Here is a 203,310-nt window from a genome sequence, read left to right as displayed (position 1 = left end):
GGGTTGCCACTTTCTCCTCCAGGGGATCTTCCCAATCCAGGGATTGAACCCTACCTAGTTTTCCATACTTTAGCCCCTCTGATGGTTTCCTGTCTAACTCAGAGCAAGAGTCAAAACCCTTTCAAATGCCCACAAGGCACTGGGCCACCTCCACACACATAGACACACAGCCTCCCCGACCCCACGCTCCCTCCACAACTCTGACCTCATCTCCATCCTCACTGACTCCTCTCGTCATACTTGCTTCCCTGCTGCTCTTCAAACACCTCCTACCTCAGGACCTTTGCACTTGCTGTTCTCTCTGTGAGAGAGATGAGAGCACATTTTTCTTTTTGTTCATGTTTTCCCCCCAAGTTCTGTAGCAATACCTGATACGTACAAATGGTCAATCGTTATTTGCTGAATGACTAAACAAATGAGAGAATAAATGAGTAGCAGCAGAGGCCGGCAACTAGAGGGATGTGGTAGGACTTCAGATAGCTTAAGACCTAAGGAGGCATAAATAAAAATGTCTAGGAGCATCTTAGAGCCTGAAAGCTGAATGAAGCCAGACCTCAGTGGGGCCTAAAGTTGCGAACACAGAGGGGCCTCTCTCCATCCTCACTCTGGCTTCTTTCTGTACGTTTGCCCTGTGTCTTGTTATCAATGGATCAGCTTTCTCTCCTACTCAGTCCGCATGGAGATGGCAAAGAAGAACCAAGGAAGCAGCTACCCTACAATTCTCGTGTCCTTCATTATAGACCTAGTTACTCAGTGTCTCTGTGACACTTCCTTTGCAAATTTCCAGGGTAAGAAACCTGGTTGGTCCAGATTTGCCAAGTGCCCGGCCTTGATCCAATCAATGTGGTCTGGGAAGTGACCTCATGTTCACGAACATGCATGGCAGGAGCCCACTCTGTGAATGGGAAAGAAACAACATTTAATGCTGTGAGTGACAGTTGGGGAGACGTCCAAAAAAAGAAGGTGCTGGCAAACCTCTTCCATAGAGAGATCTCTCCTTGCCGAATACAAAAGTTTGCTCCAAGAAAGGGAACTAGCCTTGCAGCTTTTCCAGTTTATGATCCACGACAAGTTTGATCCAGCCCACGAAATGAATCTCCACCTCAAGTTGGATGTGTGGTACCCAGCTCACCTGCAGTTATGCTTCGGTTTAAGGTGCTGCCACAAGAGGGCGCACAAAGCAAGGGATCTGATTCTCCCCAAGGCTGGTCCTCGAAACTCCAAGGCAGCAGACCCAAACGGGTTAGCTGTAAATAGTCTGCAAGGCTGGCAGAGACTCGGAATTCTTGGCCTGGTGCCCAGCGCTGCCATGTCTCCTGAAGCATGACACATCTCAGGCAAATTTAGTCACTTTATTATGACTTGGAGGATTGGCTCAACCTCAATAGAATTTCCAGAAGAGCTGTGGCAGGAGGCCTCAGCTGGAGGCAGCCCTAAGGACTACATATTGTCACTTAGTTGCTCAGTCATGTCAGACCCCGTGGACTGTAGCCCACTAGGCTCTGCTGTCTAACTAATTCTCCAGGCAAGAATACTGGAATGGGTTGCCATTTCCTTCTCCAAAGGAACTTCCCGAACCAGGGATTGAACTCACATCTCCAGCACTGTCAGGCAGATCTTTTTTTTTTTTTTTTTTCCACTGCTGAGCCACCAGGGAAGCCAAGGACTACATACCAGATAGGCAAAGTGGCAAAGCTCTGAACCTGAAAGCATCAACAGAGGTTAGTGATAGGGAACAGAGGAGCTTAATTTTTTTCCACTTTGCATATCTAATAATGTTTAAAAGTTCAATGAACATGGACTGCTCCTATAATTCACTTGTTACAGTACATCTTGGATTCTTTTCACATGGGGCTATTCTGAATAAAGTTGTTTTGGCCTCTGTGTACAAGTCCAGAAGTGTGGCATTTATCTTCATTTCTCTCGAGCAAAAACCTGGGAGAGGCGTTAATGGATCACATTGAATCTATAGGTCAATTTGTGGAGCATCGACAGCTTAAAATCCAGCCTTCCAACCCGTGAATATGGTTTACCCTTCCATTTTTCAGGCTCCCTTTCATTTCTCTCTACAATGTTTTCTGGTTTCACTGTACACATCGTGCATATATTTTGATAGTATATTCCTAAGTATTTTACAGTTTTGATGATATTGCACATGTCATTTGGAAGATGCTTTGATGCTGTGACAATTTTACTTTAGTTGGTAGTATTTATAAATACAGTTGATTTTTGCAATATTTTAAGTTGCTTCTAGCAGTTTTTTGCAGATTCCTTAGGACTCACTACATAAACAATCATGTTGTACATGAGAAAGGTTTTTACTTTTTCCTTTCCAATCGTCATGCCTTACTTCCTCCTCTCCCTCCCTGCTTTCTTCACTCCAGGGGTTAGGACGTCCAGGGAAATACCAAACAGAGGTGGTGAGAGTGGGCATCCTGCCTCCTCCCAACAGAAACGGGAATGCACCTGATATAGCAGGATTAAGAATGATGTTTGTTGTTGATTTTTTTCCATAGAAAACATTTGTAAGATTGCAAATTTTCTTTTTTATTTCTAAATTGTTTAGAATTTTATTTATTTATTTATTTGAAAAGGAATCTATCTTAATTAAAATTTAACACAAAGAAGAAAGAATGCAAGAAAATTGGTACAAGTTTTTACTCATTAAATGGATATTGACTGGGTAGCAACTATATTCTGGAACTGTGATAGACAGTCAGGAATAAGATCCAAGCCTGTCCTCAGGCACTCATAGTCTGGGTGGGAATAATGGAGCATCTACTAGATAAGAATATGATTATTTTTTCCTCTATTTCTGTACATGTGGGAAGTTCAGTTCAGTTCAGTTCATTTGCTCAGTCATGTCTGACTCTTTGCGACACCATGAATCCCAGCACGCCAGGCCTCCCTGTCCATCACCAACTCCCGGAGTTCACTCAGACTGACAGCCATCGAGTCCGTGATGCCATCCAGCCATCTCATCCTGGGTCGTCCCCTTCTCCTCCTGCCCCCAATCCCTCCCAGCATCAGAGTCTTTTCCAATGAGTCAACTCTTCGCATGAGGTGGCCGAAGTACTGGAGCTTCAGCTATAGCATCATTCCTTAAGAAATCCCAGGGTTGATTTCCTTCAGAATGGACTGGTTGGATGAACTCATTTTCAAATATTGGGCTAGCCTTATTTGCCAGGATAAACTTCACTACTTCATGACATTGTCTCTTTTATCTATTGGTAGATTTAATTTGCTAATATTTTGTTCAAGTTACTTACATCTAAGTTTTTAAGGGATATTGGTCTATAGTTTTCTTTTTCTGCAATGCTTTTGTTAAATTTTGATAATGAGGCTATATTGCCCTCATAAAGTGAGTTATGGAAAATTTCTCTTTTCCATTTTCTGAAAAAGTTTGTATAAACTTGATAGCTTTCCTCCCTTTAAATACCTGATAGACTTCATCAGTGAAGCTATCTGAGCTTGGAATTTTTTCTGGGAATAATTTAAATTACATATTTAATTAATTCAGTATAGAGAGTCTTTTCCCCTATCCCTGTAGGTAAAGAATCTACCTGCAATGCAAGAGACCAGGGTTCGATCCCTGGGTCAGGAAAATCCTCTGGAGAAGTGACTGGCAAGCCACTTCAGTATTCTTGCCTGGAGAATCCCATGGACAGAGGAGCCTGTCAGGCTACAGTCTTTGGGGTTGCAAAGAGTCAGACGCAACTGAGCGACTAACATGGGCGTGTGTGCACACACACACACACAGAGTCTTTCAGGTTTTCTATCTCTTCTTGGGTGAGTTTGTTAATTTCTCAAGGAATGCGTCCATTTATTTATATTATCAAGTGTACAGACATAAAGTTGCTTATAGATCCTTTTTTTCCTTTCACTGTGATAACTATCCTTTCATTCTTTATGATGGTAGATTTGTTTTCTCTCACTTTTTTCTTGATCAAGGAAAACTCTGGATAGATTTTTTTTTAATGTTTTACTATAAAAAGGTTGGGTTTGTGCATTTTTTCCCTCTTGTTTGCTTTCTATTTCATTAGTTTCTGTTATATATCTTTCCTTCTACTTACTTTGGGTTTAATTTGCTCCCTTAATTTGGAAACTTAGATAATGTATTTTAAATCTTTTTTCTAATATGAACATTTAAAACTGTACAAAAAATATTTCTATGTACTAATTAATTGTGTCCCACAAATTTCAGTGTTTTACCTAATCAACTAAAAATATTTTCTAATTTCACTTGTGACTTTTTAATCTGTCCTATGGATTACTTAGAATTATGCTGTTCTTTTCCATATATTTGAGAAATTTCTAAATATCTTATTGTTCAGTTCAATTCAGTTCAGTTGTTCAGTCGTGTCTGACTCTTTGGGACCCCATGAATCACAGCACGCCAGGCCTCCCTGTCCATCACCAACTCCCGGAGTTCACTCAAACTCATGTCCATCCAGTCGGTGATGCCATCCAGCCATCTCATCTTCTGTCATCCCCTTCTCCTCCTGCCCTCAATCCCTGCCAGCATCAGGGTCTTTTCCAATGAGTCAACTCTTCACATGAAGTAGCCAAAGTATCAGAGCTTCAGCTTTAGTATCAGTCCTTCCAATGAACACCCAGGACTGATCTACTTTAGAATGGACTGGTTGGATCTCCTTGCAGTCCAAGGGACTCTCAAGAGTCTTCTCCAACACCACAGTTCAAAAGCATCAATTCTTCAGCGCTCAGCTTTCTTCACAGTCCAACTCTTACATCCATACATGACCACTGGAAAAACCATAGCCTTGACTAGACGGACCTTTGCTGGCAAAGTAATATCTCTGCTTTTGAATATGCTATCTAGGTTGGTCATAACTTTTCTTCCAAGGAGTAAGCGTCTTTTAATTTCAGGGCTTCAATCACTATCTGCAGTGATTTTGGAGCCCCAAAAAATAAAGTCTGACAGTTACTGAGTGTTAATTTAACACTTTTGTGATCATAAATGTGCTCTGTATGTTTCACAGTCTTTTGAAATTTATTGATTTGCTATGGCCCAGCATATGGTCTATCTTATACAATTTTGAACTTTAAGTTTTCATTATAAAATTGGTTTTAAATATAATATTTTTCATCTTTATAGTCACAAGATGAAATCTCTTGCCAAAGCATACCATCAAAATTGGGATCATAACTCAAATGGCAGGTCAGGTGGTCTAGTATTCCCATCTCTTTCAGAATTTTCCACAGTTTGTTGTGATCCACAGAGTGAAAGGCTTTGGCATAGTCAATAAAGCAGAAATAGATGTTTTTCTGGAACTCTCTTGCTTTTCCAATGATCCAGCAGATGTTGGCAATTTGATCTCTGGTTCCTCTGCCTTTTCTAAAACAAGCTTGAACATCAGGAAGTTCACGGTTCACGTATTGCTGAAGCCTTGCTTGGAGAATTTTGAGCATTACTTTATTAGCATGTGAGATGAGTGCAATTGTGCGGTAGTTTGAGCATTCTTTGGCATTGCCTTTCTTTGGGATTGGAGTGAAAACTGACCTTCTCCAGTCCTGTGGCCACTTCTGAGTTTTCCAAATTTGCTGGCATATTTAGTGTAGCACTTTCACAGCATCATCTTTTAGGATTTGAAATAGCTCGACTGGAATACCATCACCTCCACTAGTTTTGTTCATAGTGATGCTTTCTAAGGCCCACTTGACTTCACACTCCAGGATGTCTGGCTGTAGGTGAGTTATCACACCATCGTGATTATCTGGGTCATGAAGCTCTTTTTTGTACAGTTCTTCTGTGTATTCTTGCCACCTTTTCTTAATATCTTCTAGTTCTGTTAGGTCCATACCATTTCTGTTCTTTATCGAGCCCATCTTTGCATGAAATGTTCCCTTGGTGTCTCTAATTTTCTTGAAGAGATCTCTAGTCTTGAGAAACCTATACGCAGGTCAGGAAGCAATAGTTAGAACTGGACATGAAACAACAGACTGGTTCCAAAAAGGAAAAGAGGTACGTCAAGGCTGTATATTGTCACCCTGCTTATTTAACTTATACACAGAGTACATCATGAGAAACGCTGGGCTGGAAGAAGCACAAGCTGGACTCAGGATTGCCAGGAGAAATAGCAATAACCTCAGATATGCAGATGACACCACCCTTATGGCAGAAAGTGAAGAGGAACTAAAAAGCCTCTTGATGAAAGTGAAAGAGGAGAGTGAAAAGTTGGCTTAAAGCTCAACATTCAGAAAACTAAAATCCTGGCATCCAGTCCCATCATTTCATGGGAAATACATGGGGAAATAGTGGAAACAGTGTCAGACTTTATTTTGGGGGGCTCCAAAATCACTGCAGATGCTGACTGCAGCCATGAAATTAAAAGACGTTTACTCCTTGGAAGAAAAGTTATGACCAACCTAGATAGCATATTCAAAAGCAGAGATATTACTTTGCCGACGAAGGTCTGTCTAGTCAAGGCTATGGTTTTTCCTGTGGTCATGTATGGACGTGAGAGTTGGACTGTGAAGAAAGCTGAGCACCTAAGAATTGATGCTTTTGAACTGTGGTGTTGGAGAAGACTCTTGAGAGTCCCTTGGACTGCAAGGAGATCCAACCAGTCCATTCTAAAGTAGATCAGTCCTGGGTGTTTATTGGAAGGACTGATGCTAAAGCTGAAGCTCTGATACTTTGACCACCTCATGCGCAGAGCTGACTCATTGGAAAAGACCCTGATGCTGGGAGGGATTGGGAGCAGGAGGAGAAGGGGACAACCGAGGATGAGATGGCTGGATGGCACCACCGACTGGATGGACATGAGTTTGAGTGAACTCCGGGAGTTGGTGATGGACAGGGAGGCCTGGCGTGCTGCAATTCATGGGGTCCCAAAGAGTCAGACATGACTGAGCAACTGAACTGAATTGAATGGAACTGAACTCAAATGGCAGATATACCATATTCTTATGCATAAGCTAAATGTTCAATACGCACAAATTATTCTTAAATAATTGCCTAAAACATTAATATCATTGGTTTATTAATTTTATTTCATTTTAAATAGTTATAAGCATTCCAGGTTTTTTAACATTCTTGAAAGTGAAAGTGAAGTCGCTCAGTCGTGTCCGACTCTTTGCGACCCCGCGGACTGTAGCCTACCAGGCTCCTTCCTCCATGGGATTCTCCAGGCAAGAATACTGGAGTGGGTTGCCATTTCCTTCTAAAATGTTAGTGTTTAACTGGGATGGTACTGCCACCTAGGGGACATCTTGGGAAATTGTTGGCATGTTTTTTGTGTGTAGCTAGATGGCGTTCCCTATGAATTCCATTTCAAGACAGTTAGATATCATTACAATGCATTTTAAAATGTTTACAAAAGATACACAGGGCTGGATTAATGCTTCTTGTTGAAAATAATTTATTTATTTTTTGTTTTGGTTGCACTGCGTCTTCACTGCCCCCTGGACTTTCTCTAGTGCAACAAGTGGGGGCTGCTCTTCATTACAGTGTGCAGGTTTCTCCTGGGGGCTTCTCTAGTTGCAGAGCACAGGCTTTAGCTGCGTGGGCTTCAGTACTTGCAGCTCATGGGCTCAGTAGCTGTGGCTCAACGGTCCTAGAGTGTGGGCTCGGTAATTGTTGCGCGCAGGCTTAGTTGTTCCGCGGCATATGGCATCTCCCCAGACCAAGGATCGAACTTGTGTCTCCTGCACTGGTGGGTGGATTCTTATCCACTGTACCACCAGGGAAGTCCTCTCACCTATTTTAATCCAGAGCCCCTTGTCCTGCTTAAGAGAAGTCAGACAAGGGGATTCCCTAGTTGTCCAGTGGTTTGGACTCTGCACTTCCACTACAGAGGGCATGAGTTCAATCCCTGGTCTGAGAATTCAGATTCTGTAAGCCTTGTGGTGCAGACAAAAAAAAAGTCACACAAGATCTGGCCTATGAAAAGGCAAAGAGGTGAAGCAGAGGGAAAATTTTGAGACTAAAATTGAGACACCATTACCCTGGCCCCCCGGCACTGTCCACAACAAGCAGAGTGACCTCAGGCAGGCACCCCTGTCTATGGGCTTCTGTCTCCCCAGCTGACCAGTGAGTGGGCGGGGCTCTCAGACTCTCTCACCTTCACCCCTCCAACCACAACATTCACTGGGGCTGAAGTCATCACTCAACAGTTGGACCCTTTTCGTCCTTCTTTTCCTGCCCAAGATCTGCATCTCTGGGTATGTTGGTCCTTTGATAAAGGCCAGAAAGCTTTGATCATAGAGAAAAGTACGGTTCATCCTCCTGACAGCAAGTCCAGAAGTTGAATGCCTGTCTCCAACTTTGCCTCCCTTTGTGAGTTCTCTGGGTGCCCTCAGCACAGTTGGTAAGAAGGGTCCTTCTTAAGCAAGAATTGCTTGGGGTCCAAAATGGTTGCATGGTTACCAGGAAAGACCTTAAGACCATAAGGTGGCAGGCGGCGCTAGCAGATACTATTTTGAGAATGGCTGGTAGGGTCCTTCAGTTTGATATACTTCAGAAAATTCAAGTTCTCAGTGATGCAGGAATGTGACTGGAACCACATCCACAATCCATACACATGACCTTGCTATCTAGAGAAGGAATCTTGTCTTGCACTGATGTCATGGGAAGGGGGAAAGCATCTATCCTTATCTTCAAAATGGACCTTCTAATCAACCTGGGAATTGCATTCTTTTTGTTGTGGTACTTAAAGAAGATGCACCACAGATATCTGACAGGTCATAAGACAAGTCATGCTAGCTATCACAATGTTCAAGCCAAATCACATATAAGCCAAAATGACTTCCCCATACCACAATATGTGAAAATGTCTACCGTCAACACCAACAGTTGTAAGTTGATAGCATGTACTTTTGATGAGCTGTGATGAGAATGGCAGTTTACCTCTGTGATCTTCCTCCACGAGACTTTTATCTAATCATGAAGGGAAATTTCAGACAAATCCCAGTGAGGGAACATTCTCCAAAATATCTGACCAGTACTGCTCAAAACCATTAAGGTCAACAAAAGCAAGGAAAGCACGAGAAACTGTCACAGCAAAGAAATACCTAAGTAGCCATGAAGACTAAATGTCATGTGATATCCTGGACTGGATCCTGGAACAGAAGGATGTTAGGTTAGAAATAAGAAAATCTGAATAAAGTATGATTTTGATAATAACCTGCCAGCATTGGTTCATTCATTGTAACAAGTGTATCCTACTAATATATTAATAATAAGGGAAAACTGGGTGCAGGATATGTATGAACTCTCTGTACTATCTTTGCAATTTTTTCTTTGAAAATAAAGTTTATTTTAAAATATGTAGTCCTTATAGTGGTAAAGAACCCGCCTGCCAGTGTGGAGAAGTAAGAGACGCGAGTGTGATCCCTCGGTGGGGAAGATCCCTGGAAGAGGGCACAGCAACCCACTCCAGTATTCTTGCCTGGAGAATCCCATGGACAGAGGAACCTGGCAGGTCACAGTCCTTAGGGTTGCAAAGAATCGGACACAGTTGAATCAAGTTAGCACACACAGACACATACAATGACAAAATTTTACCCAGGAATATGGAAAAAGAATAAGTAGAAAGACTTATCATCTTCCTGGATTAAAAAAATTGCTTTTGTAAAAATATTTCTCCTTGAATATTTATTTTTAAAATGAGCTCAATTTCCATCAAAATAGCAAAAAAAGATTCTGAAATTGAAAAAAGATATTTGTAAATTTCATCTGAAGAACTAATAAGTAGGAAGAATCAGAAGTATTTTAAACCTAAATGAAAATGGTCACGGACATGAAATCAAATATTAAATGTATAAACATTAAAATGGTATTATATTGTTGCCAGAAGAGATCCTCATTAAGACAGAATAGAATATTCCAAAACAGGTACACTGGTTTATACACAAGCATGTGTATTTTGAATATAAGGTTAGAATTTCAAATCAAAGAGGAAATGGAAGATGATTTAATAAATGATGTTGGAATTTAATAAATGGTGTTTATATCTGAGCTCATTGGCTAAGACATACATAGATATGTAAAACACCCTATATGTACAAACTAAATTCCAGATGGATTAAAAAGTGAAGCCACAGAAGAACCCCTACCCCCACTCCCTCGAAATATAGGTGATGATGTATCTGATAGCTAGCAGGAACAGCTTTTTTTAGACATACAAATAAAAAAATAACAAATTAAAGTACTAGTATATTCTCATAAATATTAAAAACTTTTCTACGTTAAAAAAGTCCCCCTACCCCCTTGAAAAAAAAGACAATAATGAAACAAAACTTTGCGACATCTATAAGAAAGAATTAAGATAGTTAAATATAAATAAATTCCTATATCTGTAAGGGAAAAATATAACACATCCAGGGAAGAAACATCCTAGAATACCAGACCGTATTCACAAATAAGACTGCATAAGCCTAAGTAACAGAAAAGTAATTTAGCCTGGGGTTTCCCTGATAGTTTAATGGTTAAGAATCCTCCTGCCAATGCAGGGGACATGGGTTTGATCCCTGATCCTGGAAGATCCCACATGGCACAGAGCAATAAGATCCCACATGGCACAACCACTGAGCCCACACACCCCAGAGCCTGTGCTCTGCAACGGGAGAGGCCCTTGCAATGAGAAGCCTGTCCCCTGCAACTAGAGAAAGCCCTCAGGCAGCAGGGAAGACCAGAGCAGCCAAAACTAAACTAACTAATTAATTTAGAAAATAATTTAACCTGATCAGCAGTAAAAAAAAGAAATTTAAATTAAAATGTCATCATTTTTTTAACCTTTCATCAGAAAAGGGATTTTTTTGTTTTAATGACAAAGCTAATTGTTGGTTAAGAGTAGAGAAAAATAGATCCCCTCCCATACTTTTAGAGGGAGTATAAGCTGAAGCAATACTTTTGAAATATAACCTAACAAGAAAGTATCAAGTGCCACAAGAAATGTTTAGTTTCTGACCCAGCAATTCCTCCTCCAGGACTATATTATCAGACAATACTTGAGCACTATGTCATAAGCACTTCAGGCCAGGATAAGCTATAGAGCAAAAATTTAAACCCTTAAACGTGGTGCAGGGAAGGGCTGATGCATCAAACTATAGTTTACCCCTAGGACAGAATGTCTGATGACAAGTGAAAAATCACATTGAAATTCTGAAAAAAAAAAAACAAAAAAAAAAAAAAACAAATGCATAGGGACAGAAAACACATCAGAAATGGCCAGAGGCAGGGGTCAGGGAGAAGTTGATTACAAATGACCTGAGAGAACTGGGGACTAGGGGGACTGGTGATGAAAACGTTCTGTATCTGAGCTGATGGTTGCACAACTGTAAAGGTTTGTCCAAACTCATAAAAATATACACTCAAAAGTTGAGTCTGGGGGTTTCCCTGGCAGTCTCGTGGTTAAGATTCCGCCCTTCCACTGCAGGAGTCTCAGGCTCCATCCTTGGTCAGGGATCTTAATCCTGGCATGTCTCATGTAACACACTGCCCTTCCCCCCCCCACCCCCACCCCATTGAGTTTTACTCCGTGTAAATTACACCTCAATAAATATAACTTTTTTAAAAATCCGGTTGAAGAATATCAAACAACTTGTGCTTAGTCCCTCAGTTGTGTCTTTTTGTGACCCCAGGCTCCTCTGTCCATGGGGATTTTCCAGGCAAGGATACGGGAGTGGGTTGCTATGCCCTCCTCCAGGGGATCTTCGCAACCCAGGGATGTAACTCAGGACTCCCACATTGCAGGCAGATTCTTTACCCTCTGAACTACCAGGGAAGCCCATGAACACTGGAGTGGGTAGCCTATTCCTTCTGCAGGGGATCTTCCCCACCCAGGAATTGAATCGGGGTCTCCTGCATTGCAGGCAGATTTTTTTTTACTAGCTGAGCTACCAGGGAAGCCCATTAAACAGCTTGGGGAAATATAAACGGTAGATTAAATAAGTAATTTGCAAAGTAGCATACAAGTGTGATTGGAACTTGGAAGTGAGGTTACAGGATGGAGATGTGGTGGTCTTGGCAAGACAGACTGGAAGGAAAAGCAGTAAGATCTACCAGTATCTCCCTCTGGAAGTGAATTAAATTTTCTCCTTGCGTTCTGTGTGTGCTTATTTTGTTGTTGTTGTTATTGTTTATGTTTTTGTTTTTGTTTTGGCCGAGAACGACTCGTCTGTCATCAGGGGGCAAAATGTTACACTTGGAACCCCGATCCACTTGCAGCGTCTTTCGGGTGTTTTCAGGTTCTTTTCCCTTTGGTGGGGCCACCAAACCAGAGAGAATCCCATTCGGGCGGGGGGGCAACCACCGGTGGGTAGAAGAGAGCCGGAGGAGAAGGACCAGTGGGGTGAAGGTGGGGGGCGGGCGAGTAAGACCCGGGTGTAGGGATGGGAAGCGGGTGGGGGCGGGCGAGCAGGAGAGCAGAATGTGCTTCCTGGCAACCCACTCCAGTGTTCTTGCCTGGAGAATCCCAGGGACGGGGGAGCCTGGTGGGCTGCCGTCTATGGGGTCGCACAGAGTCGGACACGACTGAAGCGACTTAGCAGCAGCAGCAGCAGCAGCAGAGTCTAATTGGGGCAGAGATGCTGCGAGGGGCCGACCGCTTCCCCATTGGTTCCTCGGACAATCACAGCACCTCCTGGATCTTAGTCATTTCCTGAGCTCAGCTGCTGCGAAGAGGGCATCGCCATGATAAGTGAGTTTCTCCTTCCCATCAGGGGACGTCCTGGGCAGGGGGCGGCCCTCCCAGACCCCAACCCACCAAGGGCCAGAGGACTCGCTTCTTTCCCTCAATACTTCAACCAACTCTCTCTCCTCTCTCTCAAGAACGAGCGGCGGCCGCTGCGATCGGAGGAGGTGACTTCCCTGCATCCCTGCATCCCTGCGTCGCCAGGCCTTCACCTGGCCCCGGTCCGGGGATGGACGGGAGGCCTTAGAAAGGGGACACTCCCCTCCACTCCTGGAGCCGCTGGGGTGACTGCTAGGGACCAAGAGCGGTGCTCCCTAGGAAGAGGACCCCGCGATCCCCCACGTAGATGCTCCTCTAGTCCTTATATGTAAAGAGCATGTAGAGAAGGTTTCATTTGAAAGGGTATTTGCTGCTAAAGCCAGCAGTGGTTTATTGGTTTATTTCACCCCCACACTGACACACACACACACACGCACGCACACACACGCACGCACACACACACGCACGCAGACCTGAAGCCCAGGAAGGGGTGGTGACTTCCCCGTTGCCACACTGCAAGTTGGAGACTCAAATAGGTGCCTCCCCTAAACTACTGTCCCTAGCTGGCTCCACAGCCCCGCTCCCATACCATTTTTTTTTTTTTTAACCTTGGGACATTTCTCCAAGCGGCTGTCCCCGTCTGCTCCAAGCAGACAGTCCCCAGAAACTGTCAAGGATTCCTAAAGGGGGGTCCACTCCCCTCAGCCCATGCCCCCGACCCCAAAGCTCCTCTCTCCCTGCAGCCCTGGCGGTGGCGGCTGTGCCCGCGGTGCTGGGCGCCGTGGGCTTCACGGGGGCTGGAATCGCCGCCTCCTCCTTAGCGGCCAAGATGATGTCAGCGGCCGCGGTGGCCAATGGGGGCGGAGTTGCCGCCGGCAGCCTGGTGGCCACTCTCCAGTCCGTGGGTAAGGGGCTGGGCCGGATGAGGGGCGGGAGGAACAGAGGGGAGGAGGGTCCGACCAGCACAAGTGTCGCCGGAGGCTAAGCCTGCGGGAGGGCCGGTCCCTCCCCTCCAGTTTCGTGGTCCTCAAGGTCCCTGGTTCTCCGTCTCTCCCTCACTGTTCTCCCGAGTCCTGGGTGAGCCTTGCAGGCAGGAGTGGAGTGGAGGGGTGAGCGGGTCCTGGGAAAGAGAAGAACGGAGGGTCCCAGGGTTTGTGACAGCTGGGCTCTAGGTCTTTGTTTTTGTTGTTTAGTCGCTAAGTCGTGTCCGGCTGTTTGTGACCCCATGGACTGTAGCCCACCAGGCTCCTCTGTTCTTGGGATTTCTCAGGCAAGAATGCCAGAGTGGGTTGCCATCTCCTTCTCCAGTGGATCTTCCCAACCCAGGAATCGAACCCACGTCTCCTGCATTGGCAGGTTCTTTACCACGGAGCCACCAGGGAAGCCTGGGCTCTGGGTCTAGCCCTGCCAAAATCTGACCCCTGAGTGGCCTAGGCAGATCCCCTCCCCTCTCAGCCTCAGTGGGACCTGTCGCTCTTGGGGTCTGTGGCTGACTCTCTCTCTTCACCCCCTTCTCTCTCTCTTCCAGCCACCTCTAGCTCCCTCTGCCCAAAGCAGAGCCCTGGGGGATTCTGGACCTAGAGGAGGCATCCACGTGGCATCTCTGGGCCTCAGGCCTTCTGAGGGGGTCCCAGCCACTCGCCACTGCACCCTTCCTACGCTCACCCTTTTTCTCTCCCAACAGGGGCAGCTGGACTCTCCACATCATCCAACATCCTCCTGGGCTCCGTTGGATCAGCTTTTGGGGCTTTGCTTGGAGGAGCCAGAAGGGCACCTCCTTCCCCTCCTCCAGGTGGACCCAGACCTGCAGGGGAGCAGCCAGGAGAAAATGTACCCCAAGTCGAACCTCCAAAACCCCCACTCGGGCCAGAGAAGTATGAGAAATAAAGATCACCTGCAGATGTAACTCCCTGTCTTTACTCCTTGCAGCCCTGGGGGGCTGTGAGTTGTGAACTGGAAGTTTCAATTCCTCCCCATTCTCCCAACCTGAAGGGCTTCCCCGGTGACTCAGTGGTAAAGAATCCACCTGCCAATGCAGGAGACATGAGTGCAATCCCTGGGGTCAGGAAGATCCCCTGGAAAAAGGATATGGCAACCCACTCCAGCATTCTTGCCTGGGAAATCCCATGGACAGAGGAGCCTGGTGGGCTACAGTCCATGGCGTTGCAGAGTCTTAGCGACTTAGCGACTGAACCACCACACTCCCAACCTGTCTTCTGGTGGGGGACAGAGAGGGGTGGCCAGCTGATCAAGCACAGTATCACTTGGCAGGAGGCTCTCATTGGTCCCCATCTTACAGAGCATGGGCTGTATAACCCAGGGCCATCCGTGGGCCATCCGTGGGTCTCAGTTTACCACTCACTCAATGATGCTTGAATGCTTAGTTGCTCTGCTGCTGCTGCTGCTAAGTCACGTCAGTCGTGTCTGACTCTGTGCGACCCCATAGATGGCAGCCCACCAGGCTCCCCCGTCCCTGGGATTCTCCAGGCAAGAACACTGGAGTGGGTTGCCATTTCCTTCTCCAATGCATGAAAGTGAAAAGTGAAAGTGAAGTCGTTCAGTTGTGTCCGACTCTTAGCGACCCCATCGACTGCAGCCCACCAGGCTCCTCCGTCCATGGGGTTTTCCAGGCAAGAGTACTGGAGTGGGGTGCCATCGCCTTCTCTTAGTTGCTCAGTTGTATCCAATTCTTTGCAACCACCTGGACTAAAGGCCACCAGGCCTCTCTGTCCATAGCGTTTCCCAAGCAAGAATACTGGAGTGGGTTGCCAGTTCCTCCTCCAGGGGTCTTCCCCACCCAGGGATCAAACTCGCGTCTCCTGTGTCTCCTGAATTAGTAGGTGGATTCCTTACCACTGAGCCATCTAGGAGGCCACACTCAACGATGGGGTTGACAGAGGTTCCTAGGTAGGCAGAGATGAGGGGTATCTAGGATGCGTATAGAGCCACTGACCCCAGATCCCTCTGCCCTTAATGTCATTATTGGACACCAGACATCCGGAGGTGATCAGGACATTGGCCTTTCTCAGAATGCTGTGGGGAGGCTGACCAGCAGACCACCAGGACAAGGACAGTGCCGTGTGCCAAGTGTTACAGTGGGTACTTCGAGAGGAAGAGATGGGGTCAGGAGTGGTCCCTACGCTTTGTGCCTGGAAAATTGAAAGGGAACTGGCGTTTACCAGTTCCTCCCCTGGTGACCGTTTGCCTGCAATGCGGGAGACCCAGGTTCGATTCCTGGGTCAGGAAAGTCCCCTGGAGAAGGAAATGGCAATCCACTCCAGCCCTCTTGCCTGGAAAATCCCATGGACGGAGGAGCCTGATAGGCTACAGTCCATGGGGTCGCAAAGAGTCTGACACAACTGAGCGACTTCACTTCCTTCACTTCCCCTGGTGACAAGAGTTCTTGGTCTCCCCTGAGACTCTGTTCCCATCCAGAGTGAGCGCTCACTTCCTTCCAGAGAGGCCTACATTCTCTGGAGTCTTTTTAAAGAAGGAGATAATCAGTTCTGAAACTGCTGCTCCTGACCCTATGAAGAAGGAGGGGCTGCTTAGGACACAGGAAGCTAGAGAGAGTGTTAACTCCCCCCGACAATAAGAAAAAGCCAGAAAACTTACAAAAGCATAACTTTCCTTCAACCCCTGAAAGAGCTGAAGCGGGGGCCACCAGATGGGCCTGAATTCTCAGGGAGGTCAGGTTCCTCCAAGGAGAGCCCTGGAGACCACCCTGTGCAGAGCGCAGGAGGGAGCTGAGGCTGGTCCAGGGGGTGCGAGTTCAGCTGAGAGCCTTACCTGATCGCTCAAGGGCAAGGATAGGCTTGCATGAGTGCAGGGGCCCTGGGGAGCTACAGTCACAAGGATGGATGCTTCAGGCCAGACTGAAAGCTCCCAAGGACCCACTGGGTGCTCCCAAGAAAGACTGGAGGCAGGAGGAAATCCAAGGAAAACGCACCTCATTGAGGCAAGACTGGCAGAGGGGAGCTGCAGCCCCGCCCCCTAGGGAACAAAAGCCTTATTCTGCTAGGGCAAGGAGAGTAAACTGTAGCCCGCAGAGCACAGGTGAAGATCACTGTAGACAGGAAAGAAAAAGAGAAAAAAAAAACCGTTCCCCCTGAAGTTGGGGTGCTAAACTTTCTGGACTGGGATAGTAAGGCTCCGCCCACCACTGGGGCAGCAGGGGGAGGGGAACGGTAACCAGACAACAGCGCCCCCGAGTCCAGGTCCACAGCGCCTGCGAAGACTGAGACCCGCTGGGGCCACAGAGAACCCCTCGGCCCTGGCCGCCAGGCTAGCAAAGGACAAGCAACACTGCGGGAAGGCCAGGGAACCCAGATGTGAGGTTGCTGGGTCACAGACGGCAGCCATAGGAACAAGAACTCCAAACCCCCAGCTGAACTCCTGATCAGATCGACCTCTTGCGCGGCAGTGCATGCGTGCTCAGTAGCGCCAGGCTCTGTGCGGGGGGGACCTGCCCGGCACAGGGGTCGAATCTGTATCTTCTCCATTGGCAGGCGGATTCTTCATCACTGACCCACCCTGGAAGCCCCGTTCTCGCCCCTCCCTCTCCTCCTCCCCGTCACCTGGTGCAGGGCCTGGCATAAATCCGGTTCACCACACTCTCCACTTCGCTAGAGCAACAGACCCTGTGGGAGCTTTGTCCAGGTCTCCCCAGCACTGGCTCCCAGTGCCTGCCCCCAGGGGCTACAAGACAGCCTGGAGGTGTCAGGTGTTTGTCCCCCCACTCCCCAGAAGAGCCCTCAGCCAGGGATGGGTTTTAGTTTTGGGGGATAACTCCCCACCTCCAGAGGTCACATACCAGCACATACCAGCTAAACAGATCTTCAAGAGTTAATCTTGGTTATTCTTTAGCTGTTACTATTAACACTAACAAATACTTGTAGCTAGACTTGCCCTTCACAAAGTTAAACAAAGCTAATTACTCTCTGACTTCAAATAAGTTGTATTCTGCACCTGGCATTCTTTTCTCCCTACCCTCTCTTGCAGCATTCTGCACTTCAAGGCGGGGTAAAAAAAAAGGTCAGGAGACAATAAGTTTAGGGACACCAGACCCAGTTCCTCAATTGCCTAAATGCTGTGGCCGTTTCAAAACCCTGCGAAAGGAAAAGGAATGATGATAGAAAACCTCTCCCTAATCCCAGAGAGGGGGTTCACGGTTCTTGAGACCCTAGCCAACTGTGTTTCCCTTTTGCTCCTCAAAAATAAATAAATAAATAAAGCTGCTCTTTTCTCTTCCCTCCAAACTCTATCTCCATATTTCCATTCCTCATCGGCAGACAGGGAGCCAAGATCTGGGAAACGCTACCCTTTACAAAGCCACGGGTCAAGGCCCTTGAGGGCAATCATGCAAACCAGCAGACAGTCCCTAATCCTGTAGCTTGTCAGGGAAAGCCTGGCACAATTTCAGTTTCCCTTTCCTTTTCAGTTTCCTTTTCTGCTGGAAAATTCCTATTTCCAAAGTCACTCAGGAGAGTCTGGCCGAGGCTGGCTGGACAAGGGTTGTAATTGTTTCAGTGTATCCCTCCCCAACCTCGGGTCTCCTCATCACTTTGAAATTATTTGAGTTATTATGAAAGCTATTTTATCTCCCTGAACACAAGCTGATTGCTTGAGCAGGCAGCTGGGACAGAGCTGATGGGCAGCGAGCCAGGTAAAGGCTCCAAATCTCCTGGAAATAACGCACCAAGAAAATGTGAGTTATGGAAAGAAGCCCGTCTTCAATAGCAGCCGGAGTCAGGGACGTGGGGTCATGTCTTACAGGCTCTTTCAACAACGCCTGTAAAAACAGGGGTGGCAGTGTGACCTGTCCTGGAATAGCGTGTGGATTTTCTGTGCTACATCGTGCCCAGTGTCTTAACCAGAGTAAACATATTTTTACCGTTGTTTGCTTTGCTGCTGCTCTTGCCCCAGTGCTTTTAGAATTGCTCTGGGGGTAAGAGACACTGAGTTTGATCTCTGAGTCAGAAGATCCCTTGGAGGAGGAAATGGCAACCCACTCCAGTATTCTTGCCTGGAGAATCCCATGGGCAGAGAAGCCTGTCGGGCTACAGTCCATAGGGGTGTAAAGAGCTGGATGACTGAGCAACTGAGCACAAAGCCTTTCATGTCTGAGCCTTCACAGATGTTGCATCATTGCAATAACAATAGAAATGAAGTTTCTTTCCTCTCCTGAGAACAAGGGAAGTAAGGAGAACAGGGAGCAGGCTGGAGGAGAAACGTAAACAGGCCTGAAAGAGTTAATCAGCCCCAGTTTTTAACAGTTACTAATCTGTAGTGTCTGACTCAATCTGTCCTTCAGAAAGCTAACCTATCACTCCGATACTGTGTAAACCCGGGGTCCCCAAATTTCTGGGATCCAATGCCTGATGATCTGAGGTGGAGCTGATGTAACAATAATAGAAACAAAATACACAATAAATGTGATGCACTTGAATCATCCCCAAACCATCACCCACCCCATTGGCCCATGGAAAAACTGTCTTCCATGTAAACCGTCCCTGGTGTAAACCGTCCCTGGTGCCATTAAGGTTGGGGACAGCTGATGTAAGTTACATCCTGCACTTGGTATTTGCTCTCTTTGCACTCTCTTATAGCAAACAACCCATTATAGCTGTTTGTATTTCAGAAAGAAGGTCACAGGTCAATAACCCAGAGATAAATGGATCCAATTACTGGGCTGCCTGACACCAGCTGTGACTGTTTTGAAATAATTCAGGAAGAACAATTGAAGACATTCATTACTTTGAGCCAATCGTTTACCCTAAAACCACAAGACCCAGGCTACATCAGTTCGGTTCAATTCAGTTGCTCAGTCGTTTCCAACTCTTTGCAACCCCACGGACTGCAGCACGCCAGGCCTCGCTGTCCATCACCAACTCCCAGAGTTTATTCACACTCATGTCCATTGAGTCGTTGATGCCATTCAACCAACCATCTCATCCTCTGTCGTCCCCTTCTCCTGCCTTCAATCTTTCGCAGTATCAGGGGCTTTTCAAATGAGTCAGTTCTTCTCATCAGGTGGCCAAAGTATTGGAGTTTCAGCTTAAGCATCAGTCCTTCCAATGAATATTCAAGGTTCATTTCCTTTAGGGTGGACTAGTGTGATCTCCTTGCAGTCCAAGGGACTCTCATGAATCTTCTCCAATACCACAGTTCAAAAGCATTAATTCTTCAGCTCTCAGCTTTCTTTATACTTAACTTCCTTAAATTTAAATTCTTCATAAGTTCTTTAAATTCCCCTAGGAGGAGGGCACAGCTCTTGAGGCGATCGCCTGCTGTGTTCTCCCCTTGCCTGGTAGAGGAATAAAGCCGTCTTTCGATTTCCTCCAAACTCTAACTCCGTATTTCTTTTTTAAAAATTGGGATATAGCTGGTTAACAATGTGATACTTTCAGGTGAACAGTGAAGGGACTCAGCCATACATGCACATGTATCTGTTCTCCCCCAGACTCCGCTCCCATCCAGGCTGCCATATAACCTTGAGCAGAGTCCCATGTGCTATACAGTAAGTCCTTGTTGGTTATCCATTTTAAATACAGCGGTGTGTACATGTCCGTCCCAAACTCCCTAACTATCCCTTTCCCTGAACCTTTTCTGCTGGCAACCATGTTTGGTCTCTGTGAGTCTCTTTCTGTTTTGTAAATAAATTCATTTGTATCATTTCTTTTCAGTTTGCACATATAAGGGGTGTCATATAATGTTTCTCCTTCTGCGTCTGATTTCACTCCGCATAACAATCTCTAGGCCCATCCATGTTGCTGCAAGTGACATTATTTCATAATTGTTAATGGCTGAGTATATATGTACATCTTCTTTATCCATTCCTCTCCTCTGTCAATGGACACTTAGGTTGCTTCCATGCCTTGGCTTTTAAACAGTCCTGCAACGAACACTGAGGTGAGTGTATCCTTTTGGATCGTGTTTTTCTGTCTCTTCAGCATCAGTGGACAAGGAGCCGGGAATCGGGCAACACCATGACAGCCTTTGCCAGCTCTCATCAGCTTGGAGACTGTACGAGGTCCGGTTGAACCTTTCAACAGGCACCTCCTTCCAGATGTTAGAACACGAGCAATTTCTTTTTTGGGGCTGGTCAGATTCCCAAGAAGAATCTTCCTCCATTTTGGATGTTGTAGGCTAGCTACAGCATTCTCAGTTCCCGTCAAGGAGGAAGACTGAGGGTCTCAACCCATGTAAGGAGACTCTCATTCTCAGTTTGAAGCTCCTGGTGCCTCCTGGCCCAGGGACTCCACCTCACCAAAATGAAACTTCCAGGAGTCTGCCAGAGGGGACCAGCTGGGGGCCTGTCTGCTTCCTAAATAGACTTCTGGCCAGCCCTCTTGCTGCCAGTCCACCTTACTGCCAACCTGCAGTAGCACACACCACTCTGATGTCCAGGGCTCTGAGGGGTCCTAAGGGCATAGTTGCCTCTTTTTCCCTTTATCCACTGACACCTTAAGATTCAGCTTTGTTGGGGCTGCCAAGTGGAGCCCCAGGTCCGTGTGATTTCCACCTCCATAATTATGACACTGTCATCTTCTCTCCCAGCCTCTTTGTTGACACAGGTTTAAGCCTTTCTTTAGTCCTTTCCTGTTCTTTTAGTGGGATTTTGAGAAGGAGCAGGTAAAAGTAACTCTCTTTATTGGATTGATCTCTCTATTACTTACAATCAAAAGATTCCCCTGTGTTCATGAGCGTATACATTTGCTTACTGTAAAAGAAGCCCTCTTGACTTTAACATGAGAGGTTTCTTTCTCTGTTACTCAGTCAGGTACGAGCCAGAGCGGTGGTTCAGCTCAGGGAGGCCCAGGCTCCTGCGGTCTTGTTGCTCTGCCTTCCTTAAAATGCTGCTGTCATCTGCAGGGTGGAGGATGGTCACCCCTCTGACCACAGCAGAGCCCATGGGAGAGGCCAAGGGGCAAGGCAGAGCCCCCCCACTCCCCTTAAGGGCATGCCCAGAAAGCTGCATACATTTCCACTCACTTCCCACTGGCCAGACCCAGTCCTGTGAGGGCTTCACTGCAAGAGGACTGAGAATGCAGTTCTTGGTTGGGAATCATGTACCAGCCAAAGACCAGGGCTCTGATTTTTGCCAGAAGCAAAGAGTAGCCCTCTGCCGTGTTGAAGAAGACAGGAAGCCATGCTAGCTAGATTCCCACAGTGGGAATTTGCCCTGCCTCCTCATGCCCTACTGAAACTGTACAACTCAGACGGGACTCAAACCCAGCCAAAACCCAAGTTGGGACTTGAATCCACTGTCTTTTAATCAAGATCACACACCTGGTCTCAGGACTTAAGGAAGCTCTGGTTCTTTATATTTTAGCACAGAAGGAATTTGGCAAGAGGCGAAGTGATAGGTAACAATGGATTTATTTAGAGAGATATGCATTCTATAGACAGAGTATGGGCTCTCTCAGAAGGCAAGAGGCTGTTAAATATAGTGTGGTTAATTTTTGTTTTTTGATTCTACTTATTTATGACTGTGCTGGGTCTTCACTGCTGTTTGGGGGCTTTCTCTAGTTGCTGTGAGCAGGGGCTACTCTGCTTGTTGGGAACTGAGATCCTGTCAGGCTGCTGATGGCTCCTAGGAGAGGGTGTTCAGGGGTGTCGGGCCTGTGATAGGGTCACAGTCATATTGAAAACCCTTCAGCATTTCTCCAAAACCCTCTGGATAGAATTCAAGCTCCCCTTCCCCAATATGCTGACTATGGTCTGAATGTTTGTACCCCTCTGAGAAATGGAGCATTTCCTGCCATGTCAATAAACAAGGATGTCACAGTCATCAGCGATTCCAGCCCTCCAGGGCAGCTAGGAAGTAGAAGGATACCTGCTCCATCTGGCCGCATTCAGGCTGCAGCCCCTCCCTACAGTGAGCACTGAGGAACCCCGGATGCGAAAAACACAGGATACTGGCCCCAGCTAGCTGAGATGCATATGAAAGAAATGATTGCTGTGAGCCTAGACTCTTGCATCTTCCCATACGTTGAAAACCCCCATGCACAGAAAAGCACTAAATTCCTTGAGCTATCTCATTTCCTTTAATTCACAACAATACTTTTGATGTTCAGACTACCTGCCCTCTGTCACAAACCTATACAACCTGACTCCTCCCCTCACCTTCTTGGGACAGTTCTCTCAGAGTTACTTGAGATGCTGTCTCCTGGGCTTGAAGTCCTAAAAATTGCCACCAAATAAAACCCAACTCTCAACTTTTAGGTTGTGACTTTTTTAAGCTGACAACGTCCTTATAAAAGAGGCCATAGAGTGCTCTATTGCCCCTGCCATCATGTGAGGACGCAGGGAAAAGTCGATCACTTAGGAACCGAAATCTGCTGTAGCCTAGATCTCTGATTTCCCAGCCTCTAATACTATGACAAATAAATTTCCATTGTTTATAAGCTGCCCATTTGACAGTGTTTTTGTTACAGCAGCCTGAACGGACTAAGACGGTACTGTTCTGTGCTTCCTTCTGGGCATGCCCAGAGCCCTGGGCTGGCTCCTGGTGTCATCAGAGGCCAAATTCAATGGACCAATGCCTGGGGTCCATCCACCCAGCCCACTAGGAGTGCTGCCTCGGGAAGGCCAAATTCCCCAGCACCAAGCCCAGTGCCTCTCCTACAGCACATGCTCAAAGATTTCGTGGAAAGGAGGACTGAATCAACCCCTAAGTGAATTTTCTGATGTTTTGGAATGGAGCCCACCCTGCTGATAAGGAGTTTCTAAGAGGCCTTATACTGGGGTGAGAAGGGTGATAGGGACCAAGGCCCTGAAGCGGAAAGATCAGTGCAGGTGTGCTAAGTCACTTCAGTCGTAAATGGCTCTTTGCAACATTATGGACTATAGCCTGCCAGGCGTCTCTGTTCATGGGATTTCCCAAAAAGAATACAGGAGTGGGTTGCCATTTCCTCCTCCCAGGGAATCTTTCCAAGCCAGGGATTGAACCCACATCTCTTATGTCTCCTGCATCGCCAGGCGGGTTCTTTACCACTAGCGCCACTAGCTGGCCAAACTAGGTTTCTTCTCTAGCTGTTGGGGGAGAAGAAAAGCCAAAGCACTGGCTTTGACTCCGGAAGGAAGTGGTGACATCCTGAGATCCTTGCTTTCTGAGCCTGAGGCAGGCCACTTAGGAAACAGCTATGGGCAGGGAGCCTGCCAATGAAGCTCCAAAGAGGAAGCTCCCTTCCATTCCATTCCTGACTTTGCATAGGCACTGTGCCTAACACCCACCCTAGCTGAGACCTTGGAGTTTATTTAAATGAACTCCCCACAAGAGAAGGGGAAATGCAGACCCAGACTGGAGGTGACCCTTTGGGGCCACACACAGCCCTAAGCCAGGCAGGGGGAACCTCCAGTCTTCACATTTAGACTCAGTCCAACTCTGGGCACCCCAACACCATGACACTCTAAGAGTGGTGAGCCTTCCCCCCAACTGACTTCGGGCCAGCAAGAAGGAAGGGATCCAGAGGCACGGCACAACTCGTTTTGTTTTGTTTCTACAACTTGTTTTTATTTCTCATTTTCCTCTGGGGGTGCAGCGTTTGGCACTTGTCACCCCAGGACTGGGTCCCTCACTGCATCAGGCTGGTGGGCAGGGCCCCACCTGGTCCTCTTCTCTGCCGAGGGAGCTACAGGGGATGTTACAGGCCCACCAGTTTGGACACGAGGGTGGACCCAGCGAAGCTCACCAGGAGTTTGGATGACAGGGAGAGTCCGCTTGCTCCTGGGGGAGAAGCAGAGGGTGAGTAGAGTGGGGTGGGCAGGCTGGGGGGGCGGGCATCAGGCCCAGAGATCCCACCCTGAACCTTGCTCTTTTTCCCCAGCCCCCCAAAGATCTCTGTTTACAGGAGTGCTGCTGCAGGCAGATACTCAAAGGCATGAACTCCAGTGATGAAGTCAAGAGCTGGGAGCTGCCTCCCACTCCAGGGAAGAAAGCTGAACCCCAGCTGGGACAGAGATGCTCCAGCTAACCCAGAAAATCTGCTCTGGGCAGAGTCAGCCTGATCCCAGAACAGCTGCAGGCCAGAGCATCTTCCCTCCTTCCTATATCTGCTTCAGAGAAACCCAGAGAGAGAGAGGGACCAAGGAGGAAATACCAAGGAACAGGAAGACTGGGGCTCGCTGGGGCTGAGGTCAGGGCCAGAGGCACTGAGGCTCCTGTCCTTCTCCCTCAGCCCTACGAGCAAGCCCCCCAGGGGACACTTACCCACGGACTGGAGAGTGGCCACCAGGCTGCCAGCGGCAACTCCGCCCCCATTGGCAATGGCAGATATTGACATCATCTTGGCTGCTAAGGAGGAGGCGGTGATTCCTGTACTGGTGAAGCCGACTGCACCCAGCACCACGGGCACAGCCACCACGGTGGAAGCTGAACAGGGAGAGGATAAGGTGAGGGGATAATGGATATCCCCCTCCAAACACACACATGATATCAAGCCTGGGGGCTTTGGGAAGTCTGGAGAAGGTTAAGTCTGAGCTTGGGAGAGACTCCAGGAGGCATGGCCAGCAGTCAGGAGTCCAGGGAAGCCACAGCTGATGGGGAAAGCAGAGGCAAGGGCTGTGGGGTCGCCGGGGACACGGTGCTGGCTCTCAGCAGGACCTTCCTTGGGAAGGGCCTCAGTTTCTGCCTTAGTAAGATGCTGGAACTGGGGAGGGGAAGGGGGACATTTGCAAGCTTCTTGTCTTTGTTGAGGAAATTTTTAAGCAAATCTTACTGAGGGCCAGCATAAAGCAAGGAACACATTCTGAGCCCCACTTGAGTCCCGACACTGGGCCTCCGTGGCATCACTGCAGAGCCCTTGGAAGCCAGAACCATTGGGCTTCTCAGTGCATCTCATGTGTCCAAACTGTGCATATGTGTCATCCTACATAATCCTCACGGTGACCCTGAACGCAGTCTTGGCGTGTTTTTCACGAGGAAAGCTGAGCTCAGAGGATTTCAAAGCCACATCCAAGGTCACACGGTAAAGGGTCTGCAAGAAACCTGGGCCCCCGTTGGGGCTGCCTCCACATGAGTTTCCACCGAAACATCTCATTTCTCATTCCAGCACCTCCTCCCGCACCATGGACAGGAGGCCTGGGGCAGGCTGGGGCAGGTACAAGGCCAGTTGCTCCCCAAGTCCCAGGACCTGGGGACAGACAAGGGCGAGCCTGGCCTGGCAGAGACTCACCTCCGCCCACCACAACTGCAGCAGCCTTGGCTGGAAACCAAAAGAACATTCTGTGAGTTGACCTACACTGGCCACCACCCCTCCACTCCCTGAGCCCACAGTCCACCTACACAGAGGGGGCTGCCCCAGCCTGGGAGACACAGGAAGGAAGGAGCCTGGCTGCTTCACCCAGAGAACTGGGATTTCCTAAGAAGTGGCTCTCTGGGCCCTGATGTTAGTTCACCCGAAAGAGGGTCAGTATTTTATGAGTGTGGAGTGAAAATGTGAGTCACTCGGTTGTGTCCGACTCTTTGCAACCCCATGGACTGTAGCCTGCCAGGCTCCTCTGTCCATGGAAATCTCTAGGCAAGAATACTGGAGTGGGTAGCCATTCCTTTCTCCAGGGAATTTTCTGACCCAGGAATTGAAGCCAGTTCTCCTGCGCTGCAAGCAGATTCTTTACCAGCTGAGCCACCAGGGAAGTCCATGAGTGTGGCAGCCAGAGGCATTTTATGACCTTCTCCTACCATCCAGAGAAAGCTATTCAGACAGCAGTCAATCCTCACTTAGAGAGACGTGTTTCATTTTGCAGGACCTGACTGAAATCTGGGCAAACACTGTTGAATGCTCGCGTGCTACTTGAGAACAGTGCTGTAACGCGTTGAATGCTCCTGATTCTTCAAGGCCACACCTGTTGCCTCCTCCTCTGGAAGGCTGCCCCAGACTCTCCCAACTAGAACCATCCTTGCTTTCCTGTGGCTGGAGCCAGTCACAGCACGGAACCATGGTTCCCTGAAACTAGAGTTCCTGGAACTCCCTGGCAGAGGTCTTAGCCCACCGCAGCCATGGAAGCCAAGACTGCGATCTTTGGGGCCAGCGGGGAGCAGGAGTTCTAAACACAGCAAGGTGTGCAGGAGTGAGCTCAGCCAGCCTCCCAAGAAGAGAGCTTTGGGGTGGCAGTTAAGGAGGTAAAGAAGGTATGAAAATCAAACCCTATGTGACCAGCAGGGCTTCCCTGGTGGGTCAGTGGTAAGGAATCTGCCTGCCAATGCAGGAGATGTGGGTTTGATCCCCGGGTGGGGCAGATACCTTGGAGAAGAAATGGCAACCCACTTGCATATTCTTGCCTGGAAAATCACATGGACAGAGGAGCGTGGTGGGCCCCAGGCCGTGGGATTGCAAAAGAGTCGGACGTGACCGAGCGATTAAACAACAAGTGACCAGTGAGCCACCTGGCTGGGGTATGGAACTGGAGACTCAAGAATGGAGAGCCAATTAGAGTGTTTGAGGCTCAGTGTTACTGTTAGGGAGGAGAGAGGATGACAAGCTGGCTGGCCGCGTGGCGTGCCTGGGCCCCGAAGCACAGATAGTCCAGGGGAGAGGGTGCTATGTCTCTGATGGCCTGTCTGCTGGGCTCACCCAGTGGTCACCCTCAGGGAGAGGGGCCTGGACCTTCAGGGCTTTTCAGAACCTCCCCTGCCCCGAGGCTTCCTCCCAGGCATGGGCCCCTGCATTTCTGTTCTACTTCCTGTCCCAGACTCGGATGCAGCCGCCCACCCCAGCTCCCAGCCCAGGGCCCTTGGACAACGGTTCCTTCCCTTGTAAATAAGAGGTCATATCATCTTCCTCTGGGGTTGTTATGAGAATTAAATGAATTGCCAAATGTCAAGTGCTAAACTTAGGATATCACAGTGTTCGATAAAATATAGTTGTTCTGATTATTTCATCTTATGAATTGCTTCTCATACGCTGAGGCGTCCTCTTATTTCTGATCATAAGGAAGGATTACCAGCTGTGGCCAAGGTCCTCACTTTCTTGTCCCACTCCCGTGCTGAGTGGGAGTCCAAGGAGGGGTCTGTATCACCCAGGGCTAGTTACCTCCTACTGGCAAAGTGCTCAGGGCCGCAGCGGGGGATCCGAGCAGGAAGGAGCCTTTCAGCGTCCCCACCAAGGATCCCAGGGTAGACGTGGCCCCCGCCAGGGCAGTGCTGGATGGCAGAGTGAGCCCTGAGAAAGAACGGAGGGTAAATGGGCAGGAGTCCAAGGTCAGAGGTCAGGCAGCCCTGTCCCGCCCCCACTGCCATCTTGTACTATTTGCACTGGCAGAGGTGGAGTGATCCTAGGGATCCACCACAGGGCACAGAAAAGTGAATGATGGCGGATGTGCACGGGAGCACTTTGTGTAGCAATTGGAAGCCAGGGACACAGGCTCACCTATCGACCCTGATGGATCTCAAAAAAAGTTCTCAGGGTGGGGTGGGGGTGGGGAATACCAATACATTGAGATATTGCACACACTCTTCTATACGTAAATTAAAACGCGTGCAAACAAAAAACAACACCTATTTTGCAAAAATATAGATGAAAAACAGATGCACGTTCAACATATTAGAAAGGTTGACGTGGGGAGGGGGAATTGCAGGCAAAAGGCAAGATAAAAAGCGATACTAATTTAATAAAACCAAAGATGGGGCTTGCAAGAAGGAAAGGGACCTGAGTGGAAGAATTTTGTTCAAATCAAAGCTCTGGATTTGAAATCTACAAGGACAAACTTACAAAAAGCTGGCTGGTCACTGGGGTAAAAACATAAAGGAGTTGAATTCTAGGGGTGTATCCCTAGGGAAATGAGAGCCAGAGAATGGGTCCCAGCCGCAGGGTCCTTTAGTCTAGACAGGAGAGGCAAGGGACCCAGATCCCCGGTACCACCACTCCATCTCCCCCATGTCCTGCATGTCAGAGTCCTGCCTCCCTGTGGCCCTTCTCAGAGAGAAAGCCAGAGCAGATGCCTGAGGGGAAGGACAGGGGAGGGAGACTGGCTGAGGGTGATGCCACGCTCTCTGCCCAAGGCTCCTAGAGCAGGACCCTGTGGGCTCCCTGGTGCCCTCACACCCGGCCCCCCACCAGCCCCTAGCAGGAGCACTCACCCAGTGAAGGAAGTCCTGCCAAGATGCTGCTGGAGGCCGCCCCGCCCACTTTGGCCAGGCTCCCTGCAGACAGTATCTTGGAAGCCAGGTTAGAGGCTAAGAGGGCAACCTTGGTGAATTCCATGGCACCAAAACAGACAAGCACCAAACCTGCCAAAAGAGTGGAGCCTGGATGGGGGATAGGGACACCAGAACTGGGGACATGCCCACTGCCCTGAAAAATCTCAAGGGGCTCCAGCGGGTAGAGAGGCTGCTCTGAGCTTGCAGAGAATGCAGGCTTGGAAAGGGCCCAATGACACGGTATTGGGGTGACAGAGTGAGGGGAAGGCAGATGGGGGAGGTGGAAGGAGCTTTTACTTCCTGAGGCGGTCTGCTTCCCTCCTCCCCAAACTCACGTTTCTAGAAAGCCCTTAAACCTCCATGGAGCCATTTAAAAGGTGCCAGATATAGGAAATCAGAGCCAATCACATTTTTAAGGCATATGCCATGGGTCAAGTTGGTCAAGTTCTTGTTCTCATGCCCTCTCCTCACTAACTCAACGAGAAGAATGAAATTATCATCCCCATGTTATGATGAGAAAACCCTGGCACAGAGAGGGTAAGGGACTCATCCACGGTCACACAGCTTTGCTTGGCAAAGTACACGGAAATTGATACAGGTCTCGGGGCTTCCAAAGCATGGGCTTGGAGTGGCTCTGATTTGCTTCCTCCTATTGCTTGTCTCTTCGCCAGCCCATCTCACCCCCACCCAGTCTCAAGCCTTGAGGGTCACTCGGGCACGGACGAGGCCCACTGCTCCCAGAGTCCGAGAGCCCAGGGACGGGTGGAGGTTTAAGTGCCTTCCCTCTGGAGACCCAGCTTCGCTGACTGCAGCCGCCCAGATGAGGAACAGGAGACAATTCTCCCAGTGCATCCACAGGGGTCTCCCCTACAGTCACAGAGCCCACCAGCTCCCCGAGGGTGGGGGCCGCAGGAAGGAGCAGCCCCTGCCCACCCCTCCCTGTCTTACCCAGGGGAGCAGACTTTCTGAAGACGTGGACCTGACCTGGTTATCTCGAGCTTCGCTGAGTTCAGAGAAGATCTGAAGCAGGATGTTTACAGCAGCTCTGCCGATGACAGAGGAATACCTCCCAAGGGATGCAGGCAGCCAATGAGATAGCTTTCATTTTCTCAGAAAACGAAAGTCACACCTGGTTTTCTCGCTTCCTGGACATCCCTCCCCCATGTCCTCTGCTTTAGCTCTTCTCTGAAGTTCTGAGATAATAGTAGCTAATGCTAATTTCCTGAATTTTTCAAACGCTAAAACCATCACCAAATGGAAGAAATTAACTACTGGATGATCCTGCGCTCGTAGCCCCCAGACTTACTGGTGCCTAAGGGTTGATCCCCATCAGTGAATCAGAGAATTGTGTAGGAGCTGATCATATACCCTGGCCACCCCTCCCTCACCTGACCTTTAAAAATACTTCACTAAACTGTTCAGGGAGTTTAAGTTTTGGGGGCACAAGCCACTCGCTCTCCTTGCACTGCCCTGCCATATACCTTTCTCTGCTTCAAACTCCAAAGTTTGGGTTTGTTTGGCCTCCCTATGCCTAGGGCCCATGAACTTTTGTTTGAAAACACCTCCCCCAAAGGACCAACTGTTACTACACAGATCAACTTTCTAACCACTTCCTGCTCCCAAGATCTTGCCAAGTGCCATTTAATTTCTCTGCTGCCTTTATTACAAATTGTTAAAAGAGTTGTAGACAATTGCTCTCCTCTTTTTCACCTTATTCTTAAAATTCAAATATATAATATGAAATATTACAGAATATCAAATACTTTCAGGCATCCAAAAAGCTATAGATAATAAACAAACACTTCTTCACCCACCCCTGAATCAGGACTTCATAATGTTACAGATACAATTTATGTGACCTGAGAATCCCTTCTCATGTTCCTCCTTTCTCTACCTTCTCACAGGTAGTCACCCTTGAGAGTTTAGGGTTGATTAGTCCCAGGCAAGGGACTTCCCAGGTGGCACTAGTGGTAAAGAATCCTACTGCCAACGCAGGAGGTGCAAGAGACACAGGTTTCATTCCTGGGTTGTAAAGATCCCCTGGAGGAGGAAATGGCAACCTGCTCTAGTATTCTTGCCTGGAAGTGCCAGGAGCCAGCACAGGAGATCCCACCCATGACAAGGTCATGCAAAGGAGACCTGATAAGCAAGGCCTCAGGACTTGAGGGACTCCCTGGGCCAGTCCCATCCATGACAAGGTCATACGGAAGAGACTTGACATGCAAGGCGAGTCAGGACTCGAGGGGTCCCCCTGGATCTGCTCGAGCATCTACCCCAAAACCAGAATCTGTCTGTCTTACTATTCTATGTCTTTCACCAACTCTTCTGACATTAACAGGGGCTATCCCCGACCACCTTTTTCTGGAAAAAGTTAACTTAGGGCTTTAGTTAATAAGTCTCCTGGACATGATAGGAGTGTTTTAATTCAAACCCCTCTGATGGCTCTTGAGCTTGCTTGGCAGGTTTATCCAGACTCTTGCAGCTATGCATGTGATTGTTCACAGCCCCCAACTGTGAGAGGCACGGGAATCCTAAAACATTCTAAAAATATAGAGCCTTTCGAAGCGTTAAAAACTATTAGAATAGTGCTGGTGTAGGATTTCACTGTTGAGCCAATGCTTGCTGCCAAGTTCCCATATCCCTTATCCATTGTGCACCTGGGAGTGCATTAGTTAACATAGTTGGAATGTAAGAAAAACAAGTAGTAGCCTTGGAATTAACCACATCAGACCTTTGAGCTAATTGGTTCTTTCTTTGTTGTAACTCACTGCACCTTTGCTCCGTGAGAATGGAACTCTGTTTAATACTTTCTGAGGCTGACATAGATTAGAAATATAAAGAAAAAACACTTCAGAGAAAAATAAGTTTTCTGGTTGAGCAGCCTTTATCAAAAGAAGGTCATAAAATGTCCACAGGCCTCCAAGGCCAGAAGATAATGTACACAACATTGTTTATGGGAAAGGTATGCAGAAAAAAATCCTGAGTTCGATAAGGGCAAAACTGCTGGAGTGTTTGGGCTGACTCTGTATGACCTTGCATCTTTCATTTCCCTCTATGTACAAGTCAAGGCATAAAAGTTCCTTTTGAAAATAAAGTTAGGGGCCTCGCATACTGAAGCTTGGTCTCCCCATGTCATTCATTCATTCGCCAGCATCATCCATCCTGAGGTTATCCCTGGACTCTGCTGAGGCTGGTCCCTGGCATGGAAGATTCCATGGACAGAGTAGCCTGAGGGGCTACAGTCCATAGGGGTCAAAAAGTCAGACACTGAGCACACATGCACGGATTGCCATGCATGGATTTATATTTTTAACACATATGAATATTAAATGCATAATTTTCTTGGAATTGATTGAATGTCCATTGCTGTTTCAGTTGGGGTTCAAAGACAGGGAATGTGTCAATCACATGCCAAGAGCCTTGACCTTGTAACTTCTGATGGAACACTATGCTAAGAAATGAGAAAACTAGTTTTCAAAGAAATAGAATAATGAGTTAAGGAGTTGAGATTGGAGAGGAAAGGGAGAAGGAGAAAGAGAGAACTAGAGAGGCTTGGTGGCCAGTGCTTTCCTCCAAGTCCCAAGGGTGACAGGAGGGCGAGTGGTTCTCCCGGCTGGACCTCAGTGGGACCCCCTTGGAAAGCTTGACGAGACTCCCTTGAAATTTGAGGGAAGCAACGACACGTGTCTTACTTGGGTCTACAAAGGCTAAAGGCAGGAAACTGGTGAGCAGTCCTTCCTGAGAAAGGAAGGGGACTACTCTGAAGGTGGGTGGGTAGGGGGAGCTGCCCCTTTAGAGCTCCTTACAATTTCCCATGGACCAAATGTGGAACCAGACAGGCAGAGCTGGAAGAGAACTGTTGCCAGCACCACCCAGAAGTGGATAGGAGCCCAGGACAGGTGCACGGCTGGAGGGTGGTGGTGGAGAACAGAGGCAGAGATATCCAGCCCAGGGAAGCTTCCCCTTGTCAAGGACCTTGTGGGTAAGTGAACCCAGCGGGCAGCAGGGTCCAAAAGCCTACAAACAGCTGGGAGTTTGAATGTCTCCCACCAGAGGGTGTCAAAGACAGATTGACACAGCATCAGCAGAGTGCTCCTACAAAGGGACACTTCTGGGCCAGACTCTTATTCTGGGCCAAGCACTGTGCATTCAGGTATTAAGCGTTTTCATCTTCACAACCACCCCGTGAAGAGATGCTACTATCCGCATTTCACAGACGAGCTGATGAGTCTTGGCTGACTCTGCATGGGGCCCTCTCGTTGTGTTCTTTACCTGAATTCTCTGGATCCTTTTTCTTTCCCTGCCTCCTGCCCCTGCTGCATCCATTTCTTCCTGGGTCTCCATACCGAGGTGAGCACCCTCTTGGCTGAGTCTTTTGAAGACGGCTCATGCCCCATCGCCTCTCCAAGCCTCTGTGTGACCCTCAGGAACATGCAGCCTTCCTCATACAGCCGAACTCCAACAGCCCAGTCTCTCCTCCACTGCCCACTCACTGTGGACGATCAGCCCTGGATGGACCCAACAATCACAGGTCTCAAAATTTCTTATACTGCCTATCCCAGGGGTTCCAAGAACAGGACCAAAAAAAGCTCAGGCATGCTCCAGGCCCCCATCAAATCTCCACAAGGACGATGGCTCTGACTCGTTAAGCCCTATGTCACAGCACTCAGCACACCTTGGTTGAAGGACTTCTTTTTAAAGCATCTTTTCCAATGAATCCCAAGCCCTCTCTTAGACAGACTAGATATGGGTACCAAGGGCTGATAGTCACAGAATTGTTAGCCCAAAGAGGCAGGGCCAGCAGCTCTCTCAGAAGTGGGGGGGTCCCTGTCTCCTACTGCTTTCAGCTTTGAAGTTTCTGTTGAGATTCTTCTGAAGCAGGAAAGTGTTGTTTTTGTTTTTTTTTTTAAGATCCAGCTACACAAATATTGGTAAAATAGATAAAAGGGTAAATACAACATGGTATATGATTATCATGGAATGCCAAGCAGCAGCTGAAAATAACAGGAAAGACCTGGAGAACAGGAAAAGGCCAGCTGTACAATATGTGTGAGTCAAAACAGAACTCTATCAGTGAGAAGGCGTACAAGAGGATTACATTAAGTGTTTTCTCTGAAGTTGTCTATCTCTGGGCCTTCTACTTATCTACCTATCCTCCATCGAGAGAAGTTGCTTTATATTTACTTAAAAAAAAAATTTTTTTTGGTCACACCTTGCTGCAAGCAGGATCTGTTCCCTAACCAGAAAATGAACCTGCTCCCTCTGCAGTGGAAGCAGGGAGAATTAACCCCTAGACCACCAGGGAAGTCCCAGAAGTCACTTTAAAAGGGCATTGAAAGAACTTATCAATTGCAGCAGCCCTTATTTCTGGAAACAGGAGTCAGGAACAGCGATAATTCGAGAGGATGGTTGTTGGATCCAAATTAACTTTAGCCTAGTCTGGAGTCATTTAGATTGTTAAGAGCAGAATGCATTTATCAATGATTAATATTTCTCAGGTGTGAATTTATTATTAGAATGAATATATTATTAGGTGAATTTTTACTAGGTAACTTTTAATAGACCTTATTTCCTAGAGCTGTTTTAGGTTCTGAACAAAACTGAGGTTCATAACAGAGATTTCTCCTCTATCCCTTGCCCCCAGCCACATGCACAGCCTCCCCCATTATCAAAATGCTGCAACTTTGATCATTCATTTGCAGTAAAATGTCAGTTTTCATTAGCAAACAATGCAATCCCATTTTGTAAAATCTAAAGTGAAAAGACAAGGGGTGGTAGAGGCACTGGGACGCTGAGATTGACACATATTCACTATTGATGTTACAGGGAAGAATAAAATCTTGTATCTGTTGTCTCCATCTCTTTTTTTTTTTTTTTGGCTTTCCTCATATTTTATTTCATCAACTTTATAAATTGTTCAAAGCACTCTATAGTCTGCATGACGGTAACAGAATTATTTTGGCACGTCAATACTGTGATACGATATATGGTATACCTAAAAAATTAATTTAAAAATGTCATCTATTAATCAACATGTTTTTTAATGTAGCATATATATATTTTACAGTTATTTAAGTCAAATACATAAAGGCTTGATTTACAGATGAAGCAATCACAGATTGCAGTAACATATGTATGTGTGTATATATATGTGTATGTATATGTGTGTGTGTGTGTGTGTGTGCGTGTGTGTGTGTGTGTGTATACACACACCAATCAAGGGAAAAACTGCATCCCGGCAATTTTATAGTCCGAAGTTTTGTTGGTCTATCTTATCATTTGCATGCCTTTTTCATCTTGCTTTTCTGTACAAAAGATATATTTCTGCCTTCTTCATTCTTGATGAGATTTTTCTGCAATAACTTTACATTCATACATTGCCAGTTGTCGGCCAATGTTTCCCATTGTTATGCCTCCAGCAAAAAATATACATGGTAACCAAGAACGAACATAGAGAAAATCTGGAGATGTATATTGATAAACACCATTATAGACTAGCAGTTGAGTGACCACAGTTGCCAAGAAAGCAATTCCTATTCCAAGGCCAAAACCACTTCTAGATCTATCAAAAGTCCACCACAATCCAATGGATAGTGCAGCCAGTGTGAGAGACAACTGTATGTTGTTATCAAAATCCACTTTAGCGCTGGCGTGATTTATACCAACAAAGACGGCTACGCACCGCATCACACTGGACCATTCTCTTTTAAACTTATGCGGTTCTCCTAGATGCCTGTCAATGCAGGGGTATAATAACCCAATCACAGCTGATGCTGTGCCACAGCACGGCGGTACCCACCATGCTGAGGAAAAGATGCTTGCAATCACATCAGGTGGAAAGAGTGTCACATTTCTCTGAATCTGAAGTAAATTTAACACTAATGCAAGAAATACTCCAATAAAAAACAGCACTACTCCTCGAATCATCAAGTTCACACTCCGGCTAGTGACGGATGAGATATATGGACCACGCTTTTTGGGCCCAGGTGACTCTGTCTCTCCTTCTGCCATGGTTGCATAAGTTCAGTTAAGCCGGCCAAAAAAAAAAAAAAAAAGGAAGAAGAAATGGTTTCCCAGCTGAAAAAGCTGATTGTATGAACCAAAGCAGACTGGTGTTTCAACAGTACTGCATCTCGTCCTAAAACAGGACCTATCAGAAATCCCCCGCCTCCGCCATCTTCTGGGACCGGCCCCCGACCCCCCTCCGCCTCTTCCTCCTCCCCTCCCACAACACCGTCTCCATCTCTTTAACTTTTGCTTCCCATTGCTTCTGTTCACTGACAGGATAGTGTCCATACTCAATGTCCTGCCGCAGGAGACCCTGCTCTTCTGCCTGAACATAAAACCTAAGTGCCTTTGGTCAGGAAGACAACAAGACCCTGTCCACCTGTGAATGAATAGCTGCAAGAAAGAATAAATTAGCATGTGCCCTCCCCAAAACGGATCATCCAGGAGATATTTGCAAGATTAATGGCCTTTTCATTTTATATCCTCACCTTGCCCCCCACCTCTATGTTCTGTAAAAACATTGGCATCCAGACCCATTTGATGATTATTTTGAGACATTAGTCTGCCATTTCCTAGGTCTGCTAGCTTTCAGAATAAAACTGTATTCTTGCCTCAACACCTCATCTCCGATTTATTGACCTGTCCCAGGTGAGCAAAACAAGCTTGGACTGGGTAACACTGATACTATGTATAAAGTAGATAACTAATGAAAACCGACTGTATGACACAGAGAGCTCCACTTAATGCTCTGTGGTGACCTAAGCGGGAGGGAAGTCCAAAAGGAAGGAGATGTATGATCTGTACGGCTGATTCATTTTCTGTGCAGCAGAAACTACCACCAGCTTGATGGCCATGAATTTGAGCAAGTTCCTGGAGTTGGTGATGAACAGGGAAGCCTGGCGCGCTGCAGTCCATGGGGCTGCAAAGAGCTGGACTAAAACAACTGCACTCCAATAAAGATGATTAAAAATAGACATAAAATAAAAAGAATTCTGCTGATGGCCTACCTTCCAATCCATAACGCTCTTCCCTATTCACTGAAGAGGTAGGGAGTATTTAAAAAGGCAGAGACAGACACACAAGCCTGGTGAGGAGGCTGCTCCAGTTTCCCCACAAGGACCGGCCCTTTGACAGAGGAAAAGCCGCGTCTTGTCTGTAGGGCACAGCCACCGTCTTTGGCCACACAAGTGTCCTGCGTTCCTGTTCTCTTTGAAACAGGAACTTACTTCTCTTTCAGGTACTAGAGCCCCTGCCCTGACCCTGGGCTTGTCAGAGGCCTGAGCGCTCCTGCCAGCCTCCAAATGTGAGCCCAGAATGAGTGAAACCAATCATCGTATCCCATCCTTTGGGCTAAAGTAACTGGTTTAGGAATAAAGAGATGATTCCGTTTAGGATATTATAGGAACATTTACCAGAGATATTTGGGAAGGAAGTTTCCTTGCTTATCAGCAGAAGGTTCATGAAAAAAATACCTTTTAGGGGGAAGACCAGAATAAAGAAGCAGATAACCTCCAGAGCATGCAAACAGGCCTCTATTAAACCAGGAGTGTGGCAGCTAAAGGATGGAGCTGATACCTCAGAAAGCAGACGTAACCCAGCAGGACTCTATGGGGCTTCCCAGGGACACACCCCTCCCCCGTAGTCCCTCTCCTAGTGCTTCCCTGGTGGCTCATGGCGAATAATCCACCTCCCAGTGCAGGAGAGGCTGGTTCGACCCCTGAGTCGAGAAGATCCCCTGAAGAAGGAAGTGGCAACCCCCTCCAGTATTCTTGCCTGGGAAATCCCATGGACAGAGGAGACTGGTGGGCTACAGTTCATGTCCAAAGAATTGGACGTGGTTAATGACCAAACAACAACAGAAGTTCCTCTCTGAAGTACACAATAATATCTCGTGCATATTTCCTGAGGTTTTCAGCTGCTGAAATCCACCACCAAATGGAAGAGATTAATTACTTGATGACCACGCGCATGTAGTCCATAGACCTACTGGTACCTAAGGACTGATAATGTTAACTGCCCTATTACCTCACCATAAACCAATCTGAGAACTGTACAAGAGCCAATCACATGCTCAGGGATGTCTTCCCTCACTTGGCTTTTAGAACTGCTTTGCTGAAACACTATGGGGAGTTTGGGGTTTTTCTGGGCACGAGCCACCCATTCCCCTTGCATGGTCGTGCCATAATCCCCAAACTCCTAGTTTGTTTAAGCTCACTGTGCCTTGGGCACACGATCTTTCATTGGGTAACACAAAGAGGAGGGATAGGAGAAAACAGCCCCTTGGATTCAGTGTTGAGCTGCTAATTCACACTTGGCCTGAAGCCAAATGACCTTTTTATTGTTCAGTTCGGCAAGCCAGTAAATTCCCTTGAACTCAGAGCCAGTTATAACCAAGATTCTATGACTTACAACTACATAGGCCTTAAATAAAGCAACACCTACTCCAAGCAGTCTTCCCAGATAACTACAATTACAATTAATGTCTGCCTTCTCTGTCCTCCACGTCATAAAGCTTGAATCTCTCAATGGATTACACGCATTGTTTCATGTTATCAGTTAGTTATTGGTGGGTAACAAATGCCCCCTGCCCTAAATATTTATTTAGTCTGTGATTCACTGGGTCAGTAGTTTTCAGTTCAGTCACTCAGTCATGTCCGACTCTTTGCAACTCCATGGACCGCAGCACACCAGGCCTTCCTGTCCATCACCAACTCCTGGAGTCCACCCAAACCCGTGTCCATCGAGTCAGTGATGCCATCCAACCATCTCATCCTCTGTCGTCCCCTTCTCCTCCTGACCCCAATCGTTCTCAGCATCAGGGTCTTTTCAAATGAGTCAGCTCTTCACATCAGGTGGCCAAAGTATTGGAGTTTCAGCTTCAACATTAGTCCTTCCAATGGATACCCAGGACTGATCTCCTTTAGGATGAACTGGTTGGATCTCCTTGCAGTCCAAGGGACTCTCAAGAGTCTTCTCCAATGCCGCAGTTTAGAAGCATCAATTCAGGAGTTTAGGCATGTGGCTTTCCTGGTCTCAGCTGGGCTCCCTCCTACACCTGCAGTCAGCAGCGGGCTGGCTTTGTGAATCTTAGCTCGGCTCATTCCTGAACCTTGTCTGGGAAAAAAGAACTGACTCCTCCATTAGGTCTCTGTGTTCGTTTTCCTCCAGAAGGCCAGCCCGGCTTCAGGGAGGGATAATAAATTCCAGCTCTCAGTGAGATGAACTGTACAGGTACTTTGAAGGGCACTGGAACGTGCTCATTCCTGTCCTTGACCACAGGTCTCTTAATGGCATTATATCTGTGCTTTCCTCCAACTGCCCACCAACACTGCACCTGTTTGGAGTCTAAGCTCATATTACTTGCCACATGACGGGTCAATAAATTGAGACACAGGTTGTTTGGGGCAATGAAAAGAAACTTTATTCAGAAAACCAACAGACTGAGAAGATGGCAGTCAAGTGTTCCAAAAAATCATCTTCCCAGAGTTAGAATTCAGGCTTCCTTTATTCTAAAAGCGGAGGGGATGTGGCTGATTGTTGCAATCTTTTGGGGCCTTTGTTCTTGGTACTATTCCCATAGGTCTGGTCACAATGTTCCTATAAACCTCCAACTAAACAAGCGTTATTCTCTGTTCTGCAGCTTTTTAAAGAAGTATTCTATCATTAAGAGTCAGAGCCTTGAGAATGGGCTGTCCTGTGTATTTCAGGCAAAGGAAACGTTCTATTACAAAGGTGCGAGCCAGCGTGTCTAAGCACAGGCACAGAGAACAAAGGTTAGAGCGGAAGGAACAGACCCAGTGTGGAGTCAGGCTTGTCCAGTGTTACACACACTGGGCTGAGAGGGACCCCGGCAATCTACTGCAGCCGTAGGAGACTGGGATGGAGCCCTGGAAGCCAGCTGGAAGCTGCAGTGAGCTGAGGCAGCATCGTAAGGAGAGAGCCCGGTGGGGAAGGAGCAGGAGGGAAGACAGGTGTGAAGGCCAGAGTGGGGACCTGGGCTGGAGTCTGGAGCCAACAGGTTGGGATCAGAGACTCACGTTTAAGTGGAAGCAGGTGTTCCAGAACCTGCGGTGGCTTATCCACATGGGCAGGCAGGTTGCAGGTGCCAAGTCAACACACACAGAGCCTGGCACTGGATCCAGGGCCAGGCACCCAGTGGGTCCCAGGAAGTGAGTGTTCTGCATTGACCGGCCTCTCGGGAGCCCCATGGTGGGGAGACCTGTCTGTCCTTGCAGGTTCTGGGCAAACTCACTTGGGGTCAGTGGACTGAGCTCTAGACGACAGAGACAGAGCTCTCTGGAGAAATGCAGATTCTCTTCCCACCCGAAGCACTCCAAAGGCCACCAGGCCAGACAGACAGTGTTACTGATGAGTCATGAGACAGCCAGACCCAGAGTCTTGGGTGGGGAGGGGAGGGGATCAATACTGCCTGAGGATAAAGGGCTTGGTAACTGAGGGTCAGTGGCTCAAACTGACCCCAGGGCCAAGCTGTTAACTCCTCTGGCTGAGGTCTTTGAAGACATGTGGTCCAAGTTCCCATCTGAAGAGCAACAAACTGAGGCTCAAAGAAGAGACACAATCTTCCCAGGGTCAAAACTGAGTGGCAGGACTGGGAAAAGACATGGCTTCCTGTTCTGCTTTGGTGCTCATTCCTACAGAGTTCCTGCCCTGCACCCAACACCCACAGGGCTCTCTAGGTGCCCCGCACCCTGCCTGGAACGCAGCACGGACACTTATCGAAGGTCACCACATCTTGGCTTTATTTCTTATGATTCTTTGAAGAATTTTGGGAGGCAGGGGACTTGTCATTTGGGAGACTGACATCCTGATGCCCTGGAGGGTCATTTCCAGAATGGGAGCCTTTTTCTGCTTTAGTACTGGGTCCTCCTGGAGGAGCTGTAGGAATCCCACAGCAAGGCCCCCAAAAGTGCCCCAGCAGATCCCAGGAGGATGTTGGTTGGTGTGGAAAGTCCAGTTGCCCCTGGAGAGAGAAGGTTAGAGCACAAGAGGACAGGCAGGCCCAGCAGCCCCCAGCAAGACTGTGGGTGTCAGAGACCCCAGGACTGACTGGAGGCCCTAGACACCAACATCCCACCCCTGTTTCCTCCTCTACTTCTGAGACCCCAGGATATCTGCTCAGGGAGGGTTGGCTGCGCATGGTTGCCAAAGAGGACATGAACTCTGATGGTCAGTCCAGAGCAACAGGACAGACCCTCTGAGAAATGATGGGCTGCCCCTCCCCTTCACAGCACCAGGCTGGGCTCGGGGAGGAGTGGGCACCTAACCAGGTTTTTTAGGGTTGATGAGGAATGCAGGCCTCCTGAGTGACACACCCCTTGTCCCGCAACCCCACACCCAACCAGAAGAGGGAACCGTGATGGGGACACAAAGGACCAGTGGGACACTGAGGACCACAAAGCTGGAAGAAGCCTGTCTGCTTCTTTAGCATCTGGATCAGTCTTGTGCTGATCTGTGAGCCCTCCTCCGCCTCGTCCGGGGAGACCCTTACCCTTGGACTGGAGGTTGGAGACTAGGCTGCCAGAGGGAACTCCGCCCCCATTGGCTCTGGCAGTTGATGACATCATCTTGGCCGCTAAGGAGGAGCGGGAGATTCCTGTTCTGGTGAAGCCCACGGTGTCCAGCAACTCAGGCACAGCCCTCACGGCCACGACTGTAAGGGCAGAGACACTTCAGGGCTAGCTGCGAGGGACAGGCTTGCCAGACCTCCCTGACACCTTCCTGGGGGGGTGAGGTGAGGGGTCCTCTTCGCTCTCCTCAGACCATAGGGCCAGAGGCAAGGGAAGGCTGTAGGTGTGGACACAACTGGGTGGATGCCCACCCCAACACCCCATCCTCCTCCAAGAACCTGGAACCCAGGCCTGTTCCTGACTCTGCTTGCCTGTGACCCTGGGAGCTTCAGCAGTCCTCCCTGGGCTTTAGTTTGCCCTTTATGAAATAAAGTTGAAACAAGCAGGGGTCTTCAAATGTCCCCTTTTGGTGGGAAACTGGTGTCTTTCATGCAACCACAGGCCCACAGTATAAGGACAAAGCTGCTCTTTTGAAAAGGTGTTGGGTGGAAGCTTCTGTCCACTGCCCTGAAGCCACTGGTGAGCATCCCCCAGGGTCCCTACATCTCCAGACAGCGCAGGCATAGAACCTTCTGCAGCCAGGAACCTTCTGTGTCTGCACCGTCCACACGGTGGACATATGTGGCCGCTGAGCACTTGAGACTGTGGCTGGTATGACAGAAATGTTTCATTTTCTTTAATTTTGGCCACCGTGTGGGAGGACCATGGCCAGAGGCCCAACAGGAAACCACTAGGCTTTCTGGATGACTAGAGGGTTGTAGGCAGAGCAGTTCTGAGTAATCCACACAACTCAGCTCACACATTCCTTACAGTCATTTGGAAGGGCCCCTGGCACTGCTTTCTGGGGAGGAATCATGAGTTCAGACAGATCTTCCAACTTGCCTGGATCCCAGTCTGCACTTGGGAGAAGCTGAGATTGGAAGTGGGTGTTATGAATGGGTTTCCTTCAGTTCCTTCTTAGCTAGGTTCTTGTTACCTTAAGAATTCAACCTCTGTTCCCTGTCCACCCCACCCCTACCCACCCAGGTCTTGGGGCTGAAGGCAATCTTGGACTTGGTCAAGGAAGAGTGCTCCCAGGAGCCCAGGGACAGGGGCAGATGGGGCCTTGAGCTTCTTCCCAAAGAGACTTACCTCCTCCAATCACAGCAGCTGCCGTCATGCCTGGAGACAGAAAGAACCCCTGTGAGTGCCCAGCACTGGACTTCCCCTGGGTCTCTGCTGCTGTCCCAGTGAGAAGAGTTCCCTGGAGTTGGGATCACAGGAGACAGCAGCCCTGTGTGGCTCCCTCTGCTTTTACAGAGAAGTCTGATTTTCCAGAAATCAGAGGAGGATGGACAAGAGTCCAGAGCTCTGTGATGCTCCAGAGGGGAGAGGAACCTGCCTTGAAAAGGTTTCATGCTGCTCTTTGAACTTAGCACATTTTGGTATCATTTAAAAAAAAAATCAAGAAAAGCATGCTCCTTTTGTGTAATGGAGTATATTTGACTGTTCTGTCTGTTCATCTTCCAGACACCCTATGCCCATCCCAGGCTACAGCTGGAGTGGAAGCCCCTCATCGTCCAGGGCTCAGCCTACTTGTGACTTTCTGCACAAGCATCCCTTATTCCCCCATTAGAAGGCACTTCCTCTGCATGTCCTGCCTTGTGGCTGGAGCCCCCGGCCACACTGGACAGAGCATGCCTGGACACATTGAGTTGCTCAGAGCTCTTGGGTCTGGCAGGGACTAGGGATTTTGGACAGCTGGGACAGTTCCAGAGATTTCAGGATCTGTGAGAGTAAGCTCAGAGAGCTCCCCATGAAAAGAGTCTTGGCCCCAGGCAAGGGAGAGAAGTTGCAAAAGCAGTCTCCATCCCCCAGTCATTGCTGGAAGGTTGTAGCTTCTGGCTCACCAACATCTCTCTCCATCAGGACACCTGACCTGTCTTGAGAGTTTCCATTTCTGCACAGACGATGTTTTCAACAAACGGATCTTACAGTTCTCACCTCCTCACTTCCAAGGATCTTGGATCCTATGCCACACACACCCAAGGTCATACCCTAGGCCAGGGATTCCCAACCCTGATACTGGTCCCTGGCCTGTTAGGAACCCAGTCGCACAGCAGGAGTTGAGTGGCAGGTGAGCCACCAAAGCTTTACAGCCGCTCCCCGTCGCTCGTATGAACACTTGAGCTCCACCTCCTGTCAGATCAGCGGCAGCATTAGATTCTCATAATAGCTCGAGCCCTACCGTGAACTGTGCTTGGGATGGATTGATGTTGCCTACTCCTTATGAGAGTCTATTGCCTGATGCTCTGAGTTGCAGCTGAGGTGGTGATGGTAGGACTCGGGAGCGGCTGCAAATACAGATGATCACAAACAGAAAGGTTTGACTGCACAGGGACCATAATAAATGAATAGCTTGCAGACTCATATCAAACCCTACCGGTGAGTGGCAAGGGCCAATTAAGCTGCATCTGGTGGCAGGCTTTAAGTCAGAATCGGACACTTATTTTAGTCCCATGTCCCACTCACTGTTTTATTTGCCACTTCTATTCCTGCCTCTTTCCTGCACTGTGTCCTTGTTTTAGTCACAGTCTTGGTAAGCCCACAAGCTAACCCTTGACAAAATAAGTTAAAAAAAAAATTTTTTTAAGCGAATGTTCCTGAAGGGTTCTTTGAAAATGGAGAAAGACCCAATGATGAGACTGTAGAAGACTCTAAGATGGCCAATGAAGAGAAAGCCACGTTTAAAAGAAAATACCAAGAGTGCTACTTAGAGCACAAGTTCACTGCAGCAGGTGATACATTCTCCAGCACTGCTTTGTATAATCCGTGGCGACCAGCTACCCAACGAAGTTTTGAAACCTTTAAAATTGCTTTGCCACATGGAGACCAAGCACCCTGCATTAAAAGACAAGCCTTTGGGGATTTCAAAATTTAAAAAAAAATGTGAACATGAAGAACAGAAGCAATTATTGAAGGTCTTCATTAATCAGATGTATCTGCACTGAGAGCATCATTCTTAGTGGTTAACCGCATTGCTAAATCTAAGAAATTGTTTACTATTGGTGAAGAATTGATCCTGCCTGCTGCTAAGGTCATTTCTCATGAACTTTTAGGAGATGCTGAAATTCAAAAGCTGGCATGTGTTCCTCTTTAGGAGAGGCTGAAGTTCAAAGCTGGCGTGTGAAACAGCAGACATATTGAGGCCAACTGTTAGAAAGGATTAATGAGTCACTGTGGTAGGCAACCCACGTTGATGAATCTACCGATATTGACCACAAGGCAACTTTACTTGTTTTTGGGCGATATGTTTTCAGGAGGATGTGCATGAGAATGTGTAATGTGCCCTTTTATTGCCGACAAACACCTCAGCTGCAAAACTATTCAAATCTCTGAATGACTACATATCAGGAAAGCTGCACTGGTCATTTTGCATTGCTATATGCACGGACGGAGTGCCTGCCATGATTGGATGGAATTCTGGTTTTCACTATATCGGTCAAAGTGGTCACTTCTGAATGTGAGTCTACACATTGTGTCATCCACAGAGAAGTGTTTGCCAGCTGAAAAATGTCACCTGAACTTAACGTTTTGCAGGAAGTGGTGAAAATTATCAACAGCGTTAAAGTACGTGTCCTTAACTCATGTCTGTTCATGCAGCTCTGTGAGGAAATGGATGCAGAGCACAAATGTCTTCTCTTGCACACAGAAATGAGACAGCTGTCTAAATGTAGATCACTGGCCAGCAGTTTTGAGTTGTGAGAGCTACTCCAGGGATTTCTTTCAGAAAAGCAGTCACCACTGGCAGCATACTTTAGTGACACAGAAGGTGTCGAAAAACATCCTTACTTGTGTGACACACTCAACTTGCTCAGTGAACTCAGTCTGACACTTCAGGGGAGAATGACAACTGTTCACATCACCAGGTAAAGTGGCTGCATTTAGAGCCAAACTGGAATTATGCAGGCGAGGAATGAACACTGGGAATTTTGACATGTTTCAAATATTAGCAGAGATTTGGAAAGAGACTCGGTCAGGGTCGTCTTTCTCCCAATTGGTGCTGCTGCTGCTATGTCACTTCAGTCTCGTCTGACTCTGTGTGACTCCATAGACGGCAGCCCACCAGGCTCCCCCGTCCCTGGGATTCTCCAGGCAAGAACACTGGAGTGGGTTGCCATTTCCTTCTCCGATGCATGAAAGTGAAAAGTGAAAGGGAATTCACTCAGTCGTGTCTGACTCTTCGCGACTCCATGGACTGCTTCCCACCAGGCTCCTCCATCCATGAGATTTTCCAGCAAGAGTACTGGAGTGGGGTGCCATCGCCTTTTCCACCCAACTGGTGCATGTCCACTTATTTCAGCTTTCAACAGCGTTTGAGCATTACTTCTCAACCACCAAAGACCCCTGAACTTGGAAGGAATGGATCCCTGACCCATTTGTACATAAGCCAGGTGAACTGACTCTGTGCCTGCTAGAAGAGAATCAACTGCTTGAGATCACAAACAACAGTGCCCTTGAAAGTATGTTTGAGATGACTTCAAATCTCCATATGTTCTAGATTAAAATCAAGGCAGAATAGCTTGAGATTGCCACAAAAGCACTGAAAAGCCTGCTTCTGTTTCTGACAGCCTATCATTGTGATGCAGGGTTTTCTGCAGTAACAGTAACCAAAAGATGACAGGGTAGACTGGACATAAGTAAGACACTTCAGGTGTCCTTGTCTCCTGGCATCCTCAGATGGGACCATCTAGTTGCAGGAAAACATGCTCAGGGCTCCCATTGATTCTGCATTATGGTGAGTTGCAGAATGATTTCATTATATATCACAACCCAATACTAATATGAATAAAGTGCACGATAAATACAATGTGCTTGAATCATCCCCAAACCATCCTCCCCCTCCCTGCCTGTATCTTCCCTGAAATGGGTCCTGGCGCCAAAAAGGTTGGGGACTAGTGCCCCAGCCCATGCTCACCACTATGGGAACAACTACCCATGTGTGCAAGGTAAATCTTAGTTAGTGCAGATGAAATAAAACTTAAAACTCAGTTCCTGAGTTGCATGGACCACTGCTCAAGCGCTCAGTAGCTGCATCTGGCTAGTGGTCATCTACCATACTGGATCACGCAGAGAACACACTTACCATCACAGAAAGGGCTCCCAGACAGTGCTGCCCTAGACCCGGTCACCAGCGAAAAATCCCTGTCTATGATCAATGAGCAGCGCTCACGTGGAGACTCTCACCTCCTCCTTTTACAGATTCTGACTCTAACACAGCCTTCACCATTTCATCAAACACAATGAGATTTTTAATCTCTGTCCAGGCACACCTCGGCAATACTGTCGATCGGGTTACAGATCACCAAAGTAAAAGGAATATCATGTGAACTTTTTGGTTTTCAGTGCATATAAAAGTTATGTCTATATACAAGTTATATTTATGTATAACTAGACTATACCCTTGTCTGCTAAGGGTGCAATAGCCTAATGTCTAAAAAGGCAATGTGCCTACCTTAATTTAAAAATACTTCATTGCTAAAAATGTGAACCTCCACCTGCCAACTCTTACGTTGTTACAAATCTTCAACTTATAAAAGCACATGTTAGTTTCCTGAAGCTGCAGGAAGGAATTACCATGAACTGTGCTAATTCTCTCATGTTTTCTCCCAGTCAGAGATCCAAGATCAAAGGATAAACAGAGCCAGGCTTTCTCTGAAGGCTCTAGGGGAGGACCCTTCCTTATCTCTCTAGCTTCGTTGTCTAGCCGTTGGTGACAATCTCTGCCCGGTGGCTGCATCTCTCCAATCTGTTTCTGGCTCTACCCCTGCCATCCAGGTCACCACTGTTCTCCAAGATCAGGGATGGGAGCAATACGGAGGATGCTGGCTGCTGGGTACAGGGAAGAAGAATGAAAGTATTAAATCCCCTCCTTGCTCCCTGTGGCCCATAAGTTAAAGTCCACCTGTTCCATGAGCATGAGGGGGTCCCTGCATGATCAGGCTTCTGCTTCTATCCTAGGGAATGAATAGAAGCCACCTCCCTGCCTCCGGATGTTCAATCTTTTGCCGGCCAAATCCAGGCACATTTTTAAGACTCTGCCACCCAATCCATCTTCCAGAACCTGCCCTGAGCACACGTTCCCAGTCTTCCTCGGCCACCTTCACCGGTAGACTCCCAAGTGTGAATTAGTTGTGCTCCTGCTGACACAAAATTTCCCACAAGGCAATAGCTGACATCCTGGAGGTAGTGTGGGAACACTGGTTCTGGAGCCAAGGACACCACTGTCTTTCTGAGAGACAGAGTGTGAAATAAAAACTGCTCTGCTTGATTTCGGGCTTCCCCGATAGCTCAGAAGGTAAAGAATCTGCCCACAATGCAGGAGACCTGGGTTCAATTCCTGGGTTAGGAAGATCCCCTGGAGAAAAAAAGGCTAGCCACTCCGGTATGCCGGCCTGGAGAATTCACTGGACTGTATAGTCCTTGGGGTCACAAAGAATCAGACATGACTGAGCGACTTTCAGGGGGGCATCTGTCTGCCGTTCCAGCCCTGCCCCCTGTCCCATTGCAGCCTATAGACCACTTCCAGCCCTCCCCCTTAATCTGCTCAGTCCACAGTTTTGAAGTTAATAATGACTTTGCTTGGCTCCCCGATCTCCAGAATCCTGGCCACCTCTAACACCCCATTTCTGTCCCCTGCTCACTGCCCACCTGGTCTAAGTCTCAGGACTTCAGTAGTAACCTGGGTCAAGACAAGACCAGAGGTTCCCAATGCCCCATGGTAAAGGTGGGCTCAACCCCCTCCCCACACTCAGCCCTGGTCACAGAGACAAGGGTCCCAATGGAAGTGGAGAGGGAGGCTGAGAGTGGAGCCCCTTTGCTCCCTCCCCTCCCCACCTCCCATGCCCCTGCTTACCCTGCTTAGTAATTGTTGGGGATCAAAGAGTAGCGTGTGAAGCCCTGCACAGAGTGAGGCTGTTGAGAAGTCCAGCCGGCTAAATAGTCCCTCCCTAGATGACCTCTGACCCCAAAAGTCTAAGAAGGAAGTGAGTCACCCTCATCCCAGGCTTGGTGCCATGTAGACCTCACCTTTGCATGCTAATGGGACGGATGAGTGGCGGAGCTTTTGCAGGAGCATGGCTTTCCATCCCAGAGTCCCCTTCTTGGGTATGTGAGGAATCCCTAGTCCACCTTTTTATAACACTCACCTGCAATTCTTGTGGACTATATTTTCCCTGCCCTCCACCATTTGTAGGTTTCAGTTCAGTTCAGTTCAGTTCAGTCACTCAGTCGTGTCCGACTCTTTGCGACCCCATGAATCGTAGCACGCCAGGCCTCCCTGTCCATCACCAACTCCCAGAGTTCACTCAGAGTCGCGTCCATCGAGTCAGTGAGGCCATCCAGCCATCTCATCCTTGATCGTCCCCTTCTCCTCCTGCCCCCCATCCCTCCTAGCATCAGAGTCTTTTGCAATGAGTCAACTCTTGACATGAGGTGGTCAAAGTACTGGATTTTCAGCTTTAGCATCAGTCCTTCCAAAGAAATCCCAGGGCTGATCTCCTTCAGAATGGACTGGTTGGATCTCCTTGCAGTCCAAGGGACTCTCAAGAGTCTTCTCCAACACCACAGTTCAAAAGCATCAATTCTTCGGCGCTCAGCCTTCTTCACAGTCAAACTCTCACATCCATACATGACTACTGGAAAAACCATAGCCTTGACAAGACGGACCTTAGTCGGCAAAGTAATGTCTCTGCTTTTGAATATACTATCTAGGTTGGTCATAACTTTCCTTCCAAGGAGTAAGCGTCTTTTAATTTCATGGCTGTAATCACCATCTGCAGTGATTTTGGAGCCCCCCAAAATAAAGTCAGACACTGTTTCCACTGTTTCCCCACCTATTTCCCATGGAGTGATGGGACCGGATGCCATGATCTTCATTTTCTGAATGTTGAGCTTTAAGCCAACTTTTTCACTCTCCTCTTTCATTTTCATCAAGATGCTTTTTAGTTCCTCTTCACCTTCTGCCGTAAGAGTGGTGTCATCTGCGTATCTGAGGTTATTGATATTTCTCCCGGCGATCTTGATTCCAGCTTATGTTTCTTCCAGTCCAGAGTTTCTCATGATGTACTCTGCATATAAGTTAAAAAAGCAGGGTTACAATATACAGCCTTGACGTACTCCTTTTCCTATTTGGAACCAGTCTGTTGTTCCGTGTAGGTTTATGATACAAAATATTTTTCCTTGGCTGACAAATGGCACAGAACCCTAATCTCATATCTGTAATAACTGAGGAGGCAGAGCAGGTTGATGATCAAAGCACCATCTCTGACCAGTGCCTGGGGAGGAATCCTTAGTTGCGACTAAGGGGGTGAAATACCCTTGATGAACCTTACTTTGGTGACATACCGGCATTCACAGAATTGGTGGTATTACTACACTACTTCCTTTTGTCCTTGATATATGGAAGAGTTAGTGGCTCCGTCATGTCTGACTCTTTGTGATCCTACCAGGCTCCTCTGTCCATGAAAGTTTCCAACAAGAGTACTGGAGAGGATACTCTATTTCCAAAGGATCCACCTGACACAGGAATTGAACTGGTGTCTCCTGCATTGCGGGCAGATTCTTTACCAGCTGAGCTACCAGGGAAGCCCCCTAAGACTTATATATATATATATATATATATATATATATATATATATATATATATATATAAATATGACATATGTAAATATTATATATTATTATATGTGTATATATTTTACTTATTTTATATTATCTGCTAAAAGCAAATGACCAAATTATTTCCCTTTAAGAAAGAATAGAGAATTAGTTGTTTTACCCTTAATTCTGTTTCACTATTTCTGCTATGCAAAGCAGGACCCAATGCAGGTCCAGCTGCTCCCAAAGCGAGGTCTTGGAATAGCTCTCATTTACTCCCTCCTAACACTTGTCTCTTCCCTGCCCATCTCATGCCTGCCCATCTCATGCCTGCCCGGCCTTGAGACTTGAGGATCGCCTGGTGCAGACTAGGCTTGTTGCTCCCTGTTCATCACCAACTCCCGGAGTTCACTCAGACTCATGTCCATCGAGTCAGTGATGCCATCCAGCCATCTCATCCTCTGTCGTCCCCTTCTCCTCCTGCCCCCAATCCCTCCCAGCATCAGAGTCTTTTCCAATGAGTCAACTCTTCACATGAAGTGGCCAAAGTACTCGAGTTTCAGCTTTAGCATCATTCCTTCCAAAGGAATCCCAGGGCTGATCTCCTTCAGAATGGATTGGTTGGATCAGCCATAGGTATACATATATCCCCTCCGTCTGAACCTCCCTCCCATCTCCTGCCCCATCCCACTCCTCTAGGTTGATACATCCCAATCCTCTAGAACCTCTGATTCAGTTTCCTGAGCTATACAGCAAATTTCCATTTGCTGTCTATTTTACATAAGGTAACAATTTCCATTTTACTCTTTCCATACCTCTCACTCTCTCCGCCCCTTCCCCATGTCCTTTGGCCTATTCTCTATGTCTCTTTCTCGACTGCTGCCCTGTAAATAAATTCTTCAGTACTATTTTTCTAGATTCCACATATATGCGTTGCTGCTGCTGCTGCTAAGTCGCTTCAGTCGTGTCCGACTCTGTGTGACCCCATAGACTGCAGCCCACCAGGTTCCCCCATCCCTGGGATTCTCCAGGCAAAAACACTGGAATGGGTTGCCATTTCCTTCTCCAGTGCATGAAAGTGAAACGTGAAAGTGAAGTCGCTGAGTTGTGTCCAACTCTTCATGACCCCGTGAACTGCAGCCCACCAGGCTCCCCCATACTGGGATTTGCCAGGCAAGAGTACTGGAGTGGGGTGCCATTGCCCTCTCTGACATATATGCGTTAGAATTTGATATTCATCTTCCTGTTTCTGACTTACTTCACTCTGTATAATAGGTCCTAGGTTCATCCAGTTCGTTAGAACTGACACAGATGCATTCCCTTTTATGGCTGAGTAATATTCCATTGTGTGTATGTACCAAGATATCTTTATCCATTCATCTGTCGATGGACATCTAGGTTTCTTCCGTGTTCTAGCTATTGTAAATAGTGCTGCAATGAACAATGGGATCCATGTGTCTTTTTCAATTTTGGTTTCCTCAGGGTATATGCCTAGGAGTGGGATTGCTGGGTCACATGGTGCTTTTATTCCTAGTTTTTTAACGCATCTCCATACCGTCTTCCATAGTGGCTGGATCAACTCACATTGCCACCAACACTGCAAGAGTGCTCCCTTGTCTGCACACCCTCTCCAGCATTTACTGCTTTTCAGCTCTTTGATGATGGCCATTCTGACTGGTGTGAGGTGATATCTCTTTGTAGTTTTGATTTGCATTTCTCTAACAATGAGCAGTGTTGAGCATCCTTTCATGTGTTTGTTAGCCATCGATGTGTCTTCTTGGAGAAATGTCTGTTTAGGTCTTTTTCCCACTTTTGATTGGGTTGTTTGTGTCTCTGGTATTGAGGTGTATGAGCTGCTTGTACATTTTGGAAATTAATCCTTTGTCCGTTGTTTCATTTCCTGTTATTTTCTCCCATTCTGAGGGTTGTCTTTTCACCTCCCGTCTAGTTTCCTTTGCTGTGCAAAAGCTTTGAAGTGTAATCAGCTCCCACTTGTTTACTTTTGTGTTTATTTTTTTCCTGTAACCTTGGGAAACTTATGCTAATTGAAATAAATCAGCCAGAAAGAGAAAAATACATCATGATTCCATTTACTTGGAAATTAGTTTAAATTGGTCAGATTCATAGAGGCAGAAAGGACTGTGGCTGCCAGGAGCTGGGGTGAGGAGGAAATGGCTAGTTATGTGTAATGCTTATAGAATTTCATGTTGGGGTTTGGTGAAAGGAGTTCTGGGGATCAGGTGCACAAACTGTGAATAGAGTAAACACTGTTCAGTGCACACTGACAAAAGGTCACGTTGGTATTTAAGGCTCTGTGTATTCTGCCATGGTTTATTTTTAAGGCATGTGACTTTGGTGCCCTGGCCATGGGCTGGCCCTGTGTTAGAGGTGACACTGCCCTCGGAGGGTGTGTGTTTGGAGGACATTAGCGGCCAGGCCCTGTCATATCAAGGGAGGAGCACAAATGGAGAAATGAAACTTACCTGCCTTGGGTGCTGGGGGGCACAGGGCAGGCGCGGCAAGGAGCCATGCCTGCGCCTATGCCAGCTGGCTGACCAGGAGCCAGAGCAGCCTCTGTGTGCTACCTAATTGGAGATGACCTGGGTCTGGGAGACCCCTAAGAGTGAGCTCATCCTACCCCTGTGAGGTCAGAGGTGGCTCCTCTCTCTGCTCTCTATGGTATTAGCTGTCATCCTGGTGGCCGTGTGGAAACAGGATGCACAGCCAAGGACACCACTCTCTTTCTCACAGACAGAGGGAGAAAATCAGAAGTGCTCTCCTGATTTCTGAAGGACCAGGGGACGGGCACCTCTCTACTGCCCCAGCTCTGCTCTCTGTGCTATGACAGTCTGTGGGCTACTTCCAGCCCACCCCGCTAATCTGTTCAGAAAACAGTTTTGAAGTTAATCTTGACTTTGCTTGTCTCCCTGACCTTCAGAATCCTGTCTACCTCTTAACACCCCATCTCTGTCCGAAGCTCACTACCCACCCAGTCGAAGTCTTGAGGTTTCAGAGCACCCTGTTTCGGGACAAAACCCAAGGCTCCCAAAGTCTCATGGTAAAGGTGGGCTCGAGCCCCCTCCCACACTCACCTCTGGTCACAGTGCCCACAGCCCTGGAGGCTGTGGGTGGAGTCCTGTGCTCCCTCCCTCCTCTCTGCCCAGGTCCCTGTTTATCCTGGTTGGTAAGTGTCTGGGAACAAAGAGCAGCGTGGCAAGTTCTGCACGGAGTGAGTCTGGGGCCTCCAGGCAGCTGAATAGTCCCACCATGGATGACAACTAACCCCGAGAGTCCAAGTAGGAAGGGAGTAGGTCTCTTTCTAGCTGTGGTTTCTCCACTACTTTGCTAATGGGACATTGAGGGCCATGGGCTGGTTTTGGGCAGGAGCATGACTTTCCCTCTCAGGATCCTCTTCTTGCATATGTTTGAAATCCACAGTCCTCCATTTGATACAACTCACCGGGCTCTCCTGCTGGTTCAGCATTGAAGAGTGCAACTTGCAGGACAGCGGACACAAGTTTGATCCCCACTCCTGGAAGATCCCACATGCCATGGATCTACTAAGCCTGAGCACCCCGACTACTGAGCCTTCGCTCCTACATCTGTGCTCTGCTAAAGAGAAGGCACTGCCCCGAGAATCCTGCCCACGACTCTTGCTGCTCTGAAGAGTAGACCCTGTTTCTGCAACTAGAGAAAGCACCAGCACAGCAACAAAGACCCAGCACAGCCAAAAGTAACTAAGTAAATACAATTTTAAGTAAAAATTCACCTGCAATTCTTGGGAACTCTATTTTCCCTGCTCCCCATGGTTGGCAAGTTTACAGTAGAAAGCATCCTCCCTTGGCTGACATATGGCACAGAGCCCTAATCTCATATCTGTAACAACCGAGGAGGCAGCGCAGGTTGGCGGTTAAGAGCAGGATCTCTGAGCAGTGCCTGGGCTGGAACCCTTCCTTGTGACCTTCGGGAAGTGATTTACCCTTGCTGTGCCTTAGTTTGGAGGTGAGCAGGCACTTACAGATTAGGTGATATTACTACATTTGCTTCTTTCTGTCCCTGACCCCCAGTGGAATAAGTCTCATGAAAAGAGTACATTTGCCAGCCTCCTTGTCCTGGGTCCGGAGCTCAGTGAATATGATTTGAATGAAAGAATGAATATGGACAAGAAAGGGGAAAGTGACGGTGAGTGTGAAGCTGGGGTGGGGTGGGAGGACAAAGGGCAGGAGATGAAAGAAGGGGCAGAATCAGGGGTGGAAGAGGGCGCTGCTTGGGACAGGTGACTGTCCTGGGAATAGGGGCCTTGTCCCTCCTTCCAGAGGAGGACAGGAGGGACCAGAGGCAGGGCGCTGTCTGTCCCCCACCTGCACCCCTGCTTAAGCTTTAGGACAAGAATTCCAAACATTTCAGCAAATCCTGCTGCAGTTTCCCTGAGACACTGTGAGATGCTGTCCATGGGGCGGAGAGCGGAGAGTTTACAGGAGCCCCACCTTGGTGTCACTTGGTATGGCTCCACTTTCCTGGAGAATTCAGGGCATGAGGGACACCTGCCACCTACAGAAGCAGGCCGATTCGTTTCTCTGAATTTCCTGTCACTAGACGGTAGCTAGATGAAATTAAACTCTATGAAATTAAAAGACGTTTACTCCTTAAGAAGGAAAGTTATGACCAACCTAGACAGCATATTAAAAAGCAGAGACATTACTTTGTCAACAAAGGTCCATCTGGTCAAAGCTATGGTTTTTCCAGTAGTCATGTATGGATGTGAGGGTTGGACTGTGAAGAAAGTTGAGCCCCGAAGAATTAATGCTTTTGAACTGTGGTGTTGGAGAAGACTCTTGAGAGTCCCTTGGACTGCAAGGAGATGCAACCAGTCCATCCTAAAGAGATCAGTCCTAGGTGTTCATTGGAAGGACTGATGCTGAAGCTGAAACTCCAATACTTTGGCCACCTGATGTGAAGAGCTGACTCACTGGAAAAGACCCTGATGTTGGGAAAGATTGAGGGCAGGAGGAGAAAGCAATGACAGAGGATGAGATGGCTGGATGGCATCACCAACTCAATGGACAGGAGTTTGGTAAACTCTGAAGTTGGTGATGGACAGGGAGGCCTGGCGTGCTGTGGTTCATGGGGACACAAAGAGTCAAACACAACTGAGCATCTGAACTGAACTGAACCGAGGTGGTAGCTAGAAAGACACCTTACAGAACAGAAAAGACTGGTGCCTTCAGAGTACATGTGACATTACAAACTTGTGAACATGGGTAAGAGAGAAGTGATCTACTGAGGGGAAAGGAAAACAAAACCTTTGCATTATTAGAATTCCCAAAGTAAAGAGAGTTCTTGAATAATATTTTTAAAGCCTTTAACAGGAACTCAGGGCACTTCCCTGGTAGTCCAGTGGTTAAGAATCTACCCTCCAGTGGAAAGAACACAGGTTCAACCCCTGGTCAGGGAATTAGAATCCCACATGTCATGAAGCAACAAAGCCCAAGAGCCACAACTACTGAGCTCTCGGGCCTCAGCTAGAGAGTCTGTGTACTTCCAGTAAATAGCCACCTGAAACAACAAAGACCTGAGCACCACAGCTAAGACCCAATGCTCCCAAATAAATAATTTTCTTTTTTTTTTTTTTTTTAAAGAAACTCAGCCTTGGGAATTCCTGGAGATCCAGAGATTAGAACACTGTCCTTCCACTGCAGGGGACACAGGTTCCATTCCTTGTCCAGGAAAAAAGATTCAGCATGCTGAGATGTGGCCAAAAAAAAAAAAAAAAAAGTCAGACTAGTAGAGGCGATTCTTAAAGAGAGAATTGTTTACTACCAATGAATATTTGAGAAAACATTCAATCTTGCTGAGAGTAAAACTAATTTTTTAGAAAAGTAGCTCTGTATGTGTGTGTGTGTATGTGTGTGTGTGTGTGTGTTCCAAGAAACATTCAGTTAGAATTTGGCTGCAGATACCAGGACTCACTCCAGCTAACTGAAGCAGAATGTCTTTTTACACAAGGAATTCCATGCATCGAGAAGAAGATTCAAGGTGGAGGCTGGAATGAACTTCCCATCCTCTAGAGGAATGCAGAAGGACTGGGCCACCAAGGATGCTGGGACTGCTGCCTTGATCAGGAACCAGAGATACTGAGCAGCTGTTCTGGGACCAAACTGCCTTGTATGTCATGTCTGCAGATAAAACGATGCATCTCAGCCAGGTGAGAGCTGGATTCTGACTCCACTGCTGCTGCAGAAGATCTAGTCCTCACTACTCTGCTTGGTAGCAAAGCAGTAGCCCTGTCTCCTTGCCTGACACAAGATCCAGGGCCTTTGCAGAAGCGGTGTCACCAGAGAAGCTTGGGAATATGGTCATTACTCTCTGTCCTGGGGGGTTCACAGTAGGCGGTGAAGCAGAGCTGAGTGAGGACAACCTCCATTGCTGCTCCAGAGAAAGTAACTAAAAACACCGAGTGTTTGCATGGGGCAAGGAAAAGTGAACGCTCATGCCTTGCTGGGTGGGATGTGCTCTGATACATAGGTCACAAGTGGCAATACAGAAATGTGTCATAACAGATTTCACTCCACTTGATTCAGAAATACGCTTTCTGGGAATTCATTGTAAGAAAAGAGTCAGATATGTGCACAAAAATATCTGTACATGATTATCACAGTGTTATTGAGGACTGCTGCTGCTGCTAAGTCGCTTCAGTCATCTCCAACTCTGTGCGACCCCATAGACGGCAGCCCACCAGGCTCCCCCATCCCTGGGATTCTCCAGGCAAGAACACTGGAGTGGGTTGCCATTTCCTTCTCCAGTGCATGAAAGTGAAAAGTGAAAGTGAAGTCACTCAGCCCTGTCCTACTCTGTGCAACCCATGGCCTGTAGCCCACCAGGCTCCTCCATCCATGGGATTTGCCAGGCAAGAGTACTGGAGTGGGGTGCCATTGCCTTCTCTGTTATTGAGGACAGAAAACCTTTAAAACCAGAGGAAATCAAGGACACATAATTATATCCCACCATATAACAGACTTCTATGTAGAAACCGATGATAGAGTCAAAGACCAGTTTACCGCTAAGTGAAAGAAGCCGGTGAGAGCTGGAATGTAAAGAAATCTGAGCGCCAAACAATTGATGCTTTGAACTGTGGTGTTGGAGAAGACTCTTGAGAGTCCCTTGCACTGCAAGGAGTTCCAACTAGTCCATTCTAAAGGAGATCAGTCCTGAATATTCATTGGAAGGACTGATGTTGAAGCTGAAACTCCAATACTTTGGCCACTTGATGCAAAGAACTGACTCATTGGAAAAGACCCTGATGCTGGGAAAGATTGAAGGCAGGAGAAGGGGACGACAGAGGATGAGATGGTTGGGTGGCATCACTGACTCGATGGACATGAGTTTGAGTAAATTCCAGGAGTTGGTGATGGACAGGGAGGCCTGGCCTGCTGCAGTCCATGGGGTCACAAAGAGTTGGACATGACTGAGCAACTGAACTGAATAAAACGGAAAGAAGCCTGAGTTCAGGGACCCTCACTTGCACTGCTTCTGTCCAGGAGAATTCCTGAGAACAATTCTGCAGTATACTAGCATTGCAATCATTACTATTTGCAAAAGTATGATATTCTAAGAGTAACTGGTTAAGACTGCAGACTCCTTCCAAATTGTCTTTCCTCTCCTGCCTTCCCTTGTTTCTGAGTGACATTTTAGTTCTATTGGCATTTTAGACTGTAATTCTCTATTATCTTTTTAGAGTTTTCTCTCCCCAGTTACTTTAATCTCAAACCCCTAAATCCTAGCTCTGTCCTTGGTTATATAGGTTTATATTTGTCAATATGGGGAACTGTTCCTTAGGTATTGTTAAGAAGGAATTGACCATGCAGTAGTAAGTGAAGACACCGTTTGGAGTTTTAACATGTAGGTATGTTTTTCTTTTGTTTGTTTGTTTTTGTGGTAAGAGTCTCATAAAGTCAAACTTGCTATTTTAATTACATATAACTGCGTGCATGTATCTTTTCATTATTTAGTTTATTTCTTTCTGGCTGTGCTGAGTTTCATCGCTGTGCAGCCTTTCTCTCGTTGTGCTGCTCAGGCTTCTCACTGTGGTGGGATTTCTTGTCTCAGACCATGGGTTCTAGGGCAGGTGGGCTCAGTAGTTGAAGCTTGGGGGCTCAGTTGCCCCGGGCATGTGGGGTCTTAGTTCCCTGACCAGGAATTGACCAATTCTCTGGCCAATGTCTCCTGCATTGGAAGGTGGATTCTTAAACACTGTACCAGCAGGGAAGTCCCTGTACCTGTGTTTATAATGTATGGTACTTGGAGCAACTCTGGAAGTGTGGGCAAAATTCTAGGTAATTTACGATGTCACAGACATAAATTACTTTTACCATCTGAGTGAGAAAACAGTTTTTCAGTACCATGGCCACTCAGACCACGTTTCACGTCAGACGTGTGGATTCCTTTACAAGAAACTCTAGTTGTCTATGGATAGCAGCTGGGTGCCCTGCAATTTAACTTGATTCTGACGTTAATTAGAGTTAACCCCATGGGTTAAGGGCTCAAACCCACAAGACTGCCCTACTTAGTGGCTCAGATCATAAAGAATCTGACTGCAATGTGGGAGACCCAGTTTCCATCCCTGGGTCTTGAAGATCCACTGAAGAAAGGAATGGCAACCTACTCCAGGATTCTTGCCTGGACAATTGCATGGACAGAGGAGCCTTGTCAGCGGCTACCATCCATTGGGCCACAAACAATCAGACATGACTTGCCGGGTTCTAGCCCCTGTGGATCCAGGGAATTTGAAGGGGGATGGTGTTGGTGTCTTAGGAAAACTGTTTAATTGGAAATAAAAGAGAGAATAGGAAAGAATAGTGTAGTGGGGAATTTAGAGGAGGAAAGAGGCTGTATTCCTTGGTTTACATAGAAAGCCAATAAAGCCCCTAGACAAGGGACTTGAACCGCCTATGTAGGGCCACAGGCGACCACTTGAATAGCGGAGGGTGCCGCGCCTTGGGCTCCCTCTCGCGTGGGTCTTAGAAGCCCAGGCAAATAAGTAGACACAGCTAGCCTCTATGCCCCAGATGGGAATCAGCCAGAAAATAGAGTAAGAAGGAAAAGAAGACACGGGGGAACCAGTCTTTCCAGGAACTGGCCTGTCCTTTATTTTCCAGGAAAGCTTTTTATACTTTTGTTTGTACATAGAGATCAATGGATAATACAAAGTTATGCAGGGTCAGCAGCCCTGATTCTTATCAAGACCAGGCTTTCTTTCTGCAAATCTTTCCATATACAAAGAGTTTCAGGTGGTTTACATTATCTTCTGGCCAAAAGGCCTGTTACCATTTTATGGCTCTCTTCCTTAATGAATGTTAATCTCATTTTCCCTGTAGTGTTTTTCTTTAATCTGCATCACCTTTAAAGTACTGAAGTTACATCCCTGTAGAACAAAGGCACAGTGGGTTATAACAAAGAAGGTACTTAACTCAAACATCTATGTTGCTACTTGTTTTTTCTATATACCAACTATTTCAACAAAGAAAAGATACGAAAATTTGGCAGCAAGTATTGGCTCAACAAATGAAACCCTTAATCAGTCCTATGCTAATGATTTTGACTCCTCAGAAGCCCCTACATTCCTAGGATGTTTTAAGCTTCCTGTGCCTCTCAAGGTCCAGAGGAGGCAAACAATCACATGCACAGCTGAGTCTTGTAGGCAGGCTAGAAAGCCATCAGAGGGGTTTTTGGATTGAAATACTATGCCCAGGAGACTTATTATCTAAAAGCTCTAAACTAACTTTTTCCAGAAAAAGGTGGTGGGGGGACACCCCCTGTTAATGTCAGAAAAGTAGGCAAAAGGCACAACGCAGTAAGGCAGGCAGATTCTGGTTTGGGGGTAGATGCTCGAGAAAACCCAGCAGGACTCCTTTAAGGCCAGACTCACCTTTGCCTGTTGGACCCCTTAACCTCATGACCTTTGCCACAGGTGGGACTCCTCGTGCTGGCTCCCGGCAGTGACTGATCAACTAACACTTTCACTTTTGGTCACAATAGAGTGGAAACACACCTGGCATCCTGTCGTGGATATCAGTGTCCATTCTTACAGAGTTCTTGGCCCATATCCCATCTCCCCTGGCTATACAGATGCCCTGCATCCTGTCTGATAAATAAGAACCCAGTAGAGACACTCATGAAAAGTCACAGCATCTTGTTTTTACTTCTTATGATTCTTTGAAGAATTTTGGGAGGCAGAGGGCTTGTCATTTGGGGGACTGACATCCTGAGGCCCTGCAGGGTCATCTCCAGCATGGGAACCACTCTCTTGTTCAGTACTGGATCCTGGTGGAGAAGGGGCCTTCTTTTTTGAACCCCACAGCCATGCCCCAATTGCTGACCCAGCAGAGCCAAGGAGGATGTTGGATGATGTGGAAAGTCCAGCTGCCCCTGGGGGAGAGGAGGAGATTAGAGCACAAGGGGACAGGCAGGCCTAGCAGGCCCTGCCAAGGCTGTGGGAGTCAGCAATCCCAGGACCATCTGGAAGCCAAGGAAAGAGACATCCCACCTTTGTTTCCTGCTCTACTTCCTGATACCCCAGGATGTCTGGGTGGCTGCACATGGCTGCCCAAAGAGGAGACATGAACTCTGATGGTCAGTCCACCAGCCACAGGACAGGCCCTCTGAGAAAGGACAGGCTGCCCCTCCCTCCACAGCACCAGGCTGGGCCCAGGGAGGGGAGGGCACCTACATAGGTTATATAGGGTTGATGAGGAATGCCGGCCTCCTGGGCTGCATACCTCTCATCCCACCAACCATATTCCCAATGAGAAGAGGGGACAGTGAGGGTGACACAAAGGACCAGGACCCTGATGACCACGAAGCTGGAAGAAGCACAGAGGCCCTCCCTCAGGCTTGGCCTCGTGCCTGAATCCTGAGCTGGTTTGTCACACCCTCCCCATTCTCCCACCGGACACCTACCCACAGACTGGAGGGTGGCCACCAGGCTGCCAGCAGCGACTCCACCCCCATTGGCCACGGCGGCCGCTGACATCATCTTGGCCGCGATGGAGGAGGCGGCGATTCCAGCCCCAGTGAAGCCCATGGCGCCCAGCACTACGGGAACAGACCCCACAGCCAGGGCTGCAGGGAGACAGATTTGGGTTTGGCCCCATGGGACCGACTCCCTAGATCTCCCTGACACCTTCCTGTGACATGAGGTGAGGGGTCCACTTTGCTCTCCTGAGAGCCTCGGCGTCCGAGGGAAAGGAAGGTTGTAGATGTGGACACAAGTACGAAGATGGGACCCATGTAAGAACCTGAATCCCAGGCCTCTTTGCGCGTCGCTTTGGCACTGGATGAGCTACAGGGATTATAAAGCAGTTCAGAGGAATCCACACAACTCAGCTCACACATTAGCTACAGGCCTTTGGAGGAAACCCTGCCCCAGATTTCTGAGGAGAAATCACAGATTCAGATAGCTTCCCTGGTGGCTCAGAGGGTAAAGTGTCTGCCTACAATGCGGGAGACCCGGGTTCGATCCCTGGGTAGGGAAGATCCCCTGGAGAAGGAAATGGTAACCCACTCCAGTATGCTTGCCTGGAGAATCCCATGGACGGAGAAGCCTTGTAGGCTACAGTCCAGGGGGTCGAAAAGAGCTGGACACAGCTGAGCGACTTCACTTTCACTTTCACTTAACACCTTGCCTGGGTTCCCACTGTTTGCACTCCGGAGAAGCTGAGATTGGAAGTGGGTGCTGTGAATGGCTTTGCTTTGGTTCCTTCTTAGCAAGATTCTTGTTACCTCAAGAATTCCACCTCTGACCCCTTCCACCCCACCCCTACCCACCCAGGTCTTGAGGTTCAAGGCAATCTTGGACTCAGTCAAGGCCAGCCTGTCCCAGGCACCCAGGGACAGGGGCACATGGGGCCTTGAGTTGCTTTACAAAGAGACTCACCTCCTCCGATCACGGCTGCAGCAGTCTCTCCTGTAGACAGAAGAACTCCCGTGAATAGCCAGCATTTGCCTTCCCCCCTTGTCCCTACTGGGGTCCCAGTGGGAAGGGATCCCTGAAGTCTACATCACAGGGCAGAGCAGTCCCTGTGTGGCTCTCTCTACTTTTACAGGAAGTCTGATGTTCTGGGGATCAAGGATGTTAGGTAAGAGTCCAGAGCTCTGTGATTCTCCAGATTGGGAGAGGCACCTGCCTTGAAAGCATTTCATACAGCTCTTTAACTTCAATACCTTCAGTATCATTTTCACACATACACACACACACACACACACACACACACACATCAGAAAAGCATGCTGGTTTATTTGCAAAGGAATAAATTTGACTGTCCTGATTTGTTCATCTTTCAGACACACTATGCCCTTCCCAGGCTATAGCTGGAGTGGAAGTCCCCTGACCGCCAGGGCTCAGCCTACTTGTGACTTTCTGCACAAAGCATCCCTGATTCCCCCATCAGGAAAGGTGTGTCCTGCTTCGTGGCTGCCTCGCTCCGATCTCTCTGACTCCACCACTGCCACCTTGGTAGGCATCACCTCTCCTTGTCCAGGATCAGAGATGGGGGGCAACACACAGAATGAGACCCATCTGTTGGCTGCTGGGTACAGACAAGAGTGAAGGTGTTGGGGTCCCTCCTTGCCCTCTGTGCCCACAGGTGAAAGTTCACCTCCTTAGTGAGGATGAGGAGGCTCTTGTTAATCTGGTTTCTGCTTCTATCCTGGGGAAAGAATAGAAGCCACGCCCAGCCCTCAGCATTCGATCTTTTGCCTGACAAATCCAGGAACCTCTTCCAGGACTCTGCCACACATTCCCAATGTTCCTGAGCCACCTCCACCCAAAGACTCAGTGTGAGTCTACTGTGCTCCTGCTGGCACAGAATTTTCCACAAGGCAGTATGATTCTCTACTGTTTCTGCTTTTTGAGCGTTTTAAAGTCAAGGGTAAATCCTCCTTCTCTGCCATCTCCCACCATGCCAAGCATAGGCTTGGGAACAAGGAGGTCTTAAAGGAGAATATCAGAAAAAGAAGTATGAATGGAGTACATCTTTGTGCATGCACAGTCAAGTTATGATCTGAATGTTTGTCTTTCCATAAATTCACATACTTAGACCTAATACCCCATGTGGTGGTGTTAGGAGGGGAGCTTCAGGGAGGTGATTCGGTCTTGAAGGCAGAGCCCTCTTGGTTGAGATCAATTTCCTTATGAGAGAGACTCCTCCAGCCCTTCCTCCTGCCAGTTCCTTTGTTCCTCCCAACATAGAAGCTCACAGGGATGGCTGTCTAGGAAGTGAGCTCTCACAACAAACAGAGTCTACCGGTGTCTTGACCTGTGGCTTCTTAAGCTATACAAATGTGAGAAATAAATTTCTGTTCTTTTTAAGACACCTAGGTTACGGCATTTAGTTATAGCACCCATAATGAGCTATATCAAGACATAATCCACACAGTGGAAAGGCAACCTATAGAATGGGAGAAAACCTTGGCAAATCATTTTTTTAGTAAGGGACTAATATTCAAGGTGTGGTAGATAGAATTCCTATGAGAGAGAACTCAAAGAACTCAGTTTAAGATTGGGCAAAGAATTCAATTAGGCAATTCCCTAAAGAGATCCAAACGGCTAACAGGCATATGAAAAGGTCCTTGAATTCAGTCATTAGGGAAATGTAAATCAAAACCATGAGATACCACTTCACATCCACCAGGACACTTACTATTTAAAAAAACAAAAAACATAAAATAACAAGTCTTGGTTTCAATGTGGTGGAGGTGGCACTCTTGTGCACTAAAGTAGGAATGTAAAATGGTACAAGAGCTATGGAGAATACTACGGCAGTTCCTGAAAAAATTAAAATAGAAAAACGTATGATCCAGCAAACCAATTCCTGGATATAGATTTAAAGGAATGGAAAACAGGGTCTTGAAGATATATTTGCACCCCGTGTTCATAGCAGCATTTTTCACTTTTGTCGAGAAGTGGAAGCAATCTAAGTATCCATCAGCGGATAAATGGGTCATCACCATGTGGTCGATACACACAAGAGATTATCATTCTGGCTTTAGAGGAAGTTATGATATACGGGTGAACATACGGAACCTTATGCTAAGTAAAATAAGCGAGTCAAATAATACAAATACTGTATGATTCCACTGATATGGAAAGCAGATTACATTACTCAAAATTTGAGAGACAAAAACGATTGTGGTTGCCAGGAGCTGGGGGCAGAAGGAGATGAACAGTTAATGCTTAACATGCACAGAGTTTCAGTTTCAGGAAATGAAAAGAATTCTAGAGATCAAGCACACAAGAATGGAAATGCAGTTAACACTATTCAACCTATGCTGACAAACTGTCATCTTGGCAATTTAAATTCTATTGTGTATTGTCACCTGATTTTAAAAAAGAGGCCGATACCTTTGGTGCCCTGCCCCTAGAGTGGCCCCACATTAGAGGTGACACTGCTCTTGGAGGGTGCATTCTGGGAGGACATTAGTGCTCCCTAGGGCATCAAGGCAGATGCACAAACAGAGAAATGAAACTTACCTGCCTTGGGTGCTGGGGGGCAACAGGACAGGCATGGGCAGTGAACTTTACCTGGCAAAGAGCCATGCCTGAGCCTGCGGAGGTGGCTGTCAGGCATATAACCTGAGCAGCACCTCTGCCCCACCTACTTGGAGTTTACCCAACACTGAGAGACTCCTAAGAGTGACCTCCTCCTACCCCTATGCTTAAAAACAAACCTATGAAGGCCCAGAGAGGGCAAGTGACTGGCTCTGGGTCACTCAGCAAGTCAGAGGCAGAGCTAAACCCTGAAGTGTGGTCCTCCTGATTCTAGAGCATCATTTTTTTCATTTCCTGTACACTGTGGCTTTTTCCTGACAGTGTGTCAGAGAGATTCCATCAGGAAGACTGTCCCTACACTGACAACTTAGCAGGTAGAGCTGAGCAGTGGGTGTGGGGTGAGGATCCGTGGATTGGTGCTCAGAGACCCATTACCTGCATAATGGTAGAAATTGCCGCCTTTCGACTTGGGTGGATCTCTGGGATCAGAGCCAGAGTCATCTGACCCCTTATGTGGCCCATTTGGTGGCTTCCTGGGAGAAGAACCATCAGAGGCCTGGTTGCTTGACTGGGAAGGTTCTTCTTCCTCTGGATGAAAGAAATAATGGGAGAGCACACAGCGGGGCGGGAAGCTGGGGGAACAGACCACTCCACCCTTTCCTGAAGCCCTCAGGATCTCTCATGTAGGGAGGGCACCTCAGACGAAGCTGAGCTGAGAGGTGTCAAGGGTGCTTGGAGGTGAACCAGGGAGACAACAGAGAGAGGAAGGCCCAGCACCACTGGAGAGCTGGGGGTCCTGCCTGCACAGAGCAGGAGACTGAGGCCCGGGGGGAAGAGGCTTGATGGGCCCAGAGCACCTGGTGGCAGCCCCAGGCCAGAACCCAGACCCCCACTGCCCACCCAGGAACCCCAAGCTCTTGGCCACCCACCCTTGAGAGCTTCCCCAAGGGCACTCACCTTCCGGCAGCAATTCTGGCAGGAGGGGGCCGAAGGCATGGCCTTCCCCGCTCTCTATGGCTCTAGCTGACATCCTGGAGGCAGTGTGGGAACACTGGTTCTGGAGCCAAGGACACCACTGTCTTTCTGAGAGACAGAGTGTGAAATAAAAACTTCTCTGCCTGATTTTGGGCTTTCCTGATAGCTCAAAAGGTTAAGAATCTGCCCGCAATGCAGGAGGCCTGGGTTTGATTCCTGGGTTAGGAAGATCCCCTGGAGAAGAGAAAGGCTAGCCACTCCAGTATGCTGGCCTGGAGAATTCATTGGACTCTATAGTCCTTTGAGTCACAAAGAGCTGGACATGACTGAGCAACTCTCAAGGGGGCATCTGTCTGCTGTTCCAGCCTGGCCCTCTGTTCCATTGCAGCCTATGGACCACTTCCAGCCCACCCCCTTAATCTGCTCAGACCACAGTTTTGAAGTTAATAATGACTTTGCTTGGCTCCCTGATCTCCAGAATCCTGGCCACCTCTAACACCCCATCTCTGTCCCCTGCTCACTGCCCACCTGGTCTAAGTTTCAGGGCTTCAAGGAAACCTGGGTCAAGACAAGACCAGAGGTTCCTAACGTCTCATGGTAAAGGTGGAATCAAGCCCCCCACACACTCAGCTCTGGTCACAGAGACAGCCGTCCTGATGGAAGTGGAGAGGGAGGCTGAGAATGAAGTCCCGTTGCTCCCTCCCTTCCCCACCTCCCAGGCCCCTGCTTACCCTGCTTAGTAATTGTTGGGGATCGAAGAGTAGTGTGTGAAGCCCTGACCAAAGTGAAGCTGTTGAGAACTCCAGCCGGCTAAATAGTCCCTCCCTGGATGACCTCTGACCCCAAGAGTGCAAGGAGGAGGTGAGTCACCCTCATCCCAGGCTGGGTGCCAAGTAGACCTCACCTTTGCATGCTAATGGTAGGATGAGGGGCGGGTCTTCTGCAGGAGCATGACTTTCCCTTTCAGATTCCCCTTCTTGGATATGAGAGGAATCCCTAGTCCTTTTTATAAAACTCACCTGCAATTCTTGTGAACTTTATTTTCCCTGCCCTCCACGATTTGCAGGTTTACGATACAAAACATTTTTCCTGGCTGACAAATGGCAGAGAGCTCTAATCTCATATCTGTAATAACTGAGGAGGCAGAGCAGGTTGATGGTCAAATCACCATCTCTGACCAGTGCCTGGGGAGGAATCTATAGTTGTGACTAAGGGAGTGAATTCCCCTTGATGGGTCTTGCTTTGGTGACACCCTGGCAATTCACAGAATTGGTAGTATTACTACATTTACTTCTTTTTGTCCCTTGATGTGTGGAAGTGTTAGTCGCTCCGTCATGTCTGACTCTTGGTGACCCCAAGACTGTAGCCCGCCAGGCTTTGCTATCCGTGAAAGTCTCCAAGCAAGAGTACTGCAGTGGGTACCCTATTTCCAGGGGATCCACCTAACACAGGAACTGAACCAATGACTCCTGCATTGCAGGCAGATTCTTTGCCAGCTAAGCTACCAGGGAAGCCCCCTGAGACTTATATATATATATGTGTGTGTGTGTGTATACATATATAATTATATATATATTCCTTATTATTATATGACATATGTAACTATTGTATATTCTTTTATGTGTATATATTTTACTTATTTTACATTATCTGCTAAAAGCAAATGACCAAATTATTTCCCTTTAAGAAAGAACAGCATTTAGTTGTTTTACCCTTAATTTTGTTTACTATTTTTGCTATGCAAAGCAAGACCCAATGCAGGTCCAGCTGCTTCCAAAGCGAGGTCTTGGAATGGCTCTCATTTACTCCCTCCTATTGCTTGTCTCTTCCCTGCCCATCTCATGCCTACCTAGCTTGAGACTTAAGGGTCGCCTGGTGCATACAAGGCTTGTTGCTCCAGAGTCCTAGTGCCCAGCAACAGGTCGGTGACTAAGAACTGAGGAGACTCAGCTCTTCTCGTCAAGTGGTGAATGTTTTGGAGCTTCAGCTTCAGCATCAGTCCTTCCAGTGAATATTTGGGACTGATTTCCTTGAGGATTGTCTGGTTTGGTCTCCTTGCCATCTAGGGGACTCTCAAAATCTTCTCCAACACCCAGTTCCAAAGCATCAATTCTTCGGTGCTCAATTCCTTTATAGCGCAACTCTCACATCCATACATGACTACTGGAAAAATCTTAGTTTGACTAGACGGACCATTGTCAGCAAAGTAATGTCTCTGCTTTTTCATATGCTGTCTAGGTTGGTCATAGCTTTTCTTCAAGGAGCAAGTGTCTTTGAATTTCATGGCTGCAGTCACCATCTGCAATGATTTTGGAGCCTGAGAAAATAAAGTCTGTTACTGTTTCTAATGTTTCCCCACCTGTTTCCCAACAAGAGATGGGACCAGATGCCATGATCTTAGATGTTTGAAAGTTGAGTCCTAAGCCAGCTTTGTCACTCTCCTCTTTCATTTTCATCAAGAGGCTCTTTAGTTCCTCCTCAATTTCTACCATAAGGGTGGTGTCATCTGCATATCTGAGGTTATTGGTATTTCTCCCAGCAATCTTGATTCCAGCTTGTGTTTCATCTAGGCTGACATTTCACAGGGGGCACTCAGCATATAAGTTAAATAAGCAGATGGCATCCAGGAGCTCTACAGATACACTGAAAGGGCATAGAGAATATGGTCATCATGGTAATCGAGGTGGTGTCGTAAATGACCCTTAACGACATTATCTGTGTGCGTGCCTTCCACCCCCATCCCCCACTGCCACGAACTCTACACCTATTACAGAATCTAAGCTCATATTGCTTGCCACATGACAGGGCAAGAAATTGAGAGGAAAATGGTTTGGGCAATGAATAGAGACTTTATTCAAATGCCAGGAGACTGAGAAGATGGTAGACCAGTGTTCCCAAGAACTCTCTTCACAGGGCTGGAATTCAGTCTTCTCTTATAATGAAAGAATGGTGTAGCTGGTTCCTGGGATATTCTTGACGCCTTTCTTCTTGCAGTTATCCAGGTAGGCCTGGACACAAGGTTCCAATGTTGTTGTTTGGTTGCTCAGTCATGTCCGACTCTTTGCAACTCCATGGACTTTAGCCTGGCAGGCTCCTCTGTCCATGGGATTTCCCAGGTAGAAACATCCATTTAGACAAATGTTATTCTCTTTCCTGGAACTTTGTAAATTTATTTTTTAATTGAAGGATAAATGCTTTACAGAATTTTGTCGTTTTCTGTCAAGTATCAACATGAACCAGACATAAGTATATGTATATCCCCTCCCTTTGAACCTCCCTCCCATCTCCTGCCCCATCCCACTCCTCTAGGTTGATACAGAGCCCCTGTTTGAGTTTCCTGAGCCATACAACAGATTTCTATTGACTGTCTATTTTCCATATGGTAATGTAAGTTTCCATCTTACTCTTTCCATACATCTCACCCTCTCCGCCCCTTCCCCATGTCCATAAGCCTATTCTCTATGTCTCTTTCTCCACTGCTGCTAAGTCACTGCAGTCGGACACTACAGTGTCCGACTCTGTGTGACCCCATAGATGGCAGCCCACCAGGCTCCACCATCCCTAGGATTTTCCAGGCAAGAACACTGGAGTGGGTTGCCATTTCCTTCTCCAATGCATGAAAGTGATAAGTGACAGTGAAGTCGGTCAGTCATGTTCGACTCTTCGCGACCCCATGGACTGCAGCGCACCAGGCTCCTCCATCCATGGGATTCTCCAGGCAAGAGTACTGGAGTAGAGTGCCATTGCCTTCTCCACTTTCTCCACTGCTGCCTTGTAAATAAATTCTTCAGTACCATTTTTCTAGATTCCACGTATATGCGTTAGAATACAATATTTATATTCCTCTTTGTTACTTACTTCACTCTGTATAATAGGTCCTAAGTTCATCGAGTTCATTAGAACTGACACAGATGCATTCCCTTTTATGGCTGAGTAATATTCCATTGTGTATATGTACCAAGATTTCTTTATCCATTCATCTGTCGATGGACATCTAGATTGCTTCCGTGTTCTATCTATTGTAAACAGTACTGCAATGAACAATGGGATCCATGTGTCTTTTTCAATTTTTGTTTCCTCGGGGTATATGCCTAGGAGTGGGATTGCTGGGTCACATGGTGCTTTTATTCCTAGTTTTTTAAGGCATCTCCATTCTGTCTTCCGAGAGAAATATCAATAACCTCAGATATGCAGATGACACCACCCTTATGGCAGAAAGTGAAGAGGAGCTAAAAGCCTCTTGATGAAAGTGAAAGAAGAGAGGGAAAAAGTTGGCTTAAAGCTCAACATTCAGAAAACGAAGATCATGGCATCCGGTCCCATCACTTCATGGGAAATAGATGGGGAAACAGTGGAAACACTGTCAGACTTTATTTTTTCAGTTCAGTTCAGTGCAGTTCAATCGCTCAGTTGTGTCCGACACTTTGCGATCCCACGGATCGCAGCACTCCAGGCCCCCCTGTTCATCACCATTTCCCGGAGCTCACTCAGACTCATATCCATCGAGTCCGTGATGCCATCCAGCCATCTGATCCTCAGTCGTCCCCTTCTCCTCCTGCCCCTGATCCCTCCCAGCATCAGAGCTTTTTCCAATGAGTCAACTCTTCTCATGAGGTGGCCAGAGTACTGGAGTTTCAGCTTTAGCATCATTCCTTCCAAAGAAATCCCAGGGTTGATCTCCTTCAGAATGGACTGGTTGGATCTCCTTGCAGTCCAAGAGACTCTCAAGAGTCTTCTCCAACACCACAGTTCAAAAGCATCAATTCTTCAGCGCTCAGCCTTCTTGACAGTCCAACTCTCACATCCATACATAACGACGGGAAAAACCATAGCCTTGACTAGACGGACCTTAGTTGGCAAATTTATTCCTTTGCAAATAAACCAGCATGCTTTTCTGATGTGTGTGTGTCTGTGTGTCTGTGTGTCTGTGTGTCTGTGTGTGTGTGAAAATGATACTGAAGGTATTGAAGTTAAAGAGCTGTATGAAACGCTTTCAAGGCAGGTGCCTCTCCCAATCTGGAGAATCACAGAGCTCTGGACTCTTATCTAACATCCTTGATCCCCAGAACATCAGACTTCCTGTACAAGTAGAGAGAGCCACACAGGGACCGCTCTGTCCTGTGATCTTGACTTCAGGGATCCCTTCCACTGGGACTGCAGCAGGGACAAGGGGGGAAGGCAAATGCTGGCTATTCACGGGAGTTCTTCTGTCTACAGGCAGGACTGCTGCAGCCGTGATCGGAGGAGGTGAGTCTCTTTGTAAAGCAACTCAAGGCCCCATGTGCCCCTGTCCCTGGGTGCCTGGGACAGGCTGGTCTTGACTGAGTCCAAGATTGCCTTGAACTTCAAGACCTGGTTGGGTAGGGGTGGGGTGGAAGGGGTCAGAGGTGGAATTCTTGAGGTAACAAGAACCTTGCTAAGAAGGAACCAAAGCAAAGCCATTCACAGCACCCACTTCCAATCTCAGCTTCTCCGGAGTGCAAACAGTGGGAACCCAGGTAAGGTGTTAAGTGAAAGTGAAAGTGAAGTCGCTCAGCTGTGTCCAGCTCTTTGCGACCCCCTGGACTGTAGCCTACAAGGCTTCTCCGTCCATGGGATTCTCCAGGCAAGCATACTGGAGTGGGTTACCATTTCCTTCTCCAGGGGATCTTCCCTACCCAGGGATCGAACCCGGGTCTTCCGCATTGTAGGCAGATGCTTTACCCTCTGAGCCACCAGGGAAGCTATCTGAATCTGTGATTTCTCCTCAGAAATCTGGGGCAGGGTTTCCTCCAAAGGCCTGTAGCTAATGTATGAGCTGAGTTATGTGGATTCCTATGAACTGCTTTATAATCCCTGTAGCTCATCCAGTGCCAAAGTGACGCCCAAAGAGGCCTGGGATTCAGGTTCTTACATGGGTCCCATCTTCATACTTGTGTCCACATCTACAATCTTCCTTTCCCTTGGAGGCCGAGGCTCTCAGGACAGCAAAGTGGACCCCTCATCTCATGTCACAGGAAGGTGTCAGGGAGATCTAGGGAGTCGGTCCCATGGGGCCAAACCCAAATCTCCTGTCTCCCTGCAGCCCTAGCCGTGGCGGCTGTGCCCATGGTGCTGGGAGCCATGGGCTTCACTGGGGCTGGAATCGCCGCCTCCTCCATCGCGGCCAAGATGATGTCAGCGGCCGCCGTGGCCAGTGGGGGTGGAGTTGCTGCTGGCAGCCTGGTGGCCACTCTCCCGTCCGTGGGTAGGTGTCCGGCGGGAGGATGGGGGATTCAGGCACGAGGCCAAGCCTGAAGGAGGGCCTCTGTGCTTCTTCCAGCTTCGTGGTCATCAGGGTCCTGGTCGTTTGTGTCACCCTCACTGTCCCCTCTTCTAGTTGGGAATATGGTTGGTGGGATGAGAGGTATGCAGCCCAGGAGGCCAGCATTCCTCATCAACCCTATATAACCTATGTAGGTGTCCTTGCCTCCCTGGGCCCAGCCTGGTGCTGTGGAGAGAGGAGCAGCCTGTCCTTTCTCAGAGGGCCTGTCCTGTGGCTGGTGGACTGACCATCAGAGTTCGTGTCTCCTCTTTGGGCAGCCATGTGCAGCCACCCAGACATCCTGGGGTATCAGGAAGTAGAGCAGGAAACAAAGGTGGGATGTCTCTTTCCTTGGCTTCCAGATGGTCCTGGGATTGCTGACTCCCACAGCCTTGATGGGGGCTGCTGGACCTGTCTGTCCCCTTGTGCTCTAATCTCCTCCTCTCCCCCAGGGGCAGCTGGACTTTCCACATCATCCAACATCCTCCTTGGCTCTGCTGGGTCAGCAATTGGGGCATGGCTGTGGGGTTCAAAAAAGAAGGCCCCTTCTCCACCAGGATCCAGTACTGAACAAGAGAGTGGTTCCCATACTGGAGATGACCCTGCAGGGCCTCAGGATGTCAGTCCCCCAGATGACAAGCCCTCTGCCTCCCAAAATTCTTCAAAGAATCATAAGAAGTAAAAACAAGATGCTGTGACTTTTCATGAGTGTCTCTACTGGGTTCTTATTTATCAGACAGGGTGCAGGGCATCTGTATAGCCAGGGGAGATGGGATATGGGCCAAGAACTCTGTAAGAATGGACACTGATATCCACGACAGGATGCCAGGTGTGTTTCCACTCTATTGTGACCAAAAGTGAAAGTGTTAGTTGATCAGTCACTGCCGGGAGCCAGCATGAGGAGTCCCACCTGTGGCAAAGGTCATGAGGTTAAGGGGTCCAACAGGCAAAGGCGAGTCTGGCCTTAAGGGAGTCTCGCTGGGTTTTCTCCAGCATCTACCCCCAAACCAGAATCTGCCTGCCTTACTGCATTGTGCCTTTTGCCTACTTTTCTGACATTAACAGGGGGCTGTCCCCCCACCACCTTTTTCTGGAAAAAGTTAGTTTAGAGCTTTTAGATAATAAGTCTCCTGGGCATAGTGTTTCAATCCAAAAACCCCTCTGATGGCTTTCTAGCCTGCCTACAAGACTCAGCTGTGCATGTGATTGTTTGCCTCCTCTGGACCTTGAGAGGCACAGGAAGCTTAAAACATCCTAGGAATGTAGGGGCTTCCGAGGAGTCAAAATCATTAGCATAGGACTGATTAAGGGTTTCATTTGTTGAGCCAATACTTGCTGCCAAGTTTTCATATCTTTTCTTTGTTGATATAGTTGGTATATAGAAAAAACAAGTAGCAACATAGATGTTTGAGTTAAGTACCTTCTTTGTTATAACCCACTGTGCCTTTGTTCTACAGGGATGTAACTTTATGTAGTACTTTAAAGGTGATGCAGATTAAAGAAAAACACTACAGGGAAAATGAGATTAACATTCATTAAGGAAGAGAGCCATAAAATGTTAACAGGCCATTTGGCCAGAAAATAATGTAAATCACCTGAAACTCTTTGTATATGGAAAGATTTGCAGAAAGAATGTCTGGTCTTGATAAGAATCAGGGCTGCTGACCCTGAATAACTTTGTACTATCCATTGATCTCTATGTACAGCCAAAAGTATAAAAAGCTTTCCTGGAAAATAAAGGACAGGCAAGTTCCTGGAAAGACTGGTTCCCCCGTGTCTTCTTTTCTTTCTTACTCTATTTTCTGGCTGATTCCCTTCTGAGGCATAGAGGCTAGCTGTGTCTACTTATTTGCCTGGGCTTCTAAGACCCACACGAGAGGGAGCCCAAGGCGGGGCACCCTCTGCTATTCAAGCGGGCGCCTGTGGCCCTACGTAGGCGGTTCAAGTCCCTTGTCTCAGGGCTTTGTTGGCTTTCTATGTAAACCAAGGAATACAGCCTCTTTCCTCCTCTAAATTCCCCACTACACTATTCTTTCCTAATCCTCTTTATATTTCTAATTAAATAGTTCTTTCCTAAGACACCTACTCCATCCCCCTTCGAATTCCCTGGATCCACAGGGGCTAGAACCCGGCAAGTCATGTCTGATTGTTTGTGGCCCAATGGATGGTAGCCGCTGACAAGGCTCCTCTGTCCATGCAATTGTCCAGGCAAGAATCCTGGAGTAGGTTGCCATTCCTTTCTTCAGTGGATCTTCAAGACCCAGGGATGGAAACTGGGTCTCCCACATTGCAGTCAGATTCTTTATGATCTGAGCCACTAAGTAGGGCAATCTTGTGGGTTTGAGCCCTTAACCCATGGGGTTAACTCTAGTTAACGTCAGAATCAAGATAAATTGCAGGACGCCCAGCTGCTATCCATAGACAACTAGAGTTTCTTGTAAAGGAATCCATCCGTCTGACGTCCAAAGTGGCCTGAGTGGCCAAGGTACTGAAAAACTCTGTTTTCTCACTCAGATGGTAAAAGTAATTTATGTCTGTGACATCGTAAATTACCTAGAATTTTGCCCACACTTCCAGAGTTGCTCCAAGTACCATACATTACAAACACAGGTACAGGGACTTCCCTGCTGGTCCAGTGTTTAAGAATCCACCTTCCAATGCAGGAGACATTGGCCAGAGAATTGGTCAATTCCTGGTCAGGGAACTAAGACCCCACATGCCCGGGGCAACTGAGCCCCCAAGCTTCAACTACTGAGCCCACGTGCCCTAGAACCCATGGTCTGAGACAAGAAATCCCACCACAGTGAGAAGCCTGAGCAGCACAATGAGAGAAAGGCTGCACAGCGATGAAACTCAGCACAGCCAGAAAGAAATAAACTAAATAATGAAAAGATACATGCACGCAGTTATATGTAATTAAAATAGCAAGTTTGACTTTATGTGACTCTTACCACAAAAACAAACAAACAAAAGAAAAACATAAGTACATGTTAAAACTCCAAACGGTGTCTTCCCTTACTACTGCACAGTCAATTCCTTCTTAACAATACCTAAGGAACAGTTCCCCATATTGACAAATATAAACCTATATAACCAAGGACAGAGCTAGGATTTAGGGGTTTGAGATTAAAGTAACTGGGGAGAGAAAACTCTAAAAAATATAATAGAGAATTACAGTCTAAAATGCCAATAGAACTAAAATGTCATTCAGAAACAAGGGAAGGCAGGAGAGGAAAGACAATTTAGAAGGGGTCTGCAGTCTTAACCAGTTACTCTTAGAATATCATACTTTTGCAAATAGTAATGATTGCAATGCTAGCATACTGCAGAATTGTTCTCAGGAATTCTCCTGGACAGAAGCAGTGCAAGTGAGGGTCCCTGAACTCAGGCTTCTTTCCGTTTCGTTCAGTTCAGTTGCTCAGTCATGTCCAACTCTTTGTGACCCCATGGACTGCAGCAGGCCAGGCCTCCGTGTCCATCACCAACTCCTGGAATTTACTCAAACTCATGTCCATCGAGTCAGTGATGCCACCCAACCATCTCATCCTCTGTCATCCCCTTCTCCTGCCTTCAATCTTTCCCAGCATCAGGGTCTTTTCCAATGAGTCAGTTCTTTGCATCAAGTGGCCAAAGTATTGGAGTTTCAGCTTCAACATCAGTCCTTCCAATGAATATTCAGGACTGATCTCCTTTAGAATGGACTAGTTGGAACTCCTTGCAGTGCAAGGGACTCTCAAGAGTCTTGTCCAACACCACAGTTCAAAGCATCAATTGTTTGGCGCTCAGATTTCTTTACATTCCAGCTCTCACCGGCTTCTTTCACTTAGCGGTAAACTGGTCTTTGACTCTATCATCAGTTTCTACATAGAAGTCTGTTATATGGGGGGATATAATTATGTGTCCTTGATTTCCTCTGGTTTTGAAGGTTTTCTGTCCTCAATAACAGAGACAGCAATGGCACCCCACTCCAGTACTCTTGCCTGGCAAATCCCATAGATGGAGAAGCCTGGTGGGCTACAGTCCATGGGGTTGCACAGAGTTGGACACGACTGACTTCACTTTCACTTTTCACTTTCATGCACTGGAGAAGGAAATGGCAACCCACTCCAGTGTTCTTGCCTGGAGAATCCCAGGGATGGGGGAGCCTGGTGGGCTGCCGTCTATGGGGTCGCACAGAGTCGGAGATGACTGAAGCGACTTAGCAGCAGCAGCAGTCCTCAATAACACTGTGATAATCAATCATGTACAGATATTTTTGTGCACTTATCTGACTCTTTTCTTACAATGAATTCCCAGAAAGCATATTTCTGAATCAAGTGGAGTGAAATCTGTTATTACACATTTCTGTATCGCCACTTGTGACCTATGTATCAGAGCACATCCCACCCAGCAAGGCATGAGCGTTCACTTTTCCTTGCCCCATGCAAACACTCGGTGTTTTTAGTTACTTTCTCTGGAGCAGCTGTGGAGGTTGTCCTCACTCAGCTCTGCTTCACCCCCTACTGTGAACCCCCCAGGACAGAGAGCAATGACCATATTCCCAAGCTTCTCTGGTGACACCGCTTCCGCAAAGGCCCTGGATCTTGTGTCAGGCAAGGAGACAGGGCTACTGCTTTGCTACCAAGCAGAGTAGTGAGGACTAGGTCTTCTGCAGCAGCAGTGGAGTCAGAATCCAGCTCTCACCTGGCTGAGATGCATCGTTTTACTGCAGACATGACATACAAGGCAGTTTGGTCCCAGAGTGGCTGCTCAGTATCTCTGGTTCCTGACCTAGGCAGCAGTCCCAGCATCCTTGGAGGCCCAGTCCTTCTGCATTCCTCTAGAGGATGGGAAGTTCATTCCAGCCTCAGCCTTGAATCTTCTTCTCCAATCTTGGGGTGCATGGAATTCCTTGTGTAAAAAGACATTCTGCTTCAGTTAGCTGGAGTGAGTCCTGATATCTGCAGCCAAATTCTAACAGAATGATTTATGGAACACACACACACACATACACACACACACACACACACACATACAGAGCTACTTTTCTAAAAAATTAGTTTTACTCTCAGCAAGATTGAATGTTTTCTCAAATATTCATTGGTAGTAAACAATTCTCTCTTTAAGAATCGCCTCTACTAGTCTGACTTTTTTTCTTTTTTTTTTTTTGGCCACATCTCAGCACGCTGAATTTTTTTTCCTGGACAAGGAATGGAACCTGTGTCCCCTGCAGTGGAAGGACAGTGTTCTAATCTCTAGATCTCCAGGAATACCCAAGGCTGAGTTCTTTAAAAAAAAAAAAAAAAAGAAAATTATTTATTTGGCAGCATTGGGTCTTAGCTGTGGTGCTCAGGTCTTTGTTGTTTCAGGTGGCTATTTACTGGAAGTACACCGACTCTCTAGTTGAGGCCCGTGAGCTCAGTAGTTGTGGCTCTTGGGCTTAGTTGCTCCTTGACATGTGGGATTTTAATTCCCTGACCAGGGGTCAAACCTATGTTCTTTCCACTGGAGGGCAGATTCTTAACCACTGGACTACCAGGGAAGTGCCCTGAGTTCCTTGTTAAAGGCTTTAAAAATATTATTCCTTAAGAACTCTCTTTACTTTGGGAATTCTAATAATGCAAAGGTTTTGTTTTCCTTTCCCCTCAGTAGATCACTTCCCTCTTACCCATGTTCACGAGTTTGTAATGTCACATGTACTCTGAAGGCACCAGTCTTTTCTATTCTGTAAGGTGTCTTTCTAGCTACCACCTCGGTTCAGTTCAGTTCAGATGCTCAGTCGTGTTCGACTGTTTGTGACCCCATGAACCACAGCATGCCAGGCCTCCCTGTCCATCACCAACTTCAGAGTTTACCAAACTCCTGTCCATTGAGTTGGTGATGCCATCCAGCCATCTCATCCTCTGCCGTTGCCTTCTCCTCCTGCCCTCAATCTTTCCCAACATCAGGGTCTTTTCCAATGAGTCAGCTCTTCACATCAGGTGGCCAAAGTATTGGAGCTTCAGCTTCAGCATCAGTCCTTCCAATGAACACCCAGGACTGATCTCTTTTAGGATGGACTGGTTGCATCTCCTTGCAGTCCAAGGGACTCTCAAGAGTCTTCTCCAACACCACAGTTCAAAAGCATTAATTCTTTGGCGCTCAGCTTTCTTCACAGTCCAACCCTCACATCCATACATGACTACTGGAAAAACCATAGCTTTGACTAGATGGACCTTTGTTGGCAAAGTAATGTCTCTGCTTTTTAATATGCTGTCTAGTTTGGTCATAACTTTCCTTCCAAGGAGTAAGCGTCTTTTAATTTCATAGAGTTTAATTTCATCTAGCTACCATCTAGTGACAGGAAATTCAGAGAAACGAATCGGCCTGCTTCTGTAGGTGGCAGGTGTCCCTCATGCCCTGAATTCTCCAGGAAAGTGGAGCCATGCCAAGTAACACCAAGGTGGGGCTCCTGTAAACTCTCCGCTCTCCGCCCCATGGACAGCATCTCACAGTGTCTCAGGGAAACTGCAGCAGGATTTGCTGAAATGTTTGGAATTCTTGTCCTAAAGCTTAAGCAGGGGTGCAGGTGGGGGACAGACAGCGCCCTGCCTCTGGTCCCTCCTGTCCTCCTCTGGAAGGAGGGACAAGGCCCCTATTCCCAGGACAGTCACCTGTCCCAAGCAGCGCCCTCTTCCACCCCTGATTCTGCCCCTTCTTTCATCTCCTGCCCTTTGTCCTCCCACCCCACCCCAGCTTCACACTCACCATCACTTTCCCCTTTCTTGTCCATATTCATTCTTTCATTCAAATCATAGTTACTGAGCTCCAGACCCAGGACAAGGAGGCTGGCAAATGTACTCTTTCCATGAGACTTATCCCACTGGGGGTCAGGGACAGAAAGAAGCAAATGTAGTAATATCACCTAATCTGTAAGTGCCTGCTCACCTCCAAACTAAGGCACAGCAAGGGTAAATCACTTCCCGAAGGTCACAAGGAAGGGTTCCAGCCCAGGCACTGCTCAGAGATCCTGCTCTTAACCGCCAACCTGCGCTGCCTCCTCAGTTGTTACAGATATGAGATTAGGGCTCTGTGCCACATGTCAGCCAAGGGAGGATGCTTTCTACTGTAAACTTGCCAATCATGGGGAGCAGGGAAAATAAAGTTCCCAAGAATTGCAGGTGAATTTTTACTTAAAATTGTATTTACTTAGTTACTTTTGGCTGTGCTGGGTCTTTGTTGCTGTGCTGGTGCTTTCTCTAGTTGCAGAAACAGGGTCTACTCTTCAGAGCAGCAAGAGTCGTGGGCAGGATTCTCGGGGCAGTGCCTTCTCTTTAGCAGAGCACGGATGTAGGAGCGAGGGCTCAGTAGTCGGGGTGCTCGGGCTTAGTAGATCCATGGCATGTGGGATCTTCCAGGAGTGGGGATTGAGCTTGTGCCCACTGTCCTACAAGTTGCACTCTTCAATGCTGAACCAGCAGGAGAGCCCGGTGAGTTGTATCAAATGGAGGACTGTGGATTTCAAACATATGCAAGAAGAGGATTCTGAGAGGGAAAGTCATGCTCCTGCCCAAAACCAGCCCATGGCCCTCAATGTCCCATTAGCAAAGTAGTGGAGAAACCACAGCTAGAAAGAGACCTACTCCCTTCCTACATGGACTCTCGGGGTTAGTTGTCATCCATGGTGGGACTACTCAGCTGCCCGGAGGCCCCAGACTCACTCCGTGCAGAACTTGCCACGCTGCTCTTTGTTCCCAGACACTTACCAACCAGGATAAATAGGGACCTGTGCAGAGAGGAGGGAGGGAGCACAGGACTCCACCCACAGCCTCCAGGGCTGTGGGCACTGTGACCAGAGGTGAGTGTGGGAGGGGGCTCGAGCCCACTTTACCATGAGACTTTGGGAGCCTCGGGTTTTGTCCCGAACCAGGGTGCTCTGAAACCTCAAGACTTCGACTGGGTGGGTAGTGAGCTTCGGACAGAGATGGGGTGTTAAGAGGTAGACAGGATTCTGAAGGTCAGGGAGACAAGCAAAGTCAAGATTAACTTCAAAACTGTTTTCTGAACAGATTAGGCGGGTGGGCTGGAAGTAGCCCACAGACTGTCATAGCACAGAGAGCAGGGCTGGGGCAGTAGAGAGGTGCCCGTCCCCTGGTCCTTCAGAAATCAGGAGAGCACTTCTGATTTTCTCCCTCTGTCTGTGAGAAAGAGAGTGGTGTCCTTGGCTGTGCATCCTGTTTCCACACGGCCACCAGGATGACAGCTGAAACCATAGAGAGCAGAGAGAGGAGCCACCTCTGACCTCACAGGGGTAGGATGAGCTCACTCTTAAGGGTCTCCCAAACCCAGGTCATCTCCAATTAGGTAGCACACAGAGGCTGCTCTGGCTCCTGGTCAGCCAGCTGGCATAGGCGCAGGCATGGCTCCTTGCCGCACCTGCCCTTTTGCCCCCCCAGCACCCAAGGCAGGTAAGTTTCATTTCTCCATTTGTGCTCCTCCCTTGATATGACAGGGCCTGGCCGCTAATGTCCTCCAAACACACACCCTCCGAGGGCAGTGTCACCTCTAAGACAGGGCCAGCCCAGGGCCAGGGCACCAAAGTCACATGCCTTAAAAATAAACCATGGCAGAATACACATCGCCTTAAATACCAACATGACCTTTTGTCGTGTGCACTGAGCAGTGTTTACTATATCCCCATTTTGTGCACCTGATCTCCAGAACTCCTTTCACCAAACCCCAACATGAAATTCTATAAGCATTACACATAACTAGCCATTTCCTCCTCACCCCAGCTCCTGGCAGCCACAGTCCTTTCTGCCTCTATGAATCTGACCAATTTAAACTAATTTCCAAGTAAATGGAATCATGATGTATTTTTCTCTTTCTGGCTGATTTATTTCAATTAGCATAAGTTTCCCAAGGTTTCAGAAATAAAAACAAAAGTAAACAAGTGGGAGCTGATTACACTTCAAAGCTTTTGCACAGCAAAGGAAACTAGATGGGAGGTGAGAAGACAACCCTCAAAATGGGAGAAAATGATAAGAAATGAAACCTCTGACAAAGGATTAATTTCCAAAATGTACAAGCAGCTCATACACCTCAATACCAGAGACACAAACAACCCAATCAAAAGTGGGGAAAAGACCTAAACAGACATTTCTCCGAAGAGAACACACTGATGGCTAACAAACACATGAAAGGATGCTCAACACTACTCATTGTTAGAGAAATGCAAATCAAAACTACAAAGAGATATCACCTCACACCAGTCAGAATGGCCATCATCAAAGAGCCGAAAAGCAGTAAATGCTAGAGAGGGTGTGCAGACAAGGGAGCGCTCTTGCAGTGTTGGTGGCAATGTGAGTTGATCCAGCCACTATGGAAGACGGTATGGAGATGCGTTAAATACTAGGAATAAAAGCACCATGTGACCCAGCAATCCCACTCCTAGGCATATACCCTGAGGAAACCAAAATTGAAAAAGACACATGGATCCCATTGTTCATTGCAGCACTATTTACAATAGCTAGAACACGGAAGAAACCTAGATGTCCATCGACAGATGAATGGATAAAGAAATCTTTGTACATATACACAATGGAATATTACTCAGCCATAACAGGGAATGCATCTGTGTCAGTTCTAATGAACTGGATGAACCTAGGACCTATTATACAGAGTGAAGTAAGTCAGAAACAGGAAGATAAATATCATATTCTAACGCATATATGTCAGAGAGGGCAATGGCACCCCACTCCAGTACTCTTGCCTGGCAAATCCCAGTATGGGGGAGCCTGGTGGGCTGCAGTTCATGGGGTCATGAAGAGTTGGACACAACTCAGCGACTTCACTTTCACGTTTCACTTTCATGCATTGGAGAAGGAAATGGCAACCCATTCCAGTGTTTTTGCCTGGAGAATCCCAGGGACGGGGGAACCTGGTGGGCTGCCGTCTATGGGGTCACACAGAGTCGGACACGACTGAAGCGACTTAGCAGCAGCAGCAGCAACGCATATATGTGGAATCTAGAAAAATAGTACTGAAGAATTTATTTACAGGGCAGCAGTCGAGAAAGAGAAATAGAGAATAGGCCAATGGACATGGGGAAGGGGCGGAGAGAGTGAGATGTATGGGAAGAGTAACATGGAAACTTGTTACCTTATGTAAAATAGACAGCAAACGGAAATTTGCTGTATGGCTCAGGAAACTGAATCAGGGGTTCTAGAGGAGTGGGATGTATCAACCTAGAGGAGTGGGATGGGGCAGGAGATGGGAGGGAGGTTCAAAGGGAGGGGATATATGTATACGTATGGCTGATCCAACCAGTCCCTTAGAAGGAGATCAGCCCTGGGATTTCTTTGGAAGGAATGATGCTAAAGCTGAAACTCCAGTACTGTGGCCACTTCATGTGAAGAGTTGACTCATTGGAAAAGACTCTGATGCTGGGAGGGATTGGGGGCAGGAGGAGAAGGGGACAACAGAGGATGAGATGGCTGGATGGCATCACTGACTCAATGGACATGAGTCTGAGTGAACACTGGGAGTTGGTGATGGACAGGGAGCAACAAGCCTAGTCTGCACCAGGCGACCCTCAAGTCTCAAGGACAGGTAGGCATGAGATGGGCAGGGAAGAGACAAGCGTTAGGAGGGAGTAAATCAGAGCCATTCCAAGACCTCGCTTTGGAAGCAGCTGGACCTGCATTGGGTCCTGATTTGCATAGCAGAAATAGTAAAACAAAATTAAGGGTAAAACAACTAATTCTCTATTCTTTCTTAAAGGGAAATAATTTGGTCATTTGCTTTTAGCAGATAATGTAAAATAAGTAAAATATATACACATATAAGAAGATACCATAGTTACATATGTCATATAATAATAAGGAATATATAGATATATATAAAAGTCTTAGGGGGCTTCCCTGGTAGCTCAGCTGGTAAAGAATCTCCCCACAATGCAGGAGACACCAGTTCAATTCCTGTGTCAGGTAGATCCCCTGGAAATAGGGTACCCACTCCAGTACTCTTACTTGGAGACTTTCATGGACAGAGGAGCCTGGCAGGATCACAAAGAGTCAGACATGACGGAGCCACTAACTCTTCCACACATCAAGGACAAAAGAAGTAAATGTAGTAATACCACCAATTCTGTGAATGCCGGTGTGTCACCAAAGTAAGGCTCATCAAGGGTATTTCAACCCCTTAGTCGCAACTAAGGATTCCTCCCCAGGCACTGGTCAGAGATGGTGCTTTGATCATCAACCTGCTCTGCCTCCTCAGTTATTACAGATATGAGATTAGGGTTCTGTGCCATTTGTCAGCCAAGGAAAAATATTTTGTATCATAAACCTACACGGAACAACAGACTGGTTCCAAATAGGAAAAGGAGTACATCAAGGCTGTCTATTGTCACCTGCTTATTTGACTTCTATGCAGAGTACATCATGAGAAACGCTGGACTGGAAGAAACACAAACTGGAATCAAGATTGCCGGGAGAAATATCAATAACCTCAGATACGCAGATGACACCACTCTTATGGCAGAAGGTGAAGAGGAACTAAAAAGCCCTTGATCAAAGTGAAAGAGGAGAGTGAAAAAGTTGACTTCAACTCAACATTCAGAAAACGAAGATCATGGCATCCGGTCCCATCACTCCATGGGAAATAGATGGGGAAACAGTGGAAACAGTGTCAGACTTTTCTTTTTTGGGGCTCCAAAATCACTGCAGATGGTGATTGCAGCCATGAAATTAAAAGATGCTTGCTCCTTGGAAGGAAAGTTATGACCAACCTAGATAGCATATTCAAAAGCAGAGGCACTATTTTGCCGACTAAGGTCCGTCTTGTCAAGGCTATGGTTTTTCCAGTAGTCATGTATGGATGTGAGAGTTTGACTGTGAAGAAGGCTGAGTGCCGAAGAATTGATGCTTTTGAACTGTGGTGTTGGAGAAACTCTTGAGAGTCCCTTGGACTGCAAGGAGATCCAATCAGTCCATTCTGAAGGAGATCAGCCCTGGGATTTCTTTGGAATGACTGATGCTAAAGCTGAAACTCCAGTACTTTGGCCACCTCATGCGAAGAGTTGACTCATTGGAAAAGACTCTGATGCTGGGAGGGATTGGGGGCAGGAGGAGAAGGGGACGACCAAGGATGAGATGGCTGGATGGTATCACTGACTTGATGGACGTGAGTCTGAGTGAACTCTGGGAGTTGGTGATGGACAGGGAGGCCTGGCGTGCTACAATTCATGGGGTCGCAAAGAGTCAGACACGACTGAGTGACTGAACTGAACTGAACTGAACTGAAACCTACAAATGGCGGAGGGCAGGGAAAATATAGTCCACAAGAATTGCAGGTGAGTTTTATAAAAAGGTGGACTAGGGATTCCTCACATACCCAAGAAGGGGACTCTGGGACGGAAAGCCATGCTCCTGCAGAAGCTCCGCCACTCATCCATCCCATCAGCATGCAAAGGTGAGGTCTACATGGTGCCAAGCCTGGGATGAGGGTGACTCACTTCCTTCTTAGACTTTTGGGGTCAGAGGTCATCTAGGGAGGGACTATTCAGCTGGCTGGAGTTCTCAACAGCCTCACTCTGTGCAGGGCTTCACACGCTACTCTTTGATCCCCAACAATACTAAGCAGGGTAAGCGGGGGCCTGGGAGGTGGGGAGAGGAGGGAGCAAAGGGGCTCCACTCTCAGCCTCCCTCTCCACTTCCATTGGGACCCTTATCTCTGTGACCAGAGCTGAGTGTGGGGAGGGGGCTTGAGCCTACCTTTACCGTGGGGCATTGGGAACCTCTGGTCTTGTCTTGACCCAGGTTACTACTGAAGTCCTGAGACTTAGACCAGGTGGGCAGTGAGCAGGGGACAGAGACGGGGTGTTAGAGGTGGCCAGGATTCTGGAGATCAGGGAGCCAAGCAAAGTCATTATTAACTTCAGAACTGTGGTCTGAGCAGATTAAGGGGGTGGGCTGGAAGTGGTCCATAGGCTGCAATGGGACAGGGGGCAGGGCTGGAACGGCAGACAGATGCCCCCGTGAAAGTCGCTCAGTCATGTCTGATTCTTTGTGACCCCAAGGACTATACAGTACAGTGAATTCTCTGGGCCAGCATACTGGAGGGGCTAGCCTTTCTCTTCTCCAGGGGATCTTCCTAACCCAGGAATCAAACCCAGGCCTCCTGCAATGAGGGCAGATTCTTTACCTTCTGAGCTATCAGGGAGGCCCGAAATCAGGCAGAGCTGTTTCAACTTCACCCTCTGTTTGTAAAAAGACAGTGGTGTCCTTGGCTCCAGAACCAGTATTCCCACACTGCCTCCAGGATGTCAGCTAGAGCCATAGAGAGCGGGGAAGGCCATGCCTTGGGCTCCCTCCTGCTAGAATTGCTGCAGGAAGGTGAGTGCCCTTGTGGAAGCTCGCGAGGGTGGGTGGCCCAGACTTGGGGTTCCTGGGCGGGCAGCGGGGGTCTGGGTTCTGGCCTGGGGCTGCCACCAGGTGCTCTGGGCCCATCAATCCTCTTCCCCCTGGGCCTCAGCCTCCTGCTCTGTGCAGGCAGGACCTCCAGCTCTCCACTGGTGCTGGGCCTTCCTCTCTCTGTCGTCTCCTTGGTTCACCTCCAAGCACCCTTGACACCTCTCAGCTCAGCTCCCTCTGAGGTGCCCTCCCTACATCAGAGATCCTGGGGGCTTCAGGAAAGGGTGGAGGGGGCTGTGTGGGGTCTCTCTTCTCCCAGCTGCCCGCACCGCTGTGCGCTCCCCCATTATTTCTTTCTTCCAGAGGAAGAAGAACCTTCCGAGTCAAGCAACCAGACCTCCTATGGCTCTTCTCCTGGGAAGCCACCAAAGGGACCACATCAGGGACGAGATGACTTTGGTTCTGACCCCAGAGATCCACCCAATTTCTACCATTATGCAGGTAACGTATCTCTGAGGACCAATCCACAGATCCTCACCCCACACTCACTGCTCAGCTCAACCTGCTAAGTTGTCAGTGTAAGGACAGTCTTCCTGATGGAATCTCTCTGACACACTGTCAGAAAAAAGCCACAATGTGCAGGAGATGAAATAAATGACGCTCTAAAATCACAGGGACCGCACTGCAGGGTTTAGCTCTGCCTCTGACTTGCTGAGTGACCCAGAGCCAGTCACTTGCCCTCTCTGGGCTTTTATAGGTTTGTTTTTAAGCACAGGAGTAGGATGAGGTCACTCTTAGGGGTCTCTCAGAACCAGGTCACCTCCAATTAGGTGGGGCAAAGGTGCTGCTCAGGTTAGATGCCTGACAGCCACCTGGCACCTGGGCACGGCTCTTTGCCAGTTTAAGGTCACTGCCCATGATTTCCTGTTGCCCCACAGCACCCAAGGTAGGTAAGTTTCATTTCTCTATTTGTGCTCCTCCCTTGATGCCCGAGGGCCAGGTCACTAATGTCCTCCCAGAACACACCCTCCAAGAGCAGAGTCACCTCTAATGTCGGGCCAGCCTAGAGCCACAGCAGCAAAAGTCACAGAGTTTTTTTAAAGTCGTTTCAGAATACACATAGCATGAAATTTACCAAAACAACTGGGCTTCCCTGGTGGCTCATCTGTTAAAGAATCTGTCTGCGATGCGGGAGACCTCGGTTCGATCCAGGGGTTGGGAAGATCCCCTGAAGAAGGGAGTGGCTGCCCGCTCCAGTATTCCTGCCTGAAGAATTCCATGGGCAGAGGAGCCTGGTGGGCAACAATTCATGCAGTCAGAAAGAGTGGACTGGACTGAGTGACTAACAAACACAACCGTTTTGTGTCCACAACTGAATTGTTGGTTTTTGTTGTCCGGTCACTAAGTCGTGTCTGACTCTGCAATCCCATGGACTGCAGCACGCCAGGCTTCCCTGTCCTTCACTATCTCTGAGGTTGTTCAAACTGACGTTCATTGAGTCGGTAATGCCAGCCAACCATCTCATCCTCTGTCACCCCCTTCTCCTGCCCTCAATCTTTCACAGCATCAGGGTTGTTTCCAGTGAGTCGGCCCTTGAACAGTGGTAACCATATTCGTGCTACTGTGTCTCCCATCTGCAGAACTCTTTTCATCTCCTCATACTGGAACTCAATTAGACATTAACTATTGATTTCCTCCTGCCTCTTCCTGGCAACCACAGCTCCTTCTGTCTCTTTGCTCAACGAATCTAATCTAATCTCCATGTGAGTGGAATCATACAGCATCTGTCATTTTCTGACAGGTCTATTTTAGTTAGCATAAGGTTCCCCAGGTTCCTCATGTGTCAGAAGTTCCTATTTAAAGTTGAATGATATCCTCTCGGGCATCTATACCATGTGGTAATTATCCATGCATCCACTCATCGACACTTAGTTTGCTTCCTCTTGGCAACTGTGATTACTGCTGCTATGAACGTGGAGTGCAAATATCTCAAGACCCTGTTTTCAATTTCTTTGGATCTATATCCAGAAATGGGATTGCTGGATTATATGGTTTTCTATCTTAAATTTGTTCGGGAACTGTCACTGTGTTCCATGTTTGTTGCACCATTTTATATTCCTACCAACAACGCACAAATGTTCCAGTTTCTCCACATCCTAACCAACACTTGTGATTTTCCATTTTTGTTTTTTTTTTTAATATAGTGGCTTTCCTGGTGGGTGTGGAGTGATATCTCTTTGCAGTTTTGATTTGAATTTCCTAATGGCTACTGATATTAAGTATAGTTTTCTATTCTTGTTGGGCATTTGTGTATCTTTCGGGAAACGTCTGTTCTGATTCTTTGCCCATATTTTCTTTCTTTCCTTTTCTTGTCTGTGCTGCGCCTTCCTTGCTGCATGTGGGATTTCTCCAGTTGCGCTGCACACGTGCCCATTTTTAAATCAAATTATTTTAAATCAAGTTTTCTGTTGTTGGAGGAATTCTTTATACTACATCCTGAATATGAACCTCTAAACAGATATATGTTTTGCCAATATTTTCTACCATTCTGTAGGCTGCCTTTTCGCTCTGTTGATTGTGCCCTATCTTAGTGAATTAGGGCTGCTATAACAAAATGTGGTAAATCGGATGGCTTAAAAAGAACAGAAACTTATTTTTCACACTTCTGCAGGCTGGGAAATCATGATCTAGGCACCAGTGGACTCTGTGTGTGATGAGAGCTCACATCCTAGAACAACCATCTTTCCGCATTAACCTCCCATGTTGGGAGGAAAAGAGGAACTCTCTTGGATTTCCTTTATAAGGAAACTGACCTCAATCAGGAGGGCTCTGCCTGTAAGTCTTAATCAGCTCCCATAGGGACACCTCCTAACATCATCATTGGGTATTAGGTTTCAATATATCATTTTTGGGGGACACAAACATTCAGACCACAGCATGACTCAGGATGCCCAAAGGTGCACTTTGGATTAGTACTTCTTTCTTTGAACTCCTCCTTCAGTGCCTCCTTGATCCCAAGACTGTGCCTGGCACAGGAGAAAGCAACAGTGAATGAGGCTTGGCCCTTGACCCGAAAGAACTCAAAATCCAACAGAGATTTCAGAGAACCGTATTGCCTTGCGGGAAATTTTGTGTCAGCAGGAGCACAACTAATTCACACTTGGGAGTCTACCGGTGAAGGTGGCCGAGGAAGACTGGGAACGTGTGCTCAGGGCAGGTTCTGGAAGATGTGTCGGGTGGCAGAGTCCTTAAAAATGTGCCTGGATTCGGCCGGCAAAACACTGAACATCAGGAGGCAGGGAGGTGGCTTCTATTCACTCCCTAGGATAGAAGCAGAAGCCTGATCATGCAGGGACCCCCTCAGGCTCATGGAACAGGTGGACTTTAACTTATGGGCCACAGGGAGCAAGGAGGGGATTTAATACTTTCATTCTTCTTCCCTGTACCCAGCAGCCAGCATCCTCTGTATTGTTCCCATCCCTGATCTTGGCCAACAAGAGGTGATGGTGACTAGGATGGCAGGGGTAGAGCCAGAAACAGATTGGAGAGATGCAGCCACAAGGCAGAGATTGTCACCAACAGCTAGACAACGATGCTAGAAAGATAAGGAAGGATCCTCCCCTAGAGCCTTCAGAGAAAGCCTGGCTCTGTTTATCCTTTGATCTTGGATCTCTGACTGGGAGAAAACATGAGAGAATTAGCACAGTTCATGGTAATTCCTTCCTGCAGTCTCAGGAAACTAACATGGGCATTCGCTTTTATAAGTTGAAGATTTGTAACAACTGAAGAGTTGGCAGGTGGAGGTTCACATTTTTAGCAATGAAGTATTTTTAAATTAAGGTAGGCACATTGCCTTTTTAGACATTAGGCTATTGCACCCTTAGCAGACAAGGGTATAGTCTAGTTATACATAGATAAAACTTGTATATAGACATAACTTTTATATGCACTGAAAACCAAAAAGTTCACATGATATTCCTTTTACTTTGGTGATCTGTAACCCGATCGACAGTATCGCCGAGGTGTGTCTGGACAGAGATTAAAAATCTCATTGTGTTTGATGAAATGGTGAAGGCTGTGTTAGAGTCAGAATCTGTAAAAGGAGGAGGTGAGAGTCTCCATGTGAGCGCTGGTCATTAATCATAGAGAGGGATTTTTCGCTGGTGACCGGGTCTAGGGCAGCACTGTCTGGGAGCCCTTTCTGTGATGGTAAGCGTGTTCCTTGTGTGATCCAGTATGGTAGATGACCACTAGCCAGATGCAACTATGAGCCCTTGAGCAGTGGTCCATGCAACTCAGGAACTGAGTTTTAAGTTTTATTTCATCTGAACTAAGATTTACCTTGCACACATGGGTAGTTGTTCCCATAGTGGTGAGCATGGGCTAGGGCACTAGTCCCCAAACTTTTTGGCGCCAGGACCCATTTCAGGGAAGATACAGGCAGGGAGGGGGAGGATGGTTTGGGGATGATTCAAGCATATTGTATTTATCGTGCACTTTATTCATATTAGTATTGGGTTGTGATATATAATGAAATCATTCTACAACTCACCATAATGCAGAATCAATGGGAGCCCTGAGCATGTTTTCCTGCAACTAGATGGTCCCATCTGAGGATGCCAGGAGACAAGGACACCTGAAGTGTCTTACTTATGTCCAGTCTACCCTGTCATCTTTTGGTGACTGTTACTGCAGAAAACCCTGCATCACAAAGATAGGCTGTCGGAAACAGAAGCAGGCTTTTCAGTGCTTTTGTGGCAATCTCAAGCTATTCTGCCTTGATTTTAATCTAGAACATATGGAGATTTGAAGTCATCTCAAACATACTTTCAAGGGCACTGTTGTTTGTGATCTCAAGCAGTTGATTCTCTTCTAGCAGGCACAGAGTCAGTTCACCTGGCTTATGTACAAATGGGTCAGGGATCCATTCCTTCCAAGTTCAGGGGTCTTTGGTGGTTGAGAAGTAATGCTCAAACGCTGTTGAAAGCTGAAATAAGTGGACATGCACCAGTTGGGTGGAAAAGGCAATGGCACCCCACTCCAGTACTCTTGCCGGAAAATCTCATGGATGGAGGAGCCTGGTGGGAAGCAGTCCATGGAGTCGCGAAGAGTCAGACACGACTGAGCGAATTCCCTTTCACTTTTCACTTTCATGCATTGGAGAAGGAAATGGCAACCCACTCCAGTGTTCTTGCCTGGAGAATCCCAGGGACGGGGGAGCCTGGTGGGCTGCCGTCTATGGAGTCACACAGAGTCGGACACAACTGAAGTGACTTAGCAGCAGCAGCACCAATTGGGAGAAAGACAACCCTGACCGAGTCTCTTTCCAAATCTCTGCTAATATTTGAAACATGTCAAAATTCCCAGTGTTCATTCCTCGCCTGCATAATTCCAGTTTGGCTCTAAATGCAGCCACTTTACCTGGTGATGTGAACAGTTGTCATTCTCCCCTGAAGTGTCAGACTGAGTTCACTGAGCAAGTTGAGTGTGTCACACAAGTAAGGATGTTTTTCGACACCTTCTGTGTCACTAAAATATGCTGCCAGTGGTGACTGCTTTTCTGAAAGAAATCCCTGGAGTAGCTCTCACAACTCAAAACTGCTGGCCAGTGATCTGCGTTTAGAGAGCTGTCTCATTTCTGTGTGCAAGAGAAGACGTTTGTGCTCTGCATCCATTTCCTCACAGAGCTGCATGAACAGACATGAGTTAAGGACACGTACTTTAATGCCGTTGATAATTTTCACCACTTCCTGCAAAACGTTAAGTTCAGGTGACATTTTTCAGCTGGCAAACACTTCTCTGTGGATGACGCAATGTGTAGACTCACATTCAGAGGTGACCACTTTGACCAATATAGTGAAAACCAGAATTCCATCCAATCATGGCAGGCACTCCGTCCGTGCATATAGCAATGCAAAATGACCAGTGCAGCTTTCCTGATATGTAGTCATTCAGAGATTTGAATAGTTTTGCAGCTGAGGTGTTTGTCGGCAATAAAAGGGCACATTACACATTCTCATGCACATCCTCCTGAAAACATATCGCCCAAAAACAAGTAAAGTTGCCTTGTGGTCAATATCGGTAGATTCATCAACGTGGGTTGCCTACCACAGTGACTCATTAATCCTTTCTAACAGTTGGCCTCAATATGTCTGCTGTTTCACACGCCAGCTTTGAACTTCAGCCTCTCCTAAAGAGGAACACATGCCAGCTTTTGAATTTCAGCATCTCCTAAAAGTTCATGATAAATGACCTTAGCAGCAGGCAGGATCAATTCTTCACCAATAGTAAACAATTTCTTAGATTTAGCAATGCGGTTAACCACTAAGAATGATGCTCTCAGTGCAGATACATCTGATTAATGAAGACCTTCAATAATTGCTTCTGTTCTTCATGTTCACATTTTTTTTTTAATTTTGAAATCCCCAAAGGCTTGTCTTTTAATGCAGGGTGCTTGGTCTCCATGTGGCAAAGCAGTTTTAAAGGTTTCAAAACTTCGTTGGGTAGCTGGTCGCCACGGATTATACAAAGCAGTGTTGGAGAATGTGATCTGCTGCAATGAACTTGTACTTTAAGTAGCACTCTTGGTATTTTCTTTTAAATGTGGCTTTCCCTTCATTGCCCATCTTAGAGTCTTCTACAGTCTCATCATTGGGTCTTTCTCCATTTTCAAAGAACCCTTCAGGAACATTCGCTTAAAAAAAATTTTTTTTTAACTTATTTTGTCAAGGGTTAGCTTGTGGGCTTACCAAGACTGTGACTAAAACAAGGGCACAGTGCAGGAAAGAGGCAGGAATAGAAGTGGCAAATAAAACAGTGAGTGGGACATGGGACTAAAATAAGTGTCCGATTCTGACTTAAAGCCTGCCACCAGATGCAGCTTAATTGGCCCTTGCCACTCACCGGTAGGGTTTGATATGAGTCTGCAAGCTATTCATTTATTATGGTCCCTGTGCAGTTAAACCTTTCTGTTTGTGATCATCTGTATTTGCAGCCGCTCCCGAGTCCTACCATCACCACCTCAGCTGCAACTCAGAGCATCAGGCAATAGACTCTCATAAGGAGTAGGCAACATCAATCCATCCCAAGCACAGTTCACGGTAGGGCTCGAGCTATTATGAGAATCTAATGCTGCCGCTGATCTGACAGGAGGTGGAGCTCAAGTGTTCATACGAGCGACGGGGAGCGGCTGTAAAGCTTTGGTGGCTCACCTGCCACTCAACTCCTGCTGTGCGACTGGGTTCCTAACAGGCCAGGGACCAGTATCAGGGTTGGGAATCCCTGGCCTAGGGTATGACCTTGGGTGTGTGTGGCATAGGATCCAAGATCCTTGGAAGTGAGGAGGTGAGAACTGTAAGATCCGTTTGTTGAAAACATCGTCTGTGCAGAAATGGAAACTCTCAAGACAGGTCAGGTGTCCTGATGGAGAGAGATGTTGGTGAGCCAGAAGCTACAACCTTCCAGAAATGACTGGGGGATGGAGACTGCTTTTGCAACTTCTCTCCCTTGCCTGGGGCCAAGACTCTTTTTCATGGGGAGCTCTCTGAGCTCACTCTCACAGATCCTGAAATCTCTGGAACTGTCCCAGCTGTCCAAAATCCCTAGTCCCTGCCAGACCCAAGAGCTCTGAGCAACTCAATGTGTCCAGGCATGCTCTGTCCAGTGTGGCCGGGGGCTCCAGCCACAAGGCAGGACATGCAGAGGAAGCATGGTGCCTTCTAATGGGGGAATAAGGGACGCTTCCTGCAGAAAGTCCCAAGTAGGCTGAGCCCTGGAGGTTGGGGAGCTTCCACTCCAGCTGTAGCCTGGGATGGGCATAGGGTGTCTGGAAGATGAACAGATAGAACAGTCAAATATATTCCATTACAAAAAAGGAGCATGCTTTTCTTCATTTTTTTTTTTAATGATACCAACATGTGTTAAGTTCAAAGAGCGGCATGAAACCTTTTCAAGGCAGGTTCCTCTCCCCTCTGGAGCATCACAGAGCTCTGGACTCTTGTCCATCCTCCTCTGATTTCTGGAAAATCAGACTTCTCTGTAAAAGCAGAGGGAGCCACACAGGGCTGCTGTCTCCTGTGATCCCAACTCCAGGGAACTCTTCTCACTGGGACAGCAGCAGAAACCCAGGGGAAGTCCAGTGCTGGGCACTCACAGGGGTTCTTTCTGTCTCCAGGCATGACGGCAGCTGCTGTGATTGGAGGAGGTAAGTCTCTTTGGGAAGAAGCTCAAGGCCCCATCTGCCCCTGTCCCTGGGCTCCTGGGAGCACTCTTCCTTGACCAAGTCCAAGATTGCCTTCAGCCCCAAGACCTGGGTGGGTAGGGGTGGGGTGGACAGGGAACAGAGGTTGAATTCTTGAGGTAACAAGAACCTGGCTAAGAAGGAACTGAAGGAAACCCATTCATAATACCCGCTTCCAATCTCAGCTTCTCCCAAGTGCAGACTGGGATCCAGGCAAGTTGGAAGATCTGTCTGAACTCATGATTCCTCCCCAGAAAGCAGTGCCAGGGGCCCTTCCAAATGACTGTAAGGAATGCGTGAGCTGAGTTGTGTGGATTACTCAGAACTGCTCTGCCGACAACCCTCCAGTCATCCAGAAAGCCTAGCGGTTTCCTGCTGGGCCTCTGGCCAGGGTCCTCCCACACAGTGGCCAAAATTAAAGCAAATGAAACATTTCTGTCATACCAGCCACAGTCTCAAGTGCTCAGTGGCTACATGTGTCCACCGTGTGGACGGTGCAGACACGGAAGGTTCCTGGCTGCAGAAGGTTCTATACCTGAGCTGTCTGGAGATGTAGGGACCCTGGGGGATGCTCACCAGTGGCTTCAGGGCAGTGGACAGAAGCTTCCACCCAACACCTTTTCAGAAGAGCAGCTCTGTCCTTATACTGTGGGCCTGTGGTTGCATGAAAGACACCAGTTTCCCACCAAAAGGGGACATTTGAAGACCCCTGCTTGTTTCAACTTTATTTCATAAAGGGCAAACTAAAGCCCAGGGAGGACTGCTGAAGCTCCCAGGGTCACAGGCAAGCAGAGTCAGGAACAGGCCTGGGTTCCAGGTTCTTGGAGGAAGACGGGGGTTGGGGTGGGCATCCATCCAGTTGTGTCCACACCTACAGCCTTCCCTTGCCTCTGGCCCTATGGTCTGAGGAGAGCGAAGAGGACCCCTCACCTCACCTCGCCAGGAAGGTGTCAGGGAGGTCTGGCAAGCCTGTCCCTCGCAGCTAGCCCTGAAGTGTCTCTGCCCTTACAGTCGTGGCCGTGAGGGCTGTGCCTGAGTTGCTGGACACCGTGGGCTTCACCAGAACAGGAATCTCCCGCTCCTCCTTAGCGGCCAAGATGATGTCATCAACTGCCAGAGCCAATGGGGGCGGAGTTCCCTCTGGCAGCCTAGTCTCCAACCTCCAGTCCAAGGGTAAGGGTCTCCCCTGGAGGAGGCGGGGGAGGGCTCACAGATCAGCACAAGATTGATCCAGATGCTAAAGAAGCAGACAGGCTTCTTCCAGCTTTGTGGTCCTCAGTGTCCCACTGGTCCTTTGTGTCCCCATCACGGTTCCCTCTTCTGGTGGGGTGTGGGGTGGCCGGACAAGGGGTGTGTCACTCAGGAGGCCTGCATTCCTCATCAACCCTGAAAAACCTGGTTAGGTGCCCACTCCTCCCCGAGCCCAGCCTGGTGCTGTGAAGGGGAGGGGCAGCCCATCATTTCTCAGAGGGTCTGTCCTGTCGCTGATGGACTGATCATTGAAGTTCATGTCTTCTCTTTGGGCAGCCATGCGCAGCCGCCCCTCCCTGAGCAGATATCCTGGGGTCTCAGAAGTAGAGGAGGAAACAGGGGTGGGATGTTGGTGTCTAGGGCCTCCAGTCAGTCCTGGGGTCTCTGACACCCACAGTCTTGCTGGGGGCTGCTGGGCCTGCCTGTCCTCTTGTGCTCTGACCTTCTCCTCTCCCCCAGGGGCAACTGGACTTTCCACACCAACCAACATCCTCCTGGGATCTGCTGGGGCACTTTTGGGGGCCTTGCTGTGGGATTCCTACAGCTCCTCCAGGAGAACCCAGTACTAAAGCAGAAAGAGGTTCCCATTCTGGAAATGACCCTCCAGGCCATCAGGATGTCAGTCTCCCAAATGACAAGTCCCCTGCCTCCCAAAATTCTTCAAAGAATCATAATAAATAAAGTCGAGATGTGGTGACCTCAATAAGTGTCCATGCTGCGTTCCAGGCAGGGTGCGGGGCACCTAGAGAGCCCTGTGGGTGTTGGGTGTAGGGCAGGAACTCTGTAGGAATGAGCATGAAGCCATGTCTTTTCCCAGTCCTGCCACTCAGTTTTGACCCTGGGAAGATTGTGTCTCTTCTTTGAGCCTCAGTTTGTTGCTCTTCAGATGGGAACTTGGACCACATGTCTTCAAAGACCTCAGCCAGAGGAGTTAACAGCTTGGCCCTGGGGTCAGTTTGAGCCACTGACCCTCAGTTACCAAGCCCTTTATCCTCAGGCAGTATTGATCCCCTCACCTCCCCACCCAATGCTCTGGGTCTGGCTGTCTCATGACTCATCAGTAACAGTGTCTGTCTGGCCTGGTGGCCTTTGGAGTGCTTCAGGTGGGAGAGGATCTGCATTTCTCCAGAGAGCTCTGTCTCTGTCGTCTAGGGTTCAGTCCACTGGCCCCAAGTGAGACCACCCAGAACCTGCAAGGACAGACAGGTCTCCCCACCATGGGGCTCCCGAGAGGCCGGTCAATGCAGAACACTCAATTCCTGGGACCCACTGGGTGCCTAGCCCTGGATCCAGTGCCAGGCTCTGTGTGTGTTGACTTGGCACCTGCAACCTGCCTGCCCATGTGGATAAGCCACCGCAGGTTCTGGAACACCTGCTTCCACTTAAACGTGAGTCTCTGATCCCAACCTGTTGGCTCCAGGACTCCAGCCCAGGTCCCCACTCTGGCCTTCACACCTGTCTTCCCTCCTGCTCCTTCCCCACCGGGCTCTCTCCTTACGATGCTGCCTCAGCTCACTGCAGCTTCCAGCTGGCTTCCAGGGCTCCATCCCAGTCTCCTACGGCTGCAGTAGATTGCCGGGGTCCCTCTCAGCCCAGTGTGTGTAACACTGGACAAGCCTGACTCCACACTGGGTCTGTTCCTTCCGCTCTAACTTTGTTCTCTGTTGCCCGTGCTTAGTCATGCTGGCTTGCACCTTTGTAAAAGAACGTTTCCTGTAGCCTGAAATACACAGGACAGCCCATTCTCAAGGCTCTGACTCTTAATGACAGAACACTTCTTTAAAAAGCTGCAGAACAGAGAATAACGCTTGTTTAGTTGGAGGTTTATAGGAACATTGTGACCAGATCTATGGGAATAGTACCAAGAACAAAGACGCCAAGAAGATTGCAACAATCAGCCATATCGCCTCCGCTTTTAGAATAAAGGAAGCCTGAATTCTAACTCTGGGAAGATGATTTTTTGGGACACTTGACTGCCATCTTCTCAGTCTGTTGGTTTTCTGAATAAAGTCTCTTTTCATTGCCCCAAACAACCTGTGTCTCAATTTATTGACCCGTCATGTGGCAAGTAATATGAGCTTAGACTCCAAACAGGTGCAGTGTTGGTGGGCAGTTGGAGGAAAGTACAGATATAATGCCATTAAGAGACCTGTGGTCAAGGACAGAAATGAGCACGTTCCAGTGCCCTTCAACATACCTGTACAGTTCATCTCACTGAGAGCTGGAATTTATTATCCCTCCCTGAAGCCGGGCTGGCCTTCTGGAGGAAAACGAACACAGAGACCTAATGGAGGAGTCAGTTCTTTTTTCCCAGACAAGGTTCAGGAATGAGCCCAGCTAAGATTCCAAAGCCAGCCTGCTGCTGACTGCAGGTGTAGGAGGGAGCCCAGCTGAGACCAGGAAAGCCACATGCCTAAACTCCTGAATTGATGCTTCTAAACTGCTGCATTGGAGAAGACTCTTGAGAGTCCCTTGGACTGCAAAGAGATCCAACCAGTCCATCCTAAAGGAGATCAGTCCTGGGTGTTCACTGGAAGGACTAATGTTGAAGCTGAAACTCCAATACTTTGGCCACCTGATGTGAAGAGCTGACTCATTTGAAAAGACCCTGATGCTGAGAAAGATTGAGGTCAGGAGGAGAAGGGGACGACAGAGGATGAGATGGTTGGATGGCATCACTGACTCGATGGACACGGGTTTGGGTGGACTCCAGGAGTTGGTGATGGACAGGGAGGCCTGGTGTGCTGCGGTCCATGGGGTCGCAGAGTCGGACATGACTGAGTGACTGAACTGAAAACTACTGACCCAGTGAATCACAGACTAAATAAATATTTAGGGCAGGGGGCATTTGTTACCCACCAATAACTAACTGATAACATGAAACAATGTGTGTAATCCATTGAGAGATTCAAGCTTTATGACGTGGAGGACAGAGAAGGCAGACATTAATTGTAATTGTAGTTATCTGGGAAGACTGCTTGGAGTAGGTGTTGCTTTATTTAAGGCCTATGTAGTTGTAAGTCATAGAATCTTGGTTATAACAGGCTCCCAGTTCAAGGGAATTTACTGGCTTGCCGAACTGAACAATAAAAAGGTCATTTGGCTTCAGGCCAAGTGTGAATTAGCAGCTCAACACTGAATCCAAGGGGCTGTTTTCTCCTATCCCTCCTCTTTGTGTTACCCAATGAAAGATCGTGTGCCCAAGGCACAGTGAGCTTAAACAAACCAAAATGGAGTTTGGGGATTATGGCAGGACCATGCAAGGGGAATGGGTGGCTCGTGCCCAGAAAAACCCAAACTCCTCATAGGGTTTCAGCAAAGCAGTTCTAAAAGCCAGGTGAGCGAAGACATCCCTGAGCATGTGATTGGCTCTTGTACAGTTCTCAGATTGGTTTATGGTGAGGTAATAGGGCAGTTAACATTATCAGTCCTTAGGTACCAGTAGGTCTATGGGCTACATGTGCGTGGTCATCAAGTAATTAATCTCTTCCATTTGGTGGTGGATTTCAGCAGCTGAAAACCTCAGGAAATATGCACGAGATATTATTGTGTACTTCAGAGAGGAACTTCTGTTGTTGTTTGGTCATTAACCACGTCCAATTCTTTGGACATGAACTGTAGCCCACCAGTCTCCTCTGTCCATGGGATTTCCCAGGCAAGAATACTGGAGGGGGTTGCCACTTCCTTCTTCAGGGGATCTTCTTGACTCAGGGGTCGAACCAGCCTCTCCTGCACTGGGAGGTGGATTATTCGCCATGAGCCACCAGGGAAGCATTCGGAGAGGGAGAGGGGCTATGGGGGTGGGCTCTGTCCCTGGGAGGCCCCATAGAGTCCTGCTGGGTTACGTCTGCTTTCTGAGGTATCAGCTCCATCCTTTAGCTGCCACACTCCTGGTTTAATAGAGGCCTGTTTGCATGCTCTGGAGGTTATCTGCTTCTTTATTCTGGCCTTCCCCCTAAAAGGTATTTTTTCATGAACCTTCTGCTGATAAGCAAGGAAACTTCCTTCCCAAATATCTCTGGTAAATGTTCCTGTAATATCCTAAACGGAATCATCTCTTTATTCCTAAACGAGTTACTTTAGCCCAAAGGATGGGATATGACGATTGGTTTCACTCATTCTGGGCTCACATTTGGAGGCTGGCAGGAGCGCTCAGGCCTCTGACAAGCCCAGGGTCAGGGCAGGGGCTCTAGTACCTGAAAGAGAAGTAAGTTCCTGTTTCAAAGAGAACAGGAACGCAGGACACTTGTGTGGCCAAAGACGGTGGCTGTGCCCTACAGACAAGACGCGGCTTTTCCTCTGTCAAAGGGCCGGTCCTTGTGGGGAAACTGGAGCAGCCTCCTCACCAGGCTTGTGTGTCTGTCTCTGCCTTTTTAAATACTCCCTACCTCTTCAGTGAATAGGGAAGAGCGTTATGGATTGGAAGGTAGGCCATCAGCAGAATTCTGTCTTTTTATTTTATGTCTATTTTTAATCATCTTTATTGGAGTGCAGTTGTTTTAGTCCAGCTCTTTGCAACCCCATGGACTGCAGCGCGCCAGGCTTCCCTGTTCATCACCAACTCCAGGAACTTGCTCAAATTCATGGCCATCAAGCTGGTGGTAGTTTCTGCTGCACAGAAAATGAATCAGCTGTACATACACATACATCTCCTTCCTCTCGGACTTCCCTCCCGCTTAGGTCACCACAGAGCGTTAAGTGGAGCTCTCTGTGTCATACAGTCGGTTTTCATTAGTTATCTATTTTATACATAGTATCAGTGTTACCCAGTCCAAGCTTGTTTTGCTCACCTGGGACAGGTCAATAAATTGGAGATGAGGTGTTGAGGCAAGGAATACAATTTTATTCTGAAAGCTAGCAGACCTAGGAAATGGCAGACTAATGTCTCAAAATAGTCATCAAATGGGTCTGGATGCCAGTGTTTTTACAGAACATAGAGGTGGGGGGCAAGGTGAGGATATAAAATGAAAAGGCCATTAATCTTGCAAATATCTCCTGGAATGACCAGTTTGGGGGAGGGCACATGCTAATTTATTCTTTCTTTCAGCTATTCTTTCACAGGTGGACAGGGTCTTGTTGTCTTCCTGACCAAAGGCACTTAGGTTTTATGTTCAGGCAGAAGAGCAGGGTCTCCTGCGGCAGGACATTGAGTATGGACACTATCCTGTCAGTGAACAGAAGCAATGGGAAGCAAAAGTTAAAGAGACGGAGACCACAGATACAAGATTTTATTCTTCCCTGTAACATCAATAGTGTATATGTGTCAATCTCAACATCCCAATGCCTCTACCACCCTCTTGTCTTTTCACTTTAAATTTTACAAAATGGGATTGCATTGCTTGCTAATGAAAATTGACATTTTACTGCAAATGAATGATCAAAGTTGCAGCATTTTGATAATGGGGGAGGCTGTGCATGTGGCTGGGGGCAAGGGATATAGGAGAAACCTCTGTTATGAACCTCAGTTTTGTTCAGAACCTAAAATAGCTCTAGGAAATAAGGTCTATTAAAAGTTACCTAGAAAAAACTGCTGAAAGATGGCGGAGGAATAGGACGGGAAGATCACGTTCTCCCTCACAAATTCCTCAAAAGAACATTTCAACGCTGAGCAAAATCCACAAAACAACTTCTGTAGGCTGGCAGAGGACATCAGGCAACCAGAAAAGCAGACCATTGTCTTCAAAAACAGGTAGGAAAAAATATAAAAGACGAAAAAGGAGACAAAGGAGGTGGGGAGGAGCTCCGTCCCGGGAAGGGAAGCCCGTCCCGGGAAGGGAATTTTAAGAAAAGAGGTTTCCAAACACCAGGAAACACTCTCCCTGCCGAGTCTGTGGCGAGCCTTGGAAACACAGAGGGCAACATAACAGGAAGGAAAAATAGATAAATAATTAAAACCAAGAGATTACAAGCCCACCAGTAACTCCCCCAGCGGAAAAGCAGCACAGACGCCTGCATCCGCCATTGGGAAGTGGGGGCAGGGCAGGGACGCGCGGGAGGCGCGGGCTGCAGAGCTTTGCAAGAATCAGGCAGGAACGCCCCACGCGCAACCAGAACGAACTAACTTGGGCTAGCAAACCAGACTGTGGGATAGCTACCACGTGAAAAGCTCGAACATAAGACCCCGCCAGGACCGAGCACAGAACAAAGGACGGAATGGAAAAAGCCGGCTGCAGACCATCCCCCGCCGGGGACAGGCAGCCAGAGCTGTAAGGACTGGAAAGGGGCAATTGCAGACCCGGAGAGACTTTACTTACCTAACTGCAAGCAGGCTCCTTTGCTAAGACTTCTGGGGGTGCTGGACAGTCACAGTCTGCCTCACGGGGTGCGCCAGCGGTCCACCCAGAAAGCTGAGCGGCAGCTGCGGAAAAGGTGACAAGCCGCGGCGATCGCGCTCGCCAAACTCCTGAGCTACTCGGACCTGGGAAGGGCACAAAGCACAGTCCCAGCCGCATTTGTGCCTCTGAGGGCTGCCTGAGGGCCGAACCTGAGCGGCTTGGACCGGGGAAGTGCACGCAGCCCAGGGCCGGCCCCAGACGGTTCCCGGCTGAGCATTGTAGAGCCGGAGCGGTTTGTGCGCCGCAAGAAAGGACAGGTCAAGCGGGGCAGAGATACTGTGTACACACGACAGTGCTATTTGTTTGCAGCATCCCACCTCCCCACAGCGCGACTGAACTAGTGAGCCTAAAAAACCAGCAAACAGAAGAAGTTAAACAGAGGGAACCACCTTGGAAGTGAGCCCACATGGCCCATAACATCAGAGAAGAGCCAGATATATTTTTAATTTTTTAATATTTTTAAAATCATTCTTTTTTTTTTGCTTTTTTCTCTTTTTTCTTTTTTTTTTCCGAGTTTTTTTTAATTGTTAAGTCTTCTATTTCTCCTCTAATTTTTATTTCTATAACCTAGTATTACTATTTTTTTAAAAAAAGACTTTTTTTTTTTTAAGGCAAACACCATATATACTCTTTGGATGGTTGTTGGTGTTTTGTTTTGTTTTGTTTTGTTCTTTGTTTGTTTTTTAATAATTCTTTTTTTTCTTTCTTCCTTTTTCCTTCTGCTTTTCTTTAATATTGTATCTTTGAAAATCCAACCTCTACTCCAGATTTTTAATCTTTGCTCTTAGGCTTTTGTTGTCAATTTTGTACATTTAAAAACCCAAACTTCACTACCCAAGTTTACCTGAGAGCAAGATTACTGGCTTGACCACTCTCTCCTCCTCTGGACTCTCCTTTTTCTCCACCAGGTGGCCTCTGTCTCTTTTCTCCCCCATCTCTTCTCTATCCAACTCTGTGAATCTCTGGATGTTCCAGACGGTGGAGAACACCTAAGGAACTGGTTACTGGCAGGATTTGTCTCCCTCCTACTCATTCCTCTCTCTTCTCCTCCTGGTCACCTCTGTCTACTTCCTCCCTCTCCTCTTCCCCGTATAACTCTGTAAATACCTCTGAGCGGTCCAGACTATAGAGCGCACATAAGGAAGTGACTACTGGCTAGCTTGCTCTCTCCTCTCTTGATCTCACCGCATCTCATTCCAGTTACCTCTAACTACCCCTCCATCTTCTCTTCTCCTTGTAACTCAGTGAACCTCTCTGAGTGTCCCTCAATGTGGAGAAACTTTTCATCTTTAACCTAGATGTTTTATCATCGGTGCTGTATAGATGGAGAAGTCTAGAGGCTACTGTAAAAATAAAACTGAAAACCAGAAGCAGGAAGCTTAAACCCAAAGCCTGAAAACATTAGAGAACTCTTGAATTCAGGGAACATTAAGCAATAGGAGCTCATCAAATGCCTTCATACCTACACCGAAACCAAGCTCCACCCAAGGGCCAACAAGTTCCAAAACAAGACATACCACGCAAATTCTCCAGCAACACAGGAACACTCCCCTGAGCCTCAATATACAGGCAGCTCAAAATTATCCCAAAACCTTTGATGTCTCATAACCCATTACGGGTCACTCCACTGCACTCCAGAGAGAAGAAACCCAGCTCCACCCACCAAAACTCCAACACAAGCCTCCCTAACCAGGAAACCTTGACAAGCCACTGATAGAACCCCACCCAAAGTGAGGAAGCTCCATAATAAAGAGAACTCCACAAATTATCAGAATATAAAAAGGCCACCCCAAACGCAGCAATATAACCAAGATGAAGAGACAGAGGAATACTCAGCAGGTAAAGGAACAGGAGAGTTGCCCACCAAACCAAACAAAAGAGGAAGAAATAGGGAATCTACCGGAGAAGGAATTCTGAATATTGATAGTGAAAATTATTCAAAATCTTGAAATCAAAATGGAAACACAGATAAATAACCTAGAGACAAGGATTGAGAAGATGCAAGAAAGGTTTAACAAGGACCTAGAAGAAATAAAAAAGAGTCAAAATATAATGAATAACGCAATAAATGAGATCAGAAACACTCTGGAGGCAACAAATAGTAGAATAACGGAGGCAGAAGATAGGATTAGTGAAATAGAAGATAGAATGGTAGAAATAAATGAATCAGAGAGGAAACAAGAAAAACGAATTAAAAGAAACGAGGACAATCTCAGAGACCTCCAGGACAATATGAAACGCTCCAACATTCGAATTATAGGAATCCCAGAAGAAGAAGACAGAAAGAAAGATCATGAGAAAATCCTTGAGGAGATAATAGTTGAAAATTTCCCTAAAATGGGAAGGAAATAATCACCCAAGTCCAAGAAACACAGAGAGTCCCAAATAGGATAAACCCAAGGCGAAACACCCCAAGACACATATTAATCAAATTAACAAAGATCAAACACAAAGAACAAATATTAAAAGCAGCAAGGGAAAACAACAAATAACACACAAGGGGATTCCCATAAGGATAACAGCTGATCTGTCAATAGAAACTCTTCAGGCCAGGAGGGAATGGCAAGACATACTTAAAGTGATGAAAGACAATAACCTATAGCCCAGATTACTGTACCCAGCAAGGATCTCATTCAAATACGAAGGAGAAATCAAAAGCTTTACAAACAAGCAAAAGCTGAGAGAATTCAGCACCACCAAACCAGCTCTCCAACAAATTCTAAAGGATATCCTCTAGACAGGAAACACGATAAGGGTGTATAAACCCGAACCCAAAACAATAAAGTAAATGGCAACGGGATCATACTTATCAATAATTACCTTAAACGTAAATAGGTTGAACGCCCCAACCAAAAGACAAAGACTGGCCGAATGGATACAAAACAAGACCCTCTATATGCTGCTTACAAGAGACCCACCTCAAAACAAGGGACACATACAGACTGAAAGTGAAGGGCTGGAAAAAGATATACCATGCGAATAGAGACCAAAAGAAAGCAGGAGTGGCAATACTCATATCCGATAAAATAGACTTTAAAACAAAGGCTGTGAAAAGAGACAAAGAAGGCCACTACATAATGATCAAAGGAACAATCCAAGAAGAAGATATAACAATTATAAATATATATGCACCCAATATAGGAGCACCACAATATGTAAGACAAATGCTAACAAGTATGAAAGGGGAAATCAACAATAACACAATAATAGTGGGAGACTTTAATACCCCACTCACACCTATGGACAGATCAACTAAACAGAAAATTAACAAAGAAACGCAAACTTTAAATGATACATTAGATCAGTTAGACCTAATTGATATCTATAGGACATTTCACCCCAAAACAATGAATTTCACCTTTTTTTCAAGTGCTCATGGAACCTTCTCCAGGATAGATCACATCCTGGGCCATAAATCTAAACTTGATAAATTCAAAAAAATCGAAATCATTCCAAGCATCTTTTCTGACCATAATGCATTAAGATTAGCTCTCAATTACAGGAGAAAAACTACTAAAAATTCCAACATATAGAGGTTGAACAACACACTTCTGAATAACCAACAAATCACAGAAGAAATCAAAAAAGAACTCAAAATATGCATAGAAACTAATGAAAATGAAAACACAACAACCCAAAACCTGTGGGACACTATAAAAGCAGTGCTAAGAGGAAAGTTCATAGCAATACAGGCATACCTCAAGAAACAAGAAAAAAGTCAAATAAAAACCTAACTCTACAACTAAAGCAACTAGAAAAGGAAGAGTTGGAGAACCCCAGAGTTAGTAGAAGGAAAGAAATCTTAAAAATTAGGGCAGAAATAAATGCAAAAGAAACAAAAGAGACCATAGCAAAAATCAACAAAGCCAAAAGCTGGTTCTTTGAAAGGATAAATAAAATTGACAAACCATTAGCCAGACTCATCAAGAAGCAAAGAGAGAAAAATCAAATCAATAAAATTAGAAATGAAAATGGAGAGATCACAACAGACAACACAGAAATACAAAGGATCATAAGAGACTACTATCAGCAGTTGTATGCCAATAAAATGGACAACGTGGAAGAAATGGACAAATTCTTAGAAAAGTACAAATTTCCAAAACTGAACCAGGAAGAAATAGAAAATCTTAACAGACCCATCACAAGCGCGGAAATTGAAACTGTAATCAGAAATCTTCCAGCAAACAAAAGCCCAGGTCCAGACGGCTTCACAGCTGAATTCTACCAAAAATTTCAAGAAGAGCTAACACCTATCCTCCTCAAACTCTTCCAGAAAATTTCAGAGGAAGGTAAACTTCCAAACTCATTCTATGAGGCCACCATCACCCTAATACCAAAACCTGACAAAGATGTCACCAAAAAAGAAAACTACAGGCCAATATCTCTGATGAACATAGATGCAAAACTCCTCAACAAAATTCTAGCAATCAGAATCCAACAACACATTAAAAGATCATACACCATGACCAAGTGGGCTTTATCCCAGGGATGCAAGGATTCTTCAATATCCGCAAATCAATCAATGTAATTCACCACATTAACAAATTGAAAAATAAAAACCATATGATTATCTCAATAGATGCAGAGAAGGCCTTTGACAAAATTCAACATCCATTTATGATAAAAACTCTCCAGAAAGCAGGAATAGAAGGAACATACCTCAACATAATAAAAGCTATATATGACAAACCCACAGCAAACATTATCCTCAATGGTGAAAAATTGAAAGCATTTCCCCTAAAGTCAGGAACAAGACAAGGGTGTCCACTTTCACCGCTACTATTCAACATAGTTCTGGAAGTTTTGGCCACAGCAATCAGAGCAGAAAAAGAAATAAAAGGAATCCAAACTGGAAAGAAGAAGTAAAACTCTCACTGTTTGCAGATGACATGATCCTCTACATGGAAAACCCTAAAGACTCCACCAGAAAATTACTAGAGCTAATCAATGAATATAGTAAAGTTGCAGGATATAAAATCAACACACAGAAATCCCTTGCATTCCTATACACGAATAATGAGAAAGTAGAAAAGAAATTAAGGAAACAATTCCATTCACCATTGCAACGAAAGAATAAAATACTTAGGAATATATCTACCTAAAGAAACTAAAGACCTATATATAGAAAACTATAAAACACTGATGAAAGAAATCCGGGGGACACTAATAGATGGAGAAATATACCATGTTCACGGATTGGAAGAATCAATATAGTGAAAATGAGTATACTACCCAAAGCAATTTACAAATTCAATGCAATCCCTATCAAGCTACCAGCCACATTTTCACAGAACTAGAACAAATAATTTCAAGATTTGTATGGAAATACAAAAACCTCGAATAGCCAAAGCAATCTTGAGAAAGAAGAATGGAACTGGAGGAATCAACTTGCCTGACTTCAGGCTCTACTACAAAGCCACAGTCATCAAGACAGTATGGTACTGGCACAAAGACAGACATATAGATCAATGGAACAAAATAGAAAGCCCAGAGATAAATCCACACACATATGGACACCTTATCTTTGACAAAGGAGGCAAGAATATACAATGGAGTAAAGACAATCTCTTTAACAAGTGGTGCTGGGAAAACTGGTCAACCACTTGTAAAAGAATGAAACTAGATCACTTCCTAACACCGCACACAAAAATAAACTCAAAATGGATTAAAGATCTAAATGTAAGATCAGAAACTATAAAACTCCTAGAGGAGAACATAGGCAAAACACTCTCAGACATAAATCACAGCAGGATCCTCTATGATCCACCTCCCAGAATTCTGGAAATAAAAGCAAAAATAAACAAATGGGATCTAATTAAAATTAAAAGCTTCTGCACAACAAAGGAAAATATAAGCAAGGTGAAAAGACAGCCTTCTGAATGGGAGAAAATAATAGCAAATGAAGCAACTGACAAACAACTAATCTCAAAAATATACAAGCAACTTATGCAGCTCAATTCCAGAAAAATAAACGACCCAATCAAAAAATGGGCCAAAGAAATAAATAGACATTTCTCCAAAGAAGACATACAGATGGCTAACAAACACATGAAAAGATGCTCAACATCACTCATTATTAGAGAAATGCAAATCAAAACCACAATGAGGTACCACTTCACACCAGTCAGAATGGCTGCGATCCAAAAATCTGCAAGCAATAAATGCTGGAGAGGGTGTGGAGAAAGGAACCTCCTACACTGTTGGTGGGAATGCAAACTAGTACAGCCACTTTGGAGAACAGTGGAGATTCCTTAAAAATTGCAAATAGAACTACCTTATGACCCAGCAATCCCACTTCTGGGCATACACCGAGAAACCAGAATTGAAAGAGACACATGTACCCCAATGTTCATCGCATCACTGTTTATAATAGCCAGGACATGGAAACAACCTAGATGTCCATCAGCAGATGAATGGATAAGAAAGCTGTGGTACATATACACAATGGAGTATCACTCAGCCATTAAAAAGAATTCATTTGAATCAGTTCTGATGAGATGGATGAAACTGGAGCCGAATATACAGAGTGAAGTAAGCCAGAAAGAAAAACACCAATACAGTATACTAACACATATATATGGAATTTAGGAAGATGGCAATGACGACCCTGTATGCAAGACAGGAAAGAGACACAGATGTGTATAACGGACTTTTGGACTCAGAGGAGAGGGAGAGGGTGGGATGATTTGGGAGAATGACATTCTAACATGTATACTATCATGTGAAATGAATCGCCAGTCTATGTCTGACACAGGATGTAGCATGCTTGGGGCTGGTGCATGGGGATGACCCAGAAAGATGTTATGGGGAGGGAGGTGGAGGGGGGTTCATGTTTGGGAAAGCATGTAAGAATTAAAGATTTTAAAATTTAAAAATAAAAACTAAAAAAAAAAAAGTTACCTAGTAAAAATTCACCTAATAATATATTCATTCTAATAATAAATTCACACCTGAGAAATATTAATCATTGATAAATGCATTCTGCTCTTGACAATCTAAATGACTCCAGACTAGGCTAAAGTTAATTTGGATCCAACAACCATCCTCTTGAATTATCGCTGTTCCTGACTCCTGTTTCCAGAAATAAGTGCTGCTGCAATTGATAAGTACTTTCAATGCCCTTTTAAAGTGACTTCTGGGACTTCCCTGGTGGTCTAGGGGTTAATTCTCCCTGCTTCCACTGCAGAGGGAGCAGGTTCATTTTCTGGTTAGGGAACAGATCCTGCTTGCAGCAAGGTGTGACCAAAAAAAAAATTTTTTAAGTAAATATAAAGCAACTTCTCTCGATGGAGGATAGGTAGATAAGTAGAAGGACCAGAGATAGACAACTTCAGAGAAAATATTTAATGTAATTCTCTTATATGCCTTTTCACTGATAGAGTTTTGTTTTGCCTCACACATATTGTTGTGCAGCTGGCCTTTTCCTGTTCTCCAGGTCTTTCCTGTTATTTTTAGCTGCTGCTTGGCATTCCATGATAATCATATACCATGTCATATTTACCCTTTTATCTATTTTACCAATACTTGTGTAGCTGGATCTTAAAAAAAAAAAAAAAACACTTTCCTGCTTCAGAAGAATCTCAACAGAAACTTCAAAGCTGAAAGCAGTGGGAGACAGGGACCCCCCACTTCTGAGAGAGCTGCTGGCCCTGCCTCTTTGGGCTAACAATTCTGTGACTATCAGCCCTTGGTACCCATATCCAGTCTGTCTAAGGGAGGGCTTGGGATTCATTGGAAAAGATGCTTTAAAAAGAAGTGCTTACATGTTACAATGCCATTCTCCCAAAAAAGAGAAAAAATTAAAAAAATAAAAAATAAAAAGAAGTCCTTCAACCACGGTGTGCTGAGTGCTGTGACACAGGGCTTAACAAGTCAGAGCCATCATCCTTGTGGAGCTTTAATGGGGGCCTGGAGCATGCCTGAGCTTTTTTTGGTCCTGTTCTTGGAGCCCCTGGGATAGGCAGTGTAAGAACATTTGAGACCTGTGATTGTTAGGTCCATCCAGGGCTGATCGTCCACAGTGAGTGGGCAGTGGAGGAGAGATTGAGCTATTGGATTTGGCTGTATGAGGAAGGTTTCATGTTCCTGAGGGTCACACAGAGGCTTGGAGAGGCGATGGGGCATGAGCCGTCTTCAAAAGACTCAGCCAAGAGGGTGCTCACCTCGGTATGGAGACCCAGGAAGAAATGGATGCAGCAGGGGCAGGAGGCAGGGAAAGAAAAAGGATCCAGAGAATTCAGGTAAAGAACACAACGAGAGGGCCCCATGCAGAGTCAGCCAAGACTCATCAGCTCGTCTGTGAAATGCGGATAGTAGCATCTCTTCACGGGGTGGTTGTGAAGATGAAAATGCTTAATACCTGAATGCACAGTGCTCGGCCCAGAATAAGAGTCTGGCCCAGAAGTGTCCCTTTGTAGGAGCACTCTGCTGATGCTGTGTCAATCTGTCTTTGACACCCTCTGGTGGGAGACATTCAAACTCCCAGCTGTTTGTAGGCTTTTGGACCCTGCTGCCCGCTGGGTTCACTTACCCACAAGGTCCTTGACAAGGGGAAGCTTCCCTGGGCCGGATATCTCCGCCTCTGTTCTCCACCACTGCCCTCCAGCCGTGCACCTGTCCCGGGCTCCCCTCCACCTCCGGGTGGTGCTGGCAACAGTTCTCTTCCAGCTCTGCCTGTCTGGTTCCACATTTGGTCCACGGGAAATTGTAAGGAGCTCTAAAGGGGCAGCTCGCCCCACCCACCCACCTTCAGACTAGTCCCCTTCCTTTCTCAGGAAGGACTGCTCACCAGTTTCCTGCCTTTAGCCTTTGTAGACCCAAGTAAGATACGTGTCGTTGCTTCCCTCAGATTTCAAGGGAGTCTCATCAAGCTTTCCAAGGGGGTCCCACTGAGGTCCAGCCGGGAGAACCACTTGCCCTCCTGTCACCCTTGGGACTTGGAGGAAAGCACTGGCCACCAAGCCTCTCTAGTTCTCTCTTTCTCCTTCTCCCTTTCCTCTCCAATCTCAACTCCTTACTCATTATACTACTTCTTTGAAAACTAGTTTTCTCATTTCTTAGCATAGTGTTCCAGCAGAAGTTACAAAGTCAAGGCTCTTGGCACGTGATTGACACAGTCCCTGTCTTTGAACCCCAACTGAAACAGCAATGAACATTCAATCAATTCCAAGAAAATTATGCATTTAATATTCATATGTGTTAAAAATATAAATCCATGCATGGCAATCCGAGCATGTGTGCTCAGTGTCCGACTTTTTGACCCCCATGGACTGTAGCCCCCCAGGCTCCTCTGTCCATGGAATCTTCCATGCCAGGGACCAGCCTCAGCAGAGTCCAGGGATAACCTCAGGATGGATGATGCTGGCGAATGAATGAATGACATGGGGAGACCAAGCTTCAGTATGCGAGCCCCTAACTTTATTTTCAAAAGGAACTTTTATGCCTTGACTTGTACATAGAGGGAAATGAAAGATGCAAGGTCATACAGAGTCAGCCCAAACACTCCAGCAGTTTTGCCCTTATCGAACTCAGGATTGTTTTCTGCATACCTTTCCCATAAACAATGTTGTGTACATTATCTTCTGGCCTTGGAGGCCTGTGGATATTTTATGACCCTCTTTTGATAAAGGCTGCTCAACCAGAAAACTTATTTTTCCCTGAAGTGTTTTTTCTTTATATTTCTAATCTATGTCAGCCTCAGAAAGTATTAAACAGAGTTCCATTCTCACGGAGCAAAGGTGCAGTGAGTTACAACAAAGAAAGAACCAATTAGCTCAAAGGTCTGATGTGGTTAATTCCAAGGCTACTACTTGTATTTCTTACATTCCAACTATGTTAACTAATGCACTCCCAGGTGCACAATGGATAAGGGATATGGGAACTTGGCAGCAAGCGTTGGCTCAACAGTGAAATCCTACACCAACACTATTCTAATAGTTTTTAACGCTTCGAAAGGCTCTATATTTTTAGAATGTTTTAGGCTTCCCGTGCCTCTCACAGTTGGGGGCTGTGAACAATCACATGCATAGCTGCAAGAGTCTGGATAAACCTGCCAAGCAAGCTCAAGAGCCCTCAGAGGGGTTTGAATTAAAACACTCCTATCATGTCCAGGAGACTTATTAACTAAAGCCCTAAGTTAACTTTTTCCAGAAAAAGGTGGTCGGGGATAGCCCCTGTTAATGTCAGAAGAGTTGGTGAAAGACATAGAATAGTACGACAGACAGATTCTGGTTTTGGGGTAGATGCTCGAGCAGATCCAGGGGGACCCCTCGAGTCCTGACTCGCCTTGCATGTCAAGTCTCTTCCGTATGACCTTGTCATGGGTGGGATTGGCCCAAGGAGTCCCTCAAGTCCTGAGGCCTTGCTTATCAGGTCTCCTTTGCATGACCTTGTCATGGGTGGGATCTCCTGTGCTGGCTCCTGGCACTTCCAGGCAAGAATACTAGAGCAGGTTGCCATTTCCTCCTCCAGGGGATCTTTCCAACCCAGGAATGAAACCTGTGTCTCTTGCATCTGTTGCGTTGGCAGTAGGATTCTTTACCACTAGTGCCACCTGGGAAGTCCCTTGCCTGGGACTAATCAACCCTAAACTCTCAAGGGTGACTACCTGTGAGAAGGTAGAGAAAGGAGGAACATGAGAAGGGATTCTCAGGTCACATAAATTGTATCTGTAACATTATGAAGTCCTGATTCAGGGGTGGGTCAAGAAGTGTTTGTTTTTATTATCTATAGCTTTTTGGATGCCTGAAAGTATTTCGTGTTCTGTAATATTTCATATTATATGTTTAAATTTTAAGAATAAGGTGAAAAAGAGGAGAGCAATTGTCTACAACTCTTTTAACAATTTGTAATAAAGGCAGCAGAGAAATTAAATGGCACTTGGCAAGATCTTGGGAGCAGGAAGTGGTTAGAAAGTTGATCTGTGTAGTAACAGTTGGTCCTTTGGGGAAGGTGTTTTCAAACAAAAGTTCATGGGCCCTAGGCATAGGGAGGACAAACAAACCCAAACTTTGGAGTTTGAAGCAGAGAAAGGTATATGGCAGGGCAGTGCAAGGAGAGCGAGTGGCTTGTGCCCCCAAAACTTAAACTCCCTGAACAGTTTAGTGAAGTATTTTTAAAGGTCAGGTGAGGGAGGGGTGGCCAGGGTATATGATCAGCTCCTACACAATTCTCTGATTCACTGATGGGGATCAACCCTTAGGCACCAGTAAGTCTGGGGGCTATGAGCGCAGGATCATCCAGTAGTTAATTTCTTCCATTTGGTGATGGTTTTAGCGTTTGAAAAATTCAGGAAATTAGCATTAGCTACTATTATCTCAGAACTTCAGAGAAGAGCTAAAGCAGAGGACATGGGGGAGGGATGTCCAGGAAGCATCCAAAGGGTTCTGTGGGCTTCCCAAGAGAGGAAAAAACCAGGTGTGACTTTCGTTTTCTGAGAAAATGAAAGCTATCTCATTGGCTGCCTGCATCCCTTGGGAGGTATTCCTCTGTCATCGGCAGAGCTGCTGTAAACATCCTGCTTCAGATCTTCTCTGAACTCAGCGAAGCTCGAGATAACCAGGTCAGGTCCACGTCTTCAGAAAGTCTGCTCCCCTGGGTAAGACAGGGAGGGGTGGGCAGGGGCTGCTCCTTCCTGCGGCCCCCACCCTCGGGGAGCTGGTGGGCTCTGTGACTGTAGGGGAGACCCCTGTGGATGCACTGGGAGAATTGTCTCCTGTTCCTCATCTGGGCAGCTGCAGTCAGCGAAGCTGGGTCTCCAGAGGGAAGGGACTTAAACCTCCACCCGTCCCTGGGCTCTCGGACTCTGGGAGCAGTGGGCCTCGTCCGTGCCCGAGTGACCCTCAAGGCTTGAGACTGGGTGGGGGTGAGATGGGCTGGCGAAGAGACAAGCAATAGGAGGAAGCAAATCAGAGCCACTCCAAGCCCATGCTTTGGAAGCCCCGAGACCTGTATCAATTTCCGTGTACTTTGCCAAGCAAAGCTGTGTGACCTTGAATGAGTCCCTTACCCTCTCTGTGCCAGGGTTTTCTCATCATAACATGGGGATGATAATTTCATTCTTCTCGTTGAGTTAGTGAGGAGAGGGCATGAGAACAAGAACTTGACCAACTTGACCCATGGCATATGCCTTAAAAATGTGATTGGCTCTGATTTCCTATATCTGGCACCTTTTAAATGGCTCCATGGAGGTTTAAGGGCTTTCTAGAAACGTGAGTTTGGGGAGGAGGGAAGCAGACCGCCTCAGGAAGTAAAAGCTCCTTCCACCTCCCCCATCTGCCTTCCCCTCACTCTGTCACCGCAACACCGTGTCGTTGGGCCCTTTCCAAGCCCGCATTCTCCGCAAGCTCAGAGCAGCCTCTCTACCCGCTGGAGCCCCTTGAGATTTTTCAGGGCAGTGGGCATGTCCCCAGTTCTGGTGTCCCTATCCCCCATCCAGGCTCCACTCTTTTGGCAGGTTTGGTGCTTGTCTGTTTTGGTGCCATGGAATTCACCAAGGTTGCCCTCTTAGCCTCTAACCTGGCTTCCAAGATACTGTCTGCAGGGAGCCTGGCCAAAGTGGGCGGGGCGGCCTCCAGCAGCATCTTGGCAGGACTTCCTTCACTGGGTGAGTGCTCCTGCTAGGGGCTGGTGGGGGGCCTGGTGTGAGGGCACCAGGGAGCCCACAGGGTCCTGCTCTAGGAGCCTTGGGCAGAGAGCGTGGCATCACCCTCAGCCAGTCTCCCTCCCCTGTCCTTCCCCTCAGGCATCTGCTCTGGCTTTCTCTCTGAGAAGGGCCACAGGGAGGCAGGACTCTGACATGGGGGACATGGGGGAGACGGGGTGGTGGTACCAGGGATCTGGGTCCCTTGCCTCTCCTGTCTAGACTAAAGGACCCTGGGGCTGGGACCCATTCTCTGGCTCTCATTTCCCTAGGGATACACCCCTAGAATTCAACTCCTTTATGTTTTTACCCCAGTGACCAGCCAGCTTTTTGTAAGTTTGTCCTTGTAGATTTCAAATCCAGAGCTTTGATTTGAACAAAATTCTTCCACTCAGGTCCCTTTCCTTCTTGCAAGCCCCATCATTGGTTTTATTAAATTACTCTCGCTTTTTATTTTGCCTTTTGCCTGCAATTCCCCCTCCCCAAGTCAACCTTTCTAGTATGTTGAACGTGCATCTGTTTTTCATCTATATTTTTGCAAAATAGGTGTTGTTTTTGTTTGCTCGCGTTTTAATTTACGTATATGAGAGTGTGTGGAATATCTCAATGTATTGGTATTTCCTACCCCCACCCCACCCTGAGAACTTTTTTTGAGATCCATCAGGGTCGATAGGTGAGCCTGTGTCCCTGGCTTCCAATTGCTACACAAAGTGCTCCCGTGCACATCCGCCATCATTCACTTTTCTGTGCCCTGTGGTGGACCCCTAGGATCACTCCACCTCTGCCAGTGCAAATAGTACAAGATGGAAGTGGGGGTGGGCCAGGGCTGCCTGACCTCTGACCTTGGACTCCTGCCCATTTACCCTCCGTTCTTTCTCAGGGCTCACTCTGCCATCCAGCACTGCTCTGGCGGGGGCCACGTCTACCCTGGGATCCTTGGTGGGGACACTGAAAGGCTCCTTCCTGCTCGGATCCCCCGCTGCGGCCCTGAGCACTTTGCCAGTAGGAGGTAACTAGCCCTGGGTGATACAGACCCCTCCTTGGACTCCCACTCAGCACGGGAGTGGGACAAGAAAGTGAGGACCTTGGCCACAGCTGGTAATCCTTCCTTATGATCAGAAATAAGAGGACTCCTCAGCGTATGAGAAGCAATTCACAAGATGAAATAATCAGAACAACTATATTTTATCAAACACTGTGATATCCTAAGTTTAGCACTTGACATTTGGCAATTCATTTAATTCTCATAACAACCCCAGAGGAAGATGATATGACCTCTTATTTACAAGGGAAGGAACCGTTGTCCAAGGGCCCTGGGTTGGGAGCTGGGGTGGGCGGCTGCATCCGAGCCTGGGACAGGAAGTAGAACAGAAATGCAGGGGCCCATGCCTGGGAGGAAGCCTCGGGGCAGGGGAGGTTCTGAAAAGCCCTGAAGGGCCAGGCCCCTCTCCCCGAGGGTGACCACTGGGTGAGCCCAGCAGACAGGCCATCAGAGACATAGCACCCTCTCCCCTGGACTATCTGTGCTTCGGGGCCCAGGCACGCCATGGGGCCAGCCAGCTTGTCATCCTCTCTCCTCCCCAACAGTAACACTGAGCCTCAAACACTCTAATTGGCTCTCGATTCTTGAGTCTCCAGTTCCATACCCCAGCCAGGTTGCTCACTGGTCACTTTGTTGTTGTTTAATCGCTCGGTCACGTCCGACTCTTTTGCAACCCCACGGCCCGGGGCCCACCACGCTCCTCTGTCCATGTGATTTTCCAGGCAAGAATATGCAAGTCGGTTGCCATTTCTTCTCCAAGGTATCTGCCCCACCCGGGGATCAAACCCACATCTCCTGCATTGGCAGGCAGATTCCTTACCACTGACCCACCAGGGAAGCCCTACTGGTCACGTAGGGTTTGATTTTCATACCTTCTTTACCTCCTTAACTGCCACCCCAAAGCTCTCTTCTTGGGAGGCTGGCTGAGCTCACTCCTGCACACCTTGCTGTGTTTAGAACTCCTGCTCCCCGCTGGCCCCAAAGATCGCAGTCTTGGCTTCCATGGCTGCCGTGGGCTAAGACCTCTGCCAGGGAGTTCCAGGAACTCTAGTTTCAGGGAACCATGGTTCCATGCTGTGACTGGCTCCAGCCACAGGAAAGCAAGGATGGTTCTAATTGGGAGAGTCTGGGGCAGCCTTCCAGAGGAGGAGGCAACAGGTGTGGCCTTGAAGAATCAGGAGCATTCAACGCATTACAGCACTGTTCTCAAGTAGCACGCGAGCATTCAACAGTGTTTGCCCAGATTTCAGTCAGGTCCTGCAAAATGAAACACGTCTCTCTAAGTGAGGATTGACTGCTGTCTGAATAGCTTTCTCTGGATGGTAGGAGAAGGTCATAAAATGCCTCTGGCTGCCACACTCATGGACTTCCCTGGTGGCTCAGCTGGTAAAGAATCTGCTTGCAGCGCAGGAGAACTGGCTTCAATTCCTGGGTCAGAAAATTCCCTGGAGAAGGGAATGGCTACCCACTCCAGTATTCTTGCCTAGAGATTTCCATGGACAGAGGAGCCTGGCAGGCTACAGTCCATGGGGTTGCAAAGAGTCGGACACAACCGAGTGACTCACATTTTCACTCCACACTCATAAAATACTGACCCTCTTTCGGGTGAACTAACATCAGGGCCCAGAGAGCCACTTCTTAGGAAATCCCAGTTCTCTGGGTGAAGCAGCCAGGCTCCTTCCTTCCTGTGTCTCCCAGGCTGGGGCAGCCCCCTCTGTGTAGGTGGACTGTGGGCTCAGGGAGTGGAGGGGTGGTGACCAGTGTAGGTCAACTCACAGAATGTTCTTTTGGTTTCCAGCCAAGGCTGCTGCAGTTGTGGTGGGCGGAGGTGAGTCTCTGCCAGGCCAGGCTCGCCCTTGTCTGTCCCCAGGTCCTGGGACTTGGGGAGCAACTGGCCTTGTACCTGCCCCAGCCTGCCCCAGGCCTCCTGTCCATGGTGGGGGAGGAGGCGCTGAAATGAGAAATGAGATGTTTCGGTGGAAACTCGTGTGGAGGCAGCCCCAACGGGGGCCCAGGTTTCTTGCAGACCCTTTACCGTGTGACCTTGGATGTGGCTTTGAAATCCTCTGAGCTCAGCTTTCCTCGTGAAGAACACGCCAAGACTGCGTCCAGGGTCACCGTGAGGATTATGTAGGATGACACATATGCACAGTTTGGACACATGAGATGCACTGAGGAGAAGCCCAGTGGTTCTGGCTTCCAAGGGCTCTGCAGTGATGCCACGGAGGCCCAGTGTCGGGACTCAAGTGGGGCTCAGAATGTGTTCCTTGCTTTATGCTGGGCCCTCAGTAAGATTCGCTTAAAAATTTCCTCAACAAAGACAGGAAGCTTGCAAATGTCCCCCTCCCCCTCCCCAGTTCCAGCATCTCACTAAGGCAGAAACTGAGGCCCTTCCCAAGGAAGGTCCTGCTGAGAGCCAGCACCGTGTCCCCGGCGACCCCACAGCCCTTGCCTCTGCTTTCCCCATCAGTTGCGGCTTCCCTGGACTCCTGACTGCTGGCCATGCCTCCTGGAGTCTCTCCCAACCTCAGACTTAACCTTCTTCAGACTTCCCAAAGCCCCCCAGGCTTGATGTCATGCGTGTGTTTGGAGGGGGATATCCATTACCCCCTCATCTTATCCTCTCCCTGTTCAGCTTCCACCGTGGTGGCTGTGCCTGTGGTGCTGGGCGCGGTCGGCTTCACCAGTACAGGAATCACCGCCTCCTCCTTAGCAGCCAAGATGATGTCAATATCTGCCATTGCCAATGGGGGCGGAGTTGCCGCTGGCAGCCTGGTGGCCACTCTCCAGTCCGTGGGTAAGTGTCCCCTGGGGGGCTTGCTCGTAGGGCTGAGGGAGAAGGACAGGAGCCTCAGTGCCTCTGGCCCTGACCTCAGCCCCAGCGAGCCCCAGTCTTCCTGTTCCTTGGTATTTCCTCCTTGGTCCCTCTCTCTCTCTGGGTTTCTCTGAAGCAGATATAGGAAGGAGGGAAGATGCTCTGGCCTGCAGCTGTTCTGGGATCAGGCTGACTCTGCCCAAAGCAGATTTTCTGGGTTAGCTGGAGCATCTCTGTCCCAGCTGGGGTTCAGCTTTCTTCCCTGGAGTGGAGGCAGCTCCCAGCTCTTGACTTCATCACTGGAGTTCATGCCTTTGAGTATCTGCCTGCAGCAGCACTCCTGTAAACAGAGATCTTTGGGGGGCTGGGGAAAAAGAGCAGGGTTCAGGGAGGAATCTCTGGGCCTGATGCCTCCCCCAGCCTCCCACCCCACTCTACTCACCCTCTGCTTCTCCCCCAGGAGCAAGCGGACTCTCCCTGTCATCCAAACTCCTGGTGAGCTTCGCTGGGTCCACCCTTGTGTCCACACTGGTGGGCCTGTAACATCCCCTGTCGCTCCCTCGGCAGAGAAGAGGACCAGGTGGGGCCCTGCCCGCCAGCCTGATGCAGTGAGGGACCCAGTCCTGGGGTGACAAGTGCCAAATGCTGCACCCCCAGAGGAAAATGAGAAATAAAACCAAGTTGTGGAAACAAAACAAAACGAGTTGTGCCGTGCCTCTGGGTCCCTTCCTTCTTGCTGGCCCGAAGTCAGTTGGGGGGAAGGCTCACCACTCTTAGAGTATCATGGTGTTGGGGTGCCCAGAGTTGGACTGAGTCTAAATGTGAAGACTGGAGGTTCCCCCTGCCTGGCTTAGGGCTGTGTGTGGCCCCAAAGGGTCACCTCCAGTCTGGGTCTGCATTTCCCCTTCTCTTGTGGGGAGTTCATTTAAATAAACTCCAAGGTCTCAGCTAGGGTGGGTGTTAGGCACAGTGCCTATGCAAAGTCAGGAATGGAATGGAAGGGAGCTTCCTCTTTGGAGCTTCACTGGCAGGCTCCCTGCCCATAGCTGTTTCCTAAGTGGCCTGCCTCAGGCTCAGAAAGCAAGGATCTCAGGATGTCACCGCTTCCTTCCGAAGTCAAAGCCAGTGCTTTGGCTTTTCTTCTCCCCCAACAGCTAGAGAAGAAACCTAGTTTGGCCAGCTAGTGGCGCTAGTGGTAAAGAACCCGCCTGGCGATGCAAGAGACATAAGAGATGTGGATTCAATCCCTGGCTTGGAAAGATTCCCCTGGAGGAGGACATGGCAACCCACTCCTGTATTCTTGTTGGGAAATCCCATGAACAGAGACGCCTGGCAGGCTATAGTCCATAGTGCTACAAAGAGCTATTTACGACTGAAGTGACTTAGCACACCTGCACTGATCTTTCCGCTTCAGGGCCTTGGTCCCTATCACCCTTCTCACCCCAGTATAAGGCCTCTTAGAAACTCCTTATCAGCAGGATGGGTTCCATTCCAAAACATCAGAAAATTCACTTAGGGGTTGATTCAGTCCTCCTTTCCACGAAATCTTTGAGCATGTGCTGTAGGAGAGGCACTGGGCTTGGTGAAACTTCTTGGGAAATTTGGCCTTCCCGAGGCAGCACTTCTAGTTGGCTGGGTGGATGGACCACCAGGCACTGGTCCGTTGAATTTGGCCTCTGATGACACCAGGAGCCAGCCCAGGGCTCTGGGCATGCCCAGAAGGAAGCACAGAACAGTACCGTCTTAGTCCGTTCAGGCTGCTGTAACAAAAACACTGTCAAATGGGCAGCTTATAAACAATGGAAGTTTATTTGTCATAGTACTAGAGGCTGGGAAATCAGAGATCTAGGCTACAGCAGATTTCGGTTCCTAAGTGACTGACTTTTCCCTGCGTCCTCACATGATGGCAGGGGCAATAGAGCACTCTATGGCCTCTTTTATAAGGACGTTGTCAACTTAAAAAAGTCAGAACCTAAAAGTTGAGAGTTGGGTTTTATTTGGTGGCAATTTTTAGGACTTCAAGCCCAGGAGACAGCATCTCAAGTAACTCTGAGAGAACTGCCCCGAGAAGGTGAGGAGAGGAGTCAGGTTATATAGAAGTTTGTGACAGAGGGCAGGTAGTCTGAACATCAAAAGTATTGTTGTGAATTAAAGGAAACGAGATATCTCAAGGAATTTAGTGCTTTTCTGTGCATGGGGCTTTTCAAGGTATGGGAAGATGCAGAGTCTGGGCTTACAGCAATCGTTTCTTTCATATGCATCTCAGATAGCTGGGGCCAGTATCCTGTGTTTTTCGCATCCCAGGTTCCTCAGTGCTCACTGTAGGGAGGGGCTGCAGCCTGAATGCGGCCAGACGGAGCAGGTATCCTTCTCCTTCCTAGCTGCCCTGGAGGGCTGGAATCGCTGATGACTGTGACATCCTTGTTTATTGACATGGCAGGAAATGCTCCATTTCTCAGAGGGGTACAAACATTCAGACCATAGTCGGCATCTTGGGGAAGAGGATCTTGAATTCTATCTGGAGGGTTTTAGAGAAATGCTGAAGGGTTTTCAATATGACAGTGACCCTATCATAGGCCCGACACTCCTGAACACCCTCTCCTAGGAGCCATCAGCAGCCTGACAGGATCTCAGTTCCTAACAAGCAGAGTAGCCCCTGCTCACAGCAACTAGAGAAAGCCCCCAAACAGCAGTGAAGACCCAGCACAGTCATAAATAAGTAGAATAAAAAAAAAAAATTAACCACCCTATATTTAACAGCCTCTTGCCTTCTGAGAGAGCCCATACTCTGTCTATAGAATGCGTATCTCTCTAAATAAATCCATTGTTACCTATCACTTTGCCTCTTGCTGAATTCCTTCTGTGCTAAAATATAAAGAACCAGAGCTTCCTTAAGTCCTGAGACCAGGTGTGTGATCTTGATTAAAAGACAGTGGATTCAAGTCCCAACTTGGGTTTTGGCTAGGTTTGAGTCCCATCTGAGCTGTACAGTTTCAGTAGGGCATGAGGAGGCAGGGCAAATTCCCACTGTGGGAATCTAGCTAGGATGGCTTCCTGTCTTCTTCAACACGGCAGAGGGCTACTCTTTGCTTCTGGCAAAAATCAGAGCCCTGGTCTTTGGCTGGTACATGATTCCCAACCAAGGACTGCATTCTCAGTCCTCTTGCAGTGAAGCCCTCACAGGACTGGGTCTGGCCAGTGGGAAGTGAGTGGAAATGTATGCAGCTTTCTGGGCATGCCCTTAAGGGGAGTGTCGGGGGCTCTGCCTTGCCCCTTGGCCTCTTCCCATGGGCTCTGCTGTGGTCAGAGGGGTGACCATCCTCCACCCTGCAGATGACAGCAGCATTTTAAGGAAGGCAGAGCAACAAGACCGCAGGAGCCTGGGCCTCCCTGAGCTGAACCACCGCTCTGGCTCGTACCTGACTGAGTAACAGAGAAAGAAACCTCTCATATTTAAGTCAAGAGGGCTTCTTTTACAGTAAGCAAATGTATATGCTCATGAACACAGGGGAATCTTTTGATTGCAAGTAATAGAGAGATCAATCCAATAAAGAGAGTTACTTTTACCTGCTCCTTCTCAAAATCCCACTAAAACAACAGGAAAGGACTAAAGAAAGGCTTAAACCCGTGTCAACAAAGAGGCTGGGAGAGATGACAGTGACATAATTATGGAGGTGGAAATCACACGGACCTGGGGCTCTACTTGGCAGCCCCAACAAAGCTGAATCTTAAGGTGTCAGTGGATAAAGGGAAAAAGAGGCAACTATGCCCTTAGGACCCCTCAGAGCCCTGGACATCAGAGTGGTGTGTGCTACTGCAGGTTGGCAGTAAGGTGGACTGGCAGCAAGAGGGCTGGCCAGAAGTCTATTTAGGAAGCAGACAGGCCCCCAGCAGGACGCCTCTGGCAGACTCCTGGGAGTTTCGTTTTGGTGAGGTGGAGTCCCTGGGCCAGGAGGCACCAGGAGCTTCAAACTGAGAATGAGAGTCTCCTTACATGGGTTGAGACCCTCAGTCTTCCTCCTTGATGGGAACTGAGAATGCTGTAGCTAGCCTACGACATCCAAAACGGAGGAAGATTCTTCTTGGGAATCTGACCAGCCCCAAAAAAGAAATTGCTCGTGTTCTAACATCTGGAAGGAGGTGCCTGTTGAAAGGTTCATCCGGACCTCGTACGGTCTCCAAGCTGACGAGAGCTGGCAAAGGCTGTCATGGTGTTGCCCGATTCCCGGCTCCTTGTCCACTGATGCTGAAGAGACAGAAAAACACGATCCAAAAGGATACACTCATCTCAGTGTTCGCTGCAAGACTGTTTAAAAGCCAAGGCATGGAAGCAACTGAACTGAACTGATACTGTCTTCCATAGTGGCTGTATCAATTCACATTGCCACCAACACTGCAAGAGCATTCCCGTTTCTCTAGGTTGATACAGAGCCCCTGATTCCGTTTCCTGAGTCATACAACAAATTCCCGTTTGCTATCTATTTTACATATGGTAACTTAAGTTTCCATTTTACTCTTTCCATACCTCTCACCCTCTCCGCCCCTTCCCCATGTCCATAAGCCTATTCTCTATGTCTCTTTCTCCACTGCTGCCCTGTAAATAAATTCTTCAGTACCATTTTTCTAGATTCCACATATATGCATTAGAATACGATATTTATCTTCCTATTTCTGACTTGCTTCACTCTGTATAATAGGTCCTAGGTTCATCCAGTTCATTAGAACTGACACAAATGCATTCCTTTTTATGGCTGAGTAATAATATTTCATTGTGTGTATGTACCAAGGTTTCTTTATCCATTCATCTGTCGATGGACATCTAGGTTGCTTCCGTGTTCTAGCTATTGTAAATAGCGCTGTAATGAACAATGGAATCTATTTGTCTTTTTCAATTTTGGTTTCCTCAGGGTATATGCCTAGGAGTGGGATTGCTGGGTCACATGGTGCTTTTATTCCTAGTTTTTTAACGCATCTCCATACTGTCTTCCATAGTGGCTGGATCAACTCATATTGCCACCAACACTGCAAGAGCGCTCCCTTGTCTCCACACCCTCTCCAGCATTTACGGCTTTTACACTCTTTGATGATGGCCATTCTGACTGGTGTGAGGTGATATCTCTTTGTACTTTTGATTTGCATTTCTCTAATAATGAGCGATGTTGAGCATCCTTTCATGTGTTTGTTAGCCATCAGTGTGTCTTTTTTGGAGAAATGTCTATTTCTTTTTCCCACTTTTGATTGGGTTGTTTGTGTCTCTGGTATTGAGTTGTATGAGCTGCTTGTATCTTTTGGAAATTAATCCTTTGTCCGTTGTTTCATTTCTTATCATTTTCTCCCATTCTGAGGATTGTCTTTTCACCTCCCGTCTAGTTTCCTTTGCTGTGCAAAAGCTCTGAAGTGTAATCAGCTCCCACTTGTTTACTTTTGTTTCTTTTTCTGTAACGTTGGGAGACTTATGCTAATTGAAATAAATCAGCCAGAAAGAGAAAAATACATCATGATTCCATTTACTTGGAAATTAGTTTAAATTGGTCAAGATTCATAGAGGCAGAAAGGACTGTGGCTGCCAGGAGCTGGGGTGAGGAGGAAATGGCTAGTTATGTGTAATGCTTATAGAATTTCATGTTGGGGTTTGGTGAAAGGAGTTCTGGAGATCGGGTGCACAAACTGTGAATATAGTAAACACTGCTCAGTGCACACTGACAAAAGGTCACATTGGTATTTAAGGCTCTGTGTATTCTGCCATGGTTTATTTTTAAGGCATGTGACTTTGGTGCCCTGGCCCTGGGCTGGCCCTGTCTTAGAGGTGACACTGCCCTCAGAGGGTGTGTCTTTGGAGGACATTAGCAGCCAGGCCCTGTCGTATCAAGGGAGGAGCACAAGTGGAGAAATGGAACTTACCTGCCTTGGGTGCTGGGGGGCAACAGGACAAGCGCAGCAAGGAGCCATGCCTGCGCCTATGCCAGCTGGCTGACCAGGAGCCAGAGCAGCCTCTGTGCGCTACCTAATTGGAGATGACCTGGGTCTGGGAGACCCGTAAGAGTGACCTCATCCTACCCCTGTGAGGTCAGAGGTGGCTCCCCTCTCTGCTCTCTATGGTTTCAGCTGTCATCCTGGTGGCCGTGTGGAAACAGGGATGCACAGCCAAGGACACCACTCTCTTTCTCACAGACAGAGGGAGAAAATCAGAAGTGCTCTCCTGATTTCTGAAGGACCAGGGGACGGGCACCTCTCTACTGCCCCAGCCCTGCTCTCTGTGCTATGACAGTCTGTGGGCTACTTCCAGCCCACCCGTCTAATCGCTCAGAAAACAGTTTTGAAGTTAATCATGACTTTGCTTGGCTCCCTGACCTTCAGACTCCTGTCTACCTCTTAACACCCCATCTCTGTCTGATGCTCACTGCCCACCCAGTCAAAGTCTTAGGGTTTCAGAGCACCCTGGTTCGGGACAAAACCCGAGGCTCCCAAAGTCTCATGGTAAATGTGGGCTCAAGCCCCCTCCCACACTCACCTCTGGTCACAGTGCCCACAGCCCTGGAGGCTGTGCGTGGAGTCCTGTGCTCCCTCCCTCCTCTCTGCCCAGGTCCCTGTTTATCCTGGTTGGTAAGTGTCTGGGAACAAAGAGCAGCGTGGCAAGTTCTGCACGGAGTGAGTCTGGGGCCTCCAGGCAGCTGAATTGATACCATGGATGATAACTAATCCTGAGAGTCCAGAGGAAGTGAGTCAGTCTCTTTCCAGCTGTGGTTTCTCCCCGACTTTGCTAATGGGAGGATGAGGGCCATGGGCTGGTCTTGGGCTGTCCCTGGGGCCGAGAGCAGAGCAGTTGCTGGAGCCCCTCCTCGGTGTCACTTGCTATTGACTCCAATTTCCTGGAGAAATCAGGAGGGACACCCCCACCTACCGAAGCAAGCGGATTGGTTTCTCTGAATTTCCTGTCACTAGATGCTAGCCCAAAACACAACATATGGAGCAGAGACTCCTTCAGAATACGTGTGACATTGCAACTCATGAACAAGGCTAAGAAGGAAGTGATTGACTGAGGGGGAAGGAAAAGCACAACCTTTGCATTATTAGAATTCCCAAAGAAAAGAGAGTTCTTAGGGAACAATATTTTAAGAGGCACTGTCTTTAAAAGGGAACCCAGAGCACTTCCCTGGTGGTCCAGTGGTTAAGAATCTGCCTGCCAGTGCAAGGAACACAAGTTTGATCCCTGGTCAGGCAAATCAAATCCCACTTGTCAAGGAGCAATTAAGCCCAAGTGCCACAACTACTGAGCTCTCAGTCCTCAACTAGAGAGTCTGTGTGCTTCAAGGAAATACCCACACGACACAACAAACACCTGAGTACCACAGCTAAGACCCAATGCCGCCAAATAAATGAATAAATATTGTTTAAAAAGGGAACTCAGCCTTGGGAATTCCTAGTTATCTAGTGATTAGGGCTCTGTCTTCCCACTGGAGGGGCACAGGTTCCATTCCTTGTTTGGGAGCAAAGATTCGGCATGCTGAGACGTGGCCAAAAAAAGTCAGACTAGAAGAGGTGATTATTAAAACAAGAATTATTTATTACTGATGAATATTTGAAATGATATTCAATCTTGATAATAATAAAAGTATTTTTTTTTAAGATAACTTTTTTTGTGTGAGTGTGTGTGTGTTCCATGAAACATTCAGTTAGAATTTGGTTGCAGATATCAGGACTCACTCCAGCTAACTGAAGCAGAATGTGTTTTTCCACAAGGAATTCCATGCCTATAAAAGCACCTCAGGACTGGAGAAGAACGTTCAAGGTTGAGTCTCTGGGAATGAACACCCCACCCTCTAGAGGAACACTGAAGGACTGGGCCACCAGCAATGCTGGGACTGCTGCCTTGATCAGGAACCAGAGTTACTGGGAAGCCACTCTGGGACCAAACTGCCTTGTATGTCATGTCTGCAGATAAAACGATGCATCTCAGCCAGGTGAGAGCTGGATTCTGACTCCACTGCTGCTGCAGAAGACCTAGTCCTCACTACTGTGCTTGGCACCAAAGCAGCAGCCCTGTCTCCCTGCCTGAAGCAAGAACCGGTGTCAACAGAGAATCTGGAGAATATGGTCATTACTCTCTGTCCTGGAGGGTTCACAGCAGGGGATAAAGCAGAACTGAGTGAGGACGAGCTCCACTTCTGCTCCAGAGAAAGTAACTAAAAACACCCAGTGTTTGCATGGGGCAAGGAAAGGTGAACGCTCACGCCTTGCTGGGTGGGATGTGCTCTGATACATAGGTCACAAGTGGCAATACAGAAATGTGTAATGACAGCTTTCACTCCACTTGATTCAGAAATACTCTTTCTGGGAATTCATTGCAAGAAAAGAGTCAGATATGCGCACAAAAATATCTGAATATGATTGATTTTCATGGTGTTATTTAGGACAGCAAACCTTTAACACAAGAGGAAATCAAGGACACATAATTTTATGCCCCCATATAACAGACTTCTATGTAGCCACTGATGATAGAGTCAGGGACCAGTTTACCACTAAGTGAAAGAAGCCAGTGAGAGCTGGTATGTAAAGAAAGCTGAGCGCCGAACAATTGATGCTTTGAACTATGGTGTTGGAGAAGACTCTTGAGAGTCCCTTGTACTGCAAAGAGATCCAACTAGTCCATTCTAAAGGAGATCAGTCCTGAATATTCATTGGAAGGACTGATGATGAAGGTGAAACTCCAATACTTTGGCCACCTGATGTGAAGAACTGACTCACTTGAAAAGACCCTGATGCTGGGAAAGACTGAAGGCAGGAGAAGAAGGAGACGACAGAGGATGAGATGGTTGGATGGCATCACTGACTCGATGGACATGGGCTTGAGGAAACTCCAGGAGTTGGTGATGGACAGGGAGGCCTGGCGTGCTGCAGTCCATGGGGTTGCAAAGAGTTGGACATGACTGAGGGACTGAACTGAACTGAACTGAAAGAAGCCTGAGTTCAGGGACCCTCACTTGCACTGTTTCTATCCAGGAGAATTCCTGAGAAAAATTCTGCAGTATGCTAGCATTGCAATCATTACTATTTGCAAAAGTATGGTATTCTAAGACTAACTAGTTAAGACTGCAGACTCCTTCCAAATTGTCTTTCCTCTCCTGCCTTCCCTTGTTTCTGAATGACATTTTAATTCTATTGGCATTTTAGATTGTAATTCTCTATTATTTTTTCAGAGTTTTTTTCTCCCCAGTTACTTTAATTTCAAACCCCTAAATCCTAGATCTGTCCTTGGTTATATAGATTCATATTTGTCAACATGGGGAACTATTCCTTAGGTATTGTTAAGAAGGAATTTGAGAGAACGGGGAGGGGTCGTTTGGGGGAGGGGACTAAGAGGTACAAGCCATTAAGCATAAAATAAGCTACAAGGGGGGCTTCCCTGGTGGTCCAGTGGTTAAAGAAAAATGCCTATTATAAGAGTGATGTAAATCAGAAAGAAAAACACCAATACAGTATACTAAACACATATATGGAATTTAGAAAGATGGTAACGATGACCCTGTATGCAAAACATCAAGAGACACAGATGTATAGAACAGTCTTTTGGTCTCTGTTGGAGACGGCAAGGGTGGGATGATCTGAGAGAACAGCATTGAAACATGTATATTATCATATGTGAAATAGATCGCCAGTCCAGGTTCGATGCATGAGACAGGGCGCTCAGGGCTGGTGTACTGGGATGACCCAGAGTGATGGGATGGGGAGGGAGGTTGGTGGGGAGGGTTCAGGATGGGGGACACATGTACACCCATGGTGGATTCATGTTGATGTTTGGCAAAAATCAGCACAGTATTGTAAAGTAATTAGCCTCCAATTAAAATAAATAAATTAGTGAAAAGAAAAAAAAAAAGGAATTTGACCATGTAGTAGTAAGGGAAGACACCGTTGGGAGTATTAACACGTACATATGTTTTCCTTTTGTTTGTTTGTCTTTGTGGTAAGAGTCACATAAAGTAAAACTTGCTATTTTAATTACATGTAACTGCGTGTAGGTATCTCTTTCATTATTTAGTTTATTTCTTTCTGGCTGTGCTGAGTTTCATTGCTGTGCAGCCTTTCTCTCGTTGTGCTGCTCAGGCTTCTCACTGTGGTGGGTTTTCTTGTCTCAGACCATGGGTTCTAGGGCACGTGGGCTCAGTAGTTGAAGCTTGGGGGCTCAGTTGCCCCGGGCATGTGGGATCTTAATCGACCAATTCTCTGACCAATGTCTCCTGTATTAGAAGGTGGATTCTTAAACACTGGACCAGCAGGGAAGTCCCTGTACCTGTGTTTGTAATGTATGGTACTTGGAGCAACTTTGGAAGTCTGGGGAAAACTCTAGGTAATTACGATGTCGCAGACATAAATTACTTTTACCATCTGAGTGAGAAAACAGAGTTTTTCAGGACCATGGCCACTCAGGAGACTGGATGTCAGATGTGTGGATTCCTTTACAAGAAACTCTAGTTGCCTATGGACAGCAGGTGAGTGTCCTACAATTTAACTTGATTCTGAAATTAACCAGAGTTAACCACATGGGTTAAGAGCTCAAACACACAAGATTGCCCCATTCAGTGGCTCAGATGAGAAAGAATCTGACTGCAATGTGGGAGACCCAGTTTCCATCCCTAGGTCAGGAAGATCTGTGAAAGAAAGGAATGCCAACCTACTCCAGGATTCTTGCCTGGACAATTGCATGGACAGAGGAGCCTTACCGGCTACAGTCCATGGGATCGCAAATAGTCAGACAAACTGATTGAATAACACTTTCACTTTTGGTCACAATAGAGTAGAAACAAACCAGGCTTCCTGTCATGGGTATCAGTGCCCATTCTTACAGAGTTCTTGGCCCATATCCTATCATCAGTGGCTCTACAGATGCCCTGCACCCTGTCTGATAAACAAGAACCCAGTAGGGACACTCATGAAAGGTCACAGCATCTTGTTTTTACTTCTTATGATTCTTTGAAGAATTTTTGGAGGCAGAGGTCTTGTCATTTTGGGGACTGACATCCTGAGGCCCTGCAGAGTCATCTCCAGCATGGGAACTGCTCTCTTCTTCAGTGCTGGATCCTGGTGGAGAAGGGCCCTTCTTTTTTGAACCCCACAGCCACGGCCCAATTTTTTCCCCAATTTTTTCCCCAATTTTTGCCCCAGCAGAGCCCAGGAGGATGTTGGATGATGTGGAAAGTCCAGCTGCCCCTGAGAGAGAGGAGGAGGTTAGAGCACAAGGGGACAGGCAGGCCTAGCAGGCCCTGGCAAGGCTGTGGGAGTCAGAAATCCCAGGACCATCTGGAGGCCAAGGAAAGAGACATCCCACCTTTGTTGCCTGCTCTACTTCCTGATACCCCAGGATGTCTGGGTGGCTGCACATGGCTGCCCAAAGAGGAGACATGAACTCTGATGGTCAGTCCACAAGCAACAGGACAGGCCCTCTGAGAAATGACAGGCTGCCCCTCCCTCCACAGCACCAGGCTGGGCCCAGGGAGAGGAGGGCACCTACATAGGTTATATAGGGTTAATGAGGAATGCCGGCCTCCTGGGCTGCTCACCTCTCATCCCACCAACCGTATTCCCAACTAGAAGAGGGGACAGTGAGGGTGACACAAAGGACCAGGACCCTGATGACCACGAAGCTGGAAGAAGCACAGAGGCCCTCCTTCAGGCTTGGCCTCGTGCCTGAATCCTGAGCTGGTTTGTCACACCGTCCCCATCCTCCCGCCGGACACCTACCCACGGACTGGAGGGTGGCCACCAGGCTGCCAGCAGCAACTCCACCCCCATTGGCCACGGCGGCCGCTGACATCATCTTGGCCGCGATGGAGGAGGCAGCGATTCCAGCCCCAGTGAAGCCCATGGCGCCCAGCACTACGGGAACAGACCCCACAGCCAGGGCTGCAGGGAGACAGGAGATTTGGGTTTGGCCCCATGGGACCAACTCCCTAGATCTCCCTGACGCCTTCCTGTGACATGAGGTGAGGGGTCCACTTTACTCTCCTGAGAGCCTCAGCGTCCAAGGGAATGCTGTAGATGTGGACACACGTGGGTGGGGGCACCCCTCCAAAAACCTTAATCCCAGCCCTATTTGTGCCTCATTTCAGCTGTGTTCCTGGGAACCTCACAGACCTCCCTGGGCTTTAGTTTGCCCTTTATAAAATAAAGTCGAAACAAGCAGGGGTCTTCAAAAGCCCCCTTTGGCGGGAAACTGGTGTCTTTCCTGCAAGCACAGGCCCAGAGCATGAGGACAGAACTGCTCTTCTGAAAAGGTGCTGGGTTGAAGCTTCTAACCTCTGGCCCAAGGCTGCTGGTGAGCATCCCCCAGGGTCCCTACATCTCAGATGGTGCAGGCATAGAACCTTCTGCAACCTGGAACCTTCTATGTCTACACCGTCCACATGGTGGACACATGTGGCACTGAGCACTTGAGACTGGCTGATGTGACAGAAATGTTTGATTTTCTTTGATTTTGGCAACCACGAATGACCCTCACCAGTGGGTGACCCTCACCAGTGAGTGACCCTCAAGAGTGGGTGACCCTCATCAGTGGGTGACCCTAACTGGGCTCACTAGATGAGCTCTAAGCATTACAGAGCAGTTCCGAAGAATCCACACCGCTCAGCTCACACATTTCCTACAAGCCTTTGCAAGAAACCATGCCCCAGCTTTCTGGGGAGAAATCACAGATTCATACAGCTCTAACGCCTTGCCTGGGTTCCCACAGTTTGCACTCGGGAGAAGCTGAGATTGGAAGTGGGTGCTGTGAATAGCTTTGCTTTGGTTCCTTCTTGGCAAGGTTCTTGTTACCTCAAGAATTCCACCTCTGACCACGTCCACCCACACCCCTACCCACCCAGGTCTTGAGGCTCAAGGTAATCTTGGATTCGGTCAAGGCCAGACTCTCCCAGGCACCCAGGGACAGGGGCACATGGGGCCCCGAGTTGCTTTACAAAGAGACTCACCTCCTCCAATCACGGCTGCGGCAGTCTTGCCTGTAGACAGAAAGAACTCCCGTGAATAGCCAGCATTTGCCTTCCTCCCTTGTCCCTGCTGCTGTCCCAGTGGGAAGGGTTCCCTGGAGTTGGGATCACAGGACAGAGCAGCCCCTGTGTGGCTCTCTGCTGTTATGAAGTAGTCTGATAGTCCGGGAATCAGAGGAGGATGGACAAGAGTCCAGAGCTCTGTGATGCTCCAGAGGGGAGAGCAACCTGCCTTGAACGGTTTCATACTGCTCCTTAACTTTAATACCTTCAGTATCATTTTCTCAAAAACAGAAGAAAGAAATCAGAAAAGCATGCTAATTTTATTTGCAATGGAATAAATTTGACTGTTCTGGTTTGTTCATCTTTCAGACACACTATGTCCTTCCGAGGGCATATAGCTTGAGTGGAAGCACCCTGTCCTCCAGGGCTCAGCCTACTTGTGACTTTCTGCACAATGCATCCCTGACTCCCCAATCGGGAAATGTGTGTGCTTCCTTGTGACTGGAGCCCCTGGCCACACTGGATTCCAGCAAGCCTGTACCACACTGAATTGCTCAGAGCTCTTGAGTCTGGCAGGGACACCTAACAGTGGCAGGGACTGGGATGTTCGGGCAGTAGGGACCAGGTGTTCCGGAGATTTCAGGAGCTGCGGGAGTGAGCTCAGCCAGCTCCCCAGAAAGAGCAGCCTTGATACCAGGCAAGGAGGAAAAGGTACAAAATCAGCCTCGGGCCCCCAGTCATTTCTGGAAGGTTGTTGCTCCTGGCTCACCAACATCTCTCTGTCCATCAGGAGCCCTGACTTGTCTTGAGGGCTTCCATTTCTGCACAGATGAAATTTCTAACAACCTGGTCTTTCAGTTCTCACCTCCCTACTTCCAAGGATCTTAGACTCTATGCCACACATACCCAAGGTCATGTCCTATACCTATGCTGCCCGCTATGGCAACCGCTAGCTATGTGTGCTACTTAAATCTTGAAAGTGAAAGAGAAAGTCCTTCAGTCCTGTCTGACTCCTTGTGATCCCATGGACTTTACAGTCTATGGAATTCTCCAGGCCAAAATACAGGAGTGGGTAGCCTTTCCCTTCTCCAGGGCATCTTCCAACCCAGGGATCAAACCCAGGGTTCCCACATTGTAGGCAGATTCCTTACCAACTGAGCCACAGTGAATTACAATGAAATAAACATTACAACTCAGTTTCTGGGTCACATGACCCAGTGCTCATTAGACACATAGCTCGTGGCTACTGTCTTGGATCACACAAAGATCGTGGTCATCACTGCAGAAAGCTCTATTGGACAGTAGGGCCCTAGATCTTGTCACCGACAAACATTGCCTCCTCCCTGCAATCAACTTCAGCACCCCTCTAGATACTCCCAGCTCCTCCTTTCACAGATTCTCATTCCAATAGAGCCTTCAACAGGTCCTCAACCGCAATGAGATTTTTGATCTCTGTCCAGACACAACTTGGAGATGCTAGGGATTCGGTTCCAGGTTACTGCAATAAAGCAATTCTCAGATGAGTTTTTAGTTCCCCATTGCATATAAAAGTTATGTTTATAATATGCTGGAGTCTACTAAGTGAGCAATGACCTTATGTATTAAAAAATGTGTATATCTTAAGTTAAAAATACTTAATTCTAAAAATATCAACCAGCTCTGCCAACTCTTGGTTGCTACAAGTCTTCAACTTGTTAAAAAAAAAAAAAAAAGAGTATCTGCAAACTCCAATAAAATGAGATTTGCCCACATTAGTTTCCTGAGGCTGCAGTAACTAATGAGCACAAGCTCTGTTTATTCTCTCATGTTCTCACAGTTCTGGAGGTTAGAGGTATAGGCAGAGCCAGGCTCTCTCTGAAGGCTCTAGGGGAGGGTCTTTCCTTGACCTTTTGAACATCATTGGCTAGATTGCTGACAACTCCTGGCTTGTGGCTGCCTCGCTCCGATCTCTCTGACTCCACCACTGCCACCCTTGTGGGCATCACCTCTCCTTGTCCAGGATCAGAGATGGGGGCAACACACAGAATGAGACCCATCTGTTGGCTGCTGGGTACAGACAAGAGTGAAGGTGTTGGGGTCCCTCCTTGCCCCCTGTGCCCACAGGTGAAAGTTCACCTCCTTAGTGAGGATGAGGAGGCTCTCGTTGATCTGGCTTCTGCTTCTATCCTGGGGAAAGAATAGAAGGCACGCCCAGCCCTCAGCATTCAATCTTTTGCCTGACAAATCCAGGAACATCTTCCAGGACTCTGCCACACATTCCCAATGTTCCTGAGCCACCTCCACCCAAAGACTCAGTGTGAGTCTACTGTGCTCCTGCTGGCACAGAATTTTCCACAAGGCAGTATGATTCTCTACCGTTTCTGCTTTTTGAGCGTTTTAAAGTCAAGGGTAAATCCTCCTTCTCTGCCGTCTCCCAACATGCCAAGTACTGGCTTGGGAACAAGGAAGCTCTGAAGGAGAAATTCAGCAAAAGAAGTATGAATGAAGCATATCTATGTGTACAAAAAGTCAGGTTATGATCTGAATGTTTGTGTTCTTGTATTTTCACCTGTTGAAACCTAATAGCCCATGTGATGGTGGGGAGGAGAGCTTCAGGGAGGTGATTCGGTCTTGAAGGCAGAGCCCTCTTGGTTGAGATCAATTTCCTTATGAGAGAGACTCCTCCACCCCATCCCCCTGCCAGTTCCTTTGTTCCTCCCAGCATAGAGGCTCACAGGGATGGCTGTCTAGGAAGTGAGCTCTCAGAACACACAGAGTCTACTGGTGTCCTGACCTGTGACTTCCTAGGCTATACAAAAGTGAAAAATAAAGTTCTGTTCTTTTTAAGACTAGGTTATGGCATTTAGTTATAGCACCCATAATGATCAAGACACAATCCACACAATGGAAAGGCAACCTATAGAATGGGAGAAAACCTTGGCAAATCATGTATCTAGGAAGGGACTAATATTCAAGGTATGGTAGATAGAATTCCTATGAGAGAGAACTCAAAGAACTCGGTTTAAGATTGGGCAAAGATTTCAATTAGGCAACTCCCTAAAGAGATCCAAACGGCTAACAGGCATATGAAAAGGTCCTTGAATTCAGTCATCACTGCTGCTGCTGCTGCTAAGTCACTTCACTCGTGTCCGACTCTGTGCGACCCCAGAGATGGCAGCCCACCAGGCTCCCCCGTCCCTGGGATTCTACAGGCAAGAATACTGGAGTGGGTTGCCATTTCCTTCTCCAGTGCATGAAAGTGAAAAGTGAAAGGGAAGTTGCTCAGTCGTGCCTGACTCTTAGCGACCCCATGGAGCAGCACACCAGGCTCCTCAGTCCGTGGGATTTTCCAGGCAAGTATACTGGAGTGGGGTCAGTCATCATTAGGGAAATGTAAATCAAAACCTCATGGGCAGAGGATCCTGGCGGACTGCAGTCCATGGGGTCGCAAAGTCTGGCACGACTGAGCGACTAACACTAACTAACTAAATCAAAACCACAAGATACCACTTCACATCCATCAGGATACTTACTATTTAAAAAACAAAAAAACATAAAATAACAAGTCTTGGTCAGTATGTGGAGGCGGTGGCACTCTTGCGCACTGTTGGTAGGAATATAAAACGGTGCAAGAGCTGAGGAAAACGCTATGGCAGTTCCTGAAACATTACCATAGAAAATCATAGGATCCAGCAGCAATCCAGTTTCTGGATATTGATTTAAAGAAATTGAAAACAGGGTCTTGAAGAGATATTTGCACTGCATGTTCACAGCAGCATTTTTCACAGTTGTCAAGAAGTGGAAGCAATCTAAGTGTCCGTCGATGGATAAATGGGTCATCGCCATGTGCTAGAGACACACAAGGGAATACCATTCTGCATGAAAGAGGAAGCTATGACATATGGGTGAACCTAGGGCCTTATGCGAAGTACAATGAACCGCTGACATGGAAATTGGATTACCTTACTCAAATTTTAGAAATAGAAAGAATTGTGGTTTCCAGGAGCTGGGAGCAGGAGGAGACAGAGAGTTAATGTTTAACGTGGACAGAGTTTCCGTTAGAGTTAATGTTTAACGTGGACAGAGTTTCCATTTCAGGAAATGAAAAGAATTCTGGAGACCAAGTAGACAACAATGCAAATGTCGTTAACACTGTTCAACCTACGCTGACAAACCCTCCTCTTGGCAAATTAAATTCTGTAGTGTATTATCACCTGATTTAAGAAAAAACATGTACCTTTGGTGCCCTGCCCCTAGGCGGCCCCACATTAGAGGTGACTCTGCCCTTGGAGGGTGTGTTCTGGGAGGACATTAGTGACCAGGCCCTGGGGTATCAAAGGAGGAGCACAAATAGAGAAATGAAACTTACCTGCCTTGGGTGCTGAGGGGTGACAGGGCAGGCATGAGCGGTGAACTTTCATTGGCAAGGAGCCGTGCCTGAGACCTGGCCTGCCGGCTGTCAGGCATCTAACCTGAGCAGCACCTCTACCCTACCTGATTGGAGATGACCTGACACTGAGAGACCCGTAAGAGTGACCTCATCCTATCCCTGTGCTAAAAACCAACCTATGAAGGCCCAGAGAGGGCAAGTGACTGGCTCTGGGTCACTCAGCAAGTCAGAGGCAGAGCTAAACCCTGAAATGTGGTCCTTCTGATTCTAGAGCATCATTTACTTCATTTCCTGTACACTGTGGCTTTTTTCTGACAGTGCATCAGAGAGATTTCATCAGGAAGACTGTCCTTACACTGACAGCTTAGCATGTTGAGCTGAGCAGTGGGTATGGGGTGAGGATCCATGGATTGGTCAGAGACCCGTTACCTGCATAATGGTAGAAATTGCTGCCTTCCGACTTGGGTGGACCTCTGGGGTCAGAGCCAGAGCCATCCGGTCCCTGATGTGGTGCCTTCCCAGGAGAAGACCCATCAGAGGTCTGGCTGCTTGACTGGGAAGATTCTTCTTCCTCTGGAAGAAAGAAATAATGGGGGAGCACACAGCAGGGCAAGCGGCTGGCGGAATAGACCCCCTCCACCCTTTCCTGAAGCCCCCAGGATCTCTGATGTAGGGAGGGCACCTCAGAGGAAGCTGAGCTGAGAGGTGTCAAGGGTGCTTGGAGGTAAACCAGGGAGACAACAGAGAGAGGAAGGCCCAGCACCAGTGGAGAGCTGGGGGTCCTGCCTGCACAGAGCAGGAGGCTGAGGCCCAGGGGGAAGAGGCTTGATGGGACCAGAGCACCTGGTGGCAGCCCCAGGCCAGAACCCAGACCCCCGCTGTCCACCCAGGAACCCCAAGTTCTGGGCCACCCACCCTCGGGAGCTTTCCCAAGGGCACTCACCTTCCGGCAGCAATTCTGGCAGGAGGGGGCCCAAGGCATGGCCTTCCCCGCTCTCTATGGCTCTAGCTGACATCTTGGGGGCAGTGTGGGAACACTGGTTCTGGAGCCAAGGACACCACTGCCTTTTTAGAAACAGAGTGTGAGGTTAAAACTGCTCCACCTGATTTCGGGCCTCCCTGATAGCTCAGAAGGTAAAGAATCCGCCCGCAATGCAGGAGACCCTGGTTTGATTCCTGGGTTGGCAAGATTCACTGGAGAAGAGATAGGCTACCGACTCCAGTATTCTTGGGCTTCCCTTGTGGCTCAGTAGGTAAAGAATCCGCCTACAATGTGGGAGATGTGGGTTCCATTCCTGGGTTGGGAAGATCCCCTGGAGAAGGCAAAGGCTACCCATTCCAATATTCTGGCCTGGAGAGTTTAATGGACTGTATAGTCCATGGGGTCGCAAAGACTCGGACATGACCGACTTTCACTTTCACTGCCTAATTTAGGCTGCACTAAGGTTTCAGGGGGGCATCTGTCTGCCGTTCCAGCCCTGCCCTCTGTCCCATTGCAGCCTATGGACCACTTCCAACCCACCCCCTTAATCTGCTCAGACCACAGTTTTGAAGTTAATAATGACTTTGCTTGGCTCCCTGATCTCCAGAATCCTGGCCACCTCTAACACCCCATCTCTGCCCCTGCTCACTGCCCACCTGGTCTAAGTTTCAGGGCTTCAAGGTAACCTGGGTCAAGACAAGACCAGAGGTTCCTAACGTCTCATGGTAAAAGTGGGATCAAGCCCCCCACACACACTCAGCTCTGGTCACAGGGACAGCAGTCCTGATGGAAGTGGAGAGGGAGGCTGAGAGTAGTCCCTTTGCTCCCTCCCCTCCCCTCCTCCCAGGCCCCTGCTTACCCTGCTTAGTAATTGTTGGGAATTGAAGAGTAGTGTGTGAAGCCCTGCACAGAGTGAGGCTGTTGAGAAGTCCAGCCGGCTAAATAGTCCCTCCCTGGATGACCTCTGACCCCAAGAGTCCAACGTGGAGGTGGGTCCCTCTCATCCCAGGCTGGGTGCCACGTAGACCTCACCTTTGCATGCTAATGGCAGGATGAGAGGCGGGGCTTCTGCAGGAGCATGACTTTCCCTTTCAGATTCCCCTTCTTGGATATATGAGGAATCCCTAGTCCTCCTTTTTATAAAACTCACCTGCAATTCTTGCGAACTTTATTTTCCCTGCCCTCCATGATTTGCAGGTTTACGGTACAAAATGTTCTTCCTGACTGACAAATAGCAGAGAACCCCAATCTCATATCTGTAATAACGGAAGAGGCAGAGCAGGTTGATGGTCAAAGCACCATCTCTGACCAGTGCCTGGGGAGGAATCCTTAGTTGCGACTAAGGGAGTGAATTACCCTTGATATGCCTTAGTTTGCTGACACCCTGGAATTCACAGAATAGGTGGTATTACTATATTTACTTCTTTTTGTCCCTTGAAGTGTTAGTTGCTCTGTCATGTCCGACTCTTTGTGACCCCAAGACTGTAGCCTGCCAGGCTCCTCAGTCCTTGGGGAATCTCCAGGCAAGATTACTGGAGTGGGTTGCCTTATCCTCCTCCAGCAGATTTTCCTGACCCAGGGATTGAACCCAGGTCTCCTGCATTACAGACAGATTCTTTACCACCTGAGTCACCAGGGAAGCCCTTCTGTCCCTTATCCCTGGTGGAATAAACCTTACAAATGGCATAGATTTGTCTGTCTTCTCCTGGGTCTAGATCTCAATAAATATATTTTGAATGGCAGAGCAAAGAAGAAGAGGAAAGTGAGAATGTCAGTGTGAAGCTGGGTCAGGGAACAAGGGGCAGAAAATGGGGGAAGAGGCAGAATCAGTGTTGGAAGAGGCCTCTTTTGGGACAGGCTTGAGTGTCTTGGAAATGGAGGCCTTGCTCCTCCTGCAAGATGAGGACAGGAGGGACCAGAGCCAGGGCCCTGTCTTTCCCCTACCCCTACCTTTGCTTAAACTTTGGGACAACAAAGCCAAACATTTCAGCAAATCTGATCCAGCTTTGGTAAGCCACTGCGGGACGACGTCCATGGGGCCAAGAGCACAGAGGCTGCAGGAACCCCTCCTTGGTGTCACCTGGTATTGACTTTCCCAGAATTCAGGACACAAGGAACACCCCCTACCTGGAGAATCAGGCCGATTGGTTTCTCTGAAATTCCTGTCACTAGAAGATAGCTAGAAAGACAGCCTATGAAACAGAAAAGACTGGTATCATCCGACCACAGGTGACATTATAAACACCATCCATCCCTGCCTCTTTGACCTAATGGCTGTGGTGGTCACCTTGGATCACGGTCTGGGACCCAGTCCCATCGGGGACGCCGGAGGAGCTTGCGAACTGACTGGGCTCTGGATGCCTGGCTCCTTCATAACGATGCCTGGACAGGGTTTGGGACCAGGCCTGAGGGCACCACCAGCTGAGATCTGCCTCCTCAGCCAGATCTGGGCACTGTGGGAGGACCCCTATGGGGTGCTTGACCTGGGCAGGGTAGCCTACCCCTTCATGTACTCTCTCCTCTTGGGCAGGGTAGCCTACCCCTTCATGTACTCTCTCCTCTTGGGCAGGGCCTGAGCCTCGGAGGGCAAAAGCTGTACCTTGGGACTTTGCTTTTCCTGCTTCCTTGGCAGGACAGAGAATAATCTTTGTTTGGTGGAGATTTACAGGAACATAGTGCCCTGACTTGGAGAAGGAAATGGCAACCCACTCCAGTGTTCTTGCCTGGAGAATCCCAGGGACGGGGCGGGGGGCGGGGGGGCCCTGGTGGGCTGCTGTCTATGGGGTCGCACGACTGAAGCGACTTAGCAGCAGCAACAGCAGCAGTGCGCTGACTGGGACCTGACCTCTAGAACAAGGGATCTGACATCAGGAAGGTGACAATAATCAACCACAGCCCTCCCTCATTTTTCCTAGAAAGAGGCTTTACTGAAAGCTTCCAGATTTCTGGATTTTTAAGGCATGAGCCACCTGTTTCCTTCTTGGCCCTGCAAGGAACAGTCCTCTGCTCCAAACTGACGTTTTGATATTATCTGGCCCCACTGTTTGCTGGGCACACAGACATACATTGGGTTACATGACCTCTTCCTTGGGTTCTATAATTTGCCAAAAGGCTCACAGAACTCAGAAAAGCACTTTCCTTACTATTACTGATATACTACAAAGAGTATTAAAGGATGCAAGTCAACAGCCAGGTGGAAAGATACCTACGATGAGGTTGGAACACAGGAGTTGCGGTCCCCGTGGAGTCTGGGGTGCATCACCCTTCCAGAGTGTGGATGTATTATTGTTTCCCAACTGGCAAGTTCTCAGAACTCCATATTTTAGGGATGTTTATGGAGGCCCCATGACTTCCCTGGTGGCTCAGACAGTAAAGCGTCTGTCTGCAATGTGGGAGACCCAGGTTTGATCCCTGGGTTGGGAAGATCCCCTGGAGAAGGAAATGGCAATCTACTCCAGGCCTATTGCCTGGAAAATCCCACGGACAGAGGAGCCTGGTAGGCTACAGCCCATGGGGTCGCAAAGAGTCAGACACAACTGAGCGACTTCACTTATGGAGGCCCCATAGTGTAGGTGTGATGGAACATTAGCTTCATTTTTATCCCTCTCCTCGCCCTGCAGGATTGGGGATGGGGCTGATCATGGCTTGGTCTTTCTGGTGACCAGCTCCCATCCAGGAGCCCAGCTAGAATCACCCCATTAGAACAAAGGATGATTCTATCACTCAGGAAACTCCAAAGAACATAGGAGCTCTCTGTAAGATGCACCTATCACTAGGAAAGTACAAAGGTTTTAGGAATTCTGTGTTAGGTATTAGGGTCAAAGATCAATATATATATATTTTTTTTTTCCTTATTATTTCACATCATCATAATATTTCATATTACTTCACATCACCTTCTGCTAAAAGAAAATGCCAAAATTATTTCCCTTTAAGAAAGAATAGCAAATTAATTGTTTTACTACTAGTATTAATTATTTTAGTAATCAGAATTAGATGCAGGTTAAATATTTTGTGATAAGAATATATGGGTGATGTAGTTTCTCCTTGTTAAACATTCAAATAATGATAGATTTAAAGGAAGTTGCCAAGTTCGTGCAGAGGGGTTCTGGGGATCCTTCACCCAGTCAACTCCATTGCTTGTATATTATGTAATGATACTATAAGCTAAAAGCTAGGAAGCTAACATTGGTAGAAAGTGTGTTTATGTCATTTCACTACATGAGTAACCACTATCGCCTCAAGATACGGAATGATTCCATCACCCCTGAACCTCTCTCTGAACCCTCACACTGAACCTCTATCTCCCTGGCCCAGCTTTTCTTATCCCTTGAAACCACTAATCTGTTTTATATCTCTATAATAATGTCATTTTAAGAATGTTATATGATATTTCGTGATGGGCTTTTCATAATTGATGTAACCCATTGTGTAAGTTATAGTGTGCAATGTGATTTAGTACATGCCTGTATTGCCAAAAGATTACTGCACACTGCCGTTTGTTTAGCCATTCACCTATCTTGGTTGTTTTTGGCTATTAGCTATTAAAGCTGCTATGAACTATCAACAAGTGGCACCTGACCAGGTCAGTACTCTGTAACTTTTGGTACCAGGTTCAACCACAAAAGTGGAGTTGAAGAGTCTGTTCTCAGCTAGAATCAACTGCTCATTCATTCATTCCTTTAACAAATATCTATGACTCACAAAGTCAGTCAGGCACTGATTAGACATTTTGGGGGGATGCCAAGATAAATCGGACGGGATTTCACGAGGAGTTTGCAATCTAGGAAGAAATATAAGACAAGAAAAATACATCTCTTTCTCTAATATAGAGCTACAAGTGCTATTCAGCACAGCAAAAGCTCTGGGAATCCTGAAGAAGATGTTGAGACAAATTCTTAGCCTGAATTATACTTTCTTCAACTGTGGTTACATGTTTGAAACAACATTCTGCAAGGAAATTAGTACAAATTTCAAGTTAAGTCAATCTCAATGCTCTCATAATTTGAACTACATATTGAGTTAAGGGTCACAAAGCTGATTTTGAGACAACTTCCTTGCCAGGTCTAAGGCTCTCCAAGCAACCTACTTTGCAGAGTGAGGAAATTTGACAGCTATTGTTTTCTTCTCAGTTTGAAACCAGCTCTGAAAGAATGACATTTCAACATTGTATCCATAATAACCAGGAAAAGTTTTATTATGAAAAACTAATGCATAAATAAAAACTTAATTTGATGTCAGAATTTCCATCTCATGTGTCATTCATAACTTCTCCCATTTCCCCAGGTTAGATTTGATTCAGGCTCCCATGTGGAGAGGTTTCAGAAGGGGAAGGGAGACAGATTCTGCTCCTCACTTTTCTTTCCTCTACTTCCTTCCCAAATGGCTGCTTTTGGCAATGTCAGGGTCAACTGACTAGAGCCATGAGACATAAAGGTGCAAAAAGCTATTTTACTTTAGGTGGTAAAGTATGTAGAGGTCTCTTGGCTGTCCAATAGAGCTGTCTCTGTCAGGGAGAACATCCAAACAAAAGCTGCCCTTTTCTCTCCAAGGATGTTTGCTGGTTAATTTTATGCATCAGTTTGACTGGGTCATCATGCCCAGATATTTTTCACACATTAGTCTACACGTTTTTGTGAAGGTGTTTTAGATGAGATTAACATTTACTATCTAGACAGCATATTAAAAACCAGAGACATTGTTTTGCCGATAAAGGTCTGTATAATCAAAGTGATAGTTTTTCCAGTAGTCATGGATGGATGTGAGAGTTGGACCATAAAGAAGGCTGAGCACTGAAGAACTGATGCCTTCAAACTGTGGTGCTGGAGAAGACTCTAGAGAGTCCCTTGGACACCAAGGAGATCAAAACAGTCAATCCTAAGGGAAATCAACCCTGAATATTCATTGGAAGGACTGATGCTGAAGCTCCAATACTTTGGCCATCTGAGCTCATTGGAAAAGACCTTGAAGTTGGGAAAGGTTGAGGGCAGGAGGAGAAGTGGGTGACAGGATGAGCTGGTTGGATGCCATCACTGACTCAACGGACATGAGTTTGAGCAAACTCTGGGAGATAGTGAAGGACAGGGAAACCTGGCATGCTGCAGTCCACTGGGTCACAAAGTGTTGGACACGACTTAGTGACTGAACACCACCAAACATTTAACAAATATTTTTATTATTATTATTACAATTTTGTGGTGTGCTGGGTCTTCATTGCAGTACACCAGCTTGGCTATTGCTCCATGGCATGGGAGATGTTAGATTCTCAACCAGGGAGTCAACCCACATCCCTTGCATTGGAAGACAGATTCTTAACTACTGGACCGCCAGGAAGTCCTAAATGACATTAACATTTAAATCTGTGGACTTTGAGCAAAGTAGATTCCCCTCCACTGTGTGGGTGTGCCCCACCCAAGCAGTTGAAGCCCTTAATACAACAAAAATTGACTTTCCCTCAGCAAGCAGGGATTCTGCAAGCTAATTGCTTTAGGATGCCTTCCCCAAGTCTTTAGCCTGCTGGACTACCTCAGCAGATCCTGGATTCTCTCAGTTTCCACAATCACTGTAACTCAATTCCTTAAAACAAACCTCTCTCTATATATGGTATTCTGTTGATTTTGGTTCTCTGGAGAAAGTGAAAATGAAAGTGTCAGTCCCTTGGTCATGTCTGACTCTTTGCAACTCCATGGACTGTAGCCCACCAGGCTCCTCTGTCCATGGGATTTCCCAGGCAAGAATATTGGAGCAAGGTTGCCATTTTCTTCTCCAGGGGATCTTCCCAACCCAGGGATCAAATCCAGGTCTCCAGCATGGCAGGCAGATTCTTTACTATCTGAGCCACCAGGGAGAACCCTGAGTAATACAGATGCTTTTGTTAGCTTTTTGGAGGCCTCCACTGAGAATCTCAATGTTTCTTGTGGACCCCATAAGACAGCCCCCAAGTACCACCTCCGGGACCCTACTTTTAGCCTCTTTTTGGTGAGGTCCCTTTTCCCACCAACCAGCCACGGTTTGTCGAGGTTCTGTCACTAAAGCCCTGCAATGCTCCTGAGGTGGGTAGCTGGCCCAGAGGAGAGAGGAAACTGTCCTACTATGGAGGGATATGCAGCCTCTCCTCACTCTGCCATCAGGGACAGCCCGTCTCTTGTCTTCACATCCTCTTCAAGCACCACTTGGACACAGACTATGCCACCTAGACTCTTGGGGATACATTGGCAAGTGCCCCCGAGGAATGAGTTAAGCTGTGTCCCATGGTGGCGCTGTGAAGGCTCACTTGACCTGAGCTTGGTGAATTCCCTCGTTGAAACTTTAGGACTTCCCAAGGACACCAGACACAGAGACAGTCTATGGGAAAAGTTTCCAGATCACCAGATGGTCTGGTGATCCCCAAGTGGAAAAAATGATTACCTACTGTGGAGCTGACTTCTCTGAATATAACAAAAGACCCACTTTAGCTTGATGACTGGAAGCAGGCCCACCTTCCCCAACCATCAGTGAGCAACAGGCGGAGGCATGAAAACCTGGGGAAAACAGAACCTCCAATACAGTCTGGTTGGGTTGTAAAATGTTAGTCGCTTAGTCCTGTCCGAGTCTGTGCGACCTTACGAACTGCAGCTCGCCAGGCTCCTCTGTCCATGGAATTCTCCAGGCAAGAATACGACAATGGTTGAGCGGTCAGTTAAATGCTGAAACATTTGCGAGGGTCCAGGCACACAGCCAATACGTAACACAGTGCGCTGAAACTAAAGCAAGAAGACAGGAAAACTTGCATTCCCGTGCATAAGCTAGCACAGAAGTCTCCCGGAAGAAGCAGGACAAACTTCACCTGTTGCGCTTGCTCCCTAATTCCTGGAGGAGGACGTAAAACCGCAGCCCAACTTCCCGTGCCGGCGGTCCAGCACTCAGTCGCGCCGCAGCGAATCAAGTGCGGCGTCTAGAATGGGGGCGGGACTTCCTTCGCTGCGTGCACGCGTGCCTGCGTGAAAGTCCCGCCCCGGAACTGCGGCGGACGCTGCGGCGGCACGCCGGCGCTGCTTGTTTGGAGGCGTTCGGTAGGCTTCTGAGGGGGTCGCGGCCGGGTAGCCTCGCGGTGAGTGCCGGAGCGGGGTGGGGGCGGGCTCTCACTGCGGGCTCCTCCAGGCCCTCGGGTTCTGGGGACCAGAGAGGGGTGGCCGCCGGCCTTGTCAAGTGCCCTGGCCGACCCTGCCATGGGGGCCTCTTCTGGGGCCTCCGAACCAGCCGAGCGGACGTCAGGGCTTGGCTGGTTCGGCTTCTCCGCTTGATGGGCCCGTTCGAGCCTGAGACGAGGCGCTGGCGCGGCGCCGGGCTCCATAGGGAGGGACCCTCCGGCTTACCCCGCGAGTCACACTCCACGTCCTCGCCCCGCTTGTGCCTGCCCCTCACGCCTGCCCGCGTTAGTGAGGGTTGTCTGTGGTCGCGGATGCGGGGCGGAGGTGGACCTTCCCTGCGCGCTGGCGTGCTTTGCCCACCGGGCGCGATGCTAAGCGGTTCTGAACGTGCGCCACTTTTTCGTCATGGCGTGACAATCCAAGGAGTCGCAGGCTCTCTCATCCCCGTTTTCCAGACGAGGAACTGAGACTCGTGCAGATTGATAAGGGCCACCCCAGACCCAGAGCTGACCAGTGACGCGTCAAGATTTGAACCTAGGTCTCCCTTTGTTTCCACGGAAGCTATGATTTTCCTCTGCCTTTCTGAAAAAGGGAGAACGTGGATCAAGTTCCAGTCAAATGAGTTGTGCATCAGTGGTTTTTAAATTACTTAAAATGTAATGATTAAAGCTGATTGGGTTTTAAGTCACTTGCCAACAGCCAGAGTGGTGACACAGGCATTTGACCTCTTGGGGTAAGATTGAGAGGGAAGAAAGCTTTGTGCACTCCGTAGAGCCGGCACCCTCCAGCGACCCCCTCTTAGATTCTTATTCTGGCTTCTGAATGGCTTGGGAGTGGTAGGCTTCACCCTCCACGCTTTAGGTGAGTTTACTTGTTGCATAGAACATTTTGTGATTTAGCAGGTAAATCCTTCCCACCTTTTTAAAATATGAGAACTCTGAGGTTCAGGGAGGATTGAGCAGGACCTGCCAAGGGCACCCAGGCAGTAAGTATTGAGTCTGAAATCCACACTAGATCTAGCTCATCTGTCTTTGCTACACCTCCTGTGTCCTCTCTGTTGTAGGCCTAGCTGCGTGCTCTTGGGTACATTTCTTCCCTTCTGTGATCTTCTCCAGCTGGCAGCATCAGTGTTAGAGCCATCTTTGTGTCCTTACTTTTTTGTAAGACCTGATAGCTGCTTAGGAAATATTTGTTGCCTCAGGATCCTTTGCTTCTCAGTTGCCAATCTAATGGAACATTTTTTTTCCTTTTCAGCAGCCATGAAGTTGAAAGAGAAAAAATCAAGGCCGAAGCCAACAAACTGTGGCAGATTTCAGAAGAAGGGAATCAAAGTTGTGGGGAAATGGAAGGAGGTGAAGATAGACCCAAATATGTTTGCAGATGGACAGATGGATGACTTGGTGTGCTTTGAGGAACTGACAGATTATCAGTTGGTCTCCCCTGCCAAAAGTTCCTCCAGTCTTTTCTCAAAGGAAGAGCCCAAGAAGAGAAAGGCACAGGCTGTTGCAGAAGGAGAGGAGGAAGGAGAGCCTGGCTCCTCAAAGAAAAAGATGAAGTTGAAGAAGAATAAAGATGTGGAAACTGAAGGAACTAGTTCCCAGAAAGTGTTTGAGGTCAAAGATATTGAGCCAGCGCCCCAGGGAGAGGGCACAATTTGTCCTGATCCAGAGGTAGGGGAGATGGCATCAGAAAGCCCGGCCCAGACTGTATTAAAAAAGAAGAAAAAGAAAGGGAAAAAAAAATCAGAGCCTTCCCAGGGTACTTCTCCAAAGATGCCCAAAAAAGCAAAAACGTGGATGCCTGAAACGCATGATCACAAAGCAGATGTGTCAGCTTGGAAGGATCTGTTTGTACCCAAGCCGGTTCTCCGAGCACTCAGCTTTCTAGGCTTCTCTGCCCCCACACCAATCCAAGCGCTGACCTTGGCACCTGCCATTCGTGACAAACTGGACATCCTTGGGGCCGCTGAGACAGGTAAGGGCATTCTTATCTGGCCAGGGTGAGATTGCTTCTGGATTGAGTTTGTGGCCACTAACAGGCTGGATGGTTGGGAGACTGGGGAATGTTGGGAACATGACCACAAAAGAAAGCACTGTTGCATGAAGACTTTAAGAAGTCAGCTAGCTCTGAGTTGAAGTAGCTCACTTCCTGATTGGTGCCCTATGCAGGTCACTTTATTTCTCTCAGCCCTGTAGACTGCATTATCAAGTGGAGATAGGTGAATTCAGTACCTACATCTTTCGCTGTGTGCTGTGTACTTAGTCGTTCAGTTCTGTTGGGCTCTTTGCAACCCCATGGACTGTAGCCCTCCGGGCTCCTCTGTCCATGGGATTCTTCAGGCAAGAATACTGGAGCGCATAGCCTTTCCTTCTCCAGGGAATCTTCCCAACCCAGGGATTGAACCTGGATCTCCTATATTGCAGGTGAATTCTTTACCACTGAGCCACAAGGGAAGCCCTCTTTGCTATGTGGGTTAAGTGTAAATGCTTACTAAATTTATACATTTACCTAATAGTAAACTGCTAACAAAAAGCAGTAGTAAACTAAAATTTACACGGTACATCGTAAGTAATCTGTGAAAGCGAAAGTCACTCAGTCGTGTCCTACTCTTTGCGACTCCATAGACTATACAGTCCATGGAATTGTCCAGGCCAGAATACTGGAGTGGGTAGCCTTTCCCTTCGCCAAGGGATCTTCCCAACCCAGGGATCAAACCCAGTTCTCCCTCATTGCAGGCAGATTCTTTACCAGCTGAGCTACCAGGGAAGCCCCAGTGATCTGTAAATGGTAGGTTTTTCTCAATTCTCGAACCTTTTCTGCATGATTCGGGGGTAAAGTGGGACCAGATCAGCCCTCTGGAGAGGTAGATCTTTATTAGTATAAGGAAGTGTCTAATTCTCAAGAGTTGTCTACAGATAAAAAGGGCTGCATTGGGAGTTGGTGGGTTTATTGGCATTGGAAGGTTTTGAGTGTGTGATAACCATTGGGTAGATTTTATAGGCAAATTTGGGCAGGAGGTGACTGTTGGAACTAGGCATTGTGTAAAGATCCCTCATACCCTGGGCCATCTACGGCTTTGTGAAGCGATGATAGGTTGACACCCTGGGAAACTAAACTGCTGATGGGGGTAAGGAGCAAACAGACCTGAAACTATTAGTCCACCTTGACCAACAGTAGCCATCAGACATGACATATGCTATGCAAGCCACACGTGCAATTTAAAATTCCCTAGGAGCCATATTAAAAAAGTGAAGATTAAATTTAACAATATATTTAACCATTACATAACATTTCAGTATTAATTAATGTAAAATTATTAATTAGATATTTTCTGTTCTAATTTTTATACTATTTTCAAAATCTGACGTGTATTTTGAACTTGCCACCCATCTCAGTTTAGAGCAGCCACATTTTAAGTGCTTGATAGTTGTACGTGGCTAGTGGCTACTATATTGTATGGCATAGAACTGTAACCAAAGTGGGGTGGCTGCTCGCTCCTCAAAAGCCAGTGAAGAGGCCAGGTTGGTGGAAAGGAGAGTTTGCTTTATTTTGGATACCAGCAATGGGGAGTTGGGGAAGACTCCTGTCCAAAGGCTGGCTCTCCCCCTGCCACCCCCATGACAAACAGTGGGCAAGAACTTTTATAGACAGAGGGAGGGGGCTTCATGCAAAAACAATGCAGTCAGCTCTGAGACATCTTGAACTTGGTCATGGGTAGTCTGACCAGCCTCATTTTGACTGTTTTAAGTTCAGTTAGTTTCAGCTCCAAGGTCTGTCTGTTTCAGTTTTCTGGAGGTCAGTCCTCAGAAATGTGGCAGCTTATGGGCTTTCCTGGTGGGTCAGTGTGTAAAGAATCCATCTGCCAAGCAGGAGATGCAGGTTTGAGCCCTAGGTTGGGAAGATCCCCTGGAAAAGGAAATAGCAATCTACTTCCAATATTTTTGCCTGGGAAATCCCATGGGCTGAGGAGCCTGGGGGGCTACAGTTCAAGGGGTCACAAAAGTAGGTCATAACTTAGTGACTAAATAACGACGATGTCACGGCTACAGTCTGGTCATCATGCAGTTAACTTCTTTGATCTGGTGGGAGTTTCAGTATCTACAAGACAGCTCACAGGATGTGGCTCAGAATGTTAGCTACAGCTCTTGAAAAGCAACTAAAGGTCCCTAACTGTGTTTATTGACTAAACTGTTATTATCTAGTCTTGTTGGATTGCTTTCCTTTTTTTCTGCGTTTTCTCACTTCTTTCATTAAACTTACTGTTTGGCTCAAGTTTTTCCACAGACAAAAGGCAGGCAGAGGGTATGGTGGGGAAGAACTATTGGGTCCTGCTCTGTTTCAGAAATAGACCATCTAGAAACTTTGTGCCTTAGATTTCTGGAAGAGTGGTCAGGAAACTTGAGGTGAGGTCCTGTATAAAAGTCACAAAGATGGGAGAGGGAGGAAGCCCCAGGAAGGGGGAATGAAGGTAACAGTATTAAAACATTTCTTTAAAATACTTCACGCAGTGTGTTACACGCATTATATTGATGAAAGTTCTCACAGCCACTCTGAGATGGATGCCATTATTATTCCCATATTACTGAAGAGGAAACTCAGCGTCACAGGATAGACAGTGCCCCTAAAACTGCCCCACTGAAAGCGGTAGTGCTAGGATTCTAGACCAGATCTGTGTGCTGTTCAGCGCTGCTATAGGACTTGCGTATGTGCAGAGAGGCCTGGAGGCAGAGGCCAGGTGTGAGCCACTGTGGCTAGAGATTGGCATTTGGGTTTTTACCGCAGATCCTCTCAGGCTGTTTCTCTTGAGTGCTATGGATCCACAGGTCTAAGTCTCAGAGACAAACTGCTATAGACAGACTGTTGCCAATGTAGGTAATGAACTTACCCATTACCCCCAAAAGATATTTAGGCCCCTTAATAATCACGCCTTCCCTGGTCCCCTCCTTGTCCATCCCCAGATAACCTCTAATAGTCTTTTTATCACTATAGATTAGTTTGCGTTTTCCGGAATTTTAAAATAGATCCTACAAATATGTAAATTTTGGGGAGGGCGAATCTCTGCGCTTTAACTCAGCATACTTTGAGATTCCACCATGTTATTGCAAATACCAGTGGTTCATTTCTTTCCATTGATAAGCGGCATTCCACTGAATGGATATAGTGCAGTTTGTGTTATCTGTGTTGATGGATGGTTATGGTCTTTCTAGTTTTTGGCATTTATAAGTAAAACTATCATAAATATTGGCATATCAGTCTTTGTGCGGATGTATGCTTTGATTCATTGGCTGAATACCTAGATGTGGAATGGCTAGGTCTTAAGGTAAATGTAACTTTTTAGTAGTTTTCCAAAGTGATTGTACCATTTTACATAATCACCAACTTATGAGTTTGAATTGGTCCAAGTCCTTGCCAGTGCTTAGTGTGGTCAGTCTTTAATTTAATTTAGATTTTAAAAGTTTTTGGTGTTACTTCCTTGTGACTTTAATTGGTATTGCCAAAGTGACTAGTTAAGCAGCATCTTTTCAAGTACTTAATTGTCATCCATGTCATCATCTTTGGTGATGCCTGCTTAGTTCTTTTGCCTGTGTTTTAATTGGGTAGTGGTTTTATCACTGAATTCATTATATATTCTAGACACACCTCCTTCATCAGATATATGACGTGCATTTTTCTCCCCTAGTTTGTACCTTATCTTTTAGTTCTCTTCTGAGGAGCAGGAGGTATTATTTTGGTGAAGTTTAAATGATCTTTTACAGATTTGCTTTCCTGAGAATCTTTTGCCTAACACAAGATCACAAAGATTTTCTCCTACATTTTCTTGTGGAGGTGTTATTAGTTTAGTTTTAGGTTCTGTGTTTCGGTTCCTGTGTTAACTTTTTTGGTGAGAAATATGGATCAAAGGTTTGGTTTTGTTTCACATTGAAAGTGAAGTCTCTTCAGTCGTGTCCAACTCTTTGTGACCCAATGGACTGTAGCCTACGAGACTCCTCCATCCATGGAATTTTCCAGGCAAGAGAACTGGAGTGGGTTGCCATTTTTGCATATGGATATCTAATTACTCCAGCATTGTTTGCTGAAAAACTACTCTTTCCCCACTAAATTGCTTCCACATCTTTTTTGAAAATCGGTGACGATATAGGTGTGGGTTAATTCTGGAGTCTTCTCTTTTCCATTGACCCATTTGTCTATCTTTACTGTTTTCCCAACACCACACAGTGTTGGATAGTGTAGCTTTAGGTAAGACTTTGTGTAAGTCTTTAAGTCAGGCAGTGTAAGTCCTCCAACTTTGTTCTTTTTAAAAGTTGTTTTGAAAAAAAAAATAAAAATAAAAGTTGTTTTGGCTGTTCTGGTGACTGCAGCCATGAAATTAAGTGACACTTGCTCCTTGGAAGGAAACTATGACCAGCCTCGATAACATATTAAAAAGCAGAGACATGACTTTGCCAACAAAGGTCCATCTAAGTCAAAGTTATGGTTTTTCCAGTAGTCATGTATGGATGTGAGAATTGGACTATAAAAAAAGCTGAGCGCCAAAGAATTGGTATTTTCGAACTGTGGTGTTGGAGAAGACTCTTGAGAGTCCCTTGGGCTGCAAGGAGATCAAACCAGTGAATCCTCAAGGAAATCAGTCCTGAATATTCATTGGAAGGACTGATGCTGAAGCTGAAACTCCAATACTTTGGCCACCTGATGTGAAGAACTGACTCATTGGAAGAGACCCTGATGCTGGGGAAGACTGAAGGCAGGAAAAGGGGATGACAGGGGATGAGATGGTAGGATGGCATCACTGACTGAATGGACATGAGTTTGAGTAGGCTCTGGGAGTTGGTGATGGACAGGGAAACCTGTCATGCTGCAGTCCATGGGCCGCAAAGAGTTGGACACGACTGAACGACTGAACTGAACTGAGGCCCTTTGCATTTCAGTATGAATTTTAAAGATAGCTTTTCAGTTTCTTCAGAAAAGCCAGCTAGTATTCTGATTAGGATTGCATTGATTACAGAGCCAACTGAGGATGTGACATCTAGACAGTCTGGAATCTTCCAGTCCATGAATACAGTCCATCTCTCCAGTTTTTTAGGTCTTTGCTTTTTCTTACTGGTATTTGTAGCTTTCAGTGTATATACTTCTGCTAGCTTTATCCTTAACTGCTTAATATTTTTGATGCTTTTGTAAGTAGTAATTTAAAATTTCCTATTTCTGTTGCTAGGAAGTAGAAGTATGCGTTTATTTATATTGATCTTGTATCCTGCAACTTGGTATGATTAACTGGTTTTCTGAAGATTACATAGGATTTTCTACAAAGGTGATTATGTCATCTGGTCTGGTTGCCTTTTGTTTACTGTTTTCTTACCACACTGGCTAAAACTTTTGGGCACCATTGCTTGGTCCCTGATTTGGGGAAAAATGTTCAGTGTTTCATCATTAAATATGATGTTAGCAGTAGGTTTATCATATTTAGCTTCTATCAGGTTGAGAAAATTCTCGTCTGTTTCTAGTTGGAGAAAGATTCTTATCAGGAATGGTGGTGGTATTTTTTTTTTAATGCCTTTTCTGCACATATGGGATGCATACTTTTTTCATTTCCAATTTGTTGATGATGATAAACTGAATTTAGTTGCAATATATTATTCCATTTATACATCGTTGGATTTGATTTGCTAAAATTTTGTTGATTTTTTAATTTCTATTAATGGGATATTTGTAGTTTTCTTATAATGTCTTTGGTTTTGAAATCAGAGTAATACTGGGCCCAGAATGACTTGAAGTATTCTCTTCAGTTTTCTGAAGGAGTGTGTGTAGAATTGGCATTTTTCTTCCTGAAATATGTGGTAGAAGTCATCTCAGAAAATGGGCAGCTCTAAGGAACAAGGTACTATAAGCAAGAACTCAGCTCGTTTTACTCTGAAAAATCATCTGTGAGTTTTTTGAGGCCTGTGATAAAAGCTTCTTCATATAGAGATCACTTATTTCCTTCTGCCTGGAGCATTGTAATTTTGGAACCACTTTAAATTCTCAGCCTGAGGTATTTTGTTTCGTTTTGTTTTTTGACCACATAGATGGGCTCCATATACGTTCAGAGGCTAGTTTGAAAGTGTTTAAGCATAGACAAAAGCTTTAACGTTTCCTTGAAAACTAAGAAAACTTTCTTTCACTACCTCCTTCACCAAAGAAACGTTCTGGGAACGTATTATACAGATTTCCCTTTTTTACCCTGCAGTTTTATGTTCTTCCACAACAGCAACAAAACACTCACACCCGCAACCCACCTGTCTCTTCAGGTCTCATCGTTTGGCCACGTGTCTTCGTTATTGTTGGCCTGAGCTCTCGGTGCCGTCTGTCACACGCGCCCTCAGGTGCCTCGGTGCAGTGCGGTTGCGATGCCGGCGCAGGGTGGGAGGGGCTTTGCGTTGGTCAGGGTGGCGCTTGGCTGTCTCAGGGTCCCTTATTCCGAGTGAAGAATGGAACCTCAGGCAAGAGTGTGTACCTCTGTTGATTCACACAGTTTTTGTTTGTGTTTTGTTCTGCTTTTAAGGAAGTGGGAAAACTCTTGCCTTTGCCATTCCAATGATTGACGCGGTGCTGCGGTGGCAGATGAAGAAGAAGCCTACCCCAGCTCTAAGGAACACAGCAGCTCCACCTGGGGAGACCGGCGATGAGGCTGGAGCTACATCTGGAGCTTTGCCTGATGAGATTGGAAGTGAGGGTGAAGCACTTCCCAGTGAGGTTGGAGCGAAGACTGGAACACCACCCAGCCAGGCAGGAACCAGTACTGGAGCTGCCTGCTCAGACCAGGGGCTGCCGTCCTGTGACGGTGATGTTGACGCTGGTGAAGGACCCTCTTCCCTGATGAGGGAGAAGCCCATCCCCAACCAGGAAGGAGACCAGGTGGAAAAGCATGATGGAGAGCAGACCGGAAAGGTGAAGCGAGGGTTGGGGGGCAGCGCTGTGCCGCCGCGGCGTCCTCTGCTCGGCCTGGTTCTGACTCCCACTCGAGAGCTCGCTGTGCAGGTCAAGCAGCACGTCGATGCTGTGGCCAAGTTTACAGGTCAGTTTAATTCATTGAATAATGTTTCCTGAAAGCATCGCAGTGGCGGGGGTGGTAGAGGTGACTGAGCTGTGCCTCCTGCCCTCTAGAGGAAATTTGATTTGCCAGAGAATTAAGCCCGACAGAAAACTGTTCAAGTGACACATTCTTAATTCTCCCAAGGATAACACATAGCTAACGCTGTTCTAGCTGCATAAGCAATTAGTTACCTTACTGACTACAGTGGATACTTGGGACAGGGTTTGGCAAACCACTATTTAGGGGGTGGTTTGTTTATTTTTTTTCTGGCAAATAAAGTGCTGTCACGCCTGTGTATTTACACATTGTCTGTGGCCACTTTTGCACCACCACTGAAGAGTGGAATGGAGACACTAGTTGTGACAGAGACCATTTAGCCCACGCACGGGGCCACTAACTGTTGACTGTGAAAAAGTGTGCCGACTTCTGCTTTAGGGCATGAGCACTTAATTTTCTCAGGGAATTCCTTGGGAAAGGCTGGGTAGTGGGGGTTTCAATTCTATAGCAAAAGGAACGATTCTTTACCAAGCTCTTGCTGTGTATGTGAGGCACTTGACTGAGCACTTCGCCTGCATGATCCTTTTTGTTCCTCCCACACTGGATACCTTGAGAAGTCCTCCACTGGAGAGGAGAAGAGAACACTAGGCATTAGAGGAGATTGAGATGAATCGAGATTGAGATGAATCTGCATTGAGGGGGACGGGCAGGAGTTCCCCCGGGAGAAGTGTCACAGCTGCTGGTTCCATCTCTCCCAGCACTGCGGTGTGCCACTGGTCTGCTTCTCCAGAGCCTCGGATGTCACCATGCCTGGGTTCAACTCCAATGCTACTGTTGTGGGTGAGGGGAAAGAGTAGAAAAAATGAGGTTGAGGGAGTAGGCCAGGCCTAGACCATAGCAGACCCGGTAAGCCCTCCAGTAACGGCATCAGCAGGCCAGGCCAGCTCTTAGCACTCCCCTGGAGAGGGGAGCTGTGCCGCTGACTGGCAGCCTTTGCTAATCTGGGGGCACTGGTGTTCACGGTGGAAGAAATAAGCAATCAGACTAACACTGTCCCTCGTGTTGTGTGAACCATAGGCATTAAAACCGCTATTCTGGTTGGTGGAATGTCCATGCAGAAACAGCAGAGGATGCTGAACCGCCAGCCGGAGATTGTGATCGCCACTCCAGGCCGGCTGTGGGAGCTAGTTAAAGAAAAGCACCCTCATTTGAGCAACCTTCGGCAGCTCAGGTGAGAGTGCCTCCCTTTTCCCCCACTCCCTGTTCTGAACTGGGCCTGAGGTGAGCTGGCACAGTGCATCCTCCCTGTCACAAAGTGCCATCGTGGGGTACTAAGCCTTGGTACTAGGTACCCTACTAGGTACTAGGGACTTGGCCTTTAGAAAACCAAGTATGCGTGCGGGAGGTTAGTTGAGGGCCCTGGTGGAGGTGGTGAAAGTGGTGTTTGTCTTGGGTTGGGCGGGGGCGGGGGCCACTGGTGGAGTATGCCGTGGTGGCTCCCCTCCCCTGCTGCTAACCTGGTGATCACGGGTCTGTCTGGATCTGTAGGTGCCTGGTGATCGATGAGGCTGACCGGATGGTTGAGAAAGGCCACTTTGCTGAGCTCTCACAGCTGCTAGAGATGCTCAGTGATTCCCAGTACAACCCAAAGAGACAGACTCTTGTTTTTTCCGCCACACTGACCCTGGTACATCAAGCTCCTGCCCGCATCCTTCACAAGAAGCATGCCAAGAAAATCGACAAAACTGCCAAACTTGACCTCCTCATGCAGAAGATCGGCATGAGGGGCAAGCCCAAGGTCATTGACCTCACAAGAAAGGAGGCTACGGTAGAGACGCTGACAGAGACCAAGATCCATTGTGAGACTGATGAGAAAGACTTGTATCTGTACTACTTCCTGATGCAGTATCCAGGCCGCACCTTAGTGTTTGCCAACAGTATCTCCTGCATCAAGCGCCTCTCCGGGCTCCTCAAAGTCCTGGATATCATGCCACTGACCCTGCATGCCTGCATGCACCAGAAGCAGAGGCTTAGAAACCTGGAGCAGTTCGCCCATCTGGAGGAGTAAGTCAGGCCTGTCCACAGACTGGCCATTGGGTCCAGGTTGCCAGGAGGGTGGGAAGCTCCCTTCTCTCTTGGGAGCCTTATTAATAGAAGGTAGTCCTCCAGTCTTTTTTTAAATTTTGCATAGCATGAGGCAGGTTCGCTCTCATCTAGTACATTTATTTTAAAAACATCCCTCAAGTGCTTTTGACTCTCCTCAAACTACACATACGTTATGAAACGTCATCCAGTACATATTACTGAGTGCTTGTTTTGAACCTGCTACTGTTCTAGGGCCTGGTAATAGAATAGTGCATAACACAAAGTCCCTGCTCACAGGGAGTTTACATCCATGTGGAGGGAAAAGTAAGTATATAGTTTGTCAAGTGGTGCTAAGAAGTAAAGTTACGTAGGGAGTTGAGCAGACTGTGGGTGTGTGGTCTGGGAGGCTTTTCTCATAAGGTGAGATTGGAGCAGAGTGTGGAAGAAAGTAAGGAAATGTGACTGTCTGAGGGAAACCATTCTGGCCTGAAGGGTGCTAAGCAAAGACTTGGCGGATTTGGCATGTTTGAGCAGAAGCAAGGATGTCTACCTGTGTGACTGAGGGAATTAAGTGGGAGGGTGATAGGAGACGAGGTCACGGACCTAGAATATTACCTTATTTAATTCACTTAAAGTAGTCTGTGTTATTGCAGAGTGTGGCTTTATTGATTGTGGCCAGTGAAACCCAGTTTGGATCCTGGCTCCACAGCCGAATAGGCATGTATGTATCTTGGGAGGTTAATATCTGTGAGCCTCAGTTTCTTCATCTCTCAAAGGGAGATACATAATAGTGTTATCTTGTAGAGTGTTAATAAGGGTTGCAGTATTTAGAGTACCCGATTGTGGTAAGGAGTTGATTAATGACAGCTGTTAGTTGTTATTAATAAGCTTTCTCTCTACCACAGTTGTGTGCTCCTGGCAACAGACGTGGCAGCTCGGGGCCTGGATATTCCAAAAGTCCAGCATGTCATCCATTACCAGGTAGGGGCATCGGGGAATTTGTGGGCATCTCCCAGCATTGAGCAGGGGATTTTTAAAGCAAAGGTTGAGGGAGAGAGCAAGGAGAATTGTTGGTCCCAAGGCCTCATGCAACAGAGAATACCACTGGTGTCTGGTCAACTAGCTGCTTCCACTTACTATGGTGAGATTTATTCTCCAAAACCTCTTGACATTGTCTGATGTCAGATAGCCCCTCTCTTTTTGACTTGGGCTGGCTACATAATACTGGCAGGTTAGAGTCTTAGTTTCTTCCATGAAATGGGCATAGTAAAGTTTAGCATGTAAAATGATTGCCCTGCTATAGAGAAAAGAGTGGTGGTTAAGTCCTGCAAGGTGAAATAGGTTATTATGTGCGAGGAGTTTAGAAAGCCAGGCGGCACTTCCTAAATGTTAGCTGCTGTTGATGCGGACATTAGTATTAGTGTGTGAACCTAGGGAAAATTAGCAGAGAGTGGTGGTTGGGAGCATGGGCTCTCGAACCTCACTTCCAGCCTTTGAATGCTTATTGGCTGCTGCTGAGTGGGTTAGCTTTTGGCATGTTACTGAGTGTCTTTGGTTTCAATGTCATTGTAAATTGGGAGTGGTGATGCTGCTACCTACTTCATGGGGTTACTCTGATTAAATGAGCTAATGCTGATGGATTACCTAGCATAGTATAAGTACTCAGTAACTGGTGTAATTATTCCTCCTTTTAAATCCTTGCTTTCTTTTTTTTCCTTTAAATCTTTCATGCTTTTAACAGTCTTTAAGGGTGCCAGTGCAGTTGAGCAAATCTTTATTCTTCCTCTCTTTGGGAGAGTCTGGGTCAGTCTATGAGAAATATCCAGATGAACAAAATACAGTTCCCAGCCCCTAAGAAATATCAAATCCACTAGAGGAGGTTAGATGCCTGCAGCCATAATTTTAAGGCAGAAGATACTAGAAAGTGGCAAAATAAAGTTGGACAAAGAGATAACTTCTGGTGTGGGAGGTTAGGTTGGAAAGTGCTTTCTAAAAGATGCTTGGCATTTAGGGATGGAGAGGATTCAGGCATGTAGAGGTAGGGAAGGAAGGAGGAGAGGTGTGGTAGTGGGCTGTTGCCGGGGAGTGAATAGAGGGGATGTGTACTCAAAGAGGAAGTGAAGGATGTTTCACTTCTGGCACCATCATCAACCATGGGTAACAGTGCTAAGAGCACTGAATTAAAGTTGCCCATTCTGGACCATTTTAGTTCACTCATTCCTGAAATGTCGATGTTTACTCTTGCTGTCTCCTATTTGACCACTTCATTTGCCTGGATTCATGGACCTAACATTCCACTTTTCTGTGCAGTGTTCTTTACAGCATCGGACTTTACTTCCGTCACCAGTCACATCCACGACTGGGTGTTGTTTTTGCTTTGTGTCAGCGTCTTCATCCTTTCTGGAGCTATTTTTCCACTCCTCCAGTAGCGTATTGGGCACTTACCAACCTGGGGAGTTCATCTTTCAGTGTCATATTTTTCTGCCTTTTCATACTGTTCGTGGGATTCTCAAGGCAAGAATGCTTAAGTGGTTTGCCATTTCGTTCTCCAGTGGGTCACGTTTTGTCAGAACTCTCCACCATGACCCATCTGTCTTGAGTGGCCCTACAGGGCATGGCTCATAGTTCATTAAGTTACATAAGGCTGTGAGCCATGTGATTAATTTGGTTAGTTTTCTGTGGTTGTGGTTTTCATTCTTTCTTCCCTCTGATGGATAAGGATAAAAGGCTTGTGGAAGCTTCCTGATGGGAGGGACTGGCTATGGGAAATCTGGGTCTTGCTCTGAAGGGCGGGGCCATGCTCAGGAAATCTTTAATACAATTTTCTGTTGACGGGTGGGGCTATGTTCTCATTACCAAATATGGTAGGGGTAATGGAGACCTTCTTCAAAAGGACTTATGCCAGCATGCTTCAGCTGCCAGGACTGTTGCAGTCAGTGCCCCTGACCCCACGGCAGGCCACTGCTGACCCACGCCTCCACTGGAGGCTCCTGGACACTCACAGGCAAGTCTGGCTCAGTCTCTTGCGGGGTCACTGCTCTTTTCTCCTGGGTCCTGGTGTATACAGGGTTTTGTTTGTGCCTTCTAAGAGTCTGGAAGTTCTGTAATCAAATCCCCCTGACCTTCAAAGTCAAATTCCCTGGGGGTTTTCAGTCCTTTTGCCAGATCCCCAGGTCGGGAAATTTGTTGTGAGCCCTAAAGCTTTTGGAACAGTGCGAGAACTTCTTTGGTGTAATTGTTCTCCAGTCTGTGGGTCATCTGCTCAGCAGCTCTATGGTGGGGCTAGTGGTGACCTCCTCCAAGAGGACTCAGGCCACGCGCCGCACCTCCCAGGTCTGCTGCAGCCAGAGCCCCTGTCCCCATGGCAGACCACTGCTGCCCCGTGCCTCTGCAGGAGACACTCAGATCCTCAGAGGCAGGTCTGGCTCAGTCTCCGTGGCGTCTCTGGGTCCTGGTGTGCACATGGGTTTGTTTGAGCCCCCCGAGTGTCTCTGGTGAGCATGGGATTTGATTCTAAACACAGTTTTGCCCGTCCTACCATTTTGTTGGGGCTTCTCCTTTGTCCCTGGATGTAGGTTATCTTTTTTCAGTGGGATCCAACATTCTCCTGTTGATGGTTTTCAGCAGTTAGTTGTAATTTTGTAGTTCTCGCAGAAGATGAGCATACATTCTTCTACCCCACCATCTACTGGGTCTGCCTGGAGCACTGCTTTGGGGAAGACACTGAGCATTGCCTAGGCTCCGTGGAGAAGACGGCTCTTGATTAGTGGTGTGCGCCGTGGTGTGGGGCGGGAGGGATCGCCAGCTCCCATGCCACGCTAGCTGTGGGTGACACACCCACTGTTTCTGCTTTGCATTGGAATGGTCATGAGAACCAGAACCAGGGCAGGGGGCAGAGCCTGCACAGTAAGGGGGCCAAACCTGGGGACGGTTTGGATGTGGGACTTAGGGAGGAGGGCTTAATCTCTCCACAGGGCTGGCAAGGTTTCTAGCTGCCTGGCTGGAAGGCAGGAGGGTCCTGCCTTGGGTTGTTGGCCTTGAGGGGACGAGTGGTGTTTGGTGACAGCCACATGTTGACCTCCCAGTTCTTCTTTGATAGGTCCCTCGCACGTCGGAGATTTATGTCCACCGAAGTGGTCGGACTGCCCGTGCCACCAATGAAGGCCTCAGCCTGATGTTGGTTGGGCCTGAGGATGTGATCAACTTTAAGAAGATTTACAAAACCCTCAAGAAAGATGAGGACATCCCACTGTTCCCTGTGCAGACAAAGTACATGGATGCGGTCAAGGTAAAAAGAAAAGCTGGAAGCCCAGCGCTGATGAGGGGCGGGCTTGTGCCGCTCCCTGGCTTTGCCCTGGGATTCCTGGAGTACTGCTTTTGGAAACGAATTCCTAGTTTTGTGGAAAAAAGAAATGGAGGGCGCCATTCCTCGAAGGACGGAGCAAAGGGTGAACGGCCAGAGTGAGGAGCTTTCTTCATGAGCCCTTCCTTTACTGTGCCCCTGAAACTTCTACCATCAACCGCCTCCCGCCGCTGGCCAGTGCAGCAAGCGTAGCTGTCTGGACACCTTATGGGACGGACGGATGGTTGTAGGGCAGTGGGGTCAGTGTGTCTCACTGAGGCAGAAACCAAGGGTCTGTCACATCCCTGAGGCAGATGCCTGTAATTCCTACCTTTGGGGTTTTACTTAACTCAGTAAACATTCAGTTAAGTGAGTGCTGCTGACTGTGGGCCGCAGCGTGTCAGGCAACAAAGTGGGGTGGCTGCATTTCCATAGGAGTCCGCTGGCTCGTGCGGCAGGTTGAAGTTCAGTGCAGATGAAGCACCCTGGGCGGGTAGGGGGTTTAGTTTCCTCCAGGCCTCCTGCAGGCAGAGATGTGAGGAGACGAAGAAGGGATTCCAGGAACTGGGGGAGCAAAAAGCAAGGAACAGCTCGTTCTGTTGGCTCCTCTGGTTCAAAAGGAATGCCAGTTGTGTGGGAAAATGAGGTGGGAGATGAGACGGACAAATGGAGATTACAGAGAGCCTCAGGAGCTACCAGGCTTCCTGTGGATCTTTTCCCCCACAAGATCTTGCCTTTTTTTTTTTTTTTTTTTGGTGTTTCCTGTCACTGCGGTTGAACCCAGTATGCATAAGGAGAATTGAAGTGTTTTGGGAGGAGGATGACGGGGGGAGGCAGTCCTGTGACAGGTCTGTGTTAGCCATGTAGAGTGAGAGCTGGGCCCTGACTCGGCTGTTGGGGTGTTTCCAGGTCGTAGCTTGGCTGTGGAGGTCAGCTGTGGTGTCTGGGAAACACGTTTCCCCTTTGAACACGTGTAGATTGGGAGTCTGACCGAGGTGGGCTGCCAGGAAGAGGGGCTGTTCACGTTGGCTTGGAAGGCTGGCTTTTGAGGTTCGTGTGTACACACTCACCAGTCGTGATTACTTTAACCAGGAACCCAAGCAAATGCTTTTTGATGGGAGCTGAGGTGTCTCTCTCTGAGCACTGACGTCAAGATCTTTTTTAAAAACACAACTTAAATGAGCCTTTTTTCCCCAGAGGCCCGAACCCTCTGTCGGATGAATACTCTCTCTACCTTGCCCCTAGGAGCGAATCCGTTTAGCTCGACAGATTGAAAAAGCAGAGTATCGGAACTTCCAGGCTTGTCTGCACAACTCTTGGATTGAGCAGGCCGCGGCTGCCCTTGAGATTGAGCTGGAAGAAGAAATGTATAAGGGTAAGGAGCCGGATGGGCTTGAGGAAGGGTTCATTCAGCTTTTAGCTTTGGTTTTTCAACTTCTGTCTGTTGGAGCCTCCCCCACCACCATAGGTCCCCTCAAAACCAGCAGGATACCTCCTCCTCCTTTGTGAGAAGCCCTAATCTCAGATGAGCCTAAAGCGCTCAGCTGTTGCCATCATCCGTCTGGAGGCTGTAGGTCCGTCCCTTGTGTGGAGGGATGGTGGAAGTCGGGGCAGGCTCTGAGACCAGACTGCAGGTGTTTGCTGCCTGTTCTCTTAACTAGCTGTGTGCCCAGGTCAGGTTACTCAACTCTCTGGTACCTATGCTGTCCTCATTTATAAAACTAGGGCATAAAGTACCTGCCTCATGGGGTTGAAGGACAGGGTGGCCCTGAGTGGTTCTCCTAAACTGTTGGAAGTTAGCCAACACTGGCCTCTGCCGAGAACCTAGGAGCCCTGTCTCCCCAAGAGGTCCAGAACATTTTTTCATCACAAGCATTATCCATCAAGGGAAAGAAAATGCTCCTGTAAGTCATAGTAAATGCGATCTATTTTGAATTGCGTTTCAAGGAGGAAGAGTTGACGAGCAGGAAGAGCGTCGGAGACAAAAGCAGATGAAGATCCTGAAGAAGGAGCTGCGCCATTTACTTTCGCAGCCGCTGTTTAAAGATGACCTGAAAACCAAGTATCCGACTCAGTCGGGCAAGCTACCCGTGCCCTTGTCTGCCCCAAGAAAGGGTGAGTCCGCGCTGAGCTGCCTTTCCAAACAGAAGAAGAAAAAGCAGCAGCAGCAGCCCAAGAAGCAGCCGCAGGAGCAGCCTCGGCCGAGCACAAGTGCAGGCTGACCGCCCCGGGCAGAGCCAGCTGCGACCGCACCGCGGCTGCGTTCCCCGGCTGTATGGAAACCTTCCCGCCTTGGATCTCACCCCACTGTCAGCTCTGCTTCCAGAAACCTCCCTCTCTTCCGCACCACCCCTCACAGCAGGACAGACCTCATACAGATTCGTGTTGTTTCAGAGTAAGAATTCTGTGTGCCAGCTTATATATTTCTGCATTTCGGTGCTTACAGGCTTCTTGTATGTGTAACTTGATTTTCTCAATTAAAAACAATGGTCAGAACCAACGCGTCACCTTGAGTTTCTGCCAGAGTCGGGGGACCCCGTCCAGTCCTCGGGCTGCAGCCTGCACGGTGTGGATGGAGCAGAGGCGGTGAGTTTCGCCGATCACGATGAAGTCATTTCTGCCTGGGTCCCCAACGTGTGTTCCCGCTTTTCTCCATGACAGAATCCTAGCAGCTCCTTCGCTCTTTCTGCCTCACAGCTGTTGTCTTGCCTGAGCCTCCTTGGGACGTGGGCAGGGTAGAGACTGCTGCTCTTGGGTTCCTAGAGAACACAGCTTCCTTAACCTCACTGAGCCCCTCGTGGGGAAGCCGGGAGCAGTGTGCAGAGTCTGACCGTGAGGCGTGCAGGCTCTGGCTCTGGCCAGTCTGCGGCCTGGTCTCACAGCTTCCCTCCTCTGTATGACAGAATGGTTGCTGCCCACGCTGTCACGCCCTCATTCCTTTCCCCCAGCCTTTGTCCCAGCATTTCCCTTGGCCTGTTTGCCTTTTCCCATCCCTGAGCAATGCTGGCCCCTGAACCCCAGGAGGTGAGGAGTTCCTCCTGTGGACACCCACAGCACTGGCCGCACTGGGATCTGGTATCTTGCTGGGCTCCCTGAGAGCAGAAGCTGCTTTATTTCCCCTTGCAGCCCTTGTGCCTAGATCCGGGCCTGGTGTAAATAGGAGCTGAGGGAACATGTGACCTCCTGGCACCACCGCAGCTTTGCCGTCAGTCTGGGTGAGTAGCCACAGGCATGGGAGAAGCAGACGTTTCTGCACAGCTAAGTGTGGGCTTCGAAACGTGTTCCCTTGGCCTCGTGGTTGGCAGCTGTATCCCCATAGCCCCTGTAGGTAACTGCAACAGGGTGTTGGCCTGAACTCAGATGCAGGTATCACTGGGTGTTGCTTCGGTACTTTTTATCTGCTTTAATTATCATTTAGTTTCCGTCAAGACCCTGGGACATAAGTCTTAGTACCCTTTGTTGTAGTTGAGAAAGCTCATGCTGAGTGGTTAAGACTTGCTCAGAGCTAGGATTAGAAGCCTGGGCATTTTCTTGTAGGTCAAAGGCAAGTTTAGAAAACTGCTTGGTGGTTAATGTTTTTTGGTATGCTTTTTTTTTTTTAAGTGTTTTGTTTGTTTTTGACTGTGCTGGCTTTTGTTGCTGGGCACAGGCTTTCTCTAGTTTGCAGCGAGCAGGGGCTCCTCTCCAGTTGCAATGCACAGGCTTCTCATCCTGGTGGCTTCTCTTGTTCTTTTGCGGAGGAGCCTGGGCTCTAGGCTGAGGGGCTTTAGTAGTTGTGGTTCCCGGGCTCTAGAGCACAGACTGGTTGTGGGGCATGGGCTTAGTTGCCCTGCGGCATGTGGGGCACTGATTTTCCTGAACCAGGGAAGGGACCCATGTCTCCTGCATTGGCAGGCAGATCCTTCACCACTGAACTACCAGGAATCCCCTGCTTTAAAGGATGTCTTCCCAGCATCCCCAGTGACGAGGAGGAGAATGTGAAGTCAGCTTCTGAGTGACAGCTGTCAGAGGACGGCAGGGGCTCTCCATCTTCCAGATGCCAGCAGTGGACGCACAAGCAGACTCAAGGTCCCGCAGCAGCTCCTGGGCCTTGGGAGGCCTAAGGACACTCGTCACAGGCCAAGGAGACCCACTGATGTCCTTTGACATCCTGTCCTTGCCCCCTAGCAGATTCTTTTGTGGTGGGGTAACATGGTAAAGAGCTGGGTTTTAAAAGATAGGGCCAGCCTCCAAGGCAGTTTTGCTCTTTGACCCAATGAAGTGAAGCTCTGGCGAGGCCTGTGGTTCCTTTGGCACTTGCAGCCCAGCCCAAGGACAGAATTTCCTGAGCGGCTGGACCTTTCACTCAACGAAGACACTCCGGCCCCTGCTGATCCACTCACACAGACAAGCCCCATGGGACGGCAGTGTTGATCTTTGGTGCGGGCCAGGTACCGACTATTAAGAAGCCAGGACCAAAAGTTGTTATGGAAACCATTTTAATACTAGAAAAGTTTTTAACCAATTGCCCGAGGAAGCCGTAGGGCCTGGCCTACCTCCCACAGAACCAGGGGCCCCTGGGGACCCACTCACGGAGCCACAGCCCGTGCCCCTGCCTCTGCTTAGCATGGCAGTGTGTTTGGTCCTTCGACTTCTTCCCTCTGCCCAGGAAACTGCAGAGCCACCGCCAAGGTGGCTTTTTCCCGTCTTGGGGTGTTCTGCCACATCCCATTGGGAAGGGTCTGCGGGGGAAGCATCCCAGTTAGGGCACTCACTACACGTCAGGTTGTGCGATTATTTTCATACATAATCTTGTTGCACTTGAACCAATAATTCTGTGATGTGTTGGTAACTGTCTCCATTTCACTAGTTGTGGGAATTGGAACTCAGGGGGAGTGAAGTGACTTGGCTAAGGTCATATAACTAGTTAGTGACAAAGTCGAGATTTCGAACCCAGGCAATCTGGCTCCAGAGCCACTTTGTGCTTAAAGTAGGAACCAAAATCGAGGGCAGTTCTGTTGCTAAATAGTCACACTGATTTATAAAGTTCCCTTTGGAAGGAAAGTAACACATATGCAGTTGTAAAGACAAACTCTTAAAGCAACTTTCCTTCCAGCTTTTGGTCTGCAAAGAGAAGGCATCGCGGGGTGGGTGCATTACCCAGGAAGTGGGATTGCCTGCCTGCCTGACTGCTGTAGCCAAGCAGGGTAACGTCCGTGCGTGAGTGAGTTTTTAACTTTGTGTTCCTTAGAGTTCCTCTGAATCCTGCCACTCCCTTCCTCCACGGCGCTTTCCCTTCAGAAGCAAGATCTGAGGGCGGATGTGAAGGAAAGAGAGCGGTGGTTTGGGTTTGGCCAGTGGTTTTGTGAAAAATGGGAGAGCAGAGGGCAAGGTCATGAAAACAGCCTGCCTCTCTCGGGTGTTGTGATTCTAAACTGATAGCATCTCTCCTGAGAAGAGGGTCCCCCCCGCCACAAGAGCACTGGCAGGCCTGGAAAGGCACAGACACACCCCGAAGGGAATTTCTCCAGCCTCTGCTGAAGAGAAAGCTTCACTTTTGTGGATGGTGCACAAACGACAAATGCAGTTAGGAAGCAGCCACTGCTGATCATACTGTGCCCGGCAGCCCGGCCCGAGACCCAGGACGCCTCTCACAACAGCTCCGAGCAGCAGAGATTGAGCTCAGTGCCCTTCAGTTTGGAAACAGGGATCATGATATTCACAAACCATGTAACGCATCACCCCACTCTGACAGTGTACTTGTCACAGTGTACTTCTCCCCAGGCCAAGGTGGGAGGGGCAGGGAGGGGGAACCACTGAACCAATTCAGAGATCAGGGTCGGATTTACATTCCTGTGAAGAAGGGACAAGCACTCAGCTTGAGCCCGTGGGTCCACATTCCAGCCCAGGGCAGTACGGGAACCTGGGCCCGTGCCTGGGATTAAAAGCACCCTGACATCGGTTTTCACAAAGGCAGAAAATGGACACAAGAGTGCCCTTTGTATACAGGGACTGGGAGCAGGCTGTTACCCAGGTCCCGGCGCGGCCTGGCTGGCGGCATACACTGCAGTCTGACACTGAAGCACCAGTAGATTCGAATAAATCCCTGCAGGTTGGAACCTTTGAAGGCCTTCGATTAAGAAAGGCAATTCCACACCCCTGCATTCTCCCTTTCTTCCCAGAGGGGAAGACAGCTTGCTGGCAGTGGCCACAGCCCAGCCAGGGCTCCTTGAGATCCTGAGGCAGTAAGGTGAGCAGCTTATTAAGGGCCATGTCCAGACGGATGAATGAGGAGGCTGGCAGGAGCCAGGGCTCTTGGCTACCCGGCAGCTCCCATAGCGGTGGGCTCCCCCACTACCACCTGCTCATCTCCAGTCTTTCCCACCTAACCTCTAGCCAGCCCATAAGAGGGAAGGGAGAAAGAAGCCAAAGACAGCCTCAAAGCGCTTGTCTGCTCTGCTCAGCTGGAGCCTGGCTGCATCGCTAGATCCTGCTTCCAGGGTGTGTTAGGGATGACGAGACAGCTTCTTGGTCCTCCCGGACCCTCGTCTTGCTCAGTGTCTGTCCGGGTGGGGCTGGCGGCAGAACCCTGCAGGGCTGCCCCCCAGAAGGCAGGCAGTCCTGGCCCTGAGGGAGGTAAGAGGCCCGACAACTTGGGCTTCATGCTGATGGCTACAGGCCCCTGTCTAGACTTTGGCATTAAAGTCTTGTTCCTCAAGTTCGTGGTGAGAAAGCACTCCATCGTGAATGTTTCGAAGTACACTGGAGATCTTCAGGTTGGCCTCAGTTCACCACCTCAAGTGTAGTCCAGCAGCTGACTGGACTTGATTTTTTATAGAACTGTTAAGACCTTGAGCTTGAGCTTTTCCTCCCCTGCAGACAGGCACTGCCTCCAGGGAAAATAAACCAAAGGACATTTTTTTATCCAGCAACAGAATGTCAACACTGGCAGGAACCTCCTCCAGATGAAGATTTGGACCCAGAGATGGGTAGTGACCTATGCAATGTCTCAGAACTGGGGCTAAAGCCAGTTCTGGCGTCCTTGCCCAGAGTTATAAAACACTGGATCCTCCGTGAAAATAAATATTAAAAATATTATCACCAAGTTACCAACAGTCCATAGTGAGTAGGCCTTATTCCCAGTGCCTTTGCCCCAAAGGCGGCAACGTTCTCTTAACTACAGTCTAAATCGCTTAAAAAACTGAAAAGCCGTAATGTTCCATTCAGAATGCAGTCCCGTTAGGTGACAGGCTCCACTGCATGGCCTAGAATTAATCAATGTTTATCAGCTGCATAAAGGATGTTGTAGTGGGATGTTTTATAGAGCAGGTACACGGAGGGGGTGGCAGCCTCGGGGAACACATGGTGGTTCAGGGCCGTGTCCATCTCGTCCACGTACTCCACCTGCAGGGCGATGTTCAGGGCCTGGGACAGGGCTGTGATTTGGATGTGGTCACACTCCATGGCCATGGGCTCCACTTCCTGCAAAAGCCACAAGGAGAAAACAACCCAGCTGAGGATGCAGGCCCAGGAGAGGACAGGTGAGAGGTCCCACCCTGGCTTTTTGCCCAGTTGCAGAGCTCAAAACCTCTGCAACTGTGCAATGGTCTCCACAACAGGCCTTGAGGCAGATGTCGACATACGCATTTTCTAGAGAAGGAAACGCAGGCTCAGTGAGGAAGGAACAGACAGAAGTCACCAGAATTAAAAGGTTTGAATCTAGATCTTTTTGATTCTGGTCCCCTCGTATGTCAGAAGAACACAATACTTTGAAGAATCTGGAGAGGAGAGCAGGAGTTTTTCAGCTTGGGCTTTCTAATGCATAAGGAACCTCAGAGCAGAAAGGGACTCTATCATAAAAGGTATTCAAGCTTAGGTGCTTAAAGAGGGCTGGGCGAGCAAGTGAGCGAGTCAGTGGAGACAGGCAGAGATGGTGACAAGCTGGCTAGTGAGTCCAGTAACTCAGGCAGCTGCCACTTAGCTCCTGCTGATTGTTGCCATGCAAGAATAAAGCCTGGAGAGCTGGATCTGATTTTTCCAGAGAAATCCAGACATCCATATAAAAACTGCACAACGTTTAAATGGTTGGCAGTCCTTTCAGGTAAACACCGCACATCATAAAATATGTCCTGGAGCAAAGATGACTCTGGGGTTGCTACTCTGTCATTTTGTAAACAGTCCAGTCCAAAGGCCCTTTGATGAGACAATCTGACTCAGAGAGGGAAAGTGACTTGCTCAAAGCCCCACAGCTCAGGCAGCTGAAGGACAACCTGTTCAGTTTGCTAATCTAATCTAAAGCTCTGAATTGCCACATAGACGTGACCCCCCAGCCCCCTGATAGGGAATGTTGGTGTTAAGGTCTCTTAAGGAGAGAGGGATGAGAGCAGAGCCCAGGGCTGGAGGCCACATCCCAAGCCGGAGCCCCGAGGACCTACATGAGCGCAGAAGTCTTTGATGTCCATCTCCTCGTCAATGAAATGTCGGAAGAAGTCTGCACGGTTCCTGATGAAGGCAGAGGTCAGCAGGCGCAGGAACTGCACGATTCGGTCTGAGAAGCTCTGGTCGTTGAACACCTTCAGCAGGCTGGACACGGAGCCATCCTTCTCCACCAGCTCTACCACACTGTAAAACTGCACCCCCGGGCCCTCAGCTGGGGGCCAGGCAGGCCCTGCCCCTCCCTCCACGAACCTCGCTCCTTGAAATTTCCACCTTGAAATCCTCAAGTTGAGGCCCCAGAATCAATCCATCAGAGATCTCGCCAAAGCTAAGTGACAGGGTTAGAGACACTCTGTAGTGAGTCCCTTGGCCCCGAGTCTCCCTCCTCACTGCCGTGACTCCGATTCTTACATACAGATTCAGAAGTGAGAGTCCTCCAGCCCCGCACTGCCCTCACTAGTGGGGTCAGGGGGGTGAGGTGGGGAGGCTGGGGGAAGTTTCCAGCCTGACAGCTACCGTTCCAAAGGAGGTGCCTCCTCCCAGAGGAAGGGCAGGGCCTTGGGCCCCCTGGCCTCTCGATGTCCCCACAGGCAGGAAGGAGCCCTCAGTCTTCTGTCTGCTCTGCCAGCCCTGAGGAAAGCTGAGCCCCTCAGCCGTCGTGCCTGGGGTTAACTCACAGCGTTGAAGAAGTTTCGGAAAGTGTGCTCCTCGAAGCCAGCTGCCAGGAGGTCATTGGGGGTCTGCAGTACACGCTCTTTGAACCTGAAGGGGAAAGCCAGTGCTTTCAGGGAAAGGCAGGGGCACCTCTGTGACCGTCAGCTGTCATCTCACTCCCCACTCTGCCCCCACACACCTGAGAGTCACCGGAGGTGGGTCATACACCCATTTCGCAGATGAGAAAATTGAGGTACCACCCATTCCAAAATATATTGATTCTATCTTCCAAAGGTCTCTTGACTGTCCCATGGTTCCTGGGGCATCAATACCATCTCTGGCCTGATGACACCCAGCCTTCCCTCCCTCCTGGTCCCCACTCCACAGGGACCATAAGAGTGACCTGCCACAGCCTTCTCCCTCAGGTCACAGCTTCTCAGCACCGGGGTCCCGGAAGGGCCCCTGCCAAGCTCACCAGCCACATCTCCAGTCCAGTCCACAGCCTCCCTCATGCCCTACAGCCACTCCCCCTTCGCATCTTCACCCCTTGACATCCACTGTCCCCTTGGCCAGGCACGCTCTTCTCAGAGATGGGCTGGACGTAAAAAACATTGTTTTTTTTAAAAAAAAAACAAGAGTCTCATCTATGCTCATGAGGTTATCATCGTCTGTTGTGGGTGGACGGTGGAAATACAACCTGGACTATAGGGTATGTTGCATATATCTTCCCTACTCCCTATTCAGTGAACCCATGACGGTAGCTTGAAAACAAAAAATCATGACAAGAGGATTTAGACCACAGAAATCAACTCACATGACAGATCAGGCCTCCCAGCCAAACGGCCATTAAACCTTTGCCAGCACTGACCTACCACAAGATCTGGTCCAGGGACCCCTCCTCTTGTCCCTGCTCCCACTGCAGGCCGCCTACGGGCACAGCCCCGTCTGGGACGTGCCCTGAGCCCTGGGGATGGCGAGGAGCTGCCCCAGGACAGAGTTCAGCAGCAGAGACGAGACAGTCCAAGGGACGGTCCACAGGAGGGAACACCTTCCACACAAGAAGGGCCGAGTAGAGAGGCTCAGGGGGACCAGCTGGCTCAGGCCTAACTGCAGCCCGGCCCCTGGGAGGGAAGCCCAGGCTCCAGTGAGGACGCGGCGGGGGTTTTCATGAGAGACTCAGGGCACAAGGAGAAAGGCCTGGGAGGCGTAGGTGCCTGGTGGGCGAGGGGAGGAGAGGCTGGTCTGAAGTGGAATCATCTCATAATCTGGAAGCTGAGGCACTTTTACTTTTGCTGAAAGGCAGCCTGCCCCTAGCTGGGCCGGCGTCTCAGCCCGTTTTGGCCAGGGCAGGTGTGGGAAGGAGCACGTTGAAGGGGCTGCAGCCCTGCTGCTAAGTCGCTGTCTGGCTTGATAAGGCTCCCCTTCTGTGCAGGGTGGGTGATGGGGACAGGTCTCCACAGCGGGCTGTGAAGGCCTCTCTGGCCACTGTCCCATGAGGCCGATATGCACAGCTTGGCTCCCAACTTTCCTGCCTGCAAACCCTCCCATCACTGGCCACATGCCCATCGCATCCCCATGCTCATTCCTCACCAGTTCCTGCGGGCCTCACAGTGCCAGCTCTGGGGACACAGAGACACATGGGCCCAGTCTAGCGGGGGACAAACATTCAGGACAGGACTCCTGCCCCGACTAGGTGAGGGAGGGGAAGGAGGATAGTGTCCGGACTTAGAGCATAGATCCCCTCTTGGCCACACACTTGCCTTGCGCAAGTCATGCAACCTATCCGAAGCTCAGTTTACTCATCTGTAAAATGGGGTGACACCAGCCTGGTACTTCCCACTGGACCCCACCTGGATGGCTCCCAGGCATTTCAGACTTGGCAACCTGGAGCTCCTGATCTCCCCCAGCCTCGCTGTGTGGCACGGGCTTCTCAGTCCTGATAACTCAGGTCAAACACCCAGCACTCAGCCTCGACTCTCCACTCACGCGCCCCATTCCAGCCACGAGTGGATCCTGTGGTGCCACCTCCACCCACTCAGGCCGCCTCTACGACCTCTCCTCTGGGCTCTCCTAGATCACGCTCCCGCTGCTCTCGGACGCCATCATTTGTGCGTGTGCCTGGTTTTCCCTGCACACAACAGCCCGCACGTCAGGCCTTTTGCTCTGCCAAACCCTCTGTGCCTCTATCTCATTCAGGCCAATATTCGAGGTCCATGAGGCCCATGAGGCCTTACCCCACCTGCCCCCGCTATGTCTCCAACTCCTACTTAAAACTGCAGCCCCTAGCCCTGGACAACCTGGCTGCCTTTCCTGCCTGTTTTTTTTCCCACAGCGCTTCCCCCGTCTGACACACCAAGTACTGCCCGTGTCCCCTGTGCCTCGTTCCCGGTTAGGACGCAAGCTCGACAGGCGGAGCGCCCTGCCTCTCCTGCTTGCTGCTGCACCCCCGGGGCCCACAGCACAGTCGGCATGTGGCACCCACTTGGGTGATGGCTGCAGGGAGCAAGGGTGCCCCAGAAGGAGGGTAGAGTAGAAACCCACTCAGCAGAGGAGTCCTGGCACCAGGGTCCACGGATCAACCCCATGTGCTCTGTGACCTGTGGCCACTCTGCACTCTTCCCTGGTGTGTGTGTGGGAGGGCATCTGATGAGGAAGCCTGGGATCTTCATGGATCCTCTAAGATCCTGTGAGACCTCCAAGGTTAAGGAAGCGGGTCTCAGGATCTTGCTACTACTCCTTGTTACCCAGCAGCACCGGCGGCTTCTCCGGGAGCTTGTGAGAAATGCAGAGTCCTCGGCCCCAGCCGTACAGAACTGGAATCTGCATCTGAAGAAGATCCCAGGGGGTCTGCACAAATGCTGACGTCTGAGAAGGCCCAAATGAAGCTGAACCCCAGGGGTCGAAGGGAAGATCAAGTCCCAGCTGCAGGACAGAAGGGCCTAGGACGGCATCAACTCCAGATCCAGGCTGATCAGGCAGATGCCTGGGTTACACACACTCACTTCCAAGGTCAGCTAAAGCAATCCAGAACAACGAGCAATGCTTCTTTGTTTTCTCCTTGGAGTGAGGCTTCAAGAACATAGCCAAGGCAAAACTCACCTCACCCAGGCACACTCAGATCAGAGAGCTGGAAATGCCCGCTAGGTCATTTGTCCCATCCCCAGCCAGCCCCTTGGCTGCCCTCACTTCCACCACGAGGGCCGCTGGGCATCCCCTCGATGTCAATGCCGCAACTCACTCCCTGGGCTAAGCAGGCTGCGCTGAGACCAAACCCTCAGGGAGGTTCAGGGCCAATCGACGCAGCAGAAGCACAGCCCGCCCGGCATCCCTCACACGGCACTCACTTGAGGATCTCCCTGCTCTTGCCCAGCAGAGACTCCAGGTAGGAGTAGCCCAAGGCCCGGTAGAAGCAGTTGCCATCCCCCTTGGTCTTGCGGATGGCGGTGAACCTTTTGCTGAGTTCCTGTGGGGGACAGAGGAAATGTGGGTGTCCGTACCAACAGAACCCCCATCGAGTCCTGTCAGGGGTGGGGTTCCACCTCCCCCAGGCAACATCTGCTCCCTCCTCTCAGACTGGAGGCCCTCCATGGTGTCCCAACTCTCATCCCACAAAAATAAAAATACGTGGAGTGCGACCTGCAGGAGGCACTGTGAACGGGGAGCCGTGCCCCGCTCTGAGGAGCCTACAGGCTAGGGGGATGATGGACGGTTGGACAACTGTCACAGGAGGACAGGGGATGCACCAGGGTGCTGCGGAGCAGTGGCATCTACACCAGACTTCAGCAGTCCAGGAAGACTTCCTGGAGGAATCGCACCGAGAGAAGTGGTGTGCCTGGTGGGGGCAGCGAGGGTGCATGTGGCTGTGAGGTGGGCCAGGAGGCTGCACAGGCAGTAGGAAAGGCCTCCTCGGACATCGCCAAGCAGTCTGGCCAGTCCTCCGAGCGGTTCTTAAGAAGTGTGGCGTCCCCATGGCACCTGCTCCAGTTCTGCTCTGAGCTGTCAGCTTCTGCCGCGGCTGCCTCCCGGGCCTGCCTACGGTCAGGATTCTGACGGCCCAGTGTGGTTTCTAAGGGATCAGGGAGTCCCTGCTCCCACCAGGGTGGAGCTGACAGCCCCCTAGAGGCAGGCTGTAGGGAGGGCTCCCTGGAGAGCCAGCTCATCTCCCAGAGGATGAGATGTGCAGCCCAGCTCTCACTCCTGCCCCAGGAAGGGCTCCCAGCGGCCACAGGAGACAGTCCTGCCCAAATGCAGGTGGCCAGAGGGCAGTAGGGGGACACCCAGGTTCCTCCTAGTCCCATAACCGTTCCTGCATCCTTCAGCCATCTCTCCTTTGTCAGAGTCCAGCCAGAGTGGGCCTTCTCACCAGAGAGCTGCTCACAGAGTGGTTACAAATACTACTTTTATGAGCTGAGGCTGTTCGGCCCAAGTGCCGGCTCCTCCACACATGCGCGGTAGAATTGTGGGCCAGCCATTTAATTTTCGTAACTTGGTTCCCTCCGCTGTGAAATGTGGGTAATAAAAGTCCTGACCTTGCAATCCTGTAATGAGGTCAAAAACTGCTGGGGTTTTTTGGGGTTTTTTTTGCAACTAAAGGATTTCTCACTAAGGTAAATATGCTCAACACTGCATTATTCTGGGAGGCCTTTAATTTGTCCAGGAACCTGGTCCAAAGGCAAAGCCTTTTTACCTTCAAAGTGGTACCTTTGTCTCTGCTCCCAACTCCAGCCCATTTCATCTAGGCTCCCCTCCTCCTGACCCTCTGCCTTACCTGGATTTTCCTCTGGTAGATTCTGTTTTCAGGATGATCCCGAAGAATTGATAGAATGTCACATTTTTCTGATATTAGGTTGAAAGATGTTTCACTCTGAAAGACAGAAAAAAGGAGCAAAGCTGTGACAATTTCAAAAGCAACTGCAGGTGAAAACCAATAGAAAGCCCACCACGTGCTGGCTGCAGGATGTTACCTCCCCTGGACAGAAGCACCTGCGAGTATGTGACTAGCAGCCCAGAAGCCAGGGTCCCCGGCAGGAGTCAGGGTCAGCCCCATTGTGAAAGGCGTTATTATCTTGTAAGTTCTTTCGTTTTAAATTTTTTGGAAATATTTACTTAGTTGGCTGTGCTGGGTCTTAGTTGCAACACATGAACTCTTAGCTGTGGCATGTGGGATCTAGTTCCCTGACCAGGGATCAAACCTGGAACCCTGGCATTGGCAGTGCAGAGTCCTAGCCCCTGGACCACCGGGGAAGTCCCTCATCTTGTAATTTCTGAACTGACTCATTTTATAGACTGTAATACATCGGTGCACAAAAATAAATGCAAAATGGTTTAAAGACTTAAATGTAACACCCAAAACCATTAAAATTCTAGAGGAAAACACAGGCAGTATGCCGTTTGACGTTGGTCTTAGTTGTATTTTGGGGGGATCTGTCTCCTCAGGCAAGGAAAACACAAACAGAAACAAACAAATGGGACTACATTAAAACAAAAAGCTTTTCATCTGGGAATCTGTTTCCTGTGCGTGTAAACTCACCTCTTCTGAACATTTCATACAAGTGGAATCATATGATTGGTCTTTTATGACTGATTTCTTTCACTTAATGTATTTAAGAAGCATCCATGTTGTACCACATATCAGTACTTGTTTCCTTTTTGTTGTCAGATAATATTCTATGGTACAGTATACCATATTTTGTTCCATTTGTCAGTTGATGGATTTGGGGGTTGTTTCCACTTTGGGGCTATTATGAATAAAGTTACTATGAATATTCCTGTTTAGAAAAAAAAAGTTTTTGCACAGCAAAGAAACTTTCAACAAAAGGAAAAGGCCACTTACTGAAAAGAAGAAGATATTTACAAATGATATATCTGAATAAGGAGTTAATATCCAAAATATATAAAGAATTCATACAACTCAACATCCAAGACACACACAACCCAATTGAAAAATGGGCAGAGGATCTGCACAGATATTTTTCCAAAGAAGATATATGGATGGCCAACAGGTCCATGAGAAGATTTTCAACACCGTTAACCATCAGGGAATCAAAACCACAATGAGGTATCACCTCACCTCTGTTAGAATGGCTGTTATCAAAAAGACAAATGACAAGGTTGGTGGGACTTCCCTTGTGGCTCAGCTGGTAAAGAATCTGCCTGCAATGCAGGAGACCTGGGTTTGATCCCTGAGTTGAGAAGATCCCCTGAAGAAGGGAACGGCTCCCCACTCCAGTATTCTGGCCTGGAGAATTCCATGGACTGTACAGTCCACGGGGTCACAAAAAGTTGGACACAACTGAGCAACTCTCACTTTCTAACAAGATTGGTGAGAATGTGGGGAAACGGGGACCTGGGGTGCACTGCTGATGGGATTATAAGCTGGTGTAGTCATTAAGGAGAACAGTGCGGAGATTCCTCAGACAAATTAAGACAGAACTATCATATGTCATTCCACTTCAGGGTATGTATCCAAAGAAAACAAAAGCACTCTTTAGGAAAGATACAAGCATCACTATGTTCATTGAAGCACTGTTTACAATAGTCAAGATGTGGAAGGAACCTAAGTGCCCATCAGTAGGTGAACGGATAAAGATGTGGTGTATAATATGCAATGGAGATATTCAGTCACAAAAAAGAATGAAATATTTCTCTTTGCACCATCATGGATGGACCTAGGGATAATGAAATATTTCTCTTTGCACCATCATGGATGGACCTAGGGATCATCACACTGAGGAAGTTAAAATAGTGAAAGGCAATATTACATGATATCACCTGTAATGTGGAATCTAAAGAAATGAACAAAACAAAAACAGGGTCACAGATACAGAGAATGAACAGGTGTTTGCCAGAGGGGAGGGGGTTGGCGGGGACGAGAGAAACAGGTGAGTGAGATTAAGAGGTACAAAACAGAAGAGATGAGTCACGGGTATGAGGTATACAGTGAGGGGAGTATACTCAATAATTATGTAGTATCTTTGGTGACAATAACTAAGCTTACCATGGTGATCATCCTGAAGTATAGAGAACCAGTGAATCGTTATGTGGGGTAACAGGAACTAACATAGAGCTGTAGGTCAATTATACTCCAAAAACAAACTCATAGAGACAGAGATCAGATGTGTGGTTACCCGAGGCAGGGGTGGGATCACAGGGAACTGGAGGAAGGGGGTCAAAAGGTTCCAGTTACACACTTCCAGCTGTAAGATAAACAAGTACTAGGGACGTAATGTACAACATGATAAATATAATTAACAGTTGTCTATGAACGTTGTTAAAGAGAGTTTAATGGCACCCCAAGCCAGTACTCTTGCTGGGAGAATTCCATGGACAGAGGAGCCTACAGTCCATGGGGTCACAAAGAGTCAGACAGGGACTGAGCGACTAACACAAGAGAGTAAGTCCTAAGCGTTCTCATCAGAGGAAAAATCTTTTCTATTTTTTTAAATTTTGTGTCTTTACAAAGATGAGGGATGCTCACTAGACGTGCAATCATTGCATGATCTACGTAAGTCAAATCTCTGTGCTGTATACCTTAAACTTACGCACTGCTGGATGTCAATAACACTGGAAGAAAAAAGAATATAGTAACTCAAGCCTACTGAGCCTCCATACTGTAAGGAGGCTCCATACTCCCCTTGTCTTCTCCTGACCTTCCTGTCTCACTCATTCATTCCTTCTTCTATTCATCCGACAATACCCAACCACTCTGCCCCAAGCACAGTCGCTCAGTGGTGTTTGACCTGAAAACACAGAGGTTAAACCATCTAGCACCACCTACTGGTGAAAGTTCATATTGCAGCCCATCTCTGGGTGGAGATCAGTTTCCACCCAGAGAGAGAAATCAGGACCTCAGTGGCACCCCACTCCAGTACTCTTGCCTGGAAAATCCAATGATGGAGGATGCAGGTGGGCTATAGTCCATGGGGTCACTAAGAGTTGGACACAACTAAGCGACTTCACTTTCACTTTTTACTTTCATGCATTGGAGAAGGAAATGGCAACCCACTCCAGTGTTCTTGCCTGGAGAATCCCAGGGGCGGGGGAAGCCTGGTGGGCTGCCATCTATGGGGTCGCACAGAGTCGGACACGACTGAAGCGACTTAGCAGCAGCAGCAGAGAGTGGAGAAGTCATCTAATGGCAAAAGGAAGACCCAAGGCCAGGGGAAGGGTAGGACCCATCTGTTCTAACAGCTAATCTCCCACAGGCTTGTCTCTGCCTCATGTTTTTCCTGCTCAGACGAGGGTTCAGGGCAGTGGGAGCTGCACCCCTGTCTCCAACCCCCACCCCCCGCCCCGGGAAAGGCTCTGATTTCATCAGGAATATGATGTTAAAATATAATGTGAAAGCCACTTGTAGTTTGTAGTTAAAATAAGTAGCCTTGATGAGAACCTACTGTATGGCTCAGGGAACTCTCCTCAATGCTCTGTGGTGGCCTAAAAGGGAAGGAAATTTTGAGTATAACCTTACTAGCATGTGAATGAGCACAGCTTGGACAGTAGCTTGGCCAGTCTTTGGCACTGCCAAAGAATAAGTCCCATTATTTACCTACCTACGTCAGTCAAAAAAAGGCTTGTTTTTTACACACAGCTGACTTAAAATGCTGGCTTGGGTCTTTTTAAATGAAGGATGATGACAAAGGACCACAGCTGTATTGAACACTCGCACTTGGACGTCCCCCCGCCGCAATAAAACCCAACAAACGGTGAGGGAAAAGGCACAAACTCAGTTCTATTTGATGAGCAGTTTCTGAGACAATGTCACTGGCAGAGTGGAAAGCGGTATAAAGAATGAATCCTAAATACGGAGCGACAAGTACTGGGTTGGCCAAAACTTTGTTCGAGTTTTTATAACATCATATGGACACACCTGAACGAACTTTTTGGCCAAGCCAATATTTCAGATGGTAGAAAACTGCCAGTCACAATGAGAACGCGAAAGGTGGGTCAGGAAGGGGACCCACAGGCCTCATACCAGGGAAGCCTACCTGGGTTTTCCACTCGCCACAGCCGTATCATTTTTGCAAAGTAAATAGCAAATTTACTTAGGCTATTTAAAACAGTCAATTTAAAAGGAAAACATTAAACAGCAGTTTGGGGGTGGGGAGGGGCTCACACTTAGAGTTCAAGAGACCCACCGTCAGCCCCAGGCGTTTTGTCAACTTTCCCCCTTTATCTCCCATCCCTGTTCCCATCCTGCCACCCCCCATCCTTTATAGGTATTCCCTATGTCTTTCAATATGTCTTTTTTAAAAATACCAAGTTGTTTTATGTATGCATGCGTTTTAAATGTGCAGACAAATAATTCTATAGGTATCGTGGCCTTTTCTCTTCATTCAATACTATTTAAGATCCACCCTTTTTGACAAATGGCGCTCAGGTTGGTTGCCCTGCCCAGCAGTGGCGCCTTGAGTTGGCTCCAGCGCCCCCTCGTGGCCCCAGGTGTGTTTACAGGGCCAATGGGAGGGGTGAGTGAGTTTCTACTTTGGCACTTTCGGAATCCCCGCCTGGCACGTCCAGGGTGACTCAAGTCAGCTCAAGTGGCCCCCGCCCCACTTACCATAAGCATGGCCCTCGTCACATGGCTGGAAGAACAGCCTCAGCTCACTGGCCCATAAACCAAGTACAGTACTCTGCATTTGACCTTGGCTGACTGTAATTGGTGGTTTTTTAAATCGTGGCCAAAAATTTCCAGGGTGTTATGGGACAGGGACTGGCCTCGCCTGACAATGTTGCGTCAGACCTCATCAGGTCACTTAAAAGGATTTTAGCCTTTAGCTGCTGATTTGCAAACAGGTGCTAATGAATTAGGTCAGGCAGATAGCACCTCTACTCTGAAACAGTTTTGAGCTGCTAAGTGGAAGAATATATTTCAAAGTGGAGAAGGATGTTTCTCTAATCACTGACTCCTTCCCAGAGACCCCGGGAACTAACCAGATGCACTAGAATGGGGGCTTGGTGTTTAGACCAGATCTGAGTACTTGTCGGGGTCCTCTCATCTCCTACCTTTGGAGACTATAGAACCAGCATGTCACCACCTACTGGGGTCCTGCTGACCCTGCCCTTGATCCCCACCCCGCGTCCAGACACCGCCCACCTCCAAATGGAGGGAAGGCAAGTTCCCCCCTGCTTCCCTCGGTTTTCTCGCCAAAGCCTCTACACGTCTAGAACCTGTCCACATAGCCCCAGGAGTTCCTCAACCAGCCTAAGACTAACGAAAAACCAGGTTGACCCCAGCCCTCCACCTCTACCCTCATCCACGGATCCTGCTCCACGGGGGCGGCATTTGAAGTTCCGAAGGCTTCCGGTAAAGATGTGACCCGCCAGGGCCCAAGGGAGGGCCCATTGCCAGGGCGATGTCAGAAATTGCGCCCCACAGCTGCTGCCTGCCCCCTCCCCACCCATGGGAACCCCATGCGCCCAGCACTGTGCGAGCGCCTCCAGGGACGCCCCCCCAGGAGATAATGGGGTGACAAGGAGCTGTGGGGCAGGGAGGGGCCAGGCTGAAAGGACTGGGCTCTGGCAGCTCGGGCCCACAGACCTTAAGGCTCTGACCCACAACATGTGTGAACCACGCGCGCGCCCTGCCCCTCCAGTGAGTTCTCCATGGGCCCCTCCTGGAACAGGTACAGCTCAGGGTTGGAAGCCAGCCCCCGTGAGCTTTCAGGAGAGGTGATACGAAGCTCCACGGGGACGGGGTCCCTTGTCACTTCTGTCACCATACTCCTGGAACAGCTGCTGGTCCCCAGCTGGCACGACGTACCCGCTGATTGATGCGTTACCTTTGCTGGGAGGTCACCGTATGCCAGGTGCTGGGGATAATCTCACTTAAGCCTCACGGTAGCTCTGTTTTACACATAGAAACTGAAGCCCAGAGAGGTCAAGCTGTTGGCCTCAAGTCACACAGTGAAGCGATTCAGGAAGAAACTGGGACCCTGGTCCCCCAGCACATTAAAGGTATTCCACAGACCTGTGCCTTTCTGACCCTCTCCCCCTCCACGAAGAGAGCCCACCTGGCCCTCAGCTGTGCTCTGTCGTCACTTCCTGATGGCTCCTTAATAGCCAGGCCTCAGGCTTATGCCTCTACCTACAACCCGCCCCCCCACCACCCATGTTGTATCCTGCGGTGCCTCTGTGGGCACCCCTGGCCCAGGCTCTGAGGTGCTGGTGGGCCTCTCCTGGGTCCACCCTGAGGCCTGGTGGGCAAGGCCAGCCCTTGGCCTGCCCGACCTCCCTCTGAGGCTGCTCTGCTGGCGGGGCTGACCCCGGGCCGTGACTCAGCCTTGTTAACCAGGCCCAGACTCCCAGAAGCCACAACTCAGTGCATGGTCTGACCTCAAGCTACCAACTCCTCCACGGCAGGGGCCAGAGCCTGCAGCCTCACCACCAGTGGGGCAGGACCCAGAATGCAGTCCGCCGCCCCTCTCAAAAGGTCCCTGTCATTTCTAGAGGCTCCCCATGGCTCCATACCTGGCCTTGCCTGCCTAGTGCTGGGGTCTCCATAGCGGGCTGTTTGCAGGGGCCGGAAGGAAATGCCTTTTAATCTGATTTTTACTGGAGTATGGTGGCTTAACAATGTTGTGTTCGTTTCTGCTGAACAACAAAGTGAATCAGCCACATGTATGCATATATCCCCTCCCTCCCACAGCCCCCATCCCCGCCTCCACCGCAGGTTATCACAGAGCACCGGGCGGAGCTCCCTGTGCTAAACAGCAGCTTCCCACTCGCTGTTTTACATATGGTAGCGTGTATATGTCAATTCTATTCTCCCAGTTTGCTCCACCCTCCCATGCCCCCCCACCACCCCATGTGCACGTGTTTGTTCTCTAGGTCTGTGTTTCTATCCCTGCCCTGCAAATAGTTCATCAGCACCATTTTTCTAGATTCCGTATATATGCATTAATACACAACATTTGTTTTCCTCTTTCTGACTTACTTCATTCTGTATGACAGACTCTAGGTCTATTCACATCACTGCAAATGACCCAATTTCATTCTTTTTTATGGCTGAGTAATATTCCAGGGAATGCCGCTTTAAATGTCTACTTTAGGGTATAATCTACCATGTAGCAACCTATGGAATAATCAAACACTTTTACTGATGAGCGATCAAAAATATTTGGAGGCCAAAGATTTAGGGGAGTGCTAGTCCTAGGGCTCTGAAGGGGCTTCCTACTGCTGCTGTAACCAATTAGTACAAACAGCGATTTAAAACAACAGGATTTCATTACATTTCTGGAGGCTCAGGGGAGAACCCACTTCCTTACCTTTGTCAGTTTCTAGAAGCTTCCTGCATTTCTTGGCTTATGAGCCCTTCCACCCACTGCCACATCTCCTTCTCACTCTGCTTCCTGCCTCTTCCTTATAAGGATCCTTGTGATCACATCATTGGACCTCCCTGGGTAATCCAGGGTGCTCTCCCCATTTCAGGACCCTTAATTCACCATACCTGCAAAGCCCTTGCTGCCATGTGAGGTACCCTATTCATGGGTTCTGGGATTAGGATGTGGGTGTCTCCGTGCTATTACTCAGCCTACCACTCACATGCCCCATCTCTGCCGTTCAGCGCAGGAAACAGGGAAGACCCTACACCTGAGTCCCTATTGCCTCAGGTCACAGTTATTGGCTGGCCTTGCAGACAGCCTGAATTCAGATGCTGCTCCTCTCTCATCTGACACCTGGACCCTTAGCATCCTCCTAATCAACCCTCAGACCTTCACCTCCCACCCTGACCTCTCCCTAGAGATCCAGCCTCAAACACCACCAGCCACCAGGATGTCTGACCATGATCCCCGAACTACTGCGCCCCTAACTGCCTTCTCCCTCCACCACTGCATCCCCTCCAGGTGTCACCAGACCCTCGGAAGCCCCTCTATCCAGATAGAACTCACACTAAAGACATGGGATGACCCTTCCCCTCCTCTCTTCCTGCTTCAGCTCTGCTCCTGTGTCTGGCCAGAGCTGCCACCATCTGCCCCCAGGGAGGTGGCACCAGCGTCTGCCCAGTGGACCTCCTGGCTCCCACTTCCACTCCCGTCCCCACCGTCACCCACAGCACCCAGCACAGGCTCCCACAAAGCAAACCAGTTGAGGGCGTGCCCCTCCCCAGTTCCCTCCAGTGGCTTCCTTCACTTGGGAAAAGACTCAGCCTTCGGATGGCAACCGTCATCTGGCCTTGCTCCCCTCACGCTCCTGAACTCCAGCCCCAGTGACCCTCCTATGTTCCTCCAACAAGATGCACCCATTTCCACCGCAGGGCCTTTGCACATGCTGTTCCTGTGCACGGACAGATTCTCTGCCTCTTTACGTGTGTAATCACCTTCCCTGACCATCTTGTCTAAAGTTGCCCCTGCCCCAACCTCTACAGCCTTAACTTGTTTTATGTCTTCAGTGGGTTCTCTAACATATACTTTCACTTGTTGACTTGCTTCCTGTCTCTCTCCCTCCACAAGAATGTCAGCTCCATGAGAGCAGGGACTTTGCTTGCCTGTCATGACCAGATTCCCCAGCGCCTGCCACACAGTAATGCTCCCAAAATGCAGAATGAGTGGATGACGGAATAGATGGATAAGCTGGTCTCTGACTCCAGCCTGGCCTCTTTTGGCCCTCTGTCTGCTCCACTGCCAGAGAGACCATCCAAATCAACCATCTCTTATTTGTCAAAAATACATTATGGTCCCCTCCACCACCACATTTGCAGACTAAAACCCAAACCCCATGGCACAGCATGTGAAGCCCTTTACAGTACATTCTGACCACCCCCCTCCCAGTTTTTCTAGATTCATCTCTCCTCTCTCCATACAGACTGCTCACCATTCCCAGAATATCCCACTCTTAACCATGTTTCCAGGCCTGTAAGCACATATTTCTAGGCCTGTCCCACCCTGACTGGAACACACAATTCCCCAAATGCTTCCTGAAAACTCCTACACATCCTTTAATAACCCATTCAAAAGACCCCTTTGTGAAGCCTTCCTTGACACTCACTGCTCCCTTAGAGTGCATGGGTTCCTGCTGTGCTCCCCAAGCCCTTAAGCTTCTTAGGTCATGACTGATAGTTCAGGAATTGCTTGTGTCCAGTTCTGTCTTGTCTCATGCAGTGAGTTCCTAAAAGAGGGCAGGCCCTTGTCTTTCTCATCAATGCCCAGCCCAGCGTGGGGCTGGACTAGGGACCCTACTGGGGGCTTGTTTGAAAAACCAAAGAACAAAGCACAGAAGGGCCCTGTGGGTTTGCTGTTCACATCTGACCCTCACTCTTCACTGAATGTTAAATGCCCTTTGAGTGAGCATGAGGCCCCTCACTACCTGCAACCTCCATCAGTGGCAGCCCCCAAACCTTGTCCTCACCCAGGCCACTGCCTTCCCAAGGGTTCTATGTCTTCTACCTGGGACCTTTCCCAAGCTCAGTGACTTTGAAATGGATACAGAAAGAAAACACTATATGTTCCAAAGGCATTCTCCTCTGCCCACCACACACACACTCACCATCATGCATACCACACAGACTCAAAAACATCACCAGTGGGCCCAGCACGGTGCCTGGCAAACAGTAGGTGCTCACTAAATGCTGAATGAACAGACGAGAACACACCCTGCACTGCCTCTGCCCCACCCCCTCCCCATGATTCCCAGACAGACGTCTTGTTTGGTGAGTTAACCACTTCATTCTTCTCCAAGGCACCTACGCTGCCTGTCACAGGGCGCGGGCTGGTGCTCTGACTCTATCTGCCCTCTAACTTCTGTTCTCCTGAGTCCAGGGCAGATGGGAGGCTGGAGTCAGAGGCCTCACTGTGCACCACGAAGGACAGAAGATCAGGGCCCAGCCCCACCACCCCGCCATGCTCTCAGCTACCCAGTGGTGACTGGAAGGCAAGCCAGCCTCGGCTCCAGGGTGGCTAAACCCATTATTACCCCAGCCCTGGCCACTCCCTTGTGGGCGATGCAGAAACACTTCCGTGCCCTTCCAGGAGCAGAAGAGCCAGGTCAACCCTTAGGTCCTGCCTGGAAACAGGAAGTGGGTGTTTCCAGGCGCTCCAGAAGCCCTCAGCCACACCCAGCTGGTTTGTTCAGGACCGGCCGGGCCACCCACGCCACACTCAGAACGTGTCAGACCGTGACCAGGCTCTGACCTGTGCCCCAAGCCAGCGGCAGCCCTCAGTGGTCAGTGACCCATTTCCTTACTCAGACCTAGGAGGGAGGAGGCTCTAAGAACCAGGCCCCTGTGCACACCCATTTCCAGGATTTTGTTGTCAGAAGGAAAGCCACGGCCAATTATCTGAACCAAGCGCTCCATGTGCATCACCTCACATGATCCTCACAGCAGCCCATTATACAGGTGTGCAAAATAGTGCTGGGGAGGGGAAGCGACCAACCAACGCCTCTCGGGTTTCCAGGGGGTGGAGGTGAGATCACCCCTCAGGGCTGTGACCACAGGCCAAGCCACCACTCCTTATGCGTTCCAGGCTCCCTGGAGCAGGGGGGTCAGAGTTGATCAGTTTTAGGCATTCATCACACCGAGTCCTCTGCAGATTGCCTGTGCCCCTGTCTCCCCTCACCCCCAAGATGGACTGATGTAGTGATACAAAGGAATAATTCCTGGTGGCTCAGATGGTAAAGAATCTGCCTGAAATGCTGGAGACCCAGATTCGATCCCTGGGTAGGGAAGATCCCCTGAAGAAGGGAATGGCAACCCATTCCAGTATTCTTGTGGGGAGAATTCCACGAACAGAGGAGCTTGGCGTGCTGCAGTCCATGGAGTTGCAAGGAGTCGGACACCACTGAGCAACTAACACACACACACAGAAATACAAAGAGCACTGGCCTGGGAATCCAAGTCCACCGTGATCAGTCCCAGCCCCTCCCTCTCTGGGCCTCAGGGTCCCCGGCTGCGCAAGCCCTGAGTTTGGCCTGGCTCAGAGGGTCTCGGGGGCCATTTCTGGCCCCTAAGTCACGTGCCTCACAACTTGAGACAGTCTCTCCACGTGGGTCCTAACTGCAAATACCTTCTGTTGACAAGCAGGACAGAGAGGATGTCGGGCTACCCGTGGCAACCCCAGGTCCACTCGTGGGGCTTGGGAATGGGGAGGTCTCTAATGGCTGAGCCCTCGGGTGGGTGCGGCAAGGAGCTGCGAACTGGCGGGGGAGGGCTAGTAACGAAAAGGAGGGGACCCTTAGCCCTGGAGCCTCCCTGTCCCCGCTGTTGGAGCGGCACATGGGAAACCAGGGACGAACGCGCCGGGGGCGGGGATCCTGGGCGCTGGGTTGGGTTCTCGTTGCTGACCGTCCACGGGAGCCTTCCAAGAAAGGACCGGGACACCCCGGTATTCCTGGGGGACCCGAACGCAGCGGATTTGACACTGAGGGCTGAGCCTCGCGCCGAATCCCCCGTCCCGCGAGTGCACATGCGCCCGGGGGGCGACCCCGCCTACCGCGCCCCCTTCCCACCCGCTTTCCCCTTAGACCACTGACCATAGTGACCGGAGCCGTCGGGCCAGGTCCCGCCCCAGCGAGGAGCGATCCGGTGCGGGAGGGCGCCGCGGGAGCCACTGGCTGGCTCCGCCGTTGGGTCGGGCGGCGGGGGCCTCGAGGGCGTGAGGACGAGCGGAGAATACACCCGACCGCTCCGCAAACCAGAGGTTAGACCTCCACTGTGTCCCAGCAAGACACACGCCCCGCGATTGACGTCTGAAGCGGGCAATCAGAAGCTGGGCCACAGGACGTCACAGAAAGTGGGTGGGACTTCACGCGCCTTCAGCCTATGCTTTAGGGTCCATTTGACAGGGTACCGCCTCCTTTTAAAGACACAGAAACCTCTTTACTGGCAAAGGAGCCCAACCCAGAAAGACAAGTCTTCGTTTGTGAAGGCTGAAGGACTTTTGACCAAAACTGCAAATTGAAGTCTTCTGAAAGATTGTCTGTGCTATGTGCTAAGTCACTTCAGTCGTGTCCGACTCTTTGCGACTCTATGGACTGTAGCCCGCCAGGCTGCTCTGTCCATGGGATTCTCCAGGCAAGAATACTGGAGTGGGTTGCCATCCCCTTCTCCAGGGGATCTTCCTGACCCAGGGATCGAACCCAGATCTCCTGCATTGGCAGTCCAGATTCTTTGTTGGCCCTGGTTAATTCATAATAAGGTCATATAAGTATAGTTTGCTCAAGATCAGAGGACAGGTGCTTAGGGAACATGAGTTCAATAATATTAAGTTACCAGCCTGCACGTGTAGCTTCTAAATAATATTTTATGCACTTCCAAACTCATGAATCAGTAGGTTGCCAGGCCACCCAATTAATGTTTGTTGAATGACTGAATTTCTACGATCGTTGATTCTGTGCCTCTGGAATTGTATGGCTATATATGAGGCACAGACCACGAACCAGGCTTGGTTGACTCACCCTGTATACAAGCTCATTATTGCTGAACATCAAACAGACGAATATGTATCATTCAGAACGAATATGTATCATTCAGAGATTCAATCACTAGTCCTTGACTGCTGGAAGACAGTGCCTTGTGGGCGGGGGCAAGGGGCTCCAATGAATTGTATGTACCTCTTTTATAAGTATTAATACTTCCTAGACTGTGTATTAATTCCCCCACCAGACTCTTACACATCTGCCCTTGGTACCAGGCCAGGCTCTCAAGTAGACAGCATCTACATCTTCCAAGTGCATATCACTTACTCAGTGGGGAGTCTGGGATCAATCAAGACTCAAGGAGAAATAACAATAAAAGCTATTTTTCTTTGAGCACTTACTATGTATCAAGCACCATCCTAAACTCTCAACCTATATTATCATAATTTCCTCACAACTGGTCTATGGTGGTAGGTTCTATTATCCCTGTTTTACAGATGAGGAAACTAAGGCATAGAGAAATTAAGCTACTTGCCCAAATTTACCCAGCACATGGAAGGATTCAATCCTGGTCAGCCTGACTCCAGAGCTGGGTTTGAATTTGTTCTGAGGAGCAATGCATGTGCTTTCAGGGGCTGTGTGCTCCGCCATGCCTTTTCTTGCATGTAGAGTTTCTGCTCTGTTTTTTTTTTTTGTTGTTGTTGTTTTTGTTTGTTTTTTTTTACAGCTAAGGAAAAGCCAGAGAGGTGACAGGCTCAGTGCAGGGCTCATCTAGGAAAATGCTCAGCTGGGATGAAGCCCGGATTCTGACTCCATATCCAGTGCTCAGTGGAGACTGTGTTAGGCAGGCTTCACTTGGTGGAGGAATGATTGAGCTAGGTGTGGCTCCTGGGGGTGTGGGCGGGGAGACTGCTGAGAAGAGCAGGGAAGGGTCTGTGAGGGCACTGCCTGGGGCCTGGTCTCAGGCTTAACCCTTGTCAAGCCCACATCAGAGTCACTTGGGGCTTCCAGAAGGAGGGCTTCTAAGGGCTTCATTATAAGCCCTGAGCGCTTGTCCCATCTCCTCCTCTCCCTAGACCACAGCAGCTCCAAACCAAGCTGGCATTGGCCTGTGGAAGGAGCACAGGTAACCCTGGGGCCAGGCTGGCTCTAGACCCTGCCGCTCACGGCTGTGTAGCCTCAGGTGACGTCCAGGGCCTCCCTAAGCCACTGACTCCTCACTCAGTGAAGGAGTTGAACAATTTAGGCCATTAAACATAGATGAAAAAAATATTTTTAATAGTGAAGCTTTAAAACAAAAACACAATCTTACACAGAATCTCAGTACTATGTGTAATGGAAATTTTCCTCAACTGGGTCTTGAATGGGCAGAGAAAATGTAATCTCTTTAGTCTGTAAGTAATCAGACTTCTCTCTTAAGAGTCCCTTGGACAGCAAGGAGATCAAACCAGTCGATCCTAAAGGAAATCAACCCTGAATATTCATTGGAAGGACTGATGTTGAAGCTGAAACTCCAATACTTTGGCCACCTGATGCAAAGAGCTGACTCATTTGAAAAGACCCTGATGCTGGGAAAGATCGAATGCAGGAGGAGAAGGGGATGACAGAGAATGAGATGGTTGGATGGCATCACCGACTCAATGGACATGAGTTTGAGCAAGCTCCGGGAGATAATGAAGGACAGGGAAGCGTGGCGTGCTGCAGTCCATGAGGTCGCACAGAGTCAGACACAACTTAGCGACTGAACAACAACAAAATCTGCTTAAAAGCAGGGGGTAAAAAGGCTTCCAAATAGTTCAGCCATTTTCTTTCTTTCTTTTTTTCTTTTAAATATCTACTTACTTATTCTTCGATCTTCATCGCATGATCTTTTGTTGAGGCATGCCAACTCTTCGATCAGGGATTAAATCCAGGCTCCCTGCATCGAGTAGAGTCTTAACCACTAGACCACCAGGGAAGTCCCTAGCCAGTTTTCAGACTGGGTTTGAGTTGAAATCGTGAACGGTCCTTCTAGGGGCTGCCCTGTGTTCTTTCTGGAATGAACCTGCTCCACTTCTGCCGCATCTCCTCTCTCCCCCACTTCCCCACGTCCTCAATACATGAGCTTAAGAGGCTAGCTTCAAGTACCCAGAACCCTCCTCTAGGCCTCTGCTCCTCCTGGAACATTCTTTTCACAGGCTCCATTTGTCACAGTTCCCCATCCCCACCCCCATCTTTCAAATTCTGGCTCCTCCTCCACGACGTCGTCTCAGATTCCCAGACTGGTCATGAATTCCTCTGGATATCCACTGCATCGTCTCTGTCCTGCTATGTCCTTATCCTTTCCAACTGTGAGTTGGAAGGAACAGCAGGACATGTAATTACAAGTGTGAGCAATGGCATCAAGTGTATTTCTGTCACGACTGCCATAGCATCACTCCTTGTGGAAGGCATTCCTCTCTGTTTCCTCGTCTGTAAAGTGAGGGTATCCATACCCATCTCAAAGGGCAGGCAGGAGGACTAAATGAGATGATCTTGAAAAGTACTTGACACCGCACTCGGCATCCAGTAAGTGCCCCATATACGTGGGCCTTGCCTGGTGCTTACTGGGGCCTGAGTCTTGTTCATCTTTGCCTAAAGGGGACAGACAGGGATTTGCATGTAGTAGGAAGGAGCCTCAAGGAGGTTTGTGTCTTTGCCAGAAAGCGGGGTCGTCTACCCTCTCCCAGATCATTTTCCCGAGACTGTGGTGGAGAGTTCTCAGGCAGCCATACCCCTCTCGGCAGGAGCTGCTTCAGTGCAGACCCACTTTCTGGTGCGTGTTGCCGTCGTGCTGGTTCATGCACTTGGCCTTCTCTGCTCTGTGAGCTGCAGGCAGGGAGCTCTACAGGAAGCCCAGGACTCCCAGGTTTCCTTGCAGGATGTCAGCACCATCGTCCTGGCTGCTCCCTGCCCCTACCCCTCGCATTAGAGCCTGCAGCTTTGAGCTGGAAAATCTGAGATACAGACATGCGTGCTGTGTCGCCGCTGGGGAAGATCAGAAAGAATCGGATCCCTCCCCCACCCCCGGGGAATAGAGCTGTGGGCCAGCCCTGGGGTCAGTGGGCTTCCCTGGCTCCCACTCCAGGGGTGAGGCTGAGAAAGAGGCCTTTATTGTTAAGAAAAGCTCTTTCCAGAAAGGACAATGGGACTTGAGGGAATTAGGGTATGGGGAGTAGCGCCTGGTTGAATAGAGAGAATTTTCTGGAACTGAGGAAGTGGTGGAATTAGGTGTCCCCGAACAAGGGGGAGCCAAGCACTCCTCCCTGAGAGGAAAGTCCTGCGTGCATAGGGGGACGTCGGACCCTGGCCTGGCTGACCAAGACTCCTTTGGTCCCTCTCTTCAAGACACCTTGTATGTTTGGGCAAAGACTGTGACCATCGAACCAAAGGCTGCTCGCTCAACATTCGACGACGATTTACTGCCGTGCACACGCGTGCGCAGTACTCGCTGGCCTCACGCAGCTCCCTCTCTGGGGATGGTGGAGGGTGACTTCCGGCTCTCAGCCCTGCATCTGTTGCCCTAACCACACAGTGTCTACAGGGTTGGGGGAGGGCAGGAGGGAGCCCCTCAGAAGGCAAATTTCATTTTCCACCAGTCCTGGAGATGGGACACTCAGTTAATTTTAGGAGGAAAAAACAAAACAAAACAAAAACAAAAAGAATGTGGTGTTTCTTGTACCCGCCAGGCTGCTCGGGCTTTTCAAATGAAAGGCAAGAAAATCTGTTAGAGGGATGACTTTACAAGGCTCAGTTATACAACATAACAGCTCACTTTCCAGTTTAAACATCACCCGCAGCCTTAAGAGGCTAGTAGATAGGCCAGTTTTCCAGCCAACTGCTCATTTGTGGGTTCCTCCCAGGCCTGGGTTTTGAAAGCTAATGTTTCTTCAATTTGGATGTCGAAGGCTCTTATCTCACACAGCCTTATGAGCTGAGCAGAGAACACAGCGCCCAGTTTCCATGGGAGGAGAAAGGAGTGGGTGTGACTGGCAGAAACCCAAGACCACTGGCGGGGCGGGGAGGTGGTCCTGGGCTTGGCAGGAGCTGCCTGTCCTGTCCCATCCTCACATCCCTGGGGCAGAAAGCCTGGCTTCTGAAGGAGGCTGGAACATGTCCTGGCTATGCGACCTGGGGCAGGTACAGGACTTCTGTGATGGGCAGCCTCTAAGGGCCCCCAACAACCCCACCTCCTGTGTTCATGCCCTTGTGTAATTTCCTTCCTGGGAGCGTGGGCTGGACCTAATGACTTGCTTGTGACAGGGTACAAGAGCAATGGAGTGTCATTTGAAACTAGGTTACCCAAAGACCATAGCTTCTGTCTGGCCCACTCTCTCTTCTCTCTCACTTGCCATGTTATAAACTGCCCTATGGGGAGGCCCATGGGGCAAGGAACTGAGAAAGACCTTCAGCAAACAGCCAATGAAAAACGGAAGGCCTCAGTTCAACAGGCTATGAGGAACTTCATCTGCCAACAGCCATGTGAATGAGCTTGGAAACTGATTCGCCTCTGGTTGAGCCTTCAGATGAAACCACAGCCCTGGTTGACACCTTACTGAAGCCTTGTGGAGAGATGCTGAGCCAAAGGACCCAGCTAAGCCATGCCAAGATCCCCAACCCACAGGAATAATGAGGTAATAAACATCCAAAAAGAAAAGCTACGACCAACCTAGACAGCATATTAAAAAGCAGAGACTTTTTAATTACTTTGCTGACGGAGGTCTATCTAGTCAAAGCTATGGTTTTTCCAGTAGTCATGTATGAATGTGAGAGTTGGACTATAAAGAAAGCTGAGTGCCGAAGAATTGATGCTTTTGAACTGTGGTGCTGGAGAAGACTCTTGAGAGTCCCCTGGACTGCAAGAAGATCCAATCAGTCCATCCTAAAGGAAATCAGTCCTGAATATTCATTGGAAGGATGGATGCTGAAGTTGAAATTCCAATACTTTGGCCACCTGATGCGAAGTACTGACTCAATTGAAAAGACCCTGATGCTGGGAAAGATTGAAGGTGGGAGGAGAAGGGGACGACAGAGGATGAGATGGTTGGATGGCATCACCGACTCGATGGACCTGAGTTTGAGCAAGCTCCGGGAGCTGGTGATGGACAGGGAAGTGTGGCGTGCTGCAGTCATGGGGTCGCAAAGAGTCGGACATGACTGAGCGACTGAACTGAAACTGAAAACATCCCTTGCTTTAAGCTGCATTTCAGGGTGATGTGTCATGCAGCGTTAGATGACTAATACAGTCTCTCTTTGTCTCAGCCTCAATCTGCTCCTCTAGGAAGTGGGGTTAAATATACTCACATCTCCGGGTAATCATGTGGATGAACTCGGATTCCTCAAGACCCCACTGGAGGCAGAGTAGATGTTTCATAGCACTATCCCTCGCTTCGACTTTAGTCACACAAATCAAAGTCTAATAGCAAACTATGCAAGTGCTGGGAAGGAAGAGAACAGGGTCCTGTAGGGGCCAGTAGCTGCAGCCCTGGCCTGGCCTGGGAGAGGGGAGGTTTTTTTGGAGGAGGTGAATTTTGACTGAGGTCTGACGGCTGAGTTGGAAGAGGGTTCATTTATCCTTCTCTTCCCTATCCCCTTGTCAGTCTGTTTTGTAGCAATTTGTGTTTTCCTATCCTAGTACTTATCACAGTTCATGACTGCTCATGGAGCAGGAAACGGCGGCCCACTCCAGTGTTCTTGCCTGGAGGATCCCGCAGACAGAGGAGCCTGGTGGGCTGCCGTCCATGGGGCCGCACAGAGTCGGACACGACTGAAGCCGCAGCAGCATGACTGCTCATGTGTCTCTGCCTTGAGGGAGCTCTGAGAGGTAAGGACCGGGTCACGTGGTAGAGCAAGTACGTGGCACAGTGCCTGGAACATAGTAGGTGCTCCAGAAAACTGCCCTGCATGAAGAAGTAGGCTCAAGACCAAGGGACAAAGCATTAGTGGCAGAGGGAACGGCGCAGGTGACCATCTGGGAGGGGCCCGTCAGGCTGGAGTGAGGAGCGTGGCACAGATCAGCTTGGAGAAGGAGGTCAGGACCAGATCATGTAGGCCTTGAGGACTCAGGAAGGGGTTTGGCTTCAGGGCAATAGGGAGCCATAGAAGGGACAGGAGGGAGAGTGGACACAATCAGATATGCTCTTTTTCGAGATTGGTCTGGCTGCTATGAGGTGAATGGGGTTCAAGAGGGCAGCAGTGGAAGCAGAAGGCTTGAAGGTCAGAGATGAGAGGGCCAGGAAAGAGTGGACCATATACAGGGACAGAAGGTGACGTGGACAGGACCCGCAGTGACTAGACGTGGGGCCGCAGGAGAGAGAGGGTCCAGGCTGATGCTACGACAGTGCAGCCTTGCGTTAGACTGAGCAGAGCTCAGTGCTTGAGTGAATCCCCCAGGACATGAGAAATGGAGACGTTCAGGGCTCTGTGATCCTGGAAACTCTCGAGGTCCCTGGTGAGCAAAGCCCAGAAGAGCCTGGCCTTGGAGCGGGCTGGCAAAAGCTTCTTGAAACTCGAGCCTGTGTTTACAGATGATGGAGGTTGTGTGGGGAGAGTGCCGGCTTCCCTGGTGCAGGTCTCAGGGGTCCCTGAGTCCCGCCAGGCAGAGCTTGAAGAGCAGATAAACACGGAGCAGCTTCCTGGATCATCTGCTTTCCTCAAAGATTTTTACAGGGAAGAAAACATTTATATATATATATATATATATATATATATGTATGTATGTATGTATAAAACAAAGTATTACAAAGTAGAAAGCAAATTCACTCACATAAAAATTTCACATGAAAATGTGAAAGTGTGAAGATATTTGCTTTCCCTCAGGTCCAAATACCGGACCCCTGAAAGTCTGAGTAAACTCTTCTCCACCACTGGATATCTGGGCGGGAAGGGGGGGAGGGTCTTGACTTTGAGTGTGAAAAGTGCTCTAACTCTGATGGCAGCCAGACTTCAGCTCTGCCGCCAGATTGCTGTGTGACCTTGAGTTAGTTACTGTATCTCTCTGAGCCCAGGTGTCAGTTTCAGTTGCCCTCGAAAGACCTGTCACTCCCCAACTTCAAACAGTTGTTCCTCTCAGACTGGCTTTCCAGCTCTCCCAAGTCTCACCTTTTTGCCACTTGCTGAAGGAGGATTAACATTTGTTCATTTCCTAAGTGGCAGCATTTTGCCTAGAATAATTTCTTATATGAGATCACAGGAAACAGAAAAATGAAGTGAATCATTGTAGAAATTAATAACTGTAGGTATACCCACTCTCCCCACCATATCTTATGCAAGCATTGATAGTAAAATCCAAACTGTATAAAGGTCTTGGATTAACTCTTTTTTTAGATCAACTTTTTGAAATCTTTTAATATGATGTGCTACACTATTTGGTATGAAAGAAAAAAAGAAAGAAAATTTGAAAGTTCCCAATAGATATCATAAGATCTTATTTTTAATCAGAACTTCCCATAAATGAGCAAGAAGGCATAAATAGACATTTTACTGAAGAGGGTGTAAGGCGGAAAATAAGTATACAAATAGATTTTCCACAGCATTAACCAGTGGGTTATGCAAATTAAAATCACAGTGAGATACCATGATGTGCCTATTAATTAGAACAACATTAAAAAGAATGACTCCACCAAATAAGAGGATATAGAGAAGTGGGGCCACTCACTTACTGCTAACGGGAATGTAAAATGGTACAGCCACTCTAGAAAAGAGTACTAGGGTTTCTTACAAAACTAAAATTGTATTTACCAAACATCCCAGCAACTGTACTCTTGAACATTACATCAGAGAAATGAAAAACTTTTGTTCATACAAACGTGAAAGTGAAAGTCGCTCAGCCGTGTCTGACTTGTGACCCCGCGGACTATATATATTAAAAAGCAGAGACATTACTTTGTCAACAAAGGTCTATCTAGTCAAAGCTATGGCTTTTCCAGTAGTCATGTATGGATGTGAGAGTTGGACTATAAAGAAAGCTGAGCACCGAAGAATTGATGCTTTTGAACTGTGGTGCTGGAGAAGACTCTTGAGAGTCCCCTGGACTGCAAAGAGATCCAACCAGTCCATCCTAAAGGAAATCAGTCCTGAATACATTGGAAGGATGGATGTTGAAGTTGAAATTCCAATACTTTGGCCACCTGATGCGAAGTACTGACTCATTTGAAAACATCTTGATGCCTGGAAAGATTGAAGGCAGGAAGAGAAGGGGATGACAGAGGATGAGATGGTTGGATGGCATCACTGACTCAGTGGACATGAGTTTGAGACAGCTCTGGGAGTTGGTGATGGACAGGGAGGCCTGGCTTGCTGCAGTCCATGGGGTCACAAAGAGTCAGACACGACTGAGCAACTGGACTGAACTGAACTGGACTATGCAGTCCATGAGATTCTCCAGGCCAGAATACTGGAGTGGGTAGTCTTCCCTTCACCAGGGGCTCTTCCCAACCCAGGGATCGAACCTAGGTCTCCTGCATAGCAGGCAGATTCTTTCCCAGTTGAGCCACAAGGAAAGCCTACAAAAGGTGAATGGTTCAACAAATTGCAGTACATCCATATCATGGAATGTTACTCAGCAGAACAAGGGAACAAACTATTGACTCACAAAACAACTCACTTGACTCTCAAGGTAATTGTGTGAAAAAAATTATGAGTGAACAAAAGTCAACATCAAACAGGTTATATGCTGTAAATTTTCACCTCTATAACATTCTTGAAGTGGCAAAATTAAAGATACAAAACATGGCAGTGGTTGCTAGGTGTTGTGGTATTAAGTGGGGGTGGGGAAGAGTTTTTTATTATGGCTATAAAAGGGTGGCTGGAAGAATTCTTTGGATGGGATTTTTCTGTATCCTGACTGTGGTGATGGCCACAAGAATCTACATGTGTGATAAACTGCGTGCAACTGATTACATGCACAGATATATTCAATGAAGGCCTGAAAAACTGGGTGAAATCTGCATAAGTTCAAGGGCTGTCTCAATGACTGTTTCCTGGTTGTTACATTGTGTTCCAGTTATGTAAGACAGCTACCACTGGGGGAAGCTGAATGAATGGTATGCAAATATTTTTGTATTATTTCTTACAAATGTTGTAAGAAATGTCTACAATGTCTCAAAATAAAAGAGTTTTTAAAACAAATCTTTTAAAAGAACTTCTCAAATCCATCCCATAGAGCTGGTGATAATCTATCCAGCTATTGTGAATAAACTATTAACAGAAATACACACACACACACACACACACACACACACACACACACACAGAAGGCCTATCATGTCTTTTTATTCCCTTTCCATTTCATCCATCCCAACTCCATACATTAAAGGCCAGTGAGGACTGAAAGGGCTCTGTGGGCCAGTGTGGCTTTGCTCACTCCAGAGCAAGTCTCTGCTGGCTCCAAAAAGGCAGGCACTGTCACTGTCTTGAGTGGGGGTACTGGCTGTCCTGAGGCCCCCTCCTCCCTCATCCCTTGGAACAGCCCAGGGTGATGGCCTACAGCATTCTTATGATCTATGATATTGTGCAGAGAGGAGAGAGGGAGATTTCCCCTGAGAATTCCCTTGGAGGACTCATGAATCCTTGCCTGGTTAGCAAGTCTCACCCTGGGCGACTGGTGGGGAGACAGCTCACCCCGGATGGTGGCATGGCCCCAGGTATCCATCAGCACTCATGTATGGGACATGGATGACCCTGATGGCCAAGTGGTAGACAAAATATCCCTCACTCTGGGCTCCTACGCAGGCCTTAAACTTTTCTCTTAGAGATTCACTCCTTTGCTTAAGACTTTCTTTCGTTTGTTCATTCATTCACTCAGTGGGCATAACAATGTATTCATTCAAAACGTATTTCCTGACACCTATTCTGTGCTAGGCTCCACACTCGGTGCTAGAATATGTCGTTAAGACATGAATTTCATTCTGAGAACTTCTCCTTCAGGTGGGGAAGATATAAATTCAGACGATTAAATGATACCTTTAAGGAGGTAGTTACTCTTGAGAACCTTGTACAAGGGGATAGCAACCCAGAGGTGGGCTGTGGGGCAGGGGCAGCTGGGGAGGCTTCCTGGAGGAGGTGAGGCTGGAAGAGGATGGAGGAGAGGGGTAGGGAAACGGAGTCAGGGCAGAAGGAACCTCCCTCGAAACAAGGACCGCAGTGGGAGCCCAGGTGGTTGATTGGCTGGCTAGAGACAAGGCTCCTCCCAGTTCCCAGACGCCCCTCCCAGATCCCAGCGGAACCACGAGTCACACTTTCACCGGAGGGGAATGCAACCTTGCCTCAGAGCAAATTAGACCAGCGCTTGGCCGTGCAGGTGGATCCTGGGAGGATCTTGTTAAAATGCAGATTCTCTGCCTTTCTCACAAGCTCCCAGGTGACTCCCGGGATGCAGGTCCCCGGACCACACTTTGAGCAGTAGGGATCTATAGTAGCACACTCCCTTGATTCCACCTGGGAACTTCATTTCACCCAGATCTGAACTTGAGCCATTGGCTGCTGCCCTCTAGGTCATGATTCACACCTTCATAATATCACACCCACCCGTCCCACCAACTCTGGAAGGAGAGAGATGTGGGGCCTGCCCCTGGGCTGTGTGACCTCAGGGAAGCCTTCAACCTCTCCCAGCCTCCATTTCCTCATCTGCAAAATAGGATAGTCGTTTTCACAGGGTGAGTATGAAGGCTGCATGAGCAATGATGAGCTTAGCAAAGTGGATGGCACACAGCAGCGACCAGTGCGTGTTAGTGCTTGTACCTGTTCTTTTTGCTGCCAACATTTCCAGTTATACTGTTCCATCTGGAGCCCAGTGGACTTGAGTTAATGTCCCAGCTCAACCACTGAGCTGCTGTGTGACCTTGGACGAGCCACATAACTGCACCGAGCAGCGGCTGCCCCTTCTGTAGAATGGAGTTGGGACACTGCCTCTTTCTAGCTCACAGGTTGTGGGGAGGACCCAGTGGTCTGGTACCACACCAGGAAGTTCTGACCACGTGGAGAGCCAGCAGGAAGACTAGCTCTCTAGATTTACTCACACATCCCTGCTTGTCCAACACGGAACACCTGCTCTGTGCCCCCTGGTAGGCACAGAGATTTAAAGGTGAGGGAGATGCCACTCTGGGCCTCACATCTCCCCACGCACAGGGCTGGAGAACAGCCTGGGGACCTGGGGCTGGGCATCCTAGCAGCTGGCAGCCAGGACAAGCGAGCTTTGGCACCAAGGGGCACAGAAATGGTGCAGTAGCCTCTGAAGATGCCTAGTAAGATACAGGGACATGCTGGTACTAGGTGGGCTTGGGTCTGAAGCCGTTTGAGAGTTTTTTAAATTTTTAATTGGAGTATAGTTGCTTTACAGTGCTGTGTTGGTTTCTACTGTACAGCAAAGTGAATCAGCTGTACGTATACCCATAGCCTCTCTTTTCTGGATTTTCTTCCCGTTTAGGTCACCACTGAGCACTGAGTAGAGTTCCCTGTGCTACACAGTAGGTTCTGAAGACATTTAAAATGTTCCCGTAGTCTAGCCAGCACTTACAGTCTTGAGTACAAGCCTCAAAGTAGCCCAGCCATTCCTGGACCAAGAACAGGGCTGGGCAGAGCCTGAATCCCCAGGGTGATGAGCTGGGAGTGAAGGCAGAAATGCCCAGAGACTTTTTTCAGCTGGGGCCATGGCAAGGAAGCCTCCTCCACAATTGTCCTGTTACCTGGTCTGGTCAACTTCCTTACCTGAAGAATGGAACTCAGTTTGGGACACCAGATTTTTAAGATTAGATAGAGACCATTCAGAGAATTCTGCCACATTCCAGAAAGCAGAGTTGCTGAACTTGGAGAAAGCAGTATGTAGGGGCCAAGAACCCTGTCTTCAGAGACTTGATGAGAGTCCTGTGGTTGAACCACCTGACAATTCACTTTGTGAAATGCCAAGAAGAGTTGGTTTCCAATTACTTTAATCAATTTTTAAATAAAGTCCCCCCCCCCAATTATAAAAGTTAACCATGCTTATTGCAGAAACTTTGGAAAATATACAAAAGTATAAAGGAAAAAATGAAAAACTAGAACCTTCCAATCCAGGATTCACCATTTGTGACATGGCAGAACAGTTTCTAACTCTTTTTTGACAGTTCAGTGGTCCTCAGGGACCCATTCCTGCCCAGCAGGTGGACTGGCTCCCCATATGCTGGTGATTCTTGGATTAGAGACAGCATGGAATTTGAAGAAGTGTGCAGGTGTATCTGACAGCTACTGCTGTGATACTGTGTAACAAACAAACTCCCACTGCACTGGCTTACAATTGTAAGCATTTATTTCGTGTTCAGATCTGTGGGTTCGGTGAGGAGTGAATGGTGTCAGTGAATCTAAGCTGCGGGTTGGTCTATGTGGGCTCCATGTGGCTTTCATCCCTCCACAAGCAGGGGGCTCCCACAGGCTCATAAGGCCCACTGCACAGTCAGTGTTAAACCTCAGCTTGTGTCATAATCCACTAACATCCCATTGGCCAGACAAGTCACATGGCGAACCCAAAGTCAAGAGGTAAAGATGAACATTGAGCCTTTGGCAAGAGTGTGGATGCAGATACCCCCTTGGGGTGGGAGGTGGGGCACTTACTCACTCTCCTGCGCCTGGTGGGTCTAACACTTCCCACCCCCTCCCCAGGGTCAGGATCCTCCCTGTAGAAGCACTGCTTTGGCCCTTTAGTCTATTTCCCTCTTTTACGTATATAGTTTTTAGTACACGTGTTTTGTTTTTTAGTCGCTAAGTCATGTCTAACACTTTAACGACCCCGTGGACTGTAGCCCACCAGGCTCCTCTGTCCATGGGATTTCCCAGGCAAGAATACTGGAGTGGGCTGCCATTTCTTTCTCCAGCATTGGGTGTATATTCAACTTTTTAAAAAATGCTTGTTTTCTTTTTCCACTTAGCTTTATACCCTATAGATAATTTCCTTATATTAAATATTTTTGAGAACATGGAATATAATGGCTACAGAATTATAAAGTCATAAAGTTTTGCATGACTGGTTGAACTCTCCCTCTGAGATATTGAGGTTTTATCCAGTTTGGCTGCTATAAGTAGCAATGTGGTGGACATCTTGGTACAGACACTGTTTGTACCAGGTTGGTGATATGGTTGGTCTCTAGCCATGGAAAATACCCCACCTCACTAAAGCTCAAAAATTTGACCAAGGCCTGGAAATGAGAGCATGGAATCTCCCCTAGTCATAGAGATTCATTCAGAATGGAGAGGGCGCCTAGGCTTGGCCAATCAGGGGTTTGTTTAAAGAGTGACACCTGACCCAAGGTGATCCAATCAGAGTAAAGCCTGGGACTTGCCGGGGGTTTACTGCGAGGAGACACTCTCTCTTTTCCTCTGACTTCAACTTTAAAGGATGCATGCCCGAGGTTGTTGGCAGCTGTTTTGTTTATGCGGAGCCTGAGAATGAAGCCAAGATGCGGGAGAGCAGAGCCCACAGACAGGCTGGCTTCTGTGGCCACTGGGCCCCTGATCAAGCTGTTCCCGAAGCTTGAGAATTCCTGGACATCTTGTTTTATAAGCCAATACACTCTGTCTTTGGCTTAAGCCAAGCTGAGCTGGACTTTGTCATTTTGAACCAAATAGCTCTGGTTTCATTCACTTAAATTTTTTGACTTAGAATTGCTGAGCCAAAGGACATAAACATTTTGTAAGCCTCTTAAGACCCCTTTTCAGAGCACTTTCCAGAGAGTTTATACAAACAGCATTGCAGTGTTGGAGAGTCTATCTTACATGCATAGTGTACTAGCTAATATTTTTTTGATGGGCAGAAGTTATAAGGTGTGGACATCCCTGGTGGTCCAGTGGTTAAGAATCCACCTGCCAGTGCAGGGGATACAGCTTAGATCCCTGGCCTGGGCAGAGTCCACGTGCCACAGGGCAACTAAGCCCGTGTTCCAGAGCTCCTGAAACTGCATGCCCTGGAGCCTGAGCTCCTCCAGAAGAGAAGCCACCGCAGTGAGAGGCCCTCACACCGAAACTAGAGTAGCCCCTACTGCCACAACGAGAGAAAGCCTCAGCAGCAGTGAAGACTCGGCACAGCCAAAAATCGGTAAATCTTTACTTAACCACATCCACAAAGACCCTTTGAAGAAAGAAGTTATAATGTGCAGTGTTATTTTCAGTCAAGAGAAATATCTTTCATGTTTGCAGGCCATTTTTATTTTGTGATTTATTTTTCGTCCATTTTGGGAACAACTGATGCCATTCTTTAACTCGAGTTCTTTAAATATCAAAAACATTGATCCTTTTTCAAATTTCTCAGCATCTCCTTGATCTCACCTCCTCCCATTTTCTTGTCTTTAGACATTTTGCTGTGTTCTGAGGTAGATGCAGCTTTCACTTTTATGTGGTTGAGCTATTTTCAGGTATCACTACTGGTTGCTTTGATGCTTCCGAGAATTCTTCTGGACTAAAGGTAGACGTGGAGCAGATTTTCTTCTTTTTGACATCGATGTACTCAGTGTTTCACATCCTGTGACTGGAGACCAGTCTGCACTGGAATCATCTGGGATGATTGTTAAAATAACAGATTTTGGGGGCCTCATGCCAGAATTCATAATTTCTGAGCATAAGCCCTGTTTAGCAAGTGTCATAGGTGGTTTTAATGAGTATTGTCGTTGGAAAACCACCTCCCAAAGGAATTGGAATATACTATAATGTCTGGTGGGGAGAAAGACATAACTTGATCTTTCTGCCAAACAGCCAATTTTCTCAGCTCCAGCCATTAGCTAATAGTCTGCCTCTTCCTGAACGGTCTGTAGAAAGAATGCTCTGAGACTTAAAGAAAATTAAAGCTGGAATTTGATGTCAGGTACAAAGAGCTCTCAGTCTTGGAAAATGTCCAAGCCCTCAGGCTCCTGGTGTCTTGGGGTCTCAGGGTCTGGATGTAAAGTCAGATGAAATGAAATTTCATAAGGTACCTGAAACCACTGCTTTTTTCCTCCAAATGCTCTTGAAGGCCTTTCTCCAGCTAACTTGGAATCCAGGAAGAAAGTGCTTTGAAGGTTCAGGGCCACGGCTGAGAGAGCTTTCTCAAAAGAGAGACTTTTTTTTTTTTTTTTTACAAAAAAGCCCAGCAAGGATAAACTCCCACACTCTAGTACATGCCATAAGCCTGGGAGCCCAGGGCCCTTAAATGCAGGGCCCAGTTGTCAATTTCATGACCAAGGTCCGCCCAGGGGAGGCTGGGAGTTTCTAGAAGACTCAGATGCCTGCTGCAAACTTAAGAGTAGTGACCAGGTCACTGTCACACCAGGCCTCTGTTCTGATGGCCCTCCTCCCCAGGGAGTGTGTCAAACATCTGAACTCGACCTATGAACACACGCATAATGTGTACACAGCAGGCAGATGGCAAGGTACAGAAGGACAAGAGCTCTTCACAGAGCCCCAGTGTGCAAAGCCAGAGGACTGTGCCCTGGGCCCCTAACAGGGTGTTATGTCCAGGACCTCTGGGGAGGTCATATAGGGTGGGGATGGCCCTCCCAGAATGCCAGGACCGCATCATGCTTGCCCCATTGGACAGATGGGAACTGGAGTCCAGGCAGGGGGCTTGGTGTTCCACGTGGAGCAGAGCCCAGCTTAGGCATTTCAGATTTGTCATTCCTCCAAAGCAGCAGTTCCCAAAATATGGTCCTGGGACCAGCAGCATCAACATCACTGGGGAGCTTGTCACAAATGCAGACCCCAAGGCCTGGCCACTCCAAGACCTGGCCACCCCAGGCTAGCTGGGTCAGAAGCTCTGGGCGTGGATCCACACTCGATCCTAAAAAGCCTTCCTGTGCAGATTTAGGAATCATTGGCTTAACATGTGCCCACATGACATGGGATCCCATTACATGGGATCTCCCACAGTACAGGGAGTTTAATGAGATGCTTCAGATCTCTTTGGAAAGCAGATGATGTGGGGAGAGAAAGAAAGTAGAGGGGAGTGGATGTGATGGACTGAGTGTTCCTGTTCCCCCGCACTCCTGTGTGGAAATCCTCAGCCCAGCACGATGGTGTTGGAAGTGGGGCCTCTGGGAGGTGATCAGGTGAGGGCAGAGCCCTCATGGATCGGATTAGTGTCCTTATAAAGGGACCTCAAGGGGCCCCATCACTCGTTCCACCCCCTGAACCAGAAGTGGGCCCTCACCAGACCAAACCTGCCAGCGTCTTCATCATAGACTTCCAGCCTCTAGAACCAGGAGGGAAACAACTGCTGTTTAAGCCACCCAGCATATGGTATTTTTAAAAAGGTTTGCTCATTCATGGCTGTGTTGGATCTTCATTGCTGCCTTCTCTAGTTGCAGCCTTATTTCATAGGCTTTCTCCAGCTGCGGTGTGTGGGCTCCTCACTGCCGTGGTTTCTCCTGTTGGGGAGCGTGGACTCTAGGTGCACAGGCTTCAGTTGTTGTGACTCATGGGTTCTAGAGTGCAGTCTTGGTAGTTATGGCTCACAGGCTCAGTTGCCCTGCAACACGTAGGATCTTCCGGGACCAGGGATTGAATCAGTGTCCCTTGCATTGGAAGGTGGATTCTTAACCCCTGTACCACCACGGAAGCTCTGGCATATGGTATTTTATTATGGCAGCCAGAATGGACAGAACACTCCCATATATGTCCTCCAGACCTGAGTCCAAACCTCACAGCCCGGCCTTTGGGACCCCACGTGGCCCCCCAGCCCACCCACCATCTCAGACTGCCTGTCAGATTCTTCGTGCTGCAGCCAAACGGGAAGCCCTCTGCCTTGTGTTTCCTTCACTTCCTCCAGCCCTCCCCTCACCTCTCTCTTCTGAAATCTGGCTCAAGCTTTACCCGGGATGTTCTCTTGGCTCCAAAGGCCCAAGGGTCAGAAACTGGAAATGATGCTTTCTCTGCAGCACCCTCACCCTTTTGGTGCAAACTGCTCTTAAGACCTGACCCGACATCACCTCCTTTCTTATATTCAGCTTCCCTAATTAATTTAGTGGCCAGGTCCTACTCAGGGGCCCACCCCACCCTCCCTCCCTCCAAACCTCCCATCATCTCTCCCAACAGTACTTGGAGAACATCAGTCCCGTGTTGCTTATTGAAGGAATTGCATCATCTCTTCTGAAACTCCCCCATGAAAGGTAACTTGCTGACATGCCACTGTTTGCTGCAAATCAGTTGCTCTGAACTTTCAACATTTACCCAAGTCAGTCAACACCAGCAGGGGCTGTGGTGGCCACTAGGATGATTTTACTCCCGTGGCTCAATGACACCAAGCCAGTGCATCCATGCAGACCAAGTCTTTCCAACCTTGACCTAAGAACTTCAGACTGGAACAGGGACTCCCTTAGACATCCTCACACCCAATTTCCCACCCAAGGTGGGAAAACCA

The 203,310-nt window shown here is 48.2% G+C and overlaps 11 protein-coding genes, 1 long non-coding RNA gene and 1 other non-coding gene across 36 annotated transcripts; 5 read left to right on the top strand and 8 right to left on the bottom strand.

The window, feature by feature from the left end:
* The first annotated feature begins 12,614 nt into the window (after window positions 1-12,614).
* LOC105603226 (interferon alpha-inducible protein 27-like protein 2) lies at window positions 12,615-14,606 on the top strand. The gene is given in 5 exon segments (XM_027957356.2): window positions 12,615-12,662; window positions 12,794-12,823; window positions 13,439-13,600; window positions 14,380-14,480; window positions 14,482-14,606. Coding segments are annotated over 5 exon segments (420 nt in total). The 5' UTR covers window positions 12,615-12,655; the 3' UTR covers window positions 14,602-14,606.
* Window positions 14,607-24,186: 9,580 nt separating this feature from the next.
* LOC101117112 (interferon alpha-inducible protein 27-like protein 1) lies at window positions 24,187-29,858 on the bottom strand. 2 transcript variants are annotated; one of them, XM_004017967.5, is made up of 6 exons: window positions 29,785-29,858; window positions 28,777-28,926; window positions 27,731-27,859; window positions 25,874-25,903; window positions 24,910-25,071; window positions 24,187-24,426 (listed from the first exon to the last, which is right to left on the bottom strand). In XM_004017967.5, exons 2-6 carry the CDS (start codon window positions 28,898-28,900, stop codon window positions 24,344-24,346), a joined length of 528 nt encoding a protein of 175 aa, XP_004018016.1. In that variant the 5' UTR covers window positions 28,901-28,926; window positions 29,785-29,858; the 3' UTR covers window positions 24,187-24,343. The 2 variants fall into 2 exon arrangements, with proteins under 2 accessions (XP_004018016.1, XP_004018018.1); XM_004017969.5 differs by lacking the exon at window positions 25,874-25,903.
* Window positions 29,859-34,698: 4,840 nt separating this feature from the next.
* On the bottom strand, window positions 34,699-36,031 carry LOC114109131 (insulin-induced gene 2 protein). The gene has a single exon (XM_027957526.3). It carries the CDS (start codon window positions 35,845-35,847, stop codon window positions 35,170-35,172), a length of 678 nt encoding a protein of 225 aa, XP_027813327.1. The 5' UTR covers window positions 35,848-36,031; the 3' UTR covers window positions 34,699-35,169.
* A 4,546-nt stretch (window positions 36,032-40,577) lies between these two features.
* On the bottom strand, window positions 40,578-48,385 carry LOC121817120 (interferon alpha-inducible protein 27-like protein 2A). Of its 2 annotated transcripts, XM_060401904.1 has the most exons (5): window positions 48,328-48,385; window positions 43,660-47,703; window positions 42,564-42,593; window positions 41,354-41,515; window positions 40,578-40,825 (listed from the first exon to the last, which is right to left on the bottom strand). In XM_060401904.1, exons 3-5 carry the CDS (start codon window positions 42,589-42,591, stop codon window positions 40,716-40,718), a joined length of 300 nt encoding a protein of 99 aa, XP_060257887.1. In that variant the 5' UTR covers window positions 42,592-42,593; window positions 43,660-47,703; window positions 48,328-48,385; the 3' UTR covers window positions 40,578-40,715. The 2 variants fall into 2 exon arrangements, with proteins under 2 accessions (XP_060257887.1, XP_060257888.1); XM_060401905.1 differs by lacking the exon at window positions 43,660-47,703.
* Window positions 48,386-59,191: 10,806 nt separating this feature from the next.
* On the bottom strand, window positions 59,192-66,375 carry LOC105603225 (interferon alpha-inducible protein 27-like protein 2). Of its 5 annotated transcripts, none has more exons than XR_009597262.1 (7): window positions 66,321-66,375; window positions 65,572-65,697; window positions 65,050-65,202; window positions 62,002-62,031; window positions 61,026-61,187; window positions 59,995-60,494; window positions 59,192-59,490 (listed from the first exon to the last, which is right to left on the bottom strand). XR_009597262.1 is itself a non-coding variant. In XM_042235413.2 (6 exons), the coding sequence occupies exons 2-6, from the start codon at window positions 65,642-65,644 to the stop codon at window positions 60,265-60,267; spliced, it is 648 nt and encodes a 215-aa protein (XP_042091347.1). In that variant the 5' UTR covers window positions 65,645-65,697; window positions 66,321-66,375; the 3' UTR covers window positions 59,192-60,264. The 5 variants fall into 5 exon arrangements, 3 of the variants coding, with proteins under 3 accessions (XP_042091347.1, XP_042091348.1, XP_060257886.1); XR_009597263.1 differs by lacking the exon at window positions 59,192-59,490 and adding an exon at window positions 60,613-60,791 and having other exon boundaries at window positions 60,383-60,494; XM_042235413.2 differs by having other exon boundaries at window positions 59,192-60,494.
* Window positions 66,376-68,260: 1,885 nt separating this feature from the next.
* Window positions 68,261-72,575, top strand: LOC114109054 (interferon alpha-inducible protein 27-like protein 2A). The gene is made up of 5 exons (XM_060401529.1): window positions 68,261-68,280; window positions 68,584-68,591; window positions 70,726-70,836; window positions 71,654-71,815; window positions 72,325-72,575. Exons 1-5 carry the CDS (start codon window positions 68,261-68,263, stop codon window positions 72,552-72,554), a joined length of 531 nt encoding a protein of 176 aa, XP_060257512.1. The 3' UTR covers window positions 72,555-72,575.
* TRNAC-ACA (transfer RNA cysteine (anticodon ACA)) lies at window positions 71,239-71,310 on the bottom strand. The gene has a single exon. It is a non-coding gene; the product is annotated as a tRNA-Cys (tRNA).
* Window positions 72,576-84,419: 11,844 nt separating the features above from the next.
* On the top strand, window positions 84,420-95,441 carry LOC101117703 (interferon alpha-inducible protein 27, mitochondrial). Its single transcript, XM_012098982.4, has 6 exons — window positions 84,420-84,476; window positions 85,106-85,227; window positions 85,609-85,746; window positions 93,419-93,448; window positions 94,496-94,657; window positions 95,195-95,441. The coding sequence occupies exons 2-6, from the start codon at window positions 85,155-85,157 to the stop codon at window positions 95,302-95,304; spliced, it is 513 nt and encodes a 170-aa protein (XP_011954372.3). The 5' UTR covers window positions 84,420-84,476; window positions 85,106-85,154; the 3' UTR covers window positions 95,305-95,441.
* A 4,116-nt stretch (window positions 95,442-99,557) lies between these two features.
* Window positions 99,558-109,761, bottom strand: LOC121817119 (uncharacterized). Its single transcript, XR_006056885.2, has 2 exons — window positions 109,601-109,761; window positions 99,558-99,899 (listed from the first exon to the last, which is right to left on the bottom strand). It is a non-coding gene; the product is annotated as an uncharacterized LOC121817119 (long non-coding RNA).
* A 2,831-nt stretch (window positions 109,762-112,592) lies between these two features.
* Window positions 112,593-118,267, top strand: LOC114108618 (interferon alpha-inducible protein 27-like protein 1). Of its 3 annotated transcripts, XM_027957353.3 has the most exons (6): window positions 112,593-112,666; window positions 113,525-113,674; window positions 114,591-114,719; window positions 116,551-116,580; window positions 117,388-117,549; window positions 118,028-118,267. In XM_027957353.3, exons 2-6 carry the CDS (start codon window positions 113,551-113,553, stop codon window positions 118,108-118,110), a joined length of 528 nt encoding a protein of 175 aa, XP_027813154.1. In that variant the 5' UTR covers window positions 112,593-112,666; window positions 113,525-113,550; the 3' UTR covers window positions 118,111-118,267. The 3 variants fall into 3 exon arrangements, with proteins under 3 accessions (XP_027813154.1, XP_027813155.1, XP_060257885.1); XM_027957354.3 differs by lacking the exon at window positions 116,551-116,580; XM_060401902.1 differs by having other exon boundaries at window positions 117,388-118,267.
* A 6,840-nt stretch (window positions 118,268-125,107) lies between these two features.
* LOC101116867 (interferon alpha-inducible protein 27-like protein 2) lies at window positions 125,108-143,841 on the bottom strand. 11 transcript variants are annotated; one of them, XM_042235407.2, is made up of 7 exons: window positions 143,727-143,841; window positions 135,863-135,984; window positions 135,349-135,492; window positions 130,530-130,559; window positions 129,304-129,465; window positions 129,123-129,206; window positions 125,108-128,772 (listed from the first exon to the last, which is right to left on the bottom strand). In XM_042235407.2, the coding sequence occupies exons 2-7, from the start codon at window positions 135,933-135,935 to the stop codon at window positions 128,519-128,521; spliced, it is 747 nt and encodes a 248-aa protein (XP_042091341.1). In that variant the 5' UTR covers window positions 135,936-135,984; window positions 143,727-143,841; the 3' UTR covers window positions 125,108-128,518. The 11 variants fall into 11 exon arrangements, with proteins under 11 accessions (XP_042091341.1, XP_060257881.1, XP_042091339.1 ...); XM_060401898.1 differs by having other exon boundaries at window positions 135,863-135,980; XM_042235405.2 differs by lacking the exon at window positions 143,727-143,841 and adding an exon at window positions 136,761-136,818.
* A 50-nt stretch (window positions 143,842-143,891) lies between these two features.
* On the top strand, window positions 143,892-162,017 carry DDX24 (DEAD-box helicase 24). Of its 6 annotated transcripts, none has more exons than XM_027957351.2 (9): window positions 143,892-143,952; window positions 145,288-146,004; window positions 152,567-153,079; window positions 154,172-154,325; window positions 154,643-155,158; window positions 156,085-156,160; window positions 159,279-159,467; window positions 160,767-160,896; window positions 161,469-162,017. In XM_027957351.2, the coding sequence occupies exons 2-9, from the start codon at window positions 145,290-145,292 to the stop codon at window positions 161,741-161,743; spliced, it is 2,568 nt and encodes an 855-aa protein (XP_027813152.1). In that variant the 5' UTR covers window positions 143,892-143,952; window positions 145,288-145,289; the 3' UTR covers window positions 161,744-162,017. The 6 variants fall into 6 exon arrangements, with proteins under 6 accessions (XP_027813152.1, XP_027813151.1, XP_011954368.2 ...); XM_027957350.2 differs by having other exon boundaries at window positions 145,285-146,004; XM_012098978.3 differs by having other exon boundaries at window positions 143,892-143,990.
* Window positions 162,018-163,982: 1,965 nt separating this feature from the next.
* On the bottom strand, window positions 163,983-185,259 carry OTUB2 (OTU deubiquitinase, ubiquitin aldehyde binding 2). The gene is made up of 6 exons (XM_012098977.5): window positions 185,055-185,259; window positions 173,359-173,454; window positions 171,935-172,053; window positions 168,614-168,698; window positions 167,936-168,130; window positions 163,983-166,982 (listed from the first exon to the last, which is right to left on the bottom strand). Exons 1-6 carry the CDS (start codon window positions 185,055-185,057, stop codon window positions 166,776-166,778), a joined length of 705 nt encoding a protein of 234 aa, XP_011954367.1. The 5' UTR covers window positions 185,058-185,259; the 3' UTR covers window positions 163,983-166,775.
* Between the last annotated feature and the right edge of the window lie 18,051 nt (window positions 185,260-203,310).

This window comes from Ovis aries, chromosome 18 (assembly GCF_016772045.2).
Source record: "Ovis aries strain OAR_USU_Benz2616 breed Rambouillet chromosome 18, ARS-UI_Ramb_v3.0, whole genome shotgun sequence".
Taxonomy (NCBI): Eukaryota; Metazoa; Chordata; class Mammalia; order Artiodactyla; family Bovidae; genus Ovis; species Ovis aries.
The sequence above is the reverse complement of the archived record's forward strand: the minus strand, read 5'-3'. Positions and strand labels throughout refer to the sequence as shown.

Bases quoted from the DNA above. Each gene is read 5' to 3' on its own strand.
- LOC101117112 (XM_004017967.5), bottom strand. From the start codon at position 28,900: ATGGAATTCACCAAGGTTGCCCTCTTAGCCTCTAACCTGGCTTCCAAG. The intron at 27,860-28,776 runs GTGAGTGCTCCT...GTTCTTTCTCAG, and splicing joins GGCAGGACTTCCTTCACTGG to GGCTCACTCTGCCATCCAGC. The intron at 25,072-25,873 runs GTGAGTCTCTGC...CTCCCTGTTCAG, and splicing joins TGCAGTTGTGGTGGGCGGAG to CTTCCACCGTGGTGGCTGTG.
- LOC114109131 (XM_027957526.3), bottom strand. From the start codon at position 35,847: ATGGCAGAAGGAGAGACAGAGTCACCTGGGCCCAAAAAGCGTGGTCCA.
- LOC121817120 (XM_060401904.1), bottom strand. From the start codon at position 42,591: ATGACGGCAGCTGCTGTGATTGGAGGAG. The intron at 41,516-42,563 runs GTAAGTCTCTTT...CTGCCCTTACAG, and splicing joins AGCTGCTGTGATTGGAGGAG to TCGTGGCCGTGAGGGCTGTG. The intron at 40,826-41,353 runs GTAAGGGTCTCC...TTCTCTCTCCAG, and splicing joins CTCCAACCTCCAGTCCAAGG to GGGCAACTGGACTTTCCACA.
- LOC105603225 (XM_042235413.2), bottom strand. From the start codon at position 65,644: ATGTCAGCTAGAGCCATAGAGAGCGGGGAAGGCCATGCCTTCGGCCCC. The intron at 65,203-65,571 runs GTGAGTGCCCTT...TCTTTCATCCAG, and splicing joins GCCAGAATTGCTGCCGGAAG to AGGAAGAAGAACCTTCCCAG. The intron at 61,188-62,001 runs GTGAGTCTCTTT...GTCTCCCTGCAG, and splicing joins TGCAGCCGTGATCGGAGGAG to CCCTGGCTGTGGGGTCTGTT.
- LOC114109054 (XM_060401529.1), top strand. From the start codon at position 68,261: ATGGTAATCGAGGTGGTGTC. The intron at 70,837-71,653 runs GTGAGTCTCTTT...GTCTCCCTGCAG, and splicing joins TGCAGCCGTGATCGGAGGAG to CCCTAGCCGTGGCGGCTGTG. The intron at 71,816-72,324 runs GTAGGTGTCCGG...CCTCTCCCCCAG, and splicing joins GGCCACTCTCCCGTCCGTGG to GGGCAGCTGGACTTTCCACA.
- LOC101117703 (XM_012098982.4), top strand. From the start codon at position 85,155: ATGTCAGCTAGAGCCATAGAGAGCGGGGAAGGCCATGCCTTGGGCTCC. The intron at 85,228-85,608 runs GTGAGTGCCCTT...TCTTTCTTCCAG, and splicing joins GCTAGAATTGCTGCAGGAAG to AGGAAGAAGAACCTTCCGAG. The intron at 93,449-94,495 runs GTAAGTCTCTTT...CTGCCCTTACAG, and splicing joins AGCTGCTGTGATTGGAGGAG to TCGTGGCCGTGAGGGCTGTG.
- LOC114108618 (XM_060401902.1), top strand. From the start codon at position 113,551: ATGGAATTCACCAAGGTTGCCCTCTTAGCCTCTAACCTGGCTTCCAAG. The intron at 114,720-116,550 runs GTAACTAGCCCT...TTTGGTTTCCAG, and splicing joins GAGCACTTTGCCAGTAGGAG to CCAAGGCTGCTGCAGTTGTG. The intron at 116,581-117,387 runs GTGAGTCTCTGC...CTCCCTGTTCAG, and splicing joins TGCAGTTGTGGTGGGCGGAG to CTTCCACCGTGGTGGCTGTG.
- LOC101116867 (XM_042235407.2), bottom strand. From the start codon at position 135,935: ATGTCAGCTAGAGCCATAGAGAGCGGGGAAGGCCATGCCTTGGGCCCC. The intron at 129,466-130,529 runs GTGAGTCTCTTT...GTCTCCCTGCAG, and splicing joins CGCAGCCGTGATTGGAGGAG to CCCTGGCTGTGGGGTCTGTT. The intron at 128,773-129,122 runs GTGAGCAGCCCA...CCTCTCTCTCAG, and splicing joins TACGGTTGGTGGGATGAGAG to GGGCAGCTGGACTTTCCACA.
- DDX24 (XM_027957351.2), top strand. From the start codon at position 145,290: ATGAAGTTGAAAGAGAAAAAATCAAGGCCGAAGCCAACAAACTGTGGC. The intron at 146,005-152,566 runs GTAAGGGCATTC...TCTGCTTTTAAG, and splicing joins CCTTGGGGCCGCTGAGACAG to GAAGTGGGAAAACTCTTGCC. The intron at 159,468-160,766 runs GTAAAAAGAAAA...CCTTGCCCCTAG, and splicing joins AGTACATGGATGCGGTCAAG to GAGCGAATCCGTTTAGCTCG.
- OTUB2 (XM_012098977.5), bottom strand. The intron at 172,054-173,358 runs GTAAGGCAGAGG...TGTCCCCCACAG, and splicing joins TCTACCAGAGGAAAATCCAG to GAACTCAGCAAAAGGTTCAC. The intron at 168,131-168,613 runs GTGAGTTAACCC...CCGGGGGTGCAG, and splicing joins TCCGAAACTTCTTCAACGCT to TTTTACAGTGTGGTAGAGCT.